The sequence below is a fragment of the Lepisma saccharinum genome, chromosome 18 (assembly GCF_977018435.1).
Source record: "Lepisma saccharinum chromosome 18, izLepSacc3.1, whole genome shotgun sequence".
NCBI classification, from domain to species: Eukaryota; Metazoa; Arthropoda; class Insecta; order Zygentoma; family Lepismatidae; genus Lepisma; species Lepisma saccharinum.
The window spans coordinates 66,831,459-67,119,816 of record NC_139246.1 but is presented as its reverse complement, the minus strand read 5'-3'; the positions used below and the strand labels follow the sequence as shown (position 1 = coordinate 67,119,816).

Here is a 288,358-nt window from a genome sequence, read left to right as displayed (position 1 = left end):
CAATCTGAGGGGGCTCTTCCTTTCACAGAAAATTCCTGAGGGCATTTTTACAAAAATCTTGGATTAGACAGGGTTCCACACTTGAGAAAAAACCTCATATGCTCATGTTGAGCTTGTTTTAAGTATAGGCAAATCTGCTTGAGGGGGGCTCTTCTTTTATCGCGCCAGTAATATCATCAATACAACTACTCAAGAAAAGATGTTAAAAAACCTGTTAAAACTGCACTGTGACCCTCTCGTTCTTTACATCGTGGACGAAGGACTTTTCTGCAATCAGGATGACGCTGCATAGAGTATCGGCAGGCAGCGCGTCGTGGAACTCGCAGACGACCTTGATGTTGGTGTGATCGTTGACCACAACCTTCTTCCTTTTTGTGGTGTTGATGACGAACATCGCCCTGCGGATTTTGAATTCGCTGGGCGTGTAGTACATGTCCACGCTTCCCTCGGTCACGCGTTTGAGAGAGGTGTAAGCTTCTTAAAGTTTGAGGTAATCGTTTTTTGTCATGTCGAGGTTGTAATTCTCGCGCGGGAACACTTCGTTGCGTCCATTCTTGAGATAAACGTTCTTGATTTTGCAGTCGTCGAATTTGCTGGAATCTTTCTCCTGGTTGTTATCGCGCCCGGTCTGAAAGAGCACTACGACGAAATCTGGCATGTCGAACTGTATGTTGTTGAACTGCGTCGTCACGTCGAATTCCATGTGACTTCCCGATGCCACCTTCTGTACGCACTGGTAACCGTGAAAGTGAATCGCCACCTGCAGACTTTTCAAGATCTCCGCTTTGTACTTGAGGGCGTAGTTCGTTTCGTATTCCACCACAGGCATTCTCAATTCCATGCTCCGGATGACGCATTTCGCCGCTTCGGGTAAAGTGTTGGCTATCGGCGTGCCGTCGGCGTTCAAGTTGGTGTATCGCATCAGTGCGTTGTTGTCGTTGGCCGCTCTTCGAAAGGTGACGCGCAGTCCTCCCTTCCACATGATCTTCTTGTAGTCGGAGAAGAATCCCGGCAGCAGACGCATGGGAAAGAGCACCGTGTGACTTGTCGTCGATATTTTGGTTCCCGCTTCGAACCCCCCCGGCCTGATAGTATGCCGCGTCCGTTTTGGATAATTTCAATGTTCCCACTGCCGTCGACGTGATGCCAGGATAATCGATTCTGTCGATGACGGTACCGTGTTTCCTCACCTCCACCTGCGAGAAGAGGTGAGGCACGAAGTTGTCCACGAGTTTCAAATTGGCATTGGGCGGAAAGGCTTCTCCGCTTTCTTTCTTCACCACGTCGAATTGAAGGTAGAGGTCCGCTCTGTGAGGATGAACGAACCCATCGCCTACGTCCACGTCGTATTCGATCTCCCTGTTCGCTTCGTTCAGATTGGCGAACGTACGACGGTTGGGAGGGAAAGATTGCAATTCGTAACTTTCGATTTGCTCCATTTTCACTATGCGTGTTATTTATTATACGTTGATCTCCACGATGGCCGTCGTCGTTGCACCTGCGAAATCCACCACCTCTCCTTTCTCGTTCGTCACCACCAACTCTATGTCGTCTATGCGGTTGCGACATACTGGAAAATAGATCGGCTAAGAGGGCGTGTAGATGATTGGTTCCATGAACTCGGAACTTGGTTTGAACGTGGCTATGATTCCCGTCTGCTTGTGACTTCCTAATCCATCCGAAGATTTCGTGATCATGCCTTCGGCCACGTTGCAGTGTACGTTCAGAGTCTCTATGGCCAAGAATTTAGGAATGTTGGTTGCTACGTGCTTGATGCCAGCTTCGAGTTTGGTGTCGTTCTCGAAACCTAAAAGTTCTCCCATCGTGCCCAGGTCCACGGTCTCCGTCGCGGATAGGATTTCCACTCTGTGAGTGACCGAATTTTGAGAAAGGTACGTGCCTTTGGGTAACTGAGCTTGCAAAGTGGAAAGGTTGTATTGGCCTGGCGTGACGACGATGTGTTCGCTTCCGACGCTAATTTTGTTGTTGTGTTGCGTGACGTTAGGTATGAGGTACATGCTGTAGAATGCACGCAGAGCCACGGATTTAGGATAGACGATGTCGTCGTGCAGCGTCAGTTTCAAGATCGAAGATTCGCTCGTGAGATGGAACACGCCCATTGTCGCGATGCTGTTTCAGGTTCCACAGTACTTTCTGGAAATCTTCGATCGTGGGGTTATTTATTTTAGAGAGAAACGCGAGCACGGAGAGGCAGAGATGACCGCAGTTCACGTCTCCGAAATCTTGAATGCGTTCGTCGTTGTAGTATATAGAGGTTTTGTTCGTTTTCAGATAATGGACTAAATTTGTAGGTGGAACACCTCCGAAAGAATCGAAAACGAATGCTTTGTTATTGTCGTTTTTGTGGTAACATATCCAATGCGTGCCTGGATTTTCTTGATTGTCCAAGTTGACTACTCCACATTCTCTTCTTTTGACGGTTGAAGGTAACGAGTCGGACATGAAAACTCCTCTGAAGTGTTTGATTCGTAACGGTTCGATCAGAGATTCAATGTCTCGGTTGGTGAGTGCTGCTGTTTCTTTTTTTTAAACTTTCTCATCACGCCCTTCCCCCCTTTCTTCTCCATGGCCAGGTTGTGACGTTTCTGTTCTTCCAACTCGGCCTTGTTCTTCTTCGAGTCGATGACGGTTTTCGCGATGGCGGCACTTCCGCCGGCCAAACTTCCAACGGGCCCCAATGCTGCCAGGATGGCCGGGATGCTGAATATGAAACGTCCGATCTTTTGCTGTTTCCGCGAACGCTGCAAGCGTCTCAATTGAGGTGTGCTGAGCAGCAATTTCATTCCGTGTCCTTTCGACAAGCAAGAACGTTTCTTCTCGCGTTGTTTCTTGGTGAGTAACCCATCGAGGGCACCTAGATTTTTTAGATTCGAATATGGTATCTGGTACACGACACCCTTGGGCTTCATGTTGATGCTCTATGTGTTATTTTTTCACGGTATGTTATTTATATATAAATGTTCTGAGATTTTTTTTCAATGGATGTTATTTTATATATACTCCGCGTAGCCCCGTTACACAAATTCTATTACATGCTTTGTTTTCTTACCAAGAAGTTCCTTTGTCCTCTTGTACACGATTCGAGTTTTGTTCTCGATTAAGATAGCTAGCTTCTCGTCGGATAACATGATAGCGTATCGATCTGGTAAAAATAGACTGTATTGTCCGTTGAGCAACAGACACACCTTGGGACCATACTGGGTAGAAACGATTGAACCGGAAGTTATCGTGTAAGGTTTGTCGACTTCCAATTCCTGAATTTTTACATACTCGACTGACAAATTTAGCATTTGTTTTAATGCTTGGAGGTCACTTATTTTTTCAGTTGTCATATCGAAGAAGAGAAATTTTCAGTGTGTGTGTTAGAGAAATTTAATATTTTTTTTCACGATGTGTGTTATTTATATATACCGAAGATTATTTTTTTTTCACGATGTGTGTTATTTATATATATTTTTTTTCACGATTTGTATCGAAGATTTTTTTAACAGAGGAAGAAAGTTCGTGCTTCGGAGAACGCGATGATGTGCGTGATGATTTCTTCAGTTTCCTGTTTGGACTTACGCCAATCATCAGTATATCGTCTTCTTCCCTGCCTCGCCTCGTGCAGTACGTCCAACCTCTCGTTCAATTTCTCCCCTGCGGCCGACAGAAGAGTGTCGAGATCACCGCACCTCATTCCACTGATCTCCCGAAGACGGTCCTTGAGAACTATTTCGCATCCCATGTGAAATACCGGCGTCGTTTTAGCTATGATCACAAGTTTATTAACATCTCCGTTAACTATCTTTTTGAATATTTTAGATAGTAGTTCGTGCGGCAAATCAGTTATGCAAGCCATGTTGTTTTTTTACTGTATGTTATTTATATACCCCACACCAATTTTTGTTTTGTGTTCATGGCGATGGTGGTACCCAGTGCGGCGACCCGTTCACCCAACGATGCGTCTCTGCTCACGAACCTTTCGAAAGCTGCATATTCCAATTTCTTGTCTGCTTCGAGACGTGCGTCCAGATCCGTCTGCGTAGTGTTGTAGGCAATGTCGTGATCTTTGCATGCCGCGTCCAACGGATTCACACCCCTGTCTCCTCTCTCCAATCTTTTCTCGAGTTTGGTACCCGGTCCGCAGTACTGGTAGCCAGGTAAATGCATCTCGAAATGTAACTTGTTGATGATGTCGTTCACGAGTCCCTTTCCTTCGGCCACGTTCCAGAATCTCGGAGGCAGCGTGTTGATGATTTTGATCAGGTAACCTATGCCCTTGTCGTCGTTCACGATGAAGTTGGAAAGTTTCGTGCTGATCATGTCCACGATGCCAACCTTCTCGTTGTAGAAATTACGATTGCCTGCATTCTCTTCACCAGGTATCACCAACAATCGGTCCACGAGTTTCCTAACGTCGTCCACCCAAACGAATTCTTTGGGTAACGTGTTGTAGCGTTTGACGCCGCTGCCTGTTTTGACCTGGTTCCAAATCGGTTTGATGAGATTCCTGTACTTCTCGCCGCTGCTCGATTTCACCCTATTCTGCGAGGCGTCGTTGTTCTGGTACAAGGCATCCGTCATGATCAGAATTTCCTTGTAACTTTGGTAATCTTCGTCGGTGTAATCTTTCGTCTGCTTTTTGGCGACGAGTTCCCACAGTCCCACCGTACCCGGATACCTGTTCCAACTATCCTTGTCGCCTAAATTGACTTTAATGTCGTTGCCTTCGAAGGTCACCTTCGATTTCCCAATCTTCCACACCACACCGCCGCCTTCGTTGCTTTCCATGCTCGGATACAATCCGAACACTTCATCCTTGTCGAACTTCCCCGTGCTCAGGTAGTCTCGTGCCAAAGGTCCCAACTTGATCTTATCCGAAGACGTGCTGCCTATGGCTCGGCGTCGTGTCGGTACGTCCTTCAGTTCGAACGGCGTCGAAGGATTGCTCGAAATGGGCGTGGGTGCAGCGTAACTTTTAGCTGCGAGTGGTACGAGTTCGTTGATCAAATTTTTATTTTGTTCCGTGACACTTTTAATTTCTTTACCTAGACCGCTGATGGCATCGATCACGGGTTGATCCTGACGTTTCTTCTCTTCGTAGAATCCGCGATTCTCGGATTTCCAACCTTTGAAGCGTTTCGCGAGGTAATCGCGAAGCTTGAGATTTTCATCTTCGATTTTTCGTTTCGTCATGACGTTATTTATACACGTCGTTTCTCACAACGTTGCAACGTTTAGAAAGTCGTTGATTTTGTTTCTGTATTTTCCGTCGATGGATTTCCTCGTCATGTCGATCGTCGCGAATCCGAAATCGTCAATGTTCCAGCAAGAAGAGCAGCGTTCCGAAAATTGATTGTAGTTCATGTCTCCGCCTACGTAGTCATCGTACGCGTGCTTGAGGTTGGTGTGATCTTGACGAAACAAACATATGAAATTAGCGTTGTCGCGTACTAACTGTTTTGGAATTTTGGAAAACGTTTGAGCTAGGTAAAAGCAATCCATTTCTTTGTGACGACCTTGCGTGAAAAAGTTGCGAATTTCATTTTGATTTTCCAGGATGACGTCGTCGAACACAACGACTGAATTTTCACGACAATCGTCGAGTGGTTTTATTTCCGAAGCGAACGTTGCAATGTCCAGACCATCGTACACTTTCATCAGTTGCTGGTATTTGGATTGTTCCAAACCTTTCGAGAACACGTACAGGTGCCTGTTCTTCCAATCTAACCAATTCGGTGCGAGGAGAAAATTGTCCACGAGCAGTGTCGTTTTCCCACACCCCGAAGGACCTACGATCAGACAGCGGATGCTGTCGGGAAGCAACTCGCCGTTCTTTTTTTTTCTCGTTTGACTTTCCGGATCCGGTAGACGCTTCACCACGTTCCACGTACTCACAAGATCACTTCGCCCGCGTCGATCCAACTCTTTTCCGGAAGTCCCAGCCATTTGACAAACAGTTTGTCACCTTTCCTACGCAATACTTTCTCGATGAGGTACGTGTCGGGGTGTTTCGTTTTAGAGAGTTCCTCTTCGTAAAATCTTCCTTTCAAAATCTCGCCGCTACTATCTTTTATTATATACGTGTGTCGGTTTCCGGGTAAAACTAGAACCACCGTAAAAAGTTCCGTGCTCCAATTTTTTGTGAATCCCTTCTCGAAAGTGCGTTTGAATTTGCTGATCCTCACCCGGTCTCCAATTTTGTATTTAGCTTTTTTTGTCGTGGGTGTGTACTTTGGACAGTAAACTGTAGAAATTAAACGCTGCTCGTCAGATTTCGTAACGTCAGCTGGCTTCATGCCTATCGTTCTGTGTACCGTATCATTACAGGTGTCGACGAGTTCCGGCAGGATGTCGACCCATTTGTAATTTCCCCGAAGCGTGAATCGTTTCCACATGTGTGTTTTCAAGGTTCGATTGAATCTTTCCACGATGCTGGCTTTGATGTGACTGAAGGTCGAATAATGTCGAATGTCATGTTTTTGAATAAACTTTTGGAATACGGCGTTGTAACATTCCTTCCCCTTGTCCGTTTGCAGAAACCGTGGTTGTATGCCGCCGCTTTCGCGAAAAATTAATTTGAATGCTTCCGTGACGCATGTTCCTGTTTTCGCCTTCAAAGGTAGAGCCCATGCGAATTTCGAAAATGTGTCTATGACGGTGAGGAGGTACTTGTTGCCCTTGTTCAATTTATGTACGTTTTTCAAATTGCCGCTGCTCATCTCCACGAGGTCACTTTGCCAGAGGTCGTCTATGCCCTTGGTTACCACAGCCAAACGTTCGTAGTTACGGCGTGCAGGTTTATGCAATTCTTCGACGATGGCTTGCCTAGACATTTTTTTTAGAGATTACGTTTCAAGAGAAGCACAAGCGTGATGGGATTCAAAGAGGGTGGTACCTCGCTCGTGTTTTGAATGATCAGCTTATCGTCGGCACTCGCGTCGAAAACGGTAAGATCTTCGTCTTCGTGTATTTCATATATGTTGCGCGTTTCGTTCCAACGTGCCAGAGGAATGTTTCCTGCTTTGTGGACACCACGATTCGATATCAAAGTCATGGTGGGAACGCTAGCTTTTCTACCGTGAGACCAGTACGAAAATTCGTTTATCTGAATCGTGCCATCGAGGAGAAACTTGTAGTACGGATGATAAGGATGCAACATGTACAGTTTGTTACCTTCGACGAACGTGGAGATTCTCTGTTGATTGGGTACGCTGTTGATTTCGATGGCTTGCAGAGAATGCAGTTTAGCGAATTTAGTGTCGACGCCGAGCAGATTACTGTGAACTTGTCCGAGTTTATTTTCGATGGGCAGCAAATGCTCGATTATGGTATCCGTTACGGCAGAAAACGACGGTTTGATTTTCACTTCCACGTTCAACTGCTTGTAGTTTTCGTTGAGTTCTTACAACTTGGCACCGAAAGAGGCCAGCGTCGATTCCTGCGTGGATTCCAGCACTCCAACTTGATCTCTGATGTTGACGACAATGTTCTCAAGGTTCTCGACTTGATTCAATTTCGAGCTCTTCTCGGTAAGATCGTTCACGATCCTTCGCATCTCTGTAAACTGCGTGTGAAGGTCGGCGACGCTCTGCGAAATGGGCAGCGTCGACACCAGCAAACAAATTTCGTCTCGAATCTGTTCCACGTTCGCCGTTTCCGTTTCTAGTCGTTTCAGCATTCGAGATATGTTTCTTTTCAAAGCGTGCAATTCTTTGGAGGTGGGGAGATTGGCCACCCTACTCTCGAGATCGCTCAATGAACTTTTGATGTCGTTCGAATCGGATAGTGCTGTCACCGCCGTTTTCAATTTTTCCAAATCTTCGCTCGAAGGCACGCTCGTCCGTAACGATTCCAAGTCACCCTGTATGTTGTCGAGTACGTGATGAAAATGAGCGAGATTCGTTTCGACGTTCAAATTTTCTAAATATTCGATCTTCTGCTGAACCGTGCCCAACGTGTCTTGAATGCTCGTCAACGCTCTTGCTTCAGCGTGAATATTTTTAATTTCTTCGTTGATCAATTCCAAGGACGCCTGAAGCGTAGCGATGGTGGTTTGAATGTGTTCGAAATCTCGATACGCCTCCAATTGAATTTTTATGTTCGCGACGCTTTTACCGATGACCTGCAGTTCGTCCGACGATGGTAGGTTCGTCATTGTATCTTCCAAAGTCTGCAACTTGGATTTGATTTCTTCCAACGTGCCGGTGAATTCTTCTTGTAATTTGGAAACGACGACATGCAAGCGTTCTGCGTCTATATCGTTCACGATGGTTTGAAGTTCAGAGAAATTCTTTTCTATTGCGGAAGTTCGTTCTTCGATTTCGAGTTTCAATTTTTCCAAATCTTCATTTTTCGATTGAAATTGCTGTAATTTGGCCAAATCATTTTGAAGCGAATCCACGCTCAACTGTATATTTTGAACGTTGTCGTAAGAAGGTACGTCGACATAATTTTTTATCAGCGTCTTCAGTTCGGAATCGATTTTCAGAATGGGGTCGAGACATTGCGTTTGGAGCGTAGCGATTTCCGACTCTAAACTTTTGTTTAAGGTCTCCTGCAAAGCAATCAAATCGGTCCTCAACTTCTTAACTCGAATGTCCAACATGAGAATCTCTTCTGCGTGGTCTACACGCTTGGTGTTGCCGAAAATGTCGTTAGGCATTTTTGGTTAACGGTTATTTATAATAGGATAGACGATTCGTAATTCTACAAAAAGAGGAATGAGTTTGTCGTAATCTCCGAGAAGTTCCACATACAGGTAATCTCCTGCAGAAACATCGTACGTAATGTTAGAAAGCATCTTGTCGTGCTTGATTCGAAAAATATTCTTGCCGGTAGAAATTTTGATTTCGCCTGCGTTTTCCGGATTCACGGTGATTTGAAGTTTCCCGTCGATCGGAATTTCGTAGAAATGTAAATTGTTATTAAAAACATAAAACATCTTGCCCACATCGTCATTCAGTTTCGTCCAAATACTGTTGAGATGAACAATCAGTAAACCATTGAGTTTAGATAACACGGAAGGTAAGAGGTTATTGATATTTGGCGGTGCAGTCTCCATGTTGATCTGTTTGCGGAAGCCAAAAAGATTCATTGTCCTTGTTAGTTATTTAAGAATACGGTCAAAGTTTTTTTTGTAATGACACGCAAAGTTTTTTTTGTTTGCTTGCGTCACAATACAGGCCCCCGCGCGCGCGTGTGTGTGTGCGACACATTGTTCCCGAAAGAGGTTTACAAAGGTCACGATATATAAACATTTGGTCCCACAGTTGGAAAATTACGATAAGTTGCATTCAAAAGTTTCAAAATATCATATAGTGGAATTTTTGTAGAATGGGTAGGCAACACCGACGAGCATTAAATGATGATTTCGAGCCTCAAATAATAATTCGAGCCTCGTCAGTGTTGCCAATTCCTATTTGTAGGTTAGCTTAGCCAGTGAAAGATCATATAGTGGAATTTTCTTCGGATGGGTTGGCAAAATCCAAGCCTCAAAAAACATCCAATAAAATTGCAAAATATAAAAAGGGGACATACATACATTTCCCCCTCATAAAAAGCTACAGTAAGAGCCCACAGGTCGCCAACACTAGGCCCCCAACAGTATTGCCAGACATAAAAAGTACATGGACCCCTCAGGCCCAGTAAAAAACCCAGTAGGTTAACAACACTGTCAAAAAATCTACGGTCTACTCATCCGCCCATCTCTCTCTCTTTTACGGCAGTGCGTGTTTGTTGCCGGCTCTCCTTGTTTAGTGTGTGAATGTTACGCCAGTATATAAATTGGCTAAGCCTAAAAAAAAATAGTAGCTTTTTACCAAGTAAAAAAAAAGTTGTAGGTAGGTGTTGGCAGCTGTCGATTGTTTAATTCCCCCTCTCTCTCTCTCTCCTCTCTCTTTTGTAAAAGGCTATGGCAAAAGTACCAGTAGGTTGGCAAAAATTGCTTTATGCACTGTAAGGCAAGCCTCAAGCAAAGTTGCCAGCTCCTTGCTTTAGGCTAGGTTAGACCAAAAAAAGCTGTAGGTAGGTGTTGGCAGCTATCGATTGTTTAATTCCCCCCCTCTCTCTCCTCTCTTTTTTTGTAAAAAGCTATGGCAAAAGTACCAGTAGGTTGGCAACCTTGCTTTATGCACTGTAAGGCAAGCCTCAAGCAAGGTTGCCAGCTCCTTGCTTTAGGCTAGGTTAGACCAAGACAAAAACCTTGGCGATTTTTTTTTTCGAGTAGGTGTTGGCAACACTGCGAGCCCCAATTTCGGTTGCAGAACTCTCAAGCAGTGTTGCCAACTCCTTGCTTTAGGTTAGGTTACACCAAAAAAATCTTGCTGATTTTTTCGAGTGAAAAGTTGGCAACACTGCGAGCCCCACATGATGATTCGAGCCCAAAATGATGGCTTAGAACCCGGGCACTAGGTCTACTTATTGATTTTGTCTGAGTAAAACAACTAGGTTACATGAGAATTCTTGCCAATATTTCTGTGTTGCAGAAGTTTCTTTGGAAAAATAATTGCAATTAAGAAATTATTAGCCCCGTCTAGTTCGCTTCACTTTTAGATATATGGTGGAGTGCAGGTTCATCCCAGCGCCAGGCAAGTGCAGTAGAACTGTGTTTTTTGAACTTCTGCAACTATAAAATAATTTTTATACAATAAAATTGGAATTTAAGCTCTTGCGTAAAACAAATTTTCAGTTTTTACACTTGGAAAATCTGCTAAAATCATGATTTTCAGTTAAATTACACTATGAGAGCTCACTATGAAATTGTTAGATGAAGGGGGGTGGGTGGATTTGCTCGTGCCCCCTCTCTGACTACTAATTTTCTCAGGGGAAAAATACAAAACACACAATCAAGTCAAAATTCAATCTGTGTTAAAAATAATTTGAACCACTTTCAAAATAAAATAATTGTAGTTATAAAGATAACATTTTCAGCTATGTTATTTATACAGAATTTCCGGAGACAACAAGTAACATCTCATCACATCAAAACTCAAGCTGATCGAAATTACTATGAGCTATGTAGGTTTAAAAAAAAAAATACTTAACTTTTAACAAAAAAATTATGAGCAGCACTGCAACAACACGTCCTCACTCTTCAAACACTCTCACGATACTGACTGACCAGTAATGCTTTCGCATTTAAATAACAGTGAGCCAATCAGAAAACACCCATTACGTTATAATCCAACCAATCAGAAGACACCCATTACGTCATAATCCAGCCAAGTAGACCGGAAGTAGACTAGAAGTAAATTTGCGTGGTTGGGCGTGGGAGTGCGTGGGTGTATACTTAAAAGGAACTGCAAAAACTGACAAGTGTCTGTCAAGTGGACCGGAAGTTGACCGGAAGTAAAACGAAATAGACCGAAAGTGGACCGGAAGTAAATTGGTGTAGGTGTGTGTGGGTGTGCGTGGGTGTGAGTATTACATACTTTAACTCGAAAGAAATTATGACATTCGTACGAAGTACGAGATGAAAAATCACAGATTTGCAATAGTATAAAATCGACAAAAACATCATCAAAATTGTGCTAAAATTAATAAAAACAATAGGCCCCGTACTAAGTATGGCGCAAAACATACATGATTACTCTACTATTTGAAAAAGGGAAACATTTTTAGGCGACCCTTTTCACCATACAAAGAAAATATGGTGTATTCAGGGCACTTCAGGTACCAATAACATCTTGGGAAAATACTATCTATACACTTAAAATAGATGAAGGTAAACATTTTTGTGTTTTTGATGTTGAATCTGGTGACCAATTATTATTTGAAGTTAAACAATTGTACCCTGAGGATAAGCCCTTTTACCAGACACAATGTCGAGACAAGATATAGGTAGTGAACTACACAGACCAGCTTTTCGTAACTGCAAAACGCTATATGTGGTAACAAAAGGAATTGATGATTTGTGGGAGGCTGATTTAATTGAAACGAACACAGGAAATTTGAAAATCTGAATAAGATAAATCATGGTTTATAGTACATGCTTACTGTAATAGACACTTTTAGTAAATATGCTTGGGCTGTTCCTCTGAAATCTAAAACAGGAGCTTGTCTCACTGAGGCAGTATTACGTAGAAAAAACTAACAGTTATTAGTGAAATGGCTGGGACTTCCAGAAAAAGTAGGATTACCAGACCAAAAAATTCTATGACAGCAACATGGAATGTGGTAAGACGATAGCCTGATTTACTAGAAACAAGAAATAAAAATTGTGAGTTTCTACCTAACAATATTGGCTGTCTCATATAGGTACATCAGGTTGTGGAAAATTTACACTGTGGATAATTTTTGTCTTCCCTTCAATTGGTTAGTCTGGAAGAACATACACTTGTATGTTTGCTCAAAAAGTTTGGAACAACCCAAGTACTAGCAGCTTAGCTACCTTTAAATCAGTAAAAAAACCGTTGGACCATTGTCTTGAAAACTCAGTTGTAGTCTTTGATGATGTAACTTTAGAAAATCAAAATAAAGTACGTAATTCTTTTATTCAGTTTCGTCACAGGGGAATAGACTTTTTTTTATCTCGCTCAGACGTATTCTAACAACAGTTACTTCCTGATAATACAAATCCAGTTTGTCTGTTTCGTTAGGACCACACTAATCTTAAACATGTACATAATGACTATGTAGGAAGAAATTTAAACTACAGTCAACTTTAAATTCTGCTTGCATGAACCAAGATGATTTTATATTTGCGGCAATTGATATGACTAAAAACAAAAAAAAAATGGAAAATATTGAAACAAAATTAACAATTTTATGAATGTTGAGTCATTATAAAATACGTGCCGACGTTATAAATAACCTATGAACAAAAATGACACAACATAAAATTGAAGACAATTTGAATTTGCGTTACTATCTGGCAAAAAGATTTAAAGGCTGGAAATCTGAGAATACAGGATAGTATGAACAACACAGACGTCAAGATCAACCAATTATTGATTCGATCATGGTCTTGGTAGAGAAATTAAACGTGTTAAAGAACAAAATAAGAATCTCATAAATGAACTAGTGCCTCTTGCTGCTAGAAATTATGCAGATTTTTCACATACACCATTATCTATTATTCATAATCCTCTAGTACTCCAACAACCACCTACTAAAGCCATAGGAGAATCTGAAAAAAATGAATTTGGTCTCTTGGCAAGAGATTGAATACTGGGAAATTTGACGAAGATTAAGTGTTTGGATTATATCCAACCATGGAGCCTAATGAGGGTATAGTTTGGAAAATTGGAAAAGCTTAGAGTTACATTTCAAGGAGATGACATAAAAGTCAATTTGTGTGGGGCCAGTAACTGGTCTAGATATCCTGGCACTATCGGACTGTGGGAACTCATTACCAACAAATATCCTAGATATTATACAGATGAAGATTACCAGAGTTACTCAGAAATTTTAATATTGTCTGATGCTCTATACTAAAATAATGATGCTAGTCAGAATAGAGTTAAATCTAGCAGTGGGAATAAATACAAAAATTTGATTAATCCTTAGTGGAACCAACTTAAACTGGTAGTGGCATTAAATACTAAAATACTCTACCCAAAGAGTTTGTTTGGGAGGATGATGTGAGAAAACTGATAGATAGATTGTTGGTCATAGCAGGAGAAGAAAATTAATTAATTAAAGGAATTAATCCTTTGGATACAGCTTGTAAAGACCATGACATTGCTTACAATACTCAAATGACCTTAATGTTCGTCATAAGGCTGATCAAAAATTCGAACAAGTAACATTTGGAAGACTTATCAGAAAAGATGCTTCATTAGTAGAAAAAAAAACATCAGCATTAGGTACAACCATTGTCAATAATACAAAACAAAAGTTATGGTGGGGACTATAATCCTAAATATATATACAAATACCCATTATGATGAAACATAAAGGTATTGTATACCAAATACCTTATTCAGATCTAACATCTCTAGGATCCTTAGACAATCTCCTCACCAAAAAAGAAAGAAACAACCGGAGAAGAAAAATCTTGCTTGAGTAGAGGTGATGGAATAAAATTAGTACATTGTATACCTGAGTTGAAATGATTACAATGTTCTAGAAAATAGAAACACACTGGTGGTTTCATATTCAGTATTCCAGCTATTTTAGCAGTTCTGGGTGCTGTGGGGATTCTAGCAGGAGGAAGTGAAGCTATAGCAAAAACAGTAATTGATGCAAAAAGAACAAAGCTGAACTAGATGAGAAAAAAAGTCATAATCTGTCAATGGAGAAGAAAGGCAAGGGTATTAATGCTTTGAGAAAATATAAGAAAATACAAGCATTATCCAACTATGATATTGAAAATATACTTAAGATACTGAAAATTAAACACTTTAGAGGTGTTTTCATATTAGATTTCTTAACCTTCAATGGACCATATAAAATAGAGTGTGGAGTAGTGGTATTTACGGTAGGGACAGCGCCGGAAAGTATGAACCCCCCTCAAGCAGGTTTGGCTATACTTAAAACAAGCTCAACATGAGCATATGAGCTTTTTGCTCTAGTGTGGAATTCTGCCTAATCCAAGATTTTTGTAAAAATGCCCTCGGGAATTTCTCGGAAAGTATGAACCCCCTCAGATTGATTTGTTTACACTTACAAAAGGCACTTCTGAGAGATTGTTGTCCATAAATTTGTTAAAAATATGCCCCTCTTGTTGCCCACACCTAAAACTAGGCCACCCATACCCATACACACCCACCTATACACACACACACACACATACACACATACATATTTACTTCTGGTTTAAGTTCAATTGGATACCAGGTTCAATTTGTATATTAAAACAATGCAATATGCAGAGACCCTCTAGAATTGCTCCGTGACTCTCTCATTTCTTGCATCATAAACATATGATTTTTCTCCTATGAGAATAACAGTACAAATGGTGTCATCAGGTAATGCCTCATGGAATTCACAGATAATTTTAATGTTTGTCCTGTCATTAACCACAACTTGTTTCCTTTTTGAAGTGTTGATTACAAACATGGGTCTCTGTGCTTTGAATTCATCTGGTGTGTAATACATGTCAGTATTGCCAGTAGTGACACGTTTGAAAGCCGAAAATGCTTCATATAATTTGAGGAAATCATCCTTGGACATGTCTAAATTATAATTTTCTCTAGGAAAGACCTCATTTCTGCCATTTTTAAGATATATGTTCTTGATGTTGCAGCTATCAAATTTGCTTGAATTTTTTTCCTGATTGTTGTGTCTTCCAGTCTGAAACAGTACCACTACAAAATCAGGCATGTCGTATTGTATGCTGGAGAATGAATTTGTAGCATCAAATTCATAATAAGAACCAGATGCGGGCTTCTGTACAGATTGATATGTGTAAAATTGCAGAGGAATCTGTGGATTTTTTAGGATATCAGCTTTGTATTTAAGAGCATAACTGGCCTCATATTCAACAACCGGGATTCTTAACTCCATAGTCTGAATAATGCACTTGCCCTCATCAGGTAGGGTATTGGGCAGAGCTTCCCCTGTAGAGTTTAATGTACTGTACCTCATCAAAGCATTATTATCATTGGCAGCTCTCCTAAATGTAATTCTTAAACCACCCTTCCACATAATATCTTTGAAATCATAGAAGAATCCTGGCAACAGGCGCATGGGGAACAGCACAGTGTGGTTTTTAGATAATATTTTATCACCAGCTTCAAATCCACCGATTCTGTAGTAAGAAGCCTCGGTTTTGGATAATTTTAGTGTGGCCAAAGCTGTGGAGGTAATGCCGGGATAATCTATTCTGTTTATAACAACGCCATGCTTTCTGATCTCAATTTCAGAGAATAGATGCGGCACAAAATTGTCTACAAGTCTTATATTTGAATTTGCCGGATAATCTGTTCCATCGAGCTTTACAACATCAAATTTGATGTATAGATCTGCTCTGTGGGGGTGTATAAATCCATCCCCTACATCAAGATCAACCTCAATCTCTGTGTTGGGTTGATTTAAATTTGCAAATGTCCTCCTGTTTGGGGGGAATGATTGCAGCTCATAACTCTCAATATTTTCCATTGTATGTATTTTTATTTAAATGTTAATCTCTATGATTGCAGTTGTTGTGGCTCCAGCAAAATCAACTAATTCTTCTTTTTCATTACTGACCATCAATTCAATGTTATCTATTCTGTTATGGCACACAGGAAAATATAATGTTGGGGATGGATTGTAGATGATTGGCTCCATGAATTCAGAATTAGGTTTGAATGTTGCAATGATGCCAGTTTGTTTGTGAGTGCCTTTGCCATCTGATTTGGTGATCATACCCTCAGCCACATTACAGTGAATATTCAGAGTCTCTATGGCTAAGAATTTGGGTATATTCATAGCAGTGTGTTTGATGGCCGGTTCGAGTTTTGTGTTGTTCTCAAAGCCTAACAGCTCTCCTATAGTACCCAGATCCACTGTTTCTGTAGCAGATACAATCTCTACTCTGTGAGTGACAGAATTTTGAGTTAAGACTATACCTCTGGGTAATTGAGCATTTAGAGTGGATAGATTATACTGCCCTGGGGTGATGACAATTTTTTGATCCCCTACTGCAATTTTGTTGTTGTGGTGTGTAATATTAGGGATCAAGTACATGCCGTAATGCCACACTCTTTGTTGAGTGGTTGTTCCGGCAAAGAATCAGACATGTACACACCTCTAAAATGTTTGATGCCCAGTGGCTTGATTAAAGCTTCAATATCTTGGTTTGTAAGCGGCTCTTGTTTTTTTTAAACTTATTCATGGCTCTCTTAACACCTTTGCCTTTTTTCTCCATGGCAAGGTTATGGCGCCTCTGCTCATCTAATTCTGCCCTATTTTTCTTGGCATCTATTACTGTTTTTGCTATGGCGGCTGATCCCCCAGCCAAGCTCCCAACAGCCCCGAGAGCAGCTAAGATGGCAGGGATGGTAAATATGAAACCCCCCACATGTGATTTTTTTCTGGATTGCTGTAATTTTTTTAATTGTGGGGTACTAAGCAACAATTTCATACCATGCCCCTTTGCAAGACAAGAATTTTTTTTCTTGCGCTGCTTTTTGGTCAAAAGACTATCAATAGTTTTAAGAGATTTGAGACCTGCATAAGGTATCTGATACATAACACCCTTGGCCTTCATTGTAGGTTTATTATATACATATTCACAGCCCCCACCCCAGTTTTTGTTTGGTGCTCATAGCTATGGTGGTCCCCAATGCTGCTATTTTTTCACTCAAAGATGCATCTTTGCTTACAAATCTGCCAAATGCAGCCTCTTCTAATTTCTTGTCTGCAACATGTCTCTTGTCAAGATCAGAATTTGTGTTGTATGCTATGTCATGGTCTCTGCAAGCAGCATCTAGGGGATTAACACCAGGATCACCTCTGTTTAATCTATGGTCTAGTTTGGTGCCTGGACCACAATACTGATAGCCTGGAATATGTAGTTCAAATGGCAGCTTGTTTATAATGTCATTAACCAACCCCCGACCCTCAGAAATATTCCAAAATTTAGGTGGTAGAGTATTAATAATTTTTATGAGATATCCAATCCCCTTAGTGTCATTCACTATAAAATTAGACAATTTGGTGCTTATCATGTCCATAATTCCAACCTTTTCATTGTAAAAATTGTGGTTGCCAGCATTTTCCTCCCCAGCTATCACCAATAACCTATCTACAAGTTTCCTGACATCATCAACCCAGACAAATTCTTTGGGCAGGGTGTTGTATTGTTTGATTCCACTGCCTGTCTTGATCTGTGACCATATGGGCTTGATTAAATTATTGTATTTTGCCCCACTGCTAGACTTGACTCTTTTTTGTGTGGGATCATTGTTCTGGTATAGAGCATCTGATTTTATTAATATTTCTTTGTAATAATCATAATCTTGATCTGTATAGCTGCCAGGCTTTTTCCTAGTCATCAGTTCCCACAATCCAGGCGTGCCGGGGTACTTAACAAAAGCACCTTTTTCTCCGAGTCGAGATTCTGAATATACAATCAGATCATCTCCCATAAATGTTACTCTGAAATTGCCAATTCTATGTATGATGCTGCCATCAGGCTCTGTGTCAGCATATAAGCCAAACACCTCATCTTTATTGTCTTTAGGGGTGGTTAAATATTTTTGAGCAAGAAGACCCAATTCAATAGGATCCTGAGTAGCTTCAATTCTTCTAGGAGCAATAGGACTAGGTGTATGAATACTAGAAAGTGGGGTGAATGGATAATCTAATATGTTCCTTGCAGCTACAGGTACAAGCTCTGTGATCAAATTTTGATTTTGCTCTGTAACAGTTTTGATATTTTTACCTAATTCACTAATAGCATCAATTACGGGCTGTTCTGCTTGTTTGTGTTTTTCATAAATTCCCCGGTTCTCTGATTTCCATCCCTTAAATCTTTTTACAAGATAATCTCTTAACTTAAGATCATCAATGATTGGCCTTTTCATGGTTATTTATTTATGTTTCAATGTCTAGAAAATTGTTGATTTTATTTCTGTATTTTCCAGTATTAGGTGTTCTTGTCATATCAATTGTGACAAACCCATAACTGTCTTGGTTCCAGCACCTACTGCAAAACTTGGAAAAATCATTGTAGCTCAAGTCCCCACCTACATATTCATCATGTATGTGTTTGAGGTTGGTATGGTCTTGATGAAACACACATATAAAATTGCTGTTGTCTCGGATCAGCTGCTTCGGTATTTTTGAAAAAGTCTGTGCCAGGTAGAAGCAATCAATGTTTTTGTGCCGGCCCTGTGTAAAGAAATTTCTAACCTTGTTTTGATTATCCAGTATAATGTCATCAAACACAACAACAGAAATATCGAGACATTCATGAAGTGGCTTAACATCTGGTTCAAAAGTGGCAATATCCAATCCATCATATAGCTTCATCAGCTGCTGATATTTTAATTGTTCCGAGCTCTTAGAGAAAACATACAAGTGCCTGTTTTTCCAGTCTAACCAGTTGGGTGCCAATAAAAAATTATCAACCATTAGTGTAGTTTTACCACAAGCAGATGGCCCAACAATAAGACACCTAATATTATCAGGTAGCAATTTTCCATTTCTCTTATTCTGTTGTTCAGGTTCTGGCAGCCTCTTTATAACATCCCAGGTGCTCATATTATTATTTTGTTTGCATCGATCCAGCTGTGTTCTGGAAGTCCTAGCCATTTGACAAGTAACTTGTTGCCTTTTCTGCGGATGATTTTTTCTATGAGATATGTGTCAGGCTGTTTAGTTTTGCTGAGTTCTTGTTCATATAATCGGCCTTTGAGAATTTCTCCTCGGTGATCTTTTATTATATATGTGTTAAGGGTCCCAGGTTTAACTTGAACCACTGTAAATAATTCTGTACTCCAGTTTCTTGTAAAGCCTCTTTTGAATAAGTGCTTATATTTGCTGATTCTTACTTGATCACCCACCCTGTATTTGGCCTTTCTTGTTGTTGGCTGATATCTAGGATAATAAACAGTCCTGATCAATTTTTGCTCATCAGATGAAGTTACCTCAGAGGGTTTCATGTTGATTGTGGAATGGACCGAGTTGTTATATTTATGTAGAAGTTCTGGAAGAATATTAATCCATTTATAATTACCTTGAAGTGTAAATTGTTTATACATATGATTTTTTAGGGTTCTGTTGAATCTCTCTACAATTGAGGCCTTGAGATCACTGTAACTCGAGTAATGTTTTATTGACTGGCTTTTAATAAATTGTTGAAACACTGAATTATAAAATTCTTTGCCATTATCTGTTTGCAAATAGCGCGGGGATCTTCCACTCTGATTGATGATTGTCCTGATGGCTTCTGTAACACATTTTCCAGTCTTGGATTTGAGTGGCAGAGCCCAGGCAAATTTTGAAAATGTGTCTATTACAGTGAGTAGATACTTGTAGCCCTTGTTGATTTTGTCTAAGTTTTTCAACTGCCCACTTGCCATTTCAATCAAGTCGCTCTGCCATAAATCATCTATGCCCTTTGTGACTACTGGGAGCCTCTTAAAATTATGTCTGGCCTGTCTGTGTAATTCATCAACAATAATTTCTCTAGACATAATATGTAAACAAGAATATTGCAACTATGGGGTGTTCAGCAGCTGAGACTACAGGATTTTCTAAATATAATTTGTCTCCAATATGTATTTTAAATTCCAAAGTGCCATCATCTTCAGTATAGGCTGTTTCTAATGTATTGGGGTCTGTAAAATCCTCTAACTCTACACTGGTGATTTTTGGTTTGTTGTCAGCATTTGTTATTGATAAGGTGGGGTAGTGGTGTGCCTGTGGTTGAAGCCAATATTTGATCTTGATTGGTCTCAGTGTGCCCCCAACAAAAAATTGGTAATAAAATTGTGCAGGGGACAGCATATATATTTTGCCACCTGGTGTAAATGGTGAATCATATTCTTTGTTGGGGATGCTGTACAATTCAAGAATTACTGAATGTTTTGGATTCTCGATTATGCCTGTTATTTCCTTTTCTGCTGTAAGCAATCTGCTTGTTACAGATTCAAGATGCTCATTGGTGGTCCTAACAACATCATCATGGCCTGGCTTGATTTTTATGTCCACAATAAGTTTCTTGTATTGTTGCACAATTTCTTGAAGCTGGGTGGCAAAAACAGACAGAGCATTTGCTTGATTGGATTCCATGGTTCCTAGCTGTTGCTTGATATTAGCTACAATTTGTTGCAAATTTTCAACAACTGCCAATTTTGAATTTTGAGCAGTAAGATCATGGACTTGTCTTCTGATATCCTCAAACAGGGCATGCAGTTCATTAATATGTTGATTGGTTGGTAGAGTGGCCACTGTCTGAGTGAGTTGTTTGATCTCTGTCTGGATATTCTTGATATCTTCTGATTTCAATATCCTATTCACTGCCCTCTTTATATTTTTAAGTTCCTGTGATGTGGGCAGATTTGATACTGTATTTTGTAAAAATTCAAGTGCCAATTTTACATTGTTTAATTCAGAAGCATCAGCCACATTTTGCATAGCATTTTGGAGCAGGGCTATATCTGCCTGAGAGGGTGTGGATTGTTGTAAAATTTCAAGTTTTGTTTGGATATCATCTATCAAGTGATGAAAATGAGATAGTTCAGATTCAGTGTTGAGGTTTTCAAGCTTTGTGATTTGTTGCTGGTCACTCACAAGGGTATCTACAATCCCAGGCAGGCGAGATTCTTGTACATTTGCCAAATCACTTTGCACTGCTGCTATTGTACCCTCAAGATGGGTTATGGAACTTTGAATTTTTCCAAAATCTTCATATGTTTCAAGTTGCAGCTTAATGTTTGCTACACTCCGAGTTATTGCATTCAAAGCATCAGAAGATGGCAAGTTGTTCATAAAATTTTCAAGTGTCTCAATTTTTTCTTTAACCTCGGCTATGGCATTGTTCAAGGGGTCCAGATTAGGTATTTGGAGTGATTGAATCTGTTCTTTTAGAGTGGAAATCACTAGATCAAAATCTTCTTGTGATTTTATGCTTTTGACAATTGTTTGGAGCTGTGCCTGGACATTATTTATCTGTTCTTCCAATTGTTGTTTCAATTGCTCAGAGTTGTTAGCCTGGCTCTTAAATTTGGCTTGAAGAGCTGCTACAGCTTCTTCTAAACTTTGAAAATTATCTAATGTTGCCAGATCAGTATATTTCTGAAGCAGCACTTTGAGTTCAGAATCAATTTTAAGAAGAGGGTCCATGCATTGTGATTGCAAATTTGTAATTTCTAGTTGAAGACTGGCATTGAGTGTAGTTTGTAAAGCTTGTAAATCACTTCATAATATCTTGACTCTGACATCAAGCATCAAAATCTCATCACTGTGATCTTCATGCCTTGTATGGCCAAAAATATCATTAGGCATTTTTGTTTTAGTGGTTATTTATTATAGAGTATCTGATTCTTAATTCTATAAAAAAGGGTATAAGCTTATCATAAGATCCCGGGACCTCAATATATAAGCACTCACCAGCAGAAACAGTATATACAGTGCCAGAAATCATGTTTGAGTGCTTAATTCTGTAAATATTTCTCCCTACTGAAATCTTGACATCACCCTCAGGAGTTGTAATAAATTGCAATTGCCCACCTACAGGTAATTGGTAATGATTTAAATTATTGTTAAATATGTACAATGTTTTGCCTGTTTCATCATCAACTTCTGTAAGTATGCTGTTCAGATGAATAATTAACAAGCCACTCAGTTTAGACAGCATATCAGAAGAGGGTTGTGGTGTTGGCAGGTCCATAATAGCCTGTTTTTTGAACCCAAATAAGTTCATGGGCATGTTTATTTATTTCAAATCATGCTCTGTAATTGGGCATTGATTGCCATTTTTCAAATCACAATGCCCCCAAGGTAAAGTATGTATGCAACATGATAAAATGCATCTCTTGTCATCATGTGGATCCAGAGCCACTTTTCTTACAATATTGCTGGTCAATAAGTGATTTACACTATGAATTCTATTTTCTGATGTTTTGATTGAACTCTGGGATTTGATGCAATTTTCATAATCTTCAAATTTAAGCTCTTTGTCAACAGTTACTCTGCCAATGCCCTTGGCTTTTTTGACAACAGCACTACATGTTATAAAACTATACATCTTGGCACTTAACCCAGCAAATTTCACAATAACATCACCAAGTGTCTCATCTTTTAACTTGCCGGGCACCTTTTTGTTGTGGGGTTGAATATTCAGATGGCCTGGCAATTCACTGGTATCAAAATATTGAAACAATTCAGACTGTGCAATATCTTGATAAACATCTTCTGTTTGAATATCAAGAATAAAACTATCTGTGTCCATGTACATCAGTTTTACACGATCACCATAAATAGGTTTCAGCACATCATAATACAATATTAACATATGTAATTTGGACCTTTCCAATATTGCAGCCCCCACATAAATAGGTTTATCAAATTTGATCTTTGTTTTCTTCATGTTGAAAAGTGCCATGTGCTCATCATAAATTCTTCTGTAATTGAAGTTGGGCTTTGCAACCAATTTTTTGCTCAGGCTGGGGTCAGTAATTATTTTAACATCGGTATGTTTTCTGACATTTTCAATTGTTTTGCCATACACTGAATTCACCATCAATTTAAATAAGCCCTTATCAAATTGGCTCTTTGCAGATGTTCGAAGCTCTGTGTTTGTATCAATGTGTGGTTTCAACCATCTTGAGTGCCTGAACCTTAAGACTTTGCCAACTTTGGTTACTTGAACACCATGTTTCATCAGGAACTGGAGGTTTTTGTAATATATGACATATCCCTGTTTTGGCTCCAGAGTCATCATGAGCTTCTTCTGTTTAGAGCCAGGTGAGCACTGAACCTCGGGAATTGGGGGCAGATCAGAAAATTTATTGTGCAAATCATCAGGAATTGTCAGATCAACCTCTAAGAAGATACCATAGTCACTGTCATCAAAGTCCTGATGATCCTCAATATTGAAATCTTCAACCCATTCAAGCCCTGCATATGGCAGTTTATCCATCATGGCATGACCATAGAGGTTGTTTGCATCTACATACACTATATAATTTGATGGCCGTGCTGGATCATAATGAGGCATATATTTGTTATTTGCTCTGGCATATCTCTGGGAACATTGCACCACCCCTCCTCTTATACATTTCTCCATAAACAGATACGTATCTTGATCGTGGATCAGATCCAATTGCTTTTTAGTGTTCAAAAACGTTGCAGACCATGCTAGACCTGGGGCACTGAAAAAATATATTGGATCCAGCTTATAATTTTGCATGGAAGATTTTCTGAATGCCTGTATTATATCAGCTAAGAGGGTGACATCAAGTTTCAAATATGCCTTGTGATAATCACCAAATGTCTGGCATTTTAAATTGTTCCACATCAATTGGGCATGGTGATAATCTTCATCACTGATTCCAGATCCTCTGATTTTGCTGTAAAACTCTTCTTGTGGTGGTAGGGAACACTCATCAAATTTAGAAAAATCTGTAACATAGTCATATGGATATACACCCTTCCGCCTAATTAATTTCAGGTCCTGATTTGGAAACAAGACACTTGTGATTTTGAATTGATCATCAGGTAATTGATTTGCCAGTGTAGGCAGGCCAGCCGATAAAAATCTGAATGAATCAAGAAATCTTAATTGAATAGAAACACCATTAACTTTAATTATCTTGCTAATAGATATATATTTTTCATCATTTTCAGCTAAAATATTTAAATTCTGCTTCTCAAACCCCTCGTACCTGATCAGATGATGAAAATCATAATTGGATGCTCCATGGCAAAATATAGGGACAAATTTTGGTCTCTTGATCTTAATATTACAGCTATTACACAGGGCCTGTTTATATCGACCATCTGTATGAGAATGGTGTTTCACCTTGATATTTGTATCTGAAAATTCAGAATCACATACCGGGCATTTTTCTGCTTTGTTGAAATCTTCAATCTGTTTCTCTGTTAAAGGCAACATGGGTTTTGATTTTAATAAAATATTAGATGCTATGTCAGGGCACTCATTTTCTATTCTATGTGCAAATTCTTTGACGGCATTTGGTCCCATGTATAAGTGTGGCTCACTAGCTACACCATCCCGTATAACTATATAACAAAAGCTGGAAGGTTCATGTAGCTGGTATGGTGTAATTGAGGATTCTTCAGGATCTGGATTGCAGAATGCAAGAGGTTTGAGATTTGATTCAAAATCATAGATAATAAATGCTGGGTGTTCCAACAAGGCTTCAAACTTTTTGAATTCTGCTTTTTCACTTGGATTAGGCATCACCATATGAATAGGTTTATGGTTGCCACAGTATTTCAGATGCTCAATTAACTTGTTTTTGGCAATTTCTGCATTTTCTTCCCGAACACCCTTCACCATTTTTTGACCATCAAATACAGTTAAACATCTTCTGCACAACTTGAATATTGTATTGGATTTGTCTATTTGCTTTCTCACTAAAGCTTCAAGATTATGTATCAGAGTGTAATGATATGTGCCATCCCCTTCAATTAAGAGCAGATCAATCGGAATAGCAGATTCATGATCAAATGTACTAATTCTGAGAGGTGCTATCAAGCAATTGCCAGTGGAACAAATAAATACATTAATAGATAATTGTTTACCGTTGATGTGCCTGGCCCTTTTTTCAAATTTATCAATATTCTGAACAGACATTGGATATTCCAAACCCTCCATTGCATCGTCAAAAAGATGTTCATGTTGTTTGTAATAAGTTATTCTCTGAGGATCTCTTGAAACTGGATACAAAGCAGCTAAAATACACCACAAAAAGCATTTCTGGTCGGCATTTTTTATGTTAACCACGGCTCTTTTGTTTTTGATATTGTCAGGTAATGGCAGATAAGTGGAACCTTGTAATGGGCTGAATTCAGAAATATGAACATATAACTTGTGTGATGAGCCGCATAGGCTCCATCCTGACTCTTTTGCAGCAAATTCAGAGTGTTTAATATTCAATTGATTTATTAAACTGCTTATTATTTTGTCTGAATTTGTATTTAGGTACACAGGTACAGTTTCTGTTATGTGGGGCTGTGTAAATTTTGTGCCATTTGGTTTCTTATATTGTGCAAACAATTTGAGGGAGAGCTTATAAGAGCCATTTTGTGCATTAAGAATTGCCTGGAGATCAGGATTTGCACTGTTCAAAAAATTCTCAATGCCACATCTTGGCTCTGATACAAACCGATAATCCCTTAATTGGCTATTAAAACTGCTATGGATAGGTGCATAGCGTGGCTGCTTTGCTACTCTGGCATTAAGAGGTGCTTCGTGCTTCCTTTTCAGACCAGATGTGGATGGTTGTGTTGATGACTGTGCAGAGCAAGTATCTTTATGTGTATATGTGAAGTATTGGATGCTGTATTTTCCATTGCATTTGGGGCAAATTTTTGTGGGAGTTCTGTATTTGTCCGGGTTACAAATTTTTTGGTGCTTGGCCCAATTGGGGCTGGATATATTCTTATTGCACTGATTGCAATATTTTTGACTTGGCATTTTTGTTGTTGTTTATTATATACAATTTCCTGGGTTTCAATTCAAAATTCTATGCTGGATCAGCTGGGTTCAGCACTGTGCTTTGTGTGTGTGTGTGTGTGTGTGTGTGTGTGTGTGTGTGTGTGTGTGTGTGTATGTGTGTATACACTTAATATTTTTGGCTTTGGTATTTATATAAAATTTCCTGGGGCCCCCCTGCCAAAAATTAGCTTTTATTGCATCAGTGTATATTGTCTCTATGACCTTACTTGGGTTATTCCGCCAAATTATATGCTTCAAGTCTCCTATACTTTGGTGGAGCCTGTTCAGGTTCTATCCCCCACTTGTGGGTTCCACTGCCGATCCAGCAATGGTGTAGAATCTGCACTGTGCCCTGGCTTATATAGATTTACAGAGCCAATAGAAACACTGCTTATTTAAACCAATCAGAAAACACCACATCATCACATTATGTCATAACCATTTAATCAATTAATATTACACAACATGATGCAATAGAAGTGTACCGGGAAGTAAATATGTATGGATGTGGGTGTGGGTGTGTGGGGGTGTGGGTGGGTGTGGGTGTGGGTGGGTTGGGGTGCATTCAGAAACATGAGCTCTTCTCTAATATTTTTTACTGAGTACTTTATTCTGAGCGTACATCCCTTTTTCTGCTGAGCGTACATGCAATTCATACCGCAGCGCCTCCCCGGCGAGGCGAGCGGAATTGTCTGGAACTAAAAACTGCCGCTCCAAGTATTGATCTCACACAGCGCCGCGGCGCTCGAAATGTTCAGCTCGCAGTGCTGCTGCTTCGAGCGCCGCGTGAATCTGAGGAACTGCCCCGAATATTGATCCCACAACTCCGCGGCCTTCAGAGGCATTGACCTAGCACAAATACCTGTATAGACATGCATGTCCCAGAAGACACTGACCTAATACCATGTATATTGACTCTAAATATGAATAGATTACAACAAACAAGCTGGATGTAACAAATATCAGATTTTGTATAAAAAAATGCAAAATATCCCAGTTTCAATTCGATGTCATTCCCCACATCCTTGTATGCTTGCCCTATTAGTACCTCTTTTGCTGTTGTGCTCAATTAATTTTCACTAATCGGCAATTTTCTTGAAGAGGCCTAATAGAACAAGATACTGCGGTATGAGAAATATGTGAATTAAAGATATTTTAGTAATATACGACGTCTTAAGAAAGGCATATTCGGCTCCAAAGTACTTTGTCTAACACTTACTACCATTCCCTATTACTGGCAAAAAAAGTTAAAAATATTGACATATTGAAAAAAATTGACTTGTTCCCAAGTGTTCACCGAGTTCAGACATTTGCACATAGATGGCCCTGTTGTTGTTGCTTATCAAATATTGGAATATCTCTAAAATTGAACCTGGTATCCAATTGAACTTAAACCAGAAGTAAATATGTATGTGTGTATGTGTGTGTGTGTGTGTGTGTGTGTGTATAGGTGGGTGTGTATGGGTGTGGGTGGGTGTGTATGGGTATGGGTGGCCTAGTTTTAGGCGTGGGCAACAAGAGGGGCATATTTTTAACAAATTTATGGACAACAATCTCTCAGAAGTGCCTTTTGTAAGTGTAAACAAATCAATCTGAGGGGGTTCATACTTTCCGAGAAATTTCCGAGGGCATTTTTACAAAAATCTTGGATTAGGCAGAATTCCACACTAGAGCAAAAAGCTCATATGCTCATGTTGAGCTTGTTTTAAGTATAGCCAAACCTGCTTGAGGGGGGTTCATACTTTCCGGCGCTGTCCCTACCGTAAATACCACTACTGTGTGGAGTAGTCAATTTAAATAGTTTCAAAAATTAAGGCACTCACAGGATTTTTTATTATAAGCAACCTAACATAGCTATTGTTTTCTTTATTATTTCGGTGGAATACCACCATCAGGCTTAGTTAGTTACCTTAATACTTCTAGTCTTTATTATAGTGGCGAGCTTATCCATGGGTCTGAGAGTGTAAATTGTGGCCACTTATGTGTTTCTTCTTATCTAAAATAAGTAAACCAACAATCATAGATTTTCAGAAAGCGTTGTGGCATATGAACCATCATGGGAGTTTTCCATCTCACTAGTGAGACTTCAGTATTAAAACTTAGCTTACACAATGATATCTATCATATATCTATAGCTCTACGTGCTTTCTATAGTATTTATTTTATTCCCAATATCACAGAACACAATAATGGGCTTGCAATAGAAAATTTTTAAAAAAATATTATATATTCCTGTCAGTATAATCTAACAACATTACAAGCTCATCTGCCTATAGATGTATTACTATTACAAAATTCTGTTACTCACAGGGTGGAATTAGTTTCTGGAACTGAAACAGTTGATCTAGGTACACTTCGTGAACTACTAGGTTTTGAGAATTATACAAAACTTAAGCCTGGCATCAAACACATAGGTGGCAATATTCCTAAATTCAAGGCCATAGAGACTTTGAACATCTATTGTAATATGACAGAAGAAATGATTACCAATTCTGATTTCAAAATAGGTAGTCACAAACAAACTGGAACAATAGAAACTTTCAAACCAAATTCTACGTTCATTGAACATATCATCTACACACCCTCCTCACCTATTTATCTATCTGTGTCTGTGTGTGTGTCTGTGTCTATCACAATCGTGTAGACCACATAGAGTTTTGTAACCAATGAAAAAGGAGAAGTATAAATTTTGCTGGTACTTCTACAAAAGCAATCATAGAAATTAATATATAAAATAACCATTAACATGGAGCACATTGAAAGTTGTGAATTACAATATTTTCCTCCCAATCGTCATACATGTGCTAATCTCAATGAACTCAATATAAAATTGAATTTGACGTGAACGTGGGTGACAGTTTTGTTCTTCCTCACAGGGCTGACTTGTATATTATATTTGAAATAGTAAAAATTGAAAATAATGAAACATATCCTCATGGCTCGAACATAAACTAGTAGATAATTTTATACCACACTTGTTCTCTTAAGTAGAAATTACACCTACAGATTAACAAAATCCACCAATATAAAAGTATAGCTTAATTTTGACTAAAATAGTCTACTAATATTAATCATCCAAGTACAAAAATTGTATTAATCATCATATTACGAGGATTTAGAATTCGTAGCATGATTAGACCATTTTGCTACACCAAGAAATTAGCTAAATCCACCAGAAGATATGAAAATATAGGTTAATTTTGGCCAAAATAGGCTATGGTATCAATTTGCCTTGGACAAGGTCGTCCCAAGAAGGAACAAATTACTACAACTTTTGTACACTTCGAAAAATGTTATTTGACCGCCCTGAAAAATTTCAAAGTCCGGAATTCGTAAATTTGGCAGCATAGCGCTTCAGAGCCAACTAAGAGTAGCCAACTTTGCAACATTTCTTCTTCCTGGATGAAAACGCTCGTGATTTTATTTTCATTCTTTCACATTCCATAAAGTAAAGATACACTAAAGCAGTAATAAAATATATGAGTAGACAAAAAATGTTAAGTAGAAATACGAATTTTGAAAATATTTCAAGATTCTTCGTACTGAATTTGAAAATATGAAAATGTATGTGCATTGTGAGACACTGTAAAGGTTCTCATCCACTTGGAAAGAATGGCGGTCAGATTTGAATGCAAGAAGGCAAATTTATGATGATTTTATGCAAAAAGTTTAGTAAAGATACCTTGCACACCACCAAACGATTCTGCAAAGTGTGTCTTTTCCTCGGTTCTTGGCCAAAAATAGTTCGAAACTCCGGCACATTGTTGCTTCAACTGAGATTAACGTGTTTTACTGAGCTTTCTGATTGCAATTTCCTGGAGTGGTTGGTAAGATAACAGAACTTTCGTTTTTTTTCTGTTTTCGTCTAGATCGAAACATCGTAGGTTCAAATCCAACCCTTTCCTTATTATATTTTCCTTTCTATTTACCGAGTGCAAAGTGTTCTAATAATGTAATATACTATTTTATGATATTACTGTAAATATTTATGCGATGCATGCTCAGTGGCGGCGATTGGTTTCAAAACTGATGTGGCAAGGTGGGGAGGGGGGAGGGCAACGACAGTTTCTTTCCCTTGGTAGATAATGTTTAGTATAGTGCTGGGTCATCTGCCCCTCCACACTCCATAATCGTCGCCACTGTGCATTCATGGTGAATTTGCTAAAAGGACCATGTCAAGAAATCTAATTATGTAAGTTTTACTAGTAAACGCATTTTAAATGCACGAAACAACACGGGAGGAGAAAAATAAACCTAAAAAATAACTAAAAATGCAACAAAAATTGTTAAAAATACTGACAAATAAACTAAGACCCAAAAAAGGCCGAAAAATGAAAAAAATGTAAAATAGAAAGTGTTTTCCGGCTCTAACTGAAGGGAAACGGACATCACATCAGGTTTAGCATTGTTTTTAAGGGTCAGAAAAAAAGTTGATTTTTCATCAATTTCCGGACCCTAATTAGTAATTATGACCATTGAAAAAGTTGGATGTAGCTTACTTAAAATTTTTCTTGCTGAGGGATCGTATCGTCCCATATCTCCACTTCATAATAAAGAAAAACATCAAGTTCATGTTTCGAAAATGATTTGGAGTTTTCCACCACGAAAATATGTTTCCGATAGTTTGAAGTTCGTTAGTATTTTCTTTCAAAGTTTCCATTGTTTTAATTTCACACATATTTTATATTTCATACGTTCCTCTCTCTTTTCATACAGTCTTTGGAAAAAAGCTGAAGTTTCTTGTCAAACGGGGTTTGGTTCAAATGACTCCTTTTCGCTCTCTTGTTCCTACTTTAAACAAACAACAAAATACTTCTCAAAACACGGAATTTTTACACAATTTACAAAATTTGACAAAACAACAATAGATATGTTCATCATTTTTCCCTTTCAGCGTTTCTCAATTTTATCTGAATTCGTTTCCTCATGAAAATTGCCATGAGGAAATTATAGATATGATATTTTGTGTGAATTGGTTTCTTCAAACTGGTAGCAAATTTTAACATGAGCTGCCTGGAGAAGAGGTAACGTGCTTGATTCTTAAAAGGCAGGTCGTAGGTTCGATTCTCCACCTAGGCAGGATTTTTTTAGGAGTATATCGTTGGGTGTAAAGTTTATCCACCGTGCTAAGAAGTTAACATTGGTCTCTGTATTTCACGAGAGGAAAGGAAATAGTAAGATAAAGTTATTTCGAAGTAACGTGGAATGCACAGAATCAAGTTACATAGAGCTAAGTCTGTAATGGTGGTTTCGAATATTGCAAAGTTAGTTCAGAAAGTTTGTTATATCTGATTCTTGTACTTTCTGTTCAAAGAAGACAAACATTTTAGATACAAAGCAGTGAGGAATTAACGATCATTTATGGTTTTGAATTTTGTGTTTGTCACTCACTATATAAATAATTATTAGTAGTTATTTTTATCGAATCGGCCTTAGTAGTACTTGGTACGAGTGCATTTGTAACCTCTTTTTTTTATCAATCGAATATCAGTTTTTGACATATTTTGACAATTTTTTGTCGATGTTTTAGCGTTTAGCGATGTTTTAGTGAAATTTCCCTTTTTTCCCACCTCGTACTTGGTACGAATGCCACGATCTTACGTGATATAACTTAACCTATCCCTTTTTCTTACGATTTTTTTTACGATCTTCAGTGATATAACTTAACCTATCATTCTTTTTAATTTACGATCTTTTACGCACCGAACTAACCTACAAGGGACTCTGTTTGTTTTAATATTTCAGTATTTTAAGGTTTTCACAAATTTTCTATAACCTAAAATGAGTTGGATGTTGATTCTTTTTTTAGTATGTGGCAAATTTTTTTTCACGAATATTTTAAAACTGTTCCGTCACCCTCTCGTTCTTCACGTCGTACGCGAAGGAATTCTCTGTGACCAGGATGACGCTGCACACGGTATCCTCGGGCAGCGCGTCGTGGAACTCGCACACGACCTTGATGTTGGTGCGATCGTTGACCACCACCTGCTTCCTCTTCGTCGTGTTGATGACGAACATCGGCCTTTGTGCTTTGAATTCGCTGGGCGCGTAGTTCATGTCCACGTTTCCCTCTGTTACTCTCTTGTAAGCGGTGTACGCTTCGTAAAGTTTGAGGTAATCATCTTTGGTCATGTCGAGGTTGTAATTCTCGCGCGGGAACACTTCGTTCCTGCCATTCTTGAGATAAACGTTCTTGATCTTGCAGTCGTCGAATCCGCAAACAGATTTTTCCTAAGTCTTACCGTTTCCAAGATAACCCCACTTCCGATCGCCATTTTGGATTTCCGAGCATAGGTTCTATTCATATTTTACTTACATATAGGAGTACGTGATGAATCCGCAAACAGATTTTTCCTAAGTCTTACCGTTTCCAAGATAACCCCACTTCCGGTCGCCATTTTGGATTTCCGAGCATAGGTTCTATTCATACTTTTTCTGACGTATAGGTGTACGTGATGAATCCCCAAACAGATTTTTCCTAAGTCTTACCGTTTTCAAGATAACCCCACTTCCGGTCGCCATTTTGGATTTCCGAGCATAGGTTCTATTCATACTTTTTCTCACATATAGGCATAAGTGATGAATCCGCAAACAGATTTTTCCTAAGTCTTACCGTTTTCAACATAACCCCACTTCCGGTCGCCATTTTGGATTTCCGAGCATAGGTTCTATTCATACTTTTTCTCACGTATAGGTGTACATGATGAATCACCAAACAGATTTTTCCTAAGTCATGAATTGGAGGGTTCTATGACAACCTATATTAATTCTCGTAAGAGAACAGAAAACACACACACAAAAAAAACAATACTGTGGTCACTACAACAAATAGTCTTCTTCAACCTCAATCCAACAACCCAAAAATCATCATCCTAACTAGAACCATGTAACTATCTGCCATCTGTTGGAGGTTTTGTGAACTAAGTGGTGCTTTGTTTGTGTGTAAAAAAAAAGTAATGCTTTTTGCACTTGGTTATCATCACCTAACATGTTATTAATTGTTTTTTTTAAAATTAATTACAACTGAAAACTAATGATTAATATTATCTAAAGTTACTAATTAATAGTATACAAGTAATTGATATAATTTTTTTGTTCTTGTTTCTAGTGTTGGGTCATTATAGTTGTTGCAAAATATAGCTCTCGCGTATGACAGTTTCTGAGTTTTGTTGGGTATATATAGACGAATCGAAATTTTACTTGTTATGTTAAATTGTATGTTAGGGTATATGGTAGGAGAAATCATTGTATATTAGAGCGCTCTTTTAATGATTTGCCTATAACTGCATACAGGCAGCCGTAAATTTAGCATAAAATATCCTGATCCTGTTTCTTCTAGCATGTGCGACGTTTGTTGTGGTGGCCTCATTGGGGGAAATGTGATTCTCCCATGATGTCATCTGACTTACTAGCATATGCGATACGAAGAACAGGTGTGTATGTGGCTTACTAGGATTAGGCTCATGGTATTGAGGTCCTAGTAGCTGAAACGTTGTCGGGGTATTTTGCAAAAATTTTCCTTAAACAGTTAACAAATATAATATATTTTCTTAATTCAGACATTAGATGGATTTTACAAATATATTAAAAAAAATAGGTTAGGTAATTGTGGCTTCTACAGCTCGCCAAGCAGGGTGCTCTTTCATAAGAAAAGGGGTGGCAACCTGAAGTAAACTTGATAAAAAAAATGGCTGACTATTTTAAATAGATGGAAGAACTACTTTAATGACGTTTTTTAAATGTTCATGTAGGAGATAAATCAGAAATAAATTAAGTACGCACAGCAGAACCTAACTTGATTGAAGTTAAAGATGCCAAAGAGATAAATTAGTCGAGAAGAAACTTGTTAATATGTCTGACAAATGTACAATTCATGATGGATTAAAAAAAAAAGATGTTCTTTTTAATTTTGCCTTAGAATATGCTTTTAGGAAGGTAAAAGAAACTAACGAAGTACTGTTAGCATATGCAGATGATGTAGACTTACTGGGGAATGATGTAAATACAATTAAGAATAATGCTAATATATTATTTTCAAAGCCGCTAAAGAGATAGGTTTTAGAAGTTAGCAATGAGAAATCTAAAGATATGTGCTTACAGGCCGAAACCAAGTGATAACAACTTCTTTGAACCAGTTTTCCAAATCCAAATACTTAGGAGTAATACTAACAAATGAAAATGATATTAAAGAGGAAATGAAAAGACGGCTTAATTCATGTTACTTTTCTCTTCATAAAACTTTTGTCTCCTCGTTTCATATCTAAGGAACTAAAAAATTAAAAATATATATATAGACCTTGCTCAGGATAAGGACAAATCGAACTTTCGGGTACAAGAAGGGTAGAGATTTAATTAATTAGTTAATATTCAATGTAATATGGTTTCACGTATTAAACAAAAAACAAAGTTAGTAATAAGGTATTCATATTGACAAGGGAATTCTTACAAATTCATTCTCTTCGTAAGTTTGCCAATAGCATTTTTCATCCTGTGTTATTTCAATTATGCAATGCAAAAAGGAGAAGAATTTCCATGACGTGATAACATGAATTTGTACGTTGAAAGAAAAATGAAAACAAAGAGCTGTGATAAAAAAAACAAAAACGCTTGGCTCTGACGAGCGGGAAACATAATAGAAATCAAGGACGGAAAATATGAACAGAGGAAAGGGGATATTCAAAGGAAGGTGGCTCTTCCATGATAATTTTTACTTTCTCAATCTTAACAAATTCATAAACATTATCATCATTGAATGTTGTTGTTGTTGAGTTGGTGTTTTAAGTCCACTTCATGCACAGTATGGCTAATCGAGCCTGGACCTACAGTTTAAAGTGGGATCCGAACCACTATGTGGGGTTATCTTTTAAACGGTAAGACTTAGGAAAAATCTGTTTGGTGATTCATCATGTACACCTATACGTGGGAAAAAGTATGAATAGAACCTATGCTCGGAAATCCAAAATGGCGACCAGAAGTGGGGTTATGTTGGAAACGGTAAGACTTAGGAAAAATCTGTTTGCGGATTCATCACGTACGCCTATATGTGAGAAAAAGTATGAATAGAACCTATGCTCGGAAATCCAAAATGGCGACCGGAAGTGGGGTTATCTTGGAAACGGTAAGACTTAGGAAAAATCTGTTTGGGGATTCATCACGTACACCTATACGTCAGAAAAAGTATGAATAGAACCTATGCTCGGAAATCCAAAATGGCGACCGGAAGTGGGGTTATCTTGGAAACGGTAAGACTTAGGAAAAATCTGTTTGCGGATTCATCACGTACTCCTATATGTAAGTAAAATATGAATAGAACCTATGCTCGGAAATCCAAAATGGCGACCGGAAGTGGGGTTATCTTGGAAACGGTAAGACTTAGGAAAAATCTGTTTGCGGATTCGACGACTGCAAGATCAAGAACGTTTATCTCAAGAATGGCAGGAACGAAGTGTTCCCGCGCGAGAATTACAACCTCGACATGACCAAAGATGATTACCTCAAACTTTACGAAGCGTACACCGCTTACAAGAGAGTAACAGAGGGAAACGTGGACATGTACTACGCGCCCAGCGAATTCAAAGCACAAAGGCCGATGTTCGTCATCAACACGACGAAGAGGAAGCAGGTGGTGGTCAACGATCGCACCAACATCAAGGTCGTGTGCGAGTTCCACGACGCGCTGCCCGAGGATACCTTGTGCAGCGTCATCCTGGTCACAGAGAAGTCCTTCGCGTACGACGTGAAGAACGAGAGGATGACGGAACAGTTTTAAAATATTCGTGAAAAAAAATTTGCCACATACTAAAAAAAAAAATCAACATCCAACACATTTTAGGTTATATAAAATTTGTGAAAACCTTAAAATACTGAAATATTAAAACAAACAGAGTCCCTTGTAGGTTAGTTCGGTGCGTAAAAGATCGTAAATAAAAAAGAATGATAGGTTAAGTTATATCACTGAAGATCGTAAAAAAATCGTAAGAAAAAGGGATAGGTTAAGTTATATCACGTAAGATCGTGGCATTCGTACCAAGTACGAGGTGGGAAAAAAGGGAAATTTCACTAAAACATCGCTAAACGCTAAAACATCGACAAAAAAATGTCAAAATATGTCAAAAACTGATATTCCATTGATAAAAAAAAGAGGCTACAAATGCACTCGTACCAAGTACTACTTTGAACCGGCCAATATACACTACTGGCCTTCGTCGCAATAACCATTTACTTTTGTTAATTAGCGATTTACTATTACTTTTAGACGCATGGTAAATAGTGGTGAGGGGATTGACAACAGTCATTACGAAGGAACGGACATAAAATTACCAATCTTAACAATTTGAACTCATTAAACGCTCTCATTCGTTACAGTACTGCACTACATCACTACGTAACATAACTGTGTATCTTTTTTAAGTATATCGAATCAAATAATCAATATTTTAGGTGTCAGTCAAGAACAAACAAGAAATAACTTAAATAACATTGCATTTTGCATCCTGAATACATATATGCGATTTGTGAATTAATCATGATGTGTGTGTTAACACAACATATGAACAATAACTAAAAAGAAAAGTTTTAACTTTAAATTCTGGAAATCTCCAACTTCTAAGGGGAAATGTGTTCAGAAGGGACGTCCGTCAAGCGGATATTCTAATATCAACGGTATCTGTTCAGCAAACAAAAAAAAAGAAAGAGGTGAGGGTGGGATTTGAACCCGCAACCTTTCACGCTTACTGAAAAATAAGGATAGCAGCACCTAACCAACTTTTTTTAAAGTTTTATTTCACTATTCTGTTTACATCTATGGATTTCTTTTCCTACATGTATACATACAATTACATTACATCCAGATACTTACAAAAATATTGTGACAATCGGACATTTTTTTTATTGTTTCCATCTAGATCTTTTAAGATACATTGTATATAGGGTGATATTTTGTTCAATCTATTTGCTATATATATAGTGTATTGTATGTGCTATTAGCCACACAATGACATTTTGTTTCTTCACAGGGAAATGTTTGAAGTCTGGTAATAAACATATTTTTGCTTGAAAGCATTGTGGCGATATACGACATATTTTGGCAAGGCACATAATGAGAAAGGCCCAAATTTCTGAAATTCCTTTGCATGTAGTGAGGCGATGTTCATTTGTATCCACCTCCCCACATTGTTTACTCTCATTTGTTGGTAATCTTTTTATTTCATTTAGTCCAACATTTGTTGGAACTAGATCATGCACCAGGGTATACCACAAACTTCGTATGTCCGTGTCAAGGAACGGTTTGTGGAGATTTTGCCATACATTAGACCAAATAACATTAGAATTTTTTTTCTATATTCGACTCTGCTGCAAGATAAGTTGTCGTTTGACAGTGTATTCTCCTTCAAATCCATGTGAAACCCCACATAACTCCATTCTTGTACAAAGATTCGTACATGCATAGGGTTCTTTGTTAGTCGAGACAAGTTGGGTGGATTTTGTGGTGGAAACGTATCGGTAAATATACGCAACCGCATTGATGTAATCGACCCTTCAATTAAGTACAATTTATAACATCTAGCTAAAAATAGCGACTTACATTTGTTTCAATATTCCATAGTTCTAGACCACCTGTCATTTGTGTTTGGCACATGATCGGGAAAGGTACCCGAAAAAAATGTCCGTACCACATGAACCATCCCACAGGAGACTTTATTTGTCGGAGATATTGCTGTGTGATTGGCAACACTTGAGCGACATAATATAATTTACTAAAAATAAAAGTGTGTAGGAACCAAACACGCTGAATTAAATTGAGTTGTCTTCCCCTCATTTGATAGCACTGTAACCTGATTTCGCTTACAATTTTCGTCCAGTTTAGATCCAGCATTCTGGATTCGTTAGTGATGCCGAATATTTTGAGTTCGTTCACATATTGTATCCCTATGTCCGGATTGTCTTGCTTCCAGTTCCCAACAGGTAAAGCCTTTGATTTTGTCATGTTTACTTCCGCTCAGCTGGCAGAACAATACAAAAACATTGCATTTAGTATATTTTGGAGCTGGTTCGTTGTTGTTACACTAAATCGTCTGCGAATGTAAACACTTGGGTTTCAAGAAAGCACTCGCTGCCGCTGGGGCTTGGCACTGAATATATCGAAGTAGTGGGTCCAAGGTCAAAGCGAAGAGAAGCATACTCAAGGGGCACCCCTGGCGAATGGATCTCGTCACGTGCATTGCAGGAGTCACGAATCCATTGATAAGAAGACGGGAGGTTGCCTTTCTATAGAATCTTTGCAAAACAGATATAATGGCTTCACTGAAGCGATAGGCTCGAAGTACTTCAAACAAATATTGGTGAATTACAAGATCAAAAGCTTTTGTAAAATCAAAGGACAGTATACAAACTGATGTTTGTTGCGTTTCATAATAAGACATGAATGACGTATACCCGCCACCGTTGAAAATATATTTTGAGTTTTACTGACACGTGTTTGCTGTGAACTGAGTAAGGAAGATAATATAGGTTTCAGTCTATTAGCCAAGACTTTGGCCATAATCTTATAGTCGCAGTTTAGCAAATTAATGGGCCTAAAGTTAGTCACTGCACTCGGACGCGTTTTTTTGTCAATCAGTACAATTATACCTTCATTTTGAAGCACGCATTTGTTTCGAAATGCATCTTGTATTATCTTGACCAATTCATGTTTCATAATATCAAAAAAAGTATATAAAATTGGTAGCCAATGCCATCGTTCCCAGGAGTGCGCTTAACGTTACAAATACGTAGTGCTTCATACACCTCATCGACGGTGACGTCACTGTCTAACAAAGTTCTGTCTTCGTTCGTTAGAAAATTATTTACCGAGGTGAGCAATTGTTATACAGCCAATTGATCTACTTGTTTACCAGTATAGAAATTATTATAATACTTATAAAACGCTTGTGATATACCTTGTTGAGTTCTATGTGTATCTCCGCCAGAATCGACAATACTGTTTACCAAAAGAGCTCTCTTTTGTTTTTGTGTTTGTACATAGTGAAACAGAGAGGTTCGTTCATCTTGCAAGGATGACTCATGAGTACCTCTTATCTTTATACCCTCCAAATGATGTCGTTGCAACGTAAGGATTTGTGCTTTGTATTTTTGTATCTGTGGATAATGTTCGGTGACATCAGGTCGCATACATAACTCATGTAAACATTTGTAATAGAAGTTCAACATTAAGTTCCGGTCACGTGCACTCTCTTTCCCTAGCCATTGAAAATAGGATTTAATTCGAGGTTTTACGTATTTTACCCACCACGTATTGTAATCAGTATAGTGTTTTTGTTGCCGGCACCAATACTTCCATTTCTCTTCAAACATATCATTAACATTAGGATGTTGAAGTAGGGCAGAGTTCATTCTCCAATAGGACGGACCCCAAACTAATTTACATATTTGTAGATTAATAGTCATTCTGATTGCTATATGATCTGAAAAAGGTACCGGCAAAGCATATATTGTCGTCACATATTTTATAGTACGACCAAGTGTATAGAATCTGTCGAGTCGAGAACCTGCTTTGTTATTGAAATATGTAAACACTATGTCCTTTCGTTTTTCGGTCCAGATGTCCTTCAGCTGTAAATCGCTGATCAAGGTCGTTAATGCTAAACTATTTTGAAACTTTCCTACGCAATCACATGGTCGCAGAAATTGGTTAAAATCACCACCTAGGATTATACACGAATCATTATTTGGAAGTAAGTATACTATCTCTGCCTGGTAAAATTGTTCTCTTTTCCACCTATTTTGCTGCCCGGAGGGGGCGTAAATATTAACAAAAGTATAGTGTTGACTTTGAAAACTAATTCCCTTCCCATCGACTAATTTCTTTACATTTTGTATTTCTATATCACTTTTGATTAAAATTGCCGTCCCTCTCCCGCTTGTCCCCAAGTTTACAATAACCTCGTACCCGTACAGGAAGTTAAAATCTACAATACAAACTTCCTGCAAGTATAAAATGTCTATCGAGTGGATTCGGACAAAGTCCGTAAGCAATTTGCATTTCACTGGCGTCAAGATCCCATTGATATTAAGAGTAGAAAGACGAGTGCAGTAATTCATGCACAGTAAGATGTTATAAAAAACTGTATATAAGAATACCACGTAAATGTGCATTTTTGGTGCTCAATTACACTAAAGTAAGTATTAGTCCTAAGTGATTTCAGAATTATGACAATCGTTCATGTGCATGACACAATTTACACTATTTTCTACCTGTTATTATATCGATATTCATCTTGTAACTCACTAACATGTAATATATAACCTTACACTGTATGCACTAGGAAAGTAAATACATTTATGTCGCGCACTATACCCATAAATCACTCTCATCTCAAAACATAAACAAACATCTCTCCTTACCCTAACAATCAAATAGAGGGGGAGGCAAAGGCGATCGGAACCCACATCTAATTAACATTTCACTTTTGTTGGGTCTTCTTGCTGTGTATGACGGACAGCTGGCTTAGAGCCATCCTTGTACACTTCTTTTTCTTACCTTCTGTTACCGCTTTCAGTAGTGAACTGGTGCGTTTTTTTCAATTTCGTTGACCTTTGTCCATAACTTGCTTATCATCTGTCGATTCCTCTTCGGTTTGGGAGTCATCTCCTGATACCACTTCTTGCGATTGTGACGAGGGAAAGGGGGGAGCAATTTTAGATTGGTCATGTTGTTCACTCACGTTTTCTTCTGCTATTTTCAAGGTCGTTGTGGGCGAGGAAGCGCCTGGCAGGGAAAGCTCATCACCTGCCTGGCTCTTTTCACCTTCCGATACACAGCTGTTCGCGGGGTTGGGAGGGGCCATCTTATCACTAATCGAGGCTACAGGCGTGGCCTGGTAGTTACTCGAAAGTTCCTCGCGTTCAACTTCTGCGACCCATGTCGAATTTTGACCTTCTCTTGTTAACAAATGGGAAGTTTTCTTTGCTGCTCTCTCTGATGAATCTTTGTTTGTCTAAGGCTCCAGTGGTGTCTGTGCGGCATCTTCAGGTTCTTTTACATTTTTTTCTTTGGGGATTCTTTCATTTCTATGTCCAGGGTTGTCTTGGGTACTTGAAAACTTGTAGGCTGGTATGGCAGTGGTTGTTCGGCTGCATCAATATTGATTGGTGATCGGTGGATGCCTTCCGCATATGTTGAGGCTGTTCTTCTTCCTTTTTTTCTACGCTTATCACAACAATTTGAGAGATGTTCTGTAGATTCACATATCCTGCACGTAATCTTTTGACCATAGTACGTTACCCAATATCGATCACCTTTGATAGTGATGTACGATGGAATTGGTTTTTAAGCGTCATGCGAATTCGCTTTGTACCGGTACGCGTAGGGTATATATGTTCATCCGTGTTATTTTCATCTGTCAACATATTTCACATCACCAAATGTTCTCAGTGTCAGTTGTAGAACGTCCATTGGAAGTTCCATAAGAACTACATGTACATTCACAATTACACTATTTTGATCCGCCCATTCCAGTTTTACCTCATGCTCTCCATTGTCATCAATGTATACTAATGGGCCTCCCGATCTTAATATTATCTGCTCGCCTAATACTCGCGATATTAACTTTATAAACACACTAACTAAAACTAACTAACTCTCTAGCCTTCCTAAACCCTAAGGTTCATGGCTGCAGCAACACAGGCCTTCCATCTGTCCCTATCTTGAGCAAGTTCTATATACCCTTTTCCATCCCTACCGATTTCCCTTAGGTTCATCTCAACGTTGTCCCTCCATCTTCGTCTTGGCTTTCCTACAGGTCTCTTACCATCAGGTTTCCCAACAAGAATCCTGTAAACTCCTCTCTCCTCTCATATTCGTGCCACATGGCCTGCCCACCTAAGTCTTCTTGATTTAATTATTCTAATAATATCTGGACATGAATACAAATTATGTAGTTCTAAATTATGTAACCTTCTCCACTCACCTGTCTCCTCATCCCTTTTAGGTCCAAAGATTTTCCTAAGGACCTTATTTTCAGATACTCTCAATTTATGTTCCTCTTTCAATGTAAGGGACCAAGTTTCACATCCATATAATACTACAAGCAAAATTACCGTTTTGTATATTTTAACTTTTAGTTCCTTAGATATTAAACGAGAAGACAAAAGTTTATGAAGAGAGAAGTAACATGCATTTCCGAATTAAGCCTACTTTTTATTTCCTCTTTAATATAATTTTCATTTGTTAATATTACTCCTAAGTATTTGAATTTGGAAACTGGTTGAAACGTTCAAACGAGTTGTTATCAATAATTAGATTTTGATTTTTACCTAACACTTGGTTTCGGCCTGTAAGCATATATTTAGTTTTCTCTTTGTTAACTTCCAAACATATCTCTTTAGCAGTTTTGAAAAATATTTTAGCATTATTCTTAATTGTATTCATATCATCCACCAGTAAGTCTACATCATCTGCATATGCTAACAACTGAGTCACACCATTTAATTTTAGTCTTTCTTAAGTTTCTTTTACCTTCCTTATAGCATATTATATGGCAAAATTAATGAGCAATGGAGATAATGCGTCTCCTTGTTTTAACCCATCATGAATTGTAAATTTGTCAGACATATTAATACCCACACGAATTTTACTTTCTGTTTCACTGGTGCATATTTTTATCATACTAACAAGCTTCTTAGGTATTCCGAACTCTACTAATATATTATATAATTTGTCTCTTTTGACCGAATCATATGAATTCTTGAAATCAATGAATAGCTGATGGACATTTTGATTATATTCCCACTTTTTTCAAGTGTCTGTCTGATGTGCAAAATTTGATCTGTAGTTGATCTGTTACGTTTAAATCCACATTGATAATCACCTATAAATTCATTAGCATATGGGGTTAGTCTTGTTAAAAGAATGTTACATAATATTTTATATGTTGTTGAGAGTAGAGAAATTCCACGGTAATTATTGCAGTTCATTTTATCACCTTTTTTAAACACAGGAACAATTATGGATTCTTTCCACTGTTGAGGGATTTCTTCTTTATTCCATATTAAACAAATTAATTTATAAATTTGACATATTAATGAATTTCCACCTTATTTAATTCACTCAGCTGGTATTAAATCCATGCCAGGTGCTTTGTTATTCTTTATCCTTTTAATAGCATCTTTAATTTCAGTCAAGTTAGGTTCTGGAACTAAAGGTTCTGCTGTGTGTACTTCATTCACTTCTGATTTATCTCCTACATGAACATTTAAAAGGTCATTAAAGTAGTTCTTCCAAGTAGTAGTATTTGTGGTAATATAAAATCGAGAAATGAGGAGGTTTTGCCTGTGCTAAAATTAGGCTAAGATGTCTATAAAAGTTTATTGCTCAAGTGTCCTCCTCTATCAAATTTAAGATTTTTGTACAAGAAAACTTTTTGAGAAAAAGAGGACCCTCCTCTCAGATTGATTTGACTACACCTGAATCTGCGACCTACCCACCCACACCCACCCACCTACACCCACATATATATTTACTTCCGGTCTACTTCCTGTCCACTTCTGGTCCACTTCCGGTCTACTTCCGGTCCACTTCCGGTTTAAGTTCAGAGAATTAATATGTTGACTTGTAACATTCTAAATATTTTAATTCAGGACCAGGTTCAACTTGTTTATCTAATACTAAACACATTATAATATGCAAAAGTCTTCTAGAAATGCACTGTGACAAAATTTGCCTGTTTTAGAGATATTCCAAAAATATATATATATTTGATAAGCGACAACAACAGAGCCATCTATGTGCAAATGTCTGAACTCGGTGAATACTTGGGAACGAGTCAACTTTTTTCAATACTACATCATTTTATACTCTCTTTGCCATCAATAGGGAATGGTAGAAAGCGTTAGACAAAGTACTTTTGAGCCGAGTATACCTTTCTTAAGACGTCGTATATTGCTAAAATATCTTGAAATTTGCATATTTCTCATACCGCCGTATCTTGTTCTATTAGACCTCTTGAAGAAAATTGCCAATTAGTGAAAACTAATTGAGCAAAAACAGGTGCTAATAGGGCAAGCATACAGTGATATGGGGATATGTGAATTGTCGGTTTCTCCGGTTCAGATAAATGGATCGAATTGAAACTGGGATATTTTGCATTTTCTTATATGATAGCTACAAAAACAAAGATTTTGATTGGCTAATAATTTATAGCTGATTGGTTTAAGTAAGCAAGATTTCTATTGGATCTATAAATCTATATAAGTCAGAGTACAGTGCTGATTTCTCAGAGGAACCCACAGAGGAACCTATATTGCGAGAGATAGAACTCTTCGCCAAATTATAGGAGACTAGAAGCAGAAAAACCCAAGTAAGGTCATAGAATTTTTCATAGGTTGAATTTACATATCAGTTAGTGGGACATGTTGTTGCAGTATTTCTCATACAGGTCTGTAAAGGACATCCAACTTATTTATTGTAATGTATTCATATTTAGAGTTGGTTAGATATCTGTCCTAGCTTGCTATACATAATCAATACCGGCATTAGGTCATTACTTTTCTATGCACATTACAACATGCCTGAGCAGACATGCAATTGTGGTAGGTCAGTGCTTCTGAAGATCAACATTTATTCTACCTTCGTGTATGTAAGCTATTGGCATTACAATTTGTCATAGTTTTATTAAGTATAGAATTTTGATTTAAACCCCAAGAAATCTGATATTTGTATGAATTTGTATTTGTATTGAATTTTGAATTTTTTCCCGAGAAAATTTATATATAAATACCAGAGCTGAAAAAAAATATTATAACTATTGTTCTTAAGTTACATTTTATCAATTATTATAAGTTTAAAAGTGTTTTTTTTTCTAATAAATAGCATCTTATTAAATTTTGACTTGATTGTGAGTTTTGTATTTTTCCCCGAATGAATGTATATATAAATACTGAGAAACTTCTATTTAAATAATATCTTGCAAAAATGACAACTTGTATAACCGACTTGCCACTTGAACTGCTGTACAAGATTTTTGAGTATACAGGTGAGGATGTTGCGAGGCTAGTTGAGTTAAGCAAAATAGTGTCTGAATTTCGTCCACCGTGCGAGATGATTTTTATGGACAATCTTCGCAAAATAAGTTGTATTAAAAAGTTACAGAATTCTGAGTCTCTTTTTCGGCCTGCAAGCAAAAAATTGGCCGATAGGATGGACGAGCTTCATGAGGCGAGGGAAGGAAGGAGACGATATACGGATGATTGGTATAAGTCAAATGCTGAAACAGATACTATTATTACACAACTTATCGCTTTGACTGAGGCACGAACTTTTTTTCTAACCTGACATGATATATAAATAAAATACTATTAATAACAAGGAGATAAATGGATTAACTTTTGCAGGTGACTAAATCTCATGAAATATTGATAAAATATATGCTTTCTATTAAAAATATAATTACTTATAAACATGGAATGTGTGATATTCTCGAAAAACTCAACTTCTTCAAAAATTTGAATCCAAGCGATATTTTAAACAGATGGAAGAACTACTTAAATGTTTATGTAGGAGATAAATCGGAAGTAAATGAAGTACATACAGCAGGACCTAATTTGATTGAAGTTAAAGATGCTATTAAAAAACTAAAAAATTAAGAAAGCGCATACCAGCTGAGTTAATTAAATATGTTGAGAATTCATTAATATGTCAAATTCATAAATTAATTTGTTTAATATGGAATAAAGAAGAAATCCCTCTACAGTGGAAAGAATCCATAATTGTTCCTGTGATAAAATGAACTGCAATAATTACCGTGGAATTTCTCTACTCTCAACAACATATAAAATATTATATACTATTTTTTTAACAAGATTAACCCCTATATATTAATGAAATAATATATGTGATTATCGATGTGGATTTAAACGTAACAGGTCAACAGCAGATCAAATTTTTCACATCGAACAGACACTTGAGAAAAGTGGGAATATAATCAAAATGTCCAACAGCTATTCAATTATTTTTTTTAAAAAAAATGCATATGATTCGGTGAAAAGAGATTTAAAATACTTATAAATCTTGTTAATATGTATGACAAAATGTACAATTCATGATATATTATAAAAGAAAGATACATCATATTTATTGCTTTTTAATTTTGCCTTAGAATATGCTGTTAGGAAGGTAAAAACACTAACGAAGTAATGTGACTCAACTGGTTAGCATATGCAGATGATGTAAATACAATTAACAATAATGCTAAAATATTTTTCAAAGCAAGTAAGAAAGTTAGTAAAGAGAAAAGTACAGGTCGAAACTAACTTGTTTAATCTAGTTTTTAAATTTAAGTAATACTTACAAATGAAAATTATATTAAAGAAGAAATGAAAAAAGAAAGCTTAATACATGTTATTTTTCTCTGTTTTCTTGTTTAATATCTAAGATACTAAATTTTAAAATATACAATAACAGTAATTGTGCCTGTGGATGCGAAAACTTGATCCCTTGAAGATAAATTGAGGTGTATTTGAAAATAAGATTCTTAGGAAAATATTTTAGCCTAAAAGGGATGAAGAAACAATTGAATAGTGAAGGTTACATAATTTATGTTAGTTTCCAAGTATTATTAGATTGATAATTAAATCATAAAGACCTAGGTGAGCACGAATGAGAAAGGAATAAAGGAGATTTTACAGGAATCTTTTTAAGAAACCTGATAGTAAAGGACCAAAACGAAGAGAGATAGACCTAAAAGAAATTTGTAAAGATTGGAATAGAATATATATAAATTTTGTTCAGGATAAGTACAAACTGATCTGTAACCACGAATTTTCAGAATCAAGAGAGCTAGAGAATTAATTAATTAATTAATATTTAATGTAATAAAGGTAGTAATATAGTATTCTTATTGAGAAGAGAATTTCTACAAAACTTATTTTCCTCGTACATTTACTAATAGCAGTTATATTTGATATATTTGAATAATTTCGAATCAACGTATGTTGAAATGTTTATATAGGAACATTGAACAATACGTTTTATCGTTCTTATATAAAAGTTGAAACGTTTAAGAACGTATAAGAACGTTTACCAAAACGTTTTAACGTTAATATTAACGTTCTTATACGTTCTTAAACGTTTCAACGTTTATATAGGAACGATAAAAAATACTGTTCAATGTTCCTATGTAAACATTTCAACATACGTTGATTCGCAATTATCCAAATATATCAAATATAACTGCTATTAGTAAATGTACGAGGAAAATAAGTTTTGTAGAAATTCTCTTCTCAATAAGAATACTATATTACTACCTTTATTACATTAAATATTAATTAATTAATTAATTCTCTATTTCTCTTGATTCTGAAAATTCGTGGTTACAGTTCAATTTGTACTTATCCTGAACAAAATTTATATATATTCTATTCCAATCTTTACAAATTTCTTTTAGGTCTATCTCTATCTTCGTTTTGGTCCTTTACTATCAGGTTTCTTAACAAGATTCCTGTAGCATCTCCTTTATTCCTTTCTCATTCGTGCTCACCTAGGTCTTTATGATTTAATTATCAATCTAATAATACTTGGAAACTAACATAAATTATGTAACCTTCACTATTCAATTGTTTCTTCATCCCTTTTAGGCTAAAATATTTTCCTAAGAATCTTATTTTCAAATACACCTCAATTTATCTTCAAGGGATCAAGTTTTCGCATCCACAGGCACAATTACTGTTATTGTATATTTTAAAATTTAATATCTTAGATATTAAACAAGAAGACAGAGAAAAATAACATGTATTAAGCTTTCTTTTTTCATTTCTTCTTTAATATCATTTTCATTTGTAAGTATTACTTAAATTTAAAAACTAGATTAAACAAGTTAGTTTCGACCTGTACTTTTCTCTTTACTTACTTTCTTACTTGCTTTGAAAAATATTTTAGCATTATTGTTAATTGTATTTACATCATCTGCATATGCTAACCAGTTGAGTCACATTACTTCGTTAGTGATTTTACCTTCCTAACAGCATATTCTAAGGCAAAATTAAAATGCAATAAATATGATGTATCTTTCTTTTATAATATATCATGAATTGTACATTTTGTCATACATATTAACAAGATTTATAAGTATTTTAAATCTCTTTTCACCGAATCATATGCATTTTTTTTAAAAAAAATAATTGAATAGCTGATAGGACATTTTGATTATATTCCCACTTTTCTCAAGTGTCTGTTCGATGTGAAAAATTTGATCTGCTGTTGACCTGTTACGTTTAAATCCACATCGATAATCACATATATTATTTCATTAATATATAGGGGTTAATCTTGTTAAAAAAATAGTATATAATATTTTATATGTTGTTGAGAGTAGAGAAATTCCACGGTAATTATTGCAGTTCATTTTATCACAGGAACAATTATGGATTCTTTCCACTGTAGAGGGATTTCTTCTTTATTCCATATTAAACAAATTAATTTATGAATTTGACATATTAATGAATTCTCAACATATTTAATTAACTCAGCTGGTATGCGCTTTCTTAATTTTTTAGTTTTTTAATAGCATCTTTAACTTCAATCAAATTAGGTCCTGCTGTATGTACTTCATTTACTTCCGATTTATCTCCTACATAAACATTTAAGTAGTTCTTCCATCTGTTTAAAATATCGCTTGGATTCAAATTTTTGAAGAAGTTGAGTTTTTCGAGAATATCACACATTCCATGTTTATAAGTAATTATATTTTTAATAGAAAGCATATATTTTATCAATATTTCATGAGATTTAGTCACCTGCAAAAGTTAATCCATTTATCTCCTTGTTATTAATAGTATTTTATTTATATATCATGTCAGGTTAGAAAAAAAGTTCGTGCCTCAGTCAAAGCGATAAGTTGTGTAATAATAGTATCTGTTTCAGCATTTGACTTATACCAATCATCCGTATATCGTCTCCTTCCTTCCCTCGCCTCATGAAGCTCGTCCATCCTATCGGCCAATTTTTTGCTTGCAGGCCGAAAAAGAGACTCAGAATTCTGTAACTTTTTAATACAACTTATTTTGCGAAGATTGTCCATAAAAATCATCTCGCACGGTGGACGAAATTCAGGCACTATTTTGCTTAACTCAACTAGCCTCGCAACATCCTCACCTGTATATTCAAAAATCTTTTACAGCAGTTCAAGTGGCAAGTCGGTTATACAAGTTGTCATTTTTGCAAGATATTATTTAAATAGAAGTTTCTCAGTATTTATATATACATTTATTCGGGGAAAAATACAAAACTCACAATCAAGTCAAAATTTAATAAGATGCTATTTATTAGAAAAAAAAACACTTTTAAACTTATAATAATTGATAAAATGTAACTTAAAAACAATAGTTATAATATTTTTTTCAGCTCTGGTATTTATATATAAATTTTCTCGGGAAAAAAATTCAAAATTCAATACAAATACAAATTCATACAAATATCAGATTTCTTGGGGTTTAAATCAAAATTCTATACTTAATAAAACTATGACAAATTGTAATGCCAATAGCTTACATACACGAAGGTAGAATAAATGTTGATCTTCAGAAGCACTGACCTACCACAATTGCATGTCTGCTCAGAGTAGTGTGATTTGTGCTATTATAAGGGCGAGAAAGTATGAACCCCCCTCAGGCAGATTTGACTACACTTAAAACTTGCTCAACATGCCCATATGAGCTTTTTGCTCAAGTGTGGAACCCCGTCTAATCCAAGATTTTTGTAAAAATACCCTCGGAAATTTCCTGAGAAAGTATGACCCCCCTCAGATTGATTTGCCTACACTTATAAAAGGCACTTCTGTGAGATTGTTGTCCATAAACTTGTCAAAAATATGCCCCTCTTGATATTTTTTTTGCCCACACCTAAAACTAAGCCAAGATGCTCATAAGAGCTACCCACATACATCCCCACACACACACACACACACACACACACACACACACACACACACACACACACACACACTCACACACATATTTATTTCCGGTTCACTTCCGGTCCACTTCCGGTCCACTTCCGGTTTGCCTACTTCCGGTCCATTTCCGGCCCACTTGTGACCTACTTCTGGTTTATTTCTATTGCAACATGTTGTGCAACAAATTATTAGACATGTGTTGTTTTCTGATTGGTTGCTTATGACATAATGTAATGATGTGTTTTATTCTGATTGGCCTATTGTTTCAGATGTTTTCAATGCGGTCCGTGCTTAGGGTATATAAAGAGATTTTGCATTGCATATCAGCCAGTATTGTGAGAGTTGTTGAAGAGTAAGGGTGTGTTGTTGCAGTGCTGCTCATATTTTTTAAACACAAAAATATTGCAGATTTGTATAAATTGAATTACAAATCAATTTGATTTAATATACAGAATTTTTAACAACCTGTCATAGGTTTATTAAGTATAAAGTTTTGATTTGGACCCCAAGAAATTTTATATAAATAGCAAAGCCAAAAATATTAACACACATACACACACACACACACACACACACACACACACACACACACACACACACACACACAAATCACACTACTGAACCCAACTGATATTTTTTATTAAGTATAAAGTTTTGATCACTGTTTTGGATCAGAGCCAAGATGTGACATTAAGAATTTTTTGAACAGTATAAAACCAGATGTGCAGGCAATTCTAAATGCACAAAATGGCTCTTATAAGCTGTCCCTCAAATTGTTTACACAATATAAGAAACCAAACGGCACAAAATTTACACAGCCCCACATAACAGAAACTGTACCTGTTTATTCAAATACAAATTCAGACAAAATAATAAGCAGTTTGATAGATCAATTGAATATTAAACACTCTGAATTTGCAGCAAAAGAGTCAGGATGGAGCCTATGCGGATCTCCACACAAGTTATATGTTAATATTTCTGAATTCAGCCCATCACAAGGATCTACATATCTACCATTACCTGCCAATATTAAAAACAAAAGAGCCGTGGTTAATATTGAAAATAATGATGAGAAATGCTTTTTGTGGTGTATTTTAGCTGCTTTGTTTCCAGTTTTAAGGAATCCTGAAAGAATAAGTTATTATAAACAGCATGAACATATTTTTAATGAAGCAATGAAGGGCTTAGAATATCCAATGTCTGTTCAGAATATTGATAAATTTGAAAAAAAGGCCAGGGATATTAATGGCAAACAATTATCTATTAATGTTTTTATTTGTTCTACTGGCCGTGGCAATTGCTTGATAGAACCTCTCAGAATCAGTACATTTGATGATGAATCTGCTATTCCGATTGATTTGCTCTTAATTGAAGGGGATGATACACACCATTATACTCTGATACATAATCTTGAAGCTTTAGTGAGAACACAACTAGACAAATCTAATAGAATATTTAAGTTGTGCAGAAGATGTTTAACTGTTTTTGATGGTAGAAAAATGGTGAATGGTGTTTGTAAAAAGAATGCCGAAATTGCTAAAAACAAGTTAATTGAGCATCTGAAATACTGTGGGAATCATAAACCTGTTCATATGGTGATGCCCAATCCAAGTGAAAATGCCAAATTCAAAAAGTTTGAGGCCTTGTTGGAACACCCAGCATATATAGTCTGTGATTTTGAATCAAATCTCAAACCTCTTGCATTCTGTAGCCCAGACCCTGATGAATCTTGAAATACACCATACCAGTTACATGAACCATCCAGTTTTTATTATGTGGTTGTACAGGATGGTGTTGTTAGTAAAAAAATTCATACATGGGACCAGATGCCATCAAAAAATTTGAAAATAGAATAGAAAATAAGTGCCATGACATAGCATCTAATATCTTATTAAAATCAAAACCCATGTTGCCTTTAACGGAGAAACAGATTGAAGATTTCAACAATGCAGAAAAATGCCCGGTATGTGATTCTGAATTTTCAGATATAAATATCAAGGTGAAACACCATTCCCATACAGATGGTAAATTCTTAATGGCAGTGTGTAATAGCTGTAATATTAAGATCCAGAGACCAAAATTTGTCCCTATATTTTGCCATGGAGCATCCAATTATGATTTTCATCATTTGATCAGGTACGAGGGGTTTGAGAAGCAGAATTTAAATATTTTAGCTGAAAATGATGAGAAATATATAGCTATTAGCAAAATAATTAAAGTTAATGGTGTTCCTATTCACTTAAGATTTCTTGATTCATACAGAATTTTATCGGCTAGCCTGGCTACACTGGCCACTCAATTATCTGATGATCAATTCAAAATCACACGTGCTTTGTTTCCAAATCAGGACCTGAAATTAATTAGGCGGAAGGGTGAATATCCATATGACTATGTTACAGATTTTTCTAAATTTGATGAGTGTGCTCTGCCACCACAACAAGCATTTTACAGCAAAATCATAGGATCTGGAATCACTGATGATGATTATCACCATGCCCAATTGGTGTGGAACAATTTAAAATGCCAGACATTTGGTGATTATCACATGGCATATTTGAAACTTGATGTGACTCTCTTAGCTGATATATTGCAGGCATTCAGAAAATCTTCCATGCAAAATTATAAGCTGGATCCAATGTATTTTTACAGTGCTCCGGGCCTAGCATGGTCTGCAATGTTTTTAAACACTAAAATGCTATTGGATCTGATCCAGGATCAAGATATGTATCTGTTTATGGAACAATGTATAAGAGGAGGCATGGTGCAATGTTCTCAGAGATATGCCAGAGCAAATAACAAATATATTCCCGATTATGACCCAGCACTGCCATCAAATTATATAGTGTATGTAGATGCAAACAACCTCTATGGTTATGCCATGATGAAAAAACTGCCATATGCAGGGCTTGAGTGGGTCGAAGATTTCTACATTGAAGATCTTAAGGATTATGATGACAGTAACTATGGCCTGTTCTTAGAGGTTGATCTGACAATTCCTTATGATTTACACAACATATTTTCTGATCTGCCCCCAATTCCCGAGGTTAAGTGTTCACCTGGCTCTAAACAGAAGAAATTGATGATGACTCTGGAGCCGAAACAGGATTATGTCATATATTACAAAAACCTCCAGTTCCTGATGAATCATGGTGTTCAAGTGACCAAAGTTGGAAAAGTTTTGAGGTTCAGGCACTCAAAATGGTTGAAGCCATATATTGATACAAACACAGAGCTTCGAACATCAGCAATAAGCCAATTTGATAAGACCTTGTTTAAATTGATGGTCAATTCAGTATATGGCAAAACAATTGAAAATGTCAGAAAACATATTGATGTTAAAATAATTACTGACCCCAGCCAGAGCAAAAAATTGATAGCAAAGCCTAATTTCAATTACAGAAGAATTTATGATGAGAATATGGTACTTTTCAACATGAAAAAAACAAATATTAAGTTTGATAAGCCTATTTATGTAGGGGCTGTGATATTGGAATTGGCCAAATTACACATGTTAAAATTGTATTATAACGTGTTGAAACCTTTTTATGGTGATTGTGTAGAACTGATGTACATGGACACAGATAGTTTTGTTCTTGATATTCAAACAGAAGATGTTTATCAAGATATGTCCCAGCCTGAATTGCTTGAATATTTTGTTACCAGTGAACATACAAAGATTCAACCCCAAAACAAAAAAGTGCCTGGTAAGTTAAAAGATGAGACACTTGGTGATGTTATTGTGGCATTTGCTGGGTTAAGGGCCAAGATGTACAGTTTTGAAACATGTAGTGGTGTTGTTGCAGAAAAGGCCAAGGGCATTGGCAGAGTAATTGTTGACAAAGAGCTTGAATTTGAGGATTACAAAAATTGTCTCAAATCATGTAGCACAATCAGAACATCAGAAAATAGAATTCAGAGTGTGGATCACTTGTTGACTTCAAATATTGTAAGAAAAGTGGCTCTGGACCCACATGATGATAAGAGATGCATTTTATCATGTGGCATACATACTCTACCATGGGGGCATTGTGATTTGAAAAATGGCAATCAATGCCCAATTACAGAGCATGATTTGAAATAAATAAACATGCCTATGAACTTATTTGGGTTCGAGAAAAAAGGCTATTATGGACCTGCCAACACCACAACCCTCTTCTGATATGATATCTAAACTAAGTGGCTTGTTAATTATTCATCTGAACAGCATACTTACAGATGTTGATGATGAAACAGGCAAAACATTGTACATATTTAACAATAATATAAATTATTACCAATTACCTGTAGGTTGGCAATTACAATTTATTACAACCCCTGAGGTGATGTCAAGATTTCAGTAGGGAGAAATATTTATAGAATTAAGCACTCAAACATGATTTCTGGCACTTTATATACTGTTTCTGCTGGTGACTGCTTATATATTGAGGTCCCTGGATCCTATGACAAGCTTATACCTTTTTTTATAGAATTAAGAATCAGATATTCAATAATAAATAACCATTAAAACAAAAATGCCCAATGATATATTTGGCCATACAAGACATGAAGATCACAGTGATGAGATTCTGATGCTTGATGTCAGAGTCAAGAAATTAAGAAGTGATTTACAAGCTTTACAAACCACACTCAATGCCAGTTTTCAACTAGAAATTACAAATTTGCAATCACAATGCATGGACCCTCTTCTTAAAATTGATTCTGAACTCAAATTATTGCTTCAGAAATATACTGATTGGGCCACATTGGATAATTTTCAAAGTTTAGAAGAGGCTGTAGCAGCTCTTCAAGCCAAATTTAAGACCCAGGCCACCAACTCTGAGCAATTGAAACAACAATTGGAAGAGCAGATAAATAATGTCCAGACACAGCTCCAAACAATTGTCAAAAGCATAAAATCACAAGAAGATTTTGATCTAGTGATTTCCACTCTAAAGCAACTGATTCAATCACTCCAGATACCTAATCTGGACCCCTTGAACAATGCCATAGCCGAGGTTAAAGAAAAAATTGAGACGCTTGAAAATTTTATGAACAACTTGCCATCTTCTGATGCTTTGAGTGCAATAACTCGGAGTGTTGCCAACATTAAGCTGCAACTTGAAACATATGAAGATTTTGGAAAAATTCAAAGTACCATAACCCATCTTGAGGGTACAATAGCAGCAGTGCAAAATGATTTGACAAATGTACAAGAATCTCTAGAATCTCACCTGCCTGGTATTGTAGACACCCTTGCCAGTGTCCAACAACAGATCACAAAGCTTGAAAACCTCAACACTGAATCTGAGCTATCTCATTTTCATCACTTGATCGATGATATCCAAACAAAACTTGAAATTTTACAACAATCAACACCCACTCAGGCAGATATAGCCCTGCTCCAAGATGCTATGCGTGGTGTGGTTGATGCTTCTGAATTAAATTATGTAAAATTGGCACTTGAATCTTTGCAAAATACTGTATCAAATCTGCCTACATCACAGGAACTTAAAAATATTAAGAGGGCAGTGAATCGCATATTGAAATCAGAAGATATCAAGAATATCCAGACAGAGATCAAAGAACTCACTGAGACAGTGGCCACTCTACCAACCAATCAAAATATTAATGAACTGCATGCCCTGTTTGAGGATATCAGAAGACAGGTCCATGATCTTACTGCTCAAAATTCAAAATTGGCAGTTGTTGAAAATTTGCAACAAATTGTAGCTAATATCAAGCAACAGCTAGGGACCATGGAATCCAATCAAGCAAATGCTCTGTCTGTTTTTGCCACCCAGCTTCAAGAGATTGTGCAACAATACAAGAAACTTGTTGTGGACATAAAAATCAAGCCAGGCCATGATGATGTTGTTAGGACCATCAATGAGCATCTTGAATCTGTAACAAGCAGATTGCTTACAGCAGAAAAAGAAATAACCGGCATAATCGAGAATCCAAAACATACAGTAATTCTTGAATTGTACAGCATCCCCAACAAAGAATATGATTCACCATTTACACCAGGTGGCAAAATATATATGCTGACCCCTGCACAATTTTATTACCAGTTTTTTGTTGGGGGCACACTGAGGCCAATCAAGACCAAATATTGGCTACAACCACAGGCACACCACTACCCTACCTTATCAATAACAAATGCTGACAACAAAGCAAAAATCACCAGTGTAGAGTTAGAGGATTTTACAGATCCCAATACATTAGAAACATCTTATGTTGAAGATGATGGATCTCTGGAATTTAAAATACAAATAGGGGACAAACTGTATTTAGAAAATCCTGCAGTATCAGCTGCTGAACACCCTATAGTTGCAATATTCTTGTTTACATATTATGTCTAGAGAAATTATTGTTGATGAATTACACAGACAAGCCAGACATAATTATAAGAGACTTCCAGTAGTCATAAAAGGCATAGATGATTTATGGCAGAGCGACTTGATTGAAATGGCAAGTGGACAGCTGAAAAACTTAGACAAAATCAACAAGGGCTACAAGTATCTACTTACTGTAATAGATACATTTTCAAAATTTGCCTGGGCTGTGCCACTCAAATCCAAGACTGGAAAATGTGTTACAGAAGCCATCAGGACAATCATCAATCAGAGTGGAAGATCACCGCGCTATTTGCAAACAGATAATGGCAAAGAATTTTATAATTCTGTGTTCCAACAATTTATTAAAAGCCAGTCAATAAAACATTATTCGAGTTACAGTGATCTCAAAAGCCTCAATTGTAGAGAGATTCAACAAACCCCTAAAAAATCTTATGTATAAACAATTTACATTTCAAGGTAATTATAAATGGATTAATATTCTTCCAGAACTTCTACATAAATATAACAACTCGGTCCATTCCACAATCAACATGAAACCCTCTGAAGTAACTTCATCTGATGAGCAAAAATTGATCAGAACTGTTTATTATCCTAGATACCAGCCAACAACAAGAAAAGCCAAATACAAGGTGGGTGATCAAGTAAGAATCAGCAAATATAAGCACTTATTCAAAAGAGGCTTTACAAGAAACTGGAGCACTGAATTATTTACAGTGGTTCAAGTTAAACCTGGGACCCTTAACACATATATAATAAAAGATCACCGATGAGAAATTCTCAAAGGCAGATTCTATGAAGAAGAACTCAACAAAACTAAACAGCCTGACACATATCTCATAGAAAAAATCATCCGCAGAAAAGGCAACAAGTTATTTGTCAAATGGCTAGGACTTCCAGAACACAGCTGGATCGATGCAGACAAAGTGATAATATGAGCACCTGGGATGTTATAAAAAGGCTGCCAGAACCTGAACAGCAGATTAAGAGAAATGGCAAGTTGCTGCCTGAAAAAATTAGATGTCTTATTTTTCGGCCATCGGCTTGTGGTAAAACTACACTAATGATTGATAATTTTTTATTGGCACCCAACTGGTTAGACTGGAAAAACAGGCACTTGTATGTCTTCTCTAAGAACTTGGAACAATTAAAATATCAGCAGCTGATGAAGCTATATGATGGATTGGATATTGCCACTTTTGAACCAGATGTTAAGCCTCTTCATGAATGTCTCGATAATTCTGTTGTTGTGTTTGATGACATTATACTGGATAATAAAAACAAGGTTAGAAATTTCTTTACACAGGGCCGACACAAAAACATTGATTGCTTCTACCGTGCACAGACTTTTTCAAAAATACCGAAGCAGCTGATCCGAGACAACAGCAATTTTATATGTGCGTTTCATCAAGATCATACCAACCTCAAACACATACATGATGAATATGTAGGTGGGGACTTGAGCTACAATGATTTTTTCCAAGTTTTGCAGTAGGTGCTGGAACCAGGACAGTTATGGGTTTGTCACAATTGATATGACAAGAAAACCCAATAGTGGCAAATACAGAAATAAAATTAACAATTTTCTAGACATTGAAACATGTATAAATAACCATGAAAAGGCCAATCATTGATGATCTTAAATTAATAGATTATCTTGTAAAAAGATTTAAGGGATGGAAATCACAGATCCGAGGAATTTATGAACAACACAAACAAACAGAACAGCCTATCATTGATGCTATTAGTGAATTAGGTAAAAATATCAAAACTGTTACAGAGCAAAATCAAAATTTGATCACAGAGCTTGTACCTGTAGCTGCAAGGAACATATTAGATTATCCAATCACCCCACTCTCAGGTATTCATACACCTAGTCCTGTTGCTCCTCGAAGAATTGAAGCTACTCAGGATCCTATTGAATTGGGTCTTCTTGCTCAAAAATATTTAAGCACACCTAAAGACAACAAAGATGAGGTCTTTGGCTTATATGCTGACACAGAGCGTGATGGTAGCATCATACATAGAATTGGCAATTTCAGAGTAACATTTATGGGAGATGATATAATTGTTTATTCAGAATCTCATCTTGGAGAAAGAGGTGCTTTTGTTAAGTATCTCGGCACGCCTGGATTGTGGGAACTGATGACTAGGAAAAGGCCTGGCAGCTATACAGATCAAGATTATGAACATTACAAAGAAATATTAATAAAATCAGATGCTCTATACCAGAACAATGATCCCACACAAAAAGAGTCAAGTCTAGCAGTGGAGCAAAATATAACAACTTAATCAAGCCCATATGGTCACAGATCAAGACTGGCAGTGGAATCAAACAATATAACACCCTGCCTAAAGAATTTGTCTGGGTTGATGATGTCAGGAAACTTGTAGATAGGTTATTGGTGATAGCTGGGGACGAAAATGCTGGCAACCACAATTTTTACAATGAAAAGGTTGAAATTATGGACATGATAAGCACAAAATTGTCTAATTTTATAGTGAATGACACTAAGGGGATTGGATATCTTATAAAAATTATTAATACTCTACCACCTAAATTTTGGAATATTTCTGAGGGTCGGGGGTTGGTTAATGATATTATAAACAAGCTGCCATTTGAACTACATATTCCAGGCTATCAGTGTTGTGGTCCCGGTACAAAATTGGACCATTAAACAGAGGTGATTCTGGTGTTAATCCCCTAGATGCTGCTTGTGGAGACCATGACATAGCATACAACACACATTCTGATCTTGACAAGAGACATGTTGCAGACAAGAAATTAGAAGAGGCTGCATTTGCTAGATTTGTAAGCAAAGATGCTTCTTTAAGTGAAAAAATAGCAGCATTGGGGACCACCATAGCTATGAACACCAAACAAAAACTGGGGTGGGGGCTGTGAATATGTATATAATAAACCTAGAATGAAGGCCAAGGGTGTTATGTATCAAATACCTTATGCAGGTCTTAAATCTCTTAAAACTATTGATAGTCTTTTAACCAAAAAGCAGCGCAAGAGAAAAAGCTCTTGTCTTGCAAAGGGCCATGGTATGAAATTGTTGCTTACTACCCCCCAATTAAAGAAATTACAACAATCCAGAAAAAAATCACTTGTGGGGGGTTTCATATTTACTATCCCGGCAATCTTAGCAGCACTTGGGGCTGTTGGGAGCTTGGCTGGGGGATCAGCTGCCATAGCAAAAACAGTAATAGATGCCAAGAAAAATAAGGCTGAATTAGATGAATTGAAGCGCCATAATCTGGCCATAGAGAAACAAGGCAAAGGTGTTAAGAGAGCCATGAATAAGTTTAAAAAAAACAAGAGCCGCTTACAAACCAAGATATTGAAGCTTTAATCAAGCCACTGGGCATCAAAAATTTTAGAGGTGTGTACATGTCTGATTCTTTACCAGAACAACCACTCAACAAAGAGTGTGGCATTGTTAATTTGGATAAGTACAAAAATCAATGGCACTCACTGGATTTGTTATCTTAAATATTTAAACAATGAGGCATTTGTGTTTGATTCATTTGGAGGTGTTCCACCTGAAAATTTAATAAAATATCTAAAATCAGCTAATCTTTATTACAATAATGCCCGTGTTCAAAACTTCAAAGATGTTAATTGTGGACATTTGTGTTTATCTGTTCTCAGATATCTGTCTCAAATAAATAAACCATCAATTGAAAATTTTCAAAAAGCCTTGTGGTATCTGAAACATCACGGGGGTATTCCATCTCACCAGCCAAAATTCAATATTGAAACTCAAATTACATGATGATATAGTGTATCCCAAAACAATAGCTCTCAGAGCATTTTATGGCATGTACTTGATCCCTAATATTACACACCACAACAACACAATTGCAGTAGGGGATCAAAAAATTGTCATCACTCCAGGGCAATATAATCTGTCCACTTTAAATGCTCAATTACCCAGAGGTATAGTATTAACTCAAAATTCTGTCACTCACAGAGTAGAGATTGTATCTGCTACAGAAACAGTGGATCTGGGTACTATAGGAGAGCTGTTAGGCTTTGAGAACAACACAAAACTTGAACCGGCCATCAAACACACTGCTATTAATATACCTAAATTCTTAGCCATAGAGACTCTGAATATTCACTGTAATGTGGCCGAGGGTATGATCACCAAATCAAATGGCATAGGCACTCACAAACAAACTGGCATCATTGCAACATTCAAACCTAACTCTGAATTTATGGAGCCCATCATCTACACTCCATCACCAACATTATATTTTCCTGTGTGCCATAATAGAATAGATTATATTGAATTGATGGTCACTAATGAAAAAGAAGAATTAGTTGATTTTGCTGGAGCCACAACAACTGCAATCATAGAGATTAATATTTAAATAAAAATACATACAAAAAAAATGGAAAATATTGAGAGTTATGAGCTACAATCATTCCCCCCAAACAGGAGGACATTTGCAAATTTAAATCAACCCAACACAGAGATTGAGGTTGATCTTGATGTAGGGGATGGCTTTATACACCCCCACAGAGCAGATCTATACATCAAATTTGATGTTGTAAAGCTCGATGGAACAGATTATCCGGCAAATTCAAATATAAGATTGGTAGATAATTTTGTGCCGCATCTGTTCTCTGAAATTGAGATCAGAAAGCATGGTGTTGTTATAAACAGAGTGGATTATCCCAGCATTACCTCCACAGCTTTGGCCACACTAAAATTATCCAAAACCGAGGCTTCTTACTACAAAATAGGTGGATTTGAGGCTGGTGATAAAATATTATCCAAGAGCCACACTGTGTTGTTCCCAATGCGCCTGTTGCCAGGATTCTTCTCAGATTACAAAGATATTATGTGGAAGGGTGGTTTAAGAATCACATTTAGAAGAGCTGCCAATGATAATAATGCTTTGATGAGGTACAGCACATTAAACTCTACAGGGGAAGCTCTGCCCAATACCCTACCTGATGAAGGCAAATGCATTATTCAGACTATGGAGCTAAGAATCCCGGTTGTTGAATATGAAGCCAGTTATGCTCTTAAATACAAAGCAGATATAATAAAAAATCCACAGATTCTTTTACAATTTTATACATATCAATGTGTACAGAAACCTGTCACTGGTACCTATTATGAGTTTGATGCTACAAATTCATTCTCCAGTATACAATATGACATGCCGGATTTTGTGGTGGTTCTGTTTCAGACTGGAAGACACAATAATCAGGAAAAAAATTCAAGTAAATTTGATAGCTGCAACATCAAGAACATATATCTTAAAAATGGCAGAAATGAGGTATTTCCTAGAGAAAATTATAATTTAGACATGTCCAAGGATGATTTCCTTAAATTATATGAAGCATTTACAGCATACAAAAGGGTCACTACTGGCAATACTGACATGTATTACACACCAGATGAATTCAAAGCACAGAGACCCATGTTTATCATCAACACTTCAAAAAGGAAACAAGTTGTGGTTAATGATAGGACAAATATTAAAATTATCTGTGAATTCCATGAGGCATTACCTGATGACACCATATGTAGTGTTATTCTCATAGGGGAAAAATCATATGTTTATGATGTAAGAAATGAGAGAGTCACAGAACAATTCTAGAAGAGCTCTGCACAATACATTGTTTTAATAATAGATAAACAAATTGAACCTGGTATCCAATTGAACTTAAACCGGAAGTGGACCGGAAGTAAATATGTGTGGGTGTGTGTGGGTGTGGGTGGGTGTGGGTGTGTGTGGGTGTGGGTTTTATGAGCATTTTTGGCTTAGTTTTAAGTATGGCCAAAAAAAAATATCAAGAGGGGCATATTTTTAACAAATTTATGGACAACAATCTCACAGAAGTGCCTTTTATAAGTGTAGGCAAATCAATCTGAGGGATTCATACATTCTCAGGAAATTCCCGAGGGCATTTTTACAAAAATCTTGGATTAGACGGGGTTCCACACTTGAGCAAAAAGCTAATATGGGCATGTTGAGCAAGTTTTAAGTGTAGGCAAATCTGCTTGACTTAATCTTAATCTTGACTTAAGTCCCCTAAGCAAATCTGCTTAGGGGACTTAAACGCCAAAATAGGAAGAGAAGAGATGTACAGAAGCATAATTGGCAAAGAAAGCCTGCATGAAGTAAGCAATGATAACGGAATGAGATTGATAGACTTTGCAAGCAGTAAGGAAATGGTAATTAAAAGTACTTGGCTTCCACGAAAAGACATAAAAAAGGAGACCTGGGTGTCTCCAGACGGCCGCACAAAGAACCAAATAGATCATGTTATAATAGACAGGAGACATGCCACAGATATGATGGAGATCAGTAGTTGTAGAGGTGCTGATGGTGACTCAGACCACCATCTAGTGAGAATCAAGTATAGACAGAAAATTGACGTGAAAAGATCAAAAAAGGAAAATAAGAACATGAAACATAATATAGAGGAACTCAGGAATGCCAGAGTAAGAGAGGAATACCAAGAAAAACTTATGGAGGCACTAGAAACCAAAAAGGATACATGGGAGAAAGGAGAACTAGAATGTAAGTGGGAAATACTAAAAACAGTAATAGGTAAGGCTGCAGAGGATACATTGGGAAAGAAACAAAACAAGAAGAGAGAACAGTGGTTTGATGAAGAATGCTCAATATTAATACAGGAGAGAAACGATGCCAGAAAAAGGATGCTTCAACGGAGAACAAGACAAGTAGTGGAAGAATATAGAGAAAAGAGGAGAGAAGCAGATAAGACATGTAGAGCTAAGAAAAGACAGTTTGAGAGAAATAAAATAGAAGAGTTAGATGAAATGAAAGATAGAAATGAGATACGAAAGTTTTATGAGAGAACAAGAGATCTGAAGAAAGGATACCAACCCAGAGCGGTTTTCTACAAGGATAAAGAAGGAAACCTCATTGGAGACAAAAGAAAGATGATGGAAAGATGGCAGGAGTATTTCTGTGAACTACTTAACGGAACCAATGAGGAGGATAAAGAAGAGGGGAAAAGTGATGAAGAGGAAGAAATAAGTGAGGAAGAGGAGGAAGAGATAATACCAACTTTAAAGGAAGTAAAAGATGCAATAAAGTCTCTAAAGAATAATAAAGCGCCAGGAGAAGATGGCATAGAATCGGAGCTGTTGAAATATGGTGGAGAAGGAGTGAAGAAGGCCATATATGAAGTGATAGAAGAAGTTTGGATAAAAGAAGAAATGCCCCGAGACTGGACAGTAGGAATAATATGCCCGATACATAAGAAAGGGGATAAAGCTAAGTGTGAAAACTACCGTGGAATAACACTACTGGATGGAACTTATAAAGTATTTGGTAAAATTTTAGCAACACGATTGGAAGATTGGATGGAAAGAATCATGGGAGATTACCAAGCAGGATTTAGAAAAAATCGCTCCACGATGGACCAGATATTTTTACTGCGTCAAGTGTTGGAGAAGTTCTATGAGTACAAAAAAGAACTTCACCAACTATATGTCGATTTTAAACAAGCATACGACATCCTGGAAAGAAAGAAGATCTACAGTATAATGAAAGAGTTTGGGATCCCAAGGAAATTGATAAGACTGACAAAAATGACAATGAAGACAACGGAATGTAAAGTCAGAGTAGAACAGGAAATGACAAACATGTTTAAAGTAGAGAAAGGACTGAGACAGGGAGATTTACTTTCTACAATATTATTTAATTTAGCATTGGAAAAAGTAATCCGACAACTACCAATCAACCCTGGAGGAACAATATTAAATAGGCTAACACAAATAGTAGCATATGCAGATGATGTAGCTTTAATAGCAAGGAATAAGCAAGCTATGGAAGAGAGTTATCAAGTATTAGAAGAGAAAGCTCAAGAACTAGGACTGGAAGTGAACACAAATAAAACAAAATATATGAAGATGGGAAATCCAGAAACAGGCAGAAGAGAACCTTACATAATAATAAATGGAAAAGAATATGAAAGGGTGGAAGCCTTTAAATATTTAGGCTCAATAATAACAGCAGATAACAAGACAGCTACAGAAATACAGGAAAGGATAACAAGTGGAAATCGATGCTACTTTTCTTTGCAAAACGTGTTTAAATCTAAGAATGTTAGTAGGAACACAAAAATTAAAATATATACAACAATATTAAGACCCATAGTAATGTATGGTTCAGAAAGTTGGGTGATGTCGGTAAGAGAGGAAGATTGGTTGTTAAGGTGGGAAAGGAAAATACTGAGAAGGATATTTGGAGCGGTAAGAGATAAAGAGGGATGGAGAATGAGAACAAATATGGAAGTACAGGAATTATTTAACCAGCCAGATATTGTAGTGAAGATCAAACAGGGTAGAATACGATGGGCTGGGCATGTTCAGAGGATGGAAGAAGCACGGGTTGTCAAGAAAATATTCAATGGAAAACTGGAAGGGAGAAGGAGAAGAGGTAGGCCCAGGAAAAGATGGATAGAGGACATGGAGGAGGACTTAAGAAGATTAGGAGTCAAGGGATGGAGAAGAAAAGCAGAGGATCGAGACGAATGGAGGGAGGTAGTCAGGAAGGCCAAGGACCTACATGGACTGTAGCGCCGACCAGTAAGTAAGTAAGTAAATCTGCTTGAGGGAGGCTCATACTTTCTCGCCCTTATAATAGCACAAATCACACTACTGCTCAGGCATGTTGTAATGTGCATAGAAAAGTAATGACCTAATGCCGGTATTGATTATGTATAGCAAGCTAGGACAGATATCTAACCTACTCTAAATATGAATACATTACAATAAATAAGTTGGATGTCCTTTACAGACCTGTATGAGAAATACTGCAACAACATGTCCTACTAACTGATATGTAAATTCAACCTATGAAAAATTGTATGACCTTACTTGGGTTTTTCTGCTTCAAGTCTCCTATAATTTGGCGAAGAGTTCTATCTCTCGCAATATAGGTTCCTCTGTGGGTTCCTCTGAGAAATCAGCACTGTACACTGACTTATATAGATTTATAGATCCAATAGAAATCTTGCTTACTTAAACCAATCAGGTATAAATTATTAGCAAATCAAAATCTTTGTTTTTGTAGCTATCATATAAGAAAATGCAAAATATCCCAGTTTCAATTCGATCCATTTATCTGAACCGAAGAAACCGACAATTCACATATCCCCATATCACTGTATGCTTGCCCTATTAGCACCTGTTGTTGCTCAATTAGTTTTCACTAATTGGCAATTTTCTTCAAGAGATCTAATAGAACAAGATACGGCGGTATGAGAAATATGCAAATTTCAAGATATTTTAGCAATATACGACGTCTTAAGAAAGGTATATTCGGCTCCAAAGTACTTTGTCTAACGCTTACTACCATTCCCTATTGCTGGCAAAGAGAATATAAAATGATGTAGTATTGAAAAAAGTTGACTTGTTCCCAAGTATTCACCGAGTTCAGACATTTGCACATAGATGGCTCTGTTGTTGTCGCTTATCAAATATATATATATTTTTGGAATATCTCTAAAACAGACAAATTTTGTTTACCGTTTTCTAATATTTACTTGGTGATAAGTAAAAGTTTGAATACAACTTAAACCTAACAAAATACGGCAGTATGAGAAATATCAAGAGAGACATATTTTTTAACAAACTTATAAACAACAATTTAGCAAATTCAGGTGTAGCCACATCAATCTGAGGGGGGTCATACATTTACAGCATTGAAAAGGGTTACAATTGGGAATACTGACATGTATTACTCACCAGATGAATTCAAAGCACAGAGACCCATATTTGTTATCAACACCTCAAAAAGAAAACAAGTTGTGGTTAATGACAGGACAAACATTAAAATTATCTGTGAATTCCATGATACACTTCCTGATGATACCATATGTAGTGTTATTCTTATAGGTGAAAAATCATATGTTTATGATGTAAGAAATGAAAGAGTCACAGAGCAATTCTAGAAGACTTTTGCATATTATAATGTGTTTAGTATTAGATAAACAAGTTGAGCCTGGTCCTGAATTAAAATATTTAGAATGTTACAAGTCAACATATTAATTCTCTGAACTTAAACCGGAAGTGAACCGGAAGTGGACCGGAAGTGGCCCGGAAGTGGACCGGAAGTAAACCGGAAGTAGAGGGGAAGTAAATATATATGTGGGTGTAGGTGGGTGGGTGTGGGTGGATAGGTGGCAGATTCAGGTGTAGTCAAATCAATCTGAGAGGAGGGTCCTCTTTTTCTCAAAAAGTTTTCTTGTACAAAAATCTTAAATTTGATAGAGGAGGACACTTGAGCAATAAACTTTTATAGACATCTTAGCCTAATTTTAGCACAGACAAGACCTCCTCATTTCTCGATTTTATATTACCACAAATACTACTACTCTTCCATCTTTTTAGAATATCGCTTGGGTCAGCTAGAAAATCTCCGTCTTTATCTTTTATCAAGTTTACTTTAGGTTGGGACCCCTTTCTAAACTCATTTACACCTTTATATAAATCTCTGATATTTTTATTTGTGCTGTTTGTTTCAATTTCGTTAATTTTGCTTTTCAAGTAATCTCTTTTTTTTACTTCTAAACGTGCCGTTAACTTCTCGCTTTATTCTATTATAATTGTTTAGATTTGTATCATGAGAGTTATTTAACCACCTAAGTCTAGCCTGATTTCTTATTTCTATTAGATTATGACATTCATTATCAAACCATGGCTTACTTTTTCTCGGTTTATTTTATCCTATACTTTCTTTAGCTGCTGATTCCATGTGCTCCCATTTCTTATTTACGTCTGTTTCATTTATATTTTCAACATCACTTAAATCCTGCAAAATATCAAATATATTTGACAGTTTAATTTTGTAATCTTTCTTAATTATTTCATCAGTAAACTTTCCTGTATCAAATTTTATAACTTTTAGATTTTGTTGCTTATGATTTATCACTGAGAGTCTTTCTCTTAATTTAGCAATTACTAAATAATGGTCACAGGCACAGTCACCACCTCTATGTGTACGAACGTCAATTATGCTAGTGTGCCTTCTCTTATCAATGAGAATATGATCTATCTGATTATGAGTTTTACCATCTGGAGAAGACCAGGTACATTTATGGATATCTTTATGTTTACAAGTGGTACTTTTCGCAATTACATTCTTTGAGGTTGCAAAAGTAATCAATTTTATACCATTATCATTACTTAATTCATGAATACTTTCTTTACTAATCGTGGGTTTAAATGTCTCTTCTTTGCCAATCTGTGCATTACAGTCACTACCAGAATTTTCATATCATGCTGAGAAAATTTATCAAATACCTGTTCTAACTCTGTATAAAAATCATCTTTAGTAATATCATCTTTATCTTCCGTTGGTGCATGTATGTATATTAAAATAATTTTACACCACCTACCCTGTAAAATTGCATATGATATCCTATCATTAATAAATTCTACTGTTTTAAGAGCCGAAATAATTCTATTATTTATAAAAAACATGTTCCAAAATTATGATTTTCAGTACCACCATAGAAAAAAGTATAATTTTTATTTTGACAATTCCCTTCTCCTGGCCACCTAACTTCCTGGACAGGTACTACATCTAATTTATACTTAACTCTCTCATTAACTGTACACTGAAATGCCCCAGGCCGGTAAAGGCTCAGAACATTCCAGGTGCCTAATTTAATATCCTTATTCCTAATGTAGATCTTATCCTTAGTCGAGGGACCTCCCAAAGTAGTCCCCACCTGGAGATCCGAACGGGGGACTATTTTACCTCCGGAATATTTTACCTTGGGAACATCCATGGCCTTATATTGCTGTTTCTTGACATGTCTTTTTACGGTGCAGAGTTGTCAGCTCTAAGCCTAACCCCCAATATGAATGGAGGAACTACTACACAAGACAAACATAAACACATTAGACAGCACAAATACTACACAAGACGAACACAAACATATTAGATAGCACAACTACTACACAAGAGACACACAAACACATCACAACTATAACACAACATAAACACAAACACACCACAACTACTACACAATATAAACACAAACAAACTACACACCACAACTACTACACAAGACAAACATAAACAAAATTGACAGCACAACTACTACGCAAGACAAAAACAAACATACTAGACAGCACAACTACTACACAAACATACTAGACAGCACAACTACAACACAAGACACATACATACACACCACCGATACTACACAAGACACACAGAAACACATTAGACAGCATAACTATTACACAAGATAAACACAAACACACTCACACACTGCAAGTGACAAGCAGAGAATATATCTTCACATGTCTCTTTACTTTCAAAGGTTCAATTGATTACTGAAGGTTCGTTGCCAAGTGGAATATGTTGCTTGTAGCTTTGGTGTGAAATCTGACTGAAGGTTAAAAGACAATGGTTGTTGAGTGTAATGGGCAGCCAGGTTGAAGATAATTTATTCATGATATGACGACAAAAATTATGTGTTGCGCATTTCATTTGGTTTCAACTTACTAATTTCAATGACACACTCCCGTTATTTGTTAGGGTGTTTCGAATCTGAGTTGTACAATGTTCGAGTTTTGTAATAATCTGCCAGGAGTTTGCATTCCTTACACTTGATAGCAATGGTGGTTTCTACTGTGTTGCAACATCTGCACCCACAGGTGCTTATTTGTATAATTTTTTTCTGTCACTTTGAATAAATGTGACAATGAAGATAACTCTGATGATTTGATGAAATTCATGAGCAATCACTCGCAACCATCCACAGAATTGGACTCAAACCTGGAGCCTTGAGTGCATAGATCATTAGTTGATTCCTCATTATTCTTATTAAACACTATATGCTTTCACTGGGTATTGAACCAAGGACTCCTTCATTACAAGGCAACAACAATCAGTGGCGCAGGAACGTTTTCAATTTAGGGGGGTACAAAATGTGAAGGCATGGGAAATATTCCATTTTAGAACAGCACTCACGAATATGCTGTTATTTAATGCTAAATTTGAACAAATAATTGTCATTTCTTTGTTTTTCTTAGAATTTATGATAATTTTAAAAACATTATTTAAGATTAGATAATAATTCCGAAATATATGAAGCTCTGGACCTTGTTCTGGGCTCATTTTGAATTTAATGGAACGGAAAATCAGGAGTTCGAAATGTGAAAATTGCGAACAAAGATAGGCTACATCTATTAATTTTAATGCTCTATCTTGAGCCATTCCAACCAGCATAATCATCTCCCACCTCCTTGATATAGAAACCATATTATTGAATATACCTAAATATACTTATAGAGTCCACTTCAGTTCAGATCATTTTAATGTCCCATGCTTACATATAACAATATGTTTAAAAAATTCATGGCAAAGCATTTATTTGTAATATAATTAGCTGTACCTAATGACGCTGTTCAAGCACTGAAAGTACTATTATTACACATACAAAACCGAAATCCTTCAGATCTCAGAGCAAGCAAGGAAAGCAATACGCTCGAAAGTTTCTTTCATTTCAATCTTTGGTGGACAATATGAAGAGCCAGCCAAGGTTTATTTTCATATGTAGTGGTATTAAATGTAGAATGTAAGTACATGCGTGTGTTTTAGGGTGACATGCCAATTCTTCGTCCTCAGTGGCGGAGTTGTTAGCATAGAGCGCGCTACGATGACAGAGGTTCCGGGTTTGAATCCCAGCCTGGACATGGGTGTTATTTGTGAGTGTCCCTTCATCAATTTCATCATAATCATCACTCACCCTCATCTTCGTAATTAGCCAAAAGTGGCAGAAATGTGAATTAAAATAAACCAAATCAATCAATCAAACAATCCCATCTCACTCAAAGACCTTGTGAATCCAATCCAAAATCAACTGAATGTGAAAGCGGGTTCAATGCAATAAACCTAACTTAACTGATGGAGAAATAATTTTAAGTTTTAAACCTACTTTTCCTATCAATAAATAGACCCCCAGTGCATTGTTTTCATATACATTTTGAGTTAGTGCGTTTACTCACTGATTATATTTAAAGAAAAATATATTATAAAACACTTACGTGAGTGAGTATAGTTGTTTAAACACTTCTTGAAAACGACATTTCGTAGAGATACGCTCTACTTCTTCAGGTTTCCTTTATCAGCACATAAAATACCTCATCAAGTAAAAAATCCAGGATTAAGTAAAAAGGTTTTGGGTTAAAAACGTAAAATTACATGACTTTAAAATGCCATAGAGGCTTAACGATATTTTAAAAGAACTGTGTTCCGATCATACCTACACGGATTGAATAGCTGCTGTAGCGTGCAAGTGCTACATTCCTTCTAAAGTCTTTTTTTGTTTTCATGCAGAAAAAAATGCAAGAAGTTGGATCAAGTCTAAGCATCACAGTGCCCTTGACAACCAAATTGGCAAACCATAGAACCTGCAGTGATTCTCATTTCTCTTGTACATTCATCTGATTTTCTTCCAGTTTGACTTTAGGGTTTAACTTAAAATGGCGTTGTGTTTGTGTTTCATTGGCTATCAAATTAGATTTTAAGCAATTAGTATCTAATTCTAAGTATACCTAATACATAGGTAAAAATAAGTCCTCCTCCCTCTGATAAAATCACAAATCGCACTGTTTTAATGTGTAGGAAGCATTTCATTTCACATAGGAATGATATCGTGATGAGCCGAGCCGAGAATTGTCACAGCCTCATATCGTCTCCTGTGTGGTGAGGTCCTTCTCGTTTTTGTTTCGGATCAGAAGTTATTAAAACTATTCCTAGATTCACTTCATGCACAGATAGGCTGATCAGCACTGGATCTACAGTAAAGTGGAATCCAAAGCACTGTGCATGTGAGACCCCTTAATTACAAGGTGAGATATCTCGTCCTGACCCACGAAATGTTTAGTATAAGCAACATGTACATTGTGTCACCACTCTCACAATGTACAATATTTCATTAAAGCAAAAACTTTAGTTAATAACGTTTTTCTGATTTACATCTTGTTTCGACACTGCGAACCATCGAAATACGGAATTTTATCCTGAATAGATTAAAACGGGCAGCACAGGCTTGCAATTGTCACTACTGGATTTACTTTGCAATCACATAAAATAAAATACACAGCTAATTTGAAAAATAAATTAGATATACACTTGGTATGTCTGAAGAAGACATAGCATTTTAAATTTATTTTAAGCAATTTCTTCAAACATGATAACCAGAGTTTCCAACGAGATCATCTCTTACATCAAGTGTCGTCTGGCTTTGATTTTGCAGAGATTTATTTCATTCTCGTCTTGAAATTTGAGAGAAAAGAGATTCTTGTTGTCTTAGTAACTTCTGTATTTTCAACAAATCTCTTAATACGAGGTATATACGTTTAAGTATAGTTGTCCGAATACCCTTTTACAAATTTATGAAAATTATAGGTGAGGTACAGGAGTAGATTGTACCCCCCAAGTTGGTCAGTCGTGTCTAGTCTCATTTGTGTACGTATTTATTTTCGGACAATTCCATTTGAAAAATTCAGAAGAAAAGGAGGTCAGTCATATACTCGTCTGACTAAGATTTATATCTTATCTTCGAATAGACGTGACCGTTTCTTAAGAAAAGGGTAACCCCCCCCCCTCCCTTACGCAAAAGAACATTTGCCTGGAGAGTGATTTTCTGAGAGTAGGCTAAACTTTACTTGATTCCACTGTTCCACGCACAGTTTAAACAATTTTCATCTCCTTAATGAAGTTTCTAAGAATACAGGTCAATGAACTAAATCATAGCAAGCACAATGTAGTAGAATAAGTTTACAATGGTTTGAATTTCTGTGGTAAGGAAGATAATGCTTATAAGTTATGAACAATTTAAACTTTTTTTATTGAGCTAATTGAAAATAGGTTATTTTAACAGTAGCGCCTTGCGTCTGTAAAATTATCTAAGGGGGTACAAGGGGTACAATTAGATTTACAGATTAAGGGGGGTACTGTACCCTCCTTCAAAAATTTAGGGGGTACAATGTACCCCTGTACCCCGCCCCCGTTCCTGCGCCACTGACAACAATACCACTACACCATCATAGGAGGGCCAAAACTCCACACAGTAAATAATGTTCTGTGTATTACACAAGAGTGTTTCAAAAGTTGTGCAACAATAATGTATTTATTTATTTCTAGATTTTTTTCCGTATGAAGGAAATTTGTACCCAAAAGTATTTTAAAGTATCTCAACGGTTGAGGCTTCATAATTCAGAAAAATGTTATCAGCAATCAAATAATAATAATAATAAAATCGTATTTATTAGAGCGGGCATGTTTCGGCCTTGAGGGCTGCTCTTACAACAGTTTATAAACACACAGTTTCGATATTGATTGATTTCAATACTAAGCACTTGATCTTCTGTTAGTGACAAATTCTGCTGAATCCACCGATGCAGTTGTATCGATGTCGGTTTTTGTCGCTCATTCGTGAAGACCAATTTCACAGTATTCACTCGCCGTACAGACATGGTTCAAAACACAGAAGGTAGACTTAACCTGAATTTCACTGGCTTGCACGTAAATGCTCAACACGGACCGCACGTAGAGACGATGCATCGCGTGCCAGTGCTGGCAGCAAACCCTTCCAACTGGTCTACGTTAACTTAATGACGTTATACCCTTAAAATCATGTTGACGTTTATGAAAATTCAAACCTTCCTGTGTTTCAAGCACATTTTCTTGACAAGTCGTGTACAATATATGTTTTTTGAGAACTGTTCGATATTATGCAAGGTATTGTAAATAAAATGTCGCATAAACTCCTAAAAAATTTGCTTCTTTCTGCATAAACTTGATGGCAATTTCCTCCAGGTGGAGAAATACTCTATTCAGTGTTTCGAACCCCCCAAATTTCAAGTCGAGCATCCAGAATCGTAAATATCCTTGAAGGTTCTTTTTCCAATTTATTATTTCTGTTTGTTTGTGTATTATAATAGCGGTTTATTTTCTAAGTTCATGGAAAGTGTTAAATTGAAAACCTATCACCGCAGCTTTTTTCGTCTAGTGGAAGGACCTACTCAAAGTTGGCTACTCTCATCTGGAGCTGAAGTGAAATGTAGCTAAGTTTACAATTTTTGGAATTAGAATTCTTTCGGGGCGGTCAAATAAGATGTTGCAAAGTGTACGTCTATTTTTTGAAAGTTTAATCTGCAATGGAGCTTCACAAACATTTCGGTACATATTTTTATAATTCATAGAAATGCAATTTTCTAAAAAACATGCTCAAATCTTGTTTTAATTTTATCTATTACCTCATGTTTGTTACTAGTGTTACACCTAATTTGGACCCACCCACCACTAATGTGATAAAAATCTCACAGAATGTTATCTTTGCGAGAAAATATTATTCAACCTTTAGGTATTGATATGTAATTTTGAAACATTCATTGTGTTTCTGAACGTTTTATATTATGTTCCACTGAATGTTTGTGTGTTTAAATAGTATATTCAAAAGACTTAAAACGTCAGCCAAAAATGCTCACTTATAATAGTATAAAACTGTAATTTGCTCCATGTTTCTTTTGTTATTCTGACAACCTCATCGGTGAGTAAGGCAAGAAATACTATGATAAAAAAATGAATTGTGCTATATGTACACTCTTCGAAATGAAATTAGTTACACACAAAGTTGTAGTTATAAAATGATAATATTCAAAATTTTCACTATTTTCACTATTTTAGTTAACATGTAATATTTATTATTACTCAGAGAGTACAATAACATGGATAACCAGACGAGAGGGAAGTTGTACGATTTCTTATCTGAACTTGTGAATGTTATACCAGGAAATATGACAAGATTTCAAGAATATAAATCTATCTTTGACAACGGACGTATGGATTTCCACGATACATATATGCAGGTGAGTACCATAAAATACACACATTTCTAAATGTACTTAATGCGGAAGTATTACTTTATATACTAGGAAGAGTATCACATACTGAGTTCGTATGCAAGGGATTTCTTGAGAATTATATGGAATAGAATATTATTATCATTCAATGATTATTCTTATTATCAACAAACATGTTATAAGTCATATCGTAGGGTTGGAATAAGTATGTTACCCTGCAAGTCCAATTTTGGTTGGAAAAAAGTAGTTTTCAAATTGTTATATTATCTCTTTCGATAATTTTATTTCATACTTTAAATTACTCAATTACTAACACTATTTACTAATTTCTGACTGGAAATATCTCGTGTGTTTTCAAACTTTAGTGTCCCGAGATATAGTTGTAAAATGTAGAGAATAACTTCTTTATAGTGATCCTTGTACCCTATCTGTTACAGTGCCATAACATTTACATGCTCCAAAGTGTTCTAAAAATCATTGGAGCTCAAGTGACAGAAATAATCTCTTGAATAACATGATGAGGTAGAATTTCAAAAGTCTTTAATCTTTGTAGGTTTTTTTAGGCATTCCATGTTAATTTACATGGTTTTGTTTATTTTGTAAGATAGTCTAATTTCCTGGTTCATCATAATATTCTTGTATTGAAACATCGTAATAAAGAAAATCAGATCGTGGATTAATTAATTTATTGTTATTTATTTAAAAATGTTTTTAAACTGCCTAGAACAGCTTTTCAGCCTTAATGCAGCAGTATTACATGTTACATGGTCACAAGGATACATATTGCAAGGTATCCAAAACCACAGTATTGGACAACAGAGCATTTCAAAATATTTAGCAAACATAAACTAAACTACTAGAATTTTAAAAATGCATTAAAAATATACAATTGTTATATTTCAACTATAGAACTATAAAAGAGTTCTTAAATAATTATCCTTATATATGAAGTTGAAATTGTTTTAACAACGTTATCAATATCTATCTCACAGTATTCGAATTATAACTGTTTATGAGGTACGGAACATAATTGTTATTTTTGTAGTTCTTATCAAGACATAATAATTCGCTCTTTCCTCTCAAGCCCAGAACATAAGGAACCTCAACTAATATTTTTCTAAAACATCTTTCTGTCAGAGTAATTACAACAGTTTAGATAATTAAAGTAATTTTTCTTAGCTTGCCTAATTTAACCTCCTTTCTTAGGGACACATATCTCAGATACCAGGATAACTTCTTAGTAGACTTGAACTTATTATAGCATATTTTCTTCTTATTGAGAAAACGATTAATTTTACGAGTTATCCATTGTGACTGCTGAGAAAAACATTTCTTCCTATGTGTATTATTTCCCACAGATTGTAATACTACACTATGAAGAGACTCTACAATTTAATTTAATTCAGATGACAGATTAATGGAATCAATACCATCATTTATATCAAAATAAAGTTGGAGAAAGTTACATACTTTAAAATCATATGACTCATTTAAGGGCAGATCTGCATTAGTCTCACATGATATATGAGACAGGCTGACATCTAAAACAAAGGGTGGATGGAATTCATCAACCTTACTTACAGGTACAATACCAGTATTAAAAATAATTTCGTCAAAATTGCTTAAAGCTGAACCAAATGTGGACAATTGGTTCGATGCATTGTAATTGTATTGATTAAAATTAAGGAGATCACACATTTCAATAACTTTGGAACTTTTAGAACTATATCTGGTTTGACAAATTGCTTGTTTGTAAAGTTACCAATCAATTTCACCAACATTAAAATCTCCCAAAATCACAATCTTATCATCAGAATTCCAAATCTATTAATAACCACATCAAAATATTCAACAAAAATATCATTTTTCATATCAGGACGGAAGTAATGAATGCCTAAAATTATTGAAGTCTTATTACCTGTGAATATCCTCACCCATAAACACTCAACTCCATAATAGTTAATATCTATTACCTCATATTGTATAGAAGACTTAAAAATAAGACAACAACCACCAGCTAAGGACTTGGTTGAGATTTCTGAGGAGCGGTCTTTCCGTAACAAATTATTATGTTCCTCCAAGTTGACAAAATAATCCCTATCAGTTTTCATCCAAGTTTTCGTTAAGGCATAAATGTCGAAGTTGCTAAAGACAATATTCTCTTCACACGTAAACTCTTTCGTGTTAAGACCACGTACGTTTTGGTAATAAATGCATAACATGTTGATAACCCTAAAAATACAGATATCAAGAAAAAAAAGAAGAATAGTTAAAGAACTGTCTTCAGCTTGTTATTTAATCTCACTCCTGGCAACCCTGCGCTACCAGCCATTACCGTTGCTTCAGTTACATTCACGTCGCTTAATTCTCATTTCAATTCGGTACTATTAAATAGAATGGCCAGTACACTGATAATATTCTCTTCTGTTTGGTGAATATAGAATTCTATTTAAGAAATTATTTACACTTTAATTTCTTCACGTGCACATTTTCCAAGGTTCTAATCTTTGGAAGAGGAAACATACTTGTATGCCAAATAATGCTAAATTAGAGACCTATTTAATTCTTTGGTCGCCTTAGTAAGGTTCACTGAACTTTGCTAATCAGTAACATAAGAATGTATACTAGTTACTAGTCTGTCGAAACGTACATAAATAATCTATCATTGAGTTTTCTATTTCAATAAAATCGTCATACTCTAAATTCTAACCTACACATTGTAACGTGCAAGTTTCTGCACGTTCATGACCTTCTGTAAACTTGGATTTGAGTGCGGTTTTCAACAGGAAGCACTCAAGGCGCTGTGGATCGATCTTATCTCGCCTGTCTTCAGTCCACATGCACTTGCTACCCTTTGGTGAAGTAAGGTCAGAAACAACAGCAAAGCTGCGGTTACTGAGAAGGTTTCTAGGAACCAGATACGATCAGTTACTCCACGTGCGGAGAGTCCCACATGTGAGGATACCACATGCGAACGACCGATGACACGATGCAAGGACAGTCAGTCCTCTATCCATGTCCCCCCAGACCTTCTGCACTTCCTGACAACGACACGAGGCAACAGAAGTAACCTTGCCGAGGGTTGTTTCGGCCACACCCGAAGTATTAAGCCCTAGTCACAAGACTAGAAGTGGTGGTAGTCGACCAGCAGATCTGAATTACGGCCGGAGGCGCTGTCCAGTCTCCGACCCAAGATGGCTATCCACCCAGCCAAGTCCAGGCTGTCTTGAGGCACTTAGAAGATGGACAAGGATCTTCACTTCAAGTTTACTAAGTATCGTTAATCTACCCTTCTTTCATTTCAGCTCCCTTCCCCTAACGCACAGGTTGGGATATTCTTCATATATCAGCCACATCTGTTTTCTATAATAAACCTTGTTAATGTTAATCATTACTCATGCGCCTAATTGTGTCTACACCCTACAGGTTTTCATATTTAGGATTAAGACTCTACCTAGATAATAAAGCATTCTCTTTCAGCTCTACGCCCAGACATCTGAGCTGCATAACCCCTAACGGTAGTGCTTGGGGCAACGCCCCCGATACCGTTACAACATTCATATAGTGTTTTTTTTTTTAGAGTGATAGAACTTTGAATTGAAATAAAACACATAAAAAATTAAGTTTGAAGCCATTTGTGTTTTTATTTGAAAGATAACTTTTTGACATTTACTTTTTGAAAATAATTTCCGGCATATGTCCACCACGACTAGCTGTGATGAACCGAATTCGATCAGTCCAATTTTGAACCACTTTTTCAAGTAATTGGGGACGTTTGTCGTTAATAACACGAGTTATGTTGGCTTCCAAATCGTTAATTGTTGCTGGTTTATCAGCATAAACCAGAGACGTTACATATCCCCAAAGAAAATAATTCAGGGGCGTTAGGTCACATGATCTTCCTGGCCAATTCACTGAGAGCACCGATATTTCCGAAGTGCTCTATAAGTTTGGCGAACAAACATTGATTTTGGAAGTATATTTCCACAATTTGTAAACGTTGTTGCGGCGTCAGTCTTTCCATGATCATTTGCCAATGCTCACTGATCAGAAATGACAAAACAACATGTCATCAAAACAAAACAAATGACAGCTATCCCTATCGAAAGTTCTATCACTCTTAAAAAAACACCCTTTATATGCAGTATCACTATTATCACTGTCACATTTCAAAATCTTTAATTTATCAGTATCTTTCCACAAGATCAATTACAAATTACATTTTAACACATTAAACTCACAAACAATATGTATCTCACATAGTCTGCAAAGGTAAGAACAACTATAATAGCCGAAAGCTGAGGTGTCACTAGCACCGCTAGCACTTATCTGGGTATCAAGTTGACAACCAATATCTTCCATTTTTATCAGGTTTGTTGTTCATGTTCGCCTTCAATCATAATGAATGTATGGTAAGTTTGGATAAATATGCCATATAATAGGAACACATCACAGATTAAAAGAAACTTAATGGACATCGAACAACCATAAAAAATCTATCCATGGATAAAAGTGCAAAAACACTGAACAGAAAAGGAGAACGAAAAACTGCACAAAATACTTATGTGCAATAACTACGGTTACATAGAGAGTCATTAAGAACGATACCAGAGTATTTTTACTTCACTGTACATGGCAATTGAATCTTCAGTTCGTTATTGCATAAGAATAAAATGTTACAGAACAACATAATAGAGATATAATGGGATGCACTAATTTATATCTAGCAAAGAACACTAAAATTTGTGTAAAATGTCCGTCCTTACAAATAAATTAATGTAAGAAAATCTATTGATCATTTATATCATTGGCACGGTAATTTGGGGTCATTTGGGGGATACCAAATCCGACCTATATATGTGTGTAGAGGGAAGGGAGCATTTCATTTCAGAATAGGTAACACGAGTTAACATGCATGAGTTTTCCATATTTTTTAGAATGTTATGTTTAATTTCATGATATTTGAACCAGTTAAAAAGTATATATATTTCTTGGTCAGATGAAACTATAGGTCTAAGCTAGTAGCATACCCCAGTAGGTTACAGATCGTCCGAGGTGAGGTGGAGGAGCCAAAGCTTTTTACGCCTTTTATTTTTACAGTTGTGTGTGTGTGTGTGTTTGTGTGTGTGTGTGTGCGTGTGTCTTGAACCAAAATTTGATCTGCCTCCGCTTCCCAGTAGGTTACCGTCGCCCAGCAGCAGCAGCATCAGCAGCAGTTCGTCATCCGTAGAGGGAATAGGATTAGGGCCGACAGCGGCCAAATATCTAAAGGCGATGACAGAAACGAAGTTTCTGGTTTGTATCCGACACACAATCCTTCCTGGATCGTCGTTTGACAGATAGGCAGTTGGCACGTCACGTTCGACAAGGACGATATCATCATTTACAAAGAGAACCGAGCGTGATGGAAAGGTTCCTTCAAGAAGTACGCAGGCACGGCGGGACTCTGGAAACTGGTCACTAAGAAACGTCCCGATCCCAACGTGTATTCCGAAGAGGATTTCGACAACTACAACGAAATTCTCTAGATAACCGACGCGCTCAACGATCCATGTCATTACAGGGTCAAGTCGAGTAGCAGCGAGAAGTACAGGAACGTCATGAAACCGCTGTTGAACGAAATGAAGCAGCAGCAGCAGCAGCCCGGTGGCACTCACCTACCAACCGGCAGCTATATCAAACGCTACACAAATTTACCCGTGGAATTCGTGTGGCTGGACGACGTTTGTAAACTCGTGGATGGGTTGCTGGTCATCGCCGGAGAAGAAAGTGCCAGGAACCGAAATTTTCGCAACGAAAAAGTCGGCATTGTGGATATGATCATTTCCAAACTAAGTCGCTTCATCGTCAACGAACCGAAAGGTATCTGAGCAAGATCATCAACATCTTGCCCCCGCGATTCTGGAAGCAGGCGGAAAGAAAGGGACTCGTCAAATACAAAAAAAATACACTTCGAAATGCATACTCCGGGCTACCAATACTGCTGTCCCGGCACCAAGTTAGACAAGCCAATAAATCGCGGCGATCCGAGAGTCATCCCCTTAGATGCCGCCTGCAAGGAACACGATATCGCACACCGGGACAACAGGGATCTCACAGCAAGGTACGACAGGCCTTGGAACATCGAGTGTGGTCGGCAGGGACTCCGGTCTGGGGAGATTGGCTGATATGGGAACAACAATGCTAATGCCCACAAAAAGAAAACTCGGTTGGGGTTTTTAACGAAAGGGTATTTATTTCATTTAAAAAAAATCAAAACTGTTCAATGATTCTCTCGTTCTTTATATCGTAAAGACCACGCTGCATAGGGTAATGTCGGGTATCGCCTGTTGGAAATCCACGAACACCTAGATGCTAGATGCTTGTAAGGTCGCTGATCACCACCTGCTTGCGTTTCGATGTGTTTATCACGTACATCGAACGTCTCTGAATAAACTCCGCGGACGTGCAATACATGTCGTTGGATCCTTCCATAGTAACCCTCTTGAATGCGGTGTAAGCTTCGTACATCTTTAGGTGATCATCTTACGCAAGGTAAAAAGGGGAAAATATCGTTACGTCCGTTCTTGAGGCAGGGAGTCGTAACGTACCCAATTTGCGTTACACGGTACGTTCCATTTTGTAGGAGGAAGAGTATGGTTCAGCTGCTGGTACCCATGGAACGTAACGAAATGCAATATGTTACAGACTGACGTTACAGAGAACGTAACAAAATGTATTATGGTAGATATTAACGTTATAAAGGAACGGAACGAAATGAGCACATTGGAACATAACGTAATATGCAATATGGTATATACTACCGTTACAAGGATACAAGGAACGTAGTAACGAAATGCATTGTGGTATATACTAGCGTTACAAAAAAACGTAACGAAATGCAACATGGTAGTAAATAACGGTACATAGGAACGTAATGAATGCAATCCTCCGTAACGGAACGAAGTGAAAGGCAATATGGTTAATTAACGTTACATAGGAATGTAACAAAATGTAAACCACTGTAGCGGAACGGAACAAAATGCAGTTGGGTACATACCATCTGCATAAGGAACGTAAAGAAATTCAGTATGGTAGATGTTAACGTTACAAGGAAAGAACAATTCACAAATGTTTGCTAGTAACGTTATAGGTGCGTGACAAATATAATCTATTAAACATCAAGGAAGAAAAAGGAATAGCCCAAATCTCTTGCCATTCATTGGAACATTGCGAAAAATAACTCAGTATATTGTGTGGGATTAATGTTTCGTTAAAAATATGGTTGTTTGTAAATTAATGAATTTCCACCAGGGTTGTTAAAGGATCAGGAATTTTAAATCAATTCAATTCAGGTTCAGCAGGGAATATTAGCAAGCATAAATGGATCTGGACCGTAAAGAGCCTTTTTATGTTTAAGGTATTTAAATAAGTTCCAGGAACCTTTTTTCTGGATCAATTGAAATACGGCACAGGGTCCTTCGTTCCGGATCAATTTAAAGACGGTCTAAGTTCCATATTTGAAATGAAACAATACGCAACTTGGACCGAATTTATACTGTGATAGAACAGGTTCCGGTATTGTTGCGGAACCCAATAGAACCCATTAGTTGATGGGTTCGTGGACGTTTAAAAACCCTGATTTGAAAATTACATTTTTGGCTCGAAATTGAATAAACCTTCCATGTAGTGTAGAAATGAGTAGCCATAGGCGTGCGCACGAAGTCCAAAGGGGGGGTTAATGCCCCGCCCTAATCATGGACGTCTGCAGATATTTTCGACGGAGGGAGAAGCGAGGTATTTTTCCATGGGGCATATTACCCCGACAATAGTGTTGCCCCCTCAAGAAACACCACTTGAATTCGAAATTATCGCATTCCTGCATACCCATTATAATAATTAATGTAAATTACTATGACTGGAATCAAATTATACGTGTGAAATATATACTTTTAGCTGACATTCGTTTTCTAAAGGAGAGAGGTGGCCATCCGCACCCCCCTTTCAGATTTCCATGCCCCTATATTATTATACTTTAATCCAGAAATTTAGGGGAGAGGAATTTTATCGCCGGTTATTAAACTATATTATGCTCTTGAAGAAAATGAAGTATTTTTAAGCCAATGAAAGTTCACAAAACAACTACGGCTAAAGAAGGTGCAGTGGCGCAACCACAGGGGGGGGGGGAGATTGGGCCTCAACCTTGGACGGAAATCAATTCTAAAGGGTAAGGTTGCAAACATTGAACTATGGAAAGAAAGGTTGCAGAATGTAAGAGTTGCAGGACAAAACGATACTAAAGACGGATTTAGTTTTCACGTCTTTCGTGCATTATTTCTTCCAGACGGTCAAGAGCATCTGCAAGGAGGCACAGAAGGGCAATTGCCCCCTTTCGATTTATATCTTTATACAAATGTAAATAAAGTTATATAAAATTGTCTAGCTCGTTTCGCTCGCAATATCTGCTTTTCTTACAGTCTTGTCAATTTCAAACCCTTAGCTATAGTGGAACCATGAGCAAAACAACCTGCGCAGACCCACGACTCCTGTACACCATACTCCCGCTTGTAGGGGAGGGGGAGAGTGGACCATGCTTCCTTATGGCCCGAGGTGGAGGGAAGAAGGGAAAGCTGCGCGGGGACTTTTCGTCCCAAGGTTTTTTTCCTTGTGGTCGATGTATAGGGGACGGCGGCAGTCAGCCCTGGACGCCGAACGATGTAAATAGAAAAAAAAATGTAAAAGAGAATGTCATGGGCCTCCATGATTTTTTTGCGCCATATTAAATCAATATTGTTTTCAGTTTGCAAAAATTTGGATCTAAAAGTTTTCTTGATCGCTTCGCTAGCAATTTATTTTCTGTAATGCATTGTAAATTGCCAGAGGAAGAAGTAACAAGAAGTAAGTACGTCAGACTATTACAAACAGTTGAGTCTTAAATGTATGAACAATTGTTTGGGGGAGAAGAAGCGCACACATTTCAGAGGCATATTTTTTGTTGTTTGTTGTGGGGGCGAATGAATTCATTATGTAATGTATTAATATAGGCTATATAAATTGTGTACGTATAATAATAGTGCCATTATTACTACTATTATTAATAGTTTATCCAAGTACTCCCCCCGCAGACAAGAATTTGTGGTTACTCCTCTGAGGGGGTGCATCATTTTCTATGTAATTGAAAACTATCGCGCTTCGTTCTCTGGCAAATTTCTTAAAAATAAAAGTAAGGACATTTTGAACAGGACACTTAATAACATAATGGCGATGTCTTCCATTCCTAACTCCCAGGTGTGGGCAGACGTTGTAACATGCACTTTTAGTGACCATTGATTTCTACCATAAATTGCTACTACTAGATAGTGAACATAGAAGTGCATGTTTGGACACACGCCAGAGATTGTGCTTATGGCAATGGTCATCGTTAGTGCTCGAAAGTTGATGTGTGTGTGTGTTCAGTAGACTTTCAGCTATGCAATTGCGGGCGCGCACTTATGTGTGTGTAACAAATTTACTTTGTTTTTATATAGTCTTGTGCAACGTACGCATACTGTACTTTAGCGAGGACAAGAATTTACATGACCCCAACTCTGCCATGCAAAAATTAAACTTTGATAGTTATTGGAGCCCATTTTAATATTACAATTGTGGGTTCAGTATTTTTGAGGTATCGATAAGACATGTGGAACGACTGATTCTAACAAAATGAGTCAAGTTCAAAAGATATGTGGATGCTATTTGTCATCTCCATTTACATTCCATGCTGTTACACGGGATGATTTGGTAGTAGAGTGATTGACTATTCGGTTTCCATTCTTCAAAAACTCATTGTCCAGAACATTAGAAAGTAACATGCTGATTTGGATACACACACAGGCAGACACGTGCGTCCATCAAGGTAATTAATGTACATTAATTTGCATTTGCGTGCGTCTTTTGATAATTTATCAGATGCCATGCAATAATTACTTAGACAAGATAATGACAATGATGTTGCCATTTTTTGATATTTTATTAAGAGAATTTTATAACAAGAGAACTAAACTTAACCTTAGGAAGTAGCGTGTTTGAAAAACAAGAATTGATTTTAGGTTACATATTAGGAGGCTAACAGTAACGTCTGTTATTGAGTGGTGTTCCTGAGTAATTTGCTCTAAATGTTACATTTTGAGGTACATTCTAAAATGGCTGTCAAATTTATCATAAAAAATCTAAAAATTTACACTAATCTCTCACAAAGAAATAGATATCATGGGAATTAATACAATAAAAAAAATTAGGATTTGTTCACCAACCAAGGAATAACAATATTTGCCATATATTCAACTCCCTACAACATCGAAGCTCAATTTTTTTTTAAAAAATGTAAATATACATATATTTAAAGTATGCATTCGTACTGTATAAGCATAAGAATAGAACGGAGGTTCTGAAAAGTATATATTGAAACAGTTTTTAAAATTTTGTTGAATATCTTTATTATTCTCTTAATCATTCCAAGGTAAATTCTAAAACAAGGAAAAAAAAGACCTTATTACTTAAAAAACTAGAGAAATTTTGTATCTTTCAAAACAAAGCAAATACACTGTCATTTCCTTCAGGTGTCAATTTAAAACTAAACAGAATTCCACAAATTTGACATGAATAAAAATATATTTCATACTCTTGTATAACATCAGTATATCTGTGCAATTTTGTGAACAGGTAAGACAGCTACTCAAAACTAAATGTATTAATTACTAGGAAACATTAAACAAGTACGAGCAAAATTGTTCTTTTAATTAAATTACTTCTTATGGAACCTCTGAAAAGATTTTCTTTGGTTACAGCTACTTATGTATAATGAACTATAAGATCACAAAAAAAATCAAGTAATTATATACATTAATCTAGACAGTAATATTCCCCACATTTTCAACATGTTGTACAAGATCTTTCTGTGGTGTATCATTGGATTCCACAAAGTTTGCTACAATGTTTGTAGTCAATTCTGTGCTGCTATTTCTGAGATTGCTTTTTAATGAAGATTTAGTTAGATTTTTTTTCATGAAAATATAATTATTTCTAATAACAAGTATGTCATCAATAATTTCGGTTGCCATATTACACCTGAGTGGGTTTAGTATGAATTTCAGAGATGAAAAGAGTCTCTCGACACTAACTTGTGTTGCAGGAGTAGAGAGAACAATAGAAGCCAAAATGTACAATTCGGGACAACTTGATTTTCTAATTTCCCAGAAATTTAGAACATTTTCAGTCCTTTTCAGTCTTCGAGTTGAAACAAAGTAAGTGTCCAATAATGACGCAATATTAAACTTTGGTGCAGATATGGTATTCCGCCGCAATAAATCTTGTTTCTTTAAGTAGTTTGTGACATGGTCACTGTCATCATCTTCAGTGCTGGAATCTTCTTGTTTCTTTACCTCTCCACACACTGATAAGGATTTCATGTGTTCAAGTCTTAACCACAACTTCTGGAGATACACCTTCGCCACATGGATGTTTTCTTCACTTAAAACAGAAAAGTACCTGGGATCCATGTAAATAGAAGCAAGAAATCCTGGATACTCAAATAATGATGGAAGTCTCTCTTCGTTATTGACATATAATGCTTGTTTTTCTCGTTTGTCCATGCCCTCTACTATGTGGCGTGCAAGGTCTGTGTTGATTGTTGATGTTTTAAGGCGACACTCCAGCCATATCCCGTAGAAGTCGCCAAGTAGAAGCTGTTCTTCTTGCAGCCTCTTTGTGGCTACTTTGGCTGGTTCCAGTGACGTCAAAATAGCCTCAATGTATATCCAGTCTTCTTGCTTTATTTTAACTTGCTCTTGATAGTAATCCCCTATGAACTTTTTAAGTGTAAAAAGTGACTGGAGCATATCATTTGTGCTGTTCCATCTTGTCGGGACATCAAGGGATGGTACCGGCAGTGATTCTGCATTCAATTGACGCCGTGCTGTAGGCGATCGTAAGACACGGCATGCTGCTTGACATGTCACAATAATATCCTTAACTTCAGGAATGGAATTGAGAGCATCATTCACGACTAAATGAAGAGTATGCGACGCGCAACGAACGGATTGGAGACGATAATCTTTACTCGTCAATTCCATTTCAATATCTTCATCTTCGTAAGTGTCTTGAGAAATATTAGACATCTTTGTTTCTTGATCTTCCCCAATAAGTTTCCCGGCTTTAATCATGTTTGCTCCAGTGTCTGTAGTTAAACTATATATATTCTCCACGGGCACATTATACTTATCCAGAATGTTCAACAATTCGTAACGCAAATTGCTACCTGTTTGAGACACAAATAACTCTTGAACTGACAAAGTACGCAATTGGAGAGCCCCATTTACAACAAACTGGACGTTGACACCAAAGAATGATCGTCCATTTTTCGAAGTAGAATCAACTTTTAGATGTATCAATTTTCCCTCCATTTCGCCGCGTATTGTTTCTCTGATCTGCTGGGCCTGACTGAATAGCATGTTCCGTACACCTTCCTTGTTCACGATAAACCTGCAGAGAATAAAATTTGCTTTAATCCTTAATTGATAAGTTGTTTCTTGATTTTTGAAATTTTCAAGACATTTGTTTCAAACCCAAAATAGAATTAAAATTCTTAAAAATATTTTTCAAATAGTATGAATTAATTATATTATCAAGCTTTCATCAACTAGGCAAATGCTACAAATATGAGAAAGCAGAACACTTTTTTGGTGAAAGTGAAAAAGATTGTTATTTAAAACCATAATAGGTTAACCTCTATCAGTGTGTCTAGAAACTAACGCAGCTTGCATGCAATAAACAGTGTTATTTGATGCAATCAACGCTCTTTAGTAAAGTTTGAACTAATGAGGAAGTTATAACACCACCCTCCCTGGTCACAGCACTGGGCTTTGGCAATAGGTCTTTTTGCTTCATTCAGATATACCTAAGGCTGTGAAAAGGATATATGTGACACCTATATTTTTTTTATTTTCTAAAATATATTAACAATAGTATATAGGGGATATCTAAATAAGTTGTACTGCATGCTCAGTTCCATCCAGCACTGGAAAGCTACAGAATGTTAGCATAACCTGTCTCTAGGCATATGGAGTACAGTGAGTTTGTTTTGTCTCTGCGCAGAGTTAGCACGTGATATGGGACAGATGCCGGCATTTTCGTCCCGTAACGTCTAGCATGCAGACAATTATACAGTATTTATATTACATATTCCGACCTAACCTGTGTTATAAGAGTTTAAAACGAACGCACTGTATATGTAACAACTTTGTAAAATTGAGGAAAATTTGACATAATATTTGAAAACTTTATATTAATTAGTTTTGTTTGAGTGTACAAAAGTGTGTTAAATATCATTTGATGAAAAAATGTGTCTCATACATATCAGTCTTCAGAAAATTACTTTTCCAGACAGTTATACTTAGTTTACTTATTCAAAGAGTAACTGTTGCAGTTGAAATTACTCATGATTATGTCAGTGAGTAACTAGTTTTACAGTTATTTGAAAAACTAACTTAACGTAATTGCATTCCTTCTAAACATTGTAAGGATATACAGAACTCTCTACCTTCATTACATGAGGCTGGATCAATAAAATCAATGTATTTGAAGTAACCTGAAATGAATTTCTAAGGAATTCTAACTAAAGAAGGTAGCTGTAACCGTAGCAGAGTTTCATTTTTGCAATAGATGTAACTTTATGACGTTACTTTTACTATTCTTTAAGACAAATTTTTAACTTTAAAATTTGTAGCGTTGGGGGAAAAAGTTAAATTTGGCAACACTGTTTCAACTATGGGCTCCCGCGTAGCCAAATTATTAGTGATTTAACATTTGGCGCTAGCGGTCCAGGGTTAAATTCCTGGTGGGAGCCCTCCAAAATTTCAGTCCTGCCCAGCTACGCGAGGACAGTAGTTGAGCTAGTTAAGGAGTGGGTTCTGTCTTGAAAGCCAGAAATAGCTGCGATGGACTATGCGCGGACCAAGCGTCATCCTTTGAAAAATCAGCTTAGAGTTGTTGGCATTTGAATAATTAGTCTTGTTTGTATACGTCAAATTGATTTAAGGGCCTTTCTCTTAGAGGGGTAGTTTAGCTTCCAACTATTTCTTTTCTGGACGCTTTTGTTTCCTTTTTTTTTCGGAATCTCCTACTAAGGCAAGAAAGCTGGGCTTCGTTTCATTTTGAATTTAGGACATCCACGCTTTGTTGCAATTCGTCATTTCTAGTTGCTCATTAAAACTTCAGTGTTTGGTTTAATCTTGATTGTTGTCATAATATTACAATGCGATGACATACCACAGACATAAAATCCAAAATAAAATTTCTTAAATATTTATTTTCTTGTAATTAATGATCATTGGGTGTGTTCAATTTTTCGCAATAAAATATCCAACAGAAAGTAACTGCAAAAGTAAGTTATTCTTTAAATTGAGTAGCTGCACCGAACCTACTTTTTGAACCAAGCAACTGACTCGAGTAACTTTCCGAACACTGATTAAGACTGTCCGTTACTAACAATGAAAATAATTTCATTCGTATACAATGTGAACATACTAAGGAATACATGTAAAGGACAATCTGACGACATTGATGAAAATACGCACCTGTCAGAAGCTGGCATCGCTTCCAAAAGAGGATTCACTATATCTTGAAATGCTTGGTCATTCATCAGTGAAAAAGGACGTCCGTGCTCCGAGATGAGTCGGATGCAAGACTGCCTGAGGATGTCTGCGGTCATCTTTACATTTAGGAGAATATTGGCTTTCGGATTACTAGAGATAGCATTTCTCATTTTCTTCTTCTGCAGAAATGACAGCTTATCTTGATGCCTCCGCTTGATATGTTTCTCTAGGTTACCACTATGATCTCCCTATAAAGAAAATAGTTTTATTCATACTGAAAGAATTAATATCAAAGTAAAATCTATGTGCGAGTTTGTGTATTCGTACAATATACCCATATACGTAAATATATGGAGACCACTAACTGTCATTATATAACAATATGCTTAATGTATGGAGATTAGTCACAAATTGGAATCCCAGCACTTTTTACGCCTGATTAAAATACTATAGAATACCCTACACATAGTGGACCTTCCCCAATATAAAATACGTCGAAATTCTTGAACATGGGGAAAGCTAGACTACAATGCGTGTGGAGAATTTACAGGACAACGAGCTGGAGGCAACTATAGAGGGGGGCGTGGTGATAAGTGACAGAACAAGACTAATTTGCGGTATAAGCTCGCCTAACTTCTAGATAAACTCTACAGGTTATAGGGAGAAAGTTGTGCTTATGGATTTACGCCTTCATGGCGTGGTGCTATGCACAGGGGAGCACTTTACCTTTACCTTTTATGGATTTTGAGATTTTGGGAAAAATTGAAAGTCAATGATTGGGATATGCATTTGAGTTGATTTAGTATATTTTACTTCGCTTTTCTGCCAATTTTGTCTAATTGCGAAGTTGGGGATGAGTGATATGATGAATGGGCACACTTTTGCTCTTTTTACTATAATAATAGAACAAGTAATTTGATTTTGAATTTTAAAAAAAGGATGCAAAGATTGCTCCAATGCAAGAACAATGTGCGTAAAAACTTTGTTCAGTAAAGCCAATTTGTTCAGGCAAATTTGCTTTGAATTTTTAATGCTTAAGTAATGATAAGTAACTTTTGTCAATTCTAGGTAATTTTGAACATTTATAGTAGTTTTCTGAAGATTTTTTGTAGAGTTTGACATTTTATTAATTGAATATCTTTTACCCTTATTTTTCAAATTTTGTCATGTGATAATGTCCTCTTGCTGACTGAAGTAAACCTAGGACACACTGCTTTCAGTATCTTTCAGTTCTTTCAATGAGAGTATAGAGGAGCTTTTCCATGCTGATTTCGATGCATAAGTATTAATTACTAAGCAAATTATCCACCATCGCGTTTGTTCTGTTTTACCCAATGAGAGTTGCGAATTTGAACAAAGCGCCAGACAAGCAACTGAATCTCTACACAAGCATTTATTTCTCAAACACACGCACGATGCAAGAAAAAAAATTAACAAAAGTAATCTTTGTCAATTTCCCACACGATACTTGTGTATCGTACTGTACACGTCTTTACTAGCAGACAATCATTTTTATTTTAGAATCTCCGTCAAGTGTTTATTGATCATATTACTTCAGCTTTATTCTGAAAAGCCATTGCAACTTTTGTCTTCTGTAACAATACAACATAAAATTATTTTTTAAAAAAAATGATTTTAAATCTCACGTATTTGCCAATTCTGCATTAATCTCACTGCTGCTAACAGTGTGTATTACTCCATTTTCCGAACAAGTTGTAGTAAATTTAAACATTTTACACTTATCCATTAAATTTATCAAAAATTAACTCATCAACTGTTAAGGAATTAATAACAAATGATATATTTTTAAAATTTTATTTTTAGGTCATTAATTGCTTCGCCCTGTTATAAACGCTATTTCCTTGATATTAACCAATTACTGCAATTCAATCCTGGACATATTGGACACCCATTCAGAGGTGTGTGTTTTATAAACTACAACCCACGGAAATCTTTCCTGAACCTGATATTTTGTCTTTCCAGTAAAGTCACAATTTGATCTGAAATATTTTCATACGTTCAGTTTTGGCCCGCAACGCCATCAATAAAGCATTTGGTTTCTGACGAAATATAATGTATGTACCAAACGTAAAATTTAACTTACCACTCCATCAAATTGATCAATTTAGTCCAATTTTGCATATACGAATTAAAATAATAAATTTTACTAAACAATTCAAGTGATGGAATAAAGGTCCTACTTGGAATGTTAGAATGTAACCATCCTCCGCAATTTTATATGGATATACTAGCTAATGGATAGTAGGAATTTCCCACGATTGCTCTCTCCACGAAAACAGTCCAGTCAAAGTCTGAGCTTCCCCTTGTCTCCTCCACACCCCTGGTCCTACAGGGTTGCCACACATCTTAGCTGCTCAGTCGACACTTCGCGCGTTGTACAGTGGGATCCATGAGTATTACCGTGCAAATTGTCCATCACCATGTTAGTGCATTTTATTTGACCCAATAAGAGCTTCAAGAATTAAAAGAAAACTCAAAACAAGCTGTTGACAACTTCTGCACCAGCATACATCAAAATCCATCGCTTAAAACACATAGGATGTACGAGAAAAATAACGAAAATAGTCGGACAATTTGCCGAGCAATATTAGTGCATCGCACTGTACGTATGCGGTTGATTGCGTCAGCTGAAATTGTTGCTTATTGGTAGAAGAGGCATATATTTTTGGTAAATAATACAAAATTTCGGTACAATTTTCGGGTTCAAATGCGCTAAATAAAATAAAAATTCGTTGTTATAGCGGTGAAAAATCTGATCAAAAGTGGTGTATAAAATGACAAATTGAATATAATCCTAAATTTGATTAAAAAACTGCACTTATTACACAAAATAAGTATATCCCTTATAGTACATTCGTAGCATATCAGTTCTGTTGGAACGCTACGCATTTATGTAGTTACGAGAGTATTAAGTCTATTCTGTATAAAGGGGTCAATTTATGCTTCTCAAATATTTACAGCAGAATTAATCATTTCTCCGTGAATTACCTAACTCAGGATATTTCAAACTTCAGAAAGTATCGCATCGGTAAATAAACTAATTTTGTGTTTAGGAGTATTTCTTATTTTGCAGATCATTTCGTTACGAAACAGGGTAGGAAAATGCACCTCACCTTTCAGAAACATGAAAAATTAACATTACAGCATGTCATTTCACATTTCGTGTTTTCGTCAAAAACGAAATATGGATGTGTCTACTTACTGGCAAGACTAGGTGAGCGGCGTGACCTTGACTGAACTCTTTTCGTGACTTTAGATTTATAAATTAGCAGTTTGCACCTTTTCATTAAGTAGCCTCCTTCCTTTTTTGTCTTATTTCTACAGAGACTAGTTGAATATCTAGTAAAATGACGCGCTGTATTACAATTACTAATAGTATTACAAATTTTACACAAACATCAAAGAATGAAATACATTAGACACGAGTTTTCTGAAAATTTCTTCTTTTTCAAACTTTATACAGACGAAAATCGTGAATGGTAGTGAGCTCGCCCTGTTGAATAGGATGGGATTTCTGAGTGGAATGTTCAATGCAGCATATTGATCAAGATACAACAACTGAATTACGGCGAAGTAGGTTAGAAACCCTGCGTGCTCAAGAGCAGCTTCGATAAGGCACCTGAATTGTCTAGAGCTGAACAAGGAAATGGGCGATCTTTATTTCCCAAGGCCATTCCGCAAAACTAATGCCACAAGAAGTTTCCTGTGTGGATTTGTGAGCATGAAATTGTAGGTTGATGATAGTACTACAAGACGTCAAGTGGATTTTTTCCGTTTCGTTATTTTATATCGCTTTGCTACCTATAGAGTTTGAATAACTAATTAATCATTTGATGAGCAGACAATCACAAAGTAGCCGATCCCGTGGCAAATTAATTAGCGTAATACAATGCGAAGTCTAAAGTCTGATTAGAACCTGGACTAGAAGATATTGTCTTTATACCACTTCCATCATCTATCGCATCCTTTATCATCGCGATTAACAGTGGTAGACGCGAAATAAAAATAGAACCTTTGCAAGGACGTCCGAAAGAGGGGCAAGGGGTGGACGACCCCCCTGGAAAATGAAAGTCAACCAAAAATTATATATATATATATATATATCACACATATAATGTCATTTCAGCTACAATAATATATGTTAATTATTGCATGAACATAACTTCAAATTAAAGTAATGTTTTTTTTAAAAGACAACACTTATGGTGTAGGACATGCACCTTGTTTCCCCCCTGGAAAAAACTACCTTGCTTGCCCTTCCCTGAAAAAAAATGCGGGCGTCCATGAACCATTGGTATCTACTTCGGAGTATAAAGCGTTGTTTCTTCAATGTATAGCGCGGAAGTAGACCGCAACAGCCTCTTATTTGACAGGAAATAGCAACACGAGAATAGGGATTCCTCGTATTTTAGATTTTCTCAAACTAATTTCAAGTATGTGGTGGAAATTCCTTCTATATAGTATGCAAATCGAGGTTTGCAGTTTGAATGGGCGTATTCCTTTTCTCGGTTTTTCCTGGAGACGATATTTTCAATTACTTTGAAGCATTTTGTACCATTTTTTATTTTTATAAGCAATTTCATTAATTATACATATGATAGAATGATCTAAACATGAAACTCATTGTCTCTTGCAATGATTAACAGTTTTCCTTGCCTTTCATTACGCTAGGCCTCTCAGTCGCTATCTTTGTTGTGAACCTAGATTAAGTGTGGGGCTTATCCTCTATGCTTTCATCATACAGCATGGCTGTGGGCTACATGCTTGACATCTTAACACAACTCCTTTCAAATATTTCTCGGGAAACGTATTTCACCTATCGTCCTACGGGAATCAGACGAACGTAACTACAAAAATGCGGTTTTCAGTTTTGTTAAAAAAAAAATCCTCTGAAGGGTATTTGAAGTAAATCGACATTTTTCCACTTCTAATTCTTATCTGTAAGACTGAGTCACGTTTAAGAGTCAGACTTTATGCACAGTAAGGCTAATCGGAACTGAACCTACAGTTTATAAAATTGGATCCGAACCACTGTGTGCCTCCACCGGGTATCGAACCCGGGACCCCTGGAATACAAGGCGACGACGCTACCACTGCGACATCGGGGAAGCCGACCTTCACTTCAAGTATCGCTATCACTTTTTAGTAGTCAAGGAGTATTGCATTCATTTCAATTTGGAGTAAGAGTTCAGCATTCACGTAAATCAGCAAACTTTGAGTTTTAGATACCATGTTCAATAACAACTTATATCGTCACGGCCAACAAAATAATGGCCATGAAAAAATTAGTATCAAGACACCATACTAAAATTGCTGCTTGAAGAACACCGTAAAGACTAAAGTCGTTGCCTGCTCCGTGACTGATCAGCTAAGCTGCTATTTGAAACCCTGGCTAAGGTATGGACGTACCATTGAGTTTGTCCCAATATCTATTCAACCTCAACATAGTAAATAACTGAAGAGGTAGGAAAGCTACGTAAAATTGCCGAAATAGGAAATAAAATACTCCTCTACCCCCCACACATGCATATGCAGCCGAGTTTTGAAATGCCGAAGCAACTATTGCCCACGGTCAGACTATATCAGTTGCTTTCAAACGTTAACATGATGAAATGAACGTTTCTATATGCACCTCCATGCAAATAATTTCATAGAATCCCAAATAAAGTTAAATTAATTAATGTATTGAAACTAGGCATTTGAATTTTCCCAAGGCAAACCTGCAGACATGAAAAGATCTGCCCATAGTCTTCAAGCACCTTTAAATACGCTGGCTCATAGCAGAATGTGATGTGTGAGCAAGAGTGCACTCGTGCACAATCCTACGTGTAATTTACAAACGTTAATTATTTTCCATTTCCTTTCGCCTGCATCCTAACATTTTTTTAATCCACGACAATCAGAGCAAAAAGTTTAGTTAGTTTTTTATGATAAGATTGAATTCCTGCAGAAATGAACAGAAACTACTGTGGGACCACAAGGATATAAACCTGAGCAGACTCGCGGCTCGCGTGCACCTTACTCTCGCGTGGAGGAGAGGGGCACAGTAAAGCATGCTTTCTTATGGCCAGAGCTGAATGGAAGAAGGAAAATCTGTGCGTACACTTTTCGGCGTTTTTTTTCCCCTTGTGGTCGCTCTATACGACGTATAACCCCATTGCACTCTAAACTAAGGCTCTCCGACATTTAGACGAGCTGTTTTCAGTTTCCTTTTTCGAGACCACGTTCTCTACGTTGACCCTCACTGGCAGAACAATTGAGAGGAAGAATGTAACTTATAAGATAGAAAACACTTATGATGTTTAAATAGTAATAACACGATCAAGGTGGCTTCGGTCTAGGACGGCTATGAGATTCGACAAGTTAAGATAAGTCCCATCCTGAAATCCTAAATAACGGAATTTACGGCGAGAACTGAAACATTTCAACCTGCCCGAAGATTGCACTTACCGCAACTTTCTTTCCGCAGCCCGGAATAAGACAGTGAGATTCTCGTCGTATGTAATCAAAGGAGAAAAACATGCGAACGGGATTTTTTCTCTTTCTTCCCTTGGATAGCGAAGAACCTTCTCCTTCCATTGTAACCAATCGTAAAAGACCGAGATTCCCATTCACGCTAGTTTTAAGGATCCCAATTTCTTCATCTACCTCCGCTGTAAAATGTAGTTCTAACCTCCTACCCCTCCCTTAAATCGAACACTGCGAATCTGATTGGCTCCATGTAGAAGCAGCTTGTGGCGTATTTGTACACTGCTGAAAAATGCAGAAGCAGAAATAGTTATTTCCGTGGGTTAAAGCAAGATATATATATATATATATATATATATATATATATATATATATCTTGCTTTAGTATATATATATACTAAAATGACAAAAAGGTAAGTAAAATAACCTAATTCAATTAATCATATACATATACACACCTGAACGATTATCGCCTGCACCATATTACTGAACAAATCCAAAATAAAACTTTATAATCACTCATTCCACTAAATGCCCTTGAGAACTGGAGATAGGTTGTCGTCGTCTTCTTTGTTTGGCACACACCGCCTATTAGCGATTTCTTGCCAGAGGTCCTATTTGGTAGTATTACACTTCTCTTAAGAAAAACACTTGAGGTGTTTTATCAAACTTTCTAGGGTGCACGCAGTGATTCTAATCCATTTCACCAAAAATATACTTTTGTCCCTATGGATTCATGTCTCACCATATGTACGCTTAGATTTATTTATTGATTTATTTATTTCAGATGTTACCCCTAATGAAGTTAAGGAGTTTTCATTTAATGCCCTTGCATTTTCTTTCTTGTGTCCCTCTGCTTTGATACCGAAATACTCTTTTGTTGTAAAACACACCTACAAATACTTAAAAAAATAATAATTCTAAAACGTATTAGCTAAAAAATACATTTTTCTTGGACTTCTTTATTAGGCACAAATGTGTACACTAAATACATATTCAACAAATACAAAGTGAGATCACTTACCTTTAAGAAGCCGGGTTCGCATCCAGGATAAAACGTTCAATAAATGTTAGTATTAATATCTCCATTTCCTCTCTTCTTTTTCACTTAGAATTCCATCAAATAAACAGGCGTAATTCTGCAATTCCCCATCATTTGACATTTACAATCAGTGAATATGATAACAAAAGTGCTCACATGTCTACAAATGTCTTTATACTTCACTACCTTCGAGACGTTACGTTGTTCACGTCGCAAACAACAGAAAAACGCTTCGCTAAATAGGTAGACTCTCGAATATTTGGCCAGATAAGACGTTTTCATTTTAAGGCATGTCAGACACATTTTAAATGAAGGAACGTTAGAATTTTTTTTAAAAAAATATCTTCGGTATCGTAGATGTGTGATACAAAGTGGAACAATTTTGAAAAAATACAATTTAGTCAGATATTAAATTATGAACGTTGGACTTTACATAGCAGCAACATTAATATTCGGATACACTTAATAAAATAAGGAACAAAGGAAGTAGCTAAAAATGAGTACATAAAAAATATTACGTGGTAGAGTGGCACAGCACGCTACGACGCCAGGGGTTCCGGTTTCGAATCCCGACCTGTGCAGGAGTGTTCTTTGTGATTGTCCCTTCATCAGTTTCACCATTTCGTCGCTCATACTCATCGTTGCTTTCTTAACCGCCAGATTACCATTTCGGATGTACAGACGGGATCAAATGAAATGTACTTCCGTTTTCCTACCAACTCAGAAGCGAGTTGGAAACTCTTCATTGCTCCTGTATAGATAAGAAAGTGGGGGAGGGCAATAGCAGACAAGGCCAGCACGCAAACTTGTTTCCGGCAAAGCGTCTTGTTGGAGTCTTGGCAGTTTGTGGAAGGATTTTGTGTTCCTCCCCCACCCCAACCCCGCCTTTCTCTCTCTCCTTGAGTTTGTGTTTGTGTGCGTGTGTGTGTGTGTGCGCGCGCCGACACCTGTTTCATTTTAAGTTTGACGTATTTTTATTGCATCGACTAATTGCTGTCATGACTGGAAATGAAACAGGTTAGCAATGGAGACATAATGAGGGATCAAAAATACAAAAATTCCGGGCATGAGTACTTAGTAGTAGTAAAGGTAAGGTAAAGTTCGTCGTGCGTATAGAACCGTGCCATGAAGGCACATTTAAGGGTTTGTGGCAGTAGGGTGTCGCATATTCTCGAGTTCGGACATTTTGGAGGTCATATGACCAGCACCACGCTCCAGCCGTTTTTACTCCCCAAGGATGTAGAAGAAACGAGAAAATAAAAATGTTTTACATTCTGCGTATGTGACAAGTAATTTTTTGGATATTGTCTTTGAAGTATCTGTTAACATCCTAACCCGCAATTTTGTTTAAGGATAAAACTGGTTGAAGGCCGCGAGTGTTCCTGAGAAGTAATGAACATATCACAGAACGCGCAATAGTTTAGCTCGCGTTTTTCTGAAAAAAAGAAAGAATGATATACAAATCAATTCTACGAATGCTTACGTCATTGTGACCATGGAGTGCATTTTGCACACTAACGAGGATCTGGCGTCATGACATAAGGTCAGTATAATGGTCTGTGGGGTTTGGACTGTGTCCTATCCATTTACGTTTGTAGTTGTCCTTTCACAAATTTCATCTTAACACACCTTTCATACTTATCTTTGTGATTACCCAAAAGTGGAAGAAAAGCGAAATAAAATAAATAAACACATCGATTATTGTGTCCCTGCGTTTTTCAATCTTTCTTCATGACCGAAAATTTATGTTTCACTGATGTAATGCATCACTTTAATCATGTGAATTATTTTCCGTCATCGTTGTGTGCTTAATCATTCCTTAAAGCATAGACTCTAATGCTGTTGTCCTTAGTGTAATTGATCTTATTGTGTGGAAGTTTTGATGTGGACAAAATAATGGTGAAGAATAAATCTCAATTGATTGTTCGAAATTTAAAATATAATAACTCCGAGGTGACGCATATTAACTGTTCTTAGTTCGATGTCAAAGAACGATTTCTCCTATACATTAAGAAGGATTCCGGCCTCCGTGGTAGAGTGGTTAGCACAGCTTGCTTAAACACCGGCTTTGGCATTGTGTTCATTCGGTGTTCATTGTGAGTGTCCCTTCATTAATTTCATCATTTCATCGACCATCCTCATCGTCGCGTTTAGCCAAAAGTGGCACAAGAAGCGAATTAAAATAAAGCAAATCAATCAATCAATCGATCATAGGGTCTCCGGTTTCATAGAGCAGTATGCAAAGCACTTCGTCATGGATGCCCTCAAAATTCAAATAATAATTTGCAACAGAAAACCTGATATTAGAGTATTTTAATAGTTTAGGCATATTAACAATTCACGTCAACCAACAATAAACAATTTATTGATTGATTTTCTTTTATTATACTTCGCTTTTTGTGCCACTTTTGGCTAATTTGCAAAGATCAAACATTCATGGCCAGGCCAGGATTCGAACCCGGAACCCCTGGTTCTGAGATTTCGGCCTGTGTATGGGGTTGGTGGCCATCCACCGTCGTGAGGAAATTGAGGAGCTACAAATTAGTAGCGTGACGCGGCCATGGAAACCTGCAAAGACTGAAGACCACAGATTAGCTGAAGACTTGTCTTGTTAACCACGCGTCACCCCATAATTCCAACCTCGGCAGGTGGAAGTGAAGCCGGCAGTCGGTAGGTAGGACGTGGCCCTCACGGACCGTTGCGTCACGGGTTATTATTATTATTATTATTATTATCATCATCTTCAATCAAATAAAGCTTTATCGTTATATATTACCGTATTTCATCGCATAATCGTCGCACCCTGTTTTTCAATCCAAAGAGAGAGAGGAGGGGGGGAAGGCAGAACACAAAATCCTTCCACAAACTGCCAAGACTCCAACATAAAGCTTGCTGGAAACAAGTTTCCGTGGTGGCCTTGTCTGCTACTGCCCTCCCCCACTTTCTTATCTATACAGGAGCAATGAAGAGTTTCCAACTCGCTTCTGAGTTGGTAGGAAAACGGAAGTACATTTCATTTTATCCCGTCTGTAAAGCAGTCCCAATGTCTGCTCCAAGTTGCACAGCTGCTTTCAGAGCCCTTGGTTTGAGAAGGGGGGGGGGTGAGGAAAGGGTCTTGATTTTTCATACCGAAGCTCCTTCATTTCTTTCTCCCATTTATCTTGGTTGAATTTTCTGAGATACGGAATTTACCTCATTTTGCTTTTCAATACGTTTTATTGCGTTACCCACGGTACGCTTACATGTACTTAACATTTTCAATTTCCTTGCACGTACCGACACCCTTTGGTTAGATACGGCAAATATAAATAGCTGTCGTTCGTCAAATGTTGTTTTTTTGTTTTGTTACCCATTTTTCTCGTACTTCAGTCAGGGATCAATGCAGTTACTCATAACAGATGTAGTCAGGAAGTAGCATGAATTGTTCTTTCCCCGCATTGTAGTTGACCGGTAAAAAACTATGTAACAGTAACAGAAGGCTTTCAAGATTTGTCTGAATATTAAAGTGATCTTTTTTTTCACACCCAAATATATATAACTAATTTCAGATTTGAAAACGTAACAGGGGTGTAAGGGGTGACCTTCCACGCAGTACATACACCCGATCGTCAAAATCAGTTCCACGTAGTACACCCTGGGCTGCCTTTTGCTGACTAACAAGTCTCTGGCGACTGGCCAGTATAATTCTGTATGTTCTCCTGCTTTTTGTCATGTGTGCTGAGTGCCCCTTTACAGCCTCAGCTTTTAACCTAAGTCAGAATATTTTCATATTTCAGTTATGCGACCTTACAGTTATGTTATTTGTTGTGGTAAGGGGCTGGACCCAGTATAACGTGGCGGGTGCAAAATAGCCTAAGTGCTGAAACACCCAAAATTAAAAAAAAAAGAAAAACGTAACAGGGAATATAGCTTTAATAAATGCGTATAAATATTTCACAATGGATTATATTTATGTACATGTTGTTAATTGTGAAATATTGTGAAGAAATGAAACAAAATGCTACGTTTCGGTTACTAATGTGAGCCACTGTATATGTAATGTTTTTATTTCATTAACAATGTACAATGGTCAAATACAACTTTGCAGACCTCCGTGGCGGAGCGGTTAGCACATCGCAATACGACGCCACAGGTCCCGAGTTCGTATCCCAGCCTATGCATCATTTTCATTTTTCTTTGTGATGTCCTTTCGTCAATTTTGTAATTTCATCACCCATCCTCGTCTTCGCGATTAGCCAAAAGTGGCAGAAAACCAAAGTTAAATATAACAAATCAAAATCAAACATTACTTGGCATGACAAGAATGGATAGGTTATTTTGAAGCTGCTGTTATTAAAAGCAAATTTTATGTAGCTTTCCTAGACAGAAGTTTCAAACACAGAAACTGCTTGATTGGATAACGCCTGTGGATTCCTACTCGAGCAGAAAATGTATATGTTTCCATTTATTACTTACAACAATAGCAGACTGATTTCCCGCTAAATCAAAGAAAACTTGCATTCACAGTTACAAATTGACGTGTTGAATGATTTCTCTCACTCCAATTCTGCTTAATCGAACAGCACACCACAACGTGGGTCATTAAATATTTGCAACTTACTCTCGAGTTCCTCAACTAAAAATAAATTGACTGCGAAACAAGACCTCGTCTGCGATAACTATATACCACTTTATATGAAGAGTATACGCAAGTTGAAATTCCATCATAATAATTTGAATTCTTCTAGTAGCTACAAACATATTTTTTCATACATATTTTCTTAGCAAAATATGAAGTTCCTCACTTCAACAAGGACAACATATACACAGTATTCCACAAGAGTTTTTAGTTCGAGCTAGTCGTAATATGAATATACACGTCACTTCATTACTTAGTTTAAAAAAAGTGCCAGGCAATGTGAATTCGACGGCATGCCTGAAATTATTTGCAGTATCTCATGTATCAAGGGGGCTTTTTAAGTAAAATGAAGGACACATACCACATGCTTGGGTCAATTGAGAGTAGTAGAAACGTAATTATACTGCATGTTGCAACTGAAACAGTATCCTCGAAGCCGAAGTCGTTGAGTGATCCACTCATAAACTCTCTACCAAACATTTCAAGTTCGAGTAGACACCTGGGCATGAGCGTTTTCTTTGGTAACCATCCCTTCATAGATTTAATATGATCATCATTAATGTTCATAGTCGCGATTATCTACAAGTGGCAGAAAAGCGATACAAGAACAATACAAAAGTAGAAGAAACAAAAGAGGATAAAAGGATGAACTTAGTTAATGATAGGAAGTTTTATAAAATTACTGTTTCTTGAAGAATCTTGTCCTTTGTTCCGATTGTATTTCTCAGTCACACGTTGCTCAATGTCCATGTCGACTGTCGTTCTTACATTCTTGAAAATTACTTTCATGTCTGCCTATGCTCTTCTTTCAAACGTGGTAGGCGCTCTGTCTGTTTCTACACCAAAAAGTTTAATTCATCTCCTGTCCAAAAAGGCACGAATTACTGAAAGTAATTTTCAAAATTGTAAGCAGATGAGGGCCCTTGTAAAATACGTGTACTGTCCTTTTATTCGCTTAGTTTTGAGAATCACTCTCCATACAATTGTTGCCTACTTCAGAGTCCAAAGGCCCTGTCTAGCTACAGACCAGTTGCGCAAACGCGGTTTCATTTGTTTCGTACACAAATTCCATCCTTTATACGTATTTTCTACTTGCTAAAAGCAGCGGCGGCTCAAGGGGGAGAGCCGCCGTGCCATGGCACTACCCTCAGAAGAAATGCATACCTAGCCCCTAGCCCAAGTATTGTTAAATTAATACATTGATAGTTTACAGACAATGAGATTCGAATCTTTCAATCGGTCAAGCTGACGTGACGACCGCCCCAACCACAGACTAGATATGAACCGCCCCAACCTCCTCACTGCATCGCCAGCTGTTTCGTATCCTCGGCGAGGCAGCGGTCGGCGCCACCCAAGAGCTGGCCTAACCAAGTTGAAACGCGTGCAGAGGGTTGGTGAAGTCTCAGCGAGTAACCTTTGCACCATAAGCCGGGAAGAAGGTGGCAGGGGGTGGTGTTAGCCAATGGGGTTAGCCCATAAGACACCAGCCGTGCCCGTTTAGCACAGCGAGGGAACTTTCTCAGTGTTGACACCGTTGCCATCTTCAGAGATAAGTCGCTAAATACGACGGATTTGTACGACCCGTTGGGGAAGTAATTCGTGAAAAAGGTACTATCTACTTTTCTGCCAACATTTGGAGAAACGAACCTAGTATTTTTCCGAAGTTAAATGAACATTTTGATAATAGATAGATGCGCCTAGAGGGCCATCCAGACTTTTTAAAAATATAAAAGTAAAAATTCCTTTGGCATTTCGACAATTTCTTTTTACATCAAATGTAGAATATTTTCAACGTCCAGTTGGAATACGTGTGCATGGGGGAGGAGAAGGTGAGAAGATTTGCTTTCCCTTCCTCTTGTAATTGTGTTTTTAGTGAAGTGTCCTGTAGTGTTTAAAGATAGGTTAGTGAGTGAAGATGAATCGTATTAGTGTGTTATTACTTAAACACACTGTTTTCCACGTTACCAAACAAGGATATACATCTTGGCCAGTGGGGCAACCTCAAGGAGGGGGGCCAAGGCATTGCGGAGGTTTTTTTTCTTCGATTTCTTGATCACGTTGACAGTACCCGCCGGCCGCCACTGGCTAAAAGTGCCTTTCATATCGCCTCAGGGCGTTGTCTACTCGGATGCTTCGTGATCGAAGGTCACGTGTACAAAGTTTCAGATTTTCCGATTTGCGTGGTGCTGCTGCTATCAGTTCGGTTCGCCTTCTCAAGGTCGCGCAGCAAGCAATTATTTTTCGTCTTCCGATAGGAAAAAGCTTGCCTCTCGCTTATGTGGACGAACGCGTGGCACGGATGACTTTTTGGCTCGACCATGGTTGGTCCTTTATGTTTCGTCCTTCAGCATTTTAATCTAAGAACGAATCATTCTCATCGAAAAACATAATGTATTTTTTTTTAATTGATGTAACACATGTAAACCGAGAGCGAGAGATAGATAGATAGATAGAAACGTTTTCCTTCAACAAACGTTTGTTTTCCTATTGTATAAAGTGAACGCACATGTTAAAATTCATCTTGCATAGATATTCAAATTAGAACAAATTCACGTAAAGTGATTAAGTATGCAGAAAAGAAATATATTTGTGATAAATACATAGTTAGTCAGTAAATTCCGATAACCAGAATTCTGTCACGCCGAATGAAACGTTTTGTTTTACAATTTAATGTTTTCACTGACATCCAAAACGAAAATACGTATTATAACTTAATGACTTTCAAGGTGTCAAAATATTGTAATGTTACTATGCTGCCGATCACAATTATGAGAACGCTACGGGTCCCGGGTCCGAATCCCGGCCTGGGCGTGGATGTTTGTGAGTGTAGTAGTGGTATTTACGGTACGGACAGGACCGGAAAGTATGAACTCCGCTCAAGCAGATTTGCTTACACTTAAAACAAGCTTAACATGAGCATATGAGCTTTTTGCTCAAGTGTGGTACTCCGTCTAATCCAAGATTTTTGTAAAAATGCCCTCGGGAATTTCTCGGAAAGTATGACCCCCCTCAGATTGATTTGCATATACTTACAAAAAGCACTTCTGAGAGATTGTTGTCTATAAACTTGTCAAAAATATGCCCCTCTTGGGACCACACTTAAAACTAGGCCTATACACACACACACACACACACACACACACACACACACACACACACACACACACACACACACACACACACACACACACACACACACACACACACATATTTACTTCTGGTTTAAGTTCAATTGGATACCAGGTTCAATTTTAGAGATATTCCAATATTTGATAAGCAATAACAACAGGGCCATCTATGTGCAAATGTCTGAACTCGGTGAACACTTGGGAACAATATGTCAATATTTTTAACTCTTTTTGCCAGTGATAGGGAATGGTAGTAAGGAATAGACAAAGTACTTTGGAGCCGAATATACCTTTCTTAAGACGTCGTATATTACTAAAATATCTTTAATTCACATATTTCTCATACCGCTGTATCTTGTTCTATTAGGTTTTTTCAATAAAATTGCCTCTTCAAGAAAATTGCTCAAGGGCAAAAGAGGTACCAATAGGGCAAGCATACAATGATATGGGGATATGTGAATTGTTGGTTTCTTCGATTCAGATCAGTTGTTTCGACCAAAGTGGAAGAAATAGGCAAAACTATGGAAGCATTCCAGCAACGGCTTGATGAGTTGCTAGACAACCATGGATCGGTGCAAGAAGATGCTGACCTCCGCAAGTCACTCCTGAACCTCAGAGAGGAGTTTGTGCAATTTAAGAGATCGACGAGCGACTCCATGACAGAGCTGCGGCGAGACCTAGAGAGCATGAACAAGCAGATACGCACGAACACCATTGAAATAGATGACCTAGCGCAGTACTCTAGGAGGAACTGCATTTTGCTGCATGGGGTCCCCGAAACCACCAACGAAGACGTGGACAGCATCGTGCTCCAGACTTTACAAAATAAGCTTCAGTTGCAGCACATCAAGCTCGAGCACGTTGACCGGTGCCACAGGCTTGGCCCTCCGAAAAGATCGTCTGCGGAAGTTTTGAGATCGGGAAAACGCCCCATCATAGTGAAATTTGTAAGCTACCGCTCCAGGAACGAGGTGTGGAAGTCAAAGAAGATGCTAAAGAACTCGTCCCTATTAATTACAGAGTCGCTAACTCCCTACAGACAGAGGGTTTTGCGGGTGGCAAAGGATCGCGTAGGGACACGCAATGCCTGGAGCCAAGACGGGCGCATTTTCGTATCTCACGGAGGTCGTCGCTACCTTATATCTTCCCCCGAGGATCTTGACGTTCTCCCTTGAGATGGGGTGCAACGCGAACTGAGTGTGAAGTGTAATGAAGAGCATATGTGACTTTTGTCGTTATGATACGCTGTGTATGAATAATTGTGTGTGTGATGTGTTCAAATCATGTGTGTTTAGTGTGAGTTTTTTGTCCGGGTTCTTGTTTATGTTATCGTTTTTTAATGTGCGTGTGTGCGTGTGTGTGTTATTCCCTGATGCTTTCCTCCATGCTATTCTGCTTGACAGGGTAAGTAATAATTCTAAATTTAATTTTGGTATGCTAATGTTTCTTCTCCCATCTTGTTTCTGTTCGTTAAACCTCAATTCTAAAAATGGCTAATCTGGCAACAACGCATCTCGGTGACAGTGGACGAAATTCTGAAGAGGGTCGTCGCTCTGCTAATTGCCCTGGCACTCCGCCCCCCGCGGTCAGCACAGCCGAAATTCTCGGAAATGAACTGAAGACTTGTCCGAACTCACTGTTGGTGTCACACGTGAATGCACAGAGCATCGAAGCGCACCTCGATAGCTTCAAAGCTATTTTCTCCCCCCTGAATCTCCACTGCATTCTTGTATCAGAGACTTGGCTTAATCCCCTCACACCCTCCAGCATGGTCTCCTTGCGAGGCTACAACGTCTTCCGAAACGACAGGTTGGGGAAACGAGGTGGCGGGGTGATGGCACTGATAAGGGAAGATATTACTGCGGTGGTTGTGGCTAAATCTGACGGTAACTACGCACGAATGACAGAATATATTTTCCTGGAACTTACCATCAACAAACAGAAGCTACTGCTAGCTGTTGCGTACCGTCCACCTGGAACGTGCTTTGTAAATTGTGAAGAGGAACTGGCTAAACTCATTCCCATGTACTCGCATGTATTATTACTGGGCGATCTGAACTTTCATTTAGAAACTGACAAACCTGAAGTAAATAAATTCCGCGCTGCTATCTCTTCTTACAATCTAAATATTTTGAAGCTCGATCCTACCTTCCACACGGCTACCTCGCATTCTTGGCTAGACGTAATCTTAACAGGAGACTGCTCTCGAATCACCAAACATGGACAAACGAGCGCCTGCGGTCTCTCGTTCCACGATCTTATTTACGTTGCTTACTCGCTCAATGTTCCGAAATCCAAGCCAAACATAATTGAATACCGCGATTTAAAGAAAATTAACCCCGCTTCACTAAACGAAGATGCTACAAGAACCCCATGGAATTCAATAAACAGCTTCACTAATATTAACGATAAGCTTAATGAATTAAATAGTCTAATCTTACACCTTTTCGACAAACATGCTCCAGTAAAGAAAAAACGCGTCACGCGGCCTGCTTCCCCCTGGATGACCGACAGCATTCTCGCACTTATGGCGGAGCGCGATTCGGCTCACCGCAGGTTTAAATCTGACAAGCGCCTCAAATCTCCAAATACTTTAAATAGTTTTAATAACTACCGCGTGTTGAGAAATCAATGTAATCAGGCCGTGCGCAACGCAAAGAGGAGGCTTTCTTACGAATTATTAAATATGCAAGGCAACCCCCGAATGTTGTGGAATAACTTAAGAAATCTAGGGCTAGGAGAGAAACGTAACGTAGATCCTACTCGTGTTTCGTCCCTTGATGAATTAAATACACATTTCTCTCTCTCTAATTCAATGAATAACGATTGTAAAAATGTTACTATTCGAGCTATAGCAAACCACAAAACAGAAATGATAGAGTTTAATTTTAACCCAGTCTATGCGTTCCAAGTTGCAACTGCAATCGGTCGGATCAAATCTGGTTCTGAAGGAGCCGACAACCTCCCATTGCGACTAATAAAGCTGATTTTACCTCATGTATTGCCATACATCACCGACATTTTTAATCTTTCTCTGCGCTCTGGTATTTTTCCAGATAAGTGGAAAATAGCACACGTTCTTCCTCTCGCCAAGACTGACCCCGCCACTTCCGTTGACAACTTCCGACCTATCAGTATTCTTCCCGCGCTATCCAAAGCATTAGAATACATTGCTCACGACCAAATCAGCCGACATACAAATGAAGTTCTGGCTCCGTTTCAGTCGGGATTTAGACCTAATCACGGCACTAGCACTGCCATGACTCACATAACCGATGACGTCAGACAAGCGATGGACTGCAGATAGGCGACAGTTTTAGTTTTATTGGACTACACGAAAGCTTTCCAGTCACTCGACCATGATATTCTCATTTCCAAGCTAAAATCATTTTTTAATTTCACCACCTCTGCAACGGACTGGGTCAAATCCTACTTAACTGGACGTAAACAAAGGGTGGTTTATGATGGCAAGTGCTCGGCGCTATCTGAGATCACTTGTGGCGTTCCGCAAGGAAGTGTACTCGGCCCTTTATTATTTTCTTTATACGTTAATGACCTGCCAAATATCTTGAAACACTGCCGTTATCACCTGTATGCCGATGACCTCCAGTTGTACTATTCTGCACCCCCAGTAATGTTAAGCGATGGCATTTCCAAGGTTAATGAAGATATAGAGAGGATTGTTAACTGGTCGCTAGACAATGGCATGTATATTAACCCTAATAAAACACAAGCAATTTTGATTGCTTCCGATAAACTGAAACGTTACGTAGATCTTAACATTCTGCCTTCTATTCTTGTAGATTCGACTCACATTCCATTTAACCAAACTGTTAAAGATTTGGGAATTGTATTAGACGGAAATTTATCATGGTCACATCACACAAGTTCGGCGTGTAGAAAAGCTTTCGCATCTCTGTATTCTATAAGACGTATGGGCAAGTTCCTCCCCACCTCTATCAAGGCCAAACTATGTCAGTCCCTAGTTTTATGCCATTTAGATTATTGTGACGTAGCGTATTCCGGCTTAACAGGTGAGTCAGCTAGACGTCTGCAGAGTGTTCAAAATGCCTGCGTACGATACATTTTTAATTTAAAATATTGGGATCACCTATCACCTTATTTTCTCAAATTGGGGTGGCTACGTATGCAAGAAAGACGAACGCTGCACACTCTGATTTTACTTTACAAAGTTCTCAACTTCAAGTCACCTTCCTATCTCCTCTCTCGCTTCCAATTTCTTCACGAATTTCACGATCGCGACACCAGATCACGCAGCTCCTCAGTTCTCTCTATCCCCGTCCACAGATCAAACTTCTTCTCCAACTCTTTCTCCGTATCGGCTGTAAGACTATGGAATCAGTTGCCAGAAAGCACTAGAGCAGTAAGCTCCGTCGGTTCCTTTAGCAGACGTGTTCGCCACTCTCTTCAGAGTAGTCGTTAGATCTTCTCCTGTCAAGCAGACTAAAAAGCATGTGCAAGTGAACGAATTCTTAAAATACCTTGCAGTTACTTAAATACAATTTTAAATTTTGCATTCTTTCATTCCATATTTAGTTTTCTGTGTATTATATATTTTGTATTTTGTGTGTTATATTCAGGGCTTTAAGACTTGTGTGTATGAGTATAATGTGTGTGTGTGGACCTATGTGAAATGACGTAGTGTACTTTGTGTATAATATAATAATGTATAATTTTAAATGTATGGTTGAGTGGAAGAAAAGGCTTTGTACGGCCTTAACTCCGCCATTTAAAACAAGGCATTAATAAATAAATAAATAAATAAATGGATTGAATTGAAACTGGGATATTTTGCATTTTTCGCGCAGAGGAGCTGCACCATGGCCAGTTCCTCTACACGGATCAATATTCGGGGCAGTTTCTCAGATTCCCGGCGCGGTGCTAGTGCCACGAGCACTGCGAGCTGATCATTTCGAGCACAGCACCGGCGTGTCGATCAATATTTGGAGCGGTTGGATTTATAGTTCCAGACAATTCCGCTCGCCTCACCGGGGAGGCGCTGCGGTATGAATTGCATGTACGCTCAGCAGAAAAAGGGATGTGCGCTCAGAAGAAAGTACTTCATCAAAATATTAGAGAAGAGCTTATGTTTCTGAATGCACCCCCAACCCATCCCCACACCCACCCACCCACATCCATACATATTTACTTCCCGGTCCACTTCTATTGCATATTAAATGGTTATGACATAATATGATGATGTGGTGTTTGACCCCCAAGAAATTGTATATAAATACCAAAGCCAAAAATATTAACACACATACACACATACACACATACACACACACACAAAGCACAGTGCTGAACCCAACTGATCCAGCATAGAATTTTGAATTGAAACCCAGGAAATTGTATATAATAAACAACAACAAAAATGCCGAATCAAAAATATTGTAATCAGTGCAATAAGAATATATCCAGCCCCAATTGGGCCAAACACCAAAAGATTTGTAACCCGGACAAATACAGAACTCCCACAATAATTTGCCCCAAATGCAATAGAAAATACAGCATGCAATACTTCACATATACACGTAAAGATACTTGCTCTGCATTGCCCCCGCAACCATCTACATCTGGTCTGAAAAGAAAGCACGAAGCACCTCTTAATGCCAGAGCAGCAAAGCAGCCACGCTATGAACCCATGCACAGCAGTTTTAATGCCCAACTTAAGGATTACCGGTTTGTATCAGAGTCAAGATGTGGCATTGAGAATTTTTTGAACAGTGTAAATCCTGATGTGCAGGCAATTCTAAATGCACAAAATGGCTCTTATAAGCTCTCCTTCAAATTGTTTACACAATATAAGAAACCAAATGGCACAAAATTTACACAGCCCCACATAACAGAAACTGTACCTGTGTACCTAAATGCAAATTCGGACACAATAATAAGCAGGTTGATGGATCAATTGAATATTAAACACTCTGAATTTGCAGCAAAAGAGTCAGGATGGAGCCTATGCGGATCTTCACACAAGTTATATGTTAATATTTCTGAATTCAGCCCATTACAAGGTTCCACTTATCTGCCATTACCTGACAATATCAAAAACAAAAGAGCCGTGGTTAATATAAAAAATGCCGACCAGAAATGCTTTTTGTGGTGTATATTAGCTGCTTTGTATCCAGTTTCAAGCCATCCTGAGAGAATAACTTATTACAAACAACATGAACATCTTTTTGACGATGCAATGGAGGGTTTAGAATATCCAATGTCTGTTCAGAATATTGATAAATTTGAAAAAAAGGCCAAGCACATCAACAGTAAACAATTATCTATTAATGTATTTATTTGTTCCACTGGCAATTGCCCGATAGCACCTCTCAGAATCAGTACAATTGATGATGAATCTGCTATTCCGATTGATCTGCTCTTAATTGAAGGGGATGGCACACATCATTACACTCTGATACATAATCTTCAAGCTTTAGTGAGAACACAACTAGACAAAACTCATACAATATTTAAGTTGTGCAGAAGATGTTTAACTGTATTTGATGGTCAAAAAATGGTAAAAGGGGTTCGGGAAGTGAATGCAGAAATTGCCAAAAACAAGTTAATTGAGCATCTGAAATACTGTGGCAACCATAAACCGGTTCATATGGTGATGCTCAATCCAAGTGAAAATTGCAAATTCAGAAAGTTTGAAGCCTTGTTGGAACACCCAGTATTTATTGTTTATGATTTTGAATCGAACCTCAAACCTCTTGCATTCTGCAATCCAGATCCTGAAGAATCCTCAATTACACCATACCAGTTACATGAACCTTCTAGTTTTTATTATATGGTTGTACAGGGTGGTGTGGTTAGTAAAGAATATTTATACATGGGACCAAATACCGTCAAAGAATTTGCACATAGAATAGAAAATGAGTGCCGTGACATAGCATCTAACATCTTATTAAAATCAAAGCCTATGTTGCCTTTAACAGAGGAACAGATTGAAGATTTCAACAATGCAGAAAAATGCCCGGTATGTGATTCTGAATTTTCAGATGCAAATATCAAGGTGAAACACCATTCTCATACAGATGGTAAATTCTTAATGGCCCTGTGTAAAAGCTGCAATATTCAGATCAAGAGACCAAGATTTGTCCCCATATTTTGCCATGGAGCATCTAATTATGATTTCCATCATCTGATCAGGTACGAGGGGTTTGAGAAGCAGAATTTAAATATTTTAGCTGAAAATGATGAAAAATATATTGCCATTAGCAAAATAATTAAAGTTAATGGTGTTCCTATTCAATTAAGATTTCTTGATTCTTGCAGATTTTTATCTGCTAGCCTGCCTACACTGGCAAATCAATTACCTGATGATCGATTCAAAATCACACGTGCCTCGTTTCCAAATCAGGACCTGAAATTAATTAGGCGGAAGGGTGTATATCCATATGACTATGTTACAGATTTTTCTAAATTTGATGAGTGTTCCCTGCCACCACAAGAAGAGTTTTACAGCAAAATCAGAGGATCTGGAATCAGTGATGAAGATTATCACCACGCCCAGTTGGTGTGGAACGATTTAAAATGCAAGACATTTCGTGATTATCACAAGGCATATTTGAAACTTGATGGGACCCTCTTAGCTGATATAATACAGGTATTCAGAAAATCTTCCATGAAAAATTATGGACTGGACCCAGTGTATTTTTACAGTGCCCCGGGCCTAGCATGGGCCGCAATGTTTTTGAACACTAAAAAGCAATTGGATCTGATCCACGATCAAGATATGTATCTGTTTATGGAGAAATGTATAAGAGGAGGGATGGTGCAATGTTCCCAGAGATATGCCAGAGCAAATAACAAATATATGCCTGATTATGATCCAGCACGGCCATCAAATTTTATACTGTATGTAGATGCAAACAGCCTCTATGGTCATGCCATGATGCAAAAACTGCCATATGCAGGGCTTGAATGGGTTGAAGATTTCAACATTGAAGATCTTCAGGATTTTGATGACAGTAACTATGGCCTCATCTTAGAGGTTGATCTGACAATTCCTGATGATTTGCACAATAAATTTTCTGATCTGTCCCCAATTCCCGAGGTTCAGTGCTCACCTGGCTCTAAACAGAAGAAGCTCATGATGACACTGGAGCCAAAACAGGGTTATGTCATATATTACAAAAACCTCCAGTTCCTGATGAAACATGGTGTTCAAGTAACCAAAGTTGGCAAAGTCTTAAGGTTCAGGCACTCAGAATGGTTGAAACCATACATTGATACAAACACAGAGCTTCGAACATCTGCAAAGAGCCAATTTGATAAGGGCTTGTTTAAATTGATGGTGAATTCAGTGTATGGCAAAACAATTGAAAATGTCAGAAAACATACCGATGTTAAAATAATTACTGACCCCAGCCGGAGCAAAAAATTGGTTGCAAAGCCCAACTTCAATTACAGAAGAATTTATGATGAGCACATGGCACTTTTCAACATGAAGAAAACAAAGATTAAGTTTGATAAACCTATTTATGTGGGGGCTGCAATATTGGAAAAATCCAAATTACATATGTTAACATTGTATTATGATGTGCTGAAACCTATTTATGGTGATCGTGTAAAACTGATGTACATGGACACAGATAGTTTTATTCTTGATATTCAAACAGAAGATATTTATCAAGATATTGCACAGCCTGAATTGTTTCAATACTTTGATACCAGTGAATTGCCTGGCCATCTGAATATTCAACCCCACAACAAAAAGGTGCCTGGCAAGTTAAAAGATGAGACACTTGGTGATGTTATTGTGAAATTTGCTGGGTTAAGTGCCAAGATGTACACTTTTGAAACATGTAGTGCTGTTGTCAAAAAGGCCAAGGGTATTGGCAGAGTAACTGTTGACAAAGAGCTTAAATTTGAAGATTATGAAAATTGCATCAAATCCCAGAATTCAATCAAAACATCAGAAAATAGAATTCAGAGTGTGGATCACTTATTGACTTCAAATATTGTAAGAAAAGTGGCCCTGGACCCACATGATGACAAGAGAAGCATTTTATCATGTTGCATACATACTTTACCTTGGGGGCATTGTGATTTGAAAAATGGCAATGAATGCCCAATTACAGAGCATGATTTGAAATAAATAAACATGCCTATGAACTTATTTGGGTTCAAAAAACAGGCTATTATGGAGCTGCCAACACCACAAGCCTCTTCTGATATGCTGTCTAAACTGAGTGGCTTGTTAATTATTCATCTGAACAGCATACTTACAGATATTGATGATGAAACAGGCAAAACATTGTACATATTTAACAATAATTTAAATCATTACCAATTACCTGTAGGTGGTCAATTGCAATTTATTACAACCCCTGAGGGTGATGTTAAAATTTCAGTAGGGAGAAATATTTACAGAATTAAGCACTCAAACATGATTTCTGGCACTGTTTATACTGTTTCTGCTGGTGACTGCTTATATATTGAGGTCCCTGGATCATATGACAAGCTTATACCCTTTTTTATAGAATTAAGAATCAGATACTCTATAATAAATAACCGCTAAAACAAAAATGCCTAATGATATATTTGGCCATACAAGACATGAAGATCACAGTGATGAGATTTTGATGCTTGATGTCAGAGTCAAGAAATTAAGAAGTGATTTACAAGCTTTACAAACCACACTCAATGCCAGTCTTCAATTAGAAATTACAAATTTGCAATCACAATGCATGGACCCTCTTCTTAAAATTGATTCTGAACTCAAATTGCTGCTTCAGAAATATACTGATTTGGCCACATTGGATAATTTTCAAAGTTTGGAAGAAGCTGTAGCAGCTCTTCAAGCCAAATTTAAGACCCAGGCTAACAACTCTGAGCAATTGAAACAACAATTGGAAGAGCAAATAAATAATGTCCAGGCACAGCTCCAAACAATTGTCAAAAGCATAAAATCACAAGAAGATTTTGATCTAGTCATTTCCACTCTAAAGGAACAGATTCAGTCACTCCAGATACCTAATCTGGACCCTCTGAACAATGCCATAGCCGAGGTTAAAGAAAAAATTGAGACACTTGAAAATTTTATGAACAACTTGCCATCTTCTGATGCTTTGAATGCAATAACTCGGAGTGTAGCAAATATTAAGCTGCAACTTGAAACATATGAAGATTTTGGAAAAATTCAAAGTTCCATAACCCATCTTGAGGGTATAATAGCAGCAGTGCAAAGTGATTTGGCAAATGTACAAGAATCTCGCCTGCCCGGGATTGTAGACACTCTTGTAAGTGTCCAGCACCAAATCACAAAGCTTGAAAACCTCAACACTGAATCTGAGCTATCTCATTTTCATCACTTGATCGATGATATCCAAACAAAACTTGAAATTTTACAACAATCCACACCCACTCAGGCAGATATAGCCCTGCTCCAAAATGCTATGCAAAATGTGGCTGATGCTTCTGAATTAAACAATGTGAAATTGGCACTTGAATTTTTGCAAAATACAGTATCAAATCTCCCTACATCACAGGAACTTAAAAATGTAAAGAGGGCAGTGAATAGGATATTGAAATCAGAAGATATCAAGAATATCCAGGCAGAGATCAAACAACTCACTCAGACAGTGGCCACTCTACCAACCAATCAACATATTAATGAACTGCATACCCTGTTTGAGGATATCAGAAGACAGGTCCATGATCTTACTGCTCAAAATTCAAAATTGGCAATTGTTGAAAATTTGCAACAAATTGTAGCTAATATCAAGCAACAGCTAGGGACCATGGAATCCAATCAAGCAAATGCTCTCTCTGTTTTTGCCACCCAGCTACAAGAGATTGTGCAACAATACAAGAAACTTGTCGTGGACATAAAGATCAAGCCAGGCCATGATGATGTTGTTAGGACCATCAATGAGCACCTTGAATCTGTAACAAGCAGATTGCTCACAGCAGAAAAGGAAATAACAGGCATAATCGAGAATCCAAAACATTCAGTAATTCTTGAATTGTACAGTATCCCCAACAAAGAATATGATTCACCATTTACACCAGGTGGCAAAATATATATGCTGTCCCCTGCACAATTTTATTACCAGTTTTTTGTTGGGGGCACACTGAGACCAATCAAGATCAAATATTGGCTACAACCACAGGCACACCACTACCCTACCTTATCAATAACAAATGCTGATAACAAAGTGAAAATCACCAGTGTAGAGTTAGAGGATTTTACAGACCCCAATACATTAGAAACAGCCTATACTGAAGATGATGGCACTTTGGAATTTAAAATACATATTGGAGACAAATTATATTTAGAAAATCCTGCAGTCTCAGCTGCTGAACACCCCATAGTTGCAATATTCTTGTTTTCATATTATGTCTAGACAAATTATTGTTGATGAATTACACAGACAAGCCAGACATAATTATAAGAGACTGCCAGTAGTCACAAAGGGCATAGATGATTTATGGCAGAGCGACTTGATTGAAATGGCAAGTGGGCAGCTGAAAAACTTAGACAAAATCAACAAGGGCTACAAGTATCTACTCACTGTCATAGACACATTTTCAAAATTTGCCTGGGCTGTGCCACTCAAATCCAAGACTGGAACATGTGTTACAGAAGCCTTCAGGACAATCATCAATCAGAGTGGAAGATCACCGCGCTATTTGCAAACAGATAATGGCAAAGAATTCTATAATTCTGTGTTCCAACAATTTATTAAAAGCCAGGCAATAAAACATTACTCGAGTTACAGTGATCTCAAGGCCTCAATTGTAGAGAGATTCAACAGAACCTTAAAAAATCTTATGTATAAACAATTTACCCTCCAAGGTAATTATAAATGGATTAATATTCTTCCAGAACTTCTACATAAATATAACAACTCTGTCCATTCCACAATCAACATGAAACCCTCTGAAGTAACTCCATCTGATGAGCAAAAATTGATCAGCACTGTTTATTATCCTAGATACCAGCCAACAATAAGAAGGGCCAAATACAGGGTGGGTGATCAAGTAAGAATCAGCAAATATAAGCACTTATTCAAAAGAGGCTTTACAAGAAACTGGAGTACAGAATTATTTACAGTGGTTCAAGTTAAACCCGGGACCCATAACACATATATAATAAAAGATCACCGAGGAGAAATTCTCAAAGGCCGATTCTATGAACAAGAGCTCAGCAAAACTAAACAGCCTGACACATATCTCATAGAAAAAATCATCCGCAGAAAAGGCAACAAGTTACTTGTCAAATGGCTAGGACTTCCAGAACACAGCTGGATCGATGCAAACAAAGTGATAATATGAGCACCTGGGATGTTATAAAGAGGCTGCCAGAACCTGAACAGCAGAATAAGAGAAATGGCAACCTGCTGCCTGAAAATATTAGATGTCTTATTGTTGGGCCATCTGCTTGTGGTAAAACTACACTAATGGTTGATAATTTTTTATTGGCACCCAACTGGTTAGACTGGAAAAACAGGCACTTGTATATCTTCTCTAAGAGCTTGGAACAATTAAAATATCAGCAGCTGATGAAGCTATATGATGGATTGGATATTGCCACTTTTGAACCAGATGTTAAGCCACTTCATGAATGTCTCGATAATTCTGTTGTTGTGTTTGATGACATTATACTGGATAATCAAAACAAGGTTAGAAATTTCTTTACACAGGGCCGACACAAAAACATTGATTGTTTCTACCTGGCACAGACTTATTCAAAAATACCGAAGCAACTGATCCGAGACAACAGCAATTTTATATGTGTGTTTCATCAAGACCATACCAACCTCAAACACATACATGATGAATATGTAGGTGGGGACTTGAGATACAATGATTTTTCTAAATTTTGCAGTAGGTGCTGGAACCAGGACAGTTATGGATTTGTCACAATTGATATGACAAGAACACCTAATACTGGCAAATACAGAAATAAAATCAACGATTTTCTAGACGTAGAGACGTATATAAATAACCATGAAAAGGCCAATTATTGATGATCTTAAGTTAAGAGATTATCTTGTAAAAAGATTTAAGGGATGGAAATCAGAGAACCGGGGAATTTATGAAAAACACAAACAAGCAGAACAGCCCGTAATTGATGCTATTAATAATTTAGGTAAGAATATCAAAACTGTTACAGAGCAAAATCAAAATTTGATCACGGAGCTTGTACCTGTAGCTGCAAGGAACATATTAGATTATCCATTCACCCCACTTTCCAGTATTCATACACCTAGTCCTGTTGCTCCTAGAAGAATTGAAGCCACCAAGGATCCTATTGAATTGGGTCTTCTTGCTCAAAAATATTTAACCACACCTAAAGACAACAAAGATGAGGTGTTTGGCTTATATGCTGACACAGAGCCTGATGGCAGCATCATACATAGAATTGGCAATTTCAGAGTAACATTTATGGGAGATGATCTGATTGTATATTCAGAATCTCGTCTCGGAGAAAAAGGTGCTTTTGTTAAGTACCCCGGCACACCTGGATTGTGGGAACTGATGACTAGGAAGAGACCTGGCAGCTATACAGATCAAGATTATGATTATTACAAAGAAATATTAATAAAATCAGATGCTCTATACCAGAACAATGATCCCACACAAAAAAGAGTCAAGTCTAGCAGTGGAGCAAAATATAACAACTTAATCAAGCCCATATGGTCACAGATCAAGACTGGCAGTGGAATCAAACAATACAACACCCTGCCTAAAGAATTTGTCTGGGTTGATGATGTCAGGAAACTTGTAGATAGGTTATTGGTGATAGCTGGGGAGGAAAATGCTGGGAACCACAATTTTTACAATGAAAAGGTTGGAATTATGGACATGATAAGCACCAAATTGTCTAATTTTATAGTAAATGACACTAAGGGGATTGGATATCTCATAAAAATTATTAATACTCTACCACCTAAATTTTGGAATATTTCTGAGGGCCGGGGCCTTGTTAATGACATTATAAACAAGCTGCCATTTGAACTACACATTCCAGGCTGTCAGTATTGTGGTCCCGGTACAAAATTGGACCATAGATTAAACAGAGGGGACCCTGGTGTTAATCGCCTAGATGCTGCTTGTAGAGACCATGACATAGCATACAACACACATTCTGATCTTGACAAGAGACATGTTGCCGACAAGAAATTAGAAGAGGCTGCATTTGGTAGATTTGTAAGCAAAGATGCTTCTTTAAGTGAAAAAATAGCAGCATTGGGGACCACCATAGCTATGAGCACCAAACAAAAATTGGGGTGGGGTTTGTGAACGTGTATATAATAAACCTACAATGAAGGCCAAGGGTGTTATGTATCAAATACCTTATGCAGGTCTCAAATCTCTTAAAACTATTGACAGTCTTTTGACCAAAAAGCAGCGCAAGAAAAAAAGCTCTTGTATTGCAAAGGGCCATGGTATGAAATTGTTGCTTAGTACCCCCCAATTAAAAAAATTACAGCAATCAAGAAAAAAATCACATGTGGGGGGATTCATATTTACCATCCCTGCCATCTTAGCTGCTCTCGGGGCCGTTGGGAGCTTGGCCGGCGGATCAGCTGCCATAGCAAAAACAGTAATAGATGCCAAGAAGAATAGGGCAGAATTAGATGAGCAGAGGCGCCATAACCTGGCCATGGAGAAACAAGGCAAAGGTGTTAAGAGAGCCATGAATAAGTTTAAAAAAAACAAGAGCCGCTTACAAACCAAGATATTGAAGCTTTAATCAAGCCACTGGGCATCAAAAATTTTAGAGGTGTGTACATGTCTGATTCTTTGCCAGAACAACCACTCAACAAAGAGTGTGGCATTGTTAATTTGGATGAGTACAAAAATCAGGGCACTCACTGGATTTGTTATCTTAAATATTTAAAAAATGAGGCATTTGTGTTTGATTCATTTGGAGGTGTTCCACCTGAAAATTTAATAAAATATCTAAATTCAGCTAATCTTTATTACAATAATGCCCGTGTTCAAAATTTCAAAGATGTTAATTGTGGACATTTGTGTTTATCTGTTCTCAGATATATGTCTCAAATAAATAAACCATCAATTGAAAATTTTCAAAAAGCCTTGTGGTATCTAAAACATCATGGGGGTATTCCATCTCACCAGCCAAAATTCAATATTGAAACTTAGATTACATGATGACATAGTGTATCCCAAAACAATAGCTCTCAGAGCATTTTATGGCATGTACTTGATCCCCAATATTACACACCACAACAACACAATTGCAGTAGGGGATCAAAAAATTGTCATCACTCCAGGGCAATATAATCTATCCACTCTAAATGCTCAATTACCCAGAGGTGTAGTGTTAAGTCAAAATTCTGTCACTCACAGAGTAGAGATTGTATCTGCTACAGAAACAGTGGATCTGGGTACTATAGGAGAGCTGTTAGGCTTTGAGAACAACACAAAACTTGAAGCAGGTATCAAACACACTGCTATGAATATACCTAAATTCTTAGCCATAGAGACTCTGAATATTCACTGCAATGTGGCCAAGGGTATGATCACCAAATCAAATGGCATAGGCACTCACAAACAAACAGGCATCATTGCAACATTCAAACCTAATTCTGAATTCATGGAGCCAATCATCTACAATCCATCCCCAACATTATATTTTCCTGTGTGCCATAATAGAATAGATAACATTGAATTGATGGTCACTAATGAAAAAGAAGAATTAGTTGATTTTGCTGGAGCCACAACAACTGCTATCATAGAGATTAATATTTAAATAAAAATACATACAATGGAAAATATTGAGAGTTATGAGCTACAATCATTCCCCCCAAACAGGAGGACATTTGCAAATTTAAATCAACCCAACACAGAGATTGAGGTTGATCTTGATGTAGGGGACGGCTTTATACACCCCCACAGAGCAGATCTATACATCAAATTTGATGTTGTAAAGCTCGATGGAACAGATTATCCGGCAAATTCTAATTTAAGATTGGTGGACAATTTTGTGCCACATCTGTTCTCTGAAATTGAGATCAGAAAGCATGGCGTTGTTATAAACAGAGTGGATTATCCCGGCATTACCTCCACGGCTTTGGCCACACTAAAATTATCCAAAACCGAGGCTTCTTACTACAGAATCGGCGGATTTGAAGCTGGTGATAAAATATTATCTAAAAACCACACTGTGCTGTTCCCTATGCGCCTGTTACCAGGATTCTTCTCAGATTACAAAGATATTATGTGGAAGGGTGGGTTAAGAATTACATTTAGAAGAGCTGCAAATGATAATAATGCTTTGATGAGGTACAGCACATTAAACTCTACAGGAGAAGCTCTGCCTAATACCCTACCAGATGCAGGCAAGTGCATTATTCAGACTATGGAGTTAAGAATCCCTGTTGTTGAATATGAGGCCAGTTATGCTCTTAAATACAAAGCAGATATAATAAAAAATCCACAGGTTCCTCTGCAATTTTATACATATCAATCTGTACAGAAGCCCGCAACTGGTACATATTATGAGTTTGATGCTACAAATTCATTCTCCAGTATACAATATGACATGCCTGATTTTGTGGTGGTACTGTTTCAGACTGGAAGACACAACAATCAGGAAAAAAATTCAAGTAAATTTGATAACTGCAACATCAAGAACATATATCTTAAAAATGGCAGAAATGAGGTTTTTCCTAGAGAAAATTATAATTTAGACATGTCCAAGGATGATTTCCTCAAATTATATGAAGCATTTTCGGCTTTCAAAAGGGTCACTACTGGCAATACTGACATGTATTACACACCAGATGAATTCAAAGCACAGAGACCCATGTTTGTCATCAACACTTCAAAAAGAAAACAAGTTGTGGTGAATGACAGGACAAACATTAAAATTATCTGTGAATTCCATGAGGCATTACCTGATGACACCATTTGTAGTGTCATTCTCATAGGGGAAAAATCATATGTTTATGATGTAAGAAATGAGAGAGTCACTGAGCAATTCTAGAGGGTCTCTGCATATTGCATTGTCTTAGTACTAGATATGCAAGATGGGCCTGGTGTCCAATTGAACTTAAACCGGAAGTGGACCGGAAGTGGACCGGAAGTGGACCGGAAGTAAATATGTATGTGTGTGTGTGTGTGTGTGTGTGTGTGTGTGTGTGTGTGTGTGTGTGTGTGTGTGTGTGTGTATAGGCCTAGTTTTAAGTGTGGTCCCAAGAGGGGCATATTTTTGACAAGTTTATAGACAACAATCTCTCAGAAGTGCTTTTTGTAAGTATATGCAAATCAATCTGAGGGGGGTCATACTTTCCGAGAAATTCCCGAGGGCATTTTTACAAAAATCTTGGATTAGACGGAGTACCACACTTGAGCAAAAAGCTCATATGCTCATGTTAAGCTTGTTTTAAGTGTAAGCAAATCTGCTTGAGCGGAGTTCATACTTTCCGGTCCTGTCCGTACCGTAAATACCACTACTGAGTGTGCATTCATCAATTTCATATTGTTATCACCAATCTCCATCTTCGAGAATTAGCCAAAAGTGGCAAAAAAAAAAAAGCGAAGTCAAATAAAGCATATCAAAATCAAACAATTATGAGACTTCTTCGAAAACGCCTTCGATAACGGTATTTGCTATTCGTAACGGATATGTGTATCACTTTTTCGAAACAGACTTTTGTGGAGGAAAAGAACTGTAACGTTACAAAAGTAACGAGCACAATTATACGAGAGACCTATGTTATTCTCTCCGGAACACGGCATCGGACACGGTATTGCACATCGGAACGTCTGTATGATACCAGCTATAAATAACGTTGTTGCTTTGAAAAAAGGAGTGTAACGTTTTTTCAGTAGTGACCTCAATTAAGTTACTGGTTAATTGTAACGTTACTATCACTTTCCACACACACTAAAGTTACTAGTCAATACGTGACGAACCTCTTTCTTACCCTGTAACGTTACTGGTTGCCGGCAATGGATGTAACGTTAAAGTGTCACGTGAAGACCTACTTCTTTAAAGATCAGTTATGGTTCGGTACCGTTATGCACACCTGTAACGTAATGTTCATATACCTGAGGTAACGTTTCTGTTCACGAAAAAAGTTATTCTGTTTCTGGTTGTAACGTAACGGAAACCGTAATTGAAAATACCGTTCCATTTCGTTACGTTACGACTCCCTGTCTTGAGGTAAATTTATTTCTAACTTTGCAGTAGTCGAACATGCTCGAATCCGCCTTCTGACTGCCGTCGCGAACGGTTTGAAACACGATCACCATGAAGTCGGGCATGTCGTACTGGATGCTGTTGAACTGTGTCGTCACGTCGAACTCGAGGTATCGCCCGGACACCGTTCTCTGCAAGTATTGGTACATCTGAAACTGGAGCAGGATGTTCGGGTACTTCAGGATTCCGGCTTTGATCTTCGTGGCATGATTAGCTTCCTATTCGACGATCAGCACGCGAAGTTCATTGGATTTTATCATACACTTCCCCTTGGTCGGGAGGATTGCATCGTCCACGGTGCCCGCGGTCGTTCAAAGTGATACTCAGACCACCCTTCCCCATGATTTCCTTGTAGTCGGAAAAAAATCCTTAGAGGAGTCGCAGCGGGAACAGTAAGGTATTGAGTTTCCCAGATAACTTGTCAGTTTCGAAACTCGCCGTTTTGTAATACGAGAGCGTCATGATCGCCTCAATGTTCGAAGTTACTCCGGGGTTATCCATCCTGTCGGTGACGGTGCCGTGCTTTTAAATTTCCACCTGGGAGAAAAGCTGGTTAACGAAATTGTCTATGAGCCTGATGTTGACACCTGCGGGTTAAGCTGCATCTTCGCCCTTGGTGACAATTTCGAATCTGATGTAGAGGTCCGCTCTATGAGGTCCACGTCCACGTTAAATTCGATGTCCTTGTATCGTTCGTTGAGATTGCCGAACATCCTTTCTTTTGGGAGAGAAGGACTGCAGTTCTTAGCTTTCTATGTGATCCATCGCGCGTTCGATTAACCAACTATTTTATTACACCATAGGCACACTCGTGGCTCCGGCGAAATTCACCAATTCCCTTTCTTGTTTGTCATAACCAGTTCCACATTGGTGAACTTATCGTGCTGGATTGGAAAGCAGGTCGGTTTGGGCGGTTCGTAAAGAATCGGCTACAGGAATTCCGAATTGGTCTTGAACGTCGCAATTATGCCGGTTTCCTTGTAAGTTTGCCCCCGAGTAGAATCCGTCGACACGACCATGCCCTGAGCCAGGTTGCAATGAACGTTCAAAGTTTCTATGGACAGGAATTGGGGAATGGAGGACCCGACGTGCTTGATTCATGGCAACAACCTCCTGTGGTTAGGGAAACCCAACAGCTCCCCCGATGGATCCGAGGTTTATATCTTCGGCGGCGGAATTGATCTCCACGCGATGAGTGACCGATCTCTCGGAAAGGATTACGCTCGGAGGCAATTGGGCTTACAGCGTAGTCAAGTTATACAGGCGGAACGGTGATTTTCCTTCTTCCCACGTGGAGGGTGATGTTGTATTCGGTGACTTTGCGTATCAGGTACATGCTGTAGAAAGCCACGAGCCACAAGGACCCTTGTTGCAAAGTGCTCAAGATTACATCGTAATGTAGTATCAGTTTGAGGATGGATATCTCGCTGGATAAGTGCAGCACTAACTTTTTATATTTCTATCCCTATTGTTTTATCAAATCCGTGGCTCTCTGAAACATTTCCAACGATGTCGAGTAGTCGGTTAGTTTGCGAAAAAATTACCAACATGACGACGTAGAGATGACCCCATGCCACTTCGTCCAAGACCTGCATCCTTTCGTCGTTGTAAAATATTTCAGTCGTCGATTTCAGGTAGCCCGCAAGCGCGAGAGGCGGAACTCCGCCGAAGGAATCAAAGACGAAAGCGTTTCAGTCCTCGGCAATCCAATAACAAACCCAGTGGGTTCCTGAGCTTAGAGAATTATCAAAGTTGACCACTCCGCTTTCACCGCCGCTCCGAGGTCCGTCTTTCGGTAATGCATCGGACATGAACACGCCTCTATAGTTTATCACGTTGAACAATTCAGCTAGAGACTCAATATTTCGTTTCAAAGGGGCACTTTCTTTTTATGGTTGAAGTTCTTCAACGCCGAGGCTGTTTGGTTCTTCGTTCTTTTTCTCGTCAATCCCGAACCTGTAGAGTTGTTGTTGTTCGTCTTGCTTTCCATGACGAGGGTGCGTTTTTTGCTCTTCGAGCTCTTGTACATTTTTCTTCGTGTCGATCACGGTTTTGGCAATCGCCGCACTGCCGCCTGCTACACTTCCCACGGTTCCGAGAGCCGTGAGGATCGCGGGAATGCTGAAAATGAAACCTCCCTTCTTTCTTTGAGTCTTTGATTGTTGCAAATTGCTCAGCTGGGGCCTGCTGAACAAAAGTTTCATCCCGTGACCTTTCTTTAGACATTTTATTTTCTTATCGCGTTGTTTCTTCGTGAGTATGTAATCTACGGCAGGCATCTTTTTTAGTTCCGAATAGTGAACTTGATAAACGACGCCTCAATGGTTGCATGGTTATTAAGTAAAGCTATTTAATATATTATCTACTATTATTATTATTTATGAATTGCCTACCTTCTTCAGTAGATCCATCTATGAACTGGCTTTTCAGGATTTCTTCAAGCGTTCCCCTGTCCCGAAGTCAACATTGTAGGACGTAGTAAACATAAAAGTGAAGGTGAATAGAAATGTAGGAAGCTAAAAGGGTGCAGTAATATGATACAGAAGTGTTTGTGTGCATATTTCGGTACTATGTACAAAGTATGATTGTGAATTATTTTGGGCAAAAATATCACAAGTCTTGCAGTTCCCTTCCATCGGAGAATAGCCCCATGGAACGGTGTGTATCCGGCAATTTCAAATGTTTTCTTGTTGTCTTTCGGATCCAACGCTCTGTTCAATTTTACGGTCTTCACATTATGGTCCTTGCTCTGTATTCTGTTTTCCATCTTCATGACAGACCGTTCAGTCTTGAGGCATGCTACGTAGTCGTCGATCGTCAGTATTCGCTTAACTGTGCTATTTCTAACACCTTGACGACAGTATCATCTGTACTGATGTAGTACACGTTCGACCGAAGTCAAACAAACTCCCTGATGACTTCACCGTTCATAGCGTCCTTCATCAACCCGGGCATTTTCTTGTTTCTTTCTTGAATGCCGTATACGTTTGGCTGCGGATATCCTGAAGTGTCGAAATGTTCTTTCAACGCCCCTTCCATGTCTTCATAAGGATCCACCTTCAATACATAGACATAGCTGTCCGTGTCCATTTACTCTATGTGGATTTTTTCATTACATCTCGGTTTAATCACATTGTAATGAAACTGGTACATCTTCTGTATCGACAGGCACCAACGTAAGTTGTTTTGTTAAATGTAATGTTGTTTGTTTAGATGTAACAATGTTAGATTTTTAGAGAATTATTCTACTCTTAAACCGCGGGTCGCTAACCCATTTCTTGCATTTCTTGGCATCGGAGACTATCTTGATATCTTGGTATTTTCTGACGTTTTCCATGGAGTTTCCATTGATGGCGCTGTTCATCAGCTTGTAGACATCTTTGTCAAGGTCGGATGTCGCTGCATGTCGCCATTTGGTGTTCTTGTCAATGTATCGCTCTAGCCATTCACTTTGAAGGAATAACAAAACTCTGTGCACTTTGATGATCACAAGACCCTGCTCGAGATAAATTTCAGAAGATTGCAGTGTACCACATATCGTTCCTTTGGCTTCAATGTCAGAAGCAATTTAACTTGATTGGAGTTGGGGGATGGTTGGCCGCGGTGGCTCAGTCGGTAACGCGTCTGACTACCATGCTAAAGGTCCCGGGTTCGATCCCCGGCCGGTTCAAATCCGGGAACTTTTCTAACGGTGAAAGCGGCCCCCGCGCCCACCCAGCGTCGAATAACATGGGTACCTGGGGGAAACCCTGGGGGGTAAAGGCGGTCAGGGGCGTGATGCTGATCACATCACCCCCACTCACGACCGGATCAAGAAAGTGTGGGGCGTTACCCCCCACACCCCCTATACGCGTTCATGGCGTGGTGCTATGCTCACCTTTTTTTTTACCTTTGGAGTTGGGGGATATTTCAGTTCGGGTGCCAATGGAAGATCGGAATGCGATGTGTGTAATTTCGTTGGGTAGTCCAGGTCCACCTCTACGAAGAATCGTTCATTTCCGTCAAAATCGTCATTTTTAAGGAGATCTTCCAGAGCTTCCTTTGTCTTGTCGGTTTCCCACGGGAAATTTCCACTTGGCAGCTTTTGCGTCATGGCGTATTCGTACAAGTTGTAAGCATGCTGATACTTGATGTAGGTTGTTTCTAAATTCGAATTGTACTCGTCGGTCATGTCATTATTGTTGGCATTGCCATGGGGTAAGGATCATTGAACTATACCTCCCCTGGTGCTCTTTTCTATGAAAATCTGCATGTCGCATTGTTCTTCACGGAAGAGAGGTAATTGGACAATAGATGATTTCAACATAGCATTCCACGTCATGGCCGGTAGGTTCAAAAGGTGAGCGGGGAAGATCTTCTACTCTTTGATTGCTGTTTGATAAAATGCTTGGATCACCTCGAAGAAAAGCAGCACATCGAGTTCCAGGTATCGATCGCGGAAATCGCCCAAAGTATGGCATCCGAATTCTCTTCACATACGCTCGCCGTGCGCATAGTCTTTCGTAGAGCAATCCGAATCTGCCAACGTTGAACTGAAAGCTTCTCTTGGTGGGAGTTGCGTTTCATTAAACTTTGCAGCACCGTCAACTTGGCAACGCATTTGTCCAAGCTCGCTTGCATAAAAAGGTACGAGTCAAGAAATCGCTTCTCGACTTATCTTCGTTCAGGATCTTTGCCTGCAGCGCACATGGAACAACTATCTCCGCAGGGAATATTTTCCTTCTTCTTGTTGTCCAAAACATGATAACCCAGCGATACATCCACCCACATGCTTGATGGTTATGTACTTCTCCTCGTTCACAGAAATCACCTGGATATGGATTCCGTCGTAGCCGAGCTCCTTGACGAAATGGTGAAGATCGTAGTTGCTAATGCCGTGAAGAAATATCGGCACAAACGTGGCCGTTGTAATCTGCAAGTTGGAGTCTCCGTAAAATACACCAATATAACGTCCGGTTATATGATTGTGGTGCCTTACTTTTCTCAAGAATCTATGATCAAATTTTTGGTTGCAGTCTTGAGAGTTATTTTCCCTACATTAATAAAATTCTTCTTCTTTTGTAATGATTATTTCTTTTTCCATGAACAGAACCTTCCCCCATTATTTTACGTCTTGCACCAGTGATTGAAGGAATCACTTACCGGCCTCGGGACCGCGGTATAGAATGGGATAATTACTCCTCTCCTCGGCTCCTTTGCTCCAATGCACGTAAAACGCGTAACTACAGGGTTCGTGCTACTGGTACACGGTAGTTGAGGACTTCTACGGATCGCGATCGCAGATGGCAATCGGCTTCAGGAAGGCCTCGAAGTTGGCGGCGATTCCACAAAGGCCTCAAGCGGGGTCTTGTGCTTCCTGAACTTGTGGATACCACTGGGAACACATACCTTGAAGGTTTATGCTGCCTGCATTCTCTGAGGTGTTCTTTCAACCTGTCGTTGGCTTGTTTTTTTACCTTGTTCGCCGAAAGATATCTAGCAGCGATGACAGATTTCAATGTGAGCTTCCTGTTTCGACATTTCACTTCTGACAAGCCTCGAAAAATTTTGAATGAGGCAGTAATGATAACACTGGGGAACAAAAAAATATATTTTATTTTGTGGAATAAAGTTTAATAACAGTTTCAGCACACAAAACAGATGTGATTGCCAATTGTGTGATTGGTTCAGTTGAGTTGACTCCAGTTATAAAAATAAACATACCATGGAAAATGTATGAGGTAAAATTACTCCACGCTTTTCTCGGTAATGTCAAAATTTGATAATGGGCTGAAATTCCCATAAAGAAACTTATTTATTTATTTGTAAATTGTTGCTAGGCAACTTATGAAGCATTGCTAGGCAATATATCTCTTAATGTTGAATTTTGTAGTATAACTAAGCGAAATGTGTTTAATGTGAATACATTGGAAATATGAGTTCCTCACGTAGATGTGTTTCAATAACCCAAATGTTTTTTGCTATATATGTGGAATATATTGTCTACCATCACAGAGAAGAAATATCACGGATGTAGTGAGAGATTTGTATCAGGCTTATTTTGAAAAAAATGTGGGACAACAGAATAAAAAATGGTTTTCACATAGCTATAGTTTGCAAAACTTGTTTGGAATCACTTCCTTATTGGGGCCAAGGAGGTCGAAAGGGACTCAAATTTGGAGTGCCCATTTCATGGAGTGAACCAAAAAATTATGTTAATGATTGCTATTTTTGTGCTGTAATTGTAAAATGCATGAATAGATTCAAAAAGCGTAATTGGGTGTACCCTAATATAGAGTCAGCAAAGCCGCCAATACTGCACAGTGAAAATTTACCTTTACCAGTATGTACCTTCTCGCAAAATATCGACGCTGACGTTGAGATATCAGATGAAAGTGCTAGTGACAATAAAAAGGAAAGTGATTTTGAAGGATGTAGTTCTACACCGAGAGCATTCTCCCAAAGCAAACTGAATGATTTGATTCGTGACCTAAATTTGTCAAAACAATCATCTGAAATTCTAACATCACGACTAAGAGAAAAACATTGTCTTCAGCCTGGTGTTACTGTAACATCATATAGAACACGAGAACACAATATTCTTCCTTACTTTAGCGAAGACAATGATCTTGTGTATTGTAACAATATTCCTGAGCTTTTGCTGCTGTTAGGTCTATCAACATATCGCCCAGAGGATTGGCGTTTCTTTCTATACAGTTCTAAAAGAACTTTGAAATGTGTTTTACTACACAATGGTAATAAACATCCTTTTGTTAATATCTGACACTCAACAAAGCTTCAGGAAGAATACCAAAATATAAAAATGGTTTTAGAAAAAAATGAATATGCTAAACATGAGTGGCTCGTGTGTGTGGATTTGATGAGGATCGTGATTTTTTTTACAAGGACAGTAAAGTGGGTACACAAAACATCAATGTTTCCTATGTTTGTGGGATAATCGTGCTAGAGAAAAGCATTGGACGATTAAAGTTTGGCCCGCAAGAGGAAATATTAAAGTGGGAAAAGCAAATATCATTCAAGAACCGTTGATAGATAGGGACAAAATCATCCTTCCGCCACTGCATATTAAACTTGGGTTGATAGAACAGTTTGTCAAGGCCTTAGATACAAGTGGTGATTGTTTAAAATATATATGCCACACTTTTCCAGGACTAAGTATTGAAAAATTGAAGGCAGGAATCTTTGACGTACCACAATTTCGTACACTTATAAGTTATGCAAATTTTACAACTTACATGTCTTACATCGAATCTGAGGCCTGGCTGAGCTTTCTGTCCGTCGCGTCGTCAAAAACGTTTTGTGGAATCACAGAGCAGAAAACTACAGCGATATAGTTGGAAATATGTAGAAAAATGTTGAAAAATTGGGAGCTAATATGAGTGTGAAGATACATTTTCTACATAGCCACATTGACAGATTCCCTGAGAACCTTAGAGGTTTTAGTGAAGAACAGGTAGAAAGGTTCCATCAGGATATAAGGAAGGTAGGTAACAGGGATGGTGGGATCACCACATGATGGCCGACTACCGTTGGAGCTTACTGAGGGATTGTCCTAAAAAGCAATACAGCAGGAAATCGTATAGAAAACGTTTCACATAGTTTGTTACTTCATTGTGTACATATTTTCTTAATTATTATGATCATAGGCCTATATAAATCGATTTTTTATAATAATGGTTGTAATCACAAAAACAATTATTATATTGTTGTTTTAAGTTCATTTACATGTATGTCTTATATTTCCGCCATTTTGGTTTAGTTCCATTTATTTCATAAATTAGAGCCAATTCAGGAAATATATTATTATATCATTATTCGGCAGCATGAAGTCGCCCTAAATTAGCTTTCAAACTCTGTGTAATCTTTCTCATTTTTGATCAGCAACCAGTTTACTGCCCAAACTTCTACATCATTTTCATCGACGTCGCTGATACGAAGTGGATAAATTGTCAATTTTCCCTGAATATGATATGCGTAAACATTAAGAGCAATTAGGATTTCGATCTTGTTGTAAGCTTTCTCAAAATTTTTGATTTGGCACAGTTGCACAGGGAACTTCACATCTTGAAAATACTCGTCCAGTTCGCGTTGTTTTTCTTTGGGGGTAAATGGGCAAGGATGCACCATTTAAGAGACTGTGTGTCGTTATTTTGTTTGTTCAGAACGGCATTTTTCTACTTAATTTCGTCAGGGAGGTCGACGTGCGTAAAGCCATATATCGGATAATATTTGCTGACGTAAATGTTGAGGGTGTGCACAGTGTTACAAACGCTCGTACCCAAATCCTTCTCTTGAAACTCTTCTTGTTTCCTTGTGAGCTAATTACCAACTTCTCGTAGAGCTCTTCTACTGTATTTGTTCTCTTTCGCTTTCCAGCAGTAGTTGGTTCTTCGTTTAGCTGGAAAACACGTGTTTATCCCCCGGTGGTGTTTTTTTTTCGGATTCGGAATCAAGAACCAGGTTGAATTTGAAGGGGCCTCCGCCTCGAGTGGAGTTCAAAATTCCGACCACTTCTTCCTTTTTATCCTTCAGGAAAATATTAAAGCCACAGGGTGAATGACTCTGCAGACTGTAGTCTGCCAACATTTTCCTGAAGGCCGTTCTCTACGATTTCAAGTCATCCCCTGGTTCTGATATCCTTATTTTATTTTGGACAGGTGTTTGGCTTGAATCGGGTTCTGGAAAATTTCGTTTCTTGCACGGAGCTGCCTCTTTCGACGTTCCAGGGCGCTGGACACATCTTGGTTTGTGGCGACTTACGTTGGGCTTGGTTTGAAGGATGCTGCAGTAGGGAGAGTTGACTTTAGGTTCTCTTAGCTTCGAGTACAGGAGATGGAGTGCATGGGTCTTGTGATTGGTCCATTTTCTGAAAGAGAATGCACACTTTTCAGATGCGTTTTTTTGGGGGTTTGTTAATGGTGTACAGCACACTATTATATTATTTTGGGGGGACGTGTATTTCTATGCTCTTCATGTTTTTCCTTAAAATGTAGAATCAATTTACTTAAATAAATTGAGTCCAAATGTGTAAATAAACAGTGTGGCTCGCCAAGATGTCAAACAATATATTTGGGCTCTCCAGAGGCGGCACGGACACCCAGCCGCCCGACAACACGGAAATTCTGAAACTTGACTAACGGGTGAAGAAACTTCATAGCGACCTGCTAACTCTTGAGAACGCTCTTTCCTCAAGCATACAAGATGATATCGCCAGTCTCCGGAAGACGTTAGTGGGTTCCATCCTGAAGATCGAAGGAACTAAAAGGTCTGATCGCCAAGTATACCGATTTTGCCTACTTGGAAAGTGTAAGCGGCATTCAGGAAACGGCTAACAACTTGCGAAGCGAATTGTCCAAACTGCAGGAATTCGAAGACGTCCTTCAACTGAGAAGTAAGTTCATGGAAAAGGATGCTAGCATCCAAACTATTTTGAGCTAGCTGCAAAGCGTTATAAACAGCATAAAGTTTCAACTAGAAATGAACCCGGCACCCGAAGACTTCCTTTTGATAAACCGAGTAATCGCTGACCTACTGAATGAAATCGGTCTTTTCCGGGAAGTCGTGGAGTCCTCCGCGGAACTTGAACACTCGGTACAAACCATCAGGGAAAACTGTTGAAGAAGCCATCACTAACCTTCCATTGTCTGAAGAATTGAAAGTCATAGGTAAGATCGTGGCCGGCATAAGACTTCACTCGGAGAAGGAGACAGACCTCGCCAATAGATCTACAGCATACCGGTTTCATTAAAAAGTATGGTGAGATTTGCTAGACGACCAATAATAACGGAGATATTGTTAAAGTTCTTTCTGCAGGATAACAAGGCCTGTGAAAATGAAACTGACCTCGCCTATCGATTCAGAGCACACTGTTTCCATATGAGAAAGCCTGATTCTTGCTGAATTCAGAAATAACGAAATATTAAAGATAGTTCGTTTTTTTGCAGGCTACCGATACCCTTGGAGAAGGAAACGGACCTCAAAAATCGGCTCACAGCGCCCAATTCATTACAATATTAGATCAGACTGCTAAAGGATCATTGATAATTATTCATTACGAAAGCGAGCGAGACGTTACTCCCGACGAGGTGATTCGAAAAACAGACTTTCATGTTAATCTTTGAATGTTGAGGCAATAAGTTATACGTCTATTTCCCAGTTTTTGCAACATATTTTTTTTTAAAAAAAAGACGAACATGTATCGGGTTTCCAATGTAAGAGAATACTTTTGTTATAAAACTACCGAGGAGAAAATACACAAATCATAAAGTTACATCAGCGAAAGAGAATTAACCATAATATTGATTTTAGGAGCGAAGAATTGAGCGTGCTTTCGTGTCCTCCCTCTCGTGGCAAAGTGTAGGGAAATTGTCCTCCTCTATTTCCATGATTATTTTATTATATATCCTTTTTTATTTTTAAGGAATGGAACTAAATCGGTTCGAAGTATGCCTTCATCTATGCTTATTGATGTCTTTATTTCAATTCATTGCAATTATATTGCTAATGAAAATGGTGGTCAAAAATTCGTTTCTTGTTTCTTTCGCCATTGAGTGAACAACGCATAAATTGAGTTGATGTTTTTAAGACCACTTTATAAATAGTGAAGCGTGGAAAGGGGCTAAGTGAGATTGCACGCGATAAATTGTCTGGAAGCGCACGCGGCAACTCACCTTCAAAAAAAAGAAATCCAGGTCCCACTCCTCACGTACAAAAAGTAATTCCACCTCCTCCTGCGTCGTACTTCCCCCACAGTGACGCGAGAGTTTACGGGCGACAAGTGCAGGAAGCACGAGACAAGAAGGGGAGGAAGGTGACCCAAAAAAAAAGAAAATCACGTTTAGGACGTGCCGTGCTTCAAGGTTTCAAAAAAAGGGGTCCGACAGCGAATAGCAACATTAACCTTCTCCGCTGTAACAAAATAAAAAAAGGGTAGTATTCCTCCAACGTAACTACTTTTCTCACTTCTCTGTGCAATGTAAATTACATGAAAAAATTGAATACGTGTACACACTCCTTTTTTTTGTCAAGTTAACTTTAGGATTCTACGTAACGTTACTAACGGGCAACTCTTACTGTTCAAACGTTCCACCAATAATTAAGACGCTACACAATTCAATTAACAAATATAATTGCATTCAAGATTGTTCTCCATTTTACATTATTTGAATATGACAACAAATCCCCACGTATTGCACTGGGTGTGATTTCAATAACACATTCATTGATTAACAAACCGAGCGACCAGCGCTCTATTCTACTACGATACATAAACTCATGTTCAATTTTAACAAACCAGCAAAAACACGAAGCAAAAAGGCTTCTACTTAACAATCTTGTCGTGTTATCAATTGATCCTACGTAATAATTTTACTTGCCAAAACATTCATCTCTCTTATACAGTATACGTAACATATCCAAAAATAAGAACGTGACGTTCTTCCTTTGCCCAATCAAACAAAAGACCTAGATGGTCTCAATCTTTATCGTAACTTGTACGTACTTATATATACATTAATATATCGCTTGTCCCCTATTCTTTACGCATCAACTAGTGCTACTTTTACTTATATAGGATCGCTATTAGGACAAAGGGAAAAAAGGGGGAGATTGCAATTAGTGCAAGTCCTCTTTGTTTCATTTAATTCTGGTGCGAACACGCACACCTTTGTCGTAGCACGAACAAGGTAGTGCTTCTTACAACCACGAGTTCCGCAATAAAGCTTCAAATTTCTATTTTTTGCCCAATTGTAGATTACCAAGAGATTATAAGCAATTCCCCACACTTCTTCTTGCGTTTATTTTACAAAAGCCAAATTCAACCGTAATGATAGGTTCGTGAAGTTATGCCACACTAACACAAAACGTACGCGATTTGCGTCGTTACAAAAATGTTCGCCGTGCTACAACAGGGTAGCGAAATAGTAAATCACAGGTCCAACACGTAAAAGCAGAAACGTATATACATTAGTTTTCTCGCAATTTCACTTATTCAATTGGGTTATGTCAAAGTTACGGGGTTCCCAACACTTATGCGACGAACGGCAAGGAATTAACCTTGTTCCCACTTTTCACGGTCTAATTAAAGTTTGTACGTACCTCACCACGATTGTAAACGTCCCATGGAACTGCAACGCCTTCCTTTCACAAGAGTCCAAGTGATCACTCCATTTGCCTTCTTCCCATTTAGCTGTCAGCGCAGCAGGCGCGGTTCGGCAGGTCGTGGTTCAGGTACTCTCTAGCCGGTTGGGACTGGATGACGAAGCACCTGGCTGGCGCGTGCCGTTCGAAGCGAGCGAGAAAGACCGAGGTCGGAGGACGAACTGAACTGCAATCGCAGCAGAATTTACAAGCGGGCGTAAGCCGCAAAAATATGCCACCAGGAGGCAGCAGCAGAGAGCGATCGTGAGGCGAAACGCCCTCGATGGCGAAAAATTGAACTTGCAATTTTTTTTTTGTTTTAACAATGTAAGGATTGAAAACCGCAAGGGACAAACGTTACAAATTCCCCCGACAAGCGGAATCAAAACCCCCCTTTGACCAAAATAAGGGCAAGACACTGATCCCAAAAAAAATAAGGGCACCAAGATAAGCCCATTCTATCAACCACAAATTATTACCATAAACATTAAAGCATTGTTACAACCCCCCAAAAAAATCATCAATACACCTGAAGACATACACGTATCTAATACCAGATTAGAGATTAACTCTAATGAAACTTCGAAAATCACATAAGTCTTTATGAAAACCAAGCTGTTGTTGTTGAGCACGAAGATAACAGGACGTCGTGTACGCCTCCCGGTCGATACACCTGGACTCCTGATAAATGTCGGCACTGCTTGTAGAAAACCATCACACCACTGAAGTATGTTACCATGCGGACTTGCCATAGACTTGGATATTATAGCTTCGCTGAGTACAACGAAAGTTGTAAACCATTGACTTTTCGGAAAACGAACTCGTAGCACTTCCATCCTCGCAGAAGTAAAACATAGAAAAAAAAGGAAAAAGACAAGAATGAAAAAACGAGAAAATAAGAAGGAAGAATAAACAAAAATATAGGAAAGGAGAGGAGGAAAAGTACTACGAAAAGGAAAAGGAAGGTAGCACTATTACAAAAGATGCCAAATCCGGGATAACATTAGGATGCAAGACAGAACAACATCATTTCTCAATAAAGCATAATAAGCAAGATTATCACATATCTACACAAGGATATAAACAAGACTAGCCATAACTAGAAAAAGGCAAAATTTTGAAATTGATACATAAACATAAAGAATACACTTTCAAAAAGTGCATAATATATATATATACAATGACCAAGTAAGGAGATGAGCCAGGAATTACGTTGGAAGAAAGACCTTACTCATAAGAATATCAAAAAATTTAGGAATGATTTTCAGGGGAAGACCGAAGCGTAGCTGCCATCTCCGAATCCGATAAAGCAACCTGTTGGGAATCAACTTCCATATCTCGAATGATGTACGGTTTTACATGAGAGACATGGATCTTTCGGATCATTTGCTGGGTATCTGGGTCAACCAACATGACGGTAACCGGACCCAGCATTTTAAACACCTGGGCCGGACCCGACGAACGCTCTTGAAACTTAGAAGATATGTGGAGCAAGGCATTGCAATGGGGAAAAGTACGGTAAAGTACCATATCTCCTGGTTTCAGAGAAACCTGGGATCTGGAGGGGTCGTATTTAAGTTGGTGAGAGCGCCAAGACTTTAATAGATGTTGATAAACCTCACCCCAGCGATGTGCCCGCTCCGGCGAAGGAGGAGCAGCCAATTCAGAATCAGTTTGTAACTCCCAAAAAAAATGCATCGGGCCGTCTATGTCTCGACCAAAAATAATTTTAGATGGAGACGTATGAGTGCTATCATGTTGGGCGGTATTGAAGGCAAAAGCTATGCTTTCCAGATGAGTGTCCCATTTGGAGTTATCCTTAGAATGGTAACAAATTAACGAAGCCCTAAGGTTCCGTATGAATCTCTCCGCTAAGGAAGGAATGGGATAATAAGCACTAGTGTAAATATGGCGAATATTTGACTCAAATAGAAAATTATTAAAGAGGTTCGAACGAAAATAAGAGGCATTGTCCGAGACCAACTCACATGGAGCACCAAACAATAAAAACAAGGTGCGTAGCTTGTCAATAATAAGATGGAATGTAGCCGACCTAAGCGGAAACAAGGACACCCACTTGGAAAAGGCATCCACCACCACCAAAATATACACATTATCCTTAGTGGAACGAACAAGAGGACCAACCAAATCGATATATAAACGTCGCCAAGGGTGTCGTATAACCTCAGAAGACAAGAACCCAGGAGGTTTACGGACAGCAAGTTTGGCCCTCTGACAAATGTCACAAGAACGGACATATTGGCGGATATCGGAGAAATAAGTAGGCCACCAGAAAAGCGTCGCTATTTTCTTGATGGTTTTATTAACGCCTAAATGCGCACCACCGACAGGGGTGTCGTGATAATAACGACATAATAAATGTCTAAGCACTTGAGGAACAACAACTAGAGAAGAAGTAGAACTAGGCGGCTGCCAAATCAACAGATCCTGATGTAAATGATAATGTTTAACCTGTTGATTCTTCTTCAAATGCGTAATAATAGGTGACAAATCTGGATCCTGACTTTGCAGGACCGCAATATCTGATTTATTGAAAGGAATGATATTGAATTTTGGAGCCGCACAAGCCAAACTGGTACAAGGCGGAGACGTTACCGCAAAATCGTCTGAAGAATGCATGCGGGAAAGACAGTCGGCCACCGGATTTTTAGCGGAAGAAATGTGTTCCACATGGTAAGAGAAACGAGACAAATACAAAAGCCATCCACCAAACTTACCAATTGTTCAGGGTGTTTTAAAAGCCAAGAAAATGCCTGATTATCTGTTTGGAGAACAAAATGTTTAGAAGTTAAATATGTTTCAAATTTCTTGAAGCCAAACACCACCCCAAAACACTCCGCTTCATATATAGATTGCTTACGTTCCAAGGTTGTACGCTTTCTCGATGCAAATGCAATAGGACGCAAGGAGCCATCCAGTTCACGTTGGTTTAAGGTTAGTGCTAAACTTGAAGCATCCGTTTGAAGTACAAACTCCTTTGTAAAATCTGGCAAGGCCAGAACCGTATGTTCAATGAATGCGGCTTTCAAATTATCAAACCGAGTTTGATCATCGGCAGTCCATACAAAGGTAGCGTATTTCTTCCGTTTATCTGTTAGAAAAGACGTACGATCAGCGAATTGGGGAAGAAACCGGGAATAATACGAGAGTAAACCCACGACCTGGGAAACACCCTTCTGGCTCTTAGGAGCGGGAATATCTTGGATAGCTGAAATCCGATCCGGATCCATAACCATCTGGCCCTTACGAATGATATAACCGAGATACTTAATCTCCGACGCCATCCAAATAGATTTATCCGGGTTGACAGTAAGACCAGCCGATCGCAAAACCTGAAGGACCTCTGTAAGATGTTCCATATGGGACGACTCATCGGGTGAATATATCAATAAATCATCTGCATAGGTCAAAAGGAACTTGTATTTAAACTTTCCCAACACCTCATCGAGAACCCTTGACAATATCTGAGTTCCAAGATTGATTCCGAACGGAACGCGAGTATATCTATACTGGCCAAAAGAAGTGACAAATGCTGTCAAGTCTTTACTCCTCTCATCTAACCGTATCTGATGGAACGATTGGCAGAGATCCAAACAAGAAAATACTGCCGCTGATTGTAGATGTTGAAACAATAAATCTATGCGCGGTTGTGGAAGTTGATCATACGCTATCAGGCGGTTAAGGTTCTTATATGAGCATACTAGACGGTGTGTACCGTTCTTTTTGGGAACCAGAAAGGCCGGGCTGGAGTAAGGTGACCGGCAGGGCTCTATAATGTGTTGAGCCTGCAACTCTTCAATCTGTTTCCTCATTATGTCAGTTTGAACAGGATTAAGTTGGAAGGGTTTTGATCGGAAAGGGATGTCTGACACAACAGGTATCGAAACCGGATCCAAAGTGCAAGTACCAACCTTTTCCGTAACCACATCCTGAAATTGAAATAACAATGATTGTTAGGATTGGTTATCTAAGTGAACGGGAAGAGGATCGGTAATGACTGACACATGAGAAGTTTCCGGCGAACTCGAGGAGGAACCAGGAAGGGCCTCAGAGATATGTATTTGGGTAGGTTCAGGGAAAGCAATAGGTACACCCTCCTGATGTAAGGGAAAAGATAAAAGTTTCGTCTCAAAAGAAATGGTCGCTTTGGTATGGACCAAAAAATCCGTGCCCAAAATTAATGAAAAGGGGAGAGCTTCCGACACCCAAAAGCGCCATTTCCAAGTAAGTCGGTCAAGTCGCAAAGGTAGGTAACAAAAGGAGGATAAAAAAAATGAATGGTTAGTAACATCTCGCAATTCGATGGATTGGTCAGAAAAAATAGGAAAGGAACCTTTAAGAGTATGTAACAAAGAAGAAGAGATTATAGATACCGAAGAAGCGGTATCAAGTAATGCCAAAACGGGAGAATGATTAAGAAGCACCCGCAGTGTGGGTGTCGGGTGACCTTCAAACAAGAAGGGATATTCAGCATGCAGTAAAAAGGGAGGGGTATCCACCTGTGTTGTACCGAAAGCCAAAGGTAAATTGGAATCCTGGCCCAACCTAGTTGATGACGCTACCGCTGGCATGCATGATGGAATAGAAACTGGTTGATGGGGCGAAATATCTGGAACTGAGGAATCGTCTACCGAAGGCACATGTGCCAAAATGTCCACATTGTCCGGTTTGCGTTGGAGATTCCACTTCAATTCCGGCTGCCAAATGTTTTGGGCCATAAGAAGTAAATCCCCAATAGTTTGTTAACGGGAATGCCCCAAAAGTAATGCACGCGCTGGAAAATTTATACCCTCAATAATCGTACCTAATAATTGTGACTCCGACCATTCTACCGGGAGAATTTGATAAGCGTCATAGATGTCGCGAACGAATGAGTACAAACTCTCACCGGGTTGCTGCACCCGATGTAAAACCTCGTTCTGAAATGGCAACAATAAGGAATGTGGAATCAACCGATTCCAAATCATTAACTTGAATAATTTCCAAGGCAACTTTTGTAAAAGGCCTTCCAGCCAAATCTCTTTAAGGGGGGTCAAGGTGTACTGCAAGGCCCATAGCAAAACCGACTCAATGTCAAGCAATTCCAATCTTATGAAGTCGGAAAAAAAGGTAAATAAAAGATTAATATCTAGTCCGTGTAACCTTGGCAGGTCTTGAAAAAGAAATTTGGAGGCATTAAATCGTACAAGGTCGCGCACGGGCGTTTGTGGCTGAGGTAACAGGAGACCACTTACAAAATCCAATGTTGAAGGGGAGGGTGGAGGTAGAGGGGACGGAGTATAAGGAGGAGGAATATCAAATGTCATGTTGCTAACAGAAAGAAAAAACACGGAAATCCTGAAATATGTAAACACCCGGTACAAGTGGAAGGTAAGAAAAAACTAAACACCAAATAACAAGTCAAGGATGAATAGAAGGCTACCAGAATAAAAAAAACTGGCAAGGACTGTATAAGGGGGAAATGATACCCAACAAAAAAAGGGGGGTGGGCGGTGAATGTGAGGGAAAAAAATGTATGTCAAATATTACAAAAAAAATATATGGTTAATGGTTATATCAAAAGAACCAAAGTTTGCTGCCAAAGTTATATAAAGGGACAAGGAAAAAGAAGGGAGGGGATTAATGGGAGGAAAAAAAATTGCTTTCAATGATGACAAGGGTATTAATTGAATAATCGGAACGAAAAAAAAACCAATGCTCTAGCTACCAAATTTGAAGCGTGGAGACGGGCTAAGTGAGATTGCACGCGATAAATTGTCTGGAAGCGCACGCGGCAACTCACCTTCAAAAAAAAGAAATCCAGGTCCCACTCCTCACGTACAAAAAGTAATTCCACCTCCTCCTGCGTCGTACTTCCCCCACAGTGACGCGAGAGTTTACGGGCGACAAGTGCAGGAAGCACGAGACAAGAAGGGGAGGAAGGTGACCCAAAAAAAAAAGAAAATCACGTTTAGGACGTGTCGTGCTTCAAGGTTTCAAAAAAAGGGGTCCGACAGCGAATAGCAACATTAACCTTCTCCGCTGTAACAAAATAAAAAAAGGGTAGTATTCCTCCAACGTAACTACTTTTCTCACTTCTCTGTGCAATGTAAATTACATGAAAAAATTGAATACGTGTACACACTCCTTTTTTTTGTCAAGTTAACTTTAGGATTCTACGTAATGTTGCTAACGGGCAACTCTTACTGTTCAAACGTTCCACCAATAATTAAGACGCTACTCAATTCAATTAACAAATATAATTGCATTCAAGATTGTTCTCCATTTTACAGTATTTGAATACGACAACAAATCCCCACGTATTGCACTGGGTGTGATTTCAATAACACATTCATTGATTAACAAACCGAGCGACCAGCGCTCTATTCTACTACGATACATAAACTCATGTTCAATTTTAACAAACCAGCAAAAACACGAAGCAAAAAGGCTTCTACTTAACAATCTTGTCGTGTTATCAATTGATCCTACGTAATAATTTTACTTGCCAAAACATTCATCTCTCTTATACAGTATACGTAGCATATCCAAAAATAAGAACGTGACGTTCTTCCTTTGCCCAATCAAACAAAAGACCTAGATGGCCTCAATCTTTATCGTAACTTGTACGTACTTATATATACATTAATATATCGCTTGTCCCCTATTCTTTACGCATCAACTAGTGCTACTTTTACTTATACAGGATCGCTATTAGGACAAAGGGAAAAAAGGGGGAGATTGCAATTAGTGCAAGTCCTCTTTGTTTCATTTAATTCTGGTGCGAACACGCACGCCTTTGTCGTAGCACGAACAAGGTAGTGCTTCTTACAACCACGAGTTCCGCAATAAAGCTTCAAATTTCTATTTTTTGCCCAATTGTAGATTACCAAGAGATTATAAGCAATTCCCCACACTTCTTCTTGCGTTTATTTTACAAAAGCCAAATTCAACCGAAATGATAGGTTCGTGAAGTTATGCCACACTAACACAAAACGTACGCGATTTGCGTCGTTACAAAAATGTTCGCCGTGCTACAACAGGGTAGCGAAATAGTAAATCACAGGTCCAACACGTAAAAGCAGAAACGTATATACATTAGTTTTCTCGCAATTTCACTTATTCAATTGGGTTATGTCAAAGTTACGGGGTTCCCAACACTTATGCGACGAACGGCAAGGAATTAACCTTGTTCCCACTTTTCACGGTCTAATTAAAGTTTGTACGTACCTCACCACGATTGTAAACGTCCCATGGAACTGCAACGCCTTCCTTTCACAAGAGTCCAAGTGATCACTCCATTTGCCTTCTTCCCATTTAGCTGTCAGCGCAGCAGGCGCGGTTCGGCAGGTCGTGGTTCAGGTACGCTCTAGCCGGTTGGGACTGGATGACGAAGCACCTGGCTGGCGCGTGCCGTTCGAAGCGAGCGAGAAAGACCGAGGTCGGAGGACGAACTGAACTGCAATCGCAGCAGGATTTACAAGCGGGCGTAAGCCGCAAAAATATGCCACCAGGAGGCAGCAGCAGAGATCGATCGTGAGGCGAAACGCCCTCGATGGCGAAAAATTGAACTTGCAATTTTTTTCTTTGTTTTAACAATGTAAGGATTGTAAACCGCAAGGGACAAACGTTACAATAGTAAGGCTAATCGGGACTGGAAATACGGCTTAAAGTTGGATCCAAACCACTATGTGCCTCCACCAGACATGGAACCCCCGTTTTCTCCTCTTGATTATAAGGCGCCGACACTACCACTGCCATATCGAGAAAAAAGAAACGGCGGTTTCCTTAACTCGAGCATCATGAATACAAAATGGTTCTGCAGTTATTGTAGGGAAAACATTTTCGTTCTCTCAGGTTTATTTTTTCAACCTCTCGTTGACCACGGGTATACAGAAACAAGACAGAAAAATACATGTTTCGCTCTATAAAATTTATATTGCAGTATGCTTTGTTCCTGAAAGATAAAATTCTCTACGCAAACCCGAAAGAATCGTCACCTGATGGTCAAATCTTATTAATTTTCCGTGTTTATATAATAGCCAAATTACATGTAGGTTATAAAATAACTTTTGGTTATACAATATTACTTACCCAAGCATGGCTCGTTCAGGCAATACAAACAAAACTCCGTATCGGACACAACTTACCACTACTCTTGTTTTCTGGATTAACAGTGACGTGGTATGAAGAGTGGGAATTAATATCGAACTGTTGTTAGGGAGAGTTCGGAGGTACGAGTGTAGCCAAACCTTGGATATTGTCACATATTGGTACTGGTCTCACCGGGAGCAGTGTGTTTGCAACAAAACAAGAAAAGGCATGAAGTTTGTTTGCGAGTGCGTGTGTAGGGTGTTGGTACGATATCCATGTCGCAGCAATCCTTTACCTCTGTACATGTCTCTCTCAGTTTTCAGTTAGTTATGTTTTGTTGGATAGGCATCTACTCAGATTTACAACACTGTTCAACTCGCAACCTAATTTCCCCCAAGATCTCTCCTCTTTATCTTGGCATTTTGCCATTTGGGGTTATCCACTCGACCGTGGCGGCTAGCACGTGTGTTCGAAAAACGAGCAAAGTTCCGTCGAGCAAGTTTCATGCTTGATATCTTGACGTACTTGGGAAGCAAGGCCCCAGTTTTCCTTCTGTTGTAGCCGAACACGTTGGACGGCATGTTATAGTGCATTACTTCTTTGGCACTGGTCATGCTATTTTATTTTTTCCTTTGCTTTAAGAAAGGCCTCGCTGGTGCAATTAGCGACCGATTCGATTGCTTGAAGAGTGCCGGCTCGCCTCACAAGGAAAATTTAGCTTATGGCTAACACAGTAAAGCGTTTCTTGCGAAGCAAACAGCACTAGAATCTTTAACTTCTGTGCAGCTTCAGCTCGCCTCACCTCGGGCGATCCAGGTCAAATTTTCGTTCAAGGTACACGCGCACACACACACACACACACACACACACACACACACACACACACAAAAAAAATGTAAAAATAAGGCGTAAAAGGCTTTTGCTCGTCCACCTCACCTCGGACGATCTGGAATCTACTGGGGTATACTAACTAACTAACTAACTAACTCCCTAGCCTTCTTAAACCCGAAGGTTCATGGCTTCAGCAACACAGGCCTTCCATCTTTCCCTATCTTGAGCAAGTTCTATATACCCTTTTCCATCCCTACCGATTTCCCTTAGGTCCATCTCAACGTTGTCTCTCCATCTTCGTCTTGGCCTTCCTACAGGTCTCTTACCATCAGGTTTCCCAACAAGAATCCTGTAAACTCCTCTTTCCTCTCCCATTCGTGCCACATGGCCTGCCCACCTAAGTCTTCTTGATTGAATTATTCTAATAATATCTGGACATGAATACAAATTATGTAGTTCTAAATTATGTAACCTTCTCCACTCACCTGTCTCCTCATCCCTTTTAGGTCCAAAGATTTTCCTAAGGATCTTATTTTCAAATACTCTCATTTTATGTTCCTCTTTCAATGTAAGGGACCAAGTTTCACATCCATATAATACTACAGGCAAAATTACTGTTTTGTATATTTTAACTTTTAGTTTCTTAGATATTAAACGAGAAGACAAGTGTTTATTAAGAGAGAATTCCTGAATTAAGCCTACTTTTTATTTCCTCTTTAATATAATTTCCACTTGATAATATTACTCCTAAGCATTTGAATTTGGAAACTAGTTCAAAAGAGTTGTTATCAATAATTAGATTTTGATTATTACCTAACACTTGGTTTCGGCCTGTAAGCATATATTTAGATTTCTCTTTGTTAACTTCCAAACCTATCTCTTTAGCAGTTTTGAAAAATATTTTAGCATTATTCTTAATTGTATTCACATCATCCCCAAGTAAGTCTACATCATCTGCATATGCTAACAACTGAGTCACACCATTTAATTTTAGTCCTTCGTTAGTTTCTTTTACCTTCCTAACAGCATATTCTAAGGCAAAATTAAAGAGCAATGGAGACAATGCATCTCCTTGTTTCAACCCATCATGAATTGTAAATTTGCCAGACATATTAATACCCACACGAATTTTACTTTCTGTATCACTGGTGCATATTTTTATCATACTAACAAGCTTCTTACTCTACTAATATATTATATAATTTATCCGTCTTGACCGAATCATATGCTTTCTTGAAATCAATGTATAGCTGATGGACATTTTGATTATATTCCTACTTTTTTTCAAGTGTCTGTCTTATGTGAAAAATTTGATCTGTAGTTGATCTGTTACGTTTAAATCCACATTGATAATCACCTATAATTTCATTAGCATATGGGGTTAGTCTTGTTAAAGAAATGTTAGACAATATTTTGTATGTTGTTGAGAGTAGAGAAATTCCACGGTAATTATTACAGTTCAATTTAACACTTTTATAAACACAGAAACAATTATGGATTCTTTCCACTGTTGAGGGTTTTTTCTTTATTCCATATTAAACAAATTAATTTATGAATTTGATATATTAATGAATTTCCACCATAGTTAATTAACTCAGCTGGTGTTAAATCAATGCCAGGTGCTTTGTTATTCTTTAGCCTTGTAATAGCATCTTTAACTTCAGTCAAGTTAGGTTCCTGCTGTGTGTACTTCATTTACTTCCTACATGGACATTTAAAAGGTCATTAAAGTAGTTCTTCCATCTATTTAGAATATCGCTTGGGTCAGCTAGAAAATCACCGTCTTTATCTTTTATCAAGTTTACTTTAGGTTGCCACCCCTTTCTAAACTCATTTACACCTTTATATAAATCTCTGATATTTTTATTTTTGCTGTTTGTTTCAATTTCGTTAACTTTGCTTTTCAAGTAATCTCTTTTTTTACTTCTAAACGTGCGGTTAACTTCTCGCTTTATTCTATTATAATTGTTTAGATTTGTATCATCAGAGTTATATAACCACCTAAGTCTAGCCTGATTTCTTATTTCTATTAGATTATGACATTCATTATCAAACCATGGCTTACTTTTTCTCGGTTTATGGTATCCTATACTTTCTTTAGCTGCTGATTCTATTGCATTACGTATGTGCTCCCAATTCTTATTTACATCTGTTTCATTTATATTTTCATCATCATCTCAATCCTGCAAAACATCAAATCTATTGGACAGTTTCATTTGGTAATCTTTCTTAATTCTTTCATCAGTAAACTTTCTTGTATCAAATTTTAGAACTTTTAGATTTTGTTGCTTATGATTTATCACTGCGAGTCTTTCTCTTAATTTAGCAATTACTAAATTATGGTCACTGGCACAGTCAGCACCTCTATGTGTACGAACGTCAATTATACTAGTATGCCTTCTCTTATCAATGAGAATATGATCTATCTGATTATGAGTTTTACCATCTGGAGAAGACCAGGTATATTTATGTTTAAAAGTGGTACTTTTCACAATTAAATTCTTTGAGGTTGCAAAAGTAATCAATCTTATACCATTATCATTACTTAATTCATGAAGACTTTCTTTACCAATCGTGGGTTTAAATGTCTCTTCTTTGACAATCTGTGTATTAGTCACCTAACAGAATTTTCATATCATACTGAGAAAATTTATCAAAGACCTGTTCTAACTCTGTATAAAAATCATCTATAGTATTATCATCTTTATCTTCCGTTGGTGCATGTATGTTTATTAAAATAATTTTACACCACCTACCCTGTAAAATTGCATATGATATCCTATCATTAATAAATTCTACTGTTTTAAGAGCCGAGATAATTCTATTATTTATGAAAAAGTCTGTTCCAAAATTATGATTTTCAGTACCACCATAGAAAAAATTATAATTTTTAGTTTTACAAATCCCTTCTCCTGACCACCTAACTTCCTGGACAGCTACTACATCTAATTTATACTTAACTATCTCATTAACTGTACACTGAAATGCCCCAGGCCGGTAAAGGCTCAGAACATTCCGGGTGCCTAATTTAATATCCTTATTCCTAATGTAGATCTTATCCTTAGTCCAGGGACCTCCCAAAGTAGTCCCCACCCGGAGATCCGAACGGGGGACTATTTTACCTCCGGAATATTTTACCTTGGGAACATCCATGGCCTTATATTGCTGTTTCTTGACATTTTTTTTATGCCTACTACGTAGGCTATTTTACATTTACTGAAATTGAAAGCCAGAAATTTGTAATATAGAAGTTATAAGCATATATACTTGGAATCATTCTGATGTTTAAAGCCATCCTCGCTCTATGTCAACTTAAAATGGCACCAAGATGAAACGGGTCAAGACATGGCAGAGTGTTTTCTTGTCTTGTGTGTAATGAGATCTGCCTCATTCTCTTCTGAAGTTGTAAATGTCCACTTCTCTGTTGCCTCTGTGTAGTTTAAAAATTTAGAATAGAATTGTCTTTATTTAGGCAGGCGTGTTTCGGCCTCGTGGGCCTTTCTTACAACCAACCCTTGTCAAAGATACAATAAATGAATAAAAACATAGGAAAAAACACATTGATCATGATAATACAATAAAGATAATATAAATATTATACAATAATTAAATGATACATTGAATTGATAAGTATAGAAGATAAGTTATAAGTCTTCCGTAGTTCATTGTGTGTGGCTGGGGTTTGTTAGGTATGCAATGTGTGATGTGGGAGTGCAGGTGCAATTGTTTACATATGAAGGTTAATGTAGTTGTTGGGACAATAGTAACTTTAGTTGTTTCTTAAAACTTTGATGGCAAATAATGTTAGTCAATGGTGCATGCAGTTTGTTCCATTCCCTTATCCCTGTAACAATGAAGGACTTGTTATAGGTGGCGGTTTTATGTTTGGGGATTTTTAGATTGTTGTTTCTTGCTGATACTATGTTCGACCGAAGTTCTACGAGAGCAGATCTTATCGAATAAGTATTTTGGGGGCCACTCTTAAGTATTTTGTGCATCAAGGTGACTGTTAAGTATTTTCTTCTATTGTTAATGTTTAGACAAGAAAGTTTCTTTAAATTGGGGGATACATGTTATTTTCTCTTTAGGCTAAATATGAAAAGTATACAACCGTTCTGAATTTTTTGAAGTTTATAGTTTAGGCCCTGGGAGATATTACTGTACACTGGAGCGGAATAGTCTAGTGTATAGCGAGTGCTTGCATAAGGCGATCTTTTACATTAGCGTCCATAATATGTTTTAAATGATACAAAAGATTTAAGTTTCTCCGTACAGCTTTTAACAATAAATCTACTTGTGCCTCCCAATTTAAGTGTCTATCGAACATAATCCCCAAGTATTTGCATGTATCCACTTTGCTTAGCGGTATACTGCCGAGAGTTGGAGAAGAAGGTGCATTTTTGTGAATTTGTTTAAGTGTACCATGAGTTCCTATGATCATGAAGCAAGATTTTGTTGGATTTATTTGAAGGGATTTCCCCCGTGACCAATTTTTTATAGCATTAAGGCCGATTTGTAGTTTGGGCAATCATTTTCGTAGTTTTCTGTATTACACCGAATATAGATTTGAGAATTCTCAGCATACTGATGGTATTGGCAATCTTGGACAGCACGTCGAAATCAGCTACGTAAATCATACATAGTACTGGACCTAATATACTTCCTTGAGGGACTCCTTGTTGAACAGGTAACCATTTAGAGTATGTAACGTCCGGTTCCCGATATTTCACACGTTGTTTTCTATTGCCTAAATATGAACGAAACCAATTTAACGTGTTTCCGGTAACGCCAGTGATACAGTTTGCCCAATAGCAATTCATGATTGATCGAGTCGAACGTTCTTGACTAGTCTAACAAGACTAACAGGGTAACTTTATATTCGCCTATTCCTTTACTTATATTGTCTACGATATCTACCAGTGCAGTGCAAGTACTATGCATTTTTCTAGAACCAGATTGAAAGTGTGGTAGGAAACATTGAATATGTTGAAGTATTTGTTCATAAATTACCTTTTCAAGTATTTTTGACATTGTGGATAGAATGCTAATGAGCCTTAGATCTTTAATTTCTGTGGGGTTGGATTTTTTAGGTATAGGTGTTACTTAGCATTTTTTCCATTCTTGAGGGAAAGATTAATATCGTGTGTAAGAGCTTCTTAGCAAAAGAGGATACAATGTTGCAAAACAGTTAGGTTTATGCCATCATTACCGCACGCGTTTGATTTCATTTTGTTTATTATTTTATGTACTTGTTCGCCACTTACTGGGGTAAAAATGAACGGGTTATGGTTGGGTAGCTGGAAATAAGTGTTAATTTCATCAATCACCGCTGCATTGCTATCTGATGGTGCTTTTGGGTTAACAAAAAACTCGTTTACTGCATCAGGCTAAAATGTATCTGAGGAGAGCACATTACTATTTTTATTTTGTAAAAGTCCCTGGCTTCTGAGGTTAGACCGTACGTTCTTAGCATTTTTTATATTCATATTTACCGTTTCGTTATAGTGTTTAAATTTTGCGTTTCGGACTACTTTTTTGGCTCTGTTTCTAAAATATTTGTATGATAAGTGAGTGTCTGGGTCTCCTGTATTTATGTACCTCAGATGAAAGTAGTGGCGCAACTTCCAGAATTCCCTTTCTCGATTTGAAATTCAGTGGGCGGGAGGTTTGGTTACACGATTTTTTCGCTGGAGGCATGCTTATCTATTAACCTAATAATGTTATCATTCAAGGCCCCACCATTGCATCTACGTCATCGTTTCTTTGGATTTCACATCATTTCAGATTTTCCGCGTCTTTTCGAAACTTATCCAAGTCGATGGTTTTGAAATTTCTAATTTTGAAAAAAAATTGAAACTGTTTTGGTGCGTACAGGTCAAATATGAAGTATGTTGTATGGTGATCTGTATGTAATTCCAGGTAACTCGCTCTGCCCAATTTGCTTTACAATTAAATCTTGTGAACAAACGATTAAATAAATTAATGACTTCTACGTCGCTGTCACTCTGCTCGGTTTGGTAATTAATTGTTTCCCGTGAATTATATATAATTATATATATATATATTATATTGATTATACTCTGAAGGAGTCGAGTGCTGCTTTTGTTGTTTCTTAACATGTTGATATTCCAGACGCCTATCGCAATGAAGTAATCGTAATTTAAGTGTAGGTGTTGAAGTATATCAGCTACGTGGCTGATGTGAGTATAGCTGACATTAGGGGGTTTATATGCTACCAAAATTCCAATCGTTTTCCTATCGATAGTTATTTCGATTACAAGGTACTCTACTCCCATATCATTATTAACAAACCGTCTAAAAATTTCCATTTATGCGATTTGTTATGTATAGGCATACACCACGTCTAGATTTCTTTAATCTATCTTGTCGAACTAATGTGAAATTTTCTATGTATATCATATTATTAGTATTGTTCGGTTTTAACCACCTTTCTGTAATGGCAATCAGGTGAAAGTTTTAGTCCGATATTATTTGTTTAAATTACAGCGCCTAGAATAACGTAGTGTGGAAAACGGCATGCTTCTGCGCTCTCAAGCTGGTTCCACTCGAAAATGATCCGCTAGAGGCGCTGGTGTTGACCCCGGTGCTTTGTGTTCGACTGCTTATAATGGAAGTAAATGGAGTTTTCGCTGCAACGTCTGATTCTTTACATGAAGCATTTCTATGAATTTGATAATTGCTATGATATTTGGTACAGTGGTCGCGAAGATATTAACGAACATTCTAGACAGTCGACCACGTCCTGTTATCGTCATACTTTAGTTAATAATACGGGAGAAAAAATACGCGTGGAATGTTCTTGGCAACTAAATTTTTGTGTATGAATTAGGTTCATTATTATTATCATCATCATCATTTCTTTTAAAGATATACACACTGAAGCATTTGTATTTTGGATATTTACTGTCTCTTTTCTTCCGCTTTAAACTAATCGCGGCGATGATGATAATGATGATTGCATGAAACGACAAGGGGAACCCCACAAAACTTTCTTAGTGGCATCGACATGAGTGTAAGGCAACTTTCAAACCAATGGGACAAGCGACACGGGATGTTCACACTGTCACACTAGTGACACACACTTCCAGACTGTAAAATAGCATTCATTGCACATGAGGGTCCAAACAGCAAACGACACGTTCATATGGCGTATTCGCGTGCTACTTGTTACTTCGGTCGGAAAGCTCCTTAAAGGAAAGGTGCTGAGACCGAAGCGACGCGCTACAGGGGGAGTTCCCAACTAAGTGACAAGCGACATGGTGCCTTCAGTCTATTAGCAAGCGTTGCTTGCGAACAACAGATAGGCGACACTATGAACCGCACAATACAACAACAGGTCCATGCGACACTATAAGCCACACGTGTCGCTTTGTCGCTTCTGCGTCGCTCAAACTGGGCCATTTCCTCAATAGCTTGCAACATGTTGCCGTGGTTTGTTGTTCGCGCATACGCGATGCAATGAGTGTCTTTCTTTAGTGAGATTGCGCACCAAAGCGACAAGCGGCACGCGACACTTATCGCTTGAGGATTTCACCAACCGAACGCTGGCCTGTGCTTCCCGTCATGCCGCTACGATGTGAAATGTTGCTCTTGATTGGCTCCTTTCCAAGCAACATGTGTCACTTCGGTATGAAAGTTGCCTTGGACCGAATGACCCGTGTCGCTTTGGTGTGAAATCCTCGTATCGTTTGTCGCGTGTCGCTTTGGCGTAAAATCTCCTTGAGGAAACGGTGCAGTCAGAGCTTTTGTCCCTACGGTTCGAAAGGCTCCATTGATTTCCGACTGCTCGCTTTCAAGCAACATTTGTGGTTTGTCGCCTCGGTATGAAATATCTCTCAGGATACTATTTATATTCTAATAACATAGAAAAATAAACTCTAATACACAGTCCAAGACCTGACGTCCGGAATCACATTGCGATGTTTCATCTTGTGTTACGCATGCTATTTATTTATTAATTTTATTTTACTTTTCTTTCCAAATTAATGCCATTTCGTGACTGCAAATCACTCCACAAATATAACTGTTTCCATCAATTCACTTACCGCCTTTCTAGAGAAACAAATCTACACAATATATTCCAAAAACTAACTAAGCCGCATTACTTTCATAACAAAATTAGCACCTGGGTCGATCGCACTGCCATCTACTTGTCATCGTTTCGGGGAACCAGTTTCTTGGGTCGTTTTCCACACTATGTATTCAAGGCGCTGTAGTTTAAATTAATCTATGGAGTTTAGTAAACCTTGAATATTTAGATGGTATAATTTAAAACCATTTTCAGATTGATTTACTTCAGCTTCGAGCTGTTTATGTTGTAATTATTGTGGCGGATATTAATGGGCGACTCCTCAAAGTAATTGTAGTGAATTCTCATTCGTTACTGCACCATTGACTACCTTGGTAGGGTCATTTATATTTATCGTTCTTGGTAATGGAGCATATATACTGTCCTGAGTGCGAATTACATAAGGCAATAGCAATGGAAATTTGCATACGTATAACACTTAACTTTAATTGACAGGTGCTAGCTTTCATAGTGACTTATTACTTACAATTAAAAAATTTAAAGTATTAAAAATAAAATGCAAAGAAAAGTAAAAAAGTTAAGAATAAAAAAATAATAATAAAAACGTGAAAAAAGTATAAAATGAGAGTTCTAGCACAAAAAAATAATGGATTTTTTTGTTGATAACTAAAAATGGGAAGTAGAGATTTGACACCAAGCACTCAAAGAAAGAGAGAGAGAGAGAGAGAAAGAGGAAGAGGGAGAAAGAGAGATAAAGAGGAAGAGAGAGAGAGAGAGAGAGAGAGAGAAAGAGGAATTGAGAAAGAGAGAACACACACACACACACACACACACACACGCACACACAGAGATAGAGAGAGAGAGAGAGAGAGAAAGAGGAAATGAGAAAGAGAGAACACACACACACACACACACGCACACAGAGAAAGAGAGAGAGAGAGAGAAAGACAGAGACAGAGAGAGAGAGAAAGACAGAGAGAGAGAGAAAGAGAGATAGAGAGAGGGAGAGAGATAGAGAAAGAGAAAGATGAAATAAGACGGAGAACAACACAGAGAGAGAGAGAGAGAGAGAGAGAGAGATAGAGAAAGAGAAAGAGGAAATAAGACAGGGAGAACAACACACACAGAGAGAGAGGTGGAGCTTATAGTTTGTATCTTTTGTCACCAGCCACTCGACGAAAGCCACTCAAAGAAAGATGATAAAGAGAGAGAGAGCGATAAAATAGGGGAATATATATATAGAGAGAGGATAAAGATAGTGAGAGATCATAGATGATGAACAGCAGAGAGAGAGAGACAGAGATACAAAGAGAGAGAAAGAGGATATGAGAAAGAGAGAACACACACACACACAGAGAGAGAGAGAGATAGAGAGAGAGAGAGAAAGAGGAAGAGGGAGAGAGAGAAACAGACGGAGATAGACAAAGATTGGAAGAGAGAAAGAGAGAGAGAAGAAGGAAATGAGAAAGATGGTGAGAGAGAGAGAGAGAAAGAGACAGGAAGAGGAAATGAGAAAGAGGGTGAAGAGATCGAGTTGAATAAGTGGTAAATTGATGGAAGAATATTCACACAAAACAGAGAGAGAGAAAGAGAGGGGGAATAAAAAAGAGGGAGAGAGATAAAGAGGAAATAAGAGGGAGAGAGAGAAAGATGAAATAAGAGGGAGAAAGAGAAAATGAAAATGAGAAAGAGGGAGAGAGAGAGGGAGAAAGGAATAAAATAGTAGCCTAATTGATGGAAGAATACTCACACAAAACAGCCATGCTTTGTTTGGGAATCGAACCCAGTGGTGAGTTTGAAGGCGAGAACGAAATCTGAGTTGATTGAGAATATAGGAAGAATGGCATTGCTGATCATCCGTGGAACTGTTGTCTTGTGCTGAATTTTCGAAAGTAATCTAATTTCCGATGTTGTTTTGAAAATCCTAGAATGGAACTGTGACACCCTTTCTCCAGCATATTTACTGGTTTCCAACGGGAAGGTGTTTCAAAGGCACATTTTTTTGGATCTATGACCGTTCATCGGCAGGAAGTGTAATTTCTACTTTGATGTCGATTGTCTGTTAATACCCTGAAGTGTTAACGGGAGACGCACTATTTCGGAAGATTGACTTTCTCCGATTGTGGCGTCGGATTAAAAATAGAGACAAACAAGCACAATGTGTTTGCGGAAAATTTTGTGCACCGATGACGTTGAAGTAGTTACTGTATCGACAACAGTATAAAATTAGATGATTGCCACCAGCTTTCACATTTCCAAAAGAAGCTCAAGAAGACGCAAGCTGTATTTGCCGACTTGTATCAGTAAATTAATACCAGGTAAGACTGTAGTAAGTTGTTGAAATTTTACTGACTAATATTGCATTGTGTATTTGAGATAAAAGTTTAATGTGAATTTTGTGCATTTTGTTAACTTTTTATTAGACTAATTGCGATGATGATGATGACAAAATTAAAAATGGCTTCTCGAGTTTATTTTATGCTCGGATAGGTTAATCAGGACTGGGTTTATATTTTAAATTAAGATCCGAACCAATGCTCTGTGTTTCAAGACCGATATTTTAATACATCAGTCGCAGTGAGGGTTCACGAGTGGGAAACGCCACAAAGATGCGAACATAGAATTTATTATTATTATTATTTTTTTTTTTGGCACACTAGGATGTTAACCAATCGCTACGATTCTTAACTTTTTGCTTTGAAGGTACTGTCTCGGAGAATGTTAGTAAGACATCTGAATGTCTTTCAAAATAAAATTTGTTGTGATTTTAGTTTAGAGCAAAGATGAATTGAAAAATTTACCGAAAACACTAATATTATTTTTTTCTTTTCAGATTAACACTGCAGAATCGCCCTTCTAGTTTGTGTGAACCATATTTGAAAATAAAAAAATCGGTAAGTAAATTTTAAAAACATATTTTTTTTAAATTAACGATTCAGTGAATATTGTAGTGAATATATTGATATTATTTCTATGTATTGGTTATTGTTAACTTGAAAAAACGAGTCAGTGTGCAATATTTTTCTAGACCAAGATTTCCTTGAATACATCGCGATGATGAGACTGAATGTTCACAAGATAAAAACTGTTTTATTAAGGTTATTTTATGCTCGCATAGGTTAATTTTGACTGGATCTATATATTTTAAATGCAGATTATAACTAGTGTGCAATGTTTCTACGCCAAGACACAAAAAAGGTAAAGTGTTCCCCTGTGCATAGCACAACGCCATGAAGGCGTATAGGGGGTGTGGGGGTAACGCCCCACACTTTCTTGATCCGGTCGTGAGTGGGGGTGATGTGATCAGCATCACGCCCCTGACCGCCTTTACCCCCCAGGGTTTCCCCCAGGTACCCATGTTATTCGACGCTGGGTAGGCGCCGGGGCCGCTTTCACCGTTAGAAAAGTTCCCGGATTTGAACCGGCCGGGGATCGAACCCGGGACCTTTAGCATGGTAGTCAGACGCGTTACCGACTGAGCCACCGCGGCCACACCAAGACACATCACAACTATTACTGTATCATCGAGTATCAAGAGCCAAAACATAAAATAGGATTCGAACTTAGATTTTTTGGCATTATAGGATGCAAACAATTTTTAACGATTTTGATTTTCATTGATTGATTGATTTGCTTTATTTTATTTTGTGCTTTTTGGCTAATTTGCGATGATGGGGATGAAAATTGATGAATGGACACTCACAAGCATTTATGCTCATTTATGGACTTCTAGCGTCGGAGCGCGATGCTAACCACTCGGCCACGGGGTCCGACATTTTAAGGATTTTGAATTCTATGCTTTGTAGCTAACTTCACCGACAGGAAGAATGGTAGCAATGCATGCAAATAATTTTCAAATAAAATTTGTTGCATACGATAATCTGTTTAAATTTATTAGTTTTAATTAAATGAACAATCTACGGAAAACACTAATATCATTTTTTTTTTATTTTCAGGTTATTCGTGCGGATCATCTTTTCTATTTTGTTTGAAGTGTATTTGATAATACGAAGCGGTAAGTAATTTTTCAACAAGAATAATATTTTTTTATTTTTAATAGATTCAGTTACAGTTTAGTGCATATAATTATTTCATTACTATGAAAACGAGTGATGTTGCTTTGGAGGCGGTGGAAGATGAAATGTTGATTGATTGATTGATTGATTTAGTTTATTTTACTTCGCGTTTTGTGCCTCTTGGCAAATTTGCGAAGATGGGGATGAGTGATGAAATGATGAAATGGATGAAAATGGACATTCACAAACAACCATACCCGACCGGGATTCGAACCCGGGACCCTTGGCGTCGCAGCGCGATGTGCTAACCACTCGGCCACAGGGTCGGGCGGAAGATGAAATGTGTTAATTACATTCACAATAGAACAGTTTGTATTACAGTGAGGATTTTCTTAACTACCCAAGAAGCTAGCGTTATTTGAAAAAGATTTTTTTTTACTACCCAAGAAACTATTGTTATTTGAAAGAGATAGATATTTGTATTTAGAAAAACAGAGACATTTGAAGAAAATGGTTCTGGCGCATTTAGGATTCGAACCTAAGACTTTTGATTTTGATGTGCACAAAGATTTTCTATTTTTATTTTATGTTATTTTTTCTACCACTTTTGGCTAAACGCGACGATGAGTGATCATGTGATGAAGGGATACTTACAAATAACATCTTTGCCTAATTCGGGATTCGAACAAGGGACCCCTTTGGCGCGCCAGCATTCTTAAAATGTAACTTTTGTAATTCAATGTAGCTTTTTCTACCGATGCGTAACCGCGACGGTGAGGATAAGTGATGATATGATGCAATTGATGAAAGAACACACAAAAAAAAACACCAATGCAAAAAAAAACAAAAAAAAAAAAGGAATCGAACATAGGATGCTGTGCTAACCACTTCACCAAGCGATAGGATATTTTAGAATATGGTTTTTTGGCATAAAGTTATGTGCATCGGAATATAATATTGTGTCAACCATGTAAATGTATGTATCTTCACGGTAATTTCGAAGAGGGCGCCCCTCTGCGGAAATTTTTGTGAGTTTTTTCTAAGCGTGTGTGGCGATGCGGTTTCAATTTTTTATCCCATGTTAAATTGTAGGTCCAGTCCCAATTAGCCTTACTGTGCATAAAATGGACCTAAAATACCAAATCAATCAGCCAACAACCAAACGGGTATGATAATTGGGAATCTGGTCTTCTGACATAAAGTTATGTGCATTGGAATATAATATTGTGTCAACTATGTAAAAGTATGTACTTTCACGGAAATACCGAAGAGGAAATGATTGATAGCAATTGTATTATATGTAATAAATTTATAAAATTAAAAAGTAACCACCTTGAGACTTATCCAGATTTTATTTTTCAGCGAAATGACCATCGACGCAAACATGGTAATTGTGAACCCCACGGAAGTCGACGTAGTGTGTGTATGAAACGACCGAGGATATTACCCATGTTTTCACAGTCGAGTATTCATGATGGCAGGGAAGAACACCACCAAGGTAGACAATGATATTGTTACGGAAATTTTAACGTTCTGTACATGTTCGCACGATTATGTCGACGTGTACTGTCTCTGGAACTCATTGAAGCGTTACACTCCAGATTACGCTGTGATTTGCAATGGACGATACGAATGTTTGGATAATCAGGATGGACATTCTTGTGAGATGGACCATTTCTTGAAATGCGGCGGCAAAGGTGTAGAATCTGAATGTCATCGGTGCATATGGAGCAAGATAAGAAGTGTGAGGCAGTATTTCCAGGAACCAGAGAATACGTTACATGTATTTCAGTTCTATCAACGGAGCCACCCTGAATTCAAGGGAGATCCGCTAGGAGATGAGCAGGTATTCTACAATACCCTTTGCACTCTTTGTGAGATGTCTTCACTGTTGAAAGAACTGGTGGTATGCATTGCAGAGAATGAGCGGACATATGGTGCGACCAGATGGCGAGATGGGTGTTAAGGTAATGGATGTGATAATTTTTAAACAAGAACAATATTTTTTGTTTTATTTTTAATAGTTTCAGTTACAGTGTAGCGCAAATAATGATTTTATTACTATGAAAACTAGTGATGTTGCTTCTGAGTTTACTACTAAGCGTATTGAGGTGGCGGTGGAAGATGATATGTGTTAATTATATTCACAATAGAATAGTTTCTATTACAGTGAGGATTTTTCTTTACTACCCAAGAACCTAGCGTTATTTGGAAGAGATAGATGTTTGTATTTAGCAAAACAGAGAAATTTGAAGAAAATGGTGCTGGCACATTTACGATTCGAACCTAAGACTTTTGATTTTGATGTGCGCCAAGATTTTTTTTATTTTATGCTATTTTTTTCTACTACTTTTGGCTAAACGCGACGATGAGTGACAATGTGATGAAGGGATATTTACAAATAACATTTTGACCTAATTCGGGATTCGAACAAGGGACATCTTTGGCGCGCCAGCATTGTTAAAACGTAACTTTTGTAATTTAATGTCGCTTTTTCTACCGTTAATGTGAGTGAAGTATAGGTTTTGTTTAAAACTGTTGGTCCACTGCTCTTTCTACCCCCCCCCTCAAAAAAAGTAAAATGGGTGGATAAGCTATTGTTCGAGAAAATGTTTGTCATGTGAACTTGAATGTCCACAAGTGGATAGTGTGAAGCGTTCTTTCACGCTGTTGAAAAATACCGTGGTATTATGAAAAGTAAAAATGTAATAAGTATAGAGAACATGCCAAATGTGAAAATGTAAAAACTCATGCAATTAAATGTTTGGAAATTATACTGTTGTTTATTGTAATGATTACAAGAAATAAAATATATTTAAAGTTTATGAATGTTTAGTTACAATTTTTGAAGTACATAATTGGTGCATATATAAATTATTTATAATGAAATGAATGGTGATGTATATAAATGTATGCAATATGTAATAAGGTAGAGGGCATGGTGGTTCGGATTTCACTTTTCAAACTGTAGGTCCTATCCTGATTAGTCACTTTGTGAATGAAATGGATGTAAAAACATACTGAAACTATTAACTCAGAGTGGTTGGAATTCGACATTAAATTAATTAACTTAATGAACTAATGATGTAATGGTAACCTATGTTATTGTCTTGTATTTAACTGTTCTGAGTTTGACATCTAATGAAAATATCTATTCTATGTCCATCTCAAATTTACCAGCAGTAATGTTGTCACTTTGTAATAAAAATGCCTGGCTGAATACCCGGTGGGAACACATATTGTCCGGACCCACAAGGTCTTTGGAGATGTGTGGGGAGAAAGTTCTCGGAATTGTAAGATTTGGGCGTAAAGTCTTGGAAGTTCACAACAGTAAAACTTCATAAATGTGCGTAAATTAAGAAGAGATATTCCATAAATAATAGAAGTGGTTAACACATTTAATCTACGTGAATATGGAAAAGGTAAAATAATTGAGAGAATTATTATTATTATTTTGTTTTTCGCAAGTTGTAGTTGTAATGTTGTTAACATGCAATGATGCAAATAATATACTTATAATACCGGTTAACACAAATGTTCAAGGTTCCAAGGATGGAAACATGGTGGAGACACCAGTCTACGGTCGAACCAGGGACTTTTGAAGACAAATTTAAAAGGTTCAAAGGTTGCTGGTTAGATACCCGATGCAAGTACCATCACTCCAATTCACATTGTTGTACTGAGAGAAAAGTGGCAGGAATGCGACAGTAAAGAAATTAAGATAATCAAGCAGTGACATTACGATCAAGGGGTCCCAGAATCGATACCCGATGACGATACACCAATTTCAAAGTTGCATCTTATGCCTTGATATTTTAACAGAGCTGTGTTTGAGATTACAAGTTCGAGTTCTTTTGATAAATATGTCCAACAGAAGTATTATGTTATCGCGTTTTCTGCAAATGAACCGATTCGTACAACGGAACTAACATTTTTTGATTTTGCATATTAAGACAAAACTGGTGCCAAGCGGAATAATAGTATGCAGGGAGAAAAGAGAGATGAAGATAAAGAGAGGGAGAAGAAATAGAAATAATAACTATTTTTCTCTTTTGATTTTTCCATGTGCGGCTGTGAAAAAGGAAAGAAAGAAACAGAGATAGAGTCAAAGAGATAGAGGAACAAAGCAGAAAATAAAAAGATATACAAATTCCCTCCTTTTGTCTTCTTCCTTTTTTTTATCGTGACTCGAAAGGAGAGAAAAATAAATAAAATACAAAGAGCGATAAAAACACTCCCTCCCTTTTGTCTCTCAGAGTATATCCTTCACTGCTGTTTTCTCTCTCTTTAGATTCACACAGACCTGCGACAAAGTAATAAAACACAACACCAATCATTTGTCGAGCAGATAACTGAACAGTAAACTGACTCTCGAAGACAAATTTGAAAAGGTCAAAGTGTCCCTGGTTCGAGACTCGATGGAGCATTCGCCTACGAACATCTCAAATTCACCTCATGTACCTATTTCAAATTTTGATAAGAAAAACCGTTGGAACAATTTGTGGGTGGTTTTTTAAGTGTCGTAGGGGGAAAATGTTGAGCAAGGAAGAGAGTAAAGACGTGTGTGAGGGTTGGAATTGAACATTGAACAAACGTCTTACAAGTTTGAGAATTAAATAGTATCCAAGAATGTTCCAGGGTGTATTAGAATTTTGGAAATCTCTTAGATTATACCCTTCCTGCACTATTGCTTTTTTCCCCCAATAGATTCACACAGATTTGCTATAAAGCAATTAAACACAACACAACACAAAACCTTTGACTAGCAGAAAACTGAACAGTAAACTGACTCTTGACGACAAGTTTGAAAAGATTAAAGGGGGTTTCTGGTTCGATACTCGATGACACTCGCCTACGGACATCTTATATTCCTCTTATATGCTTTTTCTTGTACCTTGATAACAAAAACCGTTGGAACAATCTGAAGGATTTAATGGTGATAGAGAGAGAAAGAGGAAATAAGAAAGAGAGAACACAAACACACAAACACATTCACACAGAGAGAGAGAGAGAGAGAGAGAGAGTGATGTGTGTTGTTTTTCAGTTTCTTAGTTTCCTTTTTCTGTCTCTCTCTCTCTCTCTCTCTCTCTCTCTCTCTCTCTCTCTGTGTGTGTGTTTGTGTGTTTGTGTTCTCTCTTTCTTATTTCCTCTTTCTATCTCTGTCTCCAGGGTTCGATACCCGGTGTAAGCACATAGTGGTTCGGATCCCACTTTAAACTGTAGGTCCAGTCTCGATTAGCCTTACTGTGCATAAAGTGGACTTAAAACACCAACTCAATCAATCTTTACCACTATTCCTTTACTTTCACCATTATCCAAAAGTGGTAAAACATAGATCACATGACATCACAAAATATCCTTTATCTAAAACTTCATATGCGTCCTTTTGCAATTTCTTTCCCAGTTTGGTATGCCAATACTCCATTTTGCACCAAATATTACTTAGGTGATAACAAATCCATCTTGACACATTTTTCAGTACATGTAGAAACTGTTCAATTTCCAAAAAAAAAAATATTACGTCCTGGAACATTTTCGGATAATAATTCATGCTCAATGTTGTAAAAAAAGTTTGTTCTCTGATCAAATCCAACACACGCCCATTTTTTACTCCCCTTTACTCTCAACTGTTTTCCCTTATCACCATTAAATCCTTCAGATTGTTCCAACGGTTTTTGTTATCAAGGTACATGAAAAAGCATATAAGAGGAATATAAGATGTCCGTAGGCGAGTGTCATCGAGTATCGAACCAGGAACCCCCTTTAATCTTTTCAAACTTGTCGTCAAGAGTCAGTTTACTGTTCAGTTTTCTGCTAGTCAAAGGTTTTGTGTTGTGTTGTGTTTAATTGCTTTATAGCAAATCTGTGTGAATCTATTGGGGGAAAAAAGCAACAGTGCAGGGAAGGGTATAGTCTAAGAGATTTCCAAAATTCTAATACACCCTGGAACATTCTTGGATACTATTTAATTCTCAACCTTGTAAAACGTTTGTTCAATGTTCATTTCCAACCCTCACACACGTCTTTACTCTCTTCCTTTCTCAACATTTTCCCCCTACCACACTTAAAAAACCACCCACAATTTGTTCCAACGGTTTTTCTTATCAAAATTTGAAATAGGTATATGAGGTGAATTTGAGATGTTCGTAGGCGAATGCTCCATCGAGTCTCGAACCAGGGACACTTTGACCTTTTCAAATTTGTCTTCGAGAGTCAGTTTACTGTTCAGTTATCTGCTCGACAAATGATTGGTGTTGTGTTTTATTACTTTGTCGCAGGTCTGTGTGAATTTAAAGAGAGAGAAAACAGCAGTGAAGGATATACTCTGAGAGACAAAAGGGAGGGAGTGTTTTTATCGCTCTTTGTATTTTATTTATTTTTCTCTCCTTTCGAGTCACGATAAAAAAAAGGAAGAAGACAAAAGGAGGGAATTTGTATATCTTTTTATTTTCTGCTTTGTTCCTCTATCTCTTTGACTCTATCTCTGTTTCTTTCTTTCCTTTTTCACAGCCGCACATGGAAAAAACAAAAGAGAAAAATAGTTATTATTTCTATTTCTTCTCCCTCTCTTTATCTTCATCTCTCTTTTCTCCCTGCATACTATTATTCCGCTTGGCACCAGTTTTGTCTTAATATGCAAAATCAAAAAATGTTAGTTCCGTTGTACGAATCGGTTCATTTGCAGAAAACGCGATAACATAATACTTCTGTTGGACATATTTATCAAAAGAACTCGAACTTGTAATCTCAAACACAGCTCTGTTAAAATATCAAGGCATAAGATGCAACTTTGAAATTGGTGTATCGTCATCGGGTATCGATTCTGGGACCCCTTGATCGTAATGTCACTGCTTGATTATCTTAATTTCTTTACTGTCGCATTCCTGCCACTTTTCTCTCAGTACAACAATGTGAATTGGAGTGATGGTACTTGCATCGGGTATCTAACCAGCAACCTTTGAACCTTTTAAATTTGTCTTCAAAAGTCCCTGGTTCGACCGTAGACTGGTGTCTCCACCATGTTTCCATCCTTGGAACCTTGAACATTTGTGTTAACCGGTATTATAAGTATATTATTTGCATCATTGCATGTTAACAACATTACAACTACAACTTGCGAAAAACAAAAAAATAATAATAATTCTCTCAATTATTTTACCTTTTCCATATTCACGTAGATTAAATGTGTTAACCACTTCTATTATTTATGGAATATCTCTTCTTAATTTACGCACATTTATGAAGTTTTACTGTTGTGAACTTCCAAGACTTTACGCCCAAATCTTACAATTCCGAGAACTTTCTCCCCACACATCTCCAAAGACCTTGTGGGTCCGGACAATATGTGTTCCCACCGGGTATTCAGCCAGGCATTTTTATTACAAAGTGACAACATTACTGCTGGTAAATTTGAGATGGACATAGAATAGATATTTTCATTAGATGTCAAACTCAGAACAGTTAAATACAAGACAATAACATAGGTTACCATTACATCATTAGTTCATTAAGTTAATTAATTTAATGTCGAATTCCAACCACTCTGAGTTAATAGTTTCAGTATGTTTTTACATCCATTTCATTCACAAAGTGACTAATCAGGATAGGACCTACAGTTTGAAAAGTGAAATCCGAACCACCATGCCCTCTACCTTATTACATATTGCATACATTTATATACATCACCATTCATTTCATTATAAATAATTTATATATGCACCAATTATGTACTTCAAAAATTGTAACTAAACATTCATAAACTTTAAATATATTTTATTTCTTGTAATCATTACAATAAACAACAGTATAATTTCCAAACATTTAATTGCATGAGTTTTTACATTTTCACATTTGGCATGTTCTCTATACTTATTACATTTTTACTTTTCATAATACCACGGTATTTTTCAACAGCGTGAAAGAACGCTTCACACTATCCACTTGTGGACATTCAAGTTCACATGACAAACATTTTCTCGAACAATAGCTTATCCACCCATTTTACTTTTTTTGAGGGGGGGGGTAGAAAGAGCAGTGGACCAACAGTTTTAAACAAAACCTATACTTCACTCACATTAACGGTAGAAAAAGCGACATTAAATTACAAAAGTTACGTTTTAACAATGCTGGCGCGCCAAAGATGTCCCTTGTTCGAATCCCGAATTAGGTCAAAATGTTATTTGTAAATATCCCTTCATCACATTGTCACTCATCGTCGCGTTTAGCCAAAAGTAGTAGAAAAAAATAGCATAAAATAAAAAAAATCTTGGCGCACATCAAAATCAAAAGTCTTAGGTTCGAATCGTAAATGTGCCAGCACCATTTTCTTCAAATTTCTCTGTTTTGCTAAATACAAACATCTATCTCTTCCAAATAACGCTAGGTTCTTGGGTAGTAAAGAAAAATCCTCACTGTAATAGAAACTATTCTATTGTGAATATAATTAACACATATCATCTTCCACCGCCACCTCAATACGCTTAGTAGTAAACTCAGAAGCAACATCACTAGTTTTCATAGTAATAAAATCATTATTTGCGCTACACTGTAACTGAAACTATTAAAAATAAAACAAAAAATATTGTTCTTGTTTAAAAATTATCACATCCATTACCTTAACACCCATCTCGCCATCTGGTCGCACCATATGTCCGCTCATTCTCTGCAATGCATACCACCAGTTCTTTCAACAGTGAAGACATCTCACAAAGAGTGCAAAGGGTATTGTAGAATACCTGCTCATCTCCTAGCGGATCTCCCTTGAATTCAGGGTGGCTCCGTTGATAGAACTGAAATACATGTAACGTATTCTCTGGTTCCTGGAAATACTGCCTCACACTTCTTATCTTGCTCCATATGCACCGATGACATTCAGATTCTACACCTTTGCCGCCGCATTTCAAGAAATGGTCCATCTCACAAGAATGTCCATCCTGATTATCCAAACATTCGTATCGTCCATTGCAAATCACAGCGTAATCTGGAGTGTAACGCTTCAATGAGTTCCAGAGACAGTACACGTCGACATAATCGTGCGAACATGTACAGAACGTTAAAATTTCCGTAACAATATCATTGTCTACCTTGGTGGTGTTCTTCCCTGCCATCATGAATACTCGACTGTAAAAACATGGGTAATATCCTCGGTCGTTTCATACACACACTACGTCGACTTCCGTGGGGTTCACAATTACCATGTTTGCGTCGATGGTCATTTCGCTGAAAAATAAAATCTGGATAAATCTCAAGGTGGTTACTTTTTAATTTTATAAATTTATTACATATAATACAATTGCTATCAATCATTTCCTCTTCGGTATTTCCGTGAAAGTACATACTTTTACATAGTTGACACAATATTATATTCAAATGCACATAACTTTATGTCAGAAGACCAGATTCCCAATTATCATACCCGTTTGGTTGTTGGCTGATTGATTTGGTATTTTAGGTCCATTTTATGCACAGTAAGGCTAATTGGGACTGGACCTACAATTTAATATGGGATAAAAAATTGAAACCGCATCGCCACACACGCTTAGAAAAAACTCACAAAAATTTCCGCAGAGGGGCGCCCTCTTCGAAATTACCGTGAAGATACATACATTTACATGGTTGACACAATATTATATTCCGATGCACATAACTTTATGCCAAAAAACCATATTCTAAAATATCCTATCGCTTGGTGAAGTGGTTAGCACAGCATCCTAGGTTCGATTCCTGTTTTTTGTTTTTTTTTTTTTTGCATTGGTGTTTTTTTCTTGTGTGTTCTTTCATCAATTGCATCATATCATCACTTATCCTCACCGTCGCGGTTACGCATCGGTAGAAAAAGCTACATTGAATTACAAAAGTTACATTTTAAGAATGCTGGCGCGCCAAAGGGGTCCCTTGTTCGAATCCCGAATTAGGCAAAGATGTTATTTGTAAGTATCCCTTCATCACATGATCACTCATCGTCGCGTTTAGCCAAAAGTGGTAGAAAAAATAACATAAAATAAAAATAGAAAATCTTTGTGCACATCAAAATCAAAAGTCTTAGGTTCGAATCCTAAATGCGCCAGAACCATTTTCTTCAAACGTCTCTGTTTTTCTAAATACAAATATCTATCTCTTTCAAATAACAATAGTTTCTTGGGTAGTAAAAAAAAATATTTTTCAAATAACGCTAGCTTCTTGGGTAGTTAAGAAAATCCTCACTGTAATACAAACTGTTCTATTGTGAATGTAATTAACACATTTCATCTTCAGCCCGACCCTCTGGCCGAGTGGTTAGCACATCGCGCTGCGACGCCAAGGGTCCCGGGTTCGAATCCCGGTCGGGTATGGTTGTTTGTGAATGTCCATTTTCATCCATTTCATCATTTCATCACTCATCCCCATCTTCGCAAATTTGCCAAGAGGCACAAAACGCGAAGTAAAATAAACTAAATCAATCAATCAATCAATCAACATTTCATCTTCCACCGCCTCCAAAGCAACATCACTCGTTTTCATAGTAATGAAATAATTATATGCACTAAACTGTAACTGAATCTATTAAAAATAAAAAAATATTATTCTTGTTGAAAAATTACTTACCGCTTCGTATTATCAAATACACTTCAAACAAAATAGAAAAGATGATCCGCACGAATAACCTGAAAATAAAAAAAAATGATATTAGTGTTTTCCGTAGATTGTTCATTTAATTAAAACTAATAAATTTAAACAGATTATCGTATGCAACAAATTTTATTTGAAAATTATTTGCATGCATTGCTACCATTCTTCCTGTCGGTGAAGTTAGCTACAAAGCATAGAATTCAAAATCGTTAAAATGTCGGACCCCGTGGCCGAGTGGTTAGCATCGCGCTCCGACGCTAGAAGTCCATAAATGAGCATAAATGCTTGTGAGTGTCCATTCATCAATTTTCATCCCCATCATCGCAAATTAGCCAAAAAGCACAAAATAAAATAAAGCAAATCAATCAATCAATGAAAATCAAAATCGTTAAAAATTGTTTGCATCCTATAATGCCAAAAAAATCTAAGTTCGAATCCAGTCAAAATTAACCTATGCGAGCATAAAATAACCTTAATAAAACAGTTTTTATCTTGTCAATATTCAGTCTCATCGTCGCGATGTATTCAAGGAAATCTTGGTCTAGAAAAATATTGCACACTGACTCGTTTTTTCAAGTTAACAATAACCAATACATAGAAATAATATCAATATATTCACTACAATATTCACTGAATCGTTAATTTAAAAAAAATATGTTTTTAAAATTTACTTACCGATTTTTTTATTTTCAAATATGGTTCACACAAACTAGAAGGGCGATTCTGCAGTGTTAATCTGAAAAGAAAAAAATAATATTAGTGTTCTCGGTAAATGTTTCAATTCATCTTTGCTCTAAACTAAAATCACAACAAATTTTATTTTGAAAGACATTCAGATGTCTTACTAACATTCTCCGAGACAGTACCTACAAAGCAAAAAGTTAAGAATCGTAGCGATTGGTTAACATCCTAGTGTGCCAAAAAAAAATAATAATAATAAATTCTAAGTTCGCATCTTTGTGGCGTTTGCCACTCGTGAACCCTCGCTGCGACTGATGTATTAAAATATCGGTCTAGAAACACAGAGCATTGGTTCGGATCTTAATTTAAAATATAAACCCAGTCCTGATTAACCTATCCGAGCATAAAATAAACTCGAGAAGCCATTTTTAATTTTGTCATCATCATCATCGCAATTAGTCTAATAAAAAGTTAACAAAATGCACAAAATTCACATTAAACTTTTATCTCAAATACACAATGCAATATTAATCAGTAAAATTATAACAACTTACTACAGTCTTACCTGGTATTAATTTACTGATACAAGTCGGCAAATACAGCTTGCGTCTTCTTGAGCTTCTTTTGGAAATGTGACAGCTGGTGGCAATCATCTAATTTTATACTGTTGTCGATACAGTAACTACTTCAACGTCATCGGTGCACAAAATTTTCCGCAAACACATTGTGCTTGTTTGTCTCTATTTTTAATCCGACGCCACAATCGGAGAAAGTCAATCTTCCGAAATAGTGCGTCTCCCGTTAACACTTCAGGGTATTAACAGACAATCGACATCAAAGTAGAAATTACACTTCCTGCCGATGAACGGTCATAGATCCAAAAAAATGTGCCTTTGAAACACCTTCCCGTTGGAAACCAGTAAATATGCTGGAGAAAGGGTGTCACAGTTCCATTCTAGGATTTTCAAAACAACATCGGAAATTTCATTACTTTCGAAAATTCAGCACAAGACAACAGTTCCACGGATGATCAGCAATGCCATTCTTCCTATATTCTCAAACAGCTCAGATTTCGTTCTCGCCTTCAAACTCACCACTGGGTTCGATTCCCAAACAAAGCATGGCTGTTTTGTGTCAGTATTCTTCCATCAATTAGGCTACTATTTTATTCCTTTCTTCCTCTCTCTCTCCCTCTTTCTCATTTTCATTTTCTCTTTCTCCCTCTTATTTCATCTTTCTCTCTCTCCCTCTTATTTCCTCTTTATCTCGCTCCCTCTTTTTTATTCCCCCTCTCTTTCTTTCTCTCTGTTTTGTGTGAATATTCTTCCATCAATTACCACTTATTCAACTCGCTCTCTTCACCCTCTTTCTCATTTTCTCTTCCTGTCTCTTTCTCTCTCTCTCTCTCACCATCTTTCTCATTTCCTTCTTCTCTCTCTCTCTCTTCCTATCTCTGTCTATCTCCGTTTATTTCTCTCTCTCCATCTTTCTCTTTCTCTTTCTCTCTCTATATATATATCTCTGCGTGTGTGTGTGTGTGTGTGTGTGTTCTCTCTTTCTCATATCCTTTCTCTCTCTCTCTCTCTCTCTCTTCCTATCTTTGTCTATCTCCGTCTATTTCTCTCTCTCCCTCTTCCTCTTTCTCTCTCTATCTCTCTCTATATCTGTGTGTGTGTGTTCTCTCTTTCTCATATCCTCTTTCTCTCTCTTTGTCTCTCTCTCTCTCTCTCCTGTTCAGTGTTCATCATCTATGATCTCTCACTATCTTTATCCTCTCTCTATATATATATTCCCCTATTTTATCGCTCTCTCTCTCTTTATCATCTTTCTTTGAGTGGCTTTCTTTGAGTGGCTGGTGACAAAAGATACAAACTATAAGCTCCACCTCTCTCTCTCTCTGTGTTGTTCTCCCTGTCTTATTTCCTCTTTCTCTATCTCTCTCTCTCTCTCTCTCTCTCTCTGTGTGTGTGTGTTGTTCTCCGTCTTATTTCCTCTTTCTCTTTCTCTATCTCTCTCCCTCTCTCTCTCTCTCTTTCTCTCTCTCTCTCTATGTCTTTCTCTCTCTCTCTGTCTCTGTCTTCCTCTCTCTCTCTCTTTCTCTGTGTGCGTGTGTGTGTGTGTGTGTGTGTTTGTTCTCTCTTTCTCATTTCCTCTTTCTCTCTCTCTCTCTCTCTCTCTCTCTGTGTGCGTGTGTGTGTGTTCTCTCTTTCTCAATTCCTCTTTCTCTCTCTCTCTCTCTCTCTCTCTCTTCCTCTTTATCTCTCTTTCTCCCTCTTCCTCTTTCTCTCTCTCTCTCTCTCTTTCTTTGAGTGCTTGGTGTGAAATCTCTACTATGGGAAAACTAAAAATTGGCGAGCTTGCATATTTGCATATATGCTGGCTTGATTTGTGATAGTAGATGAAGGCTGAGGGTTGTTTACATTTTACAGGCTATTATGTTACATGTTCTTGCCCTTCTTTCACCACCGTTGAAAATTGCAGAGAGTCTTCCATGCTTTGTGTGGTTCGGCGCGGAATATTCTCCTTCGCTCCCCTCCCCTCTTCCTTTGACCAGTCACAGACAGGTGTCCGTACGTCATTGATGGGGAAGCGGTTCCAAAAATAATACACACCACCGTTAGGAGGGGAGTTTGGCGAAGCGGGCGTGCGTTGCTGTCGACTGAACTTTGCAATGTCCTCCCAGTCGGTAACCCCAACCACGTTTTCGTTGTGTAGGGCAAGCACATTTCCATCGGTTGTCCACTCGTTCGAATATTTTACTTAGTCTTTATTTATTTTATTTATTTTATTTATTTTTATTTATTACTAAACACAACAGGCGAATGCCCAATTACAGTGTTCTACATTTCTTATTTATCTTTACACTCAGTATATCAGATCTTTACCACCATGTACAATATATATAAGATACAGATATAATATATTATAAATTACATAAAATATGGAAATAAAATAAACAAGGATAAATCAAGGATAGAAGTTATTTACATTAAAGAAATATATTAATTATGTGTGTAATAAATGACCTGTAAATAATTGACACACTAGAAAGTACGTACATATATGTAATTGAGTATAAACTACGAAAGAAATATATATTTACAAATATTGCGTTTATGTTTACATTGTTGACATTTATTCTTCCATTCCTTACCTTACCTTGTGAAAAGATCCAGATTTGTTTTCGTGAGTTTTTCCGTGATGTAGATGCCTGTTCCTGTAGCCTTGAGGTTATTTTTTTTTGTAGACCAAGTCTTTCTGGGCGTAGGTGACAAAGCGTGCAATGATCGGCCGTAGGTTTCCATCACGTCGCGGTGCTCCTGGTCGCTGAACACGGTGGAACACATCTTGAGGCACTTCCACTTTCACCTGCTCGTTGATTACCTTTGACACCATCACTTTCACCGATGCCATGGAAAACAGGGTTCAGGCGACGATCATACTCATACTCGGCGCTGGTTTGATTTCCTTCAGCACTGCATCGCTTGCAAAAGCCAGCGCGATGCGTCTGTCGAGGTCTCCGAACTTCTGGTTCAGTTCCTTCGCTATTGCTGTGGGGATGGAGTTTTCAATCAGCTGCCAGTGAGCTTTGCTGATTCCCATTCCGGGCAATACTGCTCTTAACACCGATAATGTTCACGAGAAAGTAAGTACTTTGACCGCAGTATTCCCTCCTCCGTGCAAGCTCGAGTTGGGTAGACGGTTCACAGCGGGCGACTCAAGCGGAAAGAGAGAGTTATTTACGCACGTCCAAACCCTTCGAAGGTCTCAACTCATGTGTTGAGTTTGTTAGGTTTATCTTCAGTCCTCTTTATTCTCAGATTGGATAATCGAGACTGGACCTTCAGTCTAAAGTGGAACCTGACTCAGTCTGAATTTTGCATCTAACGGGGAACAAATTTGTGACCCTGTGATGATAAGGCGAAAATGTTACCAGTACGGCATCGAAGAGACCTAGTATCTCATCTTGAGTCACGAACTAGTATATTTTATGAGCAATATAATGAGTCATGCTCCAAACTTTGTCAGCCAATATAGGTCATTAAGGCAAACAACGTTTCTAAGTAACTTTTTCTGCTGACAGCTCGTTGCTACACTACAAACCCTTGCGAAACGTAATTTCATCCGGAAGGCATGCAAAATTTGCCAGTGATGTATTAATCGAATTGGAGGTGTATTTTTTTCTATTGTTTGAACATTAAATTACGACAGATAAAATTATATTTATTGTGATTGATTTCTGATTTTGGTATAATGTTAAATGTCTGGGTGGACATCAGAGCATAGCAGAAACATGGAAATGACCAGTCAAGATCACCTGCCCCGGAATTTGAACCCAAGTGTTCCGCGTGGTAGCCAGATGCTCCAATAATCGAATTATCTCGGATCCTATGGAGGGACATTGTATACTCTCCATAAAATTTGGGACGTAAAATGTACTGCTATATATATAGGCAACAACTTTTGGGGGGGAATTAAGGGGCTTTCTGTCCTAACCCCAAATTCATGTAGAGGACCATATATTATATATTGAATCTGACAACTTTGCCCCCCTTTCAAAAATTGTACTTTACTTTGCCGCCTCTGTCGTTGTACACCGCTGCGGCACTGATTTATTGAATATCAAACATTTTGTTACGTCCAACCGATGAACGTAACAAAATGTTTGATATTCAATAAATCAGTGCCGCAGCGGTGTACAACGACAGAGGCGGCAAAGTAAAGTACAATTTTTTTGGAGAGACAGATTTTTGGCATCCCCTCACTTTCCACCCTCCTATCCCTAACTTTCACCCTGGTCCTCCTACCTTCTACTCCCAATAAAAACCTTGACCACGTTTCAAAATTTACGGTTTTATGTAAGAAAATAATAGCCTTATAATAGCCTAATAGCCTTATTTTTAAGTACTGCATTTACTTAATGAATAACTATATCAAAAAATTCAATGAAAATAACAGCAATCTCTTAGCTACATGATTTTACAATTTATTTTGTTATCAGAAGAAAATTTTAAAATTTCCTCGGAAGGATGAAAGCCATGAAGACAAAGGATATAATGAGCTGTGCTTCTGGGCTTAAACTTCGTGAATGATGAGAACCACTTTCATTTTCAATTCCATTTATTATTGATTTTTTATTCTTTGTTTTTTTTTCTTTTCTACATCTTTTTATGACATTTTTACTTTCACTAAATCGATTCTTACCCTATAATAATTTAATGATAATCTATCACATCATGCTGGCATCTACGATTCTATATAAACTCCTTTCTTCCATCTCGTTTAATTGTTGACACTATGAAATATCTGGTTTGTAACAATTCTTCTTAAAATAAATAGGCTACTAAAAAAGGACACCCCGGTTTGACGCCCGGTCCTTAAGCCGCCCCTTGGTTCAGATCACCTGAACACTCTTCTAAAACATGCTACATAACATTAAATTGTGAGTTGTAAAAAAAAGTTCTGTACACTGAATTATACTTAGGAGGTTCAATTGGATGTGTAGTGTAAAAAGCATAGGACGCTTCAAGACATACAGTCTCCGACATAACAAGAAGTTGAATATGTACAATGAACTCAAGATTAAGAAATAGACCACGGTGGAAACTACACAATTACAAGATAACAAATCGCATTCTCCGTAAAGTCGCTGAAGAGATTCGTATGATTTAGAAATAAATACTTTTGAAATTACAAAATGAAAATACATTTTAAAGTTTTGATCTTAGGGTTTTATGTACGTAAATATGCTTCTGTAGTCAAATTAGTTTCTTGCTGATAACTTATTTTGACCTATTTTATCACTTTTCTTCAGCCACTCTTGGCTGTAATAACCACTCCGCCTCCACGGAGATCCCGCTCAAATTAGTTTAGATTAAATTATTAAATTAATACTCTCCTAGCACAATCTAATAAATTTCTTTAAATATATACTACAGGTCACAGACAAATAATTGTGTAAGTAAAGAAAAATATTACGCTCATAGATCTAGAGTAGTTAAAGGAAGATAATGCTTTGCACCCGTTGTAAGTTCAATTCTTTTAAAATAAATTTTAGGTTTGATTTCATGTATTAAAAATGCTTTTTTATTAATTTAAGTACTACTCAAACATAAACGTTTATCTCATAAAAACTATTTTTGACACCTATAGAACTGCATAACTCTGGATATATTAATCCAATTTTTGAAAATATAGGGTGTTGTTGCACTTGGGCAAAGTGCAAATTTTGATGCTTGAATTTCTCTTGAACCAAGGCTGTACAAAACTCTCTCGAGGTGTAAGGAACTGTACAAAACCTGTGCATTATTTAGGCCCATTTTTGACCACATTCGTCAATGATGCCCTCAGGTATGAACTTGCAGTGTACATTTCGAAGTTGAATTTCTCTTAAACCGAGGTCTTAAAAAATGTTGTAAAGGTGTATAAAACTGCATTAAACCTGTAGACAATTTAAACTCATTTTCGAAGATTTTCGGCAGAGTTGTACTAAGGCGTCAACTTAGAATTCACATTTTGAAGTTTGATTTTCTCTCGAACAGAGGCGTTACAAAACTTTTTGCGGGGTGTACAAAAGTGTCCAAACTTGTACAAAACTTAGATATTGTGAAATTGAATTTTCTTTCATATTGCACTCGAAGATGACGGAGCTAGGTAAATGTCAGCACGGTTCTAACGATTCATACAGTAAACAATAGCAACTCTTTGGAGGTGTACGAAACTGTACAAAACCTGTGCATTATTTAAGAACAACTATTGACTATTTTTATAAGTCTTTTGAAACATTACGATGTACGTTTTGAATGTTTGTGTATCCAAAAGTGTCTGTCTCTCTAAAAATTACAAATTAGTAGATTTCAATAAATGTAATTCTTTATGTATTATTAGGTGGTCCCAAGATGCGATGATATTAAGCTCTACCCATATGCTACCAGGAGGTACCAGGATGTGCCTGCTATGGTGTGTAATAAATCCATCGAAGTGCTAACAGAGCATGGATTATGCTTCTCCATTAATTCAAAAGTCACGAACAACTTTGACAAGTCCAGGTTAGTATGAAATTGCCAAGATGTGTTTGATTTTAGGAAATCAAATCTACTTGTCAAAAGCTTTGGGGAAATTTAAAATACACCATTTTAGTTGATAATGCAAAATACATCACAAATGAGGAGTTTGGGTCAAGTTCATTAATATTAAGGGAGGAAAGGATTGTCGCATTGAATGTTGCTGTAGGAGTACATTTTCATGCCAAATGTACCTGACATGCAAACATTTTTCCACATTTGCTGGTACATATACGCTCAAATGAAAAAAAGATGAACGACTTAAAGAACAAATGAAATGCGTAGAACTTGCTGAACTTTTGGCTTTGGCCATAGCTAATTTTTTTATTTACGCTCATATGCAACGCGAACTGATTCTTTTGTAAGCTGCAATGCAATAAATATGATAACAAATATAAAACAAATATAGGCAAATGTTCCCACTCCCTCATGCGATTTTATAGTTCAACTAATTACGGCACGTATCCCATGAAATGAAATACCTCCCTTTCATTCCATGAAATGTTCATAAACCTATTACTTATTATTCTTTCAATTACTTTTTTTAACTTTGGTTAGGAACGAGTCAAAGGCGCTTAATCCTTTGCACATATTACATGTACAAATTTTGCACACATTACAGACGGAAATGTCTTGCAATCACGTATGTTCGTTCTATAACTTAAAACTCTTTTCTCAATTCAGACTCCCACCACAAGATGTCTTAAGCTTATTATGACCTTATTGCGACCATTGTGATAGCTTTTCTCGGCATTCTTTTCCTAGTGATTACGCTAATCATATCTTGCTGTTGCTTCCCCAAATCACGTAATACAAAATCCGCAAACCAAAAAAAGAAACCTTCTATAAGTTCCCACTTGCTTTACAATAGATTTCAAATGCTCCAGAGACAACACCTATTCCCCCACCTCCCTCTCTTCCCTCTCCCCGTTTCTCTTTCCGTACAACACAAGAAACGGTTCCTAATCGATGTACCACAACATTTCCGAAAGGACATAGACTCCAGGTAGCCCCCGTGGTCCCACAACCGCCCCCCGTTACCCTCACGAATATCTCCCTCTCCACCGTCGCCCCCTGCAAAATTTTCTCGCGTAAACCTGTCATTCATAAACAGATCCGTTTACCAGCTCTGACTAAAATCAGTTACCCCGCCCCTACGCCGTCACTTCGATCGGGTACTGATTCTCTCCCCCCCCCCTCGAAATTCTCCCCAGTTTCTTTCGAAAGTTCTTTTCCTGTAGCGTTTGTTACTCGCCACCATTTATTGTAACTCTGCTCCTTTCCCTTTTCACTTTCCCCTATTTTCCTCTTTTTTTCTCAGCTTGTTTCAAATCAACGTCACATCCGCCGCTGGATCATTCAACACTTCGATCTGTCGCTAGTGTCTCATAGGTATTTTGGCTCTTTTAAAGTTCATGGTTGACTATTTGCATGGAAATCCATCTCTGTAGCACCCTCTTTCTTCTGGAACGATCTGCTGACTTTCTCTCGGTGCTCCCTGGATACGACGGAACGCCTCAATGTTCTACATCCAACTCAGGACGCTGTCCATCCAAGATGGCATCCACCGCTTCAGCTCTTGTGCTGCGCACAACGACATCGCACGCTTTTAGATTATCCTTCGTCTGTACGCCATTCTTGTTTCATCATTCATAACTTCCTTGGCAAAGACACTCCCACCCTGTGTCTTGTCGACATCAGCTGTGTCACGTTCTGCGCTCAGTTACTCTCTTTAGCAACCAGCATGTCTCAGTGCTTTCTGCCTTGCTCGATGACGTAGTGCTCACGTGTTTCGTCTGTGCAACTTAGTGTGCATCATCATACCATCGCTTAGCCTATCACCTTATGCAGTGAATCAGGTTTGTGCCCACGGGTTCTCTCCCTGTCATATTCCTTAGTGCGTTTACATTTTCAAGGCCCGTATCAGCAACGCTGGTACTAATCCTATTGTGTTATGGCATTCCTTCGTCTGCTATATAGTGAAAGCGCCTCCTCGGCGGCAGACAGTATGACGAGTTGCTAGGTAACGATAGCTCAATGCTCCGCCCCGCAGTGGGCGTGTCTTCCAGTGCGCGTGATCTTTGTAGTACGTAAACCATCAACAAACCCACGTGTGTCGTGGTGAGTTATCTTCGTTGTGTTATAGCCTGTGTCTCGAGCCGTTCTTTGTGTTCGTGTTTCATTCAGGACTACTTGATAATTAAATAATACACAAATAAATGATTTGATTCAGGACTTCGATCATTAGTGCTCAATATATTTTAGTACACTGCAGGCTTCGTCCTATAGTTTATTTATCTCTATACGTGTTATTTTCCAAACGTTGTATGGTGATAAGGATATCTTTTGTGTGTTTGGTGTTCTACATTTTTGGGATTTCAATAAATAAATTTAGCTATGACCCTATTTGACATGTTTGATCGACCATAGGCAGAATGGATCGATTGACTTTACAAGGTAGAGATATGGTGATTGAAAGTACGAGAAAACCTCGTCAAGGAATAATTTATGCTTGTTCATTAACTGGAATTCTCCGACTGGCGACCAATCTCAAGAATGTGCACGCATTATTATTTTCTCAGAGCTTTGACTGAGAGGTAAATACATGGATCTAACATGATCCTGCGTGTTCGAAAGGTGTAATAACTTTTCTAGGCTAAATATTATTGCCCAAAGACTAGCTCTGATTTTTCTTTATGTCGAATTGAACTCTAACAAGGTGTACGAAGTTTACGGCTGCATAAGCTTTGCAGCCAGTCGTACAGGATTGCTCGGAAGAGTGAGCCGAATGTCACGGTACCGAACCTCGGCATCAGTCACAATACGGTCAGCTGCTAGCATTTGGACAGAGATACATCATCCGTCTACCAGGTATGAACAAGTGTAAATAATCCAAATTAATCATCCATATCTCCTTTCCCTCAGTCGGAGGAGGTTCGATTACAAGTGTTTTAAATTCTACCTAAACGTGTCATTGTTGCATCCCTGTGACCCCAGATCCCTGGTAAAAGGGAATTACAACCATATATTAAAATCATGCCCCGACTTGTGGATACGATATTTCTAGTCAGTTCAAATTTTTATTATATAAATGGGGGTTGATATTTATGGAAACGCATCAAATAATATAGATATCGATTGTCTTAAGAAATATGTTGACAGATTTAAAAATAAGTTGTTGACCGATCATGTGAATACAAAAATTATAAAATTTATATTCTCAGTTCCAAAATTCAATAAATCGAATTACAGAAAATAAAAATTTATAATCTAAGTACCAAAATTCAATACATCAAGTTCAAGAAATTTGAAATTTATATTCCCAGTTCCAAAATTCAATAAATCAAGTTACAGAAATTACAAATACCTATTCCCCGTTCCAAAATTCAATAAATCAACGACTTTCAGAAATTACAAGTGTATTTTCAAATCTAATTACAAATATTAATAAAATAAATGTAATTGGTAAGTTGAAAGGTGATAAACCATGTATATTTAAATTTACATATGGTACTACACAGTTCAAATTTCCTTACAAAGAATCACTGATAAACTTCAAATCTGATCTTGAAAATAATAATATTCATGCATTTATAAATTCAAATAGGATTCAAGAATTACCATATTAATTTTGGAAGGATGATATTTTACATTTTGAACCACATAGGCTAGCAGCAATGGAAGACCATGCCGTTGTCTATATTGTTCTTGATACAATAATGTAATAATTTCAAAATGCAGTTTTTATTATAATAAATGACCACAACTTATTGCGTTAAATGTAAAACTAATAGCAGGAGCATTAATCCTGTTACAAAAAATACTGAAAATGGAATATCACATGTATTGTCAAAATACGATAAATGTGGATCCAAAAATCTACGTTTAAAAAACTTAGGTGGAGGTGATAAGACAGAAAACAAGCTCGAACAAATCATTGATGAACTACATAAATCGGCTAGAAGAAATTATCCAAAACGAAAAGTTATAACTTATGGAATAGGTGATGTTTTGCAAGCTGATTTCTTGAAATGTACTCTGACAATCTTAAAGGAATGTGTAAAATCTATAAAGGGTACAAGTATATGATAACCATTATAGATTTATTTTCTAAATATGAATAGGCTATTCTTTTAAAAGACAAAACTGGAAAGCATGTTACCGGCGTGTTCGAACACATATTAAATAAGCGAAAACAAATGAATCTGCAAACAGATAAAGGCAAAGAGTTCTAAAACAAAGACTTTAAGGAACTCATTAATAAATTATAAATGGATCAACATACTACAAAAATTAATACACGACAATAATCATACAGTACATAGCACTATCAAAATTATACCTGTTGATGTCAGCTTAAAGAACCTAGAGATGATTTACAACAGTGTGTATCGTAGAGAGTTAACGAAGAGCTATCTCTAATTTAAAGTTGGGGATCATGTGCGTGTTAGTAGGATAAAAGGCATATTCGAAATAGGATACACAGCTAACTGGTCTACTGAGATATTTACGATTGATAAGGTATTTAAAAGAGATCCACCATATTGCCATCTTGAGGACTCTAAAGGTGAACAAACCATCGGTACCTTTTATGAATAAGAACTACAGAAAACAAAACACCCCGATGTATACTTGGTTCTGAAAGTATTACGTAAAAAAGGAGGTATGGTCTATGTTAAATGGTTTGGTTTTGATAGTTCACATAATAGCTGAGTTCCTAGAAAGGATATTATAATTTAATAAATGGCCTGTTAAAAATAAATTCAGTTCTTTTAAAACATTTTACTAATCACAAATATTTTTTTTCCTTGTTAAATGGAAGTACCATGAGATATCTGTAAGACTGTTAAAGCTCTTAATGAGTTTGTTAAAAATAAGGGTATGAAAAATGGTTTTGGAATAAGGATATTAAATTAGGCACCTGTAATGTTCTGAGCCTTTACCGGCCTGGGGCATTTCAGTGTACAATTAATGAGATAGTTAAGTATAAATTAGATGTAGTAGCTGTCCAGGAAGTTAGGTGGCCAGGAGAAGGGAATCGTAAAACTAAAAATTATACTTTTTTCTATGGTGGTACTGAAAATCATAATTTTGGAACAGGTTTTTTCATAAAAAATACAATTATCTCGGCTCTTAAAACAGTAGAATTTATTCATGATAGGATATCATATGCAGTTTTACAGGGTAGGTGGTGTAAAATTATTTTAATAAACATACATGCACCAACAGAAGATAAAGATGATAATACTAAAGATAATTTTTATGCAGAGTTAGAACAGATCTTTGATACATTTTCTCAATATGATATGAAAATTCTGTTAGATGACTGTAATGCACAGATTGGCAAAGAAGAGACATTTAAACCCACGATTGGTAAAGAAAGTCTTCATGATTTAAGTAATGATAATGGTATAAGATTGAATAATTTTGCAACCTCAAAGAATTTAATTGTGAAAAGTACCACTTTTAAACATAAAGATATCCATAAATATACCTGCTCTTCTCCAGATGGTAAAACTCATAATCAGATAGATCATATTCTCATTGATAAGAAAAGGCATACTAGTATAATTGACGTTCGCACACATAGAGGTGTTGACTGTGCCAGTGACCATTATTTAGTTATTGCTACATTAAGAGAAACACTCTCAGTGATAAATCATAAGCAACAAAATGTAAAAGTTCTAAAATTTGATACAGGAAAATTTACTGATGAAGGAATTAAGAAAGATTACCAAATTAAACTGTCGAATAAATTCGAAGTTTTCCAGGATTTAAATTATGATGAAAATATAAATGAAACAGACGTAAATAAGAATTCGGAGCACATACGTAATGCAATAGAATTAGCAGCTAAAGAAAGTATAGGATACCATAAACCGAGACAAAGTAAGGCATGGTTTGATAATGAATGTCATAATCTAATAGAAATAAGAAATCAGGCTAGACTTGAGTGGTTAAATAACTCTGATGATACAAATCTAAGCAATTAAAATAGAATAAAGCGAGAAGTTAACCACACATTTAGAAGTAAAAAAAGAGATTACTTGTAAAGCAAAATTAACGAAATTGAAACAAACAGCAAAATCAAAAATATCAGAAAGTTATATAAAGGTGTAAATGACTTTAGAAAGGGGTGGCAACCTAAAGTAAACTTGATAAAAGATAAAGACGGTGATTTTTTGCTGACCCAAGCGATATTCTAAATAGATGGAAGAACTACTTTAATGACATCTTAAATGTTCATGTAGGAGATAAATCAGAATTAATTGCAGGGCACACAGCAGAAAGTCTAGTTCCAGAACCTAACTTGACTGAAGTTAAAGATGCTATTAAAGGGTTAAAAAATAACAAAGCACTTGGCATTGATTTAATACCAGCTGAGTTAATTAAATATGGTGGAAATTCATTAATATGTCAAATTCATAAATTAATTTGTTTAATATGGAATAAAGAAGAAATCCCTCAACAGTGGAAAGAATCCATAATTGTTCCAGTGTTTAAAAAAGGTGATAAAATGAACTGCAATTATTACCGTGGAATTTCTCTACTCTCAACAACATATAAAATATTATCTAACATTCTTTTAACAAGACTAACCCCATATGCTAATGAAATTATAGGTGATTATCAATGTGGATTTAAACGTAACAGATCAACTACAGATCAAATATTTCACATTAGACAGACACCAAAAAAAGTGGGAATATAATCAAAATATTCATCAGCTATTCATTGATTTCAAAAAAGCATATGATTCGGTCAAAAGAGATAAATTATATAATATATTAGTAGAGTTTGGAATACCTATGAAGCTTGTTAGTATTATAAAAGTATGCACCAGTGAAACAGAAAGTAAAATTCGTGTGGGTATTAATATGTCTGACAAATTTACAATTCATGATGGGTTAAAACAAGGAGATGCATTATCTCCATTGCTCTTTAATTTTGCCTTAGAATATGCCGTTAAGAAGGTAAAAGAAACTAACGAAGGACTAAAATTAAATGGTGTGACTCAGTTGTTGGCATATGCAGATGATGTAGACTTATTAGGGGATGATATAAATACAATTAAGAATAATGCTAAAATATTTTTCAAAACTGCTAAAGAGCTAGGTTTGGAAGTTAACAAAGAGAAAACTAAATATATGCTTACAGGCCGAAACCAAGTGTTAGGTAATAATCAAAATCTAATTATTGATAACAACTCTTTTGAACTAGTTTCCAAATTCAAATGCTTAGGAGTAATATTATCAAGTGGAAATTATATTAAAGAGGAAATAAAAAGTAGGCTTAATTCAGGAATTCTCTCTTAATAAACTCTTGTCTTCTCGTTTAATATCTAAGAAACTAAAAGTTAAAATATACGAAACAGTAATTTTGCCTGTAGTATTATATGGGTGTGAAACTTGGTCCCTTACTTTGAAAGAGGAACATAAATTGAGAGTATTTGAAAATAAGATCCTTAAGAAAATCTTTGGACTTAAAAGGGATGAGGAGACAGGTAAGTGGTGAAGGCTACATAATTTAGAACTACATAATTTTTATTCATGTCCAGATATTATTAGAATAATTAAATCAGGAAGACTTAGGTGGGCAGTCCATGTGACGCGAATGGGAGAGGAAAGATCAGTTTACAGGATTCTTGTTGGAAACCTGATTGTAAAAGACCTGTAGGAAGGCCAAGCCGAAGATGGAGGGACAACGTTGAAATATAACTAAGGGAAATCGGTAGGGATGGAAAAGAATATATAGAACTTGCTCAAGATAGGGAAAGATGGAAGGCCTGTGTTGCTTCAGCCATGAACCTTCGGGTTTAAGAAGTCTAGGGAGTTAGTTAGTTAGCACGCATCTCGGCAAGTGGGCCTTCAAGGTAGACAGGTTATACTGGACGGGTGTGCTGCCGACCTTGATGGTGTAATTGGGCACCGTCACGTTGGGTATCAGGTACATGCTGTAGAATGCACGAAGGGTTTCGGGTTTAGGAAAGATCATGTCATCGTGCAACACGAGATTCAGGACCGAAGTTTCACTGGTGAGATGTAACAAAACTATCGTTCTTCAGGTGCGACAACGCTTGCTGGAAATCCTCGATCGTTGGTTTATTTATTCGGGAGAAGAACACGAGCATAGAAACAAAGAGTTCACTTGCATACATTCGTCGTTGTAGTAGAGAACGAGGTACTTCACAAACCAGGTGGCACACCGTCGAAAGAATCGAAAACGAAATCGTTGCCGTTTGCTTACTTGTGGTAGCAGATCCAGTGCGTCCCTGAATCCAGTGCTCTCCAGGTTGACCACCCTGCACTCTCTTTTCTTTACAACGGAGAGTAGGGAAAACATGAAAACACCCCTGAAGTGCTTGATTCCTAGTAACCATCAGAAATTCAGTGTCGAGGTTGAACAGCGGCTGTTCTTTTTTTTTCTAGAGATTCGAGGTTGGTTTTTCGCCTCCTATCCACGCCTTTCTGTTTCTTCTCCATAGCCAGTTTGTGGCGTCTCTGGTCTTCCAGCTCGGCCTTGTTCTTCTTGGCATCGATGACGGTTTTGGCGATGGCAGCGTTTCCACTTGCCAAGCTACCCACAGCACCCAGGCAGGGTGGTTGGAATGCTGAATATGAAACCTTCAGTCTTCGGCTGCTTCCGCAAACGATGCAACATTCTTAATTGAGGTGTTCTGAGCAGCAATTTCATTCCATGACCTTTGGCTACGCAGGAAGGTTTCTTCTCCCTGTTTTTCTTGGTGAACAATCCATCAAGATCTCCGAGAGAGTAGGGCACCTGGTTGACGACACGTCTTGGTTTCTAATGGTTATTTGTATATCGCGAGAGGCAAGGAAGAAATTTTGTGCTTCGGACAACTCAAGATGGTGACTGATAATATGATCGCTCTCACCGTTCCACGCGTACCAGTCGTCGGTAAACTTTCTTCTCCCCTTCCTCCTCTCGTGAAGCTCTTCCATCCTATCGGCTAATTTCTCGCCGAAAAGGGTTTCGGGATCGGCACACATTCTGCTTATCTTGCGAAGATGGTCCATAAGAATCATCTCGCACGGGCCGTGGCATATTGGTATTGTTTAGACTAACTTCACGAGTCTTTTGACATCCTCGTGACTACAGTCAAAGTTTGCATGAATATCTTGTGCATCAGTTCGAGCGGGAGTTCTGTTATACGAGTCGTTATTTTCACGGTGTTTTATTTATTTACAAGCCCCAGCCCAATTTTCATTTTGTGCTCGTAGCGAGGATATACCCAACGCAGTAAGCCGATCACCCAGCGAGGAATCTCTGCTGACTAGTCTCCCGAAAGCTGGGTGCTCTAACTTCCCACAGGCATCGTGACGTGCATCAATGTCGGTGTGTGTGTTGTAAGCGATGTCGTGATCCTTGCATTCAGCGTCCAGCGAATTCACACCCTTGTCTCCTCTCTCCAATCGCTGTTCGAGTTTGGTGATGGAGCCGCAGTACTGGTAACCTGTCAGGTGCATCTCAAAGGGTAGCTTTTTGATGATGTCTTTCAAAAGACTTCGACCACGTTCCAAAATTTCGAAAACAGCGTGTTGATGATCTTGATTAGGTACCCTATGTCTTTGCTCTCGTTCACGATGAAGTTGGCAAGCTTGTAGCTTACCATGTCACCATGTCCATCTTCTCGTTGTGAAAATTACGGTTACCGGCATTCTATTCCACTGCGATGACCAGCAATCGGTCTACATGCTTCCTCAAGTCCTCCACCCACACAAACTCCTTTGGCAGGGTGTTGTAGCGCTTGACACCGCTTCCCCTTTTTGACTTGGTTACATATCGGCTTGATGAGGTTCTTGTACTTCTCGCCGCTGCTGGATTTGACACGATTCTGCGTGGCGCTGTTGTTTTCGTACAGAGCGTCCGTCATGATCAAAATTTCCGTGTAACTTTGGTAATCGTCGTCTGTGTGTTCTCTGGGCTGCTTTTTTGGTCATAAGCACTCACAGTACCATCGTGTTACGATACCTGATCCAGCTGTTCATCTTGCCCAAAATTGATTTTCACGTCGTCACCCTCAAACGTGACTTTCGATTTTCCGATCTTACAAACTACGCACTCGTTGGGTTTCACGCTCGGATAGAATCCGAACACTTCGTCCTTGTAGAATTTCTCGGTGGTTACATAATCTCTCGCCACTAGCTTATCCGAAGAGGTGCTGCCTTGGGCCTGACGTCTCGGCTAGTTCGAGCGGAGTAGTGTGAATGCTGGATATCAGAGTGGGTACGGTATAATTTTGAGCGGGGAGCTGTACTAACTCGTTGATCAACTCCTTGTTTTGCTCGGTAAAATCTTTGATTTCTCTGCCGACTCCTCTAATGACATCGATGATAGTTTGGTCCTGACGTTTCTTCACTTCGTAACTTCCACGATTCTCTGATTTCCACCCCTTGAATCGTTTTGCCAGGTAGTCGCGTAGCTTCAGTTTCTCGTCTTCAAGATTGCGTTTAGCCATCGCTTGGACGTTACGTAAGTTTATACCGTATGATGTTGCAACGTTCGTGAACTCCTTGATTTTATTCCTGATTTTCCGTCGTTCGGTTTCTTCGTCATGTCGATCGTCAGAAATCCAAAGTCGTCGCTCTTCGACGACAGAATTCTTGAGCAGAATTATAGCACAAATTTCCACCAACATAGTCGTCATGCACATGCTTGATGTTGACGGCGTCCTCACGAAACAGGCATACGAGGTTGATATCGTTTGGGAGCAGCAATTTTGGAATCTTGGAGATGGTCTGAGCAAGGTAAAATCAGTCTGTGCCTCTGTGAAAACCCTGGGTGAAGAAGTTGCGAATATCGTAATATTTTCCCAGAATCACGTCTTCATAGACCAGCACTGAATTTTCGAGGCAGCAGTAAAGCGGTATCAGTTAACGTAGCTATGCCCAGTATCTCAAACAGAATCGCCAACTGCCGGTATCGGTGGCCGCGGTGGCTAAGTCGGTAACGCGTCTGACTACCATGCTAAAGGTCGCGGGTTCGATCCCCGGCCGGTTCAAATCCGGGAACTTTTCTAACGATGGAAGCGACCCCGGCGCCCACCCAGCGTCGAATAACATGGGTACCTGGGGGAAACCCTGGGGGGTAAAGGCGGTAAGGGGCGTGATGCTGATCACATCACCCCCACTCAAGACCGGATCAAGAAAGTGTGGGGCGTTACACCCACACCCCCTATATGCCTTCATGGCGTGGTGCTATGCACAGAGGAGCACTTTACCTTTTTGCCGGTATCTGGGTCTCTCTAAAGTTTTGGAGAAAACGTACAGGTGTCCAGGTGTCTGTTGTTCCAATTCAACCAGTTGGACGCAAACAAAAAGTTGTCCACAACCCAAGTTGACTTCCCGCATCCCAAAGTCCAACGACGAGGCAGAGAATATTGTCGGGTAGCAGCTCGCCGTTTTACCTAGTCTGTCGTTCCGAGTCGTTCAGTCGGCTTACCACATCCCACGCACCAGTCATACAATCAACTCGTTCGTGTCGATCAAGCTTCTTTACTCGAGTAATAGCCATTTGACCAGCAGCTTCTTACCTTTCCTACGTAGGACCTTCTCTTGGTGTTTCGTCTTCGAAAGCTCTTGCTCGTAGAATCTTCCTTTCAACATGTCGTCGCAAGCATCCTTTATTAGATATGTGTGCCTCGTCCCCAGCATGACTCTAACAACAGTAGAAATATCCGTGCTCCAGTTGTTGGTAAAGCCCTTCTCGGAATTGATGATCCTTACCTGGCTCCTACTTTGTACTTGGGTTTCTTGGTCGTAGGTCACTACTTGGGACAGTAAACGGTGCAGATCAAACGTACCACGTCAGATTTTTTTACCTCTGCAGACTTCAAGTGTATCGTGCGGTGGACCGAGTTGATGTAGTCGTCTACGAGTTCTCGCAGTATATTGAGCCACTTGTAGTTACCCTGAAACATGAACCTTATCCACATGCGCTGTTTCAAAGTTCGGTTGAAGGGTTCCACGATGCTGGCCTTCAGGTCGCTGAATGTTGAGTAGTGTCGGACGTCGTGCTTTTGTATTCATTCCCGGAAGATTGAGTTGTGGAATTCCTTCCCATTCTCCGTCTGCAGGAAGTGTGGCCGTCTCCCAGATTGCAGGGAGATCTAGTTGAAGGCTACCATGACGCACGCACAGGATTTGGGGTTGAGCGACAGGGCCCACGCAAATTTCGAAAACGTGTCTATGACGGTCAGGAGGTGCTTGTGACTCTTGTTATCTTTGTGCAAATTCTCCTCATTTCAACGAGGTCCGCCTCCCACAGGTCGTCGATGCCCTTCATGACCACCGGAAAGCGTTCGTAGTAGCGACGCGCTGGTTTGTGCACCTCGTCAACGATGGCTTGCCTAGACATTGAGTAAGAGATTTCGTCGAAAGTAAAAGATTACGGAAAACATAATATCCTCCACGTACAATCGTTTAATTTCAAACAATAGTCTGTCTCCACTTTCGACGTCAAAAACAGATATTCGTTCGTCCTCTTGTATTTTATATTTGTTGGTTGTGTCGTCCCAATAAGCGATCGGTATTTGAAGAGCTCTGAACACCCCATCCTTTTTTGTATGGTGAAGAGCGGTACTTCAGAATGTTCTCCATTTATCCAGTATCTAAATTAAAAAAAAAAAAGTCAACAAAAAACGAATGGTGAAGTCGAGGAAAAATTATTGAGACTGAGTGTAAGTATACAATTTGTAAATGTTACCGATGTGTTCGTAAGTTCAATGCCCTCGTACATTTGGAACGCTGTGAAGCCTGACAATCTCGACGGAGAACAAATCACGCGATTATGGATTGTACAATATGCTAAGAACCTGTCCAAGATGTTCCCCAATAGTACGAAGAACCTCGTTGTTTCTGGGTTTGATCCCCGACGTACAGCTGCTTGAATTGCTCTCTCAATTCGTGAAGCTTCGTACCTAAGTCGGCCAAGGCAGATTCCTGGTTCCCTTCTACGGCTAATATCTGGAACTTGACGTTCACAACGATCTGCTGAAACGTTTCCACAAGTCTTAACTTGTAAGTTTGAAAAGGGAGGTCGTGGACCTGGGTCCTGATTTCAACAAACAGCACAGGGAGGTCGGGGACTTTCTGGTTGGTGGGTAATGCGGCAACCTTATCCCGAAGTTGCAAAATTTCAGCTTGGATGTTTTTGACGTCGTCGGATTTTAGTGTTCGGTTCACAGCTCGCTTCTCAACTTACAGCTCCTGCAACGTTGGCATTGTGGCCACCGTGCTTTAAGCAACTCCAGACATTGTTTCACAGCAACCAGCTTGCTGGCATCCGCCACGGTGCACATGGCATATTGAATTTGAGCCACGTCATCCTGGTTAGGCGTTGATCGCTGCAGCATTTCCAACTTGTTCTGTATGTCGTCTAACAGGTGGTGGAAATGCTAAAGTTTGGATTCGGTGTTTAAAGTTTCCAGCTTCGAGATCTGAGTTTCCTGGACACGCGAGAGATCGCCTTTCATGGTTACCAAAGTATCCTCGACGTGGGCTACGGTGCCTTGAATTTTCCCCGAATCCTCGTAAGTCTCGAGCTGGAGTTTCATGTTGGCTACGCTTCCAGCGATGGCGTTCAATTCGGCGGACGAAGGCAGGTTGCCTATAAAGCTTTCCAGCGTTTGTAGTTTGGCTTGGATCTGGGCGATGGCTGATTACATCACCCCCACTCACGACCGGATCAAGAAAGTGTGGGGCGTTACCCCCACACCCCCTACACGCCTTCATGGCGTGGTGCTAAGCACAGGGGAACACTTTACCTTTTTTATCTGGGCGATGGCGGCGTGCAGAGCATGTGTTTGAAGTTCAATATTGATGTTTTCCAGTGTGGGAATTTCCAAGGATTGAAACTCCTCGCGTAAATCTGCGTAATCATCCTTAGTCTTAATGCTCTGAACGATGGATTGCAGTTCGGTCTCAATGCTGCTCGTTTGGTCCGTCAATCGCTGTTTCAGTTGTTCCTCATCATTGGTTCGCACCTTGAGCTCGTGTTCCCACTTGCCAAAGCTCACCTACAAGTTTCCGAGGTTATCGATGGATGCGACATCGGTATACTTTTCCAGCAGGGATTTGAGCTCGGTATCGATTTTGAGGATAGGGTCCAGGCACTGAGACTGCAGGATTGCTATCTCGATCTGGAGTTGAGCGTTGACTGCAGGTCGCTCCGCAAATTTCTGACCCTGACGTCGAGCATGAGAACCTCGTGGCCGTGGTTATCGCGCTTCGTTTGTACAAAGATGTTATTAGGCATTGCTACCATGCTTATTTATTATAGGGTAGCTGATACGCATATCCACGAACAAAGGAATAAGTTGTTCCTACTCACCTAGAAGCTCGACGTACAGACAATCGTCGGCAGACACATCGTACGTGGTGGTGGTGGTGTCCATCCTATCGTCCTTAATGTGATAAATGTTCCTGCCAATGGAAATTTTGACTTCACCCGCATTCTCCGGATCCACGATAATCAGAAATTTGCCACTGATCACAATTTTGTACAAATTTAGGTTGTTGTTGAAGACAGAATTTTTTGCCAACATCGTCATCGTATTTCGTCCAAATTCTGTTCAAGTGAATGATTAACAGGCCACTCAGTTTGGATAACACGGACGACAAAAAATAGAAGCTTGCCGGTGGGGTCTGACTCGGGCCTCCATGATAGCCTGCTTCCTGAACGCAAAGACATTCATAAGCAGTCTATTTTTTATGCGCGATAGCTGAAACAGCACGACAATAAGTTGCGAATAGGGTTTTTCCCCAAATGCTAAGTATCCGAGTAGTTAGCCACATCACACTAAGATAAGATGTCATCCATTTAGTTTTGATTAAGTTGTAATAAAGTACGATGATTTTTTAGATTAGGGTATGAAAGAGTAACATGACTCTGTAACACTGCGAGCCTCACATATCCCCATTTTCGAAACAACGTAAATGAGTACATTAAGCTGGCAAAACTGTTAAATATACGTGGTAAAAAGTCTATCATATGACTACACTGTAGAATATACATCGTAAAAAGCTACAAGTTTGCAACACTGCCAGTCCCACTGAGCCCCATTTTCGGTTTCAGAATCGGCTTTATGACCCTACTTAAACAGTGGAAATCAATGGAATCTTGTTAGATTTGGTCACCTCAGCAGGCTTCATACGTATGGTTCTATGTATGGAGTTATTGTAATTATGAACAAGATCAGAAAAAATTGTTACCAACCTAAAGTTACCCAGCAAACTGAACTGCTTTCACATATGATTTTTTAGTGTTTTGTTGAAAAGCTCAATAATGCTAATACTGCCTTTCAAATCACTCTATGTGGAATAATGCCGAATATTGTGCAGGTCCATTAATTTGCTGAATACAGAATTGTAAAATTCATTTACTCTGTCTGTAAGAGATTGGGTATTCTGCCTTGCTCGAAAATAAACTTAAAGGCCTCGGTTGCACAAGTCCCTATTTTCGATTCAGAGGAACAGCCCAAGCATTTTTACTAAAAGTGTCTATTACAGTGAGCAAATACTTAAAACCATGATTTATTTTATGAAAATGTTTCAAATTTCCTGTGCTCATTTCTACTAGATTCGCTTGCCACAGATCATCGATTCATTTTGTTACCATAGATGAGATGGTCTATGTAGTTCATAGACTATATATTGTCTAGACATTGAGTGAGGTGAGTGAAGATTAAACTATAGTGATTATCCTCGAGGTACATTAATTGTTAGACTTCGAATAATAATTGGTCACCAGTTTCGACATCAAAAACAGACAACTGTTCATCCTCGTGTATTTTATATTTGATGTAGGTGCTTTTGCTTTTGTTCTTTCAAGTGCTCTGAACACACCATCTCTTCTTTCTATGATGAAGAGCGGCACCTCGGAGAGTTTTCCCTTTTTCAAATATTCAAATTTCAGAAACCGAACAGTACCGCTGAGGAAAAATTCATGAGTCGGTGTGTAGGGATATAATTTGTAAATATTACCAGCCTTAACATATGTGCAGTGCCCTCGAGTATTTGGAAAACTGTGAAGTCTGACAATCTCGACAGAGAACAATTGACGAAATTCTGCTTCAATCAATCTTCTCAACACAGATTCCAGGTTTTCTCATATAGTGCGAACAACCTCGTCGTAGCCGGGTTTGATTCTGAAATCGACGTACAGTTGTTTGAAATTCTATATCAAATCATGGAGCTGGGTGTGAAACCCGATAAAGCCGATTCTTGATATCTTCCAATAGTCCCGATTCAAAGCTTGATGTTTGAGATAATCTGCTGTAAGCTCTCCACGAGCCTCAAATTGGAACTTACAATGGAGAGATTATGTACCTGCCTTCTGAATTCAACAAACAGTGAGTGAAGTTCGCTGACCTTTTGGTTAGTGGGCAAAATCGAAATGGTCTCCCGAATATGTGCAATTTCGACCTGGATGTTTCTGATATCCCCGGATTTGAGTATTCGACTTACTGCTCTCTTCATGGCTCTCAGTTTATCAGAAGTAGGTAAGCTAGCTACGGTATTCAGGAGTGCCTTCAGAGCTTCTTTAACGGCATCCAATTCTGAGGCATCGGCTACATTACTCAGGGCACCTTGGAGTTGTGTTATGTCATTTTATGTAGGTGTCCATTGCTGCAGCGTTTCCAATTTTTCTGTATGTCATCTGTCAGATAATGGAAATGGGATAGTTCGGATTCGGTGTCCAGATTTTCCAGTTTGGTAAACTGCTACTGAACTTTGCTCAGAGTTTCGGTGATGCCGGGTAATTTCGATTTCAGTGTTTCCTGGACACTAGTCAGTTCATTTTTCATTGTTGACAGATTATCCTCGATGTGGGTTATGGTGCTTTGGTTTTTCCAAAAATCCAGCCTCGAGCTGGAGTTTGATGTTGGTAACATTGCGAGGGATGGCATTGAGTTAGCCGAAGGGGATCAGACTGTTTATAAAATTTTCAAATATTTGAAGTTTATCTTGGACTTCAGTTATTGCCCATACAGCACAACATGGTTTCAGATACGTTAGCAACACATAAGTCGTGAAACATTGTAACATTGCGGCAATGTTGCAGAACATTACAGAAATGTTTCGGGTAAGTTTCAGTAATGTGGAAATGTCCGCGAACATAACACAACATTGATAGTGTTACAGAAACATGTAAATGTAGCATTACCGACATTACAGAGACATTTCCATTAGGTTGCATAATATTTCAGTTACATTACTGCAATGGTATTTTACATTGTGGTTATATTGCATGTATTCATGGATGACATATTTGAGGGGGGGTTATTGGGGTTAAGCCCCTTCAAAAATTATTACAATATTGGCTTGTAAATCATTTCCTGAAAATAGAATTCACAGGATTCTACTTAGAAAACTAGGTTTAGGCATGGCCGTAGGCAAGAAAAATTTTCGGGGGGGTTCATTCATAATTGTTCCCATGGGCGTCGCCAGAAATTTGGATAATAGTAATTATAACAATAATTATACAATAATAATTAAAATTTCATAATAATAAAACAATTTTATTCCAAAATAATAATAATAGTAATAATAATAATAATAATTATTATTATTATTATTATTATTATTATCTCCTTAAGGGGGCTTACTCAATTCAGCAGATGAGTGAATATCGAGCACAAGTTTTTTTTTATACGTTTCGTAGTGTGTAGTGAAATACACAATTATTATACTTTGTTATCAAATTTCAAGACACCTTCAAGGAAAAGCTCTAAAATTTAGATATAAATTTTAGTCATAATTTTTTTTTTGGTTTGACCTTATAACTTAATTTTTGGAATTTTGAAAAGTGTGGAAACAGTTACTTACTCTCTTTAAAAACGTAACCTGGTGCATGGATTGTAACCTCAATCGCGAATGCGCTACGAAACTGTAGATCCTAGGTTTGAACTCCTATCAAGGGGGATTTTCAACTTTATCGGACAGGGAATTTAAAAGTTGGAAAGGGAATTTTGGGACAATCGTAAGGGAATTTTCAGTGTATATTCCTTGTGACGCAGAAACTAAACTGGAAAGGGGACAGCAGAAATGGAAATGCAGGGGTCACGGGTGGGCTGCGATTCCGATAATAAATCCTGTGTCATTCAACTTTCAGAATTCCAAATATATGAAAATTCTAGCTCGATCGTTTCAACATTGTCTCCTCTTATTTTTGTGATGCTTCGAAAAAAAAATTTGAAAATTGTTACAGATTTCCGTTTCGGAATTTCCATTAATCCAACATGTCAGATGTTTCGGGGGGGTTTAATCCCTAGAAACCCCCCTCTAAATACGGCCATGGGTTTAGGCAAGATATCTAAATGTATTTATTTTACCTCTCATGAATTGAGCACATATCTTAATTGTCGCAGTTAATATAAGGGGAGAAAAACTGCATAAAAATACTGGATATGAATTCATTAATATCAGATAACAGTAGAGCTATATATAAAAAAGAAACACTCGATTGAAAATGAAATATTGACAACTAAATCACTAAATTCTAAAATAACATCAAATTTGTATAAAATAGTGTTTTACATGCTATAATAAAGCTCTGCCTGGTTTGTAACACCATGTCATCAAGAAGATGGGATTTGAGTGATGTTATCAGCATCATGCTCCAGTCGCTATCCATCCCCTTTACCAATTGATGAGAGGCTGGCAGGATGTAAAACATTTTGCAGAATCGTGGTCATCTGAAAATTCAATTCTGTCTGCATTTCTCAGGGATAACATATATGTTCAACTTTCATGGTTTTTCAACCTACACAGTGGTCAAACTATCAGTATTACATAGCAATATTCCAAATTAGATTTCAAATGATACAAATTGAGTATGTGGTTTTAAAGTATGTAACTTCCATATACCTCATTGTCTCTGAATTCTGAGTTTGAAGTGGAAAATGTTAGCTGGGGGATGTTTGATAGAGCCTTGGAGTTAGTTGCTCATGTAGTTTAACATTGTGACAATGAGACAACTAGGGCGGAGGGGAGCTTGCGAATTTTTTTAAAATTAATTTTTAATGCTTGCCATATGGAGGGAACAAGTTTCGCTAAGTTTTCGTGCTATATATGCCTTTAGCAAGCTGTATGGTGGGAGGAACAATGGCTGTTGGGAGCAATGGCAGATATCTATATCTTGTTGAAGCCAATGTTCTCACTGTAAATCAAGGAGAATGTGATGGTAGATTACACTTTAAAACTAGCACAACCACAAGCTCGGCAAATATCTATTTCGTGGTTAGGTTTCTGTAACTGCAGTGTAAATTTGTTAATCTGAATCAGTGTATTGCTTTTCATGACTTTTGTTAGTAAAAAATGCAAATTTTCAAAGTTTCCATTACATCATTATAACTTACTTGTTTTGTTTGTTGTTTCTGAGTTTGACCGGCACACGCCACTTCTGCCATATTAGACACCTCTTGCTCTAGCATTTGGCCAGTGTTGGTGATCAGTTCCTAAAAGAAAAAAAAAATGAATTAAATCAGTAGTAATTTATTTATATTTAAATTGGATTCCTGATGTGGATGAGTAGTCAAATAAGCCCGAACACAACCATTACATGAGTGGCCGCGGTGGCTCAGTCGGTAACGCGTCTGACTACCATGCTATAGGTCCCGGGTTCGATCCCCGGCCGGTTCAAATCCGGGAACTTTTCTAACGGTGAAAGCGGCCCCGGCGCCCACCCAGCGTCGAATAACATGGGTACCTGGGGGAAACCCTGGGGGGTAAAGGCGGTCAGGGGCGTGATGCTGATCACATCACCCCCACTCACGACCGGATCAAGAAAGTGTGGGGCGTTACCCCCACACCCCCTATACGCCTTCATGGCGTGGTGCTAAGCACAGGGGAACACTTTACTTTTTTCTTTACAACCATTACAAGCAACAGTCAACAGTCAGTAATGAAGTGACAGGATTATTTTGATGGGTGACTGATAGTGGAATTAATGTATTTAATATTGTTCTAGTTGGAGTTAATATTTCATTTCCCCCATAACATTGCAATTGAACATTCATCCCCTCCCCCCACCAACCCTGGGACAATTATTACCATTACAGCAAATTACTTTTCCCCCACAATGAAGTAATGGAAAATTATTCATCCTTGTAGCACCCTTTTGATGGACTTTCAATTCATCCAGCACTAAAATTGTTGCTTAAGAATAAGAACTATATTAGGTGTATTTTTTTTTTTTTTATGAGTGGCATGTTCCTGGCTATGATGTTTATATAACTACATATTAACCATTCAGTACCACGAAGGTCCACCTAACTAGCAGACTCACATTTTCATTTGGTTGACAACCCCCAACCACTCTCATACAAAACTTCCTGGGTGCACCTATGCTTCCACATATGTTTAAAACAAATAAAACTGATTGAATTTTTTGATATTCTCCTCTCCTCGATTGCTGACCTTCCTTGGAACAGTTTGGCTTGATTTTAACCACATGTCTATGTATGCAGGGCATCTCAAGCCTCACCAGAAAATAAGTCATACCTCCATCCTCAAAAGACTGGAGATCGAGAGAAAAAAATGAGTAGAGAACATACTTTTTTTAAAACAGTTGTGGCATGGCTCTCAAAAGGTACGAGATCACAAAATTTAAAAACAGGTAGTGCCAGATGCAATGAAAGGAAAACATTCATTCTCTGATTACAAGTGATAAGCCTAACTGAGAAACTTAACGACTGGTGCAAATAAAGAATAAATAAAATTAGAAATTAAATTTTGACACAGAAAAAAATACCCAAGTGGTGATTAATGGTGAAAATATTGGAAAAGCTGACTAAATATCTAGTGATATGGTCATTCCAAATTTTTAGAGTGGTGCTTACTTAACCCATGTACATAACTGCCTAACCTGATAAGAAGCATGGAAACTAATAATACAACACAATCTCTTATGAATTAGTGTGTGTCTCGTAACAAACATTCCTCATATTACAATGAATAATGAGACATTGCAAAATAAGCGAAAATAAGGTGTTAGTTTTCGGAATGAAAACAGTCTACTTTTGCGAATTTTTTTGTTTCACAAGCAAATATATATATTTCTGATACTACTACGACATGAAATTTTAAATATGTTTGCCTAACCTAACCACACGTCAATGGTTCGTGGGGCTAATATCAATGGTTCGCAATTATTTTGCAATTTCTAGATCCTGATACTACCACGACACGAAATTTTAACTATGTTTGCCTAACCTAACCGGAACTAACCTAACCACACGTCAATGTTTCGTTGGGCTAGCGTCAATGGTTCGCAATTATTTTGCAATTTCTAGACGTTTCCAACAATTTTTAACTTCAGATTCGTCATCAGCAGGCCTCAATTAGTAAGTATGCCAAATATCAATAAAATCGGAGGGGGGTCCGGTCATCTTCAGTCATACCCTGTAATAATATACATATAACCGGTCACAGCACTGTGACAGTACTGCAAGTCATGGCATGCCGTATCTTTCAGAGTGCTATGGTAGCTAGTACCATGTCTGTTTCGTCTATAATTGTATACTTAAATGTAAACAGAATTTTCATTAAGAGTGTCATGTATATTTTGTGTTATCAACGGCTAATTTACTTATTGGCACCAAAGGAGCTGACGTAACAAGAATTGAGATTCAAAAATAATTTACAATTTTACTTCGTGCATGTTGTAGATCCCATCCATATTTAAAACAAAGTCTGATTGCATAAGTTTGCAAGAATGTGACAATTATTTTTTTGCAAGCAATGTAATCAAAAATAGAGTTGGGAAAAACAGCTTGGAGACATGTGCGAAAAAGTAACAAAAATTTTTTTTGGGCCTTTTATACAGTATGTATAAACCTGACCTGCCTAACCTACTGACGTATGCATCCAATAGCAGAAATAACCTAAACTTGACTTATCTATACTATTCACATATTTATTTCTGCTATAGATAGGATGCTCACATGAGTAGGTTAGGCAACTCCGGTTTATGCATACAAAAGTGTAAAAAAGGTTTTTGTTACATGTCAGCACATATCTCGAAGCAGGCATAGCTGTTGCTATCTACTCATCTAGCCAGTGTGTCAAATTAAAAAAAACTGCATGACAATGGTGGAGCCCTGAATTTACACATTGTAACAATATCGCAGAATGAATTAGTTGAAACGTGAATATTTTTAGATAGAGGCTGGGAACGTAACAACTTATATGGTAGAAGGTATTCTACACCTCTTCACTATACACAGGAAAGATTGTAAATGAAAAAGGTGTATATTTCAGACACAGCTTCTTCACCATGTGATGAGGATAGCATATGGAATTGCTATCACAACAGCCCTAAACCTGGAAACATTTAGCAATGAAAGCATTTAGGTCTGTAATCATTATTCATACCCACGTCAAGTGACATTAGCAACAGCTTCAGTCCACAACGGAATACTTTGCAGTATTCTTCCACGTCATTTTATTTGTGTGCGCTGGAAATGTTCACTGCAATAGTGGTACCCTTGTCCTTCTGTAGACCAAAAGAAAGAAAAATATGTTGCATTGTTTATGAAAGTTTTCAGTTGATTTTAGCTCTCGGAAATGTGTTATTGTGAAGTAAAGTACGTTTGTTTCCTCAGCATGTTACATTACTGTGATGCAGAACAGCCGGAAGGCTTCACGCAAGTGAATATAGTACCCAAAATGACTTTCCACAAAAGCAGATAGGTTAGGTACTGATAGTCATTTTCGGCGCGTTCATTCGCTATTTTACAGTACATACAAACAATTTTTACCAACAAAAATTGGCGAAAATACTTAGAAATTGAAGATTTTAACTTACGTGTGCCATACTATGGTATCAAATATATCTGTTATATATGCTTTCTTAACGCTGGAACCACTTTTACATTACATAAAACTTTGAAATCTGTCGATTAAAAAAAATTGACGTAATTCTCGAGAGGTTTAGTGGGTAAACGGTCTCGCGATAGTCAGCCACGCTCTGCAGAACGAAAACAAACTATACATGCTTGATTACGTTCACGTAGAAATAGGAAATAAATTACACGTTACGAGAGTAATTTTGTTGTGTGTGTATATATATATGTTAACACACACCACTTTCATTTCACAAAAAAGTAACATACTTTTCTCACTAATCTGAAACTTGTTTCCAATCATGGAGGAAGCAGAATTAATTATAGAAGGCTATATTTAATTTATTTCATGTTGGGAATTCTGTATTTTCGTCGTAAAAGAGACTACTGTTCAAAAAGTAAATATTAATACACTTACTTCTGCCTTTACAAAGACGATTTTCCAATGAAACGAAGCTCAAACCACGCTACTCATCTGTATTTGGCTTCGTCGGTGCGCAGCGTCGTTCAACTTCTTTGGCGCAGTGGATGATGGGAACCAACGAGGCAGCTATCGCACGTAACTACGCTGAAAGATCCCTGTGTAAGATGTAACGAGCGCCAAAAATGAAAGCACCACGCAACGTTAAAGCAACCACGATAGGGAAACTTTGAAGGACGTTATGTAAGTGAGACTTTGTAACCATTCAGAAACATGATTCTGACTTCGTGTGCTGTATCGGAGCAGTGTGCAGCTCATCTGCTTGTAGTTCAATTTTTATATCATCCCGTGTAGGAATCTCGAAGGATTGAAACTGTTGTCGCAAATAGGCAATTACACCATCATAATTCTCTTGAGTTTAGATACTCTGGATGATGGCTTGTAGTGCTGTGCGAATACTGTTTCTTTATCATTCAATTGTTGTTTCAGTTGTTCTGCATTGGTGGTCTGGGCTTGTCGAAATCTTTCAAACTCATTTTTGAATTTACCTACACTCTCCTCCAAGTTTTGAAGATTGTCCATTTACTTCAAATTGGTGTATTATTGCAGTAGGGATTTGAGTTCAGCATCGATTTTCAGAATAGGATCCAGATAGTGAAACTGGAGGATGCGTAACTCAGATTGGAGACTTAAGTTGAGTTTCCTGTAATGTTCGCCGATCAGTGCGTAATTTTGTGATACTAGTATCAAGCACAAGAATCTCATCGCTGATCATTGTGTTTTGTGTGACCGAAAATATTATTAGGCATTGTGGTGATGGTTATTTATTATAGGATAGGTTATTCTCAGCTCCAAGAACAGAGGGATGAGTTTGTCGTAATCTCTACATACAGACAATCATCTGCAGATATATCATATGTCATGGCAGAGTCCATCATATCATATTTGATGCTATAAATATTCCTCCCAGTGAATTTTTTATCTCGCCCTTGTTCTTGGTTTTATGGTGAATTGAAGTCTCTGACAAATGGGGAATTTGTAATAATTTAGATAGTTATTGTAGATATAAAATGTTTTACGAGTACCATTTATTTATTTATTTATTTTATTTATTTACGACTTTGTTTACATGGCGAAGTTAAGGCATTAATGCCTTCTCTTCCACTTAACCATTAATTACAGGGATCATTTTTTTCTTTGCAGTAAATTGTATACAATTAAAAAATTAAAAAAATAAATGAAAAATAAAATAATAAAGGAAAAATAAAGTAGTGAAAGTAAAATGAAACTAAAAATGAAAGCAATACAGTTTGAATACGAGCAGTCAAGCCCTGGATTAACCATTAATTACGTACATTGCTCATTATTTTTACTAACACTGTTAGGATACTGTTCAAGTTGATAAATAGCAGTCCATTTAGTTTAGAAAATAGATCAGTGAGATTTGGTGGTGCTATCTGAACAGGCACTTCCGTGGCTTGTTTTCTAAACCCGAACAGATTAATGGCTATTTTATTTTCAAATATCACATTGGTTGCCATCTCCCAGGCATGGCCCCACGGTAGGGTGTGTTTCTCACATGACGTAATCTGTCTCCTGTCGTCCTCTGAATGCAGGGCAAATTGCTCACTTTATTTCTGATCTATATGTGATTGACCCTTTGGATTATTTTCTACTCCCTAAGTTTGGTAGTTGTCAGGCAGTCGTAAAAATCATGAAAGAAAAGTTTGTCGTCTACTATGGTTCTACCCACTCCCTTGGCTTTTGTGATAGTGTCTCCTTCTGATCTAATTTCACGCACCTTTGCTCGTAACCCGACAAACTCTATAATAGTATCATTTTTTCATGCTTTAGTTTGCCCGGCAACTTTTTGTTGTGGGAAGGGATGCTAAAACTAGGGTTGCATGAAGATGTGTCGAAATGATCGAGCAAATCAGGAGGCTTTAAATCTTCTTAGAGATTATGTGTTTTAATATGATATACAGAGCTATCTGTATCCATATATAGAAGAGCTTATAATAGGGCTTCATTGTATAATAATGGAACTCCAGCATATGTAGCTTGGACATATATAGGACTGCAGCTCCCACATAGATTGGTTTGTCGAATTTGATTATTGCCTGCTTCATTTGACAAATCTTTATGATATATATGTGCGATTTGAATCTTGGATTTGCCACCAAATGTCTTACCCTTTTTTTCGATCGGAGTCCAGTCTCACTTCTACGCGCTTCGTAATATTTTCCATGGTCTTACCATAGACCGCATTATTCATTAATTTAAAGAAATACTCATCCAGATATGAAGTGGCGAGTATTCTGTGTTTTGTGTTGGTTTCAAAATATTGCCTCAACCACTCCAAATGCCTGAATATGAGGACTCTTCGGATTTGAACTATATTGACCCCCATTTTTAATCGAGAATATGAGATACTTATAATAGATAAGATATTTCTCTTTTGACTCGAGAGTCATCACAAACTTTTTCTCTTTTGATTCGTGTGGACAATTGAACTAAGGAGCCGGTGGCAATTCGGATAACAGATTGTGCAACTCATGAGGGAAAACAAGATCCACATCGGCAAAGAGACCATTATCACTATCATAAAATATTTGGATGTATGTGGGTTCCATCCACTCAAAACCACTATAGGGGAGTGTTTGAATTATCGATTAACCATACAAATTATTCACATCAACATATAATATATAGCTGAAGGGTTTATTTGATTTATATTCTTCTGTCATATGTGTTTTGTTGGCCTTCAGGTATCTTTGTGTGCATTGCACCACACACCTGACAACAACAACTCTCTCTATGAAGAGAAGCATGTCCACGTCCGAAATCAACTTCAGGTTGATTTATATTTGTAGCAACATAGACGACCAAGCCAACCCTGGAGACTGTAAAAGTGTGCTGGGACCAATTTATAGACATCTATGTATAATTTTCTAAAAGCCTGGAATACTTGGGCGAGGATTCTCACATCCAATTTTAGATAGGCATCATGGTAGTCTCCCAGTGTCCTACTCCCTTACACGTCCCACATCAGTTGTGCATGATGGTAATCATGGTCTGTGGTATTATTTTCTCTTAGTTGGCTGTAGAACTTCTTTTCAGGAGGGAGAGACTGGTTATTAAACAGTATGGTCAGTCAAATATTCATATGGATACTACAATGTTTTTCCAATAAGTTCTATGCCCAAGCCGGGAAACTATTGGTTGTGTTTTGAAATTGGCCATCAGATAGTTTGCTGGCGAGAGCATCAAGGCCAGAAGAGAGGAATCTGGTCCACAAATCTCATCTTAATATTGTCCCCATCTCTAGGAATCTTCACTGCTTTGCTGGACCTGATATAACCTGATGTTCATTCTCTGATAGCATATCTATGTTCTCTGTATCATAACCGAGATTGTTGGCTCCCACAATGTACTTGGATCCAACATGGCGGCCAAGACATTTTTCTTTATATTTCCCAAGTAGGTGTTGGCAACACTTGTCTTCGAGTGCGCAGCAAGTATGGCTGCAGGACGTCGTTTCGTGTCTACAGTTTTATCTCTTGTCATCTGTGTGACAGGGAATGTGTAATGTATGTAAATATATGTGCGTGTCATTAAACATGCAGTTTACGTAAGGTGAGTGTCCTTTGCAAATGCACCTACCCAGCCAGCGAAAGTTTTTGGATACAAATCTTAACGGGGCTCGCTCTCCGACATGGTCGTCCATAGCCGGATTTGTGACATTCTATGAAAGTGATTCTAGTGACTTTGTGTTTTTCTACATGCATATTTGTGAACTGTGACTGTGCATTTGTGTGACAAAGACAGTCCCTACACAGAACTTCTTATCACACGTTTCGTATTTTCCGTTCGTTAGTTCCTCGCCCGCGAGACGCGAAGAAAGAAACTGACGTCATCAAGGCATGTTGCTGGCCTAAACAAGCATCTTTCGTTACCAGCGTGTAGTGCAATCCGGTTTGCCAATTTTCGGTCGGTTCGCGGTTCGTGAACGCGTCAAAATGGGGCGAATTCTCGCAGCAAAGACAGTTCTAAAACGTGAGATTACGCGTCTTGAGAATCGTGTCAATTCCGGGACTTTAGACAATGCCACTATGTCTTTGTGTGCTGATGAAGCGACGCAACTATCAAGTGACTGCAAACAGTTATTAATTGATCTCGCTACAAGGGACGGTAGTGACTTCGAAAGGTATGAAGGTGAATTAGGTCTGGAAGTACAGTTAGCGGCATCAAAAAGTCTTAGATCAGTGACGCCATCATCACGTGACAGCCCACCCCAGCAACAAGTAGGTGAAGTTAAACTACCAAGATTGGAAATTCCTTCCTTCAGTGAATCGCTTAAGGACTGGCTAAGTTTTCATGATTTGTTTAGTGCAAGTGTCGACAAAAACGCTAACTTAAGTGGTGCACAAAAACGTCAGTATTTGAAGGCTTCTCTCAAGAGCAAGGCAGCCTTGCTTATACAATCGTTAGCAGTGACAGACGAAAAATATCAACACGGGTGGGAGTTGCTCAACAACCGCTATTCTAACAAGAGGGAATTAGTTAGCAACACTGTCCAGCGACTGATGAATCATACAACAAAAGAGCTCGATTCTGAGTCAAGAAAACAATGGGAACTCTCTCTCTCACGTCACAAGAAGTGCCTAGTTTTTCCTTGTTGACCCAGTTCCTAGATCAGCGTGCACGTGCATTGTCGTCAATGGCAAGTGAAAACAACAATCGGCGGAAGGCGGTGAGTCGTAACCAGTCTTCAACCTCTTCCTTTGTAACATCAGCTGTTTCCTTCTGCCCGAAATGGCGCACCAAGCAACACAAACTACACAAGTGTGAAGAGTTTCTTCAAATGTCCGTGCAACAAAGGCACAGTTTTGTGAAAGAGAAGGCGCTTTGCTTTAATTGTTTTCAACAGCACAAATTAAGAGTATGTACATCAAACGGGTGTCGCGTCTGTGGAAAATATCACAATACTTTAATTCATTTTGACAAGGCTAACAAAAATGGGCAGTCGACCAGTTCCTCTCCCCCACAAGTGTCGTCTCATGTTGCAGAAAACAAGATAGTTAAAACCTCTGGTGTATGTTTTGTACTGCTATTGTTAATGTTAAAATCAAACACTGTTACTCTCAGCCTTGTCGTGTGCTCTTAGACTCGGCGTCGGAAGTGTCCCTTGTGTCTGAAATGTGTTTACAAAGGTTGCAGTTACCTAAGCAACGCACAAACATAAATGTTTCTGGCATTACTGAAAGGGGTGTTTACACAGCCAATGCTATAGTTAATGTTCAGTTTCTGTCAAAGTGCAAGACACAACTGTACAGTGTAAGGGCTGTGGTAGTGAAGAAAATTACAGGTAATTTGCCAAGGGTGAAAGCACCAGGGGCGTGCACTTGGTCACATACAGGGCTTACGCGTGGCTCATCCTACATTTAACGTGAGTGCTGCTGTGGATATTTTACTGGGCTGTGACATTTTTCCTTTATTGTTAGGAAGTGGACGCTGCGTGGGACCTCCTGGTACTCCGTCAGCATTAGAAACAGTCTTCGGTTGGGTGTTTTCAGGGCAAATTGATGGTAGTGTTGGCAATGCAAATATCAACTCAGTCTCATCTTTCCATGTGTCATGCGATTTGAACACTAACGTACGTAATTTTTGGGAACTTGAAGCATTCCCAACCCTTAATCATTTAACGTCAGAAGAGAAAAAGTATGAAGCACATTTCATAGCTACTCATCAACGAGAGAATGGTCGATATGTAGTTAGCTTACCATTTAAGAACAATGATGTGGTGTTAGGGTTTTCAAGAGAAACAGAAGTTAAGAGACTTAAAAGTCAAGAACGCAGACTTTCTCCCTGAACTTCGTAAACAGTATAATGCTTTCATGACTGAGTATAGAGAACTTGGGCATATGGAACTTATCCCTCCTGAAGAAATACATAAGGTGCCTAGTGAAAGCTATTATTTTCCTCATCATCCTGTATTTAAAGACAGTACGACTTCACCTATTCGTGTAATTTTTGATGGCAGTTGTAAAAAGTCTACAGGTGTTTCTCTTAATGACACTTTAATGATTGGCCCTAAGTTACAAAGTGATATAATTAGTGTGATATTACACTTCAGAATACATCAAGCCCTAACTTCTGACATCTCAAAAATGTATAGACAAGTGAAAATTAATCGAAAGGATACAGACTTTCAGAGAATTGTGTGGAGAGAGGATCCTAGTGAACCATTTTAAGACTTCAGATTATTGACTGTCACTTATGGTACTGCTTGTGCACCATACTTAGCTACGAGGTGTCTGCAACGATTACGTGAAGATGAAGGTGCAAATTCCCCCCTTGCTTCAAATGTGTTACTTAATCATGTGTACATAGACGATTTCTTAAGTGGGAGTGATTCTACAGAGAACTAACTAACTATAGAACTTACCCAACTCCTGCTTAAAGGTGGTTTTGAACTCCGCAAATGGTCCTCAAATGATCCTAAGGTGTTAGACAGTATTCCAAGCTAGTTGCTTGAAATAAACGTGCCGTTTCAATTTAATGACAGTGACTGTAAGAAAACATTGGGGATTAGGTGGTGTCCTTCGTTGGATCATATCTCCTTTAATGTAGTGAGTCCAATTGTGCATTCTGTGTTGACCAAGCGACTTCTACTCTCTGAGATATCTAAGTTGTTTGATCCTTTGGGCTGTCTATCACCTACCACAGTGAAAGCCAAATTATTGATACAAGAACTGTGGAAATTAGAACTTGACTGGGATGATGAACTTCCAACTAATGTAGTTGATAAATGGGTTAGTTACTGCAGTGATTTACCAAATTTGCAAACTATTAGAATTGAAGGTTGCATCATTCCAAAAGACTGTATCGAACCTCATTTATTCGGGTTTTGTGATGCATCTGAAGCAGCCTATGCAGCAGTTGTTTACCTTAGGTGTGTCTGTGCTGATGAACAAGTCCAGGTTAAACTTGTTGCCTCAAAAACAAGAGTGGCTCCTCTGAAAAAGATAACACTTCCACGACTGGAACTTTGTGCTGCATTATTGTTGGTTCGCCTCATTACTTATGTGCGAAATGCATTGCCAGTTAACTTCACAACTGTTACCTCCTATTCGGATTCCAAAATAGTTTTAGCTTGTATAGCTTCATGTCCTAGTCGTTGGAAAACTTTTGTGGCGAATTGGGTCTCTAAAATACAAGAGGAAGGTGATATAAAGTGGTGTCATGTCAGCAGTAAAGACAATCCTGCCGACTGTGCAAGTCGTGGGATTCCCGCTTCCAGCTTAGTGACACATTATTTATGGTGGCAGGGCCTCCATTTTTACATGAGCTACAATTGCTTGAAAACAAGTGTGATATACAAGAAAGTAGTGAAGTGAGTGTAGAACAGAAGCAGTCTGTTGTAAGCCTTGTGTCAACACAAGACAACCCATTATTTGAGAGGTATTCTTCTCTAAATAAACTGCAACATGTAGTGGCCTGGTGTAAACGGTTCATTTTCAATGCCAACAACAAAACTAACAAACTGCATGGTCTTGAGCGTAAAGAGTTGTGGGACACACTTCTGGTGTTAGTGAAAATTGTGCAACAGAGTGAATTTTCCAGTCAAATTAATGCTCTTAACAATGGTTTACACATATCTTCAGGGAGCACCTTGCATAGTTTAAATCCATTTTTTGATGAACTAGGTGTTCTCAGGGTGGGCGGCAGATTGAAACACAGTAACATTCCATACATTGCCAAACATCCTATTTTGCTGCCCAAAAAGCATAGATTAAGAGACTTAGTTATTGCATATGAGCACATTATTCTTTTGCATGCAGGGCCACAACTGGTTCTTGCAACGCTACGCCAGAAATTTTGGATAATTCATGGTCGTGACAGAGTGCGTCAATTAGTGAAAAAGTGTGTGACGTGCCATAGATATAATCCCACCATATCAAAACAACAAATGGGAAACTTGCCATCACCAAGAGTAACAGTTAATAGGCCATTCTTACAATGTGGAGTGGATTACGTTGGGCCAGTAATTCTTAAGGAAATGAGTGGCCGTTCTCGTCGAAGTTACAGTGGCTACATCGCATTGTTTATTTGCTTTTCCTCTAAGGCTACTCATCTTGAAGTAGTGAGCAGTGCAACCACTGCAGCCTTTTTAGCTGCTCTTAGAAGATTTGTGTCTCGACGAGGAAAGCCAAGTGACGTGTACAGTGCCTGTGCTACTACTTTTGTTGGTGCAAACAAAGAGCTAAAAGACATCTTAAAAACTGTGAACAATTGCAAGCACAATGAACTAATAGCTAATAATCTCAGCAGTTTGGGAATACAATGGCATTTCAACACTCCTCTAAATCCTCATGCAGGAGGATTATGGGAAAGTGGAATAAAATCAGTGAAATTCCATCTTAAAAGAATTGTGGGAAATACGTTGCTCACATTTGAAGAAATGTGCACTGTGTTAGCACAGATTGAAGCGTGTTTAAATTTGAGACCACTCACAGCCATTTCCAGTGACCCAAGTGATATGTAAGCTCTTACTCCAGGACACTTTCTGGTAGAAGATACAATGCTGTCAGCTCCAGAAAGAGATCTTACCTCATATAAACTTAACAGACTTTCACGGTGGCAACTTTCACAAAATTTGATGCAACATTTCTGGAAACGTTGGTCTCGAGAGTATCTCACCCAGCTGCAACAACTTTCGAAGTGGAGAACGCAACAGGAACATCTTAAAGTTGGTGATTTGGTTCTCATCAGAGAAGATCAGCTTCCTCCACAGCAATGGAAACTTGGAAAAAATATGAGGTTCATCCAGCTACTGATGGACTCGTAAGGACTGCTACAGTGAAAACCAGTACAGGCAATTACAAAATACCAATTGTAAAGCTATGTCTTCTGCCATTTAATAATGATTGTGAAAATTGAACATTTGCATTCAATAATTTCAAATAGTTCTTGTGTACAATATGTGTAAAATTGTTTCTCATATTTCTGTTTGCAGTGTACCATTTATTTTTTATTTTTTGAAAATATATATTTCAAGGTGGGCGGTATGTTGGCCCCCACAATGTACTTGGCAGCCAAGACATTTTTCTTTATATTTGCCAAATAGGTGTTGGCAACACTTGTCTTCGAGTGCGCAGCAAGTATGGCTGCAGGACGTCGTTTCGTGTCTACAGTTTTATGTCTTGTCATCTGTGTGACAGGGAATGTGTAATGTATGTAAACATATGTGCGTGTCATTAAACATGTAGTTTACGTAAGGTGAGTGTCCTTTGGAAATTCACCTACCCATCCACCGAATGCTTTTGGATACAAATCGGAACGGGGCTCACTCCCCGACAGAGATGCCTAACCAAAAGGTGGAACTTATAACCACTTCCATTATGGAAGAATATGGGGACAAATGTCTTTCTCTGTATTTTGAGATTGCAGTTGTTGCATAAGGGCCCAGCGAAAAAAAATATGGTGATGAATTGTCTTATTTTTTTCTGTAAAATATGAATCGCACTGTGGGCAGATCACAGTAGAATCATATAGTTGCTCTTCGTCAGCAGATAATAGTGCTCTTGGAATCGACACAGATAATACCCTTCCAATTCTCGTCACCTCTTCCTTCATTTTTCTAGAAAGTGTTTGATGGCATCGGGTCTTCGGTACACATAAGGCTTATTGGGTTTTTGTGAATTGCGCCACACAACTACGTATCCATAACTACAAACCTCATTAAGCTCATAAGGTGTAATCGAATAGATTTTAGGATCAGAATTATTCAGTGGTTTTAGAAATGCCTCACAATCTGATATTATTTTAAACCTGGATGCTCGACCTCTTCTGGTTTGGGAATAACCAAACGCACAGACTTGTTTTCACCACAGTATCGTTTGAGCTCTTCAAGTTTCTGGATAGCAATTTCTTGATTATTGAAATTGACATAGTTCTGTTCAACTTGATTATCAAATGTGGTAAAATACCTATGAAAAATCTTGATTTCTCCACGATGCTTGCTTGCTTGGCTTCTATCTAGACGAGAGAGTATGCGAATAAGACAGTAATGGAAATTATTTTTATCTGAAAGAAGTAACAAATTGATGACAATATCATCATCATTATGAATAGTTCTTGTTCTGAGGGGATATATATTACAGTGTTTTGTATAGGCATACACATTGGTTGCCAAGGGTTATTTTATTTTTTCAAAATTTTCTTATATCGTATATAGCAACAGGATACTCGATACCCGACATAGCACGCTCAAATTTTGCCTCGTACTGCATATAATGCTGAACCTGCTCTGGATGGTTTTTTCCATGTACTGGGTTAAATTTTGCGAAGACACATCACAGAAAGATTTTTTTATCATTATTTTGTATATTCAGCAGTACTTTCTTATTCTGAATATCCGGTGGAAGAGAGACATAAATAGAAGCAGAGAGGGGCGAGAATTGGCTTATTTTTGTTCCAGTTTGTGTGGACTCTTACACAATTTCCAACCAGATCCTTTGGCCTCGAATTCCTTGTTTTTTGAACAGTGTGACCATAAGCTTTGCTTAGATTTGTTCCAAATTATCGATATCACTCAAACATAGAGTTTGGGTATTTGAACAATGGTTAATTATATCATTATTTCATCGGGTTTCTCATTTCAGAGGATAGGATAGTATACAACTTAAAATATTTATTTTTAAGTTCATTTTTCAGGAGTGCTATCCTTTAGGATCCCAAGCGTCTCGATCTAGATACCCAAAGGCAACCCTCACGGTCCCAAGGGTCTCGATCGAGACGCTGTGTCAAGGTCGTCGGTTTTACGTTATAACTTTTCTATTTTTGGCTAGAATTTCGATTTTTCTTTATATTGTTCCTAACACATGTATTTAACACAAATGTTTCTTGCACCTTTTTTTTTTCATGAAAATGGAGGTGTAAAGGCGGAAAAAGGGACTTCACTCTTGCGTCTCTGTTCAAAGTCAAATTTTTGCCGACAAAGGAAGACGGGCTTTGTTGTTCTAAAGCAATGCTTTTTACTCCCGCCAGTTAACTGCATTCGAAGGAAACTTGTTTATCAGTATCCGATGTCGAAATGAAAGTTTTCCGTGAGGGTGCAAGCAGGGGGTGGAGGAGTGGGAAGAATGGTTGTTGAATCTGCGTTGTGAGAATGGAATTTCGAAGCGCACTGAAGGAAACCTTTCTTTTTTTAGCACAAGTGTCTACAAGTTGCGATTGGGGTTATGCTGCATTGTCTAAATATAGATTTTCAAGCAGATACAAGAATCGGCGCTCAATTTTCACTGCGTTTTAGCTTTTCGTCCGTGAATGCTGTGCGTGGGTGTTGTTTTGTGCACAAGTGCGAGGACATTTTTTGGGTGAAGTGACAATTTTTTAAAATATTTTTTAGGGATTTTCTCCCTTTCTCGGTTGGAAACATAGTTTTTTTAAGAAAAGTATTTTTGAGGGGATTTCCCCCTTTACCCCTCCATATGTAAGCCAAAAATGCATAAATTATATATCGTCTGAATCTGTGATTCATTCTGCGTACAACGGTATATCTTGCATATCTCTAGGGCATTTAGTTCCTGAGCTATAGTCATTTCAATATAACTCTGCAGTTCGCTTAATTCCGAAGCTTGAGACAGTGGCGTACAAGCCTTTCTTTTCAGGGTACAACTCTCGTAATATTAGTCATATGACAAATGTGAAATTTTTTTTCTGTTTCTCACATGCCAGCGATAATTTCTATGTGCATTTTGAACCACCATCAATGGTCCTTTACGGCGTCCAAATTCACGTTAAGCGGTCTGTACGATCCCGATATCCAATATTTCTTTACAATGAACACGCGTTCTGGTACGGTGCAGGGACTCGCGCATCACACTAACCCACACGCACCACTTCTCCTGGCGCCATCTGCCGTCTTTGTTTTGACGCGTTCGTTTATGTTCAACCCTGCCTAGTGTTCAGCATGAAACAAGGAACGTGTATTGTGAATTTCATTTTCCTATGTACGTTTGTTCGGAAATTATATGTTTTGTTTCGGGTTCGAAAGCTAGTGGGACACCCGTTATATGGATTTTGCTGGAGACACAAGTCTATCCCCAAGTGTATCAATAATAGCAAAATATTTTTGGCTACTAGTATATATTACTAGAAGCACAACTGTTTTCCTTATTGTGTCAAGAATAGCATCATACAAGCTAAATTATGACGCTAACTTGCCGACCGATAGATGCAGCTGAACTGTCACACAAGATTGCAAGGTTAATATCTCCCAACTAATGAACAGAGTCACATGAAATAGGAAACATACGCACAAAGACCTTCGCGAGCAAAATTATCATGCAAACTCGCAAGACTTTCAAAAATAATACTGGTATTTATACTGGAGAGACGAATCTATGCCTAAGTGTATCAAGAATATTAAAAATATTTTCGGTACTTATATTTTATAGATAAAAAAAATACCATACACACGAATCTTGGCAATAGTTATGTTAAGAGCCTGTTGTGTGTTAGTTTCCAGATAGCCCACCCTATATTGGTTAACGAGCTGGTCCGAATTATCCTAAATTAGGCGATTCAGAGACATATGCACAAAAATATTATACAGTGTTCTCGGAAATTCCCCTTACAAAGTCCTAGGGCTGGCAGAAGGGACTGAGTGGACAATATTTGGAACAGGAACCCATGGCCGGAAACGTACCGTTTCCTTGCTACAAGCATGACAATGTGTCGGATGTGCCTGTGTTGGTATGCAACCAGGTAGGCAGTACATAACGTCAGAAGATCACCTGATGAGACGTGATATCGACCCTGCCGCGGTATCCTGCCTGAAGCCCCATTCACGTGCCTGTGCGTCTCCGATGAACATAGTTGAGTACACGTTTGCAGAATACACGGACATGATCCTTGTGTATGGCGCAGCGGAAGGGAATGGAAGTGCAGCTCGTCGGCTGTATCAAGAGCGTTATTCACAACGTGCGACTGCATCTCATACTCTTTCTTCCAGCATTAAGGAACGGCTACGAGAACGATGTACCTTCACCGCCGACAGGAAGGACTGCGGTGCTCCAAAGAGGCGCCTTACGATCGAATTGGAAGAGGCTGTACTGCACCACGTTGAACAGGACCCGTCAAAAAGTACGCGAACAATTGCGCGTTCAATGGGTGTTTCTCGCAGCATCGTGTGGGAGGTTCTGCATGAGCAACACTACATCATAACCATCACCAAAGAGTACAGGCTTTGTGACCAGCCGATTTTGTACCACGTGTTAACTTCTGCACGTGGTTTCTGCACCGCTGCATCGACGAGCACCAGTTTCCAGTTTTGTTCACAGATGAATGTAAATTCACTTCGGAGTGTGTTCTCAATTCTCGAAACAGCCACGTCTGGACAGACGAAAACCTTCATGCGACGCATGTCCGGGGATTCCAGCACAGATTTGCTATAAATGTGTAGGCAGGTATTCTGGACTGTCATGTGATCGGGCCGTACCGTCTTCCAGCCAGTCTAACAGGTTCCGCGTACTTCATTTTCCTACAGGAAGTATTGGCCTTGTTCTTGGATGCTGTGCCGTTCAACGTCCGTCAGAAACTGTGCTTTCAGCACGATGGCGCACCGCCTCACTTTACACGTGACATTTGTATACATCTTAACCGAAGATTCGGGCAAAGATGGAGAGGCCGAGGTGGTCCAACCGCGTGGCCCCCACGATCGCCAGATTTAACACCATTTGACTATTTCTTGTGGGTTCGTATGAAGAGTATGGCGTACAAGACCTCTATAGAGACAGAGGAAGAACTGCCGGCACGAGTTATGGTCGCTGCACAAGAGATTGACGGGACACCAGGTGTGATGGAACGAGTGTACCGGAACATGATTAGTCGGTAAGATGTTGGCAACGACGTTGGTGGTCATCAAATCGAGCTACTGGTATAGTGGAGCAGTGCCGTATGCGACACATCCAGTACAGAAACAAATTGTTGCGTTCTTCTGTCGACAGAAGTCAAGTGTTATTGTGATCGATGAATAGTACGTTTATTTTTTGTTCCCTTGGCATTGTTTGTATTATGTACTGAGTCACATGTAATTCAATTCTGTACCTTACGTAACACCTCATTTGACATGGTTGTAATAAATGATTACACTTTAGGTCATCAGGTGATCTTCTGATGTTATGTATTGCCTACCCGGTTGCATACCAAAACAGGCACATCCGACACATTGTCATGGTTGTAGTAGGGAAACGGTACGTTTTCGGACATGGGTTCCTGTTCCAAATATTGTCTACTCAGTCCCCTCTACCAGCCATAGGAGTTCGTAAGGGGAATTTCCGAGCACCCTGGATATATATTTAAATATTATAATACGAATACACGATGAACTGTCAATTCAGCATCTGTACGTATGTGTGCGTATGTGTTGCGATTGCTCTCACAAAGACTTGCTTAAAACGACTCTCGGAAACAACTTATTTGACGACTGATGGCAAGGCCCGAGAAAGACCTATATATATACCTTACCAATCAGCAGGGGTCACGTGACTCTAAGGAGACATTTCCCGAACCAGGTCAGTTCTCGGAACATTCCCGCTAGAATCATTAGCCTTTGCGAGATATTTCCCCAAATTAATTCATTTCTCGGATTATATTCCCGCTAGAGTCACGTAAATCTAGCAAGACGTTTCCCCGAAGCAGCTCAGCTGTGGCTGCCGATCACGCTAGTTTCGATCGGTTAGTTTGTAACGGTATAGTTTGTGCTTTTAAGCTGATTCTCAGCAACATACACAATATACACAACCATACATTTTTGAATCCTTGTCCCGAGGTTCAAAACTTGCAGTACCTGAAGTTCTGTGGATGCTAGTTTAGGCAATAGACACGTACCTCTTCAAATTACAACTTAACGCCCATTTCCTTTTAGATATATATAGGTTTATTCATATTATATTTACAGAAGTTAATTCTTGGCCGTTATTCGCAAGATTACATTCCGGTGTGCCCTGTCCACCCTTCCCGAAGAGAGTGTGTAGACTCGCGTAGTCACTGGCTCCACGAGTAAAAAAAATATAACCCTCAGTACCAAAAAAGGTGGCTGAAGGTATCTGTGTTGTGTACCCGGTTTCCCACATGAAATAAACTATTGGAATAATGTGAAAAGAGCAAGCGTGTGTATTAAAAGAAAGAAAGTTAACATCCCCGCCGTCGGTTCACATAGTAAGGAAAGAAAGCTCGCCCAGCCGCTCCCCTCAGAGAAAAAGATACCTCTTACATTGCTGTACTCCGCCAAACATCTGAGGCTGACTGCTCCCCTGCCCTTCCTATTTATAGGCCCCGCTAATGACCCTAACCGTTACTGGAAACTTACCGCTCCCCAACGGCCAAGAACCCAAAAGTACAGGAATACATAGCCATACACGATTTATAACATAAAAAAGGATCCAGTAATGATCGCATCATTACAAGTTGGCCTAGTTTCTCGAGTCAATTTATTGAGTGTCTCTGGCTACACAGAGATAAATAATCTGTTTTAGTCAGAAGAGTATCAATCTTTGATTGATTTCATTTGCTTTATTTTACTTCGCGTTTTGTGATTCTTGGCTAATCCCAACAATGAGGATGAGTGATAAAATAATGAAATTGATAAATAGACATTTACAAACATCCGTACCCGATCGAAATTCGAACCCGGGATCTTTGGCGTCGCAACATGCTACAATTCCTGGGGTCCAGGGTTGGAATTTTGATTTGGGATAGGTGTTCTCAATGAATATATAATAACGCGAGGTACTGCAGTTGAAAAAAATAGGTACTTTCATATGCATTTCACAATGGAATAATTTTAGTAATAACTTCTGACTTATCATCGCAATAATAATAGGTGATGATAAGAATAAATTGATGAAAATCAATCAGAAAGAATGCTTATGCCAGGATTCGAACCGGAGAGCCCTTGCACCGTGGCGCACTGTTCTAACCATTCCGCAACAAAAATCTGCTAGTAATACATTTGTTAATAATACTACAAAAAGTAAAAAAATAGGTAGAGTTTTACCCTGTGCTTAGCACCACGCCATGAAGGCGTATAGGGGGTGCGGAGGCAACGACCCACACTTTCTTGATCCGGTCGTCAGTGGGGGTTATTTGATCAGCACCACGTCCGTGGCCGCCTTTACCCCCCAGGGTTTCCCCTGGCACCCACGTTATTCGACGCTGGTGGGCGCCGGTGCCGCTTCTAACGTTAGAGAAATTCTCGGATTTGAACCGGCCGTGGATCGAACCCAGGACATTTAGCATGGTAGTCAGACGCGTTACCGACTGAGCCACCGCTACCAATATTATTGATAATATTACTGCATATTAATTACTGACGGACGTACTATTCTTCCCTTTGAATTAAACTATGGCGCAAAATTCTCATTTGGCTAAGCTGCTTTGCCATTGGTCAGCAAATTGAGTGCTCATCCAATCAACAGAGGTCACATGACTCCTTCATTTACAGTATAAGCACACTGCTAAATCCAACTGCTTAATTTTAATCTTCCTTACACTAAGATTTTAGACCTTGCAGGATGATTGACATAAGATTAACCAATTTGTTACAGTCATAGATTAGCTAAATCGACCAGATGATATGAAAATATAGCTTAATTTTAGTTACAAATAGGCTCCTAATATTGCTGCCTCTAGTAGTACTAGGAGGGCGCTCAATTCTCTATTCTCTACTACTAATATTCTTTGGAGATAAGTCTCTGATATTGATTGGGAAGATTTTTATTATTATCGGTACATGTACTTTCACATGCATGTATGTCTGGTTGAAGGTGTTATTACTAAATAATAAAATTATGTAACTACAAAGTCAATGTTTTTTTTTGGTTTTCCTATGCGGAGGCAACATGTGTTGAAAATGTACCACGTTTCAAATGTAACACCCAGTAGTAATGCACCCCTTTTGAAGTCGATAAATCAATTGATTGGAAAAGATCGATCAAAGATCAATTGATGATGTAGTTGTGTGGGCAAGCAAGGGTTATTGTTGTTCGCGATGACGTCATAAAATGGGTGGGGTGAATTTGTGTGGATGATTCTGATTGGTGGGTTGTTTTAAAATGGGCGGGGCCTAATTTTGTGAGGAGCGTTTTGATTGGTTGTTGGGTAGGAGGAAAAGTATTCGGGTTTTTCCCGTTTTGCCTGCGTCTGAAAACAGATGGCGTTGGATGATTCTGAAATTCTGTTAATTTGGGTTGGGGAGGAGGAAAAGTATCGACGATTATCCGGTGACGGTTGGTTTTCTCGGAATTTCCGGCGTCTGAAAACAGATGGCGTTGATGAGGCTTTTAAGGCGTGCGGTGAAGGTTAAGTGCCTGTTCTTGGAAAATGTGGTTTGTTGAGTGTTGGTTCGAGGAAATGTTGTGAGAATTAATGGATGTGGTTTGTGTAATGGGTCGGGAATGGTAATTGCTTTTGCAGTTTTGAGTCAAGTGTTTTAAGGTCTGTTTTTCGAGGAATTTTGTCAGGAGATTATTTCAGGGTCTGGTGAGTGTTCGAGCAGATGACGTTGAAGTGTTGAGTGTTCGAGTTCTAGGAATTGTGTGGGATGAGAGTAGGGTTTCGGGGAATGAGTAATGTTTGATGTCTGGTGTTAATTGGTTTGGTGTTGCGAGAAAGATTAGCGTTAAGTGGTTCCAGGAATTGGTGAGCGATATGTGTGCGTGTGTGTGTGTGGACGGCTGAGAGTGATATGCATGGACCGGATGAATGATGTGCGGAATGTTTGAATGTTGTGCTGGAAGGAGGATTCTCTGTAAAGCATGTGGGATAGCACGTGATGGAGTAAGAGCACAAGGAGAAAAAAGTGCCGGAGAAGACGGATGTAGATAAATTATACAGAGTAAAAAAAGTACGATTCTCGGAAGAGTTGAGTGTGTACAGTGTACCAGGACAGAAAGAAGATAGGAGAGGCACGTGGGCGTCGGATGCTCTGCGCGAGAGATTACGTATCGAATATGACTGTGTTGATCGTCGGGAGGAAGGTATATAAAATGGAACGAACCAGATATGCATCATAAGAGGTACAACTGTCCGCCGGATAACTGTCCACAGCTCAGCCAGCACAATCGCCTGTCAGGTTGCAGATACTATAGTGAGAAAAGTGATCAGTTTCAACGGATCAATCCTACCTGGTATATATATATATATATATAGTGGGTTATGTTGAGGTGAGTAGAAGTGTAAAATGGGTATAGGGGGCTGGATATTGCAATTTGTCGGCAGTGTAATGGGGGTGAAACCTGCTGCTCCAGATTTGTTGCCAGCGACGACGACATCACGAAGTAGCCGTCTACTGCCGTCTCCTCCACGGACACCACGGTCGTCGGTACAGCCTGAAATGTTTAAGGATGACAGCCCGTACGTGAGCGTTCCTAAGTATTTTACGGAACAGCAATTTCGTAGATCGTGGGAAGCAAAGAATGCTGCACAACACAAATATGAGAAGTTGAGACGCTGTGGAAAGAAAAGTAGTGGTGGTAGGGGTGAAACGTTGAGGAAAAGAAAACATGATGCTGATAAAAATATGCAGTATAATCCTTTGTACGGTTACATAGAGCGTTCTCCGAGGAAGGCAATGTGTTTTGCATACCCTGTAACAGTCTCCGATTCGAAAAGACAGCATGGTATTAAATCGAAAATATTTGAGATTAATAGTCCCAAAGTGTTGGTTTTTGATAGTCCGGTAAGGTACAGGGAATCTCTTTTAATAACATTTTACAATAGAGATCTAGTGAATGAGAATTTTATGGAACTTGAAAGTAATGGTTTTCCAATCAGCATGCAGTACATCAAAAGTCGTAGAACAGGATTATGTGAGACACATTACCTTTTCGAGAGAGCACCTGTATACGGTCATTTGCCGTACCATGTGTAGAGCAATCGTGTAGCCGGTGAGATAGCATCTCACGGATATAATGCAGGACCTTTTACTGTAGTATCGAGAATTTCCTCAAAAGATTGCATCTGTATTGAGACAGAATCGGAACTAAATTCGGAACATGTAGATATATCCGATCTGCATGTTCCTCCACGTTGTCTGGTTACAAAATATATCATGATGACGGATGAGAGTTTAAATTGTGGGCGTGCCGCTGTCGAATTGACACGGTACGAAAATTTGGAACATTTACTGAATGAGGAGATTCCCCTGCTGTACCGAGTGGGGTGTCACAAAAAATACATGATAGTGGATTATAGTGATGTTGCAACCCTGATGCAGATATTTAGAAAACAATATCGGGAGTCTATGTTATCACTGGGTGAAATATTTCAGTGGTTTAACAGTAGTGTACCTCTACAGGAGTCGGTAAGCGATACATTAGGAGTAAAAGGTACTGCATTAGATTTAGAAGAGTTAGCCGACTATTGTTACAACCCGTTACGGCGTAACGATCTAAGATCAAAATATGCTTTTATTTCCAGTGTCCATAAGGTTGAAGAGCAGTTTTCGAGAGGTACAGGCCCACATCGTGAGTTCCCCGAAATAATAGAGGAGACTGACACGTCGGAAGCAGAAAACGATACAGCTTGAAAGGTGAGAAAACAAAAATCATTACCTGTGGCAGCAGAGGTTTATTTTAGAGATGTACAGCCTATGGTGGGGGGGTTGGCTGTTCCCGGTCCTCTGGTGGAGGTAATGGAGGCGTACGATGTCCGTCCTCCTCCTCCTCCTCCTCCCGCTGCACCAAATCAATGAGGGGTGGATCTTCCTCCTCTTCCGGAGCAGGAGAAGGAGGACGAACATAGCCTCTGAGGACCGCAGGAGGTATCAGATGAAGCATGTTGTCGGCCCTACGAGCATTGCGTCGAGCCATGCTGTAAAATAATATATAATAATTAAAAAATATATTCGGTTCCATGTAGATATTGGCTATAAAAGAAAAAGTGGTATGTGACATATATAATCGGAAAATGGTGAACATGCATGTGAAACCAGGCCGCAACTGAGGGCATTTTGAAACGTGAGGTCTGTTAGAAACAGGATCGTGACTGAGGGTCTTTTATTTCAATTTTGTTCAAAAACGTTTTAAACTTGTTTAAAACATTTTAAACTTTTTCGATTTTATATTTTCGATTTTAGTTTTTCGATTTTAATTTTTCGATTTTATATTTTCGATTTTATTTTTCGATTTTATTTTTTCGATTTTATTTTTCAGATTTAAATTTCCATCTGTCCATAATTGAGCTACAAGGATAGTCGATAGGTTGTCAGACCATGTCAAAATATATAATGTTATAAGAAATAAATTAAAATAATTACCTTTGGCGATAATAACGGAAAGTGTCGTCCATTCTTTCCCGATTGAGTCGACGCCGAAGTGCGAATACGGCCAACGTCTGCTCGTATTGCCGATGGATGTCCGCCTGCTCCTCCAGGCACCTCCTAACATCCCTGGTGAGCTCTGCGAAGTGCTCTTGTTCTTCTATTCCTATTTGATATTGATCAAAAGCATTCAATTTCAATTTCAATTTCAATTTTCCTTTATTAAAGGGCGAGGTTCAGCCTGTGGCTGTTCTACCACCTAACCCCGATGGATACATATACATACTAAATACATTTTACCTACTAAATGTTTGTACAATAACAAACAAGGAAGAAAGAGAGAAACATAAAGAAGACACAAAAAGAACAAATACAAAATTGAGAACAAAGGCTCGTCTACACACTAAAAATAATAATAATAATAATAAAAAGATTGAAAACAAATACACAAGGATTCACAAATTAATTGACACAATTGTGCTTGGTGTGATATGGTTAAGAATAATACAAATTAATATTAATGTTATGTGTAAAAAACATATAAATGTTCTTAATATGCGAGAAAGGACAAAATATTGTTAAGGGTTGGCAACATGTAAGGGGAAAAGTAAACAAGCAAAAATGAAGATGAAAATACTTGTTATTAGGAAGTTGGTTCAGATATGCGAGATATTATTCGTGAGTGCTGGAACACAGATATTGTTCATTTAACAATAGAGTTTTTAGTTTGTCTTTGAAGTTGTTGCGATTAGTGAGGGACGTCATGGAAGGAGGAAGTTCATTCCACGCTCTTGCAGCTGAATACGTAAATGATGATTCGAAAAGCACTAGTGTGTGCTTTGGAAGTTCAAGTTTCGATTTTCCCCTTGTTTTGTAATCATGTATTTCCCTTCTGAATTTTAATTTCTGGAAAAGGTTTCTAGGTGTTTTGGTTTGTAAAATATTATGAATAAAACAACACAGATGTAATTTTCGGCGTCTGGTCATGTTCAACATTTTGTTTGCGTTTAGGGTTGGGAGAATATGATCGTATTTTCTTATATGGTACACGAAACGGAAACATGAATTTTGGACTTTCTGGATTTTGGTTTTGTTTCGAACGGATAGATTTGATCCGAAAATTACGTCGCAGTAGTCCAGTAAAGGAAAGATAAGTGATTGGATTAGTCTCATTTTAATCTCTGTTTTTAGGTATTCTTTAAAGCTGTACAGCGATCTTAGCACGGCGTAAGCTTTTTTAATTTGTTCTTGTACATGAATATCCCAGTTAAGGTGTTCATCGAAAATGACGCCTAGATTTTTCACATTTGTTGAATAAGGGATTATAGATGTGTCTAGTTTGATGCATATCTCGTTAGGATTTATCAGAGAGAGACTATTTCGGGAACCAATAAGAGAGAAAGTTGATTTTTGTGGGTTTATTTTTAGACCGTTACTTTTACACCAGGTATTTATGTTCGATAAATCATCATTGAGCAAAGCTAAGGCTCCATCTGGCGATTTCGGTGGAAAAGGAATTTGTAGTTGAGTGTCATCTGCGTAAAAATGAACTTTACTGTGATTGATTACGGTAGGTAAGTCGGCTGTAAAAATGGTATAGAGGAGAGGGGCTAGAATGGATCCCTGTGGGACACCAGTTTCCAATGGCAGGGTGCGAGAGAGAGGGGGCGTGGCAGCGTTTATGAATACTCTCTGTTGTCTGTTGTTCAAATACGATGTAAACCATTGGAGAGCGGGAGGTGAAAAATTGTAGTATTTTAATTTGCTCAAGAGCAGGTCATGATGGACACTGTCAAAGGCTTTAGTGAGATCCAGTAATACTAACGCTACTGCCATTCTCTTGTCGATTGATCGTAATAAATCGTCAGTTACTTTAAGTAAAGCCGTTGCCGTGCTGTGTGAGGAACGGAAACCGGATTGACATTTCGGAAGCAGATCTAGGTCATTAACGTGTTTGCGAGTTTGCTTGTTAACAATTTTTTCAGTGATTTTGGAAAATATAGGTAAGAGACTTATTGGTCGAAGGTCATTCAGGGACGTTATTACTTTTTTCTTTGGTATCGGAACAACACGTGCTGTCTTCCAGCTGGTCGGGTATTGTCCAGTCCGGAATGAGAAATTTACGATGTGCGTCAGAGGACGTAAGATGTGCGGTAATAACAGTTTAATCATTTTTATAGATATTCCATCATTACCAGATGCATTGGATGATATTTCGTTTATCGCTTTCATTGTTTCGGCTTCGTTTATTTCTTGCAGGTGGAAAGTTTGAGCGCTTTCGTTAAAAGTGTTGCCATCAAAGAACTCTCGAGTTTTGTTAACGGCATCTTCGGAGACATTCGCTTTGCTGCATACTCTAGAAAAATGCCGGTTAATTGAATCTACGTTTATCAGGTCGGAAGGTATCTCGTTGTTCATATTTTTACTATATACACCCCAGGTTTTTATTTTTTTCCACAACTCTTTGCTGTTATTGTTGCATCGGAGGTGATGATTAAAATATGCTTTCTTTTCTTGCCGTTGGACCGAGGTGGTGAAGTTTCTCAGTTCTTTGTAATAGTCCCAGTTTGCCTGGGATTTTGTACGCTTATATTTTATTAGGGCATTGTCACGGAGTTTCATGAGCAGTTTTGTATTTTCGGATATCCACGGAGAGTTTTTTGATTTTATTAATTTAGTTTCAAGGGGCGCATGCTTGTCGAAGAGATTTATTACGTTTTGAGTAACGAAGTGAACTTTATCATCGATGTTGTCGAAGCTATCAATTTGCATCCATTCAATTGTTGCAGCATCCCTATCGAATATCTCTTTGTCGAGGGTAGAGAAGTTTCTAGATTTGATAAACTGTTTAATTAATTTTGGTTTTTCGATGGCAAGTGTCGCGTTTACTAGACAGTGGTCGGACGTTCCGACGGGAGCGGTTACGTTAAATGAGCGTACAAGGTCCGGGTCATCCGTTATTACCACATCGAGGAGTGATTGGGTGGTTGCCGTTATTCTGGTTGGTCGGTTAATGATCTGGACCATGCCGAAAGAGTCGATTATTGATTGTAAATATACTGTTTCTGGTTTATGGGGAGAAAGGAAATCTGCGTTTACGTCGCCTAAAATAAGTAATTTGTGAACGAGTGGAAAAACTTCCGAGATCGTCGTTTCTAGGCGCGATAATTTTGTATACGATATATTAGGGGCTTTGTACACACCAATTATTCCCAGAGTTAGATGCTGGAGCTTCACAGTTACGCTAATCATTTCGACTTCGTCGTCAATTTCGTTGCAAGGGGGAATGATCTTGACATTTAGGTCTTTACGGTAATACAAGATTAGGCCACCCCCACCCTTTGTTGTTCTATCCTTTTTTATTGCTGCGTAACCCGGTATGGAGAAGGTCGAGGCGAGGGCTTCGCGGAAAGACCAGCTCTCGGTGACCAGGAAGATATCGAAAGCAGACTCGAGCACCGTGGTCGCCAACTCCTCTAATTTGGGTGACGACAAGGACCTGACGTTCGCTTGAGCGAGGGTCAGGAAGGGTGGCCTTGGGGGGCGATGACCGGGAGGGAGGAAACCGTTAGTTGCAGGAATTTCAGGCGGTGGAGTCGACATCAGGGAGAAAACAAAGACAGGGGTACCATTTGTTGCGAGCTTGAGGGAAATCGAACCTTCCCTTCCACAACGTCATAGCGTATTTTAGCATTACTTCAAATATGAATGTAGGTGCAAATTGGGAGAAGAAAGAAATAAGGAAATTCGGGTACTTACATGTTGCCTTCTTGTGGAGTCTTGGATGTTCGTGAATCACAGGTATATTTGACGCTAAAACATCACTCAAAGAAAACTGTATGAAATAATCACTTGCACACGTAATCATAATCACACGCAGAGAAACATAAACATTCGCATAAAGGGATATGGTTGACACACAAGACACACACAATGGACATAATAGGGAAACGATTTCAAACACACGTTCATAATACATATAACTAAGAAATAAAATGAGGATGGTCATCACGGATATACACTTTGATTACACACTTAAGTTTGTGGGAGATAAAAAAAAAACTAGTAATAATAATAATAATAAAAAGATATAGAATGATAAAAATAAAAGAAATATTAAAAGTATTTCAATGTAAACCGGTTACTAATGTTAAAGTGGCTAAGGAGTCCGAGCAGTCTTGTTTATGGGTCTAGTCTTTTGAGGGGTAAGGCTCAGGGGCCAATCGGGATAGTTCCTTCATTCTTGTAATAGTGAGTTTCCGCCCTGTAGCGGTGCGCACCACGATCCTGCCGTCTTCCGTGTAGCACGCGCGGCGCCCGAACTTCTCTTTCGCCGCCCGCAGCATCTCCTGTCGCACTGGAGTCAGCGACTCGGTGATGTAGATTCGCGACCCGGCTTCTTTTAGTTGTTTCTTCGCCGACCACACGGAGTGCCTGGTTTTGTAGGTTGCGAATTTAACAATAATGCAGCGTTTTCCTTCCTGCACGGCCTCGGCCATGCTACGGTTTGGTTTTCCCAAACGATGGCACCTCGCGATCTGGTCACTCTTGATGTCGACGTGCATCTTATTTCGGAATAAGTCCAGGACCTTCTCCTCCACGTTCTCCTGGACGTTTTCCTGCACTCCGTGAATAAGGAGACACTCACGCCTTGAATACTGCTCCAAATCGTCCAGCCTATCTTCTTGAGATTCTATCCTATCCAATAAATAATGGAAGTCTTCCTTTTGCACTTTGAAACTTTCCTCCAACCGTGCCTCCAATTTACTCAGCTCGTCTTTGAGTTTCTTCATTCCTTCGGAATCGTACGTAGCACTTAGGTCCCCGCTTCTTGACTGTGTTTCATTATCAATTTTTAGTTTGAAACTGTCCAGCTCGCCACGCACCTGCTTTTCGAAGCTTTCCAGCCGGTCGCCGAGTTCCTTGGCCACAGCACGAGACATCTTGGGTTGGTACGCGTGAAGCACAGTGGTTATGGCTTGCGACGAGCGTCAAATAATTATTCCAGTATTTTCTGTTAATTAACGTTGAAGTTGCACTTGCACACGTCAGTCCTGAACCTTGACACTACCTCTTCCTTGTGTGAAGATAAGAATCAGCCAGCAGCCCGATGTCCAGCAGAATTTTACAATCTTCTCCGGAGCCGATCAGCACGTCCTTAGCACACTCCCCCTGCTGCATGTTACGTTCCTGAAAATATGTGTGAATTAATATATAACAGTGATTACAGTTTGTGTAAAATATATATATAACTAATATATTTTCTGTCTATTTTCAGATGACTACCCTGCCACTAGGGTTCAGTCTACTGTATGGTGACGTAAAAGAGGAGACGGGGACTACAACAGACGAGAGAAGAAATTTGTGGAGCAAAGTTCACGCACGACAAGTAGAAAAGCATGTAGCCAGCTACGTCAATTTCTGCGAAGAAAACGGGTTGTCCGAAGATTTATTGCACCGACTAGAAGAAAAGTGTAAAGATTTTGAAGTGAAGGTGGACACATTGGTGAAAATATTCAGCTTCATTATTGAAAAAAAAAGAAACGCGGCAGTGTTTGGTGATTTTGTAGAAAACATACAGAGAGTCCAATATGTACCCTCGCATTTATCGTTAAGAATCTGTTTCGAGTTAATGGAACTATTTAAAAGTGTAAGGAATGAAAGAGCAGAAAATAAGAAAACAGGGGGAACGGGGAAAGAGCTAGAGGACCGGATGGTGGAGATGTTAAAAAAGAGAAAACTGAACGAATAAACATTACGAATCTTACTAATACACTAACACGTTTCGTTCAGTTGTGGGATAATAAAACAATCTATCTGATTTTAAATTTATGCACAGAACCATAGGTTTCCATCGGGAATCGAACCCGAGATTGTACATATAACGTCTACATTGAGAGGTGTTGCATTTAATGGGTATAATGAAATATGTATAATAGTTTTTTGTAATAAAAATATATGGTGTATACAGAAAATATGTTATTTTAATACGAATATGAAATAGGTACGTACCAAATTTCCATCAGCCATCGCACGTTCTTCTTGATCCAGCACGAAGTAACAGAATGAGTGGAGGAAAATCTGTTTCAGAAGTTCTGCAGACTTCCTTACATGCTTAAGTCATTAGCAAGCGTGTTACGCGGAAATCTGTAGAAGAGATTAAAGTGCGGTGGCTGGAGTTCTTTATTACATCATGACAGATTTACAAGGAGGAAATTGCTGGACTGAGGCCTGCAGTTCTGAGATGAGTTTCACAGTACTTCCTTGTTGCATCTGGTCGACTCTGATAACGTTATGTACATAGTACTTCCTTGTTCCATCCAGATAGATAATAAACGTATGGAGATATAATTGCAAAACCAACTTCCTTGTTAAGTCCTCACAGAACGTCTGAGAAAGAACATTGTGAAATAGATGATGTTGAAAATGTAGCGTTATTGTAATTGCGTCTGTTTCTTAAATAAACGGAATCAGAGTCGACCTACACATATGGCAAATCCGTTTTTACAGGGTTTGAGTGGACTCGTTGCGAAATACAAAATTTAAGCAATCCGTTTTTTTTGTTTTTTCTGTTTTTAGGACACACAGGGGGAGTCGAACCCCTTTGAAAATGCAAAGTTATCTCTATTATTTCTTCCCGGGGCCAAACAAAGTCGGAGTCACCCCTTGAAAATGCACAGATATGGCAAATCAATTTTATGTTAGATCACACAGGGCCGGACAATAGGGCCGCCATCTTGGTTTTTGTTATTTTGACCGTAGACCTCCGTCCATATACTCTATTTAAAGGTGTAGACGTACAGATTCCGAATCTACAAATGCCTTCACTCTAGTCCAATTAGGGTCGGCTGGACGGCCCTTCGAAATTTTCCGGACATGTTTTTCGAGTTTTTCAATTTACCTACAACAGGTAGGTGCCAGTAAACATTACCGACGGTTACTACGTAATATTATACAATTAATTGTCATCTCACCTCGTCATGACAATGGGGGCCGCCAACTTGACCGCCATCTTGGTTTTTGTTATTTTGACCGTAGACCTCCGTCCATATACTCTATTTAAAGGTGTAGACGTACAGATTCCGAATCTACAAATGCCTTCACTCTAGTCCAATTAGGGTCGGCTGGACGGCCCTTCGAAATTTTCCGGACATGTTTTTCGAGTTTTTCAATTTACCTACAACAGATAGGTGCCAGTAAACATCACCGACGGTTACTACGTAATATTATACAATTAATTGTCATCTCACCTCGTCATGACAATGGGGCCGCCATCTTGGTTTTTGTTATTTTGACCGTAGACCTCCGACCATATACTCTCTTTAAAGGTGTTGACGTACAGATTCCGAATCTACAATTGCTTTCACTCTAGTCCAATTAGGGACGGCTGGACGGTCCTTCGAAACTTTCCGGACATGTTTTTCGAGTTTTTCAATTTATCTACAACAGATAGGTGCCAGTAAACATCGCCGACGGTTACTACGTAATATTATACAATTAATTGTCATCTCAGCTCGTTATGGCTATGGGGCCGCCATCTTGGTTTTTGTTATTTTGACCGTAGACCTCCGTCCATATACTCTATTTAAAGGTGTTGACGTACAGATTCCAAATCTACAATTGCTTTCACTCTAGTCCAATTAGGGACGGCCGGACGCCCCTTCGAAACTTTCCGGACATGTTTTTCGAGTTTTTCAATTTACCTACAACAGATAGGTGCCGGTAAACATCGCCGACGGTTACTACGTAATATTATACAATTAATTGTCATCTCAGCTCGTCATGACAACGGGGGCCGCCATCTTGGTTTTTGTTATTTTGACCGTAGACCTCCGTCCATATACTCTATTTAAAGGTGTTGACGTACAGATTCCGAATCTACAATTGCCTTCACTCTAGTCCAATTAGGCTCGGTTGGAAAAGAGTGTTAAGTAGTTCCGAGAATTTTAGATGGTTTCATAGCAGTCAGGAAAACATCTGGTGAGGACAGTTAGCTATTTCCGAGAATTTTACATGAGTTTGATATCAGCCAGGAAAACATCAGGTGAAGACAGTTAGCTCTTTCCGAGAATTTAACATGAGCATTCATATCAGCCAGAAAAGGTGTGTTAAGTAGTTCCGAGAATTTTAGATGGTTTCATAGCAGTCAGGAAAACATCTGGTGAGGACAGTTAGCTATTTCCGAGAATTTTACATGAGTTTGATATCAGCCAGAAAAACATCAGGTGAAGACAGTTCGCTTTTTCCGAGAATTTAACATGAGCATTCATATCAGCCAGAAAAGGCGTAGACGGTTACCAGAGGACTGTTACAGATTTCCGGAGGGTTTACAGATCAGACAGCTGAACCGTTAGGAACGGTAATAACTGCTTTGTCATGCTTGCGTATATAAAGAAAAGCGTTCTCTCCACAACACAGTGTTCGTGAAACAGTCATTGTACGATCATGGATGTACAGTTATCCGCTGACGATCTGTTAGCACGTTATCGTGATGGATATTTCACAACACATAGACAGTTGCGGGAAGTGTTGACTATCATCGCGCAAAAAATCATCGCGGGAGAAAGTATCTCCCTAGTAGAGGAGTATGACCATCTACTACAGACCGTGACATCATTCGTACCCAACCTTACCGTAGAAGGATGGAGAGATATTTCCGAAGAGTCGCCAGGCCCGTCACCGACACCCGATCCTGTATCCAGAGTTGCCGAGGAGAAGCGGATAGCCGTCACATCACCAGGAACTTCCAGAAACACCGCATCCGGATCAAACCCGGAACCTTTACCAGGACCGTCATGGAGACCGGATCCCTTACCCTCTGCAGAACTGTCATCCCAAAGTGCTTCTGTATCAGATAGAAGAGGTAAGAAAAGAAAACGTGATACAGTGCCTCGTGAACAAATAGGGAACATAATATTACATAACATTAAAGAACGCGAATATCCCAAATTCCGTTCCAAAGGACGTCGTGTGGAATTCAGTTTCTCGCACTCTCCAGAAAATGTCGATCCTCACACATGGATTCGTGAAGGTGTCGAAAATCTTCTCACCTACGTTAAGAAAGACACCAAGGATGAAGACAAGATAGGTTTAACTCTATCTAACATATCTGACCCCACCGTGAAAGATATTTACATCGGGTGGCATAGGTGTGACCAGTTACAAAGTGATATGGTGTGGAACATCATGTACAAAATATTGCAAAGTGCGAAAACCTTCACTGCTACAGATCGCTTAATTTTGCGTGCTGATCATGTCAACATACCTGTCGGAGGTGGGGGTAAGCGAACATATTGTTTACCTAATTACATGTTAAGCACGCAAAAAAGGAGTATCGTCGGTGTGCCGAATAGGAAAAAAACACTCTGTTTAGCTGAAGCTTTGGTAATAGGAAAAGCCCATGCTGATAATGATCCGTCCTATTCACAGTATCGAAGAAATAGAAGTCTCCTTAAACCTGTTTTCGAACTTATGCGGAAAGCAGATGTAGATCTGACAGACAATGCGTGTGCCGGAAGTGGAATTCCTGAACTGAGAAAATTTCAGCATGTTCTCACAGATCATAAAATTATTGTATACAACAATCTTCGTGATGCTAAAGATGTTCTGTTTGAAGGACAGGTTGAACATGTTTCAAAATTTATATACCTTCTGTATGATAATACCAGACAACATTATGATGTGATAGTGAACCGTGTTGGAGCATTTGCAGCAAAACAAGAATGTCATGGGTGTAACCAGCTCATATTTGGTAAACCTCATAGTCACATGTGTAAGCAATTATGTTGTATGTGCCGTGCAACTCCACCGTGTGTAACTGAACTGGGAGTCCGTAGAACATGTCAGACATGTCACAGAAATTTCAGAAATGAACAGTGTTTCACAAATCATGTTTCTACACCATTCCGGAACGGTACTGTCTGTAGCGAAATCCAACAGTGTTCCCGATGTTTCAGAATTATTCTCACAAACAATAGATATGAGAAAGTACATAGATGTAACATGAAATATTGTACTGTGTGTAATTGTGTGAAACCTGTAAATCATTTCTGCTACATGCCTATACCGAAACCTAAACAGAACTCAAAATTTCTATTTGTGTTTTACGATTTCGAATGCTACACTGATATTCCTTATTCTGACAAAGAAAAAACTTTTCTTCATGTTCCGAATCTTATCGTGGTGCAGACAGCCTGTCACGCATGTCACAAAAGAGAGGATTTAACAGCTTCGTGTTCTGTTTGTGGAACAAGACAGTTTATATTCTGGGATGACCCTGTAGATACATTTCTGTCGTATCTCGAATTGCAACATAAGTTTACCAATATAACCATCTGTGCACACAATGCACGAGGTTACGATTGTACATTTCTATTACGGAGAATGCTGGAAAGAGAAATGAAACCTCGTGTTATCTTAGATGGAACCAAAATTGTCTGCATGACATACCAAAATCTCCATTTTGTGGACAGTCTCAACTATGTTCAGTCAAATCTTGCAGGATTTTCAAAACTGTTTGGTTTACCTGTGCAGAAAGGATATTATCCGCTTTGTGGAACACTTACAAGAATAGAAATTACATAGGACCGCCACCTCCTCCTTCTGCATACGGATATGAATATATGAAAACGGTTGAAGATCAACACCGTTTCATGTTCTGGTACAACAATGAATATGAAAGAAATATACCTTTTAACAACAAAAACGAACTTCTCCAATATTGCATCAAGGATGTGACCCTGTTGAGACAAGGATGTCTAAAATTGAGACAGAATTTTCTAGACATATGCAAATTAGACATTTTCAGGGACTGCATCACAATAGTATCTGCCTGTTCATTAATTTACAGACAGAAATTTATGCCGTCTGACACTATTGGAATAATCCCTAAAGGAGGTTACCATCATGCAGATCAGATGTCCAAGTTCGCATTGAAATGGTTAACCTACGTTGAAGAACAGAATCATGTAATACTTCTTCACGGTGGACGTACTCGTGAAAAATATGTCATAGGTGGACGTTACAAAGTGGACGGCTATCACGAGGAGACGCAGACAGTGTACGAGGCGCTTGGATGCTACTGGCATGGTTGTCAACGCTGCTTATCAATTAACAGAGATATGTATCCGAAAGACGACGAAAAAGAAGAAAAAACAGATCAGGATAGTAACAGTCAGAGATATAACGACATGTTGAACACAGCAGCCTTTAGATACGAGACAACATGCCGTAAACTTGAGGCATTGCGTTCTGAAGGATACCGTGTCGTCACAATGTGGGAATGCGATTTCAAAAAAATATTGCAAGCACGTCCTGAACTCGATAGACATCTATCGACACATCCTATCGTTTGCTGCATTCCTTTAAATCCACGAGACGCCTTATATGGAGGAAGAGTTGAAACAGTCAGGACGTATTACAAAATCAAAGAAAATGAATAATTACAGTACTATGATTTTACAAGTTTGTACCCTTATGTGAACAAATACTGTGCCTATCCTGTTGGACATCCTACCATATTTCTAGGAACTTCTATTCCTTCGGTAAATGAGGTTTTGAACATGGAGGGGCTCATAAAATGTACTGTTCTACCACGAAAAGCCCTTTTACATCCAGTTTTACATACAAAAATGCATGGAAAACTGATGTTTGTCTTGTGTAACGAATGTGCTATCAGATTAAACTGTGAAGGTACATGCAGTCATTCCGATGAACAACGCGCACTTTCGGGGACTTGGGTCATCGCCGAATTGCGTAAGGCTTGTAGTTTAGGCTACAAAGTGTTGTCGGTATCGGAAGTGTGGAAGTATGAAACATCGATGTACGACCCTGTCACAAAAACTGGAGGACTTTTTGCTGTTATGTCAACACCTTCTTGAAAATAAAACAGGAAGCGAGCGGTTGGCCTTCATGGTGTCAGAACGACGAGGATAAGAAGAAGTACATACAGAAATATTTCGATAAGGAGGGTATTCTATTGTAAGAAAACAGTATCGAAGTCAATCCTGGTAAACGTACTCTGGCTAAACTTTCCCTTAATTCTTTATGGGGTAAGTTCTGTCAACGAGACAACCTTTCCCAGACGACCATCATCAAGGAATCGAAAGATTTTCTCGATAAAATGACTGATCCAAATATAATGATTGGAGGAGTCGTATTCATCAATCAGGACACCGTTTTAGTGAACTGGAAATATGTTGAAGAGGCTGTCAGTCTGAACAGGAAAGTAAATGTTCCTATCGGAGCCTTCACAACATGCCATGCTCGTCTGAAACTGTATGAACTTCTCGAAAAATTGGATGACAGGATATGTTATTGTGATACAGATTCTGTAATTTACGTAGATAGTCCTGAAATGGAATATCATCCCCAGACAGGTGACGCACTAGGAGAACTCACCGATGAATTGGCAGATTTCGGACCCGATGCGGTTTGTGAACAGTTTGTTTCAACGGGACCGAAAAGTTACAGCATGAAAATAACAAAACCGTTCTCCGAACCGCAGTATATCTGTAAAGTGAAAGGAATCACATTGAATACCTCCACATCGGAATTGGTGAATTTTGATACCATGTGCGACATGATAAACAATGAGCAACCTGAAGTTATGGTCGAAAATATTTTCAGGATCAGAAGAACAAAACAGTTCCAAATAATCAGTACATATGAAAAAAAGCTGTTTCAGCCGGTACTGTTGAAACGACGTTTCGACGATGAACATTTATCGTATCCCTTCGGATACTGTGCTGACTAAAATATGTCTGTAGCGGTCCAGAGTTTGAACCCTTCTTCGGCCAGTCAGTGTATAAAATGTGTTTACAATGTGCCAGATCTTCATTTTCTTCAAATCTCCAGTATAAAACATGTTTCCTAAACTTTCCCATCCTTTCACCATGATGGTCTGCGGAGCATTAGGAAGTGGAAAAACTACTTTTGTGACAAATATGGTTGACTCCATCGTTCATCTTGTCGAAGGACCCGTCAAGAAAATTGTATGGTGTTACGATCAGGAAAACAGTATTCCGCAAAATCTTCGAGATGTGCAATATCATAAAGGGATCGTCGATTGGCAGCCGTGGAACGGAAAAACCCCTACTCTCATAATTCTGGATGATCTTATGATGGTTGCTCAAGGAGAAAAAGTCGCCGACCTTTTCACAAAAGGCAGTCATCACAAAAACATTTCGGTGGTGTTCATAACACAGAATCTTTTTCATCAAGGGAAAAATTGGAGAGACATTACGCTGAACGTGAAGAAGCATTTCGTTATTTTTAAAAATCCTCGAGATATGAACCAATTCACTGTGTTTGCACGACAACTTCATCCTCACCGCATGAAGGAACTCGAAAAAGTATATATAGATGCTACCACTCAACCTTTCAGTTATTTGTATATTGATCTTTCACAGTCAACACCGGATCCTTTACGTTATCAGACAGACATTTTTAACCAGAATTACTCAAATGCATATCTTCCTCAGGAATGTTTAAAACATCGAGATGAGGAGAACGAGGAATACACGTACCAAATCACGTTCTAACAGGAATAGACATTCGTCTTCTTTCAAGAAACATTCACCTTTCTTGCACGTGTTGAAAAATTCACCGACCAAAATCCGTAAATCATTATTGAAAAGTGCTCCGAAAAAGACAATTCGTTTCATCTGACACCTTACAAGTCGGTCTTACGCAATCTCGTGAAACCGAAAGTGAACATCGAAAAACGAAAAAAACTACTTGTGCAAAAAGGTGGATTTCTACCCTTACTTCTAGGTTCTTTGTTATCGGGTCTTCTCGGTACTCTCATTCCTCATTGAGAAATGACATCTTCCTACAAAAAAATGATCGTCCTTTCACCGGAACAGCTAGCACGTATTCGTGGTTCCGACTCGTCTGTAATTCAGAAATTATCCGTTCTGGATAAAAAAATGAATGATATTCTGAAAATGAAAAATATATCAGACGATCAGAAATGGCGTCTTTACAGAAAGGAACTGGACGAGTATTTATGGCTGAGTCGAAAATCCAAAGAACCATTACAAATTCCTATTGTTCAAGATAACGACGGTTCTTCCACTATTTCGCCAGGATCGACGTATTTTCCTCCGAACCTAGCAGAGACGTTACCCCGTAATACACGTCATCAGTTACAAAATATCATCGACGAGTACCAATCTACGGCTCAACATTTGATAGACGAACGTCAGGAAAAAACACTTCCTGATCCGAAGACGTTGAACTTCTCAGCGTCGTCAACGGAAAGCCCTGGACCGTCTCATCGACAGAAACAGAAAAAGAAGAAGAAAGCGGCTGTCCGTGTTTCCAGAAAAACTACACCGTTTCTGAGAACACCTGACGCATACAAGCTGGTTCCTCTGAGAAAAAGCCGTAGACAGAGAGATCAGTCATGGGAGTCCCTAAATTAAAACACGATAAAATCCTCACCAAAATATATTACGATTCCCGACACCGTGCTTCATTCTCATCTGTAGATCGTTTATGGAACGCGGTACGGGATAAAAATATATCCCGCAATACGGTGAAAAAATGGTTTATGCACCAGGAAACGTACACTCTCCACAAACCTGCAAGGAAAAGGTTCCCCCGAAATCATTACAATGTGTGGAACATAGACATGCTTTGGGAAGGTGATCTCAACGACATGACATCGATACAAAAACATAACGATGGATACAGATATCTTCTGACAGTGATCGATGTATTCTCAAAATATGCCTTTGCATTACCACTAAGAAATAAAACAAGCAATTCGGTAACCGAAGCTTTCAAAAATATTTTCGGACAAAGCAGACGAAAACCTGTCACACTACAGACCGACCAAGGAACGGAGTTTACAAATTCTACATTCCAGAAGTTTTTAAAAAATGAAAATGTAAATTTTTCGATCGCTTCAAATTATCCTGTGAAAGCAAGTGTAGTGGAACGTTTCAACAGAACATTGAAAGAACGAATGTGGAAATATTTCACATCGAAACAAACAAGACGTTACGTAGACATTTTACCGCAACTTCTCGAAGGTTACAATACAACTATCCACAGTTCCATAGGAATGGCACCTCGAGATGTGAACGAGTCTAACGTTTACATCGTGTGGAAACGTCTCAACAAACCTGACAAACATATTTCACAACCGTCTTCAGATCTGAATGTTGGTGATTTCGTACGAATCTCTGTCGTCAAAGGACATTTTGAGAAGGGATACGAACAATCGTGGTCACGAGAACTTTTCAAAATCCACTCCCTTGTTCAGCGATCACCTGTACCTGTATACATATTAGACGATTTAAATGAAGAACCTGTAAAAGGCACATTTTACAAACATGAACTGCAAAAAGTTTATTCGGATCCTGACGAAGAGTATAAAATTGATAAGATTTTGAACAGCCGTGGAAAAGGTAAAAATTTGGAATACCTGGTTCGCTGGCTCGGATATCCACCTAGTTTCGATTCGTGGATCAAGGCGTCTTCCGTAAAACAGTTATCAGAAAAATAATTTCCAAAACATATTTATATCAAAATATATCGTCACCACGATCCAGTGAATTCTTTGTGTTCGGCGAGAATGGACGATAATTTCTATGTTTACCTTCCGTCATCAGCATCGGAGAATTATTTTCCGAACAACACGCTGACCCATTTCAACGTAAAACTTGCAAAACGGATCGATCTGTCACCAGAATCGTTTGAAGTCGGATTAGCAGAACTGCATTATTCAACTCTATACAACAATGTTTTGGAAACAGATTACGGAACGGTAACCTTTCCTGTTCGGACGTATGCAAGTGCTGAGGACCTGATCTCTACCATCGAAGAATCCCTCCCCAACGACCTCGAAATACGGAGAAACGTTCTTAAGCAATTCTGGCATTTTCTGTTGGAAGCGCAATGGGACGCGTCGGGATCTTCTGTTTCTACGGATAATACACTCTATATTAACGAGCAGCCATTTTATTTTCCTGCAGCAACATATACAGTAGAGGAGTTCATTCAGTTCCTGAAAACAAACCCTGCTAATACCGTTGTTCCTACTCATCTCAGATTTTTCTTTAAAGAGGCTGTGAACAAACATCTGTCCGTGATAGGGGTTCCCGATCCTGAATCGGAAGGTGTTCCAACAAATACTGTTACACCCATAGACGAAACTGATGACTACGCTAAATTTCGATATGACGTATTGAAATCTATTTATTCTACGCACGCAGTGTCCAATAACGTCGTGGGTAGAAGCCCCTACATATTCATTTATTCCGATCTCGTGAAACAGCAATTGGTCGGAGGAGAAATGCTACGTCTTTTACGTCTTGCCCGAAAACAGTATTCGGAAACAGAATCATCTTGCACAGTACCCGTAGCCCATCATACATTTAATCCGATTCATTACGTTTCTCTGGATAAAGGTTCTTTCGAAACAATAGAAATTGCGATGTACGATAGAAAAGGAGATCTGCTGCCTTTGAGGAACGGCTCCGTACCCACAATTGCTGTTTTACACTTTCGTAGAAAAGCAAAGTCCTTTTAAAAAACAGTAAGGAATCATTTTGCTCAGTCTATGTCGAAAAGCTGATGAATCACCATGAATTCGCAGACTGAATATTACAGTAATCAGATCCGTGGGGGAATTGGACCCATCTACCGTTCAACTAGAATTCAAAAAGGGAGAGGATTGGGGTCTCTCTTTGCAGGACTCTTTAGAATGGTGAAACCTCTACTCTGGAGTGGTGCAAAAGCGATCGGAAAAGAAGTTTTGAAAACAGGCGCTAACATTATCACCGACATTGCAACAAGCCAGCAAACTTCGAGAACTATCGTTCGTCAACGTGTACGTGAAGCGGGTCAAAATCTTCAAAGTAAAGCACAACGGAAAATCGACTCTCTGGTAGGTTCCGGTATAAGAACAAAACCTGCAACAAAAATTGCTCAGTCGATGTTAAAACGTTCAGCCACCCGTATTAGAACATCTACGATCCGTAAAAAAAGCGCATCCAAAAAGCGGAGAAAAACATCCACAAAATCTAGGACAACACGCAAAAGGAAAATTAAACAGAAGGCGGCAGGAAAAGATATTTTTGGATAATGATGGAGAATAACACTTGCATGATCTCGCAGTTCGATCTTTTCAGTAAAAAACCTATTCAGCAAAATGTTGAAAAAACTTACACGGTCGCCTACAAACCTATCGCTTCCATCGATAATCAGAACATACTTCAGTTTGCCGTTCCGCCGGCAGGAACAGATTTTCTAGATCTTTCATCTGCCTATCTTCGTCTGCTAACGCAGATGGTCAATCAAGATGGGTCTCCCATGAGTGCTTCCGAACCTTCCAACGCCCTCACAACAAACTGCGGGGTCGTAAATTATCCTCTCCATTCACTTTTTTCACAAGTTACAGTGGCTCTCAACGGTATCGCTGTAACAGTTGCCGATAACAATTACGCATATAAATCAATCTTCGAAGCAGAAATCAATTACGGCAGCGATGCTGCGAACACGCATCTCACAAATGCCTTGTGGTACTTGGACACACCTGGACATCAAGATCAAATCACCGCCGACAACAAAGGTTTTACCACCAGAAAAGACTTTTTCCAGCACGTTCCGACAACCGGAAATCCTACGGAAGTGTCTGCCGTAGTCGAACTTATGGGAAAACTGCACATAGATTTTTTTCCACCAGCCTAAATACCTGGTCAACGGCGTTGAAGTACGTATCGATCTAGCCAGGTCACGTGATGCTTTTTACATGTGGGGAGATCAGACTTCACCAACCACCAGAATAAAAATTTTAAAGGCTGTTCTCGAAATAAATCACATCATTCCTACTCCTACCACCAGTTTGGCCATAGACAGAGCACTCTCTTACGCTCCAGCCCATTATCCGTTCACCAGAAGCGTCATCAAAGCTTATTCTTACGTTGCCAGAACGCAGCAGATTTCGATAGATAATGCTTTTCAAGGTGCTTTCCCGAATGTTGTTCTTTTTGCTATGGTATCCACCGCCAGCTTTCTCGGAGACTCTAAGAAAAATCCGTTCGACTTTAGAAGTTTCAATCTATCTTCTTTCCATCTTGTGAAAAATGGAGAACTCGTACCTTACGAACCCTTGCGGGTCACCACAGGAGGGAACGGCGGATTGATAACACGTTGATAACAATTCTATCTCGAAACTGTTCCACCAAGAACATTTTCTACGGTGTTTACTCGAGAGATCTTTTACCTCGGACGTTTCCTACCCCTGCCTTGATAATCGCAAGCACCGACACTTCCAACTTCCAGGGTACACACTGGGTGGCCTTCTATTTTGGCAAAAACAATATGGCTGAATATTTCGATTCATACGGATTTCATCCATTCTATCCAGAATTCGTAACTTTCCTGAACCGTCATTCCTCGGTCTGGACTTACAACAACATTCCCTTACAGGGGGTGTTGGCCACGACGTGCGGACATTACTGTTGCGTGTATGCTTATTACAAAGCACGCCATGTTACGACCAAGGATTTCATTCAAGCATTTCCGCCCGGTGTCAGTAAAGATGGATATATCCTACACCGTTTTCGTCAGATCTTCAAATGTTTACCCCATTGCAAGTGCCCGAGAGGGGATCAATCGTGTTGCTCTATCCACGCGATCCGGTGTCGGGTTATGCAAAAAGCTATATAAATGTGTGCTGCTGCATCTTTCTCTCAGTGCCGTCGAGACAGCTCCAGTGAAAACATCATGGAGGTTGTTAGGGATTCTACAATGGAAAAACACGACAAACTAGTGAAACGCATGACCCGTCAGGATGATGCTTCCAAACGTAAAACTCGCAAACGTGTGCAACCCCTCAAAATCGAAACTGTCCCTATCAAGAACGAACCGATGGACGAGGGAATAGATGTGACTACAGACTGTGATTTCATAAAACGGCGTAGGGAGATCGGCTTTTCTCCAGATACAATCGAATGTCCTGGACTACACAACGTAGAGGCATGTTTAGATCTCTATCTTGCTAACACATATTTTCTGAACAAGGAAAAAAACAAGTTCGTAGCAATAGGATTCGAAAAGCGATCCCCTTTCAATTTGGTGTGGGAGTTTTCGCAACAGGGGAGATCACCCGTACGCATCGATTCTAAGCAGATTAGAGAACTGTGGGCTTTGAAATCTGACTTACTGAATTACGTCGAAACAGGTCGTCGATTCAATTACTTGGTTACGGGAAATATCACCGTCAGTGGTGTAAATTTTTTCGGGAAACGTTGTATCTCGATGTATCAGCATCATTCATCCGATGCTTTTATTTTCACAGCCTCTGAACTACACTTATTTTTGTGTAACCTTTTTTGACCTCTGCAGAAATTAAAGAACGAACGTTATCATAAATTGCAACCCGAAATGGAGGCTTTTGTATATTGTATCAAGAACAATATGGTTTCAGAAAAAAAAGAAGTGCCCAATTTAGTGAACTATTTTTATATTCTTTGGTTCAACAAACTGATGATTGAAATATATCTTGAGAACAATCATGGACAGACATTGACATTGTAAATAAGTTCTGTTACTTTCATGTATCTGATGTTGTAAATGAACCATTGTTCTTTCTGTGTATTGTTATTTATGTATTGTAATATAACCCTTCAGGTATTGTAAACCTTTCATATTCAATTGTAAATACAACATTTGTGTTATTCTATGTATTGTAAACCTATATCCATATTATCGATTGTAAATAAAACATTTGTATATTTTAAAAAACTCTTTTATTTCTTGTACTTATTACAATAGAAACTGTACATCTTCCAGACATTTTCAACTGCAAAGGTTTTTTTTACATTTTTACATTTGCTATGTTCTTTGCATCTGCCTGAAGTGTTTTTCACACTATTCAATTTTGGACATTCAAGTTCTTCGATGTTACGTACGGATATTTTACCCATACCTTTTTCTCCAAGTAATTTTTCAAGCCATTTCACTTTCTCCGTACCTTTGACGTACACTGTTTGATTCACAAGCACAACATATAACAAATCTCCTAATTTCTCATACGGTAGCCATCCATCTCCCCAGTTGAGACCATGTTTGTTGGTACGGAGCCAGTAATTCACTCGGCGATACTTTTCACTCAAAAAGCGTAAACCGTATGGAGATTTCACTAAACAGTCAAATGCATTGTCAAAAGGAAATTTTAAAATTCCGACTTCTTTCCACACAAATTCTCCTCCTGCTCCTCGAAGACCTTGAACGTCCAAAAAACAGACATCCATTTTGGGGCATCAGGTGAAAACTGTCAACGTATCTTCAATGCTACCCCGGCATACGGCGCACTTGTCCAATTGGGAAGCACAGGATCCGCAGGAAACAAAATGTCGACACGGGAGAATTACAACACTGCTAGGATTCTGAAAACATATTTTGCACACAGAATCCACACTAGGTTTATCGCACGTTTTCCCAGGAGTCTCTATACTGTCGCAATACTTGCAGCTCTTGGAGTTACGATGTAACGCCGCAACACTCTGTATAAAATGACACTGGGGTACCAACATGTAATGTCCTTGAATCGGGCAATCTTTGGATGTCCAATCGCAAAGTCCGTACGAACAATGAAAACATAATACTCTGTCGCTAAAGCCTGAATAGTAAAATCCTGCAGTCACTAATTCTTCCGGAGTCTGACGTAATCCTATAGGCCACTTTCTGTATGTTCTGTATCTTGAATTCACTGATACGTAATTGATAACATACGGCTCGGCGTGAGTCCAGCAGACGTGGTGAGTAAACACTCTCATACGTCATAAAAGGTAAAGTAATCGGATACTGTAGGTGACGGCGTCCCAGGTATCGGCGATAAAGGAACAACCTGAAGATCGTCGGGGAACAGACGTCTGCGGACGCCGAAACCTTCTGCAGGAACCACAGGGAAACAGGGATGTCCTTCTAATTTACGTAACAAAGGACGATCACAGCCAGAACACCACAAGGAATTTCTGTCTGCCAGCAATGAAAGCCACTCTTTCACTCTCTGCTTCAAAGCTTCACCGATCTTGTCCTCTTCCTTCCTGCGACGTAGTTCGCACATACACCCGTGACCTGGAAATCCTGTTCTCTCGTCCGCTCTTCTTTTCCTCTCTTCTATCTCCTTCAACGTCTCGCAGTGATGATGAACTCCTTTTCCTAATCCGTTGAACAGGTAACATCCACACCAGGGAGATTCAGGTATCGCTACATACATAAACGGGAAATAACTCAGCACCCGATGCAGGGCCGTTGGATCGTTGTCCAGGTCGCCGCAAGATCGAACAAGTTCCCAGAACTCCTCGTAGCTAACCTCGTAGAAATTCACACCATTATCAGACAGTCTTGTACCGCACACATCCATCCTCACATGATACTATTATCCTGTATCCCTTCTATTTATACCTTCTTTTTTCTACGTCACGATTTCAGTTAAACATACTTCAAACAGTCACCCTGGAAGGTTAAACCTAAAACATGCTAGGACATGTTTTTCAGACCACACCCAATTCCAGGAATATCAAACTCATCAACGGACGCCATCTCTCTTCAAACAACAAAAATACATGCCCAATTTCCCAGAATTTCAGAATCATCAACGCCATCTGTCTTCAGACAACAAGAACACGTACCCAAATTCTCAGAATTTCAGGAATACAAAAGCAATTACCATTCCAAACCCATTACCCAAACCACATCCATTAATTCTCTCAACATTTCCTCGAAACAACACTCGGCAAACCCCATTTTCCAAGAAAAGGCACTTAACATTCACCGCACCACTTAAAAGCCTCATCAACGCCATCTGTTTTCAGACGCCGGAACTTCCGAGAATCTCCCCAACCCTAATTCCCAGAATTTCAGAATCATCAACGCCATCTGTTTTCAGACGCCGGCGGGAAAAACCCGAACACTTTTCCAACCAATCAAAACGCTCCTCGCAAAATTAAGCCCCGCCCATTTTATGACGTCATCGCGAACAACAATAACCCTTGCTTGCCCACACAACTACATCATCAATTGATCTTTGATCGATCTTTTCCAATCAATTGATTTATCGACTTCAAAAGGGGTGCATTACTACTCACCCGCCTTTTCAAATCTGCGTATGAAGAAGCAGAGTTGTGTAGGATGTTGCCCATTTGCTCGTGGATGACCTGAAAAAACTTGCAAGGATGCAACAAATAGTTCGTGACATCTCTGATTTCTGAGTTCGTTAATCTCGCTTGCTGGGCAGACACGCTAATTTAATAGAGCTTTTTTTTTAAAAAAAGAAAGCCTCGGATTAATGCTCTGACTTTTCGTTCATGGGCAAACAAAGATATTAACTTTTAATCCATATAAGACTTTTCTTCAAGTCGTTTGGGCACCTGGTCTGGAGACCAACGTTTCAGCACTACCGTATAAGCAAACACCGAAGGGTAGACAAGAATACTTACCTGAGTATGAAGATGTTCGATTCCTCCTCAGGATGCAAGCGAAAAAACAGTTGGTTATGTGAAAACTATATAGTAACAATGGATGATTGTTTTTATGCGTAGAAGACTGATACGTGCAGGAAAGGAAAACTTATCAGCAACTTTCATTGTATGTGTTAGTTTCATCAGGGAATTGTTAACCTACAATGGTTTTACTTGGAAGCTTGCTGAGTGAACTGGTGAATTAAATAGAACACATATGTAGAGTTCAGAGCCCTATAGAACTGTATTGAATGTCAGAAGTTATATAAATTACTGTTTATAGGAATCACTAAAATAAATTGTTTATCACCAAGGATAATGATGCAACAAATATTTATGAACGGATTATTTAAAATTGTTGTGTGCGTCAACTCATAAGGCCATTTTTCATGTTTTAATATACAACCTTGGTGAAAATGAACTTCGACCAGAAAGGAATACGTGATTAAATGTACAGAGGCATAGGCGGTGGAATGGGTGACCCGCAGAAGTGACGCATGTGTGTAAGAGGAGGCGTGTGAACAGGCAAGAATCGTGATCCCAGCATGTTGCACCCAAGATCACGTAAAGAACGAAAACGGGGAAATATAAGCGTGACATTGAACTTCGACCAGGCACCAGACCCATACGGAAAATTCAGATAGTGGCGCATTCGACGGAAGCATGACGTCACGGACACGATAAGGGAGTCCGCTGTATATAAGCGCGTGCTGTGCACCGAGGAACCGCAGTGCATCATCACCATGTTGGGTGAATGCTGTACCTACACCTATCAAAGAAGTTGCGTGAAGAAAATTATTTTCGATTTGGGGTCATATTATGGAAATGTTTACACGTTCTGCATTTTCCTTATTAAGAACTTAATCCAATAGGAAAACCAAGACATCATTGTAGTGCGCGCCGATTTCTTGATTGATTACTGCCAAAACACTGGAAGAGCCTTGTACATTTTAGACGAAATATACGTAAATGAACATCACACCGTGTCAAAACGCAGTAATGTGACAAAAACATTATGGGGTCTCTACGTTATTGGGCCCTTAGTAATATATATATATATATATATATATATATATATATATATATAAATATATATATAGCGTGTTGCAAAACTCTTTCAACAACGCTTTTGTGCTGGTAGATATCATAAAAACAAGTAACTTTTCCCTATAAAGTTTACCTCGAAAGCACTTAGTTTCTGCGCTATAAGCGCTTAAAATCTATCCAGTACGTATGAAACCCAACACAGCAAACGCTTGCTGTGACATAACTTCCAGGAGCGCTTGAGTAGTAACGCACCCGCGTTGACGAAGTTTTCTTCGTATAAACCGGAAGTAGATAAGATAAGGAAGTAGATAAGAGGGGGCGGAAATTATAAGTGCCACCGGCGTTGACCAAGTTTTCTTCGTATAAACCGGAAGTAGATAAGAGATAAGGGGTGTGTTTGTTGGCGGAAATGATAAGTGGATCGAGTGGTGTTTGTGTAGGAATGTGTTATAAGAGTGGTGCGGTTGGGACTGTAAATGCAAAGATAGAGAAAATGTGATACTGTTTATTTGCTGGATGGAGAACGGAAGGAAAGAAAAGAAACCTTGACCTTGACATGACCTTGACCTTGACCTTGACATGATCTTGATCTTGACCTGGCCTTGACCTTGACCTGACCTTGACCTTGACCTGACCTTGACCTTGACATGGCCTTGACCTTGACATGACCTTGACCTTGACCTTGACCTTGAAATGAACTTGACCTTGAAATGACCTTGAAACTTCAAACCCGGATATCTCGGTAACCGGAAGTGCTAGACCGGAAATGACACCATATTCGGATTCTACGCCTCGAGATCTATCGATTGGACAACTTGACCTTGAAATGACCTTCAAACTTCAAACACGGATATCTCGGTAACCGAAAATGCTAGACCGCAAATGACACCATATTCGTATTCTACGTCTCAAGCACAATAAATAGATAGACCCAATTATTTCGAGGTAGTTCACAAATCGACCGGAAGAATGCGTGATTGTGTTATCGTGCCTAGTTAGAAGATTGCGAATTATCTCGAGGAAGTGCAAAACCAACCGGAAGCGAATGTGCTATCGTGTCTACATATAAAACCACATTGTCCCCTCCACTAAACAGTCTCAGTGATACGATCGTGGTGGAGCCATGTACTGGCAGTTATCCGGTGACGAGTTGCTTGCGCTATTTTGTTATGGGTATTTCAAAACACCAAAACAGCTCCAGGAAGTTTTGTTACATATTGCGCAAAAGATCATCTTGGGAGAGACGATCACCTTAGTAGAGGAGTATGATCGCATGCTGCAAACTGTGACAACGACCGTACCAGAGCTCTCCGGGGAAGAATGGACGTCTTCGAAGGGGACTGCATCTTCCGAATCGCATCAAGGCGCATCCGACCCTCTTTCACCACCAGAAATGGCAGGGGATGGTGCTCCCACACCGGGGATGGAGCCTCGACCAGGACCGTCTTGGAGACCCGATCCCGGACTTTTTGGAGAAGAAGGTGGTGTACCCCCAAATGCCCCGGAACCTGTACCAGGACCTTCATGGAGGCCTGATCCAACGCCTTCGATCGAGAATGTGCCTGACCCTACATCTGAGTCTTCTGGAGGTAAGAAGAGTAGGAAAAGAAGCATGTGCCTTGGGTGGACCAAATTATTGGTAACACTATTTTCCACAATATACAAGAACGTAGTTATCCAAAATTCCGTGCAAAAGGACAACGTGTAGAATTTAGTTTTTCCAAGCAACCCGAAAATGTAGACCCCCAGACCTGGATACGTGAGGGTGTGGAAAATTTACTGCTTTATGTGAAAAAAGGTGCCAAGGATAGTGATCAGATCGGTCTCACACTTTCTAATGTATCCGATGTGACAGTGAAAGATATTTATGTGGGATGGCATAGATGTGATCAGTTGAAACTTGATATGGTTTGGGATATTCTGTCTAAAATACTTCAGAGTGCTAAGACCTTTCACTTTACAGACCGTTTAATGTTAAAAGCTGACCACGTTAACATACCGGTTGGTGGTGGAGGTGGTGGTAAACATGTGTATTGTCTCCCGAATCACATGGCTTCAACAGTGAAAAGAAGTGTTGTACGTGTGCGAAATAGAGATAAGCCTTTGTGTTTGTTTGAAGCTCTGATTATAGAGAAGGCACATGCAGATCAAGATCCTGCCTATAATTCCTACAGAGCCGGTTTCAAACTGCAAAAACCTGTGTTTGACCTGATGATTAAAGCTGGTGTGAATCTGACAGCCGATGCATGTATCGGAAGTGGGATACCTGAACTCAGAAAATTCCAACAATACCTTAGTGATTATAAGATAATTGTGTACAACAGTCTTCGAGATCCTAAAGACATACTCTTTGAGGGGCAAGTACAAAATGTGTCTAAATGCATCTACCTCTTGTATGATGACGTTCAGCAACATTTTGATGTTATTGTTAATCGTGTTGGGGCATTTGCAGCAACACAGAAATGTCGCGGGTGTAATGAGTTGATATTTGGTAAACCACACAGTCACGCTTGTAAACAGATATGCTCTATGTGCCGTGCCACACCAACATGTGTACCCCAATCTAACACCTCCATCACGTGTAAGGTGTGCCATAGAATATTCAAAGATCGTGGATGTTTCACTAGGCATATGTCCACATCGTTTCGAAATGGTACAGTGTGTAGTGAAATTCAGCAGTGTCCAAAATGTTACAGAATCGTATTCACAAGTAACAGACATGAAAAGAAACATGACTGCAATGCAAAATACTGTAAAACGTGCAAAAAGGTAAAACCGATCAACCATCACTGTTACATACCAATTCCGAACCCCCAACAAAGGTCCAAATTTTTGTTGATATTTTACGATTTTGAATGTTACACTGATGTCCCTTATACAGAAAAAACAATTCTTTTCTTCATGTTCCAAATCTGATCGTGATCCAAACAGCCTGTCATGCATGTTATTTACAAGAAGATTTATCAATACCTTGTCGAGTTTTCGGAATACGTCAATATGTATTTTGGGATGACCCAGTCGATACATTTTTATCGTACCTGGAACTGCAACACAAATTCAATAACGTCACTATTTGTGCACACAATGCACGTGGATATGACTCAACATTTCTGTTACGCAGAATGTTGGAAAGAGGAGTGGCAGCTAGAATTGTTTTGAATGGAACGAAAATCAAGAGCATGAAGTATCAGAATCTACATTTCATCGATAGTTTAAACTACGTTCAATCAAACCTTGCTGGATTTTCCAAACTCTTCGGCTTACCGATGCAGAAAGGATATTATCCACATTTGTGGAATACCTACGAACATCGAAATTATGTAGGAGAAATGCCACCGCCTTCAGCATACGGATATGATCACATGAAATCTGTGGAAGATCAAACTAAATTTATGCTATGGTACGAAAACGAACGCAAGAACAATGTTCCTTTCAACAACAAAGAACAGCTGTTGGAATATTGCATTAAGGACGTGACACTATTGAGGCAGGGTTGTTTAAAATTAAGACAGAATTTTATGGATATTAGCAAAATAGACATCTTCCTAAAGTGTATTACAATAGCATCCGTATGTTCATTAATCTACAGACAGCAGTTCATGCCTAGTGAGAGCATTGGTATAATCCCCCAAGGAGGTTACCACCATGCCGACATAATGTCGAAGGCTGCATTGAAATGGTTAACATATGTCGAGGAGCAAAACAATTTCGCAATCATCCACGGTGGGAGAACCCGTGAGAAATATGTGTTGGGTGCACGCTTCAAAGTAGACGGTTTCCGTGAAGAGACACAAACCTGTTACGAGTTTTTCGGGTGCTGGTTTCATGGCTGTCCACGATGTATATCCACAAACCGGTGTGTATATCCGGAGTTTGACAGAGAAGCGGGAGAAGAGGATGGTAGCAACCAGCAGGAGAAAACCCAAAACAACAATTATGTCGACCGTGTGAACACGGCAGCATTTCGATATGAAACAACATGTCGTAAAATCAGTGCTCTTCAGTCTGAAGGATATAATGTGGTAACTATGTGGGAGTGTGACTTTAAGAAAATATTTGACGCTGACCCACAACTTGATAAATACTTGTCATCACACCCAGTTGTGCAGTGTACACCTCTAAACCCTCGTGATGCATTATATAGTGGTAGAGTGGAGACTGTGAGAACTTATTATAAAATCAAGGAGGGTGAACAGCTGAAATACTATGATTTCACCAGTCTCTACCCCTATGTTAACAAATACTGTGTATACCCAATAGGACACCCTACCATATTCCTTGAAGATTCCATGCCTTCTGTACCGGAGATATTAGCCATGGAAGGTTTTATAAAAATGTAAAGTCCTCCCACCTCAAGCACTCCTTCACCCTGTATTACCCACAAAGATGAACAAGAAACTCATGTTTGTTTTGTGCAAGGAATGTGGATTACAATTAAAATGTGAAGGTACCTGTCAACATTCTGTAGAACAACGTGCACTTTCAGGAACGTGGGTGATAGCGGAAATGCGTAAAGCATGTTCTCTTGGTTATACCATACTATCGGTATCTGAAGTATGGAAATATGAAACAGCTGTGTATGACCCTGCCACAAAAACGGGGGGGGCTGTTTACGGGGTATGTGAACACCTTCCTGAAAATAAAACAGGAAGCAAGTGGATGGCCGATGTGGTTTAAGACGCAAAAGAATAAAGAAACCTATATTCAGCAATATTTTGAGAGGGAGGGGATTTTGCTGGATGAAAATAACATTGAGGTGAACCCCGGTAAACGCACTCTCGCAAAACTGTGCCTGAATTCTTTGTGGGGAAAGTTCAGCCAACGGGAAAACCTCTCACAAACTACAATCATCACTGAATCTAAGGATTTCCTTGATAAGATAACCGATCCGAACATTATTATTGGTGGAGTTATATTTATCAACCAGGACACGGTAGTGGTAAACTGGAAATATGTCACCGAGGCTGCTCCACAAAATGACAAGGTGAGTGTTCCCATCGGTGCATTCACAACCTGCCATGCACGTCTTAAATTATACGAACTTCTGGAAAAGTTAGGCGATAGAGTGTGCTACTGTGACACAGATTCTGTAATCTACATTGATAACCCTTCGATGGAATACCACCCACAATTAGGTGATGCGCTTTTTGAGCTGACTGATGAACTAACGCAGTTTGGTTCGGATGCGGTGTGTGAAGAATTTGTCTCAACGGGGCCAAAATGTTACAGTTTGAAAATATGTAAACCTTTTTCTGAACCTGAATATATTTGCAAAGTAAAAGGTATCACGCTGAACGTGTCAAGTTTGACATTGGTGAATTTTCAAACAATGTGTGATATGGTTAAAGATGGAAAAGATGAAGTTGTTGTGGAGAATATTTTCCGAATTAGACGAACAAAAGAATTCCAGGTCATCAGTTCATTGGAAACACGTCTGTATCAACCTGTCTTGGTGAAACGATGTTTTGATGATAAATACCTCTCGTATCCTTTTGAATTCTGTATGAAGTAAATATATTTCTTGTACATACAATTATTGTAAATCTGATTCTGTATAAAATGCCTGTGTTCATTGTGTATAAAGTAAAGTCTTGAACTTATATTATAAATGTGCTTATTTGATTCTGAATAAAATATATATTATGTTAACAGAATGAATACCTATCATTTTCCCACAGAACTCTCAGAGCACAAAACCCGTAAAGTAATTTGTGTAACATAATGTTTCCGAAACTCGTTCATCCTTTTACAATGATGGTCTGTGGAGCATCAGGAAGTGGTAAAACCACCTTCGTAACAAACCTTGTCGTTTCTATTGTTCATCTTGTTGAAGGGCCTATCAAAAAAATAGTATGGTGTTACGATCAGGAAAATAGTATTCCGAAAAAAATGTATGACGTAGATTTTCATAAGGGTATTGTTAATTGGGAATCGTAGAATGGTAAAACTCCGACTCTTATAATTCTGGATGATCTTATGATGGTTGCTCAAGGAGAAAAAGTTGCTGATCTTTTCACAAAGGGTAGTCACCACAAAAATATCTCGGTGGTCTTCATAACGCAAAATCTTTTTCATCAGGGTAAAAATTGCAGGGATATTTCTCTGAACGTGAAACATTTTGTTATATTTAAAAATCCACGTGATATGAACCAATTTACTGTTTTTGCACGACAACTCCACCCACATCGTATGAAGCAACTCGAAAAAGTATATATAGATGCAACAAAAGAACCTTTCAGTTATTTGTATATTGATCTCTCCCAGTCGACACCGGATCCTCTACGTTATCAGACAGATATTTTTAACGAGAATTACTCGGCAGCATATCTTCCTCAGGAATGCTTGAAACATCGAGATGAAGAAAACGAGGAAGAGACGTACCAGTTCACATTCTAAACATAATATTTCCTTCAAGAAACATTCACCCTTTTTACACGTGCTGAAAAATTCTCCATCGAAAGTTCGTAAATCGTTATTGAAGACCGCACCTAAAAAGACAATTCGTTTCATCAGTGAATGCTGTCTCAATGTTTTAAAAGGTAACGTAAAACTTAAACCGTCTGCAAAACGCCGTCTGGCACCTTACAAGACAGTTTTACGTAATCTTGTAAAACCTAAAGTGAATATCGAAAAACGGAGAAACATTCTAGTTCAGAAAGGAGGATTTTTACCTTTGCTGCTGGGTTCATTGCTATCGGGTCTTCTAGGAACCCTTATTCCACATTAAAATGTCATCCGTTTATAAGAAAATGGTTGTTCTGTCGCCAGAACAGCTAGAACGCATTCGAAACACCGAATCGTCTGCGAGTCTGAAATTATCTATTCTGGATAAAAGAATGAACGATATTATGAAAATGAAGAATATATCTGACGATCAAAAATGGCGTCTGTACAGAAAGGAACTGGACGATTATTATACTCACCAAATACATGGAGGAATCGGACCCATTTTTCGTTCTAATTGAATCCAGAAAGGGAGAGGTCTGGGTTCTCTTTTTGCAGGACTTTTTAGAATGGTGAAATCTCTTCTCTGGAGTGGCGCAAAAGCAATCGGCAGAGAAGCTTTAAAAACCGGTGCTAATATCATCACCGATATGGCGACAACGCAGCAAACTCCGAAAACCATTGTACGTCAAAGAATACGCGAGGCAGGTCAAAATCTTAAAACTAAAACGCAACAGAAAATCGATTCTCTGGCAGGATCGGGTATAAGAATGAGATCAACAAGAAAAAATACTCATTCGATGTTAAAACACTCGGCCACCCGTACCTCAACACTTCGAAAGAAAGGTGGTACATCTGCAAAACGTCGACAAACCAGCAAACGAGGAAATAAACAGAAAAACACCGTCAAAGATATTTTTGGGTAATAATGGAGAATAACGCTTGCATGATATCACAACTGGATCTGTTCCAGAAAAAACTATCCAGCAGAATGTTGAAGAAACATACACCGTTACCTACAAACCGATTGTTTCCATCGATAATCAAAACGTAATTCTGTTTGTGTTACCTGCAACGGGAACAGATTTCCTCGATCTCTCATCTTGCTATCTACGTGGAACTTGAAATGGTCAATCAAGATGGGAGTCGAATGAGCGCTTCTCCAACCGACAATGCAACCACAAAAAACTGCGGAGTCATAAATTATCTTCAGAATATTATGTTTTCGCAATGTAACGTTATGATCAATGGCATATCTGTAACATCTGCTAATAACAATTATGCATATAAATCAATCCTCGAAGTGGTCACCAATTACGGTTCCGATGCTGCCAACACACATCTCACGAATGCCTTGTATTACGTGGACACACCAGGACAGCAAAATAAAATTAATGCTGCAAACAAGGGTTTTACTACCAGAAAAGATTTTTTCCAATACATTCCGACAACCGGAAATCCTACAGAAGTAACATCCACAGTGGAAGTTATGGGAAGAATCCACATTGATTTCTTCAATCAACCTAAATACCTCGTCAACGGTGTTGAAGTACGTATCGAACTTATTAAGGCACGTGATTCCTTTTACATTTGGGGTGATCAAGATTCACCTACCGTAAAAGTAAGAATATTAAAGGCAGTTCTCGAAATAAATCATGTCATTCCTACTCCTACCACAAGTTTGGCTATAGATAAAGCACTTTCTTACGCTCCAGCTCACTACCCTTTCACGAGAAGCATCATTAAAGCTTACTCTTACGTTACCGGGACACAGCAGATTTCCATCGATAATGTTTTCCAAGGTCCTTTCCCGAACGTTGTACTACTTGCTATGGTGTCCACTTCCAGTTATCTCGGTAGTGCCAAGACAAACCCGTTTGACTTTAGAAGTTTTAATCTATCTTCTTTCCAGCTTGTTAAGAATGGAGAACTCATACCTCACGAACCTTCGAGGATAACAGCAGAAGGAAATGGCGGTTTGGTGACACGTGCCTATCAGACACTCTTTTCGGGTACAGGTATCCACCATTGTAATTTCGGTCATCAGATCACCAGGGAAATGTTCCAAAATGGATCATTTTTTCTGATTTTCGACATTACATCAGATTTTTCAGGGAACGATACACAGACCAGTCTTCAGGAACAAGCTACCTTAGGAGTGGAGATGCAGTTTTCTCCTCAACTACCCGAAAATATAACCTGTCTTATTTATGCCGAATTCGACGCTGCAGTGGATATAACAAAAAATAGAGATATCATCGTTCACTAGTGTAGTGTTTATAAATTTGCATGTACTCCTGTTATCAGCTCGCAGTGGGCTCGGTACAGTCGCGAAGGAAACATCGGAGGTGTGATGGAAAAAACTGACGACCCGTTTTTGAAGATTGAATATCGGAATAGCGACTTTTCGAAAACATTATTCCAGAAAACTCGTACACCTTGGTTTCACGCTTTGGACAACGGTCTCATCCAAGTGACTAAAAACAGGGATATTATCATCAACGATGAATACGTCGCAGATCAGACACGTCCTCACTCGCAACTGCTCATCCAAAAAAATCTTTTGTGGTGTTTACCCCAGAGACCTTCTACCTAGAGCGTTCTGCACCCCTGCCTTGATAATTGCAAACACAGACACTTCCGATTCCCAGGGAACGCACTGGGTTGCATTCTATTTCTATATGAACAATGTGGCCGAATATTTTGATTCATACGGTTTCCATCCGTATTACCAAGAATTTGTAACATTCTTGAATCGACATTCCTCTGTCTGGACTTACAACAATACCCCCTTACAAGGGATATCTGCCACAACATGCGGACATTACTGCTGCGTATATGCTTATTACAAAGAACGTAACATCACAACCAAGGATTTTATACAAACCTTTCCACCAGTCATCGATAAAGATGAATATATTCGACAACGTTTCCATGACATCTTCAAACGTTTACCGAACTGCAAGTGTCCTAGAGGAACCCAAGTGTGTCGTTCTATCCAAGCAGTACGGGAGTGTACGTAACACGCATGTATAAAACATCTGTGCATTGATGTATCTTGTTCAGTGTCTCCTGGGAAGTTCTAGTGACAACATCATGGAACCTGTTATGAACGTTCCTGTGAACAAACACGAAAAGCTCGTGGAACGTATGACTCGCAAGACCCGCAAACGTCTTCTCCCACTCGAAATCGAGACAACTAATCTCAGCAACAAAAAATCACCCGACAAAGAAATGGATGTGGCAAGAAAAAATACCTGACGCAATCAACTTGCCTCAAGACAGCAACGAATGTTCGAAACTACATAACGTGGATGCCTGCACGGATCTTTATCTTGCAAACATATACTTTCTGAACAGTGAAAAAACCAAGTATGTGGCAATAGGTTTCGAGAAAGACTCCCCTTACAACCTTGTGTGGGAATTTTCGCAGCAGGGAAGATCACCCGTATATATGGATTTGGCACAAATTCGTGAACTGTATACTATACAATCTGATCTGCTAACTTACGTCGATACAGGTCGACGATTCAATTATTGGGTTACCGGAAATATTACCATCAATGGAGTAAACTTTTTTGGAAAACGTTGTATTTCTATGTATCGTCATTCTTCACCGGATGTATTCATTTTTACTCCCGATGAACTGCACATATTCCTATGTAAACTGCTGAAACCTTTGAAAAAATTAATGAGGGAACGTTATCAGAAAATACAACCCTACGTGGAGGGTTATGTACATAATATCATGAAGAACATGTATTCGGACAAAAAGGAACCACCCGAAAATCTGCTGCATCCTTTCTACATTCTCTGGTACAATGAACTGATGACCGAAATATATCTCGTCAACGATCGGGGTCACACACTGACATTGTAAATCAACTGTTACTTACCATGCATCCATATTGTATTGTTATTTGTATTGTACACTAGAAATTGTAAACCTTTCTATAAATTTTGTAAACTAGAAATTGTTGTAAACGTTTCTCTATAAATAAAACATTTTAAATATTCAACATCTTTTATTTGTTATATTATTATTACAATAAAAATCATACATTTTCCAGGTATTTTCAACTGCACAGGTTTTCCTCGGGTTTCTACATCCAGTATGGTCTCTGCATTTTTTCCCCATCACATGTATACTGTTCAATTTAGGACATTCAAGATCTTCCATGTTCTGTACAAATACATTCCTGAGTCCTTTTTCCCCGATGCACTTTTCCACAAGTACCACTTTTTCCGTACCTTTAACATACACTGTTCCTTGTGGAAGTACAGAATATAAAAGATCACCTAATTTCTCATAGGGGACCCAACCGTTTTCCCAGTCAAGTCCGTGTTTGAAGTCCCGCAGCCAGTAATTTGTACGGCGGTACTTTTCACTCACTAAATGTAGACCGTACGGGGGTTTCACCAAAAAGTCAAATGTACATTCAAAAGGATATTTCAATACCCCCACTTCTTTCCACACAAATTCACCATCTCTCCCTCGAAGACCCTGAACATCCAGAAAACACACACCCATAGTTCAACAGGTAAACACTGTGATTGTGTCTTCAATGCTGGCTCGGCATATTGCACACTTATCCAATTGAGAAGAACAAACTCCGGAGGATACAAAATGACGGCACGGAAGAATTACAACACTGCAGGGTTTTTCAAAACATATCTTGCACATAAACACAGAATCCACACTTGGGGAGTCTTCCTTCACTGATTCTGGACAGTCACAGTATCTGCAACTTTTCGGATCACTTTGTAACGCTGCAACACTCTGTATGTAACTACAGGCTGGTATTGCCTGGTAATGTTCTAGAATCGGGCAATCTTCGGATGTCCAATCACACGCTCCGTACCCACAATGGAAACATATTACCCTATCACTGAATCCTGAATAATAAAAACCTGCAGTGACTAATTCTTCAGCAGTCTGACGTAATCCTATTGGCCACTTTCTGTAAGTCTTGTATCTCGCATTCACCGACATATAATCGGTGGTAAAAGGACCGCCTGCTATCAGACGAGTATGGTAAGTATACACTCTCATATGTCGAACAAAGAAAACTCGTCTGATACTGTAGGTGACTGCGTTGTAGGTATCGGCGATAAATGTTCAATCTGGTTATCCTCACCATCAACAGGAAACAGTGATCTGCGAACACCGGAAGAAAACACAGGGAAACAGGGATGTCCTTCTAATTTACGTAACAAAGGGCGGTCGCAGGCTGAACACCACACGGAACTTCTGTTCTCCAGCAAAACAAGCCACTCTTTCACTCTTCCCTTCAATGCTTCATGGATCTCATCCTCATCCTTCCTGCGACGTAGTTCGCACATACACCTGTGACTTGGGAATCCTGTTTTTTCATCCACTCTTTTTTTTCTCTCGTCTATCTTCTTTAGCGTCTCGCAATATTCATGGACACCATTTCCTAATTCGTCAAACAGGTAACATCCACACCAGGGAGTTTCACGTAGCCCCACATACATAAACGGAAAATAGTTCAACAGACGGTGCAGGGCTGTTCGGTCACTATCCAGCTCCCCGCAAGATCGAACAATTTCCCAGAACTCCTCGTAACTATATTCGTAAAAATTCAGCCCTCTACTAAACAATCCTGTGCCACACACGTCCATTCTCTCACAAACCGATCACGCCTCGACCCACTATTTATACCTTCTCCCATCTACGTCATTTCCTCCAAAAGGCAACACCCCAAACATGTTCATTCCTGTCCTCCATTCATAAGCATGTTCGAGCATGTTCCAGCATGTTCTGCTCGGAAAATTGTGCCAACCATCGAAATTACAAATAACCAACTCCCATCAATCACCTCAACACCCCACACCCTATTCCAATAACAGTATATCGGAAATCAATACACATTTTCACATCTTTCACACAATAAAAAACATTTACCCCAACAGGGAATCGAACCCCCCAACATAACCAATCACAATCAAGAATTTAATCACGTGACACGTTTGTGAAATCTACTCCCAAACCCATGACGTCATCATCAATAAATCAATCATTGAATCACATGACCTAATTCGGAAATCACCGATATTCTTCTGAGTTGGCAACACTGCTCTTCCCAATTGGCAACACTGTTCACACTCTATTCTGCTCCTCTCAATCCATTTTTTGGGAAATCAATATATACACATTCCATTTTCACATCTTTCACAAAAAACATACACACCGAACTCGGAATCGAACCCTGGACCATTCACTTTAAACACTAACGCTTTAACAACTTATGTATTCAAATCTATACAAATTTAGAGGAAATACATCCCAGTTGGAAACACTACTCTTTTTATTCACATTTGGCAACACTGATCAAATTCACACACAATTATTCTCCTCTCGATCCACTTATCATTTCCGCCCAAACACACCCCTTATCTCTTATCTACTTCCTTATCTTATCTACTTCCGGTTTATACGAATACCCCTTATCTCTTATCTACTTCCTTATCTTATCTACTTCCGGTTTATACGAAGAAAACTTCGTCAACGCGGGTGCGTTACTACTGCTTGGCAGGGTTGCCACTAGCGTTCCTCGTTAAGAGAGACGACTTGAAAACAAAAACTTGGGAGTCTTGCCTGAGCAAAATCCAAAACATTGATGGTACTTGCGATGTTGTAAGAAGCATGGACAGTATTTATAAACTGACCAAGACAAGTAATGGGCAGAATGAATTTCAGGATTACTCATTCTAAATTATCTCCATAATTGATTGATTGATTTGGTTTATTTTAATTTGCTATTCTGCCACCATTGATTAATCGCGAAGATTAGGATGATGTGATGAAATAACAAATGACACCAATGTCTAGGCCAGGATTTAAAAACGAAACACCTGGTGCCGTAGCGTGTTGTGCTAACCACATCACCACGGAGTGTTTCGTGTATCATGGAATATTAATAATTGCAAGGGACTCGTGAGATAAAGGAAGTCCCCTGTTTTTCCAGTATTGTTTCCATTTGTGATGGTGTCCCAGCCGTAGTAGGACATGCGACAAATTGGTTTCTTTTATTCTTCGTAAAGCAATGTGAACAATGTGCAACAAGAGATTTGCAGTAATTTTCCTATTTCCCGAGTGAGGGACAGTGTCCCAGTAGTAGTGGGACATGTGGACATACGTCGTCATTTTTACTGGCTACATTCCGATTCAACATTATGTAGAAAATAGTAGTAGATTTCCTGTATTTTCGATCAGAGGATTCCCCAATTTCGTTGAGAGTCCCCTTGCGCAATTTACACTCAGCCTCAATTGCTGCACCATTGTATTCGTCAGGTACGACTTTCTTTGTATTATTTTATTCCGACATTAACATATTTCTTCATTCTTGAGTTTTTGTTCTTTTAACATGGTGTGAGGCGATTTTCGCATGCCTGTCAGTCGAAAGCAGTGTCGATTTCGACATTTTTTTCATGGATTTTTTCCTTGTTTTTATTTGTCGAATCATCTCACAAGCGTTGTATCACGTATATTGCAACCACCCTGTATATATATATATATATATATATATATATATATATATATATATATATATAAAATACGATAACGTATATACGCATTGATTACGTGAGAGGCATGGACAGACGTTCTAACCAAATAACTTCAATTACGAAAATGGGAGAGAGAAGGAAACTGTTGGAAGATCAGCGTACAAAGCAAATAGGGCTGTAATACGTTAGAAGCTCGATTTATGTTTATTATGAAATGCTCTTTTTATCAGGCATTATAGTAACATTTGTTGGGAATAGCAAGAAATTAGTGTAAACACTTCTTTTGAAGAGCGGATAACTCTTTATGAGCGTTGTCACTGCCTCCATGGTTAACTGGAACACTTTCCCCCAGAGCACAAGTTGCGGTGCAAGACCTTTAACGAATACAACAATTTGATTCCCCAAAGCAAGTGGAAAAGACCAGCTGCTGCCCAAAATGTAAGGACGTGAGCTAAAAAAATTCCGTCTACTCCCGATAGGGTATATATACAGTCTGAGAGATTAAATGTCTGACCTCAGAAGGCAAAGTTGCCACATTCAAGAAGAATATGCGGAACACTTAAAATGACATCACAGACGCAACACATTGAAGTGTCGAGCCCTTGCAGCCCAGGTAGAAGGTGGACGGGAACTGTGCATTTGCATCGGCAGATTTGGCGGCTGAATCTTTTTAATCGTTCCTCTTTATGATATATTTATTTATTTTTTTAGAGGGTAACATTTTGCACCCTTCAATGTATGCCCAAAAATAGCTTCTTATCTACAATTTCTACCTAAAAATTTAAAAGGGATGGAAAAGCCTCGTAATTGCAAGGTTGTAAGGCAACCTGCATGGCACAAGAAAGTACATTTGATAGACAAGAATACACTAAACATTAACTCACAGACAGTAAAACAGACAAGCTATTTTCTCAACGTTTCTTGAAACATTGTCATCTCCCAAGAGAAGTGATAAAATAGCTGGGATGATTAAAAGTCTGCCTAGGGATATCAAAATCGGCAAATTTAATAAGAATATGACAAACGCTTAAAATAACGTTACACACACGACACAATGTAAAATACAACTGACGCAGCAAGTGACCATTTGTGTCCATTTCGAAACCGAGTTATTGAGACTTTTTCTTGGCAGGATGAAAGGGACGAGGAACGTCAAGCACCACCGGTGGTCTCAAACGTGAAACTTGTTCCACCTTATCTCATCCCACCCTTACTGCCACATCTCAAGAAGGTAACAGAGAAAAATATTATGCAGGTTAGTAGTATAATAAACCTGCTTCTAAGCCATTAAGTGAGTGTCAGTGTTGCCAACCCACCCAAGAAAATTTCACCATATGATATTTTACAGGCGAAGCTAACCTACCAATAGGAGTTGGCAACACTGACTAGTCGCTTCACGAACTTTTTTGTTTTCTAAACATTTTGCCATATGATATTTCACAGGCGAAGCTAACCTACAAATAGTAGTTGACGGCGTAGCCTTCTAAGATGATAAGTATGAAGTAAGATGAAGAAGAAGAATTAATGACGCTAACTGGCGGTGCAGTGTTAATGCTTCCTCTTCTTCTCCTCCTCCTCTCTATCTTCCCCCTCTTCTTCCTCATCTCTGTATTTTCTAGCATACTGATCTATTGCATGCTAACCAAATCTCTTGGGAGGCAGGGGCTCTTGTAACGCTCTTGGCAACCCGTTGGGAGTTGTAGTTTTTGTTCTTAAATCCACTTTATGCACAGGCAGGCCAATCGCGATTGGGGCTACAGTTTAAAGTGGGATCCGAACCGCTACATTCATGTACATCCTTCGGGTGTCGAACAAGAGTTGGTGACAAATGACTACGCTAACTGGTAATAGTGGTGGTGCAGTGTTGATGCTGTTGTTAACCCCCTCCTCTGTTTTTTTTTCTAACATACTGATCTATTGCATGCTAACCAAACCTCTTGGAAGGCAGACTCTTGTAACGCTACGGGTCCTTCACATGTATGTATGTAAAGCGATTTGTGACTTCCATATTTCTAGTTCGACATGAGATACACACAATTTTACTTTTTGAAGTACAGTTAATATTTCTGATTAATATTACTGTCCCAAAGTGAGATCAATAGTGAATTAAACTAACCTCCCTCGCCCACCCACATATAGTCTTACAGGTGACTCAAAGTAGTGCATAGCGTGACACGTCTATGCAAGTATATATCGTGAACTAAACTAACCTCACCCACTCACCCACACACACCCTATGCCTTACAGACTAAGGATGCTATATCACTTGTAAGGGCTGACGGTTGCCAACACACAAGATCTATTGCAAACTAAACTAACCTACGACATAAGGCATGGACACACACACACCAGACTTTCCAGATACGCTATAAGCAATTGTTTTTATATTTTCTGACGGGGAAAATTAACCTACAGCTGGCAACACTGTTTGAGCTGCTTTCGACGAGCAGTGTTACCAAACTTACTTTTTTGCAAATAGGTTCTACAGCAAGAAGCTTGAAACATATACCCTAGCAGAGTATGCTAACTTACCTCATGTAAAAAGATTACCTAGAACGGTTTAAACTGTGACATACAACTAGCGATCGACACGACCACTTGACACACAGACAGAGAGAGAGTGAGACAGCTTATACGCAGTTTTTCCTACTGGGTTTAAAAGGTAACTTGCAACAACTATTTCACTCACCTCCTAACATATAATAACATAACCACAGGTTTTTGATACTTGGTGTTCGAACATGGTGGTTTTTATACTGTAAATTCAGCCCGATTATTCTATTTGTGCAAGAGAAAAATGGTGATGCCTGCATTTGGAATATTTAATTCTTACGGTATTGTGCGTGCCGCAGTAACCTTGGAATCGATTCACGGAAGCTATGACGTGTATATCCTGTTTCGCGAACATACGAGAACCTTTCACAATGTTGCATCAGATAATATATTGCAAGAGCGAGTTGCTTGTGTATATAAATCTAGTTTTGGAAATGGACATGAATATAATGTCAAAAATTATTGCATAACTTAAAACATTGACATTTATTGCAATAGCAAAGGTAAATGTGGAATGCCCCGACCCCCTCAGCTGTTAGGTTAAACAGCATAAAAATTTCATCACTAACAGGAAGCATTGTCATATGGACAAAACAGATCTAGTAATGATTTATAACCTCAGCTGTCTTGCAAGTCTCTCGAGTTTGATATCTGGTGAAGAAATATGATGCCACTATAAACTGTACACAAAATATGCAGTCCTTGGCAAGAGATGGACGAGGATTATGAATCTCAAGCTATACAGTTGTACAATGGATGTTTTTTTTAAGCATAGCGGTGTGTTTTGAATATCAGAGCAACATGCATGCAAAGAAGGGGAGGGAGACCAAAAATTGATAATTCTTACTTCGATTTCAATACTTTTGCTAGTCACGCTATCTAGAAGGACACTGGACGATGGCTAAAAGCGAGGGAACGAGAGAAATGTTACTTTTACCCCTTTGCCTGTGTGTGATGAAATAGTTTTACATGCATACGGCTGTCTGAAAGAAAGCTTTATTGAGAATCCATAAACATATATATTGACATATTTTGGCCTTTATAACAAGGCAAAGAAAATTGCTAAAGCGTACCCTGTATTTTACATATGGAAAAAGTATAGTCACAACTATGTTTGTTACGCGTAATTTTTTTTACGCATATTTTAGGTTGAAAATTTCAATGTAATAACTAGGCCTATAATGTCCTTATTTTGTATCACTTTTCTTTTATATCAAGAATGAAATGGATGTTAAACTACAGAAAATACATTTGTACATAAGAATAGGCTACTAAGAAGTCAGCAATATTTTACAGTTGCAATGGTTGTATTACCTTAGTCCCCATTCCAGGCATTCAGTAAAAACAATTGACGAAGGGTCGCTACAGATATGACGTCCACATTTTTTCACAATGTTTTCTGGTTGTATTGTCTCTCGCCCTCCTATACAGATAGCAGCGATCTCTACTGTTACCTTGTTATCTGCGCTCAGGCTGAAGAGTTTCTTCGATTACAAGAAGGGCCTTCCCTCTTCTCTTCAGATGTACAGGGATGAAAAGAAAGCTGGATTAGACTCTTAATCAGAGGTTTTATGAGTTCCAAAACCAAACTTTCCAGGAATGTTGTCTTGCAGGTGGTTTAGCTGCAGCATTGTTGAACTTGTAAATGATTGAGGCGTTGACCACAAGTTTTGCTCCACAAGTTCTAGGACTTCTTTGATAGGCGCAAGCCGATCAATTTCTCTTCGCTGCTGACGATCTCTGGTGTCGTCAAAGCGAAGACATCACATGAGAAAATAAAACTATTCTCACTCATGGCAAGATAACAGACTTCCACACAAGTCTCTGCAGAGTTGTTCTGCACCTGCTTAGTTTTTTTTTCTGTTACTGCCCAAACAGCCGGTTAGTAGCAAAATGCCTATGAAAGCACGAATTTGAACAACATTCGTGTGTTTGGTGTCCCTGTCTTGGCTAAAATGAAATGTTGGTTCATGTAACTATAGTTCCAATAACGTTAAAAAAGTAGAAAACAATCAAGTAATCTGCGTGCTTCCCTACCCTGCCCAGTTCGTCCTGGGCCTCCCCGATGGCGCAGTGGTAGCGTCGTCGCCTTGTAATCAAGGGGTCCCGGGTTCGATACCCGGTGGAGGCACAAGTGGTTCGGATCCCACTTTAAATTGTAGGTCCAGTCCCGATTAGCCTTACTGTGCATAAAGTGGACTTAAAACACCAAATCAATCCAATCCAGTTCGTCCTGGGAGCCGCAAAATAATGTTGTCAGCTCTGGTTCGTATATTTCTGGGCTGAGGGGATAGCTTTTCCACTTTATTACACTTTTAAACTGGTCTCTTACAATACATAAATTTGCAAATCGGATGTTCTCTTCATTACTGGATTCTTTTTCCGCATTTGGCGCCAGGTCATTTTCGGAATTTTCACTTGGTCCTTATGTGGCTCATCTGCTTCTTCGGTGTAAAAGAGATCGTCCTGGACATCTAAATGGTCATATCCACCATCGTCACTAACATTCTCTACAACATCGTCCTCATCGGAACTCTCACCAATCAATACGTCCAAAATAAGAGAGTTATTACAGAGTCGTGGACGCTTCGGTGCATTCATAACGCCGTTAATCGCGCGGGGGACAAGTGTCACCCAACTGACTTTCAAGCGCAATAACACGGGCTAGTCCTCACTACAACATGCAAACGCACATTAGTCGGTAATGTTTACCTATAGCTGTACATATAGAAGAAAAAAAAATACCTGAGCAATAAAATACCCATCCTGACCTTTGTCGGATGACGTTGTTGCTATCCCACCCCCGATGGCGTATATACTTAAATGTTTGCATGACATGACATGAAATACTGTTAATGGAAAATGTGTCGTTTCTAATGTTCAATATTGAAATCAGATAACAAGAAAAAGAAGAAAAGAAATGTTGCGGGGCAGATACGGAGCCTCAACTCAAACACATATATGATCAGACAAGATGTCAACGATGCGTTCATAACTAACATGTGATTATTCAAAATTTCAAATAGTGCAGTGAGAAACAACCAAGTAACTAACTCTCTAAGGTTCTTAAACCCGATGAGGACAAATACAATCACATCCTGATCTATATATCCACTATTTTTCCATCCTAACCGATTTGTGCTTTTAGGTCCATTCGACCCCTCATGGTATACGAGCTCCCACTGCCCATCCCCCTGATGGTGGAGGAAGCGAATCCATTTATCCTTGCCAAGTTGGACGTTGTGTGGGAGTCTAATTTATTTATACATGTGGTTGCTTGGATGCTTACAGAGGATGACAAGGTACCCAAGGATGCCATAGCTCTTGCGATTGAGGTATTTTATTAAGCACATATTTTGATGAGTGTAAAGAATTAAGTAAGTCACAAGGGACTGAGGCATCGTTCGAATCTCTCAGTCTAGGTATGGATGCAGACAGGCACGAAGTTTTGTGTGTGGACGTAAAAAAAATGTCCTTCACCCCGATGGCATAGTGTAATGTTGTTCTTGCCTTGTTCCCATCGATAACATAGTGGTTACACAAAAAAAAAAACTGTCCCCTATTAAGAAGTTCTTCTCAAAATTAATCAACCACTCTATCTTCTCCTCATTAAAAAACATATTATTTCCAGTGAAATATCGACTCAACTACCTAGAATGGCTGGCTACCACGGGCATGGTGACTGAATACTAAAAACTACCCAGCGACTTACTTCACAGCAGTCTCGCTTAGTTTCAACAAGAACAGTTCAAGGCTTCCCGGGTGTCCTGAAATGTTTGGCATTTATTTTTTAATAGCAAGCAGATGAACTGGCCTTACAGTATGAAGACCAGTCTCACTGTGTCGGTTGCAATTATTCTCTGGTAATTATGCGTTACCGATGGCGAAGTGGCAGTGTTGTCGCCTTGTAATCAAAAGGTGCCAGGTTTTGATTGATACCTGTTGGAGGCGCATGGTTGTTCGATTTACAGGTCCAATCCCAATTTGTTTTTCCGTGTATAAAGCGAACTTAAAACTGCAATTTAATCAATTATTCTCTGGTAATTATATTCTTGTGTCAAGTACAACCCTCTCTAGGAACATTTAACATATATACTACTTCTTAAATAATATTGTATTTCTGATTTTTTCATCCTCATAGTCATGAATGATCCAAGAGAAAAAATATATTGTGCAGACATGGAAAACATGCAATAAAAATGGATGATCAAAAGCTAGCGAAAAGAATAAACAGTGAAGGTAATACACACAAGATTCAAGCCGTATGATTTGAACAGAATTAGATACAAAATTTGATTGATCTTGCTCATTTATAGGGTGAGAGATGGAAGACTTCTGTTGCTAAACCTTCGATTTTAAGAAGGCAACAGAATTAGTTGTATAATACCGAGCTATTAGGAACTGGCATCCTTGAAACTTCATGCTACAAGCCTCGCCGTCTACACGTTTATTTCCGACACAATCCTCGCTCTCGTTATGCTTTTTTACAGATAACATCAAAAGCCGTGACATGCGATTTTCTGGCCTTTTCATTCACAACACGGACACTCATGTTTCTCTTTACAGCGCATTGGTGAGGATACTCAGTACAATATAGGGGTTTGGCGAGTGTCAGAGCTCCAGGAAAAATAAACTCCTGTAGGATTTTCCGTGTAGCAGACAGACACGCTAGTACCGTAAATTTAACTGCACATAATTTAGATTTTATTGAAAAGCAAGCTGAAGCCGTCTTGGCAGCATTTTGAAGACTCTAACGGCTATGCAAAGATACTTATTATAATGTAAACATTTCAGTATAATGTTTCGAGAATTGCTTTTTGGTAATTAATTTAATCAATTGTTAGACAAAACACAAAATTTTGAAATGAGAATTACGGCTTTTTTTAGGTACTTGAGAAACTATTGTAACATTCTTCGTAAAGCTGTATATACTATTTCCAACTTTTTGAGCCTGAAATTGTGGTGATTTTTTTTTCTGTTCTTTATAGTTAGCCCAGTGTTTAAAAGAACATCTACAAATTCCATGGAAGTGTGCAAGTTATCAGTAGTTACATTTCTGTTGGTATCAAAATTAGGTTTACACAGTCTTACTAGGTACAGCCTGCCTAGTAGCCCATCTGTTCCTTTATCGCAATAGAGATAAGTATTGTAAATGTAATGTGTTCTGATTATTAGTTCTAGTTATATTAACACCAAGCGAATAGCAAGCTTGAGAATTGACATTCAATTCACTCAGAACTTGCAAAATTGCTTTCAGGGTTGACAAATCTCATACAATTTAGAAGTACTGGAAATCTAGCTGATGACATGGTTACTCGAAATATGTCTCGACCTGTTCCGTCTGTAGCAAAAAGAGAACGAAAGTTTTTTTGTTCTATTTAAAATTACACTGTAAATGAGGAGGCCAAGGAAGCTTTTCAGTTCTGTAAGGGTACAAGATTTGAGCACAACTATATCAGAATTAACGTATTTTTTCTCACATTTTCAATTTTTTTTTTGTTTGTCCATTTTAGCACGTTCTCCAGCATAGTGTCTGTGATAATGTAGCTCCATGCATCAACTGGATCTACTTTATTTCTTCTTCGTAGTTTGGGATGAGTCAATAGAATTTTAATTTTATTATATTCCTGGACTCTGGTATGTTTCGTAGTCTCCACTGAAGATCTCTTGAATCTATTTTTTACCATAAAAATATTTGTCACTTACTGTATCAGGTTCACTGCTTTGGTTGTCTTCATCGCCGTCAACTGACACATATGAATCGGTATCATAATTGCTTTGAAAATATTCTTCGTCCTCTGTATTGGAAAAATTCAATATCTGACACATCACTTGAAATCTCGGCAAGCATATTTGCAAGTTTCTGTTCGAAGTTCGGATCACGAAAGAAGATATATTCCACATTTTTTATTTAACTCACAGTACAGACAGTGACGTTCGCCAAAACCGACGCAGTGAGAGGGGTCATCTGCTTGCTATTAACCCTCGGATGCATGTGTGGGGTCATTTTGACCATACTGTCTGTTTTTTTCCTGGTATTATAATTATATCTAAATAAAAAATTCTGATTTGCTGTGACATCTTACCATTCTACTTCAGCTATAGGAACATGTATAAATAAATTTCTTACAATTTATTTTAAATTATATTCTTAACGTTTTTTTAACAATACCCCTCCTTTCCATGTGTGGGGTCATTTTGACCCCAGCCTGAAAACAGCAGGAAAACATTCATAAAGGGAAATTGATCCTAAATATTATGTTGAATTATGCCCAAACTAAACGCAATCATCTCAAGGTCAACCACTCACCCTGCCATGACTCACTGCAAAGTGCGCATGCGCAGATGTATTTGGCGCGGATCGAGGAGAACCAAGCTACCAGTTATTGTGTAACGAGTGTGAGTCGGTCGGTATTTCTACAGTCGTTTAGATTTCATTGTTGCTTACGAAGAGTTGCCGGCAACGTCTCGTAGGTCGTCGCGTTGTTTTTGTGACCACGTACTTTCTTAGTGCCGTTTTCTGCCACTCTAAAAGCGTCTTTGTATTATTACATTGAAAGTGACACTGACAGTAATGCCCACAAGAGGATTAACTCTGAATAACATTCACGAGCTGCTAGAAGAAGACGATGATGGTGTTGCAGAAGCGGAAGAGGTTCCGAAAGAGAACAGAAGCGGAAGAGGTTCCGAAAGAGAGAAGTGATGTTGAAACAGACATAAGCAGTGAGGACCGTGAAGAGGATGACGCAAGAGATGACCAAGAACCTTTCGGCATGATCTCAAAGAATGGAATTCAGTGTGAAAGCAAGCCGTCAAGCTCTTATCAGACTGCTGCACACAACATCATACGAGAACCTGCACTTACCAATATCAAGAAAAGACCGCCTTGCACATCACAATTGGCCTTCCATGAAAATGAGACCCGAAGAAAAACAAAAATGTTATTCTACTCAGCACCATGCATCATGACATACATATTGATGATGATGATTCTAAGAAGAAGCCAGAAATCATAAAGTTTTACAACAAAACAAAGAGTGGTGTGGACGGCATAGACAAACTGGTTCAAACATACACCTGCAGAAGACAGACACGTCGATGGCCAATGGCCTTTTTTTATAACGTAATCAATGTAGGTATTCTCAATGCATACACATGCTACTTGTCACAGCATTCTGATTACCGTTCAGGCGTCAGTCACAGACACCGTATGTTCCTTATCGAGTTGGCGAATAAGTTGATTCTTCCTTACAGGTGCCACAGCTTGAACCTGAAGAAACCAGTAACCGAGGCAATGAAACTTTGCGGCGTAGTAAGGCAGGCACAGAGACTGGAGGATAGATATTCAAAGAAAAGAGTAAGATGCCAGGTCTGCACAAGACAAGAGGACAGGAAGACGACGGAACGTTGCAGAAGATGTGGGTACCTGTGTGCAAGGTCCACAGCAGTGTGATTATGGTGTGCTCAGGATGCGAGTGAGGTGTATTTAATTGCCATGAAAGGTCGGCGCATTCTTCTTTTTATTTATTTATTTTTTATTTTTTTTAAATGTATTTGTTCTAGAAAAACGAATATTTAGTGCTGTATTGTGTTATCTCTAAAATACTGTTTCTCAGATCAACTGAAGTTCTGATGATTGCGAGCCAAGTGTAACTACCATTAATATGTAGAACAGTGAATTGTCAATACATTGTTATTTTGGGGGGGGTGTTAAATAATAATAATAAAAGCGTAATTGTTTCCTATGTTATATTCAGAGAAACTATTGATCAATAAACAATATTAGCTGAACTATTTACTCTGTCGTACTTATTTCAATGCATAATTGCATTGGGGTCAAATTGACCCCACATATGTAAAGATGTTTAAAAAAAAGTATTATGCATCCGAGGGTTAAAAAAATAAATGCCGAACCTTGCAGGATACCCGGGAAGCCTTGAACTGTTCTTGTTGAAACTAAGTGACACTGCTGTGAAGTAAGTAGCTCGGTAGTTTTTTTGTATTCAGTCACCAAGCCCGTGGTAGCCATTCTAGGTAGTTGAGTCGATATTTCACTGGAAATAATGTGTATTCTATTGTTGAGAGGAAAGCAAGCTTCCAGTTTGAATGAATAAGCTTTTTCGTCCACTCCTGTTGGGCTACCAAGCAAAAGTTTGAAAACAATTTCTTGAAGAGAAAAACAAATACTGTTTCTTGTCACATTGCTACCAAGCGTACGTACATGAAGAATATGCATGAGTTGATTTATTTATTTCTTCTTCTCTCTTTCTGAAGGCATAAGCGCTTCTTATTAAAGAACCGGACTATTTGTACCTTTCGTATCGAATTTAAGGAGAGAGTACCATGACTGTGACTTACTTACTTAATTTTTTACACTCATCAAAATATGTGCTTAAGAAAATGCCTCAATCGTACGAGCTATGGCATCCTTGGGTATCTTGTCATCCTCTGCAAGCATCCAAGCAACCACATGTATAAATTATAGTCTCCCACACATCGTCCAACTTGGCAAGGATAAATAGATTCGCTTCCTCCACCATCAGGGAAGATGGGCAGTGGGAGCTCGTAAAAAAAAAAAATCACTATACCATGAGGACCTAAAAACAAAATCGGCTAGGATGGAAAAATAGTGGATATATAGATCTTTCTCAGATCAGGATGTGCTTGTATTTTGTCCTCATCGGGTTTAAGAAGCTTAGAGAGTTAGTTACTTGGTTGTTTCTTACTGCACTATTTGAATTTTGAATAATCACATGTTAGTTATGAACTCACCGTTGACATCTTGTCTGATCATATATGTGTTTGGGTATCTGCCCGCAACATTTCTTTTCTTATTTTTCTTGTCATATGATTTTATATTGAACATTCGAAAACGACACATTTCCATTAACAGTATTTCATGTCATGTCATGGAAACATTTAAGTCTATACGCCATCGGGGGTGCGATTACCACCACGTCATTCGACCTAATTCAGGATAGTGGGAAGGGGGAACAATTGTAGTTGTTGGTGTAATGCACTTCGAAGCAGACGTGCCCCACTTCCTCAATTTCATCAAAATAGCCATTATTCATCCTCATTGTTGGCATTAACCAAAATAGCTTCACTTCTTTTTTTTTACAATTTTCGTAGTGATCTCCGTACGCACTGGGCACTTGCATACCGGTGCAAGCTTTTTTATGTGATTGTTCTCCTCGATTATTCAAAAGTGTCTAATTTTTGCATATTCAAATACACACAGCTAAAGGGGGTTCATGTCACATTAGTGATTTTAAATTGTATTCTCGGAGCCATGCACACATTTCCTAACATTGTTGCTTTGTAGATGATGAGTTGAGCAGGTATAGCTGTGAAGTTGTTAATAAGACCCAACACAGTCAAGTCCCCCCATCATTGCTTTTCGACATAGATTTTTAACTAGAAAATTGTTATGATTACAGTACACCCATATCAGTATACAATAACATGCTGCCATTTTTCTGTTTCTGTTGCCAACAAAAGCAAATCTACAGACCACAGGTTCGAGAAACAAGACATTTTTTTTAAAGAAACTCTCCTGCACCTATAGCGATGATATAATATTGATCGAATTAACAAATATAATTCAAAGTTATGTAATGAGATTTGATTTAGTATTTAATCACAGCAGCAAAAACAAACTCTTTATTTGCTTCACATCAGAGATTAACTATATTTTGCTTACATGCAGGTACGCCCCGCGAGGTGTGCTATTGGAAGACACGGCGCCTCATTCTTTTCAATACAAGTGAGCAGTGGAGTAAAATTCTTTCTTTTATTTTGATGTCCATGCATTGATCTGAACCCCCTTGTCCAACCAAAACAAAAGCTCCGGTCACATCTGGAGACTGCAAAACTGATATGTATGTTTATTCAGAAAAAAAAGTTTTAACATCCATGGACAATACCTTTGCGCCCTCCATGTGCATTTTCCTTGTTGGCTGAACGCGAAGATGCCCGAGACTGCTTTCAAAATTGCATTCAGCCTCGCATCACGATACAGACGTTTCTAAAATTCTGTTACTATTATTATCTAAAACTATTTCATCACACACAATCAAAGGGGTAAAAGGTAGCATTTCTCTCCTTCCCTCGCTTATTAGCCATAGTCCAGTGTCCTTCTAGATAGCAGGTGAATCGTGACTAGCAAAAGTATTTGAAATCGAAATATGAATTATCCGTTATGGTCTCCCTCCCCTTCTTTGCATACATGCTCGATGACATTGAAATAAGCGGAAACACACAGCTATGCTTAAAAAAGAACATCCATTGTACAACTGTATAGGTCGAGGTTCATAAGCCTCGTGCATCCCATGCCAGGGACTGCATATCTTGTTTACAGTTCATAGTGGCATCATATTCCTTCACTCGAGAGACTTGCAAGACAGCTCAGGTTATAACTTATTACTAGGTCTGTTTTAAGAAAATAATAATAATCGTCAGTCCATATGAGAACGCTTCCTGTCCGTCATGAAATTTTTATGCTGTTTAAACTAACAGTATTCGAATCTGGGGACTGAACTTTTGCATTCCACATTTTACCTTTTCTAGTGCCATAAATGTCAAGGTTTTAAGTTATGCAATAATTTTTGACATTATATTCATGTCCATTTCCAAAAGTAGATTTATATACACAAGCAACTCGCTCTTGCAATATATTATCTGATGCAACATTGTGAAAGGTTCTCGTATGTTCACGAAACAGGAAATACCCGTCATAGCTTCCGTGAATTGAACGCAAGGTTACTGGGGCACGCAAAATACCGTAAGAAGAATTATATATTCCAAATGAAGGCATCATGCACAAATAGAATAATCGGGCTGAATTTACAGTCTGAAACCACCATGTTCTGGCACCAAGTATCAAAAACCTGTGGATATTTTATTATATGATAGGAGGTGAGTGCAATGGTTGTTGCAAGTTACCTTTTAAACCCAGTACATGTGTAGGAAAAGAACTGCGTATAAGCTGTCTCACTCTCTCCGTATGTGTGTCAGGTGGTCGTGTCGATCGCTAGTTGTATGTCAAAGCTTAACCCGTACTAGGTAATATTTTTTTTTACATGAGGTAAGTTAGCATACTCTGGTAGGGTACATGTTTCAAGCATCTAGCTGTAGAGCATTAGCTTTAGCCTATTTGCAAAAAGGTAAGTTTGGTAACACTGTTCGTCGAAAGCAGCTCAAGCAATATTGCCAGCTACAGGTTAATTTTCTCCGTCAGAAAATATAAAAACAATTGCTTATAGCGTATCTGGAAGGTTTGGTGTGGTTGTCCATGCCTTATGTCGTAGGTTAATTTAGTTTGCAATAGATCTTGTGTGTTGGCCCTTACAAGTGAAATAGCAGCCTTACTCTGTAAGGCATAGTGTGTGTGTGTGAGCTGGTGAGGTTAGTTTAGTTCACCTGACACGCTATGCATCACTTTCTGCGTTTGAGCCACCTGTAAGACTATATGTGGGTGGGTGAGTGAGGTTAGTTTAGTGTTACGTTTAGGCCGTTCGCCGGCGTAAACTGCTTGGCTGTAAGAGGATGTGTGTATGAAGAATGGAATAAATTACTCTCATTGCTTTTTACCAATATTTAATAGAATCGCACAAGTGAGAGGGGGGAGATCACGCACGAGCCAGCAAGATATCTAAACACTGACAATAATAAACCCAAAGTGTCACCACTGTACCTGATTTCCTTCGAGGTTCCTCGGTTGAGTCACGACGTGGCGCTCTATCGGTTCATTGAAGGTGTCCTCAGTGGGTTCGCCCAAACCTTTTAAATGGACCGACTTAACACTGTCACTCGCAACACACTTCGCGCTTCGCTCCCTCGACCAAGACTCCCCCGGCGACCTCTCGTCACCCGGGGACTGCTGGCGTTTTTGATTACACAGCATTTTATTTCCGGCTCGTGACATGCCACCTCCCCCTGAAAAGAAATGGGATTGGCCAGGGGACAATCACATTTCTTTATTGACAAAAAATATTAAGATATGATTAAATATGTACAAAGACCAGTCCCTGAATAAATGATTACACCCCGTATATAACATGATTCGTCGTAGGGCAGTAGGCAAGTAGCCTATGTAGTGCACTGTAGAACGTAACAAATAATAATACACTAATTGAAGTGTAACACTTTTCTGTCATGTATTCCGAAGCGGATGGAACCAAAATTGGGAATTAAGGTAGTCTCAGCGGCATCTCATCGCACGACGTACATGTACGTGACACTGTGAAAACACTTGAATAAATATATCACTGGTAACACTGAACCGAAGATAAGTTAGTAGGTCTCAAATGTTGAAAAGAATACACAAATAAGTTGATTGTAGACAAAATATGTTCGCAAGAAAAGTTCAGGAACAATATTAATTCGATGCGAAATCTGCTTGCCACTTATGGATGACTTCTGGATGTACTCTGGGGAAAAGACTTCACCTTAGATCTATGAGAAGGTACATTAGTGATGACACAGCAAATGATGATTACTATCAGTGTTTAGTTTGTCATAAAATAAAATTTTGAGCGTGAACAGGAGCAAATAGTAAATTTAATCAGGGTGTAAATAATAAGATTAGATACATAGTATGCATTCGATTATAGCAAAACACAATGAAAAGTCTTCAGAAAAAATAAATGAAGTGAGAGTATAAAATATGTAATACCAGTTAATGTAAATATGTGTCATAAAAATGGCAGATGTAACAAGAAGAGGTAGGGACTTGATTTGGTGTTTCTGTCCAAATCGTGTGAGTTGTGTGTCGTATCAGTAAAAAAAAAATGTGTTTCTGTGTAAGAGTTTGGTCGGTTTTTAACGATGCAGCGCTCTCAGTTCGCTTCATCGATAGCTGGGACACATCTGCACGATAAAAATTTAGAAGTTAACATGCTGTCATATATTAATTAGATTGGTAATATTGCCTTTTATATGTAAGAAGTTATATGAATTGAAGAAATATGAAGAGAAAAGGTGGAGAAGACGTTGGCCCATACATGCTCTGTAAAGGCATTTTGGCGTGTTGAAGGTAGTTATAAATTATTGAAAAGTCACAAAATGAGAATTTTACAGTGAATGGTCCATAGCGTATTGTCTCCGCCAACAGTGAGAACACGTGAGCTCTCTTCCCATATGCAGTAGATATTCATCGCGTTCGTGCGCTTTGTTTACGTACACAAAATGCTGCCGAAGCAGAAGGTCGTGTTGCTACGGTATCGTCTTCAGAATTCCATCCTACTCTGTGTAAAATCACATCATAAAGTGACGTCACGGTGACAAAGGGTCGGCACAATCTTGTATGAGAAAAAAAAATGTTGCGGCGAGTGCTGTCTCGTGTACGAGATATATTTAATTTTCTTCTTGTTCTGCGAGTTATTGGTGCAGAGAAAAAATAGCAGAATTTATAAGAAGAAGCATAATTTATACGCGTTATTCAGCGAGGTAAAATATATAGTTGAGGAGTTGTTACTATTTCTGTTCGAATTTTCGTCGCGGCGAGGAACTATGAAGGATGATGATGATGATGATCGTCTTCGTTAGGAAGTAGCTGTTTTATACTGCCAGTGTTTCAATGTTTCTTGCAGTGTTGTCAACTTCTGATATATAAAGTTCACTAGTTGTGAATTCTTCCAGATAAAGTCCCTCTAGAGTACGAGGGATATAAGCTTGCACTCCTGAATGTAACTTTAAGGCATTCACATTATCTTCCGCTGTACGTGGTTGATCGAGAGTTACCATTTGTGGTGTGTAAAGTTTCATCCTGACCGATGCAGTCTTTTGTTCAAACCGTTTTCCTTGCTTGATCCCTTCAATTCTGTAATGGTTTTTGTCAAGTCGTTCGATTATTTTCCTTTAGTGGGTTCCAGATAGGTTCCGTCCTTGCCTCGGCAGGACCGTTTGTGTCTTCCGTTTCCTGCTGGCCAATTATTTCCAAGACAGCATCAGCTTTTCCTATCGTCGTGAATGTCGGAATGGTAACTGGATCATTGGAAAAATTTGTAATGAGGACGTGTGGTTCGTGTTCATGCATAAGGGAGGTAGGTATGCAAGTTCCTTTAGGGGATGAAAATCTGGGAATGGGGTTTAATATATGGCTACTGTCGATGGTTGTGCAATTTATAAGCTGTACTTTTACCACCGCTTGTTCTCTAGGGTTTAGTTTTACTTCCTCCTGTGTTGTGTAGGTGGGTTGGATACACTGTTCTAAATGTTCCGTGGCGATTTTTGATAATTTGTGTACTTGTTCCTGAGCATTCTTTTCTCTTTGCAATTTCCAGGAGCCAAAACGAGTAATTTGCAAGGTTCGTCTACTTGTGTCTATGACGGCTCTATGTGCCGTTAGAAAATCATTTCCCAAAATGTTGAGGTTTCCTGACCCTTCATACAGAAGTGCCGTGTGCAGAAAAGGTTGATCGGCCAATTTGAAGTGTAAGTCGGTTTCGTTTGTTAGTGAATTTTTTGAATTGTTAAAAGCACTTAAGACATGAAATTTCTGTTTTACCTTGATATTTCGAGGTAAGTCTTGCCTGTTCATGACAGTTGTGGTACTACCTGAATCTAAAAGCATTGGTATTTGCTTGTTTCCTACAGTTATGTCAACGAAGAAAAGGTTGTTGATTTTTGTTAGAGGAAGTGTGATTTTCTGAAATTTTTCTGAAATTCCAGCGTTACCTTCCTCTGCACTGGCAAGTGAAGTAACAAGATTACGATTTTGCTTCTGTTTAGGTTTCTTCTTTCTCGCATGTCGTCCTTTCATTTCATCTGTACATTCGGAAAACGAGAACAGCTGTTTGAATTCGCCTTCAAATATCTCTTTGTCAGAATTTGCATGAGTACAAAACGTAATACAGTCTGTTTCATCAGGATGTTCTTCTAAAAATTGCTTCGCACATGAAAGGGCTATATTGGCTGCGGCTGCTGAGTCGAACCCGAAAGCACCTGTGGCTAGGTGTGGGAAAGCAATGGATCTTTGGCCTAAAGCTAAGAGTAAATTTAGGCAATTAACATAGCATTTTCGCAAAATTTCAGGGTCCTTGTTATTTGGAGTGACGGAATGAAAAATATAATTAGCAGATAGATTGTACGCTGGGGTAACTCTGACGTCGCCAGGCTGTGTTTTGTTGAAGATTTTAAGTTCATCGTCCAGTTGCTGTCCGCATGCTCTAGAAAAAGCTAAAGCTACTCCGCCGCTAGGTAGAAAATCAGGGTTGCAAGCTGAAACCAAAACATTTACATCTGCTTTTGTGATATCAGCTGTTATGATGTTAATCTTGCTCGTGTGCCACGACAACCTGTGTTGTACGTTGCTCTCGGTTTCAGCGGGAGCCGTAGCGCTCGAACTCTGTTCGGTCGTCTGTGAGCACTGAGGTTCGTGCTGACGAGAGAAAAATTTCTCGACTTCTTTAAGTAATTGAGAGCGCTGAGCGGCATATCCGATGAATTGAACGCCCTTTGCTTGCGAGCTGGAATGTGCTGACTGCCGCCTAGAGTTCAATTCCCTACGTACCTGATTTCTAAGATCGTCGTGATCTTTACGGAGAGCAAGAGTCATGGAGACTAAATTTTGTAAGACACATACGTTACCCTGTAATGCATCAAAAATGCCTTGTTGATTTTTAGAGAGCTGCTTGTGAACAATTTGTGATTCTGATATATGTGACGTCAAAGCAGGGTCTCTTAGCACTGTGTTAGGCATAGCTCTAACTTGCAAGAACGGATTGTTTGCACTAAATGTATCGAGGCCGATGAATTTGTTTCTCGCCTGCGAATCCCTGAGAATTTCTTCCGCGGCTTTAATGAGCTCCTCGTTGGGAAATTTTGTGACTTCAGAAAACATAGTCATTGTTCCAATTGACGTAATTATTTTAATTTACTTATTGAAGGGGGGGACCGGTAGCTATTTTGCCTATACTACGACAAAACCGGCGCACTAACCACCATGTTACGTTTAGGCCGTTCGCCGGCGTAAACTGCTTGGCTGCAAGAGGATGTGTGTATGAAGAATGGAATAAATTACTGTCATTGCTTTTTACCAATATTTAATAGAATCGCACAAGTGAGAGGGGGGAGATCACGCACGAGCCAGCAAGATATCTAAACACTGACAATAATAAACCCAAAGTGTCACCACTGTACCTGATTTCCTTCGAGGTTCCTCGGTTGAGTCACGACGTGGCGCTCTATCGGTCCATTGAAGGTGTCCTCAGTGGGTTCGCCCAAACCTTTTAAATGGACCGACTTAACACTGTCACTCGCAACACACTTCGCGCTTCGCTCCCTCGACCAAGACTCCCCCGGCGACCTCTCGTCACCCGGGGACTGCTGGCGTTTTTGATTACACAGCATTTTATTTCCGGCTCGTGACATTAGTTCACGATAGATCACACTTTTAATTTAGACAGTAATATTAATCAGAAATATTAACTGTACTTCAAAAAGTAAAATTGTGTGTATCTCATGTCGAACTAGAAATATAGAAGTCAAACATTAAGCATGTATGCAGATTAATTAAGCCGTAAGTTCAAAATTTTGCCCCCCCCCCTCTACCCCCCACAAATCGCTTTACATACATACATGTGAAGGACCCGTAGCGTTATAAGAGTCTGCCTTCCAAGAGGTTTGGTTAGCATGCAATAGATCAGTATGTTAGAAAAAAAACAGAGGAGGGGGGTTAACAACAGCATCAACACTGCACCACCACTATTACCAGTTAGCGTAGTCATTTGTCACCAACTCTTGTTCGACACCCGAAGGATGTACATGTATGTAGCGGTTCGGATCCCACTTTAAACTGTAGCCCCAATCGCGATTGGCCTGCCTGTGCATAAAGTGGATTTAAGAACAAAAACTACAACTCCCAACGGGTTGCCAAGAGCGTTACAAGAGCCCCTGCCTCCCAAGAGGTTTGGTTAGCATGCAATAGATCAGTATGCTAGAAAATACAGAGATGAGGAAGAAGAGGGGGAAGATAGAGGGGAGGAGGAGAAGAAGAGGAAGCATTAACACTGCACCGCCAGTTAGCGTCATTAATTCTTCTTCTTCATCTTACTTCATACTTATCACCTTAGAAAGCTACGCCGTCAACTCCTGTTTGTAGGTTAGCTTCGCCTGTGAAATATCATATGGCAAAATGTTTAGAAAACAAAAAGGTTCGTGAAGCGACTAGTCAGTGTTGCCAACTCCTATTGGTAGGTTAGCTTCGCCTGTAAAATATCATATGGTGAAATTTTCTTGGGTGGGTTGGCAACACTGACACTCACTTAATGGCTTAGAAGCAGGTTGATTATACTACTCAGGTTCTTGATGGAAGAAGATGAACGAGAACCTACCGGCAGCATTGTCTGCTTCCTTCAACTGTATGCCCACGTGACTAGGAATCCAAGAAAACAGACTTTAGCTTTGGCAAGCAAGGAAAGAATTCGTCGATTTATAACGTGCACTTCAGGATGTCTTCATTTCACAATATCCCAATATGTGTACACAAGAACTTCCTTCTGGGCGAAAACATCGGGAAAATCCAATGCCATTATGACTGCATACAGTTGTACCGTGTAGATGGGAGAGACATGATGTTGGGCGAAACCGTAAAGTTTGAAGTAAAGAACAAAGGCACATCCCATTTATTAAACAGATGTGGACCCATCCGTATAAAAAAATTAAAATTTTGGTACTGACCGCGAAGCTCTACAAAACTATGTTTATATTGAACCTTTGGTGTCTCTGACTTTGGGAGGGCAGTAAGAGAAATGTCATCGAAGGAACAAGAAAACCCAAAGTTGGGATAGATGTAAGTGGAGAGACGCCAGGCAGATCACTATTAACATCAAGTGTTCCCTAGTTTGAGACGGTGTGATCATCATCGAGCGAAGATGGAGTCGTCAGTTCAGAATAAGTAGCTCTTTACTGAGCGAAGTGAACCATTACATCAGATAAATTTAGCTGGCAAAGGTGGAGTTCCAGGTTAATTTAATGCAACAAGTATATGCAAGATGGACAGTTACGTAAAACACTAGATATGCATATGCTATTTTGAAAAATAAGAACATTGCATGTAACGTTTTCATGCTTGCATATTTGTCCCACGCGAGGAACACTTGGAACCATCCTACAAGAGTCTCTAAATATTCACCACTTATCTCATATCGCCGTTCGTATGATTGCAATGCTTTGACAATGCTGGTATTGTTTGAAATACGTTCTTGTTCCTGTAGGAGCGTCTGCCTAGACCCGAATAGATTGCTACAGTAGAATGCTACCGTGAAATTTATTGAAAGCTTCACCAGAGTCACAGTCGTTGCACTCCCCTTAGAATGAAAGTAATGTTAAATGTTCGGTATTTAAGCCTGAATCGACTCAATGAATAATTCTATTTTAGCATTATTTCCGTAATGATGTGGTCTAGGAAGCATACAAGTACTGTATCATAGCTCCTTCCTGTGCGACTCAGTAGATGTTACAATACATAATCTCTCTACACCCTTAGCTTCCGCTATGGTTCGCCCAACTCCACACTCTTCAAGATCAAAAGTCTTCAAACCCCATACACCCCCACTTACTATGCGGCCTAAAAACTCCTAAATGAAACAAGAAAATGCTAAACCAGTACATCCAAAATCTGTCATTGCCCATGGTCTTTTTCCCACAATTTACATATAAAAATAACAGTTTACTAGTTCTTAGAGAACTTGCAGAGTATTTTTGTAGGTTGGTTGGCATTCCACTTCCAATATTATTGGAACAAAGCAACTAATTGACGAACCCAACCACCAAAACGTAATTGCAAAGAAAAACTTCGTTCTGCATTCCCCTCCCCCCAAAGTCATCAGGCCTTATATATTTGCCTAAGTTTTATCTACATTACGATTTTTAAATATACATATTATAGCAATTAGAGATAAACAAGAAAATACCTGAAGGTTTCCTTCACGAGTTTGTCCCGATCTTTCAATTATTAGTGAAATATTAGTCACGTCCTCACGTCTAGTCTGTCACTCACTGAAGGAAAGGGCGAAACCTCCCTTGTAGAGATTACGTTTACGTAACGGTAAACTTACCTTGAAGCTTGCAATACGTATTATGTAGTAACTAAAAAAACATTACCTGGAATTCGGATCTAAGAATAATTACTTTATTATTTCTAATAAATATTTTACTCGCGTGAAAGAATTAAAACAAATTATTTTTCCAAAATTCAGTTGTAGAAAAATAGCACTAGATAAATTTTAAGAGGATAGTTCTTGAAAAAAATGCGTGCATATTGAAATGCAAATATGAATATTATATCCAGCATTCAACAATCAGCTCCATTTATCTACAGCTCTTTTCTCGGCACAATAAAATTAAAATTTGCCACCTTAGTGTTATTACAGGTGGACAGATGTTCTATGAATGTGAATTCAAGGATACAGTACCGTCCTTCTACAAAATCTTTACTTATAATACAAACGTTGAAGACATTTGCAGTGTTCGGTGACGTAAACTTCTATCTCTACGTCTTCACACATCAATATAACGATTTGTTTCTAAACTATTATGCTAAATGGTAAGTTTGTTGCCTAAGTAGCCCAAAGGCATTCACTACATTATAATACAATGTGGAGATCGTAGGAATGTAGCACATTATGATACTATGTATCCAAAAGCATTTATCGAAGTATAAAGTTTGACTCCTACCAAAATGTATGTTATTCATTAATAAAATAAACAAAATTTGATTTCAGTACTCATGAAGAAAATGTAATGGAGAGAACAATGTACTACACGAGTCCAACCAAGTTTGTACACGCTTATGCAGTGCGCTATAATGAATTACCCTTTCATGCTATGGTAAGTAATTCAAGTACAAAATAATGTATACAAATTAGTTAGACGTCTGTGATTAATGAAACTATCATGATTATGAGAACAGTACACTATATCACATTCTGACAAAGTGCTCACATAGTAATGTACTAAAATCGTTCCGAAAGTTTTTCGTTTCGGGCGCCCTTAGTGTTTAAGTATTTTGTAGCGGCGTCCCTGTCACGATTGTAGGCATCTCTAACAATTGCAACGTTCTCTTAGGGTGGTTAGTTTGCTAGGTTTAAGTTAAGAAATAAATATATTTAAAAAATTCAGAAACATTTTACATGTAAAAGTAAAGCACATATTTGGAACAATCATGTCATTGATTGAATCTCATTGAAAATATTGGAATATTTCCCTGTGCACGTGTAAGTTAGCTAAGGTGCCGTGGCAGACATTTCGGGAACTACTGGTATACTACATGCTTGCGTTCAAAGACATTACAATACCGGTGTTTCAAAAAGTTTCATATAATTTCGTAATCTAATAACGTTACCACTTCTGGTGCAAATTATCTAAAAATTTAACAGTATGTTTAGAAACACTTCAAACGTCAAGGTGTAATGTACTATGAAAACAACATATATACTTGTCTTGTTTATTGATGAGGCCACACTCGACACGAATGGTAACGTTAACAATCATAATGTTCTCATTTAGGGCGAGCAACTGAGAGACTTACCAAAAGGGATTATCTTCTCTGCCATAATTTTCATTGCATTGTTTGGTTGCGGAAAATTGTGCCCGGTGATGAATATCTGCAAATGCTTCAGACCTGGCTCATGAATACGGTCATTGTAAACGAACATTAACACTTCATCTTGCACCAACACGGGGCACCACCTCACTGGAAGCTTATTATGCGGACGTATCTCAATGAGATACTGCCAGGGCAGAGGATCGCGTGTGTTAGTGATAAAGATAATTTGCTTTTGAATTGGCCGCCAGGCTCACCAGACCTGTCCCTTCAATTTCTTTATCTGGGGCTACGTGAAGGGATTCATCCTTGCTTCCCCAAATTTTACAAGCCTAAAGAAACTCCAGCAGAGAACAACCGCCGCACTGGAGACTTGCCACAGACATGCTGCAGCGTGTTTGGCAGGAGCTGGACCTCCGACGTGACGTGTGCCGTGTCACAGGCTGGTCGCATGTTGAACACTTGTAAACAATCATTTGTGACATCCACATACCTTTGAATTTCTTATTCAAATTTTTATGCATAAATCTGATTGAGTTGGGTATTTCATCTATGTAGTTTCCTTTATCTCTACTATGTAGTTACTCCACATTTACATCTCTTATGATATTTTTTTGGAAACACCCTGTACTTTAAAGTAATCAATCAAACATTACAGAACAAATTCGTACATTTACTTTGTCTGTAGTCAGAACCGGTATCACATGTTATATTTCCCTACATTCATTCTACAATGGCGGAACTATGGTACTTCGCTTCCTACTTTAATTTTTAGATAGAGCTATTCTGTCATTGGGGGAAGTTTTACAGTGAACTATGTTCCAACTGAATTTTTACAATAGAGGATCTATGGTGTGTATCACCTTTTAAATTTTTGAGAGGACGATTTTGTCTCTGGGGGAATTTTTATATCAGTATACTTTGTTCAGCCTCTATGTTATTTGGCCCTTACTAATAATAGATAGGATGATTCATTCGTTAGGGGAAGATTTACATCAGTTTGTTTTTGCCCGAAGAAATTCTACAATATGGGACGTAAGGTACTTCGCTTCTCCAAAACAGAACAATACATAATCCGTAAGGGAAAGATAAACCAGTCAGACATAAAGACAAATAATAACAAAAATAATAATAAATCAATGTTAAAGATAATAAATTGAAGGAACTAAAGAGAAGAAAGCTTGGTGTAACATTACAAGAAAATATGACCTATGTGAAGCACAAGCATCAATTACTACCACATCCGAAAATATCATAAAAAGTTTGGAAAAGTTGGCTTCAACACATAGGTACAAACTGCCAATGGCGAAAACCACAACGAGTATCGTGGGTTGAGATGTCGAAGAGCAAGAACTACATAGTTTTTTTTTTTCTTGCTTTTCTTTTCAGAAATTGTAATGAAATATATCTAGTTTTCGTTTCCTTTTCACATGTTATGTGAAACGATAAAATTATTCGAAATCCGAAGGCACGAATCCGCTTCAATTTGAATGTTTTTTGCTTCATTATTATACGCGCTAGTTGTCCACCGAAGATAGGGAAGCGATTCGTCTGTTCTTCGGCTATGAATGGCGCTAAGAGTTGAGAACTCTCCTCGAAAGTTCACATAATAAACAACGGAAATCTCTCAAAAACGTTTGAATTCGTTATATTTCACATTGTGCCCTACACTACCTTGCTATTGTATTTCGGGAATAATTTGAATTTGAATTTAAAATTGTGGGTGCACGAGCACTAAGGCTATTTTGCACCCGTCACATTATACGGGGTCCAGCCGCTTATCGTTACAAATAACAACTCTAACGTTGCAGAACTAAAATCATAAAATATTAAAATCTTCTGACTTTCGTTAAAAGCTGAGGCTGTAAACGGGCACTCAGCACACATAAGGACAAAAGAACACGACAATACCAATACAAACAAAATTATACTGGCCTTGGGGCCAGTCGCCAGAGCCTCGTTAGTCTTCAGTCCAGGGTGTACTAACGTGGAAGTGAGGTTGACATTTGGGTGTACTACGTGGAAGGTCACCCCTTACACCCCTATTTCGGGAAGAAATATAACTGTGTAGTGTTCACGAATACGTTATATTTTTTGTTCCAGTGACAGGATCTTAAAATTTGCAACATTGTCATAGTGTTGCGATTTCGGATCTTATTTATTGCACAAGCCTCAACCAACCTCCCTGTCTCTCCTCTTTTTCGCAGTTTTTTGGGCTTGACCAGCAAAGTACTACTATATAATGTTATTCCTGCTAAGAAAACTAAAACTAACAAACCTAACCTAAGAATGAAAGCATTTATCCTAACAATGAATACATTTCGGCAGACTTCGAGGAAGGTGGAAAAGATAGTTGAATCTTGTGCGATGATTGAGAACCAGCGAAAGGAAACATCAGGAGCAATCTCCTGGTCTGGGATGGACTTTTTTCACATGTAGATGCGTAGCTAGGTTCATCCGTTTGGGTGGGCCAAAAACGTGAGAATGGTCTTCTACGAAAAGATTAAAAATTAAAAATTTTTTTATACAATTACCATATAGTTTGTTCTGTGTGTGCGTGTGTGTGGGACTGAGTGTGATTACTTTATCCTGTGAACCCAACAATGGCAATTTTCTGGTACAAATGTCTACAAAATTTTATGATTACAAAAAGGTTCTACTGGAATATCCAGACGTATACATGTTTGCCAAATCTAAATGTAGAATGAACGCTTTAACTTTATTACGTACAAAGTTACAAAAATAATTCCAACCTTCTTCTTCTTCTATTTTCTCCACCCCTTGTGTTGTTACAGCGTCAGAGATGCCTTAACTCACTGTTTCCGTTCCCCATCTTTTCTTGGCCATCTTCTTTATTTCTTGGAATATATTCTCTCTTTTCATTCCTAATTCTTCCACCATTTCCTCCTGTCTGGGCCTTCTTCCTTATGATCATGCCACCACGAACTGCTTTGGTTTCCTATCCTCCTCAATTGTGGTCACGTGGCCTAACCATTTCATTTGTCATTTCATAAGTTGGTTTACAATTTAAGTTTGCTCCAGCACTTTCCTTATCATTTTTTATTATTTCATTTAATTGTACTCTCTATCTTTATGTATTGCCTACTATCTTTCTGTAGTATTTAATTTCTACAGTTGACATCTTATTAAGTTTGTTTCATTTTTCTGGCCAGTTCTTACTTCCTTATAATTGTATTGGTTCTATCACGGATTTATATTTGTAGTTTAGCCCTCATTCCTATTTCTCGTTTTCAAACATTATCTGGTTAAGTTGAGAGTATACATAATTCGCTTTTCACACAAGTCTGGCTCCATTTTCCCATTTTGATGAAGTATTGTTCCGAGTATTCATAACTTCAAACCTGCTCGAGCAGATTTCCATTACAGTTTATGTTTAGGTTTTCTTCTTCTGTTCTGCTCATCTTCATAACTTTCCTCTTACTTTCATTAACCAACATTCCATTTTTTGTAAATAGTGCTGTCTATTCTAGTGTCGCTCTTCATAACTTTAACTATATATTTGCAATGAGTAGTATATCATCTGCATACTGCAAAGTTTGACAATACACTGGCATTAATACCCACATTCCTATCTTGTTTTTATACAGTTTTCGCCTGCCTATTTTTATCGCTTCATTGAATAGTGCTATAAAGAGTAATGGGGTCAAACTCTCCCCTTGTGTTACTCCTTTATCAATCATAAAGGTTTGTGATTTTGCACCGTTCAATCGAACAACTCCATTTACTTTCTCATACATAGACTTTACAGCTCTGAAGAATGTTGGTGGGACCATCATCCTTTTTAGTAGTTTTGTTTTCCTCTGATAAAAATATCTCCGATATGGTCAGAATCGAGAATATATGGTCTTGAACCTGACTCCCTGGGCGGAATGCCGTTGGCTCATCTTGAAATTTTGGTTCTATGCAAACTAGCAATTTTCTTTCCAATATACTTTAGTATATTTACATTATCACCAAGACCTTCATCTCTATAGTTTCCACAGTCTGTAGTATTTCCCTTCTTATAAATGAGTACTTTTATGTTCTTCTTCCAAGCTTTTGGTATGTACATCTTTGTCCACATTATTTTAAACAATGTGGTTAATTCCTCCTTGAACAGGATCCGTCCATACGTTTTACACACAGGACATATTTTCAACCAATCCTGCTGATTATCCACTTCTCATTCGTTGCATCGTATCTTTAACTACTGCTTGTATTAAATTTCTATTCATCTCATCTTCCCCTACCTATTCTTAAATATCTTGATTGTATTCTCTTCTTTCTTCTTTCCTGAACTTTCTTGCATAGCACTGTCTCCAAACCTCTAAAACTTTTCTCTTTCAGTTTACATACCATTATTTTATTCCGTACCCCCTAATACCTGGACATATTTTCCTCTATGTTCTTAATCCCATACAGTATTTCTTCTTATCTTGTCTGAAAGTTTCCTCTACCTCATTTCGAAATTATTGCCAAGATGGTTATTTTGCTTCCTTAACAATCCGTCACGCTTCATTCTTCTTCTCTTATATTCCTCGTATTCCAGTAGGGCAGATGTTTCCAAGTAGTTTTTCATTGCCTTTTCTTTTACTAAACTGCATTTCTTACCATCTCATTCTACCATTTTGTCCTGCGAGTTGATATTAGTTTAATACTGTTCATTCCACGCACTTCATCTGCTGATTCTAAAATATGTTTTCAGATGTGACCAATTTTGATCTACGTTATCATCTTGGTCCTCTATTCATAATTCATTTATTTTCTCTCCATATACTCTATTCTATTCGTTTCCCCTCAGGTTTTTGAAGATTTCTCTCTTAATTCTGGTATATTATTTTGTTGGTTCCCTTCTTTCCAGCTGTGAAGTTTGCATATGTACTAAAAATCTCTGGTCGGTCTGCCCTCTTATAACCTTTATATCCCGAAGAAATCTTCTCATTGTATCTTGAAATAAAATAGAGTTGTTTATGAATATTGCCTCTCTTCCATCGCCTTCAAAAGTAATTTGGTAGTTTTTCTTGTGTTTAAAGTATGAGTCTCCAACGTCCATCTTAGTTATCATGCAGAAGCCCAGCAGTCCTTGTCCGTTTCAATTTTTGATCTGTTTTCCTCCATACCGCCCATGCACTTCCTGCCCATTTTTCCCGGCATTACCAACGACGAAAATGTATCTTTCTTTTTGCTTAATCTTTTCAACTGTTTTCTGAAGTTAATCGTAGAAACACTCAATTCCCTGCTAGATTTGCAAGTAGTATATGTTTATTGTTTCACCGGAGAAATCCGTTTGATACCGTAGCCTATTTTCACCAAAATTAAGCTATGTTATCATATCTTCCGGTGGATTTAGCTAATCTCTAGGTGCAGCAAAATGCCCAACCATGCTAGTACCCTCGTACTAAGGTAATTAAAAGAGCATAAATTTTTTACTATCTTGCTTGGGAATTCTACCCTTAGAGTCATGTGACACTCTGTTGAGTAGTTGTGAGAATAAATAACTTATGCTTAAAACAACTTTACTGCCAGGTGGCTAGTTTTATTTGAGAATGGTGCCTGAGTTTAAGTTAGTGCCTGAACTAGGTTAACTAATTTTTATTTAAAAATTGTTGTTTATTATCCTCATAGTCACAACTCAACATAGAGGGTAATGTATTTATTATTTGAAACATAACTGTTGTTGGAACTAAAGTATTAATTACTTGTATAAAAATATACATTACTTTTAACAGATACAGTTTTCTATTCTTACTTTCCAGGAGTCAACGTAGGGGGAAATGTATATGACTTTGGGAACATACTGTTATTAGAACTGATATATTGATTATCTATAAGCTTGCAAGTGGAAGTTACCTGCAAGTATTTCTTGCAATAGTTGATGGTTGATGTAAATAGTCTGAGCTAATAGCCTGAGATATTAATCAGCTACACGTGTCTACTTTCCCCCAATATTTATCTACTAATAACGCATGTATTCATGTTAAAGGATAATGTTACTGTTTTGTTTTCTTTCTATGTGTTCAAGGTTGGATATTGACGTTTCTCACTTTTTCCTTCATGTGTATGACCTCTTATACTTGGTGCATGATTAATGGGAATTTTCCTTCTACGTTCATGAACCTTTGAGTTCAAGGTTAGATATTGATGTTTCATACTCTTTTTTTCCTCCATATGCGCGATTTCTTATACTTGGTGCGTCATGAATGGGAATTCTCTATGTGCATGAACCTTTGAGTTCAAGGTTGGATATTGACATTTTCATTTTCAGGCTAAGAGCTTTCCCTTATATAAATACTGTCCAACGAGACTTTGTTCATTTCTGCCTGATTTCTGTCTCTTCCAACTGAGAGAGACTCTGACTTAGAATATTTTTAACACCAAGAGTGTTTTATACATAAAAGATAGATTTTGACTCTTATTCTCAACTTACTTGTATCAGTATAAGTTCTCCTCCAACTGAGAGATACTCTGCTTTACAATATTTTCAACACCAAGAGTGTTTTATACATAACAGATAGATTTATTATTTTGACTTCTCTAAGAGCTACTGGAACTTAGAAAATTTTACTCCAGAACACTATAAGTGTATATAACTATAAACATTGTATACCTGGTTTCAGATAAAAATAATGTAAAAAAAAAGAAAAACTCCTAAGATAAAACTGTTGAATACCAGCATTCTTAATATTTAATTATGAGTATTAATCTGTCAACATATATTGCTAATAAAATACTGTGTGTAGTATTTAAGCATTTATTGAGGCTAGGACTGCCGACAAGTCAAAGCAGTATGTGTATATTCATGACAACGTACACAGTATAAGAAAATTAATAAGTGTAACTGTATAAGAAGAATAACTTGGATGATATTCTTTGCCATTCCAAAATTAAAATTATGACTGCTGTACTTCTTCAGAATGCAATTATGTATGATGGAGAAAATATTTATACACACTATTAGAGGAGTTTCTAATTTGTTTTTGTTTCCAATACCTCAGTATTTTGAGTAGTATAGAAATTTATTACATACTATTCTGATTAAATATATTGTGTTCAGATTGCTTGAAGAGCTGGTATACAGAGTCTCATTTATTGTATATTACCAAGAATGGCCTGTATGATCTCTCTCTATACAGGGTGTCTCATGTAACATACCGACCTGAAATATTTCGTGAACATCAACAAATATTGAAAAACTGCTTTCGCAGATATATAGGTATGAAATTGGTGGACAAAATACGTTCAACTACGTAAGGAAGTTCGATTTTCAACACAAAGTTAGTTTTATTTTAATGGAAACCCCATTTTATTTTCAGCTCATTTGAAAGTACGAAAAAAAGCATTAAGAATAGCCTTTGTTACATTGTAATACGTCAAGTAGTTCTCAAGTAAATATAACCTGAAGTTGAGCGTGAAGGCGCATCCCTCACTTTGCCGGTCGGCAGAGCCGAGCGCAAATGTTGTCATGCATACAGCCTGAGTAGTATGATTTGTGATATTACTGGGTCGATAAAGTATGAACCCCCCTCAGGCAGATTTGCCTACACTTAAAACAAGCTCAACATGCCTATATGAGCTTTTTGCTCAAGTGTGGAACCCTGTCTAATCCAAGATTTTTGTAAAAATGCCCTCGGGAATTTCCCGTGAAAGTATGACCCCCCTCAGATTGATTTGCCTACACTTATAAAAGGCACTTCTGTCAGATTGTTGTCCATAAATTTGTTAAAAATATACCCCTCTTGATATTTTTTTGGATACACTTAAAACTAAGCCAAGATGCTCATAAGAGCTACCCACATACACCCACATACACCCACACACACCGACACCCACCCACACCCACACATATTTACTTCCGGTCCACTTCCGGTCCACTTCCGGTCCACTTCCGGACCACTTCCGGTCCACTTCCGGTCCACTTCCGGTTTGCCTACTTCCGGTCCACTTGTAACCTATTTCTGGTTTATTTATATTGCATCATGTTTTGCAACAAATTATTACCCAATATTATGCAATAAATTATTAGACACGTGTTGTTTTCTGATTGGTTGGTTATGACATAATGTGATGATGTGTTATATTCTGATTGGCTTATTGTTTCAGATGCTTTCAATGCGGTCTGTGCTTAGGCTATATAAAGAGATTTTGCATTGCATATCAGCCAGTATTGTGAGAGTTGTTGAAGAGTAAGGGTGTGTTGTTGCAGTGCTGCTCATATTTTTTTAAACACACAAATATTGAAAATTTATATAAATTGAATTACAAATCTATTTGATTTAATAGACAGAATTTTTGACAACCTGTCATAGGTTTATTAAGTATAGAGTTTTGATTTGAACCCCAAGAAATTTTATATAAATACCAAAGCCAAAAAATATTAACACACATACACACACACACACACTAAGTATACAAAGCACACTGCTGAACCCAACTGATATTTTTATTAAGTATAGAATTTTGATTTGAATCCCAAGAAATATATATAATAAACCAATAATAAAAATGCCAAATCAAAAATATTGTAATCAATGCAAAAATAATATATCCATCCCAATTGGGCTAAGCATCAAAAGAATTGTAATCCAGACAAATGCAGAACTCCCACAAAAATATGCCCTAAATGCCATAGAAAATATAGCATGGAATATTTCACATATAAACATACAGATACTTGTTCTGCACAGTCATCAACATTGCCCCCACAACTATCTACATCTGGTCTGAAAAGGAAGCATGAAACACCTGTTAATGCTGGACCGGAAAAGCAGCCACGCTATGCACCACCTATCCATAGCAGTTTTAATGGCCAACTTAGGGATCACCGGTTTGTATCAGAGCCAAAATGAGTAGTGCATATTGGGCGTTTCTACGCAATACTTGGTACGAGTGTTTTTGTAGCTTGTTTTTTTACCAATTGAATATCAGTTTTTGACATATTTTGACAATTTTTTGTCGATGTTTTAGCGTTTAGCGATGTTTTAGTAAAATTTCCTATTTTTGTTTTTTTTTTCCACTCATACTTGGTACGAGCAGACACAAGCATAGGTTCTATTCATATTTTTTCTTACGTATAGATGTACATGATGAATCTGCAAACAGATTTTTTCTAAGTCTTCCCGTTTCCAAGATAACCCCACTTCCGGTCGCTATTTTGGATTTCCGAGAATAGGTTCTATCCATATTTTACTTACATATAGGCGTACATGACGAATCCGCAAACAGATTTTTTCTAAGTTTTCCCGTTTCCAAGATAACCCCACTTCCGTTCGCCATTTTGGATTTCCGAGAATAGGTTCTATTCATATTTTACTTACATATAGGCGTACATGACGAATCCGCAAACAGATTTTTCCTAAGTCTTACCGTTTCCAAGATAACCCTACTTCCGGTCGCCATTTTGGATTTCCGAGAATAGGTTCTATTCATATTTTACTTACATATAGGCGTACATGACGAATCCGCAAACAGATTTTTCCTAAGTCTCACCGTTTCCAAGATAACCCTACTTCCGGTCGCCATTTTGGATTTCCGAGAATAGGTTCTATTCATATTTTACTTACATATAGGCGTACATGACGAATCCGCAAACAGATTTTTCCTAAGTCTCACCGTTTCCAAGATAACTAGTAGTCCAATTAAGCCGGTTGAGAAACCTCTTGTGGTGAGCTGAAGTGGTGAGCTCGCCTTAATGGATTTCTCTCGTAAGGCACGAGCTCTATTTGATGGTGCAGTGTTGCTAGCTTCTTACTTGAAAAAATCACCAAGGTTTTTGTCTTGGTCTAACCTAGCCTAAAGCAAGGAGCTGGCAATCTTGCTTGAGAGTTCTGCAACCGAAAGTAAAACTCGCAGTGTTGCCAACATCTTACTCGAAAAAAAATCACCAAGGTTTTTGTCTTGGTCTAACCTAACCTAAAGCAAGGAGCTGGCAACTTTGCTTGAGGCTTGTTTTACAGTGCATAAAGCAAGGTTGGTAACCTACTGGTACTTTTACCATGGTTTTTTACAAAAGAGGGAGGAGAGAGAGAGAGAGAGAGAGAGAGAATTAAGCAACCGACAGCCTACCTACAGTTTTTTTTTTTTGGTCTAACCTAACCTAAAGCAAGGAACTGGCAACTTTGCTTGAGGCTTGAGTTACAGTGCATAAAGCAATTTTTGGTAACCTACTGGTACTTTTACCATGGCTTTTTACAAAAGAGAGAGGAGAGAGAGAGAGAGAGAGAGAGAGAATTAAGCAACCGACAACCTACCTACAATTTTTTTTCTTTTTACTTAGCAAAAACTACTATTTTTTGAGGCTTAGCCAATTTATATACTGACGTAACATACACA

At 38.4% G+C, this 288,358-nt stretch overlaps 4 protein-coding genes across 4 annotated transcripts; 2 read left to right on the top strand and 2 right to left on the bottom strand.

Annotated features, from left to right (window-relative positions):
• Nucleotides 1-62,455: 62,455 nt before the first annotated feature.
• Nucleotides 62,456-70,737, top strand: LOC146002313 (uncharacterized). The gene is made up of 2 exons (XM_083140026.1): nucleotides 62,456-63,900; nucleotides 70,707-70,737. Exons 1-2 carry the CDS (start codon nucleotides 62,456-62,458, stop codon nucleotides 70,735-70,737), a joined length of 1,476 nt encoding a protein of 491 aa, XP_082996152.1.
• A 3,367-nt stretch (nucleotides 70,738-74,104) lies between these two features.
• LOC146002312 (uncharacterized) lies at nucleotides 74,105-278,454 on the top strand. Its single transcript, XM_083140025.1, has 4 exons — nucleotides 74,105-74,245; nucleotides 173,637-173,797; nucleotides 277,209-277,314; nucleotides 278,281-278,454. The coding sequence occupies exons 1-4, from the start codon at nucleotides 74,105-74,107 to the stop codon at nucleotides 278,452-278,454; spliced, it is 582 nt and encodes a 193-aa protein (XP_082996151.1).
• On the bottom strand, nucleotides 80,281-88,964 carry LOC146002625 (uncharacterized). The gene is made up of 3 exons (XM_083140586.1): nucleotides 88,831-88,964; nucleotides 85,599-86,737; nucleotides 80,281-80,402 (listed from the first exon to the last, which is right to left on the bottom strand). Exons 1-3 carry the CDS (start codon nucleotides 88,962-88,964, stop codon nucleotides 80,281-80,283), a joined length of 1,395 nt encoding a protein of 464 aa, XP_082996712.1.
• Nucleotides 251,933-252,391, bottom strand: LOC146002624 (baculoviral IAP repeat-containing protein 7-B-like). Its single transcript, XM_083140585.1, has 2 exons — nucleotides 252,266-252,391; nucleotides 251,933-252,178 (listed from the first exon to the last, which is right to left on the bottom strand). Exons 1-2 carry the CDS (start codon nucleotides 252,389-252,391, stop codon nucleotides 251,933-251,935), a joined length of 372 nt encoding a protein of 123 aa, XP_082996711.1.
• Nucleotides 278,455-288,358: the final 9,904 nt, after the last annotated feature.

What these genes read in the sequence shown, in the direction of transcription:
- LOC146002313 (XM_083140026.1), top strand. Translation starts at nt 62,456, where the DNA reads ATGTACAGAAGCATAATTGGCAAAGAAAGCCTGCATGAAGTAAGCAAT. An exon ending in ATCTACAGTATAATGAAAGA is followed by an intron (nt 63,901 to 70,706) that starts GTTTGGGATCCC and finishes GTTTTCATGCAG; the next exon opens with AAAAAAATGCAAGAAGTTGG.
- LOC146002312 (XM_083140025.1), top strand. Translation starts at nt 74,105, where the DNA reads ATGGATAACCAGACGAGAGGGAAGTTGTACGATTTCTTATCTGAACTT. An exon ending in AACAACTTTGACAAGTCCAG is followed by an intron (nt 173,798 to 277,208) that starts GTTAGTATGAAA and finishes ATTTGATTTCAG; the next exon opens with TACTCATGAAGAAAATGTAA. An exon ending in AATTACCCTTTCATGCTATG is followed by an intron (nt 277,315 to 278,280) that starts GTAAGTAATTCA and finishes ATTGGCCGCCAG; the next exon opens with GCTCACCAGACCTGTCCCTT.
- LOC146002625 (XM_083140586.1), bottom strand. Translation starts at nt 88,964, where the DNA reads ATGACCGCAGACATCCTCAGGCAGTCTTGCATCCGACTCATCTCGGAG. An exon ending in GCGATGCCAGCTTCTGACAG is followed by an intron (nt 86,738 to 88,830) that starts GTGCGTATTTTC and finishes TATTCTCTGCAG; the next exon opens with GTTTATCGTGAACAAGGAAG. An exon ending in CAGCACTGAAGATGATGACA is followed by an intron (nt 80,403 to 85,598) that starts GTGACCATGTCA and finishes TTCCCATATCAG; the next exon opens with CCAATCTCCCCAGACCGGAG.
- LOC146002624 (XM_083140585.1), bottom strand. Translation starts at nt 252,391, where the DNA reads ATGTCGGTGAATGCGAGATACAAGACTTACAGAAAGTGGCCAATAGGA. An exon ending in ATAGGGTAATATGTTTCCAT is followed by an intron (nt 252,179 to 252,265) that starts TGTGGGTACGGA and finishes AGTTACATACAG; the next exon opens with AGTGTTGCAGCGTTACAAAG.